The following is a 283,187-nucleotide window of genomic DNA, read 5'->3' as shown; positions in this document are numbered from 1 at the left end:
CTATATCTTTGCAGAGCTTACTGTGTCCAGCAGCTAGGGTAATAGCTTTTCATACATCATCTCATTTAATTTTTATCCCAGACTTATGAGGTTGTTTTATTGTTTTCATTTTAAACATTAAGGAACAGAGCCCTGAAAAAGTGCCTGCTCAAAGTCATTTCCTCCTGAAAGACCTTCCTGATCTCTGAAATCTCCAGTAGCTTCCCATGCTATGGGCTCCTATGGCACCAATAATCACAATTAATACTACATTATGATATCCACGATGCCCCACAAGGAAGTCTTGCTTACTCTTATATTCTTAACTACTGGCACAGTATTTAGTACATAGTGCACACTAAATAAACAATGATTGAATGAATGAACTAATAGACTCAGAACTCTCCTTTCACAAGATTGTGATTTAGTCTACTAAACATCAGTGTATCCCATTCCTCAATTTTGTCCATCCTCCCTTTGCTTTATAATTTCTAGTTACTGAATGCATTAAATTGGGTTAGAGTAAGTGTCTAGGGCAGTCTCTGTAAGGCAAAATATTTTTTAAAAATTTTTAAATGTAGTTTGAGAAGTGTAGAAGGAGGAAGGACAGTCCCATACCATATGTTTTGGTGGTGATGGGCAGGGTCTTCTCTGCAGCTTCTGAAGTTCTGGGTGGCCTGAGTCTGTGGTCTGTGTGTCTGTGTGAATGGACCTAATTTTCCACCCCCTGGGGTGGCTCTGACTCAACCCAATCAGGAGAATACTTAGGTAATTACCATCTTAGGTAATCTGTGAGAAAAACACAGCTTCTCCGACCCTAAACTTTCCAACTCAGACAGGGGAATGAGGAGCCTTGAATCCAGATGTGTTGCCCACAGTGTTAGCCAGATGTTGAGAACCAGCTGTCTCATAGACTTATTTGTCTCCTTTAATTTTTGTCCAAATGTGTGCCAACACCAGGATCCAGCAGAAAGTTTTATTGCAATCTCCCTTCTTCTCATAACTTCTCTGTAAATGCTGGCAGCACTCAAAAGGTGACAGAAATGGGAGTAGGAGTGGCAAGTCACAGCACTAAGACACTTAAAAACTGAGACAGAAGGATGCTGATCACCTCTGATCTACCACATGACACCTTACAGGAGTGAAAAAAAACGGGGAAGCCTGACTCCACTGAGCTTTACCACAGTCAGCAGCTGTTTGGGACATGTAATCTCAATCTCAAGGTTTCTGAAACAGAATCTTCTAGAAGTGCTTGCTAAAAAAACATATTCTAGATTCCTGCCCTTCGTATATGGAATTTGGGGCCAGGAAATATGAATTTTTTAAAAGTTCCTGATATGATTCTTAAGTACTCCAAAGTTTGAGGACTTCTGCATATTTGAGAGTATAGGCACTGTGCTCCAGCTACCGTGAAGATCCACTTAACTGCTTACCCATAATAAAGTCATGTTTATTTAAGTCATAAAATACCCCCCAAGTTACTATCCCAGTGGGCTCTCTAATGTACCACATTTTACCCCAAATTCCAGTTGCTAACTCTCATTCACATTATTCCTGATGCCTGCCTAGCCTTCTTACCTGGTTTCCTGTCTCTTCTTAGTTTCAGGAACATAAAACTCTTAAAATGCCAGAGCTCGAAGGGATCAACTCTCCCAACAAATAGATACTGAGAATCTAGCATTGTTTTAAGGAGCTCCAATCTGAGGAGCCAGAGCCATATCAGTCCAGAGGTCACACCATCTAAAACAAGCACCAGGTACATTGCCCTCTTTTTGCTATTTTTCTGTTTGTGACTAGTTCTCTATGAGAATAGGTTCTGTGTATTATCATCATTATAATCCCATGCATTTAGCACATGCCTGCACATTGCAAGCTTGTGACAAAAATCTGTTTAATATAGGAAAGAAAGAAGGAAATAATTTTCTTAAACAGAATTCATGTGGACCTGAGCTACCACTAATAGCCTTTATGCAGGCGAGACTGTTGGTGTTCATCAGTAACTGGCGCCATCAATAAACTGCATTAATTTTCTTGTGGGCACCAAACCACACTTTCCAGTCTCTTTTGTGGTAGATGTGGTTGGTCACGCAACTGAGTTCGAACCAAAGAAAAGTGAGTAGAATTGAAAGGTACCACTTCATGTCTTGGGCCATGAAGACCTCCTAAACTGGATTCTTGTTCTATTTCCCCATCCACCAACTAAATGGAGTTGACTAAGGCCTTAGAGGAAAGTGGATCGACAAGACTATAGAGCCTTCAGTCTCTGACTATGTGGAACTAAAGCCCCCTGGCCTTCACTGGATTATATGTGGGCAAGAAAGAAGCTTCTATGTTCTGCATTCATGACAATTTTGCATTGTTTGTTACATTAGCTAGCCTATTCAACTAGTTATGCTTGCAAAGAGTCATGTTCTCACAGTTTTTGCCATTTGCTATGATGTTGCATTACCCAGATGTCATTGAAATCATGTTTCTCTCAGTCTTAAGTTTCCTGGTTCCAGAGAGTCTGCACTTACCAGATCGATGGTCACCAGCCAAAGAGTCAATATCTCTGTGTCTTCCAAAGTGGTGAATAATACAAGAAAGGATCTACACCGAAGAGAAGAAGGTAATATGTTCAGCCAATTTTCATCATTACCAAAGTGACCCAATCATGAGGGCCAACTTCACAGGCCATATGCTTAGTTTATGGTTCTGCTGTTGCCATCTTGAAATAGTTAATACTTTCTTACCACTTCATTTTGCACTGGGCTCCACAAACAATGCAGCCAGTCCTGCCCACCATAATTAAAGGAATCAAAGAGTTGCCCATTGGCTTGTCTTTGTCTTCTACCCCCTGGGCAACAGGCTGCAAGACTTTTTGAACTATGGGAGTATGAGCTCAAAGACTACACCTGATCAGTAGTTGCCCATGCCACAACTTCATCTCACATCTCACATGGATGTTTTCCTAAACTCTGATCTTCCTTACTCTTTGGAAGTTACCTTGAGGGTGGCAACATATTCCAGTGTAATTCCCCAGCAAGGAAATGGAAGCCTTCTTTTATAAAAACTAGCAAGAAGCCACGCCACCATTTTGAGAGCTTTCTGGCTCTGGCTTTGCTTTGATACAACATCCCCCACCCTTCTTAATATTTGAATCATCTTCTGTTGTTGTGATGTTCCTGGTTTCAGATGCCTGGTCTAGAGACTACCCGAATTTTTCTTTACCAATTTGCAACCTCGATTACCTGCAACTTCAGATGTTTTAGATTCTCCTCTCAGTGCCATTGTGCTTGTCCATCTTTACATGGCTCCTCATGGACATCCCACTGATCCTTCTAACTTGCTTTCCATTCAGGTCCTGGAATTTGCCTTGCAGTTCTAATTTGCCTGTTAGTTCTTGGCTAGGTTCTTCATGGTGGTGGTGGTGTCGTCGTTTACACAAGTCAGACTGCAAATTTTGCCATCATTATCAGAGGTATTCTTTTTTTATGTATTTATATATTTTTGTTTATTAAGAGTTCAGCTATTTATTGAACATGTTATGAAACAAGTTTAGTCAAAAAGACCAAAGCCCATGTCCTCATCAGACTCCTCAGATTCTTCTTTCTTTGCTTCCACTTCCGTCTCCTCAGCTGAGGCAGCAGTGGTGGAAGGGGCAGGACCTCCTTCTTGTGTGGTGCGGGCTGCTGGAGCAATCTAGCAGCACCTGCATTGCAAAGGAGGCTGCCCATACTGGCCAGGGCTTTTGCAAAGAAGCCAGGCCAAAAGGACTCAACAGCTACAGCAGCTACTTTAATGAGGGTATTGAATTTATCCTCCGTGATGGTCACCTCATTGTCTTGCAGAATGAGGACCCAGTAAATGCAGACAATCTTGGGTGAAAGTGTAACCGGAGCCGCTGGCCCACAGTACTACTTGCGAGATGAAGTAGCACGGTAGCGGGCAGCTCAAGACTCACATTCACCACATTGTGGTTGGAGTGCCTCACTCCAATGTGGCCTTAGCTTTTTCAGAAGGACCCGAGTACCTTGGCAGCAGCTGAGGGAAGGGACTCTTCCTGTTTTAATGAGGTCCTAATCAATGTTTAACAACTAGTTGTTTAGGGGAAAGGGGAAGAAAAAGCCCCATTTGGCTACCTTATTTTTTTCACCAAAATTGCTTATTGGTATTTCTGTCTCCAGTCTTTCCCCTTTCTAATCTTGTCTCTGTATCACTTTCTAAAATGCGATGTCATCATGTTATAACCTAGGTTAAAATCCTTTAATAATATCTCACTACCTGGAGGAAAAAGTCACGCATGGTCTTTTGTGACCTTGGTTCAATTTACTTCTTCAGCTTCATCTGTCAGCCTTCTATCTCTTATTCTATGCTCTAGCTAAGCTTGAAATTCCCCCACAATGTAGTAGGGTTTTTGTTTTTTGTTTTTTGTTTTTGCCTCTGAACCTTTGCATATGGTATTCCTCTGCCCAGAATGTTCTCTTCCTGCTTTTTTTTTCACATTGCTTATTCCTATTCATCGTCAGAAGGTCGTTTAGATACTACCTCCCCCTAGAACTGTTCCCAATATCCTCCAGGATGGTTTTGTTTGTTTATCCTCTATTCTCATAGTACATTGCTATCTATACTAATAAAGACACTTGTATCTATCAGGGTCTCAGCAGGAAACAGACAGCATGCTCCAAATGGACAATTTGAGGACAGTTTAATAAAACAAAGGAATTGTCGGGATTTAGGGGAACCAACAATAGATAGTTCAGTACCACCCTCGTACTAGTAGCATCAGAAAGTATTTCCACCCTAAGCTTGATGAAGAAAAGAGAAGTAGCTAATACAAGCCAAAGAGAATGCCTGAGCCTTATGAAGGCTGTGGCCCTTTGTAGAAAGATCCACAGCAACTCCGCAATGAGGGGACCTGGGAAATACATACTCAGCCTCACATTCCTCATGTCCTCCAGTCTACTGCCAATGACTTCAATGAACTGAATCCAACCAGAAGCCAAAGGGTAAATGGAGGCTGATGTAATTCATAATATATGTAATCTGTAAAGGTCAGTCTCCTAGCTCCTACATCATAGAATAGGATTGAGAAAAGTAGAGTATGAATCTAGAAAGACAAACACAAGGTAACCAGCACAAACTGATGTCCATTTATTGAATACCTATTTTATTTGACAAATGGTATTCCCGGTTCATAGAAGTTCCCTATATTATATATAAAATTGTGTCCATTTTACAAGTGAGGAAACTGAGGTTTGGCTAGCGAGGCTACCTAAGAGGTGGCATAGTACAGATTCAAATCCATTTCTATCTGGGTCTGAAGGCTGAGCTCTTGCCACTTTCCATACTGCCATTACTGGTGTGGAATTTTTCCTTATCCCCTAGTCTATAGTCTACTTGAGTACAAGGTTAACATTTCATTTATCTTTATATCACTCGTGCCTTGTGCAGTGGCTAGCCCATAGTAGATAGAGTAGATGATAGATATCTGTGGAATTGATTAACAAAAATAACTGAAGGATTCAGTATTTTAATTTATATAAGTGGGGATTGGGTAATTGGAGTCTGCCAGGGGATGTTAATGGATTATATCTGGCACTAAAGCACCTCTTTGTAACTGTCCTTTATAAATAATTGCCCTTCTCTTCATATTAAAGAGAGAATAAAAGTTTATCTGGTCTCTTAACCATAATGGAGTGTAACAAAAGCTGACAATAAGTGGGTTTTCTGTATGCTGATCATCTTCCATCTTCCCCCTGACTTGGCTAAAAGCTGAGGGTAACAAACAATGGAGCTTGCTTTCCCCAGTTCTTCCTCTATGACTTTTCTTTGAGTTGCCATGTCCCTTTCTAATGGTTCATTTCTCTTTCCCTTTCACTTAACTTGGCTTTTATATGTCTGTCCATCACTGGCTCTCTAACTATCAGCTAGGCTAGCCTGACTCTTTTATAACTTTCAAAGGAAGCTGCCTGCTCTGAATGTATGATGCTAAAGAATGGGTTTTGGTAAGTCCTTAAGAATGGTTGTTTATGTTATTTCAAAGGTTGCCAAGTAATAAATAGTTGTTTGAAAGTGAAGGGTAAATTGGTATTTCACCACCCTGTTCTCTGCTTCTCTTGTGATGGCTCAAATCATAAAACATCATGTTTTGACCTTCATAGGAAGATTTTACCAACTTGGGGTTACTGAGTGGGCAGAGACATTCGCTTTCCTACTCAGTACCCTGGACACTACTCAATCCTAGCCCAGTTGGAACTCCACTGTTTGAACCTTTGAAACTCTGAAACTGATTGAAGCTTCTAAGCCAACAAAAGAGGCAAAGGGCCTTTGTGCTTCAGCAAGGAAATGTTCCAGTTCTTTTGCACTTTCCTAATAAAGGCTGGCCCAGGAGCCCTGGCGTCCCTGGAACACAGAGGGAGTTGTAGGGAATAAAGGCAACTTGACTCTTTGGGGTCATTTCTCTCTTCCCAGAGACTTTTATGGATAATCTTCCAGTCATTGAGAGGTTTGGTACTCATTCAGATCTCATAGCTTTGGATTTGGATGAGAATTTTTTTAAAAAGCTATCTAGTATATTGCTGAATTGCCTCAGATATTCCAGTGTATAAACTCTGATGCTTACCTTGTCTCATTTTCCACATCCTCACCCAGCTTCACCCATTTAGGTCACCTGACTAGCCTTGTAGTGATTTCAGTTTGCTATCCCAAATTTAGTTTGTATTTTATAGTGCTATGAAGATGTAAATTATTTACTAGTGTTGTTATTGTTGGATCAAGTTATTAACTCTAATGCCATGTAATGCCTTTAGTAAGCTGAGTGAGGAGATAAGAATCTTCTCTCCTGACACAATTTTAGAAAATGTGATATTTTTAAAAGCCAGAGACCCAAATTCAAAATTTCATTTTAATATATTGTGTTATATATCTGCATATGGAAACTGAGGTAAATAAACAGCAGACCTGAAAGAAGCTTGAGAATTTCATCCCCCAATCCTCAATTTTATAAATTAGCTATTTGGTAGGCAGAGTAATTATTGAACATAAATTGCTGTGTAAGATGATAGCTATGTCCTACTGGTCATCCACCATAAATCTTCAAATTTGCAGAACCAATGAGGTTAATTATGGCATAGCATCTGAGTCTACAATGAAAGAATACAATGTGAAAGATGGTTCTGATACCGTTTTGAGGCATCTGGCCCTAATCAGACTCCAATTTTAGAACCAATCCTACCTAAAGTTTTCTATAATTTATTACATCAGAAGATTCAAAGAGTTATTTTTATACAGAGAAAATTGGACTCAAGTAAAAGTTATTTTCATCACTCCATCTAATTACAAAGCTGAGCACAGAACTATGACTATTCAAACATGTTGCAGATATAATAAAGAGAGTGAATTGCAATGAAAGCTGGTCTTGAATAGCTGCCAGGATAAGCAAAGATGGGGGAAATGACTCTCATGACTGGAGGGGAAATTAAGGAAACAGTAATTTCTTTTCAAAATGTTCACATACCATTTATTAGGTATTTTAAGGGTTTTGGGGTAGCTATGATTTTTATTATTCCTTAGTTGCATGTAGTTTATTCCAGCAATGAAATGTGATTTTATTGTAACTGACTTCAAGGAATATGGTCTACCACTGAGAAAAAGGAAAGAGAAGACTTATGACTGGGCCAGGGAATGTGAATTCAGACAAACATACATAGAGTCTAGATTTAAGCTATAGTTCATATCTCTTTGGGTAATTCTTTCTTTCCTTTGGGTTAGCACAAAACTACATCAGCACTGAGGAGGAAATCATTAGCTTTGAGGAGAGAAAATTTAGGGAAAAAAAACACCCTGAAAATTTAGCATGACCTGGGAGAGCTCATGAGTCAGTCAACTATTTTGAGCTCTTAAAAAAAGAAAATAACTTTCTTTGGTCCAGACGAAAACTTTAACTTCTTCTCAACCTTTAATTATTCCCGGGAAAACTAAAGACATTTTAACTTATCTAGTTTCCTCCTAATACGTTTCTGCTGAGAGACAGTCTGCATACAAGTCAGAGAAACCTGAAATTAAATCTAAACCATGTAGCTTATAGCCATGTGACACTGAGTAAATCACAATCTGTCTAGAACCCAAGTTTCTCATCCGTAAAACAGGGTAAATAATGGCAATTTTTAGCGTCCGTGTGAGGGGTAAAGGAAAAGAGATAAACCTCAACAAATAGTAGTTCTTAATTTCTGATGAACACATTATTGCGTAAGTCTCAATACTGTTAGTATATTTCCATTTTCTCTGGAAGTGAATGAAAGGAAGCTATTTTTTGATTCATTTAGTTATTTTACTGCACAGAAATCAAACAACTTATAAAAAAAGGTATCTCTACCTAAGATGGTAGTTTACACTAGTCCAAGGTGTCTTACTGCTCAGAAAATGGAACAGATAGGAAAGAGGTTGTAGCAAATAATTTTCATGCTCCCATGAGCTGGAGCCTTATTGTGCTTGCAGTCTGGCAAATTCCCAGGATTTCAGACACAGGCTTATACAAATATAGCATTATGAAAACATAAATGTTTGAGTGGGGGGTGAAATGCATCACTCCATCAGCATGGGCACTTTTATTTTGCTTTAGGTTCTCATTATTGAGCACCTACTATGTGTTCATCACTACTTTAGGTGCTTTATACGTGCCATTTTATTTAACCCTTGGCATTACTCTGTGAAGCAGATAATATCCTCATTGTGCAGTTGAGGAAACTAACACTCAGAGATATTTACTTGGATTTATGAGCAATGTCTGCATTATAAACTAGAGGTGGGAAGACTAGTTAGGATGCTTTGCAGTCATCCACTTGAGAGAAATTGTCGGTCTGTGACAATAGAAAGTGAATCTCTTGGAAAGATTCTACAATGTTATTGCTTTTGCCCAAAATGGCACATTACGGAAATCAATTAATTAAGTTAAACAGCAACTATATGTACAAACATGTTTCTATGACTCTTCTATATCATATAATTTGTCTTTAATAAATGTGATTTATAAATAAATTAAGTGCACTTGAGTTCAGAGATGATGCCCAAATTCTCATCTAGTCTCTATTTTTAAAGATATTTACAAAGGGAGATTGAGAAATTTTCCTTGTGAAATGTTCAGCAATCCTGGCCGCCAGAACCTCCTTTGGATAACTGACAATAAACGAAGTTGTTTCTTATTAAACATTAAGTCAGCCTTGAATGGTTCACTATTAGCTCAATAATTCACTCTTATTAAGAAGCTACCAAACGAAAATGTCAATATAATTTTGCTTTATCCATTAATAGCTGTTTTTTATAACGCCTTTCCTTTCTCAATGAATTGTACCTACATATAGCTGTAATATAAAGGAATATCTTTAAAATATATTTTTATGAACTCCATTTTGAATAAATGCAAGAATAATCTTTAGCCAGAGTGAGCAGTTACATGTTTGGTGATTAAAAACATTTCTTCCTCTAAAGAAGCTGAAGCTGAAAACCTGAATTATATTATCTGAAAGTCCTTCAGAATAAAAATACTAACTATATTACCACAGGGTTTCTGAACCTCAGCACTATTTGGACCAGATAATTCTTCATTGTGGGAGGCTGTCCTGTGCAAAGTAGATGTTAAGCATCATCTTTGGCCTTTACCTACTATACTCTTAAATTGACAACTGTCGCATCCCAAATTATGGCAATCAAAATGATCTCCAAACATTGCCAAATGCTTGCTGAGGAGGCAAAATTGTCTCCAACTGAGAACTATAGTCCCGGAGGTAAATATTAGTTACTCCACTTTCAGTCATAGATCAAATGATTTTGTTTTTCCACATAGGCAATAAGAATAAGTATCAATAGAGTGGTTTAGCATTTTATTATTAGAAATACATTTATCCTTTTTAAAAATAGCAATATATATCAATTGCAGAGAAAAATATAAAATAGAGTTAAAACTATCAGAAAAGAATATATAATCACCCCTATTGTCATGTTCCACAGATAACTGGCATGATTATTTATGTATTTTTATCATATTCTTAAAAATGAGATTATATTGTATGTATTAATCAGTAACCTGGTTATTTATAAATTAATAATATATGACTAGTAATTATCCACTTATAGAATGATTTTAAATAGAATGACATTCCATTCTACGGCTTTACCATTGGTAAGTCACTCATTAATTTAATATAGTTAAACTCTATGTGTTAAGCCATGTGCTAGGTGCTATGTATAAAACGGTAAAGAAGACAGAGGGGCAAGAAACTATCCTCATGAAGGTGGAGAGACTAACAACGCACATAAACAATGTAAGAGAGAGAGGAAATAGCCTAACACCCTCTAGGAAGACAGGTCTTCACGACCAGGAGAGGTGAATCAAGACAGATGAGAGCACAAAAGTCTTCATTTTAGTGAAGTAACCAGTGCTGAAGACAAGCCATTGTCCTATGGATCCGTGTTTCCCTCTATGCACTTATCACTGTGCTGCTTAATAAGTGACAGAATAATTAAAATTTTTATATGAACTTGAATATCCCAGTCATTCTTACCCTGTGATATAGTTTCCGCTCTGAGTCCCCACCCAATTCTCACCTTGAATTGTAGTCTCTATAATCCCCACATGTCAAGGGCAGGACCAGGTAGCGGTAATTGAATCCTGGGGGCAGTTTCCCCCATGCTCTTCTCATGATAATGAATGAATCTCATGAGATCTGATGCTTTTATAAGTGTCTGGCTTTTTCTCTGCTTGCACTCATTCCCTCTCCTGCCGTCCTGTAAGAGGTGCCTTCCACCATGATCGTTAAGTTTCCTGAGGCCTCTCCAGCCATACGGAACTGTGAGTCAATTAAAAGCTCTTTCCTTTGTAAATTACCCAGTCTTTAGAGCAGCTTGAGAACAGACGAATATACCCTGCTTTGGTAACCTTTCTGCTGCTTTTCCTCTCTCCTCCATGCCCTTAAATGTGCAGACAAATGTTTGATGTATTACAGCTGTGTTCTCTCAACAGGTCTGGATACATACAGAGTGAGCCTCTGCCCCTGTTGGAAACAATGATTTTTTAAAAAAAGCATTTGAACTCACATTGAGAGCTTGTACTCTAGACTACCAGTCTTTTTGTTTTATTCATAGTGTTTCCTCCAAGAGTAACAACAACCCTATCATCTAATAATTAGGGTTAATTAACTTCTTTTCTTGCCAACTGGTCCCTCAGTAGAAGGAGCCTCGGAAGAAGGAGGTCAATGGGACTCTTGCCTGTCCCTCTTGCCTACTTGTCTGCAGTACTCAGAGTTGTGGTAAGCAAAATTCCCCTGAGTAGATCACTAGGAGTGATGGGAAGCAGGGTTATTCCTTTCTCATTCCTTGGTTCCTTGGCCCATGGATTTTACCAATTGTGGACACAGCACTGTATAATTGTCTTTGATTTAGAGTGTATACTGGATTCTCAGAGACAGCTTCTCATCTTCACTGGGTACCATTTATAAGCTGGCATTTTAACAAACAGTTCCACCACTCTTTCAGTTCTGCAGCTCCTGCATGGTATAGTATGAGACATGACCAGTAGACCTCATTGTCATATGTCCATTGCTGTACCTCCTTTGCTTTAAAATGGGCCCTTTAGTCTGTGCAGTGTTATGTGATCAGTGGATCAAACATTCTGTAAGCCTGCAGAGAGTGATGCTGGATGAGAGCCTATAGGCAAAGAAAGACAGACTTGTACCAAGAATAAAAGTTGATTCTCATCAATGTGAAGTCATCATTTTCATTCAACATTGTACTAGCCAGTGCAATATGTCAAAAAAAGAAAGAAAGAAGAAAGCCATTTGGATTGGAATGGGAGAAATAAACTATGTGCAGATGAAATGTTTATGCAGAAGGTTCAAAAGAATCTACAAAAACCTGTCAGAACCAATAAGTGACTTTAGAAAGGCCATAGAATATGTAATATAAACTTTTACCTTATGTCATTTATATAACAATGGGAACAAAATACATTTACAAATTAAGTAGAAAAAATAATAAAATTGACAAACAGCATCACTTTGGTGCATTTCTTTTTCCTTTGCTTTAACATGAATATGAGACCCCCATAACATCCTACATTGTTTGAAATAAGCATGCCTATTATTACCTTGTTCTATGTGATAATTCAAATTCTTCTTCCACTGTTTTTTATTTCAACTATTCATACAGCCTTCTGACATCAATTTGCATTTAGTTGGCTTCAATGCTTCACTTATTTTTAATCTTAATTAGTAAGCACAAATAAAAGTGACATAACTTGGACTTCACACAATCATAATCACAAGTACAAATATGTAAACTTTGGCACTGAAATCTTGTGGTGGTACTCAGATGTACTTTCCCACCAAAATAATCAATAATATGTTTATATTAATTCATTTTGAAAGATTTTCAGAAAAATGTAAAAAATTCAGAGAGACTCTGCATAAAAATGTATCTGTGGACAGGGGCACATAGATTCCAGTTTTGAGAAACACTAGTAAATACTGCTAATTTGAAAATAAACCTATATGATCTGATAATATTTCTTGTTTTGTGTTCTATTCATTAGCATTAGAAACTCTTTTATGGTTAGTGAGAGTTTGTTTTTTATTTCCTGACAGATAGTAGGCACTTATCCAATACTTAGTGATATGGTCTTGGCTCTGTATCCCCATCCAAATCTCATCTTGTAGTTCCCATAATTCCCACGTGTTGTGGGAGGGACCCAGTGGGAGATAACTGAATCATGGAGGCAGGTCTTTCCCGTGCTGTTCCCATGATAGTGAATTGGTCACACAAGATATGATGGTTTTAAAAACAAGAGTTTCTCTGCACAAGCTCTTTTTGCCTGCTGTCATTCACATAAGATGTGCCTTGCTCCTCCTTGCCTTCTGCCATGATTGTGAGGCCTCCCCAGCCATATGGAACTATAAGTCCACATGGCTGGACTTCTTTTGTAAATTGCCCAGTCTCAGGTATGGTCTTTATCAGCAGCAAGAAAATGGACTAATACACTTAGGATCAAACGATGCCCAAACTCCTCTTCAGTCGATAGAATGCCTTTGACCTCCATAAAATGTTAAGCTTCAAGATTCTTCTTTTGATTGTAAAAATGGGGACATTTTATATATGCTGTATAATCAAAAATAGATGTTCAAATTATTACCTGAATGCTAAGCATTAAATGGTTTTATATACAGCATGACAATATGAATTTTATCTCATTTGATCCTACCACAGCTCCATGCAGAAGGTTTTGTTGTTAACCTCACTTTTAGCGCTTAGAAAAGCATGAAAGCACTGCGGTTTGGAGAGGGTAAGCAACTTGTCTAACATCACCCAGCTACTAAGCAGCAGAGTTGAGGTTTGAACTCAGCCAGATTGGCTCTGAGCCGGAACCCTACACGCCCATGTCTAAACTCAGAGAATCCTGGAAGCATCTTGGATATATTTGCCTCCTAAGTTCTACAATTTGCCCTCCAGCTGATTAAGTTTCTCGGAATGACTATTACATAAACATAAGTGAGGAAACCTCATTTTTGGTCATGAAGGTCCATAAGGAAATTAGCTCTCAATGATTGTTTAATAGGTTTATTTGTACTCTGGAGTTTTGTGCTTCCATTTCTTTTTAATGATTTGATGTGGGCAGCTGTGGTGTGCTATTAATGTGCTAGGAGCACTAATGTACTTATGTGAGGAGACTGACGTGTTATGATAAAGAAAGAGATGATTCTGATTCCCTTTGATAATCAAAACTTACCACTTCCCTTTAAAATACACAAGCAGAGGAACTGCTTCTCTTTCATTTTCTACATTAACCCAGATGGAGCCAGAAGAGATTCACGAGCCATCTGGATTTAATTAGGCAGTATACTATGTGAATATGCTGGTAGCAGCGTTGCTGTGGGGAATTAGCTTTAATGGAGAGAATCTTAGATTCGGAGTCAGTAATTCTGGTTTCTCGCTGGCCTCTGTCACTAACTAACCTCTCACTTAATGTTTTTATTTTATCAAAAGAATGTCTTCTCTGCTCCCTCACTGGGTTTACTTTGGAGATCAGATAACGAATCACTTGGAAATGATTCAAAAAGCACATACCACTGCAGAATGCAAAAGATTCATTTACTATTACTACAGTACTGCAGAATTTAAACCATGCTTTGTTTGTTTTTAACCACTTTTACAATTATATGATAATTAACCCTCTTTCTCATTTGTGACAACTGATTGAACCAAAGATGAAGAGCATGGCATTTTGGAGTTCTAATTTTGAGGTCCAGTCTCTGTATCTCTTGGCTCAGCCATCAGCTCTCTGTCATGCAATTAAGGTTTGCTTTTATTTTCAAACCTCCTCCCCTCTTACTTACCTCAGGTTTCAAAAGTTGAAATATTCAGGCATGATTCTTCAGGCTTTGCAGGAAGTTAAAGAAGTATTATTGATTCCACATTGGGCTGTGGATTGCAAAACCATTCAAATGAGAGAAAAATAATTTATAGAGCTTGTAATTAGCCAGCTGTGGCTGAGGGGAACCAGATTCTATTAGAGGAAACATCAGCTGGATTAAACAATAGCTGTGTGCAATTCCCATTCTGGCCCCAGCTTGTGAGTATAGTGACTCTGCACAGAGTTTACTCATTGAAAGATATTTGTGGCCATCCTCATTTTACGGCCAAATATTTGGAAATTTGGGACATGAAGCATGTGCCTGAGAAAAATATCAACTGTTTATTAGGCAGCTCATAGTCAGAAGAGCAAAACTATGCTATATATTCACTTATATCAGACTCTCAGAACCAGTTTTGCTCCTTTGGAAAGTCAGAAAGATAGACAAAAAACAAAAACAAAAGACAACAATTGAAAAACTCAGCACACGGGCACTGAAAACCTAGAACCATCAAGAATTTTATTTTATTTTATTTTATTTTATTTTATTTTATGTTAGGTTTCTTTTTAGTCATTTTGCCAAACTCACTGCTCCAGGAGTCTTAGTCTGATTGAGGATCTGGAAAATAGATTTTCGTTCATTTTCTTCCCTAGCATCAAACTTTGTTTTTATAGTTTTTAAATTTCTTTGCAAGATATTTTAAAATGTCATTATACAGATAATGTGATCTCTCTGTAGAAAAATTTCATACCTATTAACAAACAAAAATGAAATAAAATGAAAACAACGTGAACAACACTTGAGGTTAATCATCATCTTTGTTGAACTTACTTCATTAGCTCAGTGAAGAAGTAATCAGACCGGGCATGGTGCCTCACGCCTGCATTTTGGGAGGCTGAGGTGGGTGGGTCACATGAGGTCAAGAGTGCGAGACCAGCCTGACCAACATGGCAAACTCTGTCTTTACTAAACCTATAAAAATTAGCCGGATGCAGTGGCACGAGCCTATAATCCCAGCTACTTGGGTGTCTGAGACAGGAGAATAGCTTGAACCCAGGAAGCAGAGGTTGTAGTGAGCCAAGATTGTGCCAATGCACTCTAGCCTGGGTGACGGAGTTAGACTCTGTCAAAAAAAAAAAAAAAAAAAAAAGGAAAGAAAGAAAGAAAAAGAAGCAATCAGATAAATGATGTAACAATCCTTCGAAAGGTTCTTATTGAAAACTGACTAGTAAAGGCTAATCCCAAGTAAGCTCTTACTGTATGCCAGACAATGTTCTGATCACTGTATAGGTTTATTCCCAACAATCCTTAGTAGGTTCTCTCATCCGTATTACAGAGGTAACAAATGTAAGGCACAGAGATGTTTAGTAACTCACATAGGGTCTCACAGTAAGGGGTAGAGCCTGGATTCAAGCCCAGTAGTCCAACTCCAGAACCTGTATCCTAAACCAGGAGTCAGCAAATTATAGCTAATTTGCCAAATCAGGTCCTACCATCTACTTTTTGTAAATAAAATTTTATTAAGAAACACACACATCAATTATAAACTTAAAACTCGGGGACAAAACTTAGTGATTATATGTAGGTATATCCATGGTCTTCTAATTCTTTCTGATTTTTTTAAGAATGGAAAGAGAAGATAATATCTAAGAATAAAGCATTTTTAAACTTGCTTAATATTCTAGACAACTACCACTCAAAGGATTTGTAAGAAAAATGTGTTGTATGTTACCTCAAGGACAACAGAACATGAGTTCATTAAACATTTTGCATCAACTAGGAAGGACTTAACCCTCAGAGAGATTTTTATAACTCTGTCTTTGGTTAGCACAGCTAGCTGTTGCAAAGGAGAAAAAGTAATATCTTTTCCTCACTCATCACAAGTTCATTGCTGACACCCTTATAACAAAAGGCAGATTAGTAAGAGAAAAGCATAATAAACTTATTTTTAAACTTTGGGAGGCCGAGACGGGCAGATCACGAGGTCAGGAGATCGAGACCATCCTGGCTAACGCGGTGAAACCCCGTCTCTACTAAAAAATACAAAAATCACGCCTGTAATCCTAGCACTTTGGGAGGCCGAGGCGGGCGGATCACAAGGTCAGGAGATCGAGACCACGGTGAAACCCCGTCTCTACTAAAAATACAAAAAATTAGCCGGGCGCGGTAGTGGGCGCCTGTAGTCCCAGCTACTCAGGAGGCTGAGGCAGGAGAATGGCGTGAACCCAGGAGGCGGAGCTTGCGGTGAGCCGAGATCGCGCCACTGCACTCCAGCCTGGGGGACACAGCGAGACTCCGTCTCAAAAAAACAAAAAAAACAAAAAAAACAAAAACAAACAAACAAACAAAAATCTAGCCGGGCGAGGTGGCGGGCGCCTGTAGTCCCAGCTACTCGGGAGGCTGAGGCAGGAGAATGGCGTGAACCCGGGAGGCGGAGCTTGCAGTGAGCCGACATGGCGCCACCGCACTCCAGCCTGGGTGACAGAGCGAGACTTCGTCTCAAAAACAACAACAACAAAAAAGTTTTGTGACATAGAAGCCTTAGGAAATAAGATCCAAAAATAGAGGGAAAATTGTATTTTTATAATTAGGTTTGATGAAGGATGAATAGTCATGAAGTACAATTGGACAAAAACGGGGTGTGACCTATTGATAGCCAGCTGGGAATACACATCAAGGCCTGTTTATTCAGATTCTTCTTGGCCTCTCTATGTAGTCTTCCTTCTTTCTGGACATAGGACAGGACACCTGCCACATGAGGGTCTTCAAAAAAGAGGAAGTAGGAGAAGGTCAGAGGCTTTCTACAGTTTTCTCACTTTCCTTTAGCTTCAAGTACTCAGTACGCCAAGGTACCATATTCTGGGGGAGCGCTTCCTGCACCCCATCACTGCATTATTGATGTAGCCGAAGACTTAATTAAAACACTGACTCATGCCTTAATGCTAAGTGGAACTCTAGAAATGCTACTACTAAGTTTGAGATCCTGGTTTGGAACTTAAAAACTGTGTGACATAAACAAATTTTTGAAATCTTGATACCAGTTATCCTTGAAAAACAAAAGCAAAACCCTAAAGGCCAGCAATTAATGAAGATAACATCAACAGGTATATATTAAGGCCTTCTTTGAGTGCTACAAAACAGATGTTAGGAAGATAAAGTCTCTATTTTTGAAGAGCATAGAACCTTTCTATAATAAAGTTCATTTATTTTCTTCATGCACAGGGTTACTGGCCAGGATATATGCATTGTTTAAAGAACACCCTTCCAAGTTACCCCATTCTCTGGTGACTGTCTATTTTACAACTGTGTTAATTATACATAACTGATAGCATAAGAACTGATAACAAAAGCATTCTTGCCTATAGATGTGTAAGTATTCTGTCCAGTAGAAGTTCAAAGATGCTCTTTCATTCTTCATCAAACCTAAACATTAGCAGCCACTTCTGTGTCAATTTGTAAATTCAATTTCTAATTTAGATCATGTCTTTTCTTTGGATTCTCTTTTGAACTGGTTGTGACATCTTACTGGTTCCCTCATTTATTTAATGAGTTAAATCAAATATTTGACATGTTTATTTTATATTTACATGTAAGTCATTATTTTACATTTTTAAAAAAAAATGATCCTTTAACATGAACTTAGACTCTATAGTCAACCAGGCATGGATCCAAGTCCTAATTTGGCTATGTACCAGCTGTGTGACATTAAGCAAAATACTTAAATTCTCTATTAATAATACCTGCCTCATTGGATTGCTGTGGGAATTATGTTGCACTTTTCTTTTATCCTGAAATACAGAAGCACTCAATAAATATTAAGGTGTTATTTTTTGTTTATTTTTTATTTTTTTAAAGAATCATCAGAGTTAATGTATGGAGCAGTTAATGTGTCATAGCAATAAAGTAAATCCATTCAATCAGCATGTGACTTCTTTTTAAATACCTCTAAAGTTGCTGCCTTAAGGCTTTAACTCAACTACCTAAATAGGTCAAAATGTTTCTCAAAGCCATATAAATGAAATAGGCTTATGACTTTCAAATTCTAGTTAGGCATATTTAATATGCAAAAGTTAATCAATGAATAATCTTTGCAATCATATTTATACAGGAAGACACCCATAATAGTCAATTTTATGCATTTCCTCTCGAAGTAAGTTTTTCTGAACTTCTTCCTCTAAAATGTAATTCTCATCTAGTGCATATTAACTATGTTTTTTTCTAGTAGATTAAGAACCCAGGCTGTCCCCCAAAGATTAGAAATTCTTAGCCTTAATTCTAGCTCAAATCATTAATATAATTAATTCCTCCTGCATTTATACTTTTCCTTTTATATTTAGATATATTGAAACAAGCCCCCTTTTATGGAAACTGGAATAAATCATTAAATACTTTTTTTAAGTGATGAAGAATCAACTGACAAAACTGACCATATTTCTGTGTGGTATTACATGTTATTTATGTAAACAGCCATTCATTCCAATTTGAAGTCCCTTTCAAAATCCTTCAGAGATTAGGAAGCTCTGAATTTTAGGAGATTTAATACCAATCTTCTTAACTTCTGGAACAAAATTATTACGCTGGCCCCACTTCAAACACCCGACTCATCTAGTGCAATCTACATTTACAGGCAAGTAATATTTCCTAAAAGGGAAACATGAAGTTTCTGTATGCCCTGTGTAAAAATAACTTGAGGATATGTATATAATATCCTTCCTGAGAATTAACAACATATTCTATTACTGATGATTCTGAGAAGACTTATAATTTTTTTTAAGCCTGTTTAACTTTATTTAATCCAGTGTACACCAAATCCCAGGCCTCATTTCACAAGGTGCTCCTCTTTGCCATCTTTGTCCAGCCACGTTTGCCTTCTTTTTCGTTCCCTTGTGTGTGATACCACAGGGCCCACGTAAATGCTGTTCCCACTTAGATTCATGGCGGACCTTAGCTATGCTGCACAATAGAATCCCATTCTATTGTGAATGGGATTTTGTTGAAGCACCTCAGGTGACTCATGTTCAGTCATTGTTAAGAACACTGTCCTGGGCTCTAGACTTGGTGAAGGCAGGGTTTGGTTTTGCTCACCATTACTATTCATATAGTAAGTGCTCAATAAAAAACATTCGTCAAATAAAAGAAAGAATGAATAAATAAGTATCAAACAGCATTCCTTGGGAAACACTGCTTTAGGGAAACATTTGCCAAGGAACCATATGGCTTCAGATATAGATAGATAGATAGATAGATAGATAGATAGATAGATAGATAGTAGGTGAAGAGAGATGGTCCAAAGTTAGCTTTTCAGGAAGAGCTTAACCTTTCTGGACTTCTTCCTGCTGCATTAGTTTTAGACTAAACTAATCAGATGTTAGCTCAGAGTCTGGGACAAAGCATGATCCTGGTGGTACTCTGGGGCCAATGACTGTTATCACAGCTGACCTTGCATATTTTCTGGAGCCACAGTTGATCTAGTTGTTTTTAAGGGCTTCCAAAGCACTGAGATTCACATGATGAGCTCCCCAAGTTTGTCCTCTGTCTACATTCAAACTTCTTTTCAGGCCAGCTGAAATCATACCACCACTGTAAATGCTTTTCTTTGTTCATTGCATCTCACAATACAGTACTCTCTAGCTCCTCTGAACAACCACTGCTCTTACATGCTCCTCAAAACAAAGCAGTGGTTCTGAATACCCATGGTATAGACTCTGGAGTGAGACTGTCTGGTTTTAAATCCTCTCTGTACCATTTCTAGCTGTCTAACCCTATGCAAGTCACTCAACCTTTTCAAATGTTGGTTCCTTCATCTGCAAAATTAGGATAATATAAAATATTTCTTCCTTATAGAATTGCAAGGTTTGAATAGAATAATGTATGTAAAGCATTTGGCACCATGCTTGGTACACAGTAAATATCCAATTATTAGTAGCCATTACTATTTTTCTCTTTTGATACTTGTGATTTTTTTTATCCTGTTTGCTAGGTTTCATAGGTTCATATCTTAATGTTTCTTCATGGATTATAAGCTCACTGAAAGCAGAATCTTAATATTATGTTGGCATAATTAGTTTTTGAAACATAACTTGGCTATTAAAGATGACTCTTTGGCAGGGAACATATATGGATTAGACTTCTCTTCTAACTCTCACACCCCTAAATCGATAGAACTTCTAGTACGTGAAAAAGAGTTATTTAGGCTTTACAACCATCATGGACTCAAGACAGAGGCTCACGCTGGCCTTTAAATCCCTATACCAAGAGGACTGTTGGCCTACTAAAGAATACTTCTAACTAAGACTTCTGTTTCAGGTATACAAAATAGGTATCACCAAAGGTCTGCACTACCTGAGACATCCCAGTGCCTAGAGAAGTCGATGAGGTATTAGGGAACTTTTAAGATTCCCAAATAATTAGCACGTAAGAGAAGCCCATTCAACTTTCCTCTCACGGCCCACTATGTTTATTTCTCTGCCCAGCTTTACGGAAGAACTTGTCCTAAAAGAGGGCATGGGGTAGTGGTCGATTAAAATCACCCAAGGCACATTTTGAGCATCCAAACAATAGCCCAGTTTTTATCTATGTTCAACTAAATTAGAATCTTGAGAGATGAGGTTGGACATCAGTATCTTACAAAATAACCTCAGGTGAATGTAATGTGCAGCAAGGTTTGACAAACACCAACGTAGAAGGGGAGGCTTCACTGAACAAGAATCAACAGGTGGTGAACAAATATCCTGAGCAGGACATTTAGCTAAGAACCATAGAGGATACAAAAACAACCACAACTCGTCTTTGTTCTTAAGGAGTTTTCAACTTCGTATTGGAGAGACCTTCACCCAGAAAAAGATAAATAGCCGAAAGTCTGCAACATGTGGGTACCTGAGTGAGTAAAACTAAAAGCTGCAGAAATTTAAAGGTGAGAAGTCAATGGAGGCTGGAATGCCCAAGGGTTCCATGGCAGAAGAGGGAGGTAACTGAAGATTTAGAAGGATCAGAAGTCAACAAAGGCTATTTTTACTTTTTCACATCAACTTGGGGACATGTTTTCAGGAGTATAGGGGGCTGCTTGAGACATTCATGTGCTTGTGACCTGAAGTTTCAAGACTTTACAAAAGCTTTCTGAATGCAATTTATTGTTTATGTAAAGTTTCAATTCTCAAAACAGCTCTTACAGGTACTGCTATTATTTTCCACTTAAGAAGCTGACACTTAGAAAGTTAAGTGACACCTTTAAACATGTTGTGTCTGCAAGTGCACACTGGACTTGAGAAAACAAGCAGGCAACCTCTGAGGAACAGACATTCAGGCTAGTAGTCAACATTTCTCAGAAAAGTCAGTGCTCCCTTTTGCCATTTTTTTCTCTTCCTAGATCATGGAGAAAGGATGAACTTCTCCATAAGTATCTGGACAAAGTTCTAATAGCCTAATCCCCAGTCCAGCAGCCTACAACCTCCTTTGCACAAAACATTGAAATGAATTCTTGAATATTTATGTGTTCCTCTTGGTGAGATACTGGGATCTCATCTCTGGACATTTTGACACAGTTTCTTCCCTATTGGCACTAAGAGTTACACACACACACACAAAAAGGCATCTGAATTAATGTGCATTTTGTCTCCTTTCAAGAGTATATTTTTTTTTTTTACCCAAGGAGTTTTAGGTATTTAGACTTTCACTTCTGAAAATCACACCTTTGTTACACTTGTCAAAAGAAACTCATTAACTTTCCCCAGTGGAAAAGTTTGAGGCATCACATGCTTATTTGAAGTCAAAATTTTATTCTAACAGAGGACACTGGATACCATATGCTGGTTGGCTTGAGATCCTTTTTTGAGGAATCTGACTGAACATTGACCCCAATTACTTGCATTTTTGTGCTTCAGTGCTGCTGTTTCAGAACAAAAAGCAATAACTAAACCCTACAGAGAAGGCTTTATAAACTTTCCCAGTGAGTCCACAACTCATTTCTCTTTTTTTCATGGTCACCGAATTGATTTTTCCTTGTTGCTTGTACATGTTGTTCAATGATAGTGAATTGCCAAAAGCAGATGACAATCAATTGTTAGAGAACTCTATGGAACTTGAGGGCAAAACACAAATTTTTAAGCCTTCTCCATTTTCACATCTCAGCCTTTGGCTTTCTTATTAGGAGAGCTCGTCACCGTTTTTAGGTTGCTCTATCAGGTTGTTTTGATTTTGCCATTTGTGAGAACATATCAGTTGCCACCATTAAGAGTAATATGTAAATTGGTTCTATATTCTATTTTAGGATACCTCTAAAACATAAATGGAATAATTGTTTTCTTCAGAGATCCTTTGGAATTGATCTTAAAATCAGGCCATTAAAAAAAGAAAAAACCATTGGTCCCAGTTAGTGGATCTATGTGACTTCTAGGAATCCATTTAAATTTTAAAATAGGAGGCGTAAATTGACTCTAGGAGGAAAGTCTCAAGAAAAAGGAATGGAAATGAGAAATTATCTGACAGATTATATTTGTGTATATATTATATATTATATTGAAAAATATATATATTATATTGAAATCCTGGCAGCTAGAGAATGTGGAAAGACTTAGGTGTAAATACAGAGAAAACCAATTCTTTAAAAAGATGTCATAACTTTAGGAAAAACAAAAAAACTACACAGTCAAGAAAGAAAGTTAAATTATAGACCATGACTTAGCCCAGCAGTGAATCATATTGACATAGTTAAATAACATTAAATATAAAGTTACATAGAAACATGGAGATAGATACTAGAAGCAGATGTTTGAATGTAGTTGCTTGAAAGGGTAGATTTAATGTTGCTGGGGATATGGGGGCAACTGTTCTTTTTCAGTGTAAGCTACTTAGTACTTTTAAAATACTGTACCTGTACGGTTTTGATAAAAATAAAAATTAGCCATTTTAAAAATGTTTATATTTTTAACCTTCTTAGTGTAAGTAAAAGCTTGGCATGCTTTCCCCAGTGTTTTGTCGAGCAGTGCTGAAGTGGGGAATGGCTTTTTAGGCATATATGAATTAGAAAGGCTTTGGTGGGTTCTGTCTGGACAGGCCCTGGTCTAATTTTGTTTACAACCTCTTTTAACTTTCATCCTGCCCTGATAAATAAGGAAAGAGACTTTCATGAACCTCAGAGAGTTGAGTTCTGCGTGCTTGTTTGGGATGCTGAGCTTCTCCTTACCATTGTTGGCTATTGGCCCAAACATAATTCTCATTTTGAAAACTGTTCCTCTGGGCTGCCTGGGTATGCATTGGGCTTGTGTTTAAATCCTACATGTGTCAGAGCATCTTGCTGGATCTAAAACCTTTGAATGAATAGTAAAACAAGAGGCTGAGAAATCAGAACACTTATCCAAAGAATGAACTAGTATTTACCCTGAACCCTTGTCTATGAGCAGAAATGCTCTGTGCTTTTTAATTTATTCTTATGGCAATTTTTTCTCTCAGTTTGCACAATAGAGCCCAAAGCAGGATGGTAAGCATGGGTTAGGAATTTCTTGTGTGTATGTGTGTGTGTGTGTGTGTGTGTGTGTGTGTGTGTGTTTCCTCAAATCAGTTTCAAAATCTTCATTTGCTAGCTCTTCTATTGTGGCTAATTATATCAGATATCCATGTTCTGTCATGCCTCAGTCATTCAAAAAGCAAAAATATTTCTGGGACTGGTAACTAACACAATTGGTCATTTGAGTTGAAGTTGTAACTTTTTACAGTATGAAATATGTGGAATTGTTTATACTCAGGTTAATAATTAAGGGAGAAACACATTCCAGTTCAGGGTCAGATTAAGAAAGAACATGATATATGTTTGGGAAAAGAAACTAACATTACTTAAGTGCCTATTCTGTACCAGGCACTTTACATACATTATTCTATTAATTCCCACAAAACCCTACATTATTTTCCTTATTTTAAAGATGAGATATAGAGAAGTCATTTGACTTTTCTACGGACTTTTAGCTAGTAAGTAGTGAAATTTAAATTTTAGGGTTGTGCTGCAACAAAATTGGAGAGAATTTCAGCAATTTTTATTAACAAAAATCCACCAACAGCAAAATCATTTGTGAAACCCGTTAAAAAGTGGAAATTGTGGGGCTCCACCCAGATATACTTAATCAGAATTTCTGGAAGAAGTGCCAGAAATAAAGAAATTTATTACAATCTGCCTTCAAGTGGTATTAAACACAGTCCCTGTGTTTCTTATGTACCCCAAAGTTTGAGAGCCATGGCCACAGTATAATTGCAAATTATGCTCTAATTATTTTGCAGAATGCATTACGTTATCCTGCGATTAAACCACCTTGAAGCTCAGCCTTATTTTATCACCTACTACTTCTCAATCCCTAGGGATTTGGTCACGATTTCTGAAAACTCTGTATAAAGAATGTATCAGATGATTAAATTTTATACTTAAGTTGGGCCACAAAAAACTAGCATTTTTTCTTTAGACTAAGTTTATGGGGTCGTGATACAAAACAGTGGCAGAATATGAAAAACAAAAGCTAAGAAATGTTCTATGTGTGTGCATTTATGGCAAAACCACAACTGTTCTGCATCTGGTTACTGTGGTTTCTGATACTAGTTTAACTGAAGCTTGTAGATTTTTCCTCCCACCCTTTCTGAGGGATTGATAGTTGTGTTCTAATCCTCCCAACCCCTGCCCCTTTTTTGGCAGCCCTTAGACATAGTTTATCCCTTGAATGGCTTTGAGAAAACTGAATGAGTGTTCCCAGAATCCCTCGGAAGGTTATTGCCAGAAATTTAATTAAAAGATAAATAGAGATAAACAAAAATCAAGTACAAAACAACATTAAGAAAACACAAGAAAGGGGAAGATAAGAATGGAGAATTTGTAACGGTCCGTTTTTTCCATAAACCCAAATAAAAAAGTCATGCCCTAAATATAATAGAGCAGAAATGACAGGATAAAAGAGAGAAGGTCAGTTTATGCTCTTCCTACAGTGTCCCTTACCAAAAACAGAAACATGTTAATGTTGAGAGGTACGAGATACGGATTTTTGCATCAGTTTGCTTTTTCTTTGATAATAGCTCAGTGCATCCTAAAATAAGAGTGTCCAAGGTTAGGAGTTCAATCTAGGATATTTATTCTGAGTTTAACAAGTATTTATTGAATGACTTCTATACTGAAGCCTTTTAATTTTGAAATACTGAACTCTCAGGGAAGTGAGGAGGCATGAGTTCTTGCTCCATTTAATTGTGTGACTTCAAGCTGGGCACTTATTTTTTCTGATGTTCAATCTCTTTGTAAAACGAAGCATCAAGCCAGGTATTTTTTTAGGTCCTTCCTTTCAAGCCCAATGAGTCTGTGTCTGCATTTACAATTCTGCCACAAGGAAGGCTAAAGTTTTTCATTGGTGGCTTAGGAGATTTTGAGGGAGGTTATCATAAGTTTGTCTAAATTGCAGAAAGATCAATTGCACAGATTCTTAAAGCCAACATTATAGTCATTATTTTTTGGACAATATTTTCAGTAAATATCAGTCCAATCAAGGTCCCTATTTGGTATCTGCCTATTTCTGAGACCAATTATTAAAGTTTGTTGTTCTCCTGATTAAAAAAAAAAATGCTAATACGGAAGTTGCAAAGTGGAGAGGAGAAAGTGGTAAAATATTTGCATCCTGATCACCCTGAGGTGATATCTTCTATGCATACTATTGTATTCCACTTAGTTTTTAAGCTTTACTGAGTTTTAATTGACATACAACAAACTGTACATATTTACAGTATACAATCTTATAAGCCTCGACATATGATGTTTGTTCACACATCCAATGTAATCTGAGTCCATCACTACAATAAAGATAATAAACATATACAGCACTCTAAAGAAAATCTTTATGCCTTCTTGTCCTTCCTTTTTGCTTCTCCTGCCCACAATACTCTTCTCACTCGCCTACCTGGTTGTTTCCAGGCAACCATTGATCTACTTTTTGTTGCTATACATTAGTTTGCATTTCTTAGAATTTTATGTAATTAAAATTATATAGTATGTGCTCTTGATTTTCTTCTTGGTTGTTTCAAACCACACAATTATTTTGAGATTGTCCATATTGTTTCATGCATTAAGAGTTAATTCCTTTCACTGCTAAATAATATTTCATTCCATGAATATAACACAATTTGTTTATTCATTTACCTATTGATGGACATGGGGGTTGATTTCATTTCGGGGCTACTAAAAATACAGCTGTTATGAACCTTGGTATATAAGTCTTTGTGTGGACATATCCTTGCATTTCTCTGGGATAGATAACAGGGAGTGGAATGGCTGGTTCATACAACAGATATATGTTTAACTTTATTAAGAAGTGCTAAACTGTCTTCCAAAGAGGTTGTTCCATTTTATATTTTCACCAAGAATGTGTGGCCCTTTCATCATTATACAATAAATTCCTTGTTGCTGATAATATGCTTTGCTCTGAAATCTACTTAGTCTGATATTAATATAGCTATTACAGCTTTCTTTTGTTAGTGTTATCATGGAATATCTTTTTCCATACTATTAACTTATTTGTGTCTTTATATTTGAAGTGCGTCTTTTGTAGGTGTCACATACTTGGATCTTAATTTTCATTCAAAATTATTATCTTTGCCTTTTAATTTGGGGTATTTAGACCATTTACACATTATGTAATTATTAATATGGCAAGGTATAATTCAGCCTTCTATCTGTTTTCTCATTGTTCCATATGTTCTTTGTTCCCCCTTTCCTCTTTGTCTGCCTTCTTTTTGGATAAGCTGAGTATTTTTTATGATTCCATTTTATCTGATTTGTTAAGATCATTATCTGAAACTCTGTTTTGTTTCCATAGACAATACCTTAGGGTTTATAGTATATACTTTTAACTTATTACAATCTGCCTTCAAGTGGTATTATACATTTCACATGTAGTATAATGACCTTATGATAGTTTATTTCTATTTCTCCCCTCTTGGGCTTTGCGTTATTACTATCATACATTTACTTCCACATATCTTATAAACCTTACACTTTTATTATGTTTGATTACACAGTGAATTCTTTTTTTAAAATATTTGAATAATAACAAACTAATCATTTTAACTTTGTGTAGATCCAATTTCCAGATGGTATCAATTTCCTTTCATGGGAAGGACTGCTGCAACATCTCTTGTAGTACAGAACTACTGGTGATAAATTCCTTCCATCTTTTGATGTTGGAAAAAGCTTTTATGTCACACTTTTTTGTAAGGTATTTTCATTGGGTATACAATTCTAGAGTTTTTTCTTTCTTCTTCTTTCAATACTTTAAAAATGTTGCTTTGCATTGTGTTTGACAAAAAAAAAGTCTGCTCTCATTTATCTTTGTTCCTCTGTATATATTGCAATATATTTCCCCGGTTGCTTATAAAATTTTCTCATTATAATCGGTTTTCAGCAACTGGATTATGATGTGCCTTGGTGTAGTATCCTTCACACTTCTCGTTCTTGGGGGGTTTTGAACTTCCTAAAGATTTATAATTTTCCTAAATTTGATTTTTTTTGGATCATCATTTCTTTAATTTTCTTTTTTGAATTCCTACCTTCCTTTGGGAATATCAATTACACATATATAAAGCCGTCTGAAGTTGCTCCACAGTTTACTGATTCTCTGTTCTTTTTTGGTTTTCACTCGTTTTCTCTTTGTGTTTCATTTTGGATAGTACCTATTACTATACCTTCAAGTTCTGCAATGTTTAATGTTTAATGTTAATCTGCCATTAATCCCATCAATGTTTTTTTAATCTAGATTTTATCTCCAGGATTTATTTTCTGATTTTTGCCTCTAGAAGTTGATAATGAGTCTTTTAAAAAATATATTTTTCATCTTTCTATTTAGCATGCTCGATATTTCCTCCAGCTTTTTGAACACATGAAATAAACTTTTAATAATTTTCTAATGTCCTTGCCAGCTAATTCTAATGTCTCTTTCAGTTCTGGATTAGTTTTCTTTGATTGACTTTTCTCTCCATTGCAGGTAGTATTTTTCTGCTTCTTTGCTTGTCTGGTAATTTTTGATCGAGTACAAGATATTGTGTGTTTTGCCTTTTGGGGTTTGATATATTTTCGTATTCTAATAATTATTCTTGAGTTTTGCTTTGGGATACAGTTAAATAATTTGAAAATAGTTTGATCTCTTCTGCCATAAGATTTTTTAGGCAAGACCTGAGTGATGTTTTCTCTAACTCTAATTATTCCCCAGTACTAAGGCAAGCCTCTTCTGAGTACTCTATCCAATGGCTCATGAATTATGAAGTTTTCCTCTCTGGTAAAGGATTGGGCACTATTCCTGACCCTGAGTTGGATCTGACTACTGTTGCGTCAAAGTCAAAATAAAAACTTAGAGACAAATCTCTGAATTTAACATTTTATTTCTGAAGAAAGAATTGCAATTCACGGCATACATGCAGACCAAGTGGTCTTCAATAGTCTGAAAAACAGGGAAGGTTGAGAGTTTTATAAAAAAGAGGGATATTACCTGTGGTCTTGAGACAAAGTTCACTTATAGGAGTAAAAGTCTGGGAAGCTGGTAAGCTCCAATTGGTGGCCCACGGCTGTGGGCAAAATTAGTCCTAGAGTTGCAGCAAATTATCTCAGCATTAATAGATGAAACTAGTTCAGGTTACAGCAAGCAGTTTCAGTAGCCAGTCTCAGCAGATAATTTCATTCTTGGAGCTATGTATGTTACCTAAGTACTTCTCCCCCTTGACTTCTTGACTCCGTTTAGTTTGGTTTAACAAAAATGACCCAATTCCTATCATCAGCTTTCACAGTTGCTTCTATACTTTTGAGTATTTCTTTCCCAAGTCTCAGATAGTTTCTGCACACATATGTCCTGATCATTATTCAGCTTAATACTCAAGAAAGATCCTCTGCTGATGTCAGGATTTTGCTTCTTTGCAGCTCTCTCTTCTCCAGTACTCTGCCTGTAAAATTTAAGTCTCTTGGTGGTCTCTCCATCCTCTCAGTTTCATCTCATCAGCTCAAGGGTTTATATGGTTCTACCTGTGTTTTACCTTATTGCACCAGGGCCTGGAAACTCGAGGCAATGAGTTTTGGCAATCACAGGGCTCCCCTCATTTGTTTGCCATCTCTTAGTGATCAGTGTTATTCATTACCTGATATGCAATATCTTGAAAATTATTCCTTCATTTACTTGTTCGGTTTTTTAGTTGTTACAGACAAGAGGATAAACTCAATTCCTGTTACTACTTCTTAGAACCAGAATTCTTTTCTACTTTTTTAAAAAAATAACAATACTAAGTAAAAGAGAGGGTGAGAGAATAGAAATCATCAGGAAAAAAAAAAAAAACAAGAAAAACTTCTACAGCATTTTTGGGAAAGGAATAACCTTAATGAGTCTGAATGAACAAATTTTTGAATGTATAAATGAAAGAAGTTATTATAGGCTTTTAAAATCAATCTCTCAGAAAGACTCAAGAGTAGCTTCAAGAAATGCATCATTTACAAGCATGCTTTGTAACTTTCTCCTCAGTATCATTACTTTTATATATTCTCAATGCAAAATATAAGAGTGAAAATACCCTTCTAGGCATACAACTCTGTGTAGTTTTAGAACATATAACTATTTCCCCTGCCCCAATTTGGCTGAGCTAATCCACTTACTATGCATCAGGTTACTTGCATCAAAGGCGACTGCTGATGGCAATGAGACTGAATGCCTTTCCATGAGACCCAAGTCACATCTTTTGTGGATGATGCAAATGATCATTACTGTTGATGAATTTTAAATAGAACAATCATTTTGATTGCTCTGCTGAGGTCTGACTCAGTAAGACAGCAAAAGCATTTTTCCCATCATGCAGAATTCTCAACAAATCTCAGGATTGTACCAGACATTTTCATGAAAAATTTGAAAAATGTCCAATGTTTCACATAGTGTTACAAAGTCAATACAACCCCTCTTTTATTTACCATGGTCTATGTGCATTAAATGGAAATGGAATATTGAGTAATAGAGAATAATATTCGACAGATTAAAATAAAACTTTGAATTTCATAGTTGGCTTTTTAATTTTCTCTCTCCTATATTTCAATTTCTTTTAAAAATTATTTATAGTGCCTCAAATTCTTTTGCAAAAGAAGGAGCAATAATACATCCACTAAATGTAAGTAACAGTCCAGTCAGTTATAGCAGGTGGCTGACCTGCTTGGAGGGCAGACACTTCACATCTTCAACAAGCAGAGAACCAATTATAGCCTGATATAATGCTGTAGCTAGAAAGACCTTAGAAATTGCCTAGTTAAGGGATGGCACACATTTGGCATGTGGGTCCTCATTCCTCTGTCCTGTGTTTGTGGCAAATTTATCAGAAAACACTTTCCTACTGCATTGAGATTCATCTCAGCTGTCTCCAGTCAGTACCCCAGGCAACCACTACTAATCACTAAAAGTAGGACTGCAAAATAAATCCTATTAGTCATTGAGAATCTAGTCTATTCTCTTAATTTCACAAATATGAGAACTGAGGCTTTCAATCAGCTGCAGCACTAAAATTGTTACTAGGTTCCTAACTCTGAACACAGTAATTCCAGAATGTCGCCATAGTCCTAGAGGAGCAAACCACTTTGGCGTGACACAGGATGACAGGACTGGCATGGAAAGAAGATTAAGGGCCTTTCCTCCTGTTCTGCTTATTGCCAGACTGAACTCAAGTATGAAATGGAAAATTTTACCAAAAAAAAAAGAAAAAAGATTTTTAACTGATTTAGAAAACAAATTCTGTTGTTAAAGGATACTATTACTATTTTTTTTCATCACTTTTTGTTTGTTGGTATTTTGCCATCCAACTTTACACAGAACCAGAGAGGAAGAATATCCATAAAAAAGTATTACATTGAAATCCCTGATACTTCAAAACTCCCTTGTTCCAGTTCTTGATACCTGTAGTTTCTTTAGTAGATACACAGCTTATCAGTACATACTGAATGGTAATTCTGAAAATTAAATTCCAGTGGAGAGAAGGAACCCATTGAGTACAGTGTCACAACTCTCAAAAGATTATTTTCTAGGGCAATTTTTGACAAATGGAACGAAAGAGAAGTACATAGCAAGGGAGAGGATTGTAAATGAAGGTTGGGGCACCACAGGGTACTTTTTTAAAAAGCAATATTGAAGATAAGGGAGGATTAAGCAAGTTGTCCAAGGTTTTTCAGGTGAAATTGAATTTTGAACCCCAAATCCCTTGACCTGGTTCATGTTACATTCTACCACTTTACACCCAGCCCTGGCCACTCCTCAGAGATCCTCTCCATTACCAAAAACTACTGACTGAAGTTCAAAATAATAATCACTATTAAGTGAACACTTTTACTGAGTGCTAGGATATATATGCTTACTGCTTTTCATATACACTACCTCACTTAGTATGCATAGAACACTTACAAACTTCATTCTTTTATAGATAATAAAATGAATCTAAGAGAAGCAGTTTGCCTAAGGACTCCTGGCTAGAAAGTGACAGAGCAGACTTGAATCATAATTCATCTAATTCTAAGACAAACTTTCAATCACTATAACTAACAATGTTTTCAGAATCAAGTAAAAGAAACTTAGTCTTGTTTTGTATGTCCCTAAGTATTAATAATACAATTGTGAAATAGTGTAAGAATTATAAACAATTTATACTTTCTCTACTTTTGCTAAAAATCAGTAAAAACGTGAAAGGATATGTAAATGTAAGATTATGGGAACAAGTAATGAAAAACCACCAAACCAAGGGCCAAATCATGACCTTCTATGCTTAAAAAAAAAAACCCTGCTCAATGATATAGTTGGATATAAATTTTTTAAATTTCTTATGTTAAATATTATCATTTGTCACAAACCTCATTCTCATACTTACACACACAAGGACAATTCCAAAAATATATAATAAAGCTTCACAGCCCAAATGCATCCTCACGGAATTGAAGGTGAGCCTCTTTTTGGCTAGTTGAACAGTCAGAGTTAAGTCTGGGAGCTTTTTAAAGGCTGAGGACAACATGCATCTAAACATTTGTTTCATTGAAGGCTAAAGTCTATGGAGTAATGGTGGCAGTTTTTTCTGAAAGGAAGCTCTGAATCCATCAGTTGTTAGAAGTCAGAGGAAGTGGGAGAAGTGAAGATGCAAAGAAGATCAGGGTGTGGAAAGGAAAAGCTTGAACCTGGGGAGCTACTGTTAGGAAAATTAGTATATTTTTTTTAATATGTGGCCTGATGTTTTTTTTATTTTTTAAATTTTCAGATAAAAACTTTATGTATTTATTATATACAATATGCTGTTTTGACAAATTTATACATTGTGGAATGCCTAATTGAGCTAATTAATTTTTTTTTTTTTTTTTTTGAGATAGAGTCTCTCACTCTGTTTCCAGGCTAGAGTGCAGTGGCATGATCTTGGCTCTCTGCAACCTTTGCCTTCCAGGTTCAAGTGATTCTCCTGCCTCAGCGTCCCGAGTAGCTGGGATTACGGACACCTGCCACCATGCCCAGCTAGTTTTTGTATTTTTAGTAGAGACGAGGTTTCACCATGTTGCCCCGGTTGGTCTTGAACTTCTGACCTCAGTGATCTAACTGCCTCAGCTTCCCAAAGTGCTGGAATTACAAATATGAGCCACTGTGCCTGGCCTGAGCTAATTAATATTTGCCTTACCTTACATACTTATTTTTACATGTGTGATGAGAACACTTAATACCTCTCTTAGCAATTTTCAAGAATGCATTGTTATTAAATATAGTCACCATGTCATACAATAGATCTCTTGAACTTACTCCTCCTTACTGAAATTTTGTATTAACCAACATCTCCCCAACTACCCAACTCCCACCCCACCCAGCCACTGGTAACAACCATTCTACTCTCTGCTTCTGTGAATTCAACTTTGTTAGATTCTACATGTAAGTGAGATCATGCAGAACTTGTTTTTCTGTGCCTGGCTTATTTCACAGAATGAAAATGCCCTCCATTTTCATCCATGTTGTCAGAAAGGGCAGAATTTCCTTCATTTTTAAGGCTGAATTGTATTCTGTTGTGTATACATACCACGTTTTTAAATCCATTCATTTGTGGATGGACATAGGTTGATTCCAAATCTTGGCCGTTGTGAATAATGCTGCAACAAACCTGGGAGTGCAGATATTTCTTCAACATACTCATTTCATTTCTTTTGGCTATATACCCAGTAGTGGGATTGCTGGATCATATGGCTGCTCTATTTTTAATTTTTGAGGAACCTTCATACTGTATTTCATACTGACTGTACTAATTTACATTCCCACCAGTAGTGTACAAGGTTCCCTTTGCTCCACATCCTCTCCAACACTCCTTATCTTTGTCTAATTGATGGCAGCCATTTTAACAGGTGTGAGATGATGTCTCACTGTGGTTTTAGTTTAGATTTCACTGATGATTAGTGATTTTGATTATTTTTTGACATACCTGTTAATCATTTCTATATCTTCTTTTAAAAAGTATCTGTTCAAATTCTTTGTCCATTTATTATTTAGGTTATTTGTTTACTTACTACTGAGTTTTTTATGGTCCTTATATATTTTGGATTTTAACCCCTTGTCAGATGTATGGTTTGCAAACATTTTCTCCCATTTCATAGATTATCTCTTTACTCTGTTGATTGTTTTCTTGGCTGTGCAGAAGGTTGTTAGTTTGATGTAATCCCATTTGTCTGTTTTTGCTTTTATTGCCTATGCCTTTGGGTTCATATTCAAAGAATCATCGCCTAGACCAATGTCATGAAATGTTTCTCCTATGTTTTATTCTAGTAGTTTTACAGTTTCAGATTTTACATGAATTTTTAATCCATTTTGAGTTAATTTTTTACATGGTGTAAGATACAGGTGTCATTTCATTTTTCTGCATGTGGATATCTAATTGCCCACACACCATCTACTCAAGAGGCTATCCTTTCCCCCATTGTGTTCTTGGCACCTTTGTCAAAAATCAATTGACTGTAAATTTCTTAGCTCTCTATTCTGTTCCATTGATCTATGTGTCTGTTTATATGCCATACTGTTTTGACTACATATCTGTAAAAAAAATCAATCGACTGTAAATTTCTGAGTTCTCTATTCTATTCCATTGATCTATGTGTCTGTTTGTATGCCATACTGTTTTGATTACATATCTGTATAGTATATTCTGAAGTCAAGTAGTGTGATCCTTCCAGTTTTATTCTTTTTGCTCAAGAAGTATTGTCTGAAGCAATGGCCAATTATTTACTAACTGAGAAAGTATCACTAAAGGATAGCTTTCGATAAACATGTGCAGGCCTTACCCAGAACATTCTGTTTTGGGAAAAAATTTAAAAACTGCTAAGATTAAAATTATCCTTAGTAAATTCACACTAGAGGAATCATTTATCTTAAAGAACATGAGACCCAATGACATCCCTGCATATTATTGTGAAGTTTTAGCTACTTGTTTTAATTTCTTGCTGAAGTCTCAATAAAAGCCAAAAAAAAAAAAAAAAATTTAAAAAAGCCTTTTCTTGCTAGGTACGCATACAACAGACCAGATACTTGCCCTTAAAAGATGTAACATAGGCTGGACACGGTGGCCCACACCTGTAATTCCAGCACTTTGGGAGGCCAAGGCAGGTGGAGCACAAAGTTAGTAGTTCAAGACCAGCCTGGCCAACATGGTGCAATCCTGTCTCTACTAAAAATAGAAAAATTAGCTAGGTATGGTAGCAGGCGCCTGTAATCCCAGCTACTCAGGAGGCTGAGGCAGGAGAATTGCTTGAACCCAGGAGGCAGAGGTTGCAGTGAGCCAAGATCACACCACTGCACTCTAGCCTGGGCGACAGAACAAAACTCCATCTCAAAAAAAAAAAAAAGTAACATACATGTATATGTGTGTTTGTGTCTGTATGTATGTGTATATTTATAAATTTATATATGTATAAACACTGAGCACAAATATAAAGGATAAAAATAATAAAAGGTGGTATAATTAAGGTGCCAAATATGTGGGCCAACTAATAATGGCTTCTCAAGTTTTGAAGAAGAATCAGAGACTGATGAGAGAAGAATGGGCCAAAGAACCTATCTTATCATTTTATCTGAGAGGACACCTATAATCTGATCTGTCCAAATCTCCTGAATCTCTGGTCTAAAGTATCTGCCATTATATCAGACTATTAGGGAAAGACCTATTAAATAGAAATAATTAAGCTGACCATTGTAGGCACGGTAGAGCATTTTGACACTGATGTTCTCCTGGGCTTGGCTTACTGGAGGTATGTTAAATCTTGAGTCAATTGTGCCATCTTCAACAGTTAATTGGAAATGGCAAATATGACCAGTATCTGTTACAGGAAGTTTAATAGACCTGAAATAAGTTGCAAATGTATTATATCATTTATTTAAGTTATTCATTCAAAACACATTTTTCTGAACATCTACTGGGTTCTGGAAATTATGCTATGTTTTCTAGATTCAGAGGTACAAAGATGTGATCACTGGATTCAAGAAGTTCAGAGCTTCCCGAAGTGATAGACCACAAATAATTACAATATTAAGACTAACTGATGTAATGGAAATAAATACACACTGCAATGCCAGGGTCAGAAGAGGGTTTCCTAAGTCTACTAAGCACAGTCTGGGAAGGCAAGAGAAATTATTCATAGAAGGTTTAGGTAGAGAACTTGTCTGTACTTCTCTGTTCTGGGCAAATGCTGACAAAATCTGTTCTAGAGTACTGCATTTCTTGCTTCTACTATCTGTCATTGCTTTTTAATTTGAAAATCTATACAATAAAATATTTCAAACATGCATAAAAGTTCACAGAATATCCACCATTAAAAATTATACCCACCACCTGGAATCAACTAATATTAACATTTCGCCATATTTAGATTATTTTCACCCTAGATGATTATCATAGGAAAAACATGGAACATATAATTGAAGGCTTTTCCCATCTCATTCTCCTCTCTCCTCAAAGACACAACTCTTCTAAAGTTGTTATGCTTCCTTTTTGTAGTACATTTTAAAATAATTATCACTCATATATTTTTCATAAATTGTGTACATTACTTTATGAGTTTAACTTTTAAAAAGGTATCTTACTGTATACAAATTTTTATTTCACATTATGTTTCAGATTTTTGTTGAAATATGTAAATGTGTTTAATTCACTTTGACTGCTGTATACTAGTCCATTATACATACATAATTGTTTTTCCATCCCCCTGTTGATGGGCATGTAGGTTGTTTCCAAATATTTGCTATTACAAAGTGGCACTGATTATCCTTATGCATGTTACGATGTATACATTTTTATGTTTCTCAAGGGTATCTATGAGGAGTTAAATTTGTAAGTCATTGCCAAATCCTTCTCCAACGAGGCTGCTATTTTTGTCACATTTCCCTCACATATGTTATATTCATACTTTTTAATTTTTGCTTTCCTCGTGGATGAGAAATATTATCTCTTAAATGTTTCATTGGTAATTAATATAGGTCTGACTACTTTTTCTTAAGATTTTTGGCCAGCTTCCTCTGCAAATTTTCACTTCATGCCTTTTTCCAGTTTTTTAACTGTTGTTTGTTTTTCTCTAACTAATTGGTGGAAGTTCCTTACATTTCCTGAATGCTATTCCTCTCTTGGTTATATATCTCCAAGTTTGAGCCTTGTATGTTAACATACCCAAAAAGTGTAATCAAATCTATCAATCTCTTCTCTATGGTTTCAACCTTTGCATTTTGTTTAAGAAAACTTTTCCTGCCTTATCACAAAAACTATTCTATATTTTATTAGTAATTTTATCTTTTTTTTTTTTACATTTAGGTATTTGTTCCTCATGAAAATTTTTTGGCAATAGACCTAACTCTTTTCCACAGGAATAGAAATTTGTTCCGGTAACTGTTAACTAAAAAGTCCATTATTTTCCAACTTAATACTACATCGCCTCTCACATACCAAGTTTTGTTTCTGCACTCTATTTTCTGTTTCATGTATCTATTCATTTATCCTGATATCAATATCACACTATTTTAAGTACTATAGCTGTATAATAAGTCTTCAATCATAGGTTGGGTTCCAGGGGGAGGAAAATCCTGAGATAGAACTTAGCATGAATGTTTATTAGGGATTCTTCTTTGAATCAAAATCTGTGGAAGGGAAAGAAAACAAGATGAATTGGGAAGACAGAGAAGTTGAGGTGTGATGCAGTCCCAGTGAAGGCCTCAGCCAACCTTACAGGAAGCTCTGGAGCTGGGACAGCTTTTCAGGGTTGTACCAAGCATGGATTAGGAAACTGCCCTGGACAGCCAACATGACCTTGAACTGGATGGCTCTTTTCAACTTAAGATATTTCATATATCTTAAGTTGAATTGCATTTAATATATTACATATCTTAAGTTGAAAACAGCCATCTAGTTCAAGGTCACACCCACTGTTGAAGGCAATATCTTAAGGCAGCTGATAACTAAGAAGTGCCTCTTGGCAGCACTATCAACATTTGGGGCAATAAGTTCTTCATATCTAAAAAGAGATCTGTGTGACACATCACATCCTCTTTTGTTTTTCTTATTTAAAATTACCTCAACCATTCTTGGCTCTTTATTGTCCATATGAATTTTGTAATTATCCTATAAAATTCTACAAAACAAAACACCTGTTGGGATTATGATTGGAATTTACTCAAATGCATAAATTACTTGCAGAAAAATGACATTTATAATAATGAGTTACCCATTCACTGACCATGGTCTTTCTATTTATTTAATTCTTTTTTATGGCCTGCAATAATATTTTATATTTTCCATAATGTTCTTGCACATCATTTGTTAAATTTATTCCTGGTTATATGAGAGTTTATCTCCTTGTTTCAATTGTGAAAATTTTTACTATTATTAAATTTTCAAAATTGTTTCAAATTGTTTATAGGAATTCACTGATTCTTCTCTCTTGATCTCATACATGGCAACTTTGATGAACTCTTATTATTTTAATTTGTCTGTAAATCCACTTGGAATTTTCATATAGAGAAAAATATAGCCCATACTATTTATTTCTTTTTCTTAGTGAGATAGGACAATAAAGTGCAACATTGAATAGATGCAGTAATAGTTCGTGTTATTATTCTGTTCCAGACTTTAAAGAGAATGCTAAATAATCTTAATCAGGTTAAGAAAGTTCCCTTCAAATTCTATTTTTTTCTAAAAGGATATTTTAAATCAATATTCTAAACATATTAGAGATAAAATATTAATGAGTTATTACTGATGAAGTCGACACATATTGAGTGTAAGCACTATTATTATCTACATTTTACAGGTAAGAAAATTAAAGGAAGTAACTTATCTAAGATCACACAGCTGGTAAATTGTAGTTAGGATCTGGACATAGGTGGTGTCTTCAGAGCACATATGAACTAAGATACTTTCTCTCAAGCTCTCCAGCAAGCACATCCAACTTCCTCAACATTATTTACTAGTACTTAATTTTTAACTTAGTTTAACTTTGTTCCCAGATTTCCTTTTTGCCCAGATTCCCAGACTATTGATACCTTGCCAATTCCAGACCCAACTTTACAAAAGAGGCAATCCTTTTATCATCCCAGCTTTGAGATCTGTGCAAAAATCTCAGTTCTATCTTTCAGCCTCTGGCAAAGGCCAAGCTATAATTCAAGCCCTTACATGGGCACTAAAACCCAGCTTCCTGGACATTGCAGTTAGGTCTGGAAAAAATACTTCCGCTAGGCAGTCATTAGGACAATAGCTCACATACTTACTATCCTGTTTTCATGTTTCTTCTTTATTGTTTTATCAGCTAACGTTTCTCTTGATTGCATTTCATTATAATTTTTTGCTATATTGTTATTGAAGATTTCTATGTGTTTGGAGCCATGGAGGTGAGAGGCAAGGGAGGGTTCCTCAGTGTCATCTCCATTCCAGTATTGCTGGAACTTCCACCTCTAAGCTCTTCTTAACATTTCCCTGGCTTCTGCCTCTAGTCATTGTGTTAAACTGGCTCAAACACTTCAATTTTTCTTAATAATGCACAGATTCGCAACCATTTGTAATGCAGAAGAACAAGGTTCCCTCTGTGTGACACTTAGGTACCAAAGGAAGGAAAAAGCCATATTACTTGGGCTTAAAGATGGCACTTTCCATTGGAGTAGATTTTCAGGCATTGCTCTGTACTCCAGCCCACTGCCTCCCTCCTACTCTCAAGCCCTGTTGCTGAATCTCCCCCTCATGAAACCAGATTTTATGTATCTAATGACACACTGGATATCAGTGGCCCTGCAATCACTTTCTATTATCTGGCCTCTGCTGCCACTCATCCTTCCCTCTAGTGAGCCTCCCCACCTCTACCACCCCCAGAAGACTCTGTCGATGCAAATCGATACTTGTTCAGGGATGGGGTGAGTGGAGAGGAATGTCACCTCACTGTACATTATGGACTTACGCAGTTTCAGCTCTGGCCCATCAAGACCCCTTTCTGTATACTGAAAACAAAGCAAGTAAAATCTGCGAAGGAACTTTTAAAAAATAAGAATAAATTAACACTTTTGTTTCAAATGGAGTTGTTTACTCTGCAGCAAAGAGATTTCCCATCAGTTCTCCGTTCATAAAGGATAAGTAAAATGACTACATAAGACCTGAATCTGGGTCCTACCTTTCCAAGGCATTAAATCAGAATTACAAGACAGAAAGTTAAAGTCTAGATATAGTGTGACTATCCACAATTAAAAAGCTAATCTGAGTGAAGGCCACTTCTATTCACTTGGCAAGGACAAACTCCTTCAACAAATATATATAATCTATATTTATGTATAATCTACATTTATATATCATATCTAAATATATACATTATTTTCATCCATAAAAATTCACCTATTTTTGAGGAATATACATTTCTATGAGTTTTAACACACACATAGATTCATGTAACTAATATCACAGTCAGGAAAAGGACAGTTCCATAATGCCCAAAATTCCTTTGTGCACCTTCTAAGAGTTATATCCTTCCCTCATCTGTAACCCACTCCCCCCATCCACACAACCACTGATCTGTTTTCTGTCACTATAGTTTTGCCTTTTCCAGGATGACATGCAAATCAATGATGTAGCACGTAATTTTTTAAAGACCGGTTTATTTCATTTACTAGACTGTATTTGGAATTAATCCATATTTTCATATGGATCAATAGTTTGTTTCTGTTTAATGCTGAATAATATTCCATTATTTGAGTTTGCTATAATTTGTTTAGCCGTTCACCTGTTGAAGAAAGTTTCAGTTGTTTTCAGTTTGGGGCAATTGTGAATAAATGCTGCTTAAATGTTTTTGCATGAGTTTTTATGGGAATGTAAGTGTTCATTTTTCTGGGTAAATAATTAGGAGTGGGATTTCTGGGTCATATAGTAAATGTAGGTTTAATGTCATAAGAAACTGACAAACTATTTTCTAGAGTTTTGCCATTATACCTCCCCACAGCAATATTTGAAAGCCCTCAGGATTCCCCATCCTTGCCAGAAATTGGTAGTGCCAGTTTTGGATTCTTTTTTTTTTTTTTAACTTAGCATTCTGTAATGACTGTGTAGTGGTATGGCTGGCAAGTAAGCACACAAAAACATGCTGAACATCATTAATCATTTGGAAAATGCAAATCAACCACTTAAAACTCTTAGAAAAGGGTATTAGGTTTTATACTAAAGACATAAGAAATATATCCTTCTGGGAGTGCAGTAATGTTAGAAGACTCTCAACTAGATATTGCCTATGAATAGGAGAAGGAAAAAGGAGCTCCAACAAAGATTTTGGAAGAATGCCTGGTCTAAAAATAAGAAAACATACTCCACAGTGTTCTGAAAGTCACTTGCTGAGTATCTCTAATCTGTTGTTGGAAATCAGGTCTAGAATTGATTTTCCAATAATGGATTTTTGACAACTGTTTAAAAAGTATTATTTTTGTAGTGAAAAGTGTTATTGTGTAAAAGTGTAGTGTGGTGTCTGAAAATTCAACAGTCCCTTCACTAAAGAAACAATGTTTAACATACAGATAAATTAGGGGAAACTGAATTATGGGGCATCGGTCGAACTGAATGTTTCTATAAAGCTGAGACACTTCAGTGGTTTATGCAAGTGCCAGAAACTCGAGGTGAAATTATAGCCATAGGCTTAAGACCCTGCTGAAAGAACTTGTCTCCTACAAGTTATCCTCCCCTACTAGTTCCAAAAACCTCTGTTTCTTTGGCCTTCTCTAGTTTTTCCTCAGCTCTTTGCAACTGTGAACCTTTACCTCCCACTTACTTCTTAGTGAACCTTGAAGGACTCCCAACCACAGGCCTCCCAGTCCCTGGTTTCTCTTTGTGTCGCTTCCTCCCTCTGACTCTCCCCTAATCTCAATTTCAGGCTTCTAGCCAGGAGCACTTCCCCTTCTTTCAGCCAGACAGGCTTCTCAGGATTGAAGGGGCCATTTTTCCCTCTGTGGCCTCTGAAGGCTCCCACAGAGGTTCTCTAATTATCCCTTCCTATTCCAAGGATTCTTTTCTCCATTTGTCAGCCTTGACAGCACGTTTCTTTACTTTGAGCTTTGGCAGCACTGTTAACTGAACTCCCCAGTTCACACCAAAGTCTCGCTTGAGTTACCTTTCTTTTCCCCTAGATACCAGTGAGTTTTCATCTGTTTTCTTTGACTACCTTTGTCCCAATACACATTGTAAATTATTTATTTAAAGACATTTAAGTCCAACTCTAAATTGACGGCCCCATTGATCAATGAATAATCACCATGATCAGAATACATTTTCCATTTGCTTCATTGTAGGTCTGTTTTGGGAATGTAGTATCAGAACAGCACTTTGGAATCAATTATTTTGATCTCTTCTTTCTGGATATATAATATTCTTCAAGAGGAAGGATGGCCTGAGAGAAGTTAAGATAGAAGCATGGCACTTTGGTCACATACAGATTCTAGTCCTTTTTCTGTTGTTGACTCATAATAGGATGTCAGAAAAGGCATTTAGAAGCGTGCTTGTCTGTCAAGTGAGGATAAACTGCCTCTCAGGTTTCAGATGTGGAAGAAATTGCTAAATCAGTTACCTAACACATTGTGCTTTGTAGCTCATCCATTGTCAGCTACCTGAGCCAAGAGGTAGGAAAATGGCTCTCTGGATATTGTCACACATCCTTCATCGGTGAGTCAATTCTTCTGTCCAAAAGAACTCACGCATGGAACTTAGATAAATATTTTTAACTAACTCACAGATGAGTCTATTAGGGCAATGAACTTACACATGAAAACTTAAAGGAAAAAAAGCTTTACCCCAGTTTAGTATCATTTTTTAATTATTCTAGCCTTGAACCCACAAGGTCAAAAGAACTTATGGATATTTCTCATTTTACCACTAAGTGACAATGTAATTAATTAACCAATAGTTTAATAACCATCAATTGTTTATAGAGTATAAGCTCCATCAGAGCAGAGATGGTACCTTGTGTTTAATATATACTTGTTTAATGAATAAATAAGTAAATAAATGACTTTTTAGTTAAACAGCCAAAATATAATTTAAATATGAAACCAATGTCAGGACTTTGTTGTGCCAGGTATTCTGAGGTACTTAGGAGTCAAACAATCAATTTCACTTGTCATGCGTTGCTGGCACAGCTGAAAACTACCATTTGGCATGTGCAGGCAGATAGAGATCTTTCAATGGGTTCTTCTTATTTTTAATAAACTGGAAAGATCCTTTTTTTTTTTTTTTGCTTTGTTGTTTCAGTCTTCTAAGTAGAATTTATTAATTGGCCTACAAATGTTGGACCTGAGGTATAAAAATGTAAAAGACTCTATTTACATAGGCAAATTAAATTAGAGGTCTGAATTATGATAGATCCACAGAGTTTACTAGTCAATAAAATAGACCCATTTCTACCAACGTAATCTCTATTAAATATTGGTCCTGTAATCAGTCCTGTATGTGGAAGGATCTATTTTTTCTAGAGTATGAAATAACAGTAGTCTTGGTCTACCTTCATAATTCTGATGTTTTGTGCCACTGGAACTGCCTGGGATTCCAGTTATAGCCGTTGAGCTCCCTCTGGACATAGCTGAAGCTCTGTTGGAGGTAGACCACACCAAGGATCGCAGCCAGGCTTATTTAAATGTTGTTGCTATAGTAGTCACTGACTTAGTAGCCCAGGCAGTAACCTTTTCCATGGTAATCTGCAATGACAATCCCTTATCAAAGCAGGATCCTCACTTTGTTGTGTACTCATCCCCACAAGGACTGTGCTTAAATGTCTTCAGCAAGTAGCTCAGTTTTCCCCTCTGCCATCCATCATCCCTTTCATCTTCATAATTAGTTTTGATAACTCTTCCAACTCTGCAGCCTGAACCATCTATATTGTAATCCCCCAATTTAGAGATTGAAACTATTCAAAATTGCATTGTATCCTGAATCTCAAACTCTAGTTCACAAGTAAATGTCATTCATGTTGAGATGGAAATAACGAGTAAAACTAGAGAGGAGTAAAATTCAAAAGGAAAAATTATCCTTTTGAATATTGAGAGAAATAAGTATGTCTTAACAAACAACAGTGAGTAAAAGAGAGTGCAAAAGCCATTCAACATGCAAGGTAAACAGTAACAGAGTAGAATCAAGAGTTCAGAGTCAGGAGATAGGCAGTAGAGGGCATTAGGAGTTTTGGAAGTCACACTAAGAAGTTTGGCCTTTATCTTAAAGCTATTGAAGGCCTTTCAGCAGGGTTGTAAGAAGATAAAATTTGTGATTTTTGGAAACATAATCTGACTCTAGAATGGAGTAGGGATTTGAATAAGATAAGGCATGTGGCCAAGAGCCCTGTAGGAAGATGTTGTAAGAATCTGATGAAGACATATTGGTGACCTGAGCTTGACTGTGGCAGTAAGAATGAGGAGAAATGGATGAACTGGAGAGAATTTCAGGAAAGAGAATTGGTCAGCATTGGTGATAAATAGAATCAAAGGGTGAGAGAGAGGGACTTGCTAGAAATGATTCCCAGATAAGTGGTTTAGGCAACTGGATGGTGGAAGACAGCGTTTAGTTCAATTTTAGAGAAGTTTGAGGCAGCTGTCAGAAATCCAAATAGAAATGCACACAAGACATTTAAATAGTTGTATCTGGAACACAGAAGAAAGGTTTGAGTTAGAGACACAGATTGGGAATACATATGTACATGGATGGTAGTTGAAAGAAGAGGATTGAATAAGATGGCTAAGGGAACAAACAAAATGAGAAAATAACAGTGTTTATGGCTCAGACTGAGCTCTCTAGAAAGCAGATCCTTGGGTAGAAGCTGCTCTCCTACCTTTTTTTTTTTTTTTTTTTTTTTTACAGAGTGCAATCCCATGGAAGCAGGGATGAAAAGGGGGAATGAGACAAGGAAGAAAAAACGAGCTAACAGAAGCTTGTTTTACCCAGTTGAATGCTGCTTAATATTAAGTGGGACCATTCTTCAAGAGACCCGAGCTCATAACTGGGTGGGGAAGGAGTCAGAAAGGAAGACTACATCATCCGCAAATCCTCCATTGGTCAAATACTTGCCCTAGTGACATTAACTTTTTCAGCTTTCCCACCTTTCAATACATATATGTCTGCTTTTTAGTTGCGCCTTGCATGGGTGGCAACTAGGATCTATAGAATCTTATGAATCACTGGCCACAGGAAAGCCACAAGTTGGAAGGCAAGAAGCTCACAGTGGGCTTGAAGGCACTGCTGGTCAGACCCATGTGAATTTAGTCAGGCAGTTACTAGCAAAGACTGTCCAAAGCTGGTCACCATGGTAGTGGCAGGAGTGAAATGAGGGGCAAGGACTTCAGAGACAGGTAAAGCCAAGAAGGCCCAAGTTGGTTGATAAAAAATAAATGCATTCTCTAGGTCAGATGTCTGTCTAATATTAATAGTATTAGTATTAGTAATAGTATTAGTATTGGTACTGACAAACACTAATACTTACGGGATGGGCAGAGGAAGAGAGGTGGTAAAGGAGACTAAACATGGGTAAAAAATAACTGCTAGAAAGATGGAGGCAAGGGAGTGACTGGAAATGAGAAATGAATAGCAAGTGGAAAGACAGGTGTGCTACATTCTAGCAAGATGAATGATCCTCCCAAATTTTCCAACTTTGTACCATTGTTAATTATGTTCTCTCTTCATGAAGTATCTTCAGCTCAACTCCATTCCTCCCAATCTGTCCTTATAATTTTACCCATTTAGCAAGTAATGAATCACCTCACTCAGCAAGTTTTTCATTTTCTTCTCCATTCAAACCAGAGGTCATTTCCCCTAATCAATCCACTTATAGCACTTACAACACCTTTCCCTTTGGGGGTGTTGTTACCCCATGTATATGTTTTAAACTTTTGGTCATCTTTGTTTCTCCTTCAATGCTTTGGCAGTCATAAGGGTCCTCAGGATATTTGTTGATTATAAATGACATGAGGAGGGAACAATCGTTGAAAAGCTATGCTCAGAGGTTAATCAGCTAGTTAATATTTCACAGGGCTAAGTTCCATAATGATTATCACTTAAGTCCGGAGTTTAAGAAGGCAATGAGTTTTCAAGGCCAGAAAGTGAGAATGAGCTGGGATTTTCTCTTTGTATCTTCCTCTGCCTCAATTTTTGCGTCTTCTATTTTCTCTTATTTACCCTTTACTATTTACTGCTATCTCCTTTCTTCATTCTTCATGGCTATCCCTCATTCTCTCCCCCTTTCCTATTAAGCCCATCTGTCCTTTCTCCTTCCTCCTTTGCCTTCCCATTTTTAGAGGTTTTTTAAAGTACCTATTATGTATAAGACATTTAAAGAGAAATTACTGACCTGAAGGAAAAGGAAATATAATTGAACACAGACATCTTGATACAATTTTTATCATGAATCTTCTATCAATACCTTCTATTTCTGCTTTCTCTTCTCCTGCCTCTTGCCACCCTCATTCTTGCCTCCAATTCCTGACAAATGCAGGTGATTTTGATCAGTCAAGTACACTATAGTTTTGGGTTTTCAAGCTCGAGCTTCAACCACAATTGGTCTTTGTGCAAGGCCAATTCTACCACTTGCCAGCAGAGTAACCCAGGGCAATTAATTAAGCCTCAGTTTCCTTATAAGAAAAATGAGAATAATAATAATATTTACTTCATAGTACTCTTGTGAGATTTAGAAATAATGACATAACTGTCTGGTACAGAGGTATATATAGTTCAATAAACAAAACCATGATAATAATAATCACCATAGTATATCATCATTATTAAGTCACAGTCTATATTTTACATTTGAAAACAAGATTTGGGATGATTATAGCTGCTAAAAGTCATAGACAATGGAACAAAGCTGTTTATATATCATGTGACTTTTAGTAGGGGTAGGAATGGGTAGAGGAATTATCTCACTCTATGGGAACCAATATGGGAGCATTTGACTGAATTTGAATGGGTGAGAGGCAATATTCTACTCTTCATTCTTCTAAACTTTCATGTTTCCCCTTACAAGGACTAAGTAAAGTATGTCTCCTCAAATAAGAAGGGAGAGTGTTTTACGTTTAAATTTAGCCCCATGCTATAAATTTCTAACTCTACCCAGGGACATGGGCTGTTTCTGTTAAAAAGATACCACAAAAGGATCAGGCTAATGTTTTTCCAGACTGTGTTTTTGGTATGCTATTGGCACTGTCAGTCCCTATGGTTACACATTCTGTTAGCCAGAGCACTTCCTTCAAGCAAGCAGAGGGATAGGAAACAGAATGGAGGAGGCAGCAGAAAAATGGCCAGCAAGCAGTCTTGTCAGAAAAAGTAATGGGGTTCAGAATGATGGATGAAAGAATGACTTGTGAAACAGAGACGGGCAAAGGCAGGAGGAATAATAACATGTTGAAAAGACTCTGGAATAAAGGGAGAAAATAAAGCATTTACCAAAAAAAAATAAAAAATAAAAATAAAGAACATAGTGGTAGGGGTAGAAATAGTAACTAAAACAAAGACAGGTTGCAATGTATTTTGTTTTCAGTTCCTAAATTATTATGTGGAGAAAAAAGGACATTTAATTTGTAAACTTAAGACATTTGAAGCTATTTTAATGCTCAAAAATTTACTTTCTAAAATCTGGATGTTAAACCTGCCTAATGATATAGAGTCCCCATACCTCCAGCCCCAGAGAAATAGTTCTTCAGCTTTTTGGAATCGTGAGACACTCTTAATAATCGAATGAGGAGTTGTAAACCCTTCTCACTAGAAAAAAATGCACTTATAAACAAAATATTACATGAATAATTTTAGTTGTTTATGGACATGGACACACTCGTCTATTCATGGATTCTAATATTCTCTGTTAAAGAGACTGAAATAAAATCTCTTATTCTCATTTGACTAATGGCTTTGCTGAAAGACATCACTATTTTCCTAAAAGAATAGTGACATCTTCAAATGGTAAGCCTTGGGAAGAACAGCAAATTTCTACTTAATCTCAAACTCTAAAAAAAATTAAAACTTTCACCCTGTTTATGTTATAATACAAATTAAATATAACATTAGCAGGGCTGTCAGATCGACTTGACAACCTCTGCTTATGTGTTTTCTCTAAGGGCCCGACTTACATAAGAGAAAATAAAAATTGTGCATTTCAGCTGTTCTACTTTATGTAGATTGCTTGTCTAGTCAGAGGCAAGGTGTCTTCAGGGAGAACAGGGAACAGAGGATATAAGCTGGAGGAGGCAGGGCGGAGAGAAATCGGGCCAGAGAGGGACTAGGAATTAGAAAGAAATTTAGAAACCTTCTGCACGTGGTGAATAAATAGTGAACACAGGAAGTACAGACAATTAAAATCAGGAAATAGCCAAAACACATAATCAATTTGATATAAGGACTTTGTACAGAGTAAATCTTAAGACCCAAAAACGAAATTTAAGGAATTAGGAATTGCTAAATGCAATGTAGGATCCTAGATTGAATCTTAGAATAGAAATAGTTCATCAGCGCAAACACTGGGGAAAGCTGAATAAAGTTTATAATCCAGTGAATAGTATTGTCCCAGTGTTAGTTTCTTAATTTTCAGAAATGTATCATGATTATGTAAGATGCTGACATTAGGGGAAGTTGGGTAAAGGTTTACTGCAACTCTACTATCTTTGTAACATTTCTATACATTAAAATAATCTTAAAGCAAAAGGTTAACATTTTTAAAAAGGAATCCTGAATACAGAAATTAAAATAGATCTTGAATACATTATTAAATAATCAAATATGGTTTCAGAAAACTAAGTGCTAATCCATCCCACTTCGAAAGAAAGATTTCACCTGGTTCCTCAGCCTGCCCTGGCATTTTGTCTTCCTGTTGTCATAGCCCCCCCCTTACCTCTAATCTGGTTCCTTTTACCAGGCTTCATTTCATCCACAAGGAAAGAAAAATGCCTGGGTAACCATGCCTTACTTAGCCTTTCGTATTCTCGATTTAGCATTTCTATTTCCTGAAGCAAAATATTCCTCTTTAACCTTTCTCATCAATGAAATTAATCCAGCAATTAATCATTTCTGTTCTTTACAAGCTTGCTTCAAAATTTCAGTTCCTCCTAAGAGCCTATCTATGCATATTTGGTTTAATTGGGTGGAAAAATATCTAATGTGGACTACTCAATGAATGTCTTGGTGTGTGAGCAGTAGGGGAAGAAAATGCCGCTTTTCCAATGTTTAAGGAATGATATTGGCTGGCTTAATAAAAACAGATTCATTGAAAGTTTTTATATACTCCAATACAACAAATATGTATTGAAAGCCTTTTACAAGCCACATGATGGAAAAACAAAGATAAATGAAATCCCTAACTTCAAGGAGAGTCCTTCCTAGGGAAGACACAACACAGCCTAGTAGAGAGGCAATTTCAGTGTGTTAATTGCTATTAGAGAAGTATAGTATAAGGTCTGATGGGATTGTATAAGAAAGGCACTGGGACTATGGCCAAATGCACATTCAATCATTCTTTTACCAAGTTTTAAATTTATGAAACACACTGAAATAGTGCTTTCCCATGGCTTTTTTAACAGATGCTTTTTCCCTATACACAAAGGATCTTTAAATTGTTCTACTCTAGACACAAAGCATCTGTGACATGCCATTTTCTGTGAAACACATTGTTGCATTTTTGTCTAACATGTTATTTTCCCAATGACTATTTATCAACTGCTCTATGTTTGTCTAATGAACAAAAAGTGCAAGGCAAGGAAATAAACCTCAGTAAAACAATAAAAAGGCAACCATGCATCATCGATTTAGCAGGGGAGGAAAGGAACAAATAAAAAGAGCACAGAGATTCAGTTGGTTCTGAATACCAGGAAACGGAGTCTGTGTTTCTCAACAAGTAAATAGCATGAACTCTGCCAACTAGTTGGAAGCACTGAGAAAAAATAAAAAGTCAGCCAAGTTTTAATTAAAAAAAAAAAAAACTATTCAGCTGTATTCAGGTGATCCAGTAGGACACAGTCACAATCAAGAGGCTAAAAAAAGCAGCAGTGATAAGATTATACACACAGTACACATTCCTGCCCATACACAGTAACTTGTTTTACCATTACCACTAATTCAACCAAGGCAAATATTTTAATATCTAGAACCACTCATATATCAGTCAGCTTGGATTGCCATAACAAAATACTATTGACTTTGGGGCTTAAACAACAGAAGTTTTTATTTCCCACAGTTCTGATGCAAATAATGAGTAGAAAACAATATAAAATCACAGGTTAAAAAGTAGTTTCTGGATACACATCTTCTAAAAGCAATTAACTAACTGCAGCATGTCTAGAGATGTCAGTACCTTAGGCATACCTTCCTGATTATCAAAACAAATAAGGTATCCTAGGGAACTGGCCTATCACACATGATAGGAAATAATGTAGTAGTCGGATTAGGACTAGGCAAAAGGCAGTGGATGCAAAGACAGTTCTAGTAGATGAATAGTATTTAAAAATCTGAGAAATAGTAACTTTCTAAACTTACATTCAAATTAAAATAAGGTATTGATTTTCTGAAGGTAGCTTTGGAAGCATATTTAAAGGCATATTATGAGAACGTGTGTGTGTGTATTTCCCCAGTTCTATCCTGAATGTCTGGAGTGCCTTAAGGTGGCACATTTTAACCTCTCAAATCTAGGCATCCATATTTATTATGTAGAATTGTAATTGCATCAAACTAATCTGGTTCAACTTTTATGTAACAAAGTTGTGAGGTTTTTTTTCCAGTTTCCATGGACTCCAGGTTGAAGGTCTCGTAACCTGAGCATGTCCAGATGAACCAAGTGTGCGACCACAGGTGGAGCCTAAGTGCTCTGACAAGAGTGATGACTGAATTAAGAAGCAGACACCATATGGTAGGATCCAGGGGCCAATCAGATACAGTTATGTCCTCATCCATGGCAAGATCCAATCAGATCATGCTTCTTGGCATCACCTCATTGCAAAATTCAATCAGATCACATCTCATTACCCTATGCTTATACAACTTGACCCAGCCCCTAGTTCAGGGAGATACTGGTTTGGGAACTATCTCAATGTTCTCCTTACTTGTTATAAGTAATAAAATCTCCTTACTAAATGCTCCTTGGTCAGGGCCATTAGGCTTATACTCACCAAGTGACCAACCCCCCCACCACTGCCAATTGTGTAAGTAACAGAATGTATTGACAAATATTTTTCCATAACTTATTAAAGTGAAATGAAGTAAAATATATAATACTTTAACAAAGAATGATTTTTTAATGTGAGAAAAGGAACTCTAGCACAAACACAATATAGCTCATAAATTTGGACAATGTACTTAGCATCACTAGTCATCAAATTCCTCAATTGTAAAATGAGGATGTTAAAAATATGATCTCTTAAGATTCCTTTGAATTTTGAGACTACATGTCTTTTTTTATATGATCGAACTTCTAAGTATAAACACTGCAGAGACTCTTTGATTAGATAAAATGTTAAGCATTTTAAAAAATATTCTAACTTAAAAATACCATTTTACTTTTTGTACCATTTACATTTTATAATTTCTCCCTTTTTTGTGATTTTCAAGTTTAATATATTACATGTAATACTATAAAAATAAATTGAAGTTTTAAGGAAAGTCCATTATTATTGAAAGTTTACTACTCTGAGTCTGGGCTTTCTGACAATAAAATATACCAGAGCAAAAGCCCAAGAAAGTACAACAAAGAGGTATACTAACTGACAAAATAGCTGCTGCAACATGCCACAGGCACTTCAGGCCTAACATTTCTGAAAAAAGCATGGAACACGTGGATTCCCAGGAAAAAACTGCCTCAGATCATTCGTAACAGGAAGAAATAGTAAGTGACCTCTCTAACAACACTCACTAGTAGATACTACATCTTTCCCACGGCATTTTTGTTTGTTTGCATGTTATTGAGAAAAGGGCATGTTATTGAGAAGTTTGCATGTTATTGAGAAGAGGTAGTTGTTTTTGAACAAGTGAGGGCAAGCTATATCCCTGCATCAGTACTTTGTGGCTGAAAACCCTCCCTCCGAAGGCTGCCCATGTCAAAGCAGGTGGAGACCTCACAGCGCACTAATAATGTGTCATACTTAATGAAAGTTCTTTGTCTTAGTGCTTCCAGATGTATAAAAGTTACATAGCCAAAACCTTTTGGGTTCCATGGGATATGTGGGTTGCTGGAAAGCAAGCAGCTCTGGTTTGGCATCCATTATCTCTTCGTGGTTTTGCCTTACAGGTGCTTGAGACTGATCAAGGATTGTAAGACATATTGTACCTGGAAGGGCCATGGGAGGTGGCTGTCATACTCTCCTTGCATTGTGTGAACAAAAAGGGATATATAGTTTGCACAGCGCTGAGCAGTCAGTAACTGAAGGTGCAAGCGCATGCACAGTTTGTACCCAGGTTTGCCCGTGTAGAATCCAGGGCTATGAATCACAACAGGTTTCTCCTCTTCTTGACATTTCAAATGCATTCCCAATCTTCCAAATGTAAATTCCGTTGCACTGCTGTGCTTCAATGTCAGCAACTTTGTCCTCAAGGGTTCGAATGGTTCATTTGAGCTCACTTACATATATACTCTGAGTTTCTATTTCATCAGTCAGCTCCTGGATTTGATGATCTTGCCCTACAAGGCGATCCTCTAACTGGTGACTAGTTTCCTGGAAATTCCGGGCCTCTGAGATATACCCAGAGTCGGGTATAAGGCTCAAACTATGAACAGCCTGGGTCAACATTCTTGTGTGACAGGGTGTTCTCTTGTAGGTGGTGTGACAAGTGATTCCTCTGCATCTTTTCATGGCAATCAAAAGTACGGAATGTGCATGGAATTGGGGCTGTAGGGCAGTCTACATCATAATATGAGGCATCTGTTCTCTGATGAGTATAGTATTGCAGTATTCACAGATGACATTTGCCAAAGGACAGTTCTGGTCCACGGATCTTTTTATCTTCAAATGTCATTGATGCAGCACAGTTGTCACAAGACACCTGTCTCCTTGGACAATCCTTCAGAATGTGAATATTAATATGGAATTTTTGGAAGGGTTGCTGGCATTGGGGACAATCCATTAGAGCAAACTCACAATGTGCTTGATGATCCCCAAGATGCCTCAGTTCCATCTTGTGCAAACAACCTAACAACCTTCATTTGGACAGTTCACCATCAGAGAAAGAATCTCACGTTTTACAAAACTGTCTGGAAATAGTTTATTTTCCAACAGTATTTCATCGTCAACTGGACATTTGTGACCTGCATCCCTTATTGATTTTATGATACAGCCTTTGCGGAACCTATGGCCGCATGGCGTTTGCACTGCTTCTCGTAATGCCGTCAAGCAGATGGGGCATTCATACCTGCTTTCCAGGGGTGGGTCAAACTCTACATCATATCCCTGGATCTCCTCCATAAAGGAGCTGGAAAGGTTCCCCATGCTGGCAGTTCCACCCACACTATCATCTTTTGTTGCAGCGCTACAGGAGCTGGCCATGGCCACACAGTAGTCACTTTCAGACTGGCTGGATCCACAGCCGTTTTCACAGTTTAGCAGACTCATAGTAACTTGATTATCACATGCTTGCTCAAGTGCACTGGGCGGCAGAACCAGGCGGGCAGGGATCCCCGCCAGCCACACGACTCTGATCAGCCAAGGGCTGATAGAGGATGGACACAGACACTACGCTCCGAGAGGAGGCTGCTTGGACCTCAAACTCTAGGGTCAAAGTGCGCCATCGCCACCTCCGCGGGCCGCCGGCAGGCCAGTCCCCAGCTGCGGACGCCACTGCTTCCACCTTCTGTAATTTCTCCCATTTTAAAACATTTTTTCTCACTACACCCTGTGAGAAAGATTCCAGTCTTCACGTTGCAAATGAGAAAACTGAAGAAAAGACAGGTGAAGTGATTTAGTTGAGCTTGTACCACTAGCCAGTGAATAGGACTCTGATGCCCTGTTTGAACTAAATCCAGTATTGTTTCTTCACTTGTCTGATAGTATATTCTACTCTTCAGTGCACATGAATACCATTTTTTAATGGAAAATGAAAAATTATTCTTCAGTCAATTATAGTATTACCTAAGAATTTATTGAATATTTATACTCCTGTGCTGAGCTTTGGCATTATATTAATTAAATCAAAGTCCCTGCAGGATCCCTCTCTAGAAAGAAAATATGAATCTATAGACATGTTTGTAAAACTGAAGTTTCCAGCACTTTGCAGTATTTTCCACTCACCCACGTTACTCGTTTCTACTCCTCTTAATTTCTACCCTTTTTGTGTACTACCAAACAGAAGATGCCTTCTTTGATATTACCTAGAGTTTACTTACAATTATGCATTGACTTGAAGTCATGGCAAGAGGTAAACATGCAAGGGGAAGGTATAGTATATGATATGATTACTTCTGTGTGTGTGACTTCTTGGTCCAGATACATGAGAACTGGTTGCTTTGTGTTGCTAAGCTAATTATAGAATAATATGGTTGGCTGAAGAATAATTTTTTAATTTATATATAAAACGATGGAACATAAAGTCTTGCTTGCATGAGCAGCTAGTCAAATAAGTTATAACGATAGTGGACATAATAGAACTTCTGATGAAACATAACAGTTGAACAAATAAGAATAATTCACTAAAGGAGATTTCATAACATTATACTGTCTCCATGTGATGGAAAGATCACCTTATCTTTGCATGCTAGACCACTAAGAGTTGACCATGCAGTGTACCAGTATAATTACTACACAGTGTTTCTGCTCTTTGAAACACTGGGAGCTGAGAAAGGTTTAGAAAAACACATCCTAAACAATATTTATCTTTATTATTGATAGACAATTGAAAATATTGGGAGTTTGAGTAAAGAGTATAGCTTGGTGTTTAAGAGCACAAACTGGGGAGATACATGATATTCAAAATAATGGGCTAAGAAATGAGATGTATTTGGCAATGAAGGACTAAATTCCGAACAAAATAAACAAGCTAAAGAAAAACAATGTTCTCTACGTCCTGGACTAAGCTGTGACTACAGGGTTAAGATAAAGGGATGACCTGGACTTGATATATGGGTCACCAATGAGGCTATATAATTGAGAACTCTCATTCCTCTTCTATTAATCATTTGTTAAAATGCATTGAGGAGAACCACATTCTATTCAAGTATCTCCATATACATAAACAAAGCTTTCTAGCAGGTTTCATTTCCAAACCCTTCAGGGAAGACAATTACCTTTCTACTTAGGTGAATTTGGCAACTGAAGTCAGAAGAGTAGCTCCTTTGGAGTCTTGGGGCAGGGAATACTGCTAAAAATATAATTCATTTCTTGTGCGCAGGACCCTTTGTATTAAAATGAATTGCTCAGTTTCATTTGTAGGAAAAAAAAAAACATTTTACACTGCTGAAACACAGCTGAGAGGCATTTTTGTCAAATAATTCTTAGGTATAAGAGAAGATGTATGAAAGTGCTTTCATTAAAAGTTAAGGGCTCCTTTATTAGTATTCACTCTTTGAGGTCACTGGTTTATGGAAAAATTAAAAGGGAAAAATGAAGCAAAGGAAAATAAAATGGTAGTGGCTGTTATGTTTGTTTTCTGTTTTTACAACACTAGACAGATGCTACACATCCCTAGCAGTGCTTACATAATGTCAGGTTATATAAGAAAAACCTTACATAATTATTAGTCAGATTATACAGTCTTATGTTTACCATGGAAATATCTATATTCTGCTCCTAAGGCTATGAAATGCTATTTTATGCCTTGAAGGAAGCAATTAATGGACAGGCTAGAAATAAATTTTAATTTCCTTGGAATTTGTAACTAATATTGATGATTTGTTGCATGTCCTAAACTCCTTTGACAACAGAAATAGTTTAAGGCAACTCTACCACCAAAAAGATATTTATTTACTCTCTATAACATCAATATTTAAATTTTATTCTAGTGTGTTTAACATAGATATAAATGATTCTGTTTTAACTTCAGTATATCCATGTTTTAACTTATTGCTTTATTAATTGAGATCTCTCATTAGAACATTGAGATCTCTTTGAGCTTATTTGGCCTTATTTTACTGTTTGCACTTACATTTGAAAACATTTCTGCAATATGTATTTTGATTTTGCCTTTTATTATATGCATTTTGTTTTACAACATAAATATTGAACTATTACTTTAAAAACTAGATAAAATAACCAAGAGTGATATCAATATTTAAGTAAGCTATTTGTCTGGAAAGATCCTAAGATAAAGTTATCTAAGTAAATTTTGAAATAGCATTCTTTGGAGGTAATCAATGAGACTAAAAGCCATGATTCAAGGAATCTAGCCATAGTTAATAATAATTCAACATTGTTAATGTGAGCTGTGATTGCAACTTGGTCATATCCCATCTCTTCAGAAGGATGAATACACTTGAAGTTTTATTTTGCAATCATACAGAATATTTTCTAGGCATGATAAACACAAATCATGGGTGACAGGCCATGTTATTTTTTTTTTTAGTTCAACTAATGGAACTTGGAATTTTAAGGTTAAAAATGAAGAAGTCTCAGGCAAACTAGGATGAGTTGATCATCCTACTAATTTTCCTTGCCTATTCTGCCTACCTGGGAAGTGAATGTAATGCCCAAGAGTATACATTTCAACTTGAAACTATAAAAACAAAAGCTTCATTCAAATAGCAGAACAGATAGAAAAAATGGGTCCTTAATGACCTGTCTGAGCAGCTACATCAGTTTTGAATTGTCTACCCCTAAATGTTATATTAGGTGAGAAAAACAAACCCAGTTTTGCTCGAATCACTGTAGTATTTTCTGTTAAATGCAACGAAATGCATTCTCAATGCTTGGACATATCTAGTTGAATCTAGAGACTTAGATTAATAAACTGAGTCTTGATCGATGAGTACGAATTAACGAGGTGAAGAAAGGCTTTCAGACTGAAGTTGAGTCACAGTAGGCACTGCATGGAATGACTAAAACTCCAATAGAAAACCCACAGTCTCTCTCACATGAAGAAACAGAGGTCAATGTATAGTACAACCACAGCCACTGAAATATAAGTGTGTATTTGAGAGAAAGGAGGGGGCGTTATTTAACAAAAGAGAAATCAAGCAAACACTGAAGGCATCCAGAGGAAAATGATAAAGTTATCTAAGTAAATTTTGAAATAGCATTCTTTGGAGATAATCAACGAGATTAAATGCCATGATTCAAGGAATCTAACCATAGTTAATAATAATTCAACATTGTTAATGTGAGCTGTAACTCACATTAACACAAGGAAACAATAATTCAAATTACTGCTCAATTCTCTTCAGAAACAATGGAGGCCAGAAGACAGTGGAATAAAATCATTTAAGTGCTGAAAGAAAAAAAAATCTGTCAACCCAGAATTCTACATCAAGTAAAAATATCCGTCAAAAGTAAAGGTAAAATAAAGACATTTTCAAATAAGTGATGAAAATTTATTATTAGCTGACCTGCACTACAAGAAATGTTCAAGGAATTTCTCAAGGTGATGAGAAATAGTATTAGCTGGAAGCTCAGAACTTGAGGAAGAAATAGAGAGAATATGAAGTGGCAAATATATTGGTAAATATAAAAGACAATATCTCCTCTTACTTATTAAAATACATATAACTATTTTTAAAATTATACCATCGTGCTGTGGGATTTAAGTATGTAGATGTAATTCATATGACAACTATAGTATAAAGGATGGAGAGCTGCAGTAAATGACCCTATACATATATAAGGTTTCTATAATTTATATTAAGTAATATTAACCCTCAGCAGACTGTAAAGTTTATTGTATATATTGAGAGATATAGCTAAAAAGTCAATGGATATATCAAAATGGAATCCTAAAAAAATATAAATAATCCAAAAGAAGGAGGAACAAAGGGTAAAAGAATAGTACAAGCAAAACTCAAATAATAAAACATGCTATCTAAATCTAATCACATCAATAATTGCAATAAATGTTAATGAGCTAAACACTCAAAAATTAGGATTATGATGAAGGATTAACAAGAAAGACTCATAAACGATGAGAATGCACTTTAAACATACACACACCAAATACATTAAAAGTAAATGGATGGGAAAGATATATTATGCAAACAGCAGAAGAAAGTGATGAGAAGGGACTCAATATCAATATCAAATAAGACTTCGAAATAAAATAAAACCATATACAAAAAGGAACACTTTATAATGATAAAAGTTCCATCCATAGGAAAGAAAGAAAAATCATGAATACAGGTATACTTAATAATAGAGCATCAAAATATATGAAGCAAAAAAGAACAGAGCTAAAGGCAGCTATAGATGATTTCATTATTATGGAGATACTGACACTCTTCCCTCAGCATTTGATAGAAGAGCTAGGCAAAATTCAGAAAACACATAAGTGATCTGAACAACACTATCAACCACCTGAACCAAAATAATACCCACAACACCCATAGAATACACATGATTTTTCAAGTGTACATGCTATGTTCACCAAAAAAGGAAACAAACCATACAAAGTATGTTTTCTGACCACAGTGGAATTAAATAAGAAATCAGTAACGGTAAGATATCTAATAATTTACTGGAGGCAAATCAGAGGGATATGAAAAGATAAACTTACTGTAAGGTGGACTGAAAAGATAGTACTGTTGAAATTTAGTCCAGATATTATTCCATGGAAAATATTTATCAAAATAATATTTTTAAAAGCATTGTTATAAAATATTCAAACTCCAAATATTGGGTAATAATCAGAGCTTACAAAGTTTACCCTAGTGTTGAAGATTCTCAAGTAAAATATGAAATGTGGAAAAAGAAACTACCAAATAGATTAACACTTTAGGTAAAATCCACATTTCTAGGAAAGGTAAATACTGGTCATTTCATACAAAAGTCCTTGTAGAGTATCTATATTGAGAAAAAGGAGCCTCATGATTGCAGGTCTTATTCAATTTGGGGAACCCAGAATACAGCAACTCCTTGTATTTTAGTGTCCTGTTTATTCTTATCAACCTTGGCCATGATGCTCTTAGAAGGATTAATGAAGTAACCATTAGGGGTTATTTGAGAAGATGGTGTTCACTTAAGTTTTAAGCCCTTAGAGTAAAAGTACTATTGGATATTCAGTAGTTATATTGTGTGCTTTTCTTCTAGAGCAGAAGTTTATGAGTACAAATTTCGTCTGATCAGTCTCATATCTGGTGTTGCATAAAGCTAGCATTTACTCTGAGAAGTCTAAAAAAAAGGAAAACCCTAGGGACTAGAGGCACAGATTTTAATCACCTGGCTGACAGGCTCTGAGTGATACTTTCAAAGCTGGGCAAATAAGTGGTAGTTAAAATATGTCTAGAATAGGCTTTTCCCCACCTTAAGTGACCTTATTAGCCATTTCTTGACTAAAGACTACGAAGTATAGAATTCTGATCCAATAAATGGTCGCACTGTAAAGGCAGGTAGTTCTGTGTATAAAAATAAGTAACGTTTTTATTTATACCTTGGAAAACTTATTTAATTTAAAAAATGCAAGAGTGGCTTGAAAATGTTTATTGATTCCTCAATGTAGAATCATATTTGAGTGAAGCATATTCATAAAACAGATTCATGCAAGGTAACTGTGCAATGTGTTTGTCAAAAAAAGGATCTGACTATATCAAATCCTTTTATCCTATGTTTTCATTCCTTAAATTGTTGCAACTTTACAGTTGTTTCTATAATTTTGAATACACTTTTCTCCTCTACTAGACTGTAAGTTATAAGGACAGACATCATGCTCATTTTGCAAATATTTCTATTTCCAGCACTTAGCATAGTGACTAGCAACAAAGTAGCCATTCATTAAATATATTAAAAGGAAAAATAATGATCAACTTGTATTCTTCCAGCGCTATTCATATTTCCTCATCCATGATGCATCCATCATGGATGGATAAAACAACTTTCATGAAATTTAAATTAGATAACATACACTAAAGTTCTTTGTAAACAACAAATTCCTTTGCAAATTGTATGCTATCATATTATTTTCATAATCCCTAACCCCATTACGTATCTCAATCTTTGCCGAGAGTTCTCATTTCATTCCTTTCCTCTTCTCTTTTTTTCCTTCGCTCTGTCCTTTTCTCCGTATCTTTATCTGCTACCTTTTTGTTCATTACCTCCCACTTGATCCTCCTTCCTGAAATGGTGATGATGATGATGGTGATGACAACACCATCACAGCTGAGGATACAAAATTGTGTGGTATTTCATTAGGATAATAAAGGTGTATGTACTGCAAATGAAAGTACACATAGTCATGGTTCCCAAAATCTGTAGAACTGCATTTTTTGTCCTTACCAGTTTCTCTACATTCTATCATATTTAATACCTGCATCTTTATATCTTTGAAAAGAATAAAAGAAAAAAAAAACACTGTTGTCCCACTATTTCTGCATGTCAGAAAGAGTTTATTTTATAATAATCTCTCTCTTCCACGCAACTATGTGCTGTTGTGTAAGACTTGAGTTTCCTCCACTTAGGAATCATTTTACCATTGAAACCCAAACAGTAAGTCCTTGCATAATGTCTTTGGGTTCAGCATTATAGCTCTTTCACATATCTGCATCTAGTGAAGGGTGAGAGAAACCATTATTGATCTAGCACATAAACTGTGTCCATTGTTTTCATCATCATTTTTGTGTTTTTTAAAGATTAAGTTTAAGTATAAAGACTTGTAGAAGCCAAGACAACATCTGATTTTTTATCCTGTGTTCACCATATTGACTATTAGTGCATAGTAAACTGTCTCCAGGTTAGTGACTTAAAGCAACAACCATTTCATTTGCTCAGAAATTTGTACAAGTTTCAGTTGAGTGGTTTTTCATCTCCATGTGGCATCATGGAGTCATTCCTATGGTTGCATTTAGCTAATGGGTCAACTGGATCCTGAGCTCAATTGTAGCACTAACAAAGCTGGAGCTTGAATGTTCAAGATGGCTTCACTGACATATAAGGTGGCTCAGCTGGGATAACTAGAACAGTTAGGAGCTGGATGGGTATCTCACTCTTTCTTGCATGGTCTCTCCAGTAAGGTGGCTGGATCTCTTTACATGATGGTTCAAGGCCTCTAAGAAGGAGGAAGCAGAAATTCTCTTAAAGCCTAGCATCAAGTCACACAGCCTCATTTTTGCCACATTCTGCTTGTCAAAGCCAGTCACAGAGGCAACCCAGATTCAAGCAGCAGAGAAAGATTTCACTTCTTGATGGGTAGATGTCAAGGTCTCCTTCCAAAAGAGCATGTGAAATGGAAGATACAGTTGTGCTAATCTTTAGAAACAAAATCTGCCAAACTTGGGTGTATTTCCTATTGGGTAGTTTTCTTTGAGTGAATTTGGAATTATCTTCTTAGGAAGAAGGAATCTTAGAATCTGCCTAGCTAACAACTCAACCAATCAATAATCTTATATGTAACATCCGTGGCATATAACTGCTCAATACCCAAAAACTTACTGTGACAGGGCACATAGCACTTCAAGGAGCAATTCATTTTTGGACCACTCTGATTTTCTGTAATTTTCTTAATCAAGATCCAAACAAGATCTACAAATTGCATTTGGTCAAAAAGTGTCTCAGATATCTTTTAATCTACAACAAAAAGTTGTTGTTGTTTTTTGCCTCTCTCCATTACTTGCCATTTATTTGCTGTTTATCTCATAGAATTTCCCCCAGTCTGGACTTGGCTTGTTGACTCCTTGAGATGTTGGTTAGCATATTCCTGTATCCTCTGTATTTCCTGTAGAATGATAATTGATGCCTAATTGAACTGAAATTCATTTTTCTTGGCATGAATACATCATAGGTGGTACCTATACTATTGATCACATTGTGACAGGAGGCACATAATACGTGGTTGTCTCTATTTTGGCGATTTGAAAATGTATCAGTGGGTACAGATACTGTCAGCCTAATTTCCCAGTATAAAGTTTCCATGAATCTTTCTCTTAATTAATTTAGCAGTCAAAATGCATTATTTCATTAGGTGTTACCAGCTGAGTATTTCCTGATTCTGTCCTTCTGCATTTATTAGCTAAAATTCTTCTAAAAACCTTTTTTCAACTATTTGATTATATAGTTTGTAGAGCAAGGGAAAAAGAAATACTTGATTTTTTCCTTTTATTTTCCAGTTTTCAGAATAATAATTTGGTACCCAAGCAATCTTTAAACATGGCCAATAATTTTGTTTTGTTTTGAACTCATGAATTTTTCATGAGCTTCCTTCAAGCCATTGAAGTTATTATTCTTTTGATGCAAGCATGCCATCTTTGGCCATTAAGAGTCCTTTCAAAATTGTCTCCTGCATCGTCTTGACACAACCACAGTAGTCTTTGATTACTTATTTGCTTTCCATCCAGATAAGATGTTACAAGCTAATCTTGAATATTTCTTGCCAGGATGTGGCATCAGCCATTTCTCCAAGGATCCTCATTTTCTTTTAGTAAGAAAGGAGATTTAGAGAGCTTAGTCTGGGCTTAGTGATAATTGCTACTGTATGGACATTGCTTCCAGGAATTTTTCAGTAGATAGAAGTAGGACCCAAATATTTATTTTTTTAAATAAAAAATACGCCATGAATTTATACTGGTCTTAACAATTCAGTTAAGAGTAGAAGATTCTTCCTGAACTCATTTGGTATTAATAATTGTATTTCTTTTCACTTACTCTGAAATAAGTATCCCTAAAGATATTAACATAATTATTTATGAATAAAGTACATAAGTAATTAAGTTAATGAATCACATGAAAACCCAATACAGATACATATTAATTATAAAATGGCAGTCCAATATGATTATTAAGTTTTCTTTACATTCTCACTTTTGCTTTTTTGCCTTAAAGATATATCTTCTGGGAATATGCATTCAAATTACTGAGCTTTCAAGTTACTTGAAAAATTTATTCTCTGTGTGACTAAGTCACCAACTTGACATATAATTTCTTTTTTTCACTTTTTTAATTTTAAAGGAATTTCTTTGTTTTATAGATTACTTTTACCTAAATTGATTACACATACCTTATTTACATGATTATCTTTTAAAAATATATTTATTGAGATATAATTCACATAACATACATTTCACATATTTAAAGTGTACAGTAAAATTATTTTTAGTACATTCACATGATTGTCCAATCATCACTACAATCTAAGTTTACATGACTTTTTTCCTCCAAAAAGAAAGTCTGTACTCATTAGCAGTCCACTCCCGTTCCCCATCACTACCCTGCCCCCAAGCCCTAGTCAATCACCAATTTACTTTCTATCTTTCTAGATTTGCCATTCTGGACATTTCATATAAAGAAAGTCATACAATATGTAGCCATTCGTAACTAGCTTCTTTCACCTACCATAATGTTTTCAACTTTTATTCATGTTGTAGTGTGTATCACTACTTCATTCCTTTTTATTGAATACTATTTCATTGTATGGATGTAGTGCATTTTATTTATCCATTTGTCAGTTGATGGACATTTTGGTTGTTTCAGTTTTTTGACATACAAGTGTTTGTGTGGACATATGTTTTCATTTCTGTTGTATATATGCCTAGGAGTGGAATATATGTACACTTTTTTGAAGTACATTTCTTTCTTATTAATAAAAAGAGTAGTGATGTTATTTTTCGCCATGACGTAATATACCAATCTAGTACTAATGACTTAATATATGTCATCTTATGAAAAAAAATCATAGGGAAATTGTCCTCAATGTGCAAATGAAAGGAATTGTCCCAAAAAGGAACAAAGGAAAGGAAACCCACAGTTAAGCCATATCATCCATGTCCCCTGTAGTTTCCTCCTGGTATTTCACACCTGTCTCAAGTCTAGTTGTGGACACGATTTTAGCTTTCTACCCACAGCTCAGAAATACCTTTGATGGATATTTATTTGTATATTTCTTCCTGATTGACCCAAACTATCAAAGGGCAGTAACTAAAATACAGGAAATGGAGAATAATGTAATGGAAAAAGCATGTGATTGAAAGACAGAGATCTGGGTTCAAATTATGATTCTGTGTCCCAGAACAAATTACATAACTTCTCTGTGCCCAGGTTCCTTTTCTATAAAGTGAAGTCAAATCGACAATACAGACCTCATTGATCCTGTGAAGATTAAATTTAAATGACATAAAGTATGTATAAGGATGCCTCACATGTTCTATGTAGCTGACAAATGCTGGTCATAATTATTTTTTATTGCATAATTTCAGTTTAAGAGTAAGTGATATTAAGATTTACTGAAAAGAGTGTAGTAACTCCATTGGATTTTCATTCTTCAGGCTATATAATTTATCATTGCCAACCCAACAGAGGTTGTTCAAGGGAACAGATAAGAAGGAAGTGTCCTCAAAATTAGCTACAAATAAGATTCAGGCAAATTGGCCCCTGCCCAGAGTTTCCTCATTAGTTAAATGTAAATACACCCATTCGACTTTCTCCATTGGGATTTTAACTCTTCTTGTAATAAAATTAAATAAATTTGTCTAGGTTGAGTTCCTAGTAATATCATAATAGGTCCCTGTGTTCAATCATTAAATATAAGTCAGTTGGTCACGACCCAGCCCCATTTGTTTCAAATTATAATTATGTTTGCCAAGTTAAGTTTATTCATAAATCTTCCCAGGTGTCCAAAGGACTACATTATGCTTGTAAACTTGTTAAGAATTGGAATGCAAATTTAAGCTTAGCATCATTTTAGATTATATTTTCATTTATTCTATTTAACATTGTGCACTGCAGAGCTGGCAATAAGCCAAATCTATCTTTCATAATTCTAACAAAATCATTGTGTTTTACCAAATTGCTCTCTAGCTGACATTTCTTTGTTCGCTAATGGGAGATAACATAAATTTTTCTGAAGTAAAAATTATTCTATAGCAATAAACTTTTCAGACACATTATTATCTCTATTTTATCCAAATTATAAATGTAAACAAATCTGTAATGCTCTGTAACTGGGGTCCATTGAACTATCTAATCAATGTTTATCACCTACAAATAAAATCTGTTGTAAAAAGTTGGTGGCAAGACTAAAATGCACAAATTTTAACTTTTTTGAAGTATAATTGACATAAAATAAATGTGCATACTTTAGGTATACAATTTGATGCACTTTGACATATGTATATATATCCCATGAAACCATCAACACAATCAAAATGGTGAATATATCCATCAGTCACAGTAGTTCCCTCATGCTCCTTTGTCATGCATCCCTCCTACTCTTCTCCCCACCTTCCCACTGCTATCTCATCCCCAGAGAATCACTTATTTGCTTTCTGTCACTATAAAAGTGTAATTTGAATGTATTATATAAACTAAATCAGTAGGTACTCTTTTTGCCTGTTTTCTTTCACTCAGCATAATTATTTTGGGATTAACCTATGTTGTTATGTATAGCAATAGTTCATTGCTTGTATTGCTGAGCTCATTTTACAGATACTTCACAGTTTATCCAGTTACCTGTTGATGAATATTTGGGTCGTTTTTAGTTTGGGCTATTAAAAAATGCTGTGAATATTTGTTATAAGTCTTAATACGGTCATGTGGTTTTTTTGGTTTTTTTTTTTTTTTCCCGCTTGTGTAAATAGGAGGAGTAGAGTGGCTGGATCATATGGTTCATGGATGGTGAATTGTTCAAGAAAGTGCCCAATTGTTTTTCAAAGTGGTTGTACCATTTTACAATCTCATCAGCAGTGTATGAGAGTTACATTACATCCACATGCTTGTCAACACTTGGTATAATCATTCTTTTTTAGTTTAATCATCCTAATAGAAGTGTAGTGGTAATTCATTGTGCTTTGAGTTGGTATTTTCCTAACAACAATGATGTTGAGCATCTTTTTAAGTGCACACTTATTATCTGCATATCTTTATTGGGTTGTTTGCTTCCTATTACATTTTGAAAGTTACTTATATATTCTCTCTATATAAGTATTTTATCAGATATATGCATTTTGAATATTTTTCCCCAGTCTGTGGCTTTCCTTTTCATTTGTCTAATAGTGCCTTTTGAAGAGCAAAAGTTTTTAATTTTGATGAAGTTCAGTTTTTATGAATTGTGCTTTTGGTGTTATCTTGAAGAAATATTTGCCTAACTTGGAATCACGAAAATTGTCTCCTATGTTTCCTTCAAGAAGGTTTATAGTTTTAGATTTTACATTTAAATTTATGATTCATTTTGACTTAATTTTGGTATATAATGTGATATGTGGATTAAAGTTCCCCCTTTTTCAGCATATAAATTTTAAATTGTTCCAGCTCTATTTGTTGAAGACTGTTATTTCTCCACTGAATTCTATGAATAATTGTCTAAAACTTTGTTTTATACAGTTTTTCATGTTTTTGAACTTTGATTACATCTAAAACCTCAAATCAAATTATTCTCACCCATAATTACTTCTGAATCACTAGATAATAGAGAACTGTTTTAAAAAATAGGGACATCTCCATGGGGATTATATATGTTTAATTCTGCAATAACTATTAAGTAAAGATTCAAAGTTCTTTAATCATATTTCAGAATAATGGTACTACACACTTTAGGACAAGTCAACTGTGCCCTTTTGACTTTGATCTGAAGTAGATCATCCAAAAGGCTTCATCTATATATGGCCAAATGGCTACCTTCTCACACAGAATGTCATTTAGTTAACTCTCAGTAATCCAAGTAGGTCACTGCACAGTTGATTTGTATGCAGCACATTTAAATAGACTGAATCAATTTGCCAGTCCCATTATGCTTGTCCATTTTCCAACTGCAACAGCTCATACAATGTGTACATAATTAAAAATTGAGGAATAGTAGTTTGGAACACTTTTTCCAAAAGTTTACATTTTTCAATGGAATAAATATATGAGCTACTTTAGATATCCTCAACTAAACAAAGTCTTGACTAAAAGTGTATAACAAATAACCAACCCGACTTTCTGTTTTGGGGGAGAAAACCCTATCTTTTGACATATGGAGGAAATAACTACAAATATACCGACCATATGCACAACTATATGAAATGGATCCAATTACTATCCCCACACTATAGAAATGAAAACTAAGGCCCAGAGAGGTTAAGTAACTTGCTTGAAGTCACACAGCAGTGATTGGCAGAGCTAAAATTTGTATCCAGACAGTGACTTCAGAGTCCATGCCCTCCTCATTCCCCTAGGCTATATTGCCTCTTTTTACTTTTGCCTCCTGCTTATACTCTCCCTCTTGCTAAATTTAAGCATCACTCTGGTTTCCAAAGAGCCTTTTAACCACTGCTATCCCTTTCTCAAAGTGGCCTTTTGCACACAGGTTAGAGTGAGGATGGACCAGAAAATATTTGAGTTGAGAAGAAATGAACTCAGTGATCAAAGATGATTTTTATAAATTAAAAAACTAATAAAAAGAGATATTTCAAAGAATTGAAATGGTGAAAGTGTAGGGAAGTCAAAAATAGAAGTTTGATTATTAGTTTCTCCAAAGGGGAAACACTAGCTCTCTGGATTTGAAAGAAAATAAAATGGACAATTTAATCATCTGTTTCAGATCACTGAGATGGCCCAGTAAGCAATATGAATTTCTAATTATACTAAGTACTGATAAATAATGCTTTAAATATATTTCTGAAATTCTACAAATGGCAATTTAAATGATAGTGCCAGGATAGAGGATTTCGGTGGGGTACAACCGCAGTCTATCAGCTTTGCAGTGGTGTGCTGATAAAGATTTAACAACTGGCCGGGGGTTGGGGGATCCCTAATTTTCGCATTACCTAACCAATTTCTGTGGAATAAATATTCCCACTATGGCCAGTTTCAAGCTACCCACTTGATGTTGCTGAACAAAGAGTTTGGAAGAGATGTGTAACAGCACACGATATACAGTACTTTCTCCATACAGATAATATTAATATGAATAACTTCAAAAGCATAAATAATAGTAAAATAGAGTAAAAATAATTAGAAAATAATGTGTTTTGAGTATTTATAACCTTTGTTTATATAGTATTTATCACTGTGTTTACATAATTTAATTTTTAATAATTGCTATGTTTAGTAACCAGTTTGCAAAATTCCTGAAAATTTAACAATTGGGTCTTGCAAGCTAAAATGAGTGAATATGAACATTTCACTTCTACCCAAAAATGTTTAAATGAATTTGCAGACCATAATGTCAAAAAAATTAAAGTCCACAAAATTTCTCAGACCTGACATTAAGTAGCTAATTACTGTAGAGATAGGACACATCTCCCAGATGTCTTACCCTGAATCCCAAAAGTAAATTCTATATTCTAATAAGTCACTAAGAACATAGAAGAGGCTGCTTGGTAGAAAACTATTTTCCAGAATTGCCTGAACTGAAATAACTCAGCATTAAGAAATTCTATAGTCACTAAAGAAAGAACCAAAGATTCATTATCACAGACTAAATATCTAGCTGATAACACATCATTAATTCTAAAAGAGAAGAAATGTAGCACAGTACTGGAAACCATCACCATTAGAGTTAGACAACCTGGTTCTGAATACTGGCTCTTGCCCTTATCATCTGTGTGGACTTGAACAAGTAATAGCTTTATATGTTTTTTCTCATTGGTAAAATGGGAATCAAAATAGTATCTACTTAAAGGATTATTGTCAGGATGAAATAAGGTAATACATATAGGTGCTGAGAATAGTTCCTTCACATAGTAAGTGCTCATTAAGTAATTGCCTACTGTTAAGAATAGAAAATATATTCTTTTAGTATTTTTTCTACTTTTTTTTTTTTTTTACTAGTAGTCTAGTCCCACATCTTTGTCTGTTGTATAACAGTAGTAACAACAGTGGCCATTTATTGAGCACCTTTTTGCTAAGCGTGTGTGTGTGTGTGTGTGTGTGTGTGTGTGGGAGTGTGGCTGCTCTTAGTTGCAACGTGCCTCTTCTTTACAGGTGAGAAAAATAAGGTTTAGTAAGGTAACATGAATTTCAGAGCTGACACAGCTAGTAAGGAGAGATAACATTTAAACCCAACTCTCTCTGCCTCCAAAGCCTAAATGTACCTTTTTACTATTTAACACTGCTTCTCCATAATCATCTATCATTTGATGATCTTCCCCACAATCTATTTATTGAAATATTCTTTTTACAGTTTCTGTGACACTTAATTTCTTCTGATTTTATTCCTCCCCTATCAACTCTATCTCATTGAGTCCTAGCTACACATTATAAACCATGTTCTTATGGCATTCTCTCTGTGTGAGTGTCTGTATCTGGGTCCAAATTTTCCCTTTTTATAAACATACCAATCATATTGGATTAGGGCCCATTCTAATGACCTCATCTTAACTTGACTGTATCTGCAAAGACCTTATTGCCAAATAAGGCCATCCTTTTAAGATACTTGGGGTTAGGACTTCATGTGAATTTGTAGGAGACACAATTCAACTCATAACAGTGCTTAACTCCTACACTTACTTTCTTATAATGAGAAATTTCTATTTTGTTTTTTATGTTCTACCTAGTATATTTATTTCTCAATCTACTTGAAGAATGAACAGTTTCTGAGTCATATTATCTTTCCTCCAACCAGTATTTTTTTTTCTGGGCTTTCATGGTAAAAATCCATAGATTTTCAAAAAGTAAAACGTTCAATTATTATTTACATTCTAATTCTTCCAAAGGGAATTTGCAGTTATTTACAAAACATACAGCACAAAGAACAAACAAGATATATAAAATAATAAATGTGATAATAAAATAAGTATATAAATATAAATCTAGAAGCTTCTTTTTATTAAAATGCCAAATATACTGCATAGTAACTGCAGGTGAGTTGCAAATATGGATTATAATAATTTAATAGTTTAGTTTTAAGAACTTTCATGATTATCAAAGTGACATATGTTTATTGCAAAAATTTGAAAAATTCAAAGAAGGCATTAATAGTATGGCATGTATCAACTATGTCATAACTGAATCAATAGGCTATGTTATAACTGTATCAATAGATAAACTTATATTTTTAAATTTGGAAGTTAATGTTACATACAATTTTGTAGGCTGCCTTTTTCATTTGTTATATTGTGAACATTATCCCATCATTCCACAGTTTATTAATATCATAATTTATTTAATTCGTGTGATTTAAATTTTATTACAAATGTTAAGGGCATTGTGATATTTTTTTAGGTTTGACTAAAGACTATAAAATCAGGAACTCGATGTTAAAACTCACTTTTACCCAAACAGAATAGACAAAGTTGGTTATAATTTAGCAAGACTGCACTGAAAAATATAAATCACCAAAGACAGAGTTTCAATAGAATCTCCTACAGCAAAAGGTCACTAATAAAATTGGAAAGGCTCTCACTCTATTTAATTTGTCAATAGCTTTCAGGACTACGTTGACCATAGTTACGCAGGTATTATGTTCAGTGATTCCTTTTTCACTTACATTATTCCATTTTACTATTAGAACTGTTTCTTATGAACAAGATATTGCCCACTATTACTGTAAAAAAGTGTAAAAGTTCTGAGATATCACCCTACTTACAAGCTAATAATCTGTTACTGTTTCATGCATGCTGGCAGAAGGCTCAAGATTCCTGGATCAGAAATGAAGGACTTTACTACTTTCGGCAAAGCTGTAGCCAGAGCCTCCTGTTGGTTTGCTTTGGTTCCCCATCCTCTTCTAAGTCCCACGGAGGTAGTGCAAATGGGCCTAAATGGATGCCTTTAAGCAGTGGGCTGCACTGAAAAGAGGAACACTGAGCTTGAGGAATTTCCCGGTTTTTTTTGTTTTGTTTTGTTTTGTTTTGTTTGAGACAGAGTCTCGCTCCGTCACCCAGACTGGAGTGCAGTGGTGTGATCTTGGCTCACTGCAACCTCTGTCTCCTGGGGTCAAGCTATTCCTCTGCCTCAGACTCCCAAGTAGCTGGGATTACAGGCGCGTGCCTCGTGCCCTGCTGATTTTTGTATTTTTGGTAAAGATGGGGTTTCACCATGTTGGCCAGGCTGGTCTTGAACTCCTGACCTCATGGTCTGCCCACCTCGGTCGCCCAAAGTGCTGGGATTACAGGTGTGAGCCACTGTGCCCAGCCAATTTCCTACTTTTATAGTAGGGAGAAGTAAATCTTCTGCTCTTTGGGAAAATAGATCACTTCATCCTTCAGGGTTACTCACTGCAACCACAATATTGAGATATGGCCTAGGCAAAATGAGGTCAGAGTCTTGCATTCTTGGCTTATCAAGCAAGAAAATGCAGGAACCCTCATGACCCACAGCAGATTGCTCTCCCAACAATTTCCATTTTTCAGTCGAAAGCTCAACTCTCCAAATCTTGGTATTTATAAGACTGTTTTTTCCTTCTTTGGTTTAATATTTTGTTTAGCTTTTTACAGGCTTTTCAAAACAGCAATATTTTAAAGGTTCTCTTTACCCCTGTGTGTACGTTTATCCAATCTACAGTTACCTATTATGTGAGAAAACATGTTGCATGCTAACCTAGCTTCGGTTTTGATTTATATCTCTGCTGTTTTCTCTCAAGAATTACTAGAGATGCAGTATGATAGTTTTGCCTTGATATCTTCTAAAGTGTCTGAGTTTGTAGTTTTTTCTTCATTCATTTCATTCTTAAATTTGATCTAATTTAACAAGATCTTTTTAAAAAATGCATATTCTTCTTGCTCTTTCTTTGCTTACTATTTAATGCTTTACCAAGAATCAGTCATGCTATATAATAAACCACCATGAAGAAATAAAAACCTGTTTTCTAGTACTACCTGCATAAGCAGTTTTCACTTTTGTATCTGCTTTTTGTGCCAAAGTCCCAACCTTCAAGTTGAAATCTAAATCTGTGTTCCCCCTTAGTCTTTCAGTTTCCCTCCCAAGACTCCAAGTCATTAAAACTATGTTTGAGGTCTCTTCTGGTTCTCTCATTCCTCCTATGTAAATCTGTCTCCATGGAGGAGTTGGTAGTTTTAATGTACCTTGGCAAGTTTGCTGATGTATCTTAGGTGCTCACTCCAGGAAGCAAGCACACATTCCATATGGCAATTTGATTTCAGGCTATACATGTCTAAGACCACACTCCACTTCTCACTAAGGAGTCACATATTACCCTATTTTTCTATTCCTACAGGAAATGGTAACTTCATGGCAAACACCAAGAATACCATCGTCTCCGTGTCTTAGTCCCTGAAGAAATATTGAGTCATCTTTAGAATGGACAGATTCACAATTTAATATGGAATTTTCCCCCCCTTTCTACTCTAGGACAGGTCCTACTTCATGTTAACCTCTTGGTGCTGGTTTTGATTGCCTTTTATCTCCTTTTTTCTGACTTGTGCCTGATTTGGGGGATATTATCCAAGAAGCCTTTATCCTGACACATAAACCAGAGTGTTGACAGACATTCCTCAATTCCTCCACTTTATCCTCTAGCAGTAAAGCTAGCTTGCATAAACACTTTGAATAGGAAAGCACAAACATAATATCCCTGCTAACAATTTAAACAGATCCCTCAAATTTACACCTATGAGTTTTAAGCTGAAATTCAGGTTCTTCTTGGAAGTTATTAGAGGAAAGATTTGATGGGCTTGTTTTCTGGAGGTTAAGAGACTCCTTACAAAACATTGCCTGGTCACTATGCTTCCCTCCCAGATAATCTCTGTTAGCATTAAAAAAAAATTAAATGGTTTAGCTAATTTTACCAGAATATCAAGTTCATTTTTTCTAAGTAAGCAAATAGTTATATCACATGATACTTATTATTTAATGAATACTTACTGTGTGCCAGGAGCTTTAATTTATTTATCAAATTCTAGTATAGATAGCTCTTAAATATATGCTATAAGTAGAAAACATATAATTCTAAGTTCTTTGAACTATTAAAATGGTACAGCTGGGAATCAACCCCAAGCAGCCTGATTCCAGATCTTTTGTGTTCTTAATCTGATTATATATATATATGTGTGTGTGTATATATGGTGTGTGTGTTTTATATATATATATAATATGATTATATATAAATATATATTAAATATATACACACATTATATATACATACATAACAATTTGTATATATTTATTGTACAAATTATGTATATACCCATACATACCAATTTGTATATATTTATTTTATATACATACATACTTAATTTGTACAATAACCCTGCAAGCAAGTTATCTAGAACTTAAAAATTACAAAAGGAAGAGAGAAGTTAAATAAATTTCTCAAGGCCATCACCCATAAGTGATAGATCTTGTATTCAAACCCAGGCTTGACTGACTCTAAAGTTTCTTAACTTTTCACAAACCACATTGCCTATTGTATAAATTCTCTTCACCCTAATTAAAGCTTGCCAAATAATACCATCATTGTATCAGTTATCTATTGACAAAATAATATTACATAATAAGCAACCACAAAACTTCAAAGAATATAATTTTTAAAATGCATTTACATCACATGTGTGGCACACTCCACATAGGCGGGGCTTGGCTGACTTTCCCAGGGCTTGTTCATGCATCTTCATTCAGCAATAGGTCAGATAGATAGAACTACTGATCCTGACTGTACTCATTCACATGTTTTAGAATTTGTTTGCTGTCAACTGATTTAAGCTGGTATTAGTTGCAAAGATAGGGGCAACTTGGCTCTGTTTGCCCAGGTGTGTTCTCATAGTAATGGCAAAAGTCAAAAGAAAGAGTGAAAATACAGAAGGTCTCTTTCAACCTTCCACTTGTGTTATGTCTGGTAACATCCCACTGGTCAAAGCAAATCATTTAGCCAGGTCCCAAAAATCAGTGGGAGTATACTACAAACTTAAATGCCACAGAATGTGAATATATGAAGTGTAAAGAATTGGAGTCATTAATGCAATCAATATATTGCATCCATCCTCATTGGGACAAAGTAACAAAGTCACAGAATTATAAATTCAGCAGTATGTGAGAGCTGGTTACTAAATTCTCAGAGATTTTTTTGAGCCAGTTGTTAAACCATTGGTAACTTAAAATTAGCCCATTGTGGGAATATTTAAACAATAAAAACTGGCAAACACTACAAATCAGGGCTTTTTTAGAGTCAATTTACCAGTACAACACCATATGCATTTCAAAACTTTCAGTCTAATGCTTCTCCTATGTATAGAAAATTCCAAGTGATTGTGTGATCAAGTTACATTTCCACTTTTCATCAAAGAAAATAATATAGGCATAATGATCAGGTTGTTGTTTTGCTTTCTTTTGCTTAGTTACCTTTTATATATTCAAATAAACCCAAATTAATTGTTCTAAACATAGATCATTTCATGAGCAGGTTCAGTAAGAACAGTAGCTAAGTAAACATCATCAAGGAAATTACTTATAAGTCTAAAGGTTCCAGTTTGCTATTTTTAAGGATGTTTTAATTCTCATTCATTCTGTGTTTTTAGTAAATCTGCTGTAGGTAATCCTAAGGGTAGCAGTAGGTTACAGTGTATATGAATTTTTTTCTGTAGACAGTTGAAGCTGTAAGTTAGATTGATCTACTGGCTCATGCCTGTAATCCCAGCACTTTGGGAGGCTGAGGCAGGCAGATCACGAGGTCAGGAGACCGAGACCATCCTGGCTAACACAGTGAAACCCCGTCTCTACTAAAAATACAAAAAAAAAAAAAAAATAGCTGGGTGTGGTGGTGGTGCCTGTAGTCCCAGCTACTCGGGAGGCTGAGGCAGGAGAATGTCGTGAACCTGGGAGGCGGAGCTTGCAGTGAGCCGAGATCGCGCCACTGCACTCCAGCCTGGGTGACAGAGTGAGACTCTGTCTCAAAAAAAAAAAAAAAAAAAATTATAGCTCATATGGGGAATTCCTTCTGTCATTCAAAAGATTTGAGCATAGGTGTATCTTTGCTTTGTAAAAAGGAAAATATAAATTTATTATATTTCAAATCAAAGTAAATGTATTTCACATACCCCGGAGTCTGATGAAGCTGGAGATGCAAAAAATGTGACTCTTTATAACGGGTGCCAATTCCCCAAGTCTCTAGTCTCACATCACTGTCACCATAAAAAAAAAAATTACCAATAGGTCGTGATTCTAGAAATTATGTAGCACTGGAAAGAGTTGAAAATGACTATGTATTGGTGTTTTTCTTTCCTCAATGGGTAAGGAAAGTATAAAGTGATTCTTTTTTGTGAAAAGTTTAACTATAGTAGTAAGTTGTGAAATTATATTTCCTTCTTATTAAATGAAGACACTGAATTTGAACATATGCATATATATTCTTTCTCTTTCTCATATGTATAGAATATTTGGGCTATTTTGTAAAATGTAAAGGTCAAGACTATCCCCAAAGCCAAATTGTTTCCATTCAAATCCAAGCTTTGTGACTTTGAGCACATATTGAAACTGTATGCTCATTTTCCTCGTCTGTAAAATGTGTATTAAAATAGCGTCTACTTCATAGGATTGTTAAGAGAGTTAACACATGTAAAGTATCTAGAACAAATGCCTGTTCATTCTCAAGAAATGTTGCCTGTCATTTCATGACACCGAAGCCATTTCCATTCAAGTCAGTTTTAAAAAATTAATCAGTTAATTCAGAAAATTTAATCATAGTATTCGTCATTTTTTAAGATACTTTCTCAACAATTTGTATGTCTTATTGGTACAGCTAAGGAGTGTGTAGACAAAGTCTGAGGAGGACCTGGAATAGTTTTATAGATACTAACATTGACATAACACATGATTTTCCAAACAGATTTGCAAGTAGCATCATTAGTCCATATCTATTCTGGCCTACCTCCAAGCACTGTCCAGGCTCAAGGTAAAAAAAAAGTCATTTCATTCAACTTTGAAAGCCATGTATTTTAATCTGTATGGAATCACAGGTTAAAAAGATCTAAGGAAAATACATACTTGTGTCACCTACATCTGTCACAACATGTATTTTATGATTAAAATATATATATAGTGATTATAAGACATATTATGTTATAATCAGCATATGATAGAATAGACGAAAGTGTACTTAATAATAACCTTTGTTCAGGTATTTTTTAACCAGAAAAAGTCATTAATGTGTTAGAAATGTTAGAAATATTTATTAGTATTTTTATCTTTTAATAATTATAGCTTCACACTAAAACCAAATAAAAAGTACGAATTATGTCTCAATGTTAAATGTCTAGCAAAAGTCCAGAAGTCATAATGGGAAAAGAGAAGAGTGAATGGTTCTGATAATATATGAATTACTATAAAAGATGACTTTACAATTTTAGCTGGGCATACTAGAGCACACCTGTAGTCCCAGCTACTCAGGAGGCTAAGGCAGAAGGATCACTTGAGCCTAGGAGTTCAAGGTTGTAGTGCATTATGATCATGCCTGCAAACTGCACTCCAAAAAAAAAAAAAAAAGGAAGAGGACTTTACAATTTTATAGTGTACCAAGATACAAAGATTGTTTTATATTTTGTAAGCATGGGTTTAATTACACTGAACAATTGGAAATTTAAGCTGCACAAACAAATATATGCATAGCTCAATAATGAAAACCCTCTAAGGTAAAAACTAGCAATTGAAAAGTTATATAAAGTGGTTTCATTATACAGTGCTTGTACATAGAGCAAAATAGGTATGGACTAATGATACTACTTGCAAATCTGTCTGGGACCTGTGCTGTGTCAATGTTAGGCAGCTTCTATAAAACAGGTCCAGTTTGTTTCACCAGGCTATTTGAAGACATGGGCAGAGAAGGCAATTATTGAGGTTATACCATGGACATTGCTTGGTTTTAATTATTAGAAATATAATTCTTATAATTATAGGAAACTAAGTCTCATACACTTTTGATATAATAGTCACAGAATATACTGTAAGGAAGTTTTATTAAATAACTAATTTTAATTAGTTAAAAATTGAAATTGATGGTATGATAGATAACCATTCAAAATCCAAAGAGCTGAATCAACATTCAGAAGCCCAGATTTTCAAACAATGCTGCTAGACCAACCTGAATGATTCTTATATTTATATAAAATAAGAAACACTCTGAATTTTAGTCTTTAAAATACTATGGAGGTATTTACTGTACACATATGTACTTTCACTAAATTAAATGAAATTAAAGTTATCTGGTCTCATATTCATTATCGCTAAATGGCCACTGCATATAGAATACCCATCCTCCTTGCCCATTGAAAAACCCAATCTTTGATATATCTACATAAAAAGGAAAAAAAAAGTATTTTTAGGGGTAAGATGAATGCTGTTGAGGTTCCATCTACAGATTAAAATGGTTTACTCGGCAGCACGTTCAGTACAGTGTAGAGCCTAGAAAGGTAACCTGATGGCACTTTAGTTTATTAGATTTGCAGTGCTCAGATCAAGTATTTTATTCACATAAATTTCCTTTAGCTGAAATTAATCTCGCCTTTCTTAGTGCTTGCACAGCACATGCTTTCTCCCTCTCCTACAGCATTTGTTACATTTTCCTTATCCTAAGCTTTTTGTGCAAAAAGGTGAAACATCAGTATTTATGAACATCTTGATAAAAATGCTTATGTTTTTCTATTTATTTCCCCCCTTCCCATTTACTCTTCTCCTCTAAATCAATACTGTAAAGCATATGTTTACTACACAGAATGCCAAGTTTAGCTCATTTGGTACCATTAAAAAACAAACCAACAAAATGGAAAATAGAAGAGTGAACTAGGATAAAGGAACAATGTCACATTTTATGTATTTTTTTTCTAGATACTAGTAGGCAAGAAAAGTGTCAACATCTTTCTTTCTGACCAAAAAAGGTTTGGGGTGTGTACCATATCATAAAAAGCAGAGGTTGATATCCCGTCAATGGCAGTAGACTATTATCCTTCCATGGGTAAATTCATTCACAGAAGAAAGTCTTACATTTTTTCTGTGTCCTAGTACTTAATGCCTTACACATAAAAAGCATTAATCTTTGTTAGATTTCATTAATCAAACCAACAGAGTTTATATTTGTTAATTCTAGTCTTGAGGTCAATAATGCTGCATAGCAAACTGCAGACTATCCACGGGCCACAACTATCCAAGTAAAGAAAAATTTTTCAGTTGATTTAGCTTTAGCTGTCTTCTTTGTAGCCTGGGGGGTTGAGGGAGGGCAGATATATTTGGTCAAGAGGCCTAGGGTGAAACTGAAAGCTCTAAATTACCTTGTAATTCAGACATACAAACAATTCCACTAGTTTACCTTTTCAAATCATTTGGGAGCCATTATCTTTTAAAATTTATTTTAAATTCGGGGGTACTTGTGCTTGTTTGTTACATGGGTATTACATGTATAACAGTGGGGGTTGGGCTTCCAGTGCACCCATCACCAAAATATTGGACATTGAACTCCGTAAGTAATTTTTCAACCCTCATTCCACCCCCTTTGGAATCCCCAGAGTCTATTTTCTCCATCTTTTTGCCCATTTGTACCATTTGTTTAGCTCCCACTTATAAGTGAGACCATGTGATATTTTATTTTTTACCTCTGTGTTAGTTCATTTAGGTTAATGGCCTCCAGCTCCATCCACGTTGCTGCAGAGGACATGATTTCATTCTTTTTTATGACTGTGTAGTAGTCCATCATGTATATATACCACATTTTCTTTACCCAAACAATTATTCGTTAACATTTAGGTTGGATCCATGACTTTGCTAATGTAAATAGTGCTGCAATGAATATGTGAATGCAGGTGTACTTTTTACATGATTTCTTTTCCTTTGCATGGTTACCTAGTAGTGGGATTGCTAGGTTGATTGGTGGTTCTCTTTTTAGTTCTTTGAGATATTTCCATACTGTTTTCCATAGAGGTTGAACTAATTTAAATTCCCACAAACAATACATGAGCATTCTCTTTATCCATGTCAACATCTGTTGCTGTTGTCTTTTTTTACTTTTTAATAAATGCTATTTTGACTAATTTGAGATGATATTTCAGTGTGGTTTTAATTTGCATTTTTCTGATAATGAGCTATGTTGAGCATTTTTTCATGTGTTGGCTGCTTGTATTTCTTCTTTTGAGAAATGTCTGTTCATGCACTTGGCCCAGTTTTTAATGGAGTTGTTTTTCTCTTGTTGAGTTGTTTGAATTCCTTGTAGATTTTGGATATTAATATTTTGTTGGGGCATAATTTGTAAATATTTTCTCCCATCCTGTAGGTTGTCTGTTTATTCTGTTGATTATTTCTTTTACCGTGGAGAAATTTTTTAGTTCAGTTAAGTACTATTTGTCTGTTTTTAATTTTCCTGCACTTGCTTTTGGGGTCTTTGTCATAAATACTTTGCCTAGGCTGATGTCCATAAGAGTTTTCCCAAGTTTTCTTCTGGCATTTTTATAGTTCCAGGTCTTTACTCCAAGTTGAGTTAATTTTTGTATATGGTAAAAGATAGGGGTTCAGTTTCATTTTTCTGCCTATGGTTAGCCAGTTTTCCCAGAACCATTAATGGAATATGGTGTCTTTTCTCCATTGTTTAGTTTTGTCAATTTTATTGAAGATCAATTTGTTATAGGTATGTGGTGGGAGCCATTATTTTTACAAAGGCACTTAGGCTTTAGGAGTAAGAATGAAAAGAGCCTTGAAATAGAAATGTATCATATAAGTCTATCTGTGAGGTGGCAGTAAAACAATCAATGATAAATTTTGACTTATATGGATTTTGCTGCTCATCTATAAGAAGGTAGGACCAGTGTCAGTTATACTATCTACTGTGGTAGATTCACAGCCTCTTATGATGACATGGGACAAAGTCATAATGAGTGGCATATTAGAAAACTAGTGTGACTTCAACAAGACATGTAAAAATACTTTAAAAATGTAAACCAAATTAAATGCTTGATTTATGTTACATCAGACAAACTGGTTTGACTGAATACATACTGATATATTTTCTAAAATAAACATGTGTTTGTGTCCTCTTTTATTTCATTGAGCAGTGGTTTGTAGTTCTCCTTGAAGAGGTCCTTCACATCCCTTGTAAGTTGGATTCCTATGTATTTTATTCTCTTTGAAACAATTGTGAATGGGAGTTCACTCATGATGTGGCTCTCTGTTTGTTTGTTATTGGTGTATAAGAATGCTAGTGATTTTTGCACATTGATTTTGTATCCTGAGACTTTGCTGAAGTTGCTTATCATCTTAAGGAGATTTTGGGCCGAGATGATGGGGTTTTCTAAATATACAATCATGTCATCTGCAAACAGGGACAATTAGACATCCTCTTTTCCTAACTGAATACCCTTTATTTCTTTCTCTTGCCTGATTGCCCTGGCCAGAACTTCCAACACTATGTTGAATAGGAGTGGTGAGAGAGGGCATCCCTGTCTTATCCCAGTTTTCAAGGGGAATGCTTCCAGTCTTTGCCCATTCAGTATGATATTGGCTGTGGATTTGTCATAAATAGCTCTTATTTTGAGATACGTTCCATCAATACCTAGTTTATTGAGAGTTTTTAGCATGAAGGTCTGTTGAATTTTGTTAAAGGTCTTTTTTGCATCTATTGAGATAATCATGTGGTTTTTGTCTTTGGTTCTGTTTATATGCTGCATTACGTTTATTGATTTGTGTATATTGAACCAGCCTTGCATCCCAGGGATGAAGCCCACTTGATCATGGTGGATAAGCTTTTTGACGTGCTGCTGGATTCGGTTTGCCAGTATTTTATTGAGGATTTTTGCATCGATGTTCATCAGGGATATTGGTCTAAAATTCTCTTTTTTTGTTGTGTCTCTGCCAGGCTTTGGTATCAGAATGATGTTGGCCTTATAAAATGAGTTAGGGAGGATTCCCTCTTTTTCTATTGATTGGAATAGTTTTAGAAGGAATGGTACCAGCTCCTCCTTGTAACTCTGGTAGAATTCAGCTGTGAATCTGTCTGGTCCTGGACTGTTTTTGGTTGGTAGGCTATTAATTATTGCCTCAATTTCAGATCCTGTTATTGGTCTATTCAGGGATTCAACTTCTTCCTGGTTTAGTCTTGGGAGAGTGTATATGTCCAGGAATTTATCCATTTCTTCTAGGTTTTCTAGTTTATTTGCATAGAGGTGTTTATAGTATTCTCTGATGGTAGTTTGCATTTCTGTGGGGTTGGTGGTGATACCCCTTTATCATTTTTTATTGCATCTATTTGATTCTTCTCTCTTTTCTTCTTTATTAGTCTTGCTAGTGGTCTATCAATTTTGTTGACCTTTTCAAAAAATCAGCTCCTGGATTCATTGATTTTTTGAAGAATTTTTTTGTGTCTCTATCTCCTTCAGTTCTGCTCTGATCTTAGTTATTTCTTGCCTTCTGCTAGCTTTTGAATGTGTTTGCTCTTGCTTCTCTAGTTCTTTTAATTGTGATGTCAGGGTGTCAATTTTAGATCTTTCCTGCTTTTACTTGTGGGCATTTAGTGCTATAAATTTCCCTCTACACACTGCTTAACATTCCATGCTACTCATGGATGGGAAGAATAAATATCATGAAAATGGCCATACTGCCCAAGGTAATTTCCAGATTCAATGCCATCCCCATTAAGCTACCAATGACTTTCTTCACAGAATTCGAAAAAACTACTTAAAAACAGCCCACATTGCCAAGACAATCCTAAGCCAAAAGAACAGAGCTGGAGGCATCATGCTACCTGGCTTCAAACTATACTACAAGGCTACAGTAACCAAAACAGCATGGTACTTGTACCAAAACAGAGATATAGATCAATGGAACAAAACAGAGCCCTCAGAAATAATACCACACATCTACAACCATCTGATCTTTGAAAAACCTGATAAAAACAAGAAATGGGGCAAGGATTCCCTGTTTAATAAATGGTGCTGGGAAAACTGGCTGACCATAATAGAAAGTTGAAATTGGATCCCTTCCTTACACCTTACATAAAAATTAATTCAAGATAGAATAGAGACTTAAATGTTAGACCTAAAACCATAAAAACCCTAGAAGAAAACCTAGGCAATACCATTCAGGACATAGGCATGGGCAAGGACTTCATGTCTAAAACACCAAAAGCAATGGCAACAAAAGCCAAAATAGACAAATGGGATCTAATTAAACTAAAGAACTTTTGCACAGCCAAGGAAACTACCATCAGAGTGAACAGGCAACCTACAGAATGGGAGAAAATTTTTGCAATCTACTCATCTGACAAAGGGCTAATATCCAGAAGCTACCAAAAACTCAAACAAATTTACAAGAAAAAAAACAAACAGCCCCATCAAAAGTGGGCAAAGGATATGAACAGACAATTCTCAAAAGAAGACATTTATGCAGCCAATAAACACATTAAAAAATGCTCATCATCTCTAGCCATCAGAGAAATGCAAATCAAAACCACAATGAGATACCACCTCACACCAGTTAGAATGGCGATCATTAAAAAGTCAGGAAACAACAGGTGCTGGAGAGGATGTGGAGAAATAGGAAGATTTTTACACTGTTGGTGGGACTGTAAACTAGTTCAACCATTGTGGAAGACAGTGTGGTGATTCCTCAAGGATCTAGAACTAGAAATACCATTTGACCCAGCCATCCCGTTACTGGATATATACCCAAAGGATTATAAATCATGCTGCTATAAAGATACATGCACACATATGTTTATTACAGCACTATTCACAATAGCAAAGACTTGGAACCAACCGAAATGTCCATCAATGACAGACTGGATTAAGAAAATGTGGCACATATACACCATGAAATACTATGCAGCCATAAGAAAGGATGAGTTGATGTCCTTTGTAGGGACATGGATGCAGCTGGAAACCATCATTCTCCACAAACTATCACAAGAACAGAAAACCAAACACTGCATGTTCTCACTCATAGGTGGGAATTGAACCATGAGAACACTTGGACCCAGGAAGGGGAACATCACACACTGGAGCCTGTTTTGGGGTAGGGGTAGGGGGGAGGGATAGCATTAGGTGATATACCTAAAATAATGCTAATGGGTGCAGCACACCAACATGGCACATGTATACATATGTAACAAACCTGCACATTGTGCACATGTACCCTAGAACATAAAGTATTGTAATAATAATAATAATAATAATAAAACACACGTTTGGGGTTCTATATATAAAGACACCCTTAAGAGACAGAAATATATAAGGTGACTAATGAGGGTCTATAATGGTTCTATTGAGTATCATATTTATTTTGTTTTGTTCTCTTTTCCTGCCTCCATCCACCCACAAGGGAATTTGGCTATTATGGGACAAGAAATAAAAAAGAAAAAGAACTAGAGTGATTTGTCCATGAATGTAAGACAGTAAAATAATATGAAACAAAAACCAGGGCAATGGAATGTAATATGTAACAAGAATGAACTAAATGTGCATGGTCTATCTCTAAAGCTCAGTTTTGCCAGGCAATGGCTTAGAATTTAATTTTGAGTCAGTCTGGTTCCTTGGAGTATTAGGACATTTTCTGTAGGCTTAGTGTCCATGTAGTGTCGCTGTAGACTTAGTTTCTTTGTCTATGTATAATTAAGGTCCCTTTTTTCCTCAGTTTTATATGTTAATCAAATCATTATTTTTAGCTGCACAACATTTTTGTGAAGGAAAAATTAAATGCAATATAGAAATGTTCTGTAATAAGAGAACTATCAACTGTGGGACCAAAGAAATAACCTCGTTTATCACTACTGAAACATCAACTAAATCCAGGCAAAGTTCTCAGTTTTGCTCTGTGAACATCTGAAATAAGGCTGATTTGTTGCATTTCATGGACTGTCAACATCTTCCACACCATGAAAGATTACCCCATGATCTGTCTCACAAAATGTGTGAATCCATAGATACTGTGTGGATATATGACACTTATCATAAAAAGAAAATCTTATCAAGCTTCATGACAATTCCTGATTTAAATGTCTAAGTAATCATAGAGTAACCAAGAGACTATATAAAATGTAACTACAACGCAGCAGTTATTTCATTTGTAGTGTTATGCATAATTAGCTTTAATATCATTCATGATCTGTAAAAAATGAGACCTGTAGGCACTTTTTTCAGCTTAGAAGTACAAAACTTCAAGAAGGCTGTTGTGAGGAATAATAAATAAAAGTTACTATGAAGAAATTTATGAATATGAATAGCCATACACTCAAATATAATCAAAGATCATTTTTGAATGTGAATAAACTGATAATTTATTTATAAGTACTTATTTGCAATCGAACAGTTCAGATGACTATAGAACTGCTCTATTGTGATCAGACCACCCCAGTTATAATGTTTTTAGTTCTGGACATTATACTTTAAGAGGCAAATACATACTTTTACTGAAAATTCAGAAGACAACAAGGACACAATATCCTTGAGACAGAGCTACAGTATTTAGAAAGATTTAATCTGGAGAAAAGAAGAATCAGAGAGATATGTTCTGAACCACATACATAAGTATCTCTCACTATATATATGTACATGGTTGTCATGTGACAAAGAATTAACTGCTCTCTGTGTTTTTGAGATAAGGAAACACTGACAGTGGGAAGACATTTTTGGTTCCATATAATGAAACTACTAGAATTCACTGTAGATAGAACAGGCTACCTCAAGAGGAAATACTTTTCTAGTTGCTAGACATATTGACGTACAACTTGGCTTAGTTATTGTGAAGAAGTTTCATATATATGAATGGCAGTGGTAAAAGAAATCTTCCACTCTTGAGAGCACTTGAGAGTTTTATGAAAATTATATGTGACTCTAAACACAGATTGGAACCATAAAGTCTCATTTGTGTGTCCTAATAATGGGAACCTTTACTAAGAATAGCAGAAGGTGATGCCATTGACTCTTGGTATCCCTAGGAAATTGGTTTCAGGACCTCCTGAGGATATCAAAATCCACAAATGATCAAGTCCCTGATATAACATGGGGTAGTACTTGTGTATAACCTATTGCACAGACTCCCATGTATTTTAAATCATCTCTAGATTAGTTATAATACCTACCATGATAGAAAAAAGTCTGTCTGTACATATTCAGTACAGGTGAAATCATCTATTCTTAAAAAATATTTTTCATCTATGGTTGCTTGAATCCACCAACGTAGACCACACAGTTACAGAGGGCCAAGTGTAGTCTTCCGTCTCCATGGCCCTCACTATTGCTACATTTTAGTTGAAATCCCTCCCTTGAATAGCTAGTGAGCTAATGTTTATGATGCTGTCTGCCTTGCTAAGAATAGTTAACCAGAAACAACTCCATTTACATGCAGTCTAAGAAAACAGCAGTCATTTGGAGAAGAGTAAGATGATGGCAAGGACAGTGTTTCTCATTTGTATCATAACAAGAAACCTAATGGCTACTCAATAAGGTACATCAACTTCATACATACATACACATATACATCCATGCATACATCGTATTGAATCATCATTCAGTACATGTTATTGGCTGACTAATCTCTTTAATAAGCTTCTACTTACTCTGAAGTTTCTCTCATCATGAATCTTGGAGCAGGCCTACTTTGGATGGAATTTGGAAAGTTAAACTCCAATTGAATACAGTGTGGTAGTTTTGTTTACACAAATAATACAGAGAAAGTCTTCAGGCAAGATGTGGCTGTTAAATTAGCCTTTCTTATCAAACTAATGAGTGTATGGCAGATGTGAGCTATATAACATCACCACTGTTACAGTACAAATTAAGAGTGGGTTGGGGAATGTTCAGAAAAATGAAAAGACTTTTCAAAATTCTATAGACATTTGTTTTAGCTTAGAAAGAACTCTGGGAAACTAAAATATGTTCATCATTATAAAAGTCACAGCTTTAATTCTGCTGAGATAAAAATCCTTGAGAAAAACTCATCAGGAAATTTCTGTGGTTATATTTAAGGAGATACTAACTAAATTAGGGTTTCAAAAGAGCAGTTTTGAACTGCATGCCAGAGGAATAGACTAGAGGTCCTGTTTGTAAGTAATGTAGAGAGCTAAGAGGATTAATTTTAGCTTGGTGAAAAACTCAAAACTAGAAAGATATATCTGTGAAGGCAAGAACAACCTGGAACATGGGGCAAACTAATTGTGTCTATATCCTTATAACTCTGCTCACTGTATACAGTTTATTTCCAAGATTACCTGACAAGGTACTCAGGGAGGGCTGTGTACTTGAACACAGTTTGAGAATGCTACACTCTAATAGATAGTGAATAGGAGGGACAGGACCAGAGAGGAGAAGAGAAAAACTCCCAGAATGGTTGTCTGTAGAGAAGTTCTTTCTACTCCATCCTTCCCAAGATTTCTTACCCCCAGCCCCCTCGACATTAACTCCTTTCAAATTTTGACTACTGTCAGCAGAGGATATTCCAAGACAGGTTACTCTGAGAGCCATTTTTAATTTAGCTTTGTTTACTCACCAACACAAAACAGCGACAACTAAAGTTGTTGCTTTCTTTCTTAAAGATACTCTGTGTGAAACTGGAAACTAACAACTGTGTTTTAAACACTGGGAAAATCTACACAATATATTTTACTTCATATGCCATATGATACTGTACTATACTATTAATATTTATAGTATATAAATGTTAGTATTATGACAATTTAATCTTTTAAAATATCAAAAAATGAAAGGACCTCTAATGTTTGTGATTTTTTTTATAATCTTGGAAACACACTAGCACATCATTCTCTCAAGTCCATTGTTTTCTTTCCATACCCAATTATACTATCCTTATAATCTTATAGTTTCTTGCTGGAATGATAATAATCTCTCCTAAATTCCAGTCTTTTTTCAATTCTACTCACTCTATGAGACATAGGCAGATTAATCTTCATATAACTGCTTTGTAATTGTCGCATACCTGCCTTAAAAGCTTCAGTAGCTCAGTATTAACTATAGGACACAAATAGCCATTGTAACTTATTGAGCAAGTTCTGATTAACAAAGTGTTTTAGTGGGTTGGTCTTAGGAGCAACATAAAGAGAGGTAGGAAGACTATATACATGGTAATTTCAATAATGTTAAAATGATGAGAATATGGCAGTAGTGTTACTAATAATTCAGAAAAAGGTGCATATCCAAGACACATTGAAAAAATGTAATGATTTTGATGATAGTTTGATTTAAAGAGAAAAAGAGAAAAATCAGAAAGTTGGGTAATATAAACTGACTAAGAAGATACTTCTCCCATTAGCTATAATGAGTGAAATTAGAAAAAGAAATTAGTTTGGGGAAGTAATTGATTAATTAGAAATGATTATGGGAATGCAAATAAAAATTTTCATTAGAGAGAAATAGGGCAATGGCTTTTGTTTAGAGATAGGGAGTTGAGATAGGAATCTGACAATAAAGGTGAGAATTTAAACATTAAGAGGAGATTAAAATTCATGAGAATTCAAGAATTCTCAGAGGAAATAGTTTTAAACAAAAAAGAACATAATGTCAAAGGTTGAACTTTAAAATACACCTACACTCAAGGGGGTAGCATAGAAGCTAGAGTTGATAAACAGTAAGCACACATATCAGAAGAGATCCAGTAGAGTTTAGCACTATAGAAGTTCAGCAGAAATAAACTGCTGAAATATCAAAGAGGATGCAGATGATAAAAGGCCTTTACATTTGGTGATATGAAAATCTTACCAAATCCAAATGACATTTGAAGAGTAATCAGTGTGCTGAAGATTGATGATAAGTTGTATGAGGATAAAAAGTAAATGGAAGCAACGAATAACACGTTTATAGCACTTCACATTTTATAATGGGCCCCTTCCACACATTAGAATATTAAGAAATTGGACAATAACTGGTTCAAGTAAGTTTTTAAAATCAAAGAGATTTGGCAACGTAAAAAGAGAAAGAAAAGAGAGTCTGGAGAAAGAGAAAGACTGAAGAAGCTAGAGGGGAGAAAAATAGGAAGCTATGTCTATCCTGCAGTACACAGGCACTGAATGAAGAGCACAGATGAGGGAAGGAGAAGTAGCAAGTTACTGGAACCTACTGAGCTAAAGATAAGAGCAAATGAGAAACTTCATGCTGCCTTCGTTTTTTCCCCCCAGGAAAGAGAGGGTGGGATCATTTTAAATTTTAAAAAATATTTTATGACTGATTAAAAATTACATATATTTAGGATATACCTTTGGGTATATACACAACAGAGGGATTGCTGGATCGTAGGTTCTATTTTTAATTTTTGGAGGAATCCTCATACTGTTTTCTACAATGGCTGTACTAATTCACATTCTCACCAACAAGGTGCAAGGGTTTTCTTTGCTCCACATTCTCTCCAACACTCGTTATCTTTTGTCTTGTCAATTAATAGCTCTTTTAACAGGTGTGAGGTAATATATTATGGTTTTAATTAAGATTTTTCGGATATTTAATGATTTTGAGCATTTTTCATATACCTGTTGAACATTGGTACGTCTTCTTTTGACAAATGTCTATTTAAATCGGGCTGTTTTCCTAAATCGGGACTGTTTCCAATTGAGTTGTGTTTGCTATACATTTTGGATATTAGCCCCTTATAGAATGTATGGTCTGCAAACAGTTTTTCCCCATTCCATAGGTTGTCCCTTCATTCTGTTGATTGTTTTCTTGGCTCTGCAGAGGCCTTTTAGTTTGATGTAATTCCATTTGTATATTTTTGCTTTTGCTGTTTGTGTCTTTGGGTTTATATCCCCCTCCAAATTACCAATGTCATGAAGCTTTCCCCCTGTTTCCTCCTATTAGTTTTATAGTTTCAGGTATTTAAGTATTTAATCCATTTTTGACTGATTTTTATATGGTGTGAAATAAAAGTCTAATTTCACTTTTCTACAGGTGAATATCCAGTTACCCCAAAACCATTTACTGAAGAGACTGTCCTTTCCTCCTTGTGTGTTCTTGGCACCTTTGTCAAAAATCAGTTGACTAAATACATGGATTTATTTTGCGGTTCTCTATTCTGCTCCAATGGTGTGTCCATTTAATGCCAGTGACATGCTGCTTTAATTACTCTAAATTTGCAATATAGCTTGAAATCAGGAACTGTGATGCCTCTGGCTTCGTTGTTGCTCAACACTACTTTAGCTCTTCAGTTTTTGTGTGTGTGTGTGTCGTTTCATGTAAATTTTAGGATTGTTTTTTCTATTTCTGTGAAATGTCTTTGGAATTTTGAAAGCGATTGCATTGAGTCTGCAGATTGCTTTGGACAGTGTGGATATTTTAACACTATTAATCTTTCCAATCTATCAAGGTGGGATATCTTTCCATTTACTTGTGTATTCTACAATTTGTTTCATCAGTATTTTACAGTTTTCATTGTACAGATCTTTCATATCATTGGTTTAATTTATTTTAGGTATTTTATTCTTTTTGATGCTATCGTAAATAGAATTGTTTTCTTGATTTTCAAATAGTTTGTTGTTTTGTTGCTGTTGTATAAAAACACAACTGATTTTTGTATGCTAACTTTGTATCCTGCAACTTTGCTGAACTTGTTCTAAGAGTTTTTATGGTGAAGTCTTTATGATTTTCTATATATAAGATCATGTCATCTGCAAACAGAGATAATTTTTCTTCCTTTCCTATTTGCATGCCTTTTTTCATTTTCTTGCCTAACGGTTCTGGTGAGGATTTCCAGTAATATGTTGAATAGAAGTGGTGAGAATGGGCATTCTTATTTTATTCTTGATCTTAGAGGAAAAGCTCTCTATCTATCTATCTATCTAATATTTTTTTTTTTTTTTTTTTGAGACGGTGTCTCGCTCTGTCGCTCCACCTGGCGTGCAGTGGAGCGATCTCGACTCACTGCAAGCTCTGCCTTCCAGATTCAGGAGTCATTCTCCTGCCTCAGCCTCCTGAGTAGCTGGGACTACAGGCATCTGCCACCATGCCTGGCTAATTTTTTGTATTTTTAGTAGAGATGGGGTTTCACCGTGTTACCCAGGATGGTCTCGATCTCCTGGCCTTGTGATCCACCCACCTCGGCCTGCCAAAGTGCTGGGATTACAGGCATGAACCACCGCGCCTGGCCAAAAGCTTTCAATTTTTCACCATTAAGCATGATATTAGCTGTGGGCTTGCCACACATGGTCTTTATTGTGTTGAGGTGCATTCCTTCAATGCCTAGTTTGTTAACAGTTTTTAATCTTGAAAAGATGTTAAACATTGTTGAATTCTTTTTCTGCATTTACTGATATGATCATATGGTTTTTGTCCTATAGTCTGTTAATATCGTATATCATATTTATTGTTTCGTGTATGTTAAACCATCCTTATGTTTTAAAATCCTCAACAACTAAACCATAAAGATACTCTAAATATGAAAGATCTCAGTTTTTAAGAAGTTATAAAACTATTTCCATAAATTTGTACTGTAAAATTAAGCAAATATGCTTTCTTAATGTCATTTTAGTGTCTTACAGTAACAATACCCTAACTTTTGGGGGTGCTTTACAGTTCATAATAATACTTTTATATGCCTAATGTCACTTGATCTTCACAAGTCCTAACACTTCTTGAGTCAGGACAAATAATTTAGAATATTTGGATTGCTTTCAACTGTGTTTCTGTTGATTATAAGTTTTCCTTTGCCTTTGCATTTACAATAGGGCTTAGGAAAAGTTTCCATAGTGTTATGAGAGAAAATAAGAAGCACTCATTTATTATGCATTTTGTGGAGTTTGTTTCTATCTGGTGTTGGTTCTTGGCACCCTCTGCATAGTCATAAAATCCTTGGTTGTGCCTGGGGTTGTGCGTCATTTTATTATGAATAAGATAGACCTATGGACTAGCCTACCAAAAGGACTGTGTAGCCTACTTTGATAAAATCCTAGGCTAGCTGGAGCAATATAACTAAATACATTCGAAGTATCAGAGTTCACTAAAATAATTCAGCAAAGTGTCCTAAGTATCTTCTGTTCGCAAATACTGGAATATGTGCTTAAAATTTACAATATCACAGGAGAAATAAGAAATGTTCACAGAAGAAGTATAGGATTTTTATGTGTTTGCAAGTTTAGGATATGTGAGCAGAGTGATATTACTGTCAAAAAAACTAATGTGCTCCTGGGCTGCATTACAAGATGTCTGGCACACACAACAAAGATGATGTTACTCTACTGTATTTTCTTTTATATTCTTATTATATTTCCACACCTGGTGTGTTTACCTATGGACTCAGAAAAATTGGAGCTATCTAGAGGAGAGTGTGTAGAGTGACAGAGGGACTCAAAAAAATGGGATATCACAAAAGTTTGCAAAAACTGTATTTAGGCAGATATTTGAATATATAATAGGAAAGATTATTATTCTGTATCACAAACAAATGGGAAAATTAAGGCCTTTATAGTGCTCTTATAGGAGATATGTTTGGGCTCAGAATGAGAAAGACTTTGGATAACTTCATGAGGATTTAAATTTAATATTTATTAGGAAATAACTTCTTGTCAAGGGCTTAACACTGGATAAAGTATTGAATTATATATATTTAAGGCCCTAAAATTTGATTCTGATTCTTCATGTACATTAATAACTTATAAATCATAACATGATGTCTGTAAGAGAACTATAAAGCCCCACAGAAATACAACATAAAGGTTTTTGGCAGAGGGAATCATTTCAAAAGAATGTAGCATATGAGTTGGGGCTTGAATGATTGGTAGGATTTTGATTGCAATAGCGGACATCTCAAGATAATGATTAAGTGATGTTGAGTGTATGGGGATTGCAACTACGTTGCAATTTAGGTATAAAAAGGTAGAATTTTCATTCTGTCTAAACTGATTTGATTATCTTCATGAAATCTCAGTCACTGACAAACAGGGGAGGGGAAATAATGTGTTTTTATTCTAACCCAGAAACTTGGGTTCATTTGGTATTTTAAGCAGTTCCTTAAAGTTCAGGTTCATTAGGTTAAGAACCTTGGTCTCTAAGATTTCCACCTTTTCCTTACATCCTGTTTTAGATAGTATATGGAAATATCAGATAGCCCTAGATACCATTACTTGAGGCATTGGGACAAAGGGTCATTGGGTTTGAACAATTCCTTCAGCCTACCCTGGTCTCTGAGGTGACATTCCTCATATGCCTAGTTGCTTCAGGTCTTTTACTTGAAGTTGGTAGCTAGAGAAACTCATGGTCTGTGCTTCAGGGTCTGGCAGCCATCTCTGACGGATGGGTCTCATCTCTTTGGTACTTTAGACACCCCTGGTTTAGAAGGTCCACTCTAAACCTTTATTCTTTGCTAAAGGGTCACCTTGCTCTTTTAACACAAAACTTCAGAGAAGATTGAATAGTTCTCAACTCAACCACCTTCTGAGTACTATTGGAGCCAAGGGAACACTTCCCCCTTAGCCCTCTGAAGGTTAGCTGAAAATTACTGACAAGAGGCAGATTAATAGGAGAAAAGGCATACAAAATTACTTGATTATAGTTTTACATGAAATTTGAACACCACATTTCCAACAGAGGGGAGCCTTCAGAATGAAGACCCAAAGACACAGGAAAAACTGACCATTTTAATTCTTAGGTTCAACAAGGTATGAAGAGTCATGAAGAAATATGACTGGACAAAAGGAATATGACCTAATACTAATAGATCGAATAGGGAAACCCAGAAAGGCCTGTCTGTCTAGATTCTTCTTGACCTCTCTGAGCATGCACTTCTTCCTTTTGGCTATGTGGCAGGGCCCTCTCTGGAATGAGGATCTTATGACCTTCAGTTAAACAAGGTAGGTAAGATAATTTCTTTATGGCCAGTTTTTACACAGAAAAGCAGAAGAAAAGTTAGAGGAATATTTTTAGATTTTATTGCTGGCTTTGGGGAAAAGGAGTTGTGGTTTCTATAACCAACCTTGGGGAACAGGGATTCTAGTTTCTTATAGCTAGCCTCAGGGGAAAATGAGACTCCGAGGCTGGAGGTCAGAAGATGAGAGGAAAAACTTTTACTACAGAGGCTTTTTTTTTTTTTTTTTTTTTTTTTTTTTTTTTTTTTTTTTTTTTTTGTGGAGGAGGAGGGTATTGTTTTCTGAGTCTCAACAGTATATAGAAACTTACAGCACTCTGGAAAGTCAACGCCTACCCTGTCTCTGCCCTGTTCAAGGTTACTGGAATATGGTCCCTATTCAGCCTGATATCTTCCCAGATATCTAATAATTGGGAAAGTAATTTCTCTGTCCTTGAGTTTTCCCACACCAACCTGGATATTTCTAAAGTCACCCTATATCTTCAGGGTGGGAATAGTAAAAATGTTTCTGGTTGCCTTTCTTGATATCTTCTACCCCTTTCCCATAATTCTCCAACCCAAAGAGAATAGGATTTTCTTCTACTTTACCTACTTCATAGCCACCACCTTCCTTATATCAATCTCTGGCTAAATCCTTCATAGTGGACTAAGACACCTTGTCTTCACTATGGGAGAAATCCTATCATTTCGTCCACCAGGCCTAGCCTTGGTATGTTGAACCATAAACAAATTTACATTTTATGTCTTGACAATGACTTGATTTTAAGCTTAAAAACTCGATTTAAAAAATCCTATATTGAATATCAAAAGTTAAATAGTAAATATTTCTTTTGTATTTTTTATACAAGAATCCAAATCCTCAGCAGACAGGTGCTTTGGACTGACTAGGTTGTATACCCAGAAAGTGACATTAATACACTTCTTGAAACATTACCCTTTCTTATTACACAAATATTCTAGCCAACAAATCTGATCATGCTAATTTCCTATTTAAAACCTTTTAATAATTTCTCATTCCCTTAAGATAAAATCATTTTGGAGATCTTCCTGCCCATCTAGTCTAGGTTATAAACCTCGTGTGTGCTTCTACAAGCTCCCATACTTCCTCTTTCTTAACACCCATCCTACTTTTACTTTTTCAATATATATCTTTCTTTATAAATTTGAAACCCAAATTTCCAACACATAGCACAGTGTCCTGGACATAGGTACTTAATAAATATTTACATGAGTTTTTATTAAATGCATGTCGTATTTCTTACTTGTAAATCAGTAAATTGTTATTCTAATTTACACAGTTCCTTTTTTGAGATTTATAAATTTAAGACTACTCTAAAAAATGAACCCACTCTTGGGCTTACAATACCAATTTCTAGTCCTACAGAGCCAGGCTTTCGAACACAGAAAATTCACCAGTAAGTACTCTCGTCATATCCTTTGACAGGTAATAATTTACCCTCTCCTTGGGGACACCCCTACCTTAAAACAAGAATTCTTTCAAACTTTGAAAACATCCATCTTCATTAATAAGTTCACAATGAAGACTTTTCACTGTAAGATGCCTAATTATCTTTCACAGGTATTTATGAAATTTCAATTGTGCCAAGATTTTTCACAGGTTTACTTTAAGCTGGTCCTTCCATTATTGAAGCTTCAATTAACTAGACTTCATCATGTTATGGCTGAAAGGATGTGACTAAAAAGAGTAGTATACAGACATCTATGTGTAAACTGTTACTTGTTGGTTAACATTTATGTGTGAAATGGAAAATCAATAAAAGGGAACTTACATTACTTTACAAGCACATTAAGAAAAGAGGGGACACTATTTTTGATCCCGAGATAGCAACCAAACTAAAAACTATTCCAAAGAAGCAAATGGGAACAGAGGTCAATAGGCTGTGATCTCTATTTTATTTTTAAAACGTTTGCACATCCACTAAGTACGCTGCAGAATCTTAAATGCAATTAAAAGCAACGGGCATACAAATTTAGGGTAGCTTGAGGAAGCACAAGTCAATCTTCATTAGCTGTTGTAGCAAATATCCCTTCCAAATCCATGGGAGCAGGTGCTGTTTATCCTCCCTTTATTGACGCCCAGAACAATGGCATAGGGTGAGCATTGAATACTTATTTGCTACATGCATGAATGAATGAAGCTACATGGCGAAGGCAGGCTGCGTGGCTGTTGGTCCCGTGGCTGTTGGCCCCGCCGCCTTTTCAGCAGGCTTGCGGCATCTCCTCATTCCGTCACCTTTCTGGCAATAAGGAGTTCCACGTTTGCCCCGCCTCAGGGTCGGGGACCAGCAAAATGCTGTCTCTAAACCCCCCCACGCCTCAGGTAATCCGCTCATTTCTCACACAGACGCAGCTGTTTTCGAGGAATGTCCGGCCGAGCCCGCAGGGTTCGGGCAGCGAGTATCCTGGGACCTTCAGGGGAGGAGGTGGCTCCCACACCCCAATACCGTACAGAGAGTCCGAAGAGTCCGGGCCCTTATTTTTCCAATTCTTCATAAACAACCAATATGCTCGCCCTCGCCTCCCCGTGCGGACGCCTCAGGGCCAACTCGGGCTTCGCCACGCAGCAAGAGCAGACAGAAGACGCCAAATGGCTATAACTAGGAGAGAGGGAAAGGCAGCCGGGCGGCGTACAGCGCCCACCATTCCTGCGCGCTTGGTCGCCCGACGCCTCACGAGCGAGGTTGCCTTGCTGGTGGCTCGAGGGCAGGTGGGGGCGCGTGCGCGCAGAAGGGCGGGGGAGGGGCCGTCGCGCGCCAGCAGGTGGGCGCGTTCTCCCTCGCGCGTGCGCGCGTCGTGCCCTCTCCCTCACGTTCCCCGCGCGCTGCGTCCCCTCCCCGCCGGGAGCGCGCGCCTCCAGTCCTCGCGCCAGGTCCTGCTCGGTCTCTCAGAGCCGCACACTCCCCGGATCTTCTGCCACAGCCGTCGCCTTCGCGGCGGCTCTCCAGCCCGGCGCCTCAGCCTCGGCGCCGCATCACCGCGTCCCAGACCTCCTTCCCTCCCTCTGCCACTCCCCCTCCCTTTCCCGCCCTTCTTGCCCACCCGGCCGGCAGAGAGAGCCTGGATACGAAGCAGGCGGGCTTCAGAAGGGGGTTGGAAAAATGGAGGTTCCGCGCCTGGATCATGCCCTCAACAGCCCCACCAGCCCCTGTGAGGAGGTGATCAAAAACCTCAGCCTGGAGGCCATTCAGCTGTGCGACCGGGACGGTAAGAGCGGCCGGGACCGCGAGCAAAGGGACCGAGTCCGCGCCGAGGCGCCGGGGCCACTCTGGCTCCGCCGACGCCGCTCTCCAGGGCGGCAGGGTCTTTTGTTGTCCCTTCTGTGCAAATAAATGCAGATATGGGCTACCCTCCGCCCACAGCCCTCCCCTCACCCCAGAAACAAAAGGACCCCGGGGCTCGCGCCTTGGCGCGGAAAGTCGCCGTCCACAACCGTGGCGCCCTTCGCCGCTTCGCCCGCCTGGCCCGGACGAGGGCGACGTTCCCGCTCGCGGCTCCTGCCCCGACGAGGCGTTTCCGATCTTTGCCGCAGTCCGAATTTCCTGGGTCGCCGGGCACTGAAGGGGAAATGCCCTCGGGATGTTTCTAGCAACCCCCTTCCCCCAGCACACACACACTAGTTAGCATTCTCTTCCAGAAACTTATTTTCTTTTTTAAACCTCCCATCGTCAGACTCCTCACATTAACAAGTCTTTTTAGACTCTTGGATTGGGATTAGGATGACAGTTTTTCAGTGAGGGCGCAGAAAAACGGTGCATTTCAGCACCAAGGACAGACACAATCTTCGTGGTTCTTGGGCTCTGAGTCAGACTGTCGAAAATATTGGCCTAATATATGTGCTGTGATTCAGACTATGTGGCGAGTACGTACCATTGCGTGTTGATATTATATCGTTTATTCTGTTGTTGAAGTTGACAGGCTCCTGTAGAAGGAAATTGATTGAATACAGGTCTGAGCGTTGAAGACATAAGCTAGTGCTGTGTGCAGTGGGGTTAGTTACAGCGCTTCTGGGTTAGTTGGACTAGTTAGAGTCTGCTGTTTCAGTAATGTGGAACAAAACTTCATTTGTAAAGAAATCGTCTGATTAGTAATTGATTGGCCGAATGACTGTAAAATTCTACATCTGACAAAGGAAACACAGTGCACATGTTGTCAAGAGGGCCCCGAATACTTTTGACTATAAATGAAATTAATGTTTAACTGTATATGAAGGTAATGATTGTAAAACATTTCTTTAACCAAAGTTATGTACAGATGCTAATACGCTCACAGTAAGGTCATAAAATTTATCAGCGTAATCCAAATAGGGAGCAGAGGTCTTGTTTCCAAAGTCATTTAAATGGTAATCACTTGGTTGGTCATTGCTATTCAGCACGTTTATATCAAGCGAGCACCGAGCACCGAATTTGTTTATTAATAAATTTTATATTTATTAATATAAGTTTATATTTAATAATTTTGAAACCAGAATTCAAACTTTTTGAAACCAAAACCACTTTAATTTCTGAAACAGGTGTAGTATATGAATAAATAAATACACTTGCAAAGGCAGCTTGTATTTCCTTTATTCTTAGACTGTTTTGGTCACCGTGGTAGTAAGTGCACGTATTTATGGTATCTAAAAAAAATTTATCATTTTGGTATTCCATATGTAAGCTTGCATGATTATAGACTATAAAGATTATTTTTAATAACACATAGAAAGTAATTTGGATTTTAGTTTATACTTTTATTAAATGACTTTTGGTAATTAACCATTGCAAGTTGTAAATATTTTTATTTTCTTAGATTGGTTTGAGAGAAACACAAGAATAATAAAAGTAGACTTCATTTTTATTTATTGCAATGATATAGCAAAAGCTCATTCTTGTACTCATTGGAACTAGGCATTCATTGTTGCTTTTCAGAACCCAGTAATTTCAATACTTAAAACTGCATTTACCACGTGTTTCAAAGATATTAGGGAAAATTTAAACTTTTTTATGAAGTTCACAGAGTTAACAGAGTGCAAAAATTAATGCTGTGTTTATTGTGATCCCCTAGAGGAGTAGCTATTTTATTCTGATATTATTTTTTAGTTGTTTCTTTTCAAATTAGGAATCCCGCAAAATGAACAAATTATGTAACATTTAATTTTGGGGAGGGTGCTGGCACTAAGCAACATCTATGAAAATTACTATTTGCAGACTTCCAAGTAATTTAACGTAGACTAATTAACTAGGGTTTTATTTTATAAAATAGAATATACCAACAAATACAAAGAGCTAACTCTTCTACTAGAAGATGTATAAAATTTGGAAATACTTTGTTTAGAGATGTTGTTAAATGCTTAACTTATTTTGTTATCCTATCTTACATGTCAATTCCAAAAATACTAACTTGGCTTCATATGAATAATTTAGGGGGAATAATGTTGTTTGTTTTTAATAGAACAATGTACGAAATGTTGCATTAAATTTGTCAAACACACATTATTTAGCATCATTCTACATTGAGAAATTTTCAGCTGATGCTTTCTACTCCCTTTGCTTCCCTCCTTTCACTTTCTTTCCTCTCAAGTCTCATTATTTTACTTCTATATATATGTAACATAGAAAAGGATGTGGCAGAATATGGGACAGAAGAGCTATTTATGTGTTTAAGTACCTAATAAGAGCCATATTTCATAATTTATGATAGAATACATTTGTTTTGTTTGCTCTTTTCTCACTTTATTTGAATCTACTGTTAATTTGGTGATGAAAGAAAATGCGAGAAACATTAATTCCCTGGAAGTGGAATAAAATAGAATAGGGGAAAGCATAGTATGATTGTTAAATGTAAATTTTCTTTTACCTTCTCCAATCAGAGATGTTTTTAATTTTATAATATTTTCATACTGTATCAACCAAGAGTTATGCCTGCTGGTGAACATAACTGTGTATCTCTCTCATGTTTCGTTGGGGTTTTTTTTTTGTTTTTGTCTGTTACTTGCCTATTTTCCTATGAATTGATGATTACATTATCAATAATAACTCAATTTTTTTCATAGTTTCTAAAAATATTTAATAGTTTCTGAAGAATATGGGTTAGAGTCCACATGGTCATATAATTGGCTTTTCAGTTAAGCAAGACAGTTACACACACACACACACACACACACACACACACACACACACACACACACACATACACACACACACTACCTCATGGATAGTCTTTCCTAGGCATGTGTACTTTGTTTGCCAGCACCTGGTCCTTGCCTGAGTGTTACTCTGAAAATATACTGTAAATCTAGAGGTTTCTATTCCTATTGCAAGTAGAAGAGTATTTTTGTTTCTCCATCTCTGCTGTGCTGAAGTATACTCAAATTGCATACATGATGTACTTTTATTATGACTTTTCAAATAAAATGAAAGAGAAAATTTCTTGCTTGGAAACATTAATAATATGGGAGCCCATTTACAGTTTGATAGGTACTTCAGACCTTCACTGACCTGTGACGAGACAAAACAGCTCCCACCCCACACACAGAATTTTATATTACTTGTGCTTTTCATCTTTTAATCATATATATACACACACATATAATGTATATTTTATATATATATATGTATATGCTTTTTCTTCCTTGTTAAACAGGAAAGATTTATCTACATGTTGCCTTACATGTATCTAAGCTCCCTCCAGCTTTGTTATAGTAAGGAAGAAAATACATAATTAATTTGTTTTAAAACATTTAAATCTACCCTCAAGGCTTGTAGCTTTAACAAATATTATTTCTATGAGTAGGGCACTTTATGACTGCCCAGATATGATATAAACCACAGGGTTTATGATGTAGTCAACAAGGAAACACATTGGAAAGAAATTACACAGAAGCTGACAGATTTCCTTGTCTTTGTCTCTAACAATACTTACGTGGAAAAAATGGAGGAAAAAAAGGATTTTATTTCTTTTACATATTTAAAAAGATAAATTTCTTTGAATGTTGAGTTTATCAACTTTATTTAAATTGTGAGTCAGTTAAGACCTCATTTATGTTATTGGCATGTGAATTAAACAAATTTTAACTTTGGAAATAAAAGTAACAAATGCTTAGTAGCACGGTGATATTAGATAATCCTTAATGACATTTTCTGAAGCAGACATCTAAGAGGAGTACCCGTAACTGTTACCTTTAATAGTCTTTATTACAAGAATGTAAGGTGGTCATTACTCAGTCTCAGTGACATGCAGTATAGCATAGTGATAATACCATTTTAGATCAGACCACCCTTGTTAGAATATTGGCTCTTGAATGCCGTGTAACCTTAAATTACTTAACTTGTTTTAGCCTCAAGCTTTCTTATGTAAAGTGGGTATAATAATACCAATTCTGTAAGATTGTTTAAATAAGTAAATAAAGTATTACTTTCATAGAATTTACCAGTCTTGATATTAACACAAAATAGAGAGTAATAATTATTATTGTGAATGGAATGTTGTCCACATAACTTCTTGAATTGAACCACTGCTTTTTAAAATTTCTTTTTTTGCCAGTGTCTAGGTCCTTGTTGTTTTTCTTAATTTCAGTTACATGTTATTTAGTTAGTAAATCACTTCAACTTAATGAGTAATTACTAGAATCTGTAAATTCTGAATTTTAAAGACTAGTAAATTTTGAAATCACAGTTACAGTACTCTTATCTTTTACTTCAGCATCCTATCAGTAATATCTTTATCACCTTAGCCCTAAAAATTGTTTTTAGTTTCTAGTTCAAATCTGCCGTTCGCTATTTTTCATGTGCCTTGTAACCTTGATGGTTGCTTTGTTTAGGTATTTTCCTTAGAGCCCTTCTCTGTTCTTAATTTACAATGTTTTTCTTTGTTAACTTTTTCCAAGGATAGATATATACTAGGACATGTAGCGTGTAGATTAATTTCTTTGACCCAAATATGACTATAGAGATATTAGTGAGTATGAAACAAAATAAAAATAAAATAAAAACTGAAAGAAATAAAAAATTTGAAACCCATCAGATTGTGTTAAACCAATTCATATTCTTGGTAGGGTTCTAATTCATTCCCAGGGAAGACCAGAAAGTTACTAGAGTGAAAGTTACATGAAAGGATATGTGACCAGACTCCCTCCAGTGGTAGAATCACTGATGTGTTGTAAGGTTAACACTGGCAACTTTGTTGCCTAGGTAGGCCCGGGTCAGAAATTCACTCTCTATAGAACACTATTTAGACAGCATTCAAATTACTTGGTTTTATCTCCACTGATATTTCTTCCTCATTTAGGCCCAATCTTGATTTTTCCTCTAACTTATGTGAGTATACTTTCCTGATGACTTTTATATTTCATCCTGGGCCTCGATAATAACAACAGCTATGTCACTCATTGGAGCAAACATAAATCCTTCTACTTTCTGGTTTTCCTTCTCTGCCTTTCTTTAGTAGATGCATAATATAAGTTTTCCCTTGTAGAATGTGCCTCTTTCTTGGATTTATTTTCCATTTCTGTTATATTTCTGTATGTGAATCTTTTTATCCTTTATTATCCTTTATTAATTATTTAAATCCTATTTTTACTATAAAACTTATACCTCCTTTTTAAACTTTAAAATATTTCATTATTATCATTATTATTATTATTGAGATGGAGTTTCACTCTTTCTGAAATGCAGTGACGCAATCTCAGCTCACTGCAACCTCTGCCTTCCAGTTTCAAGCGACTCTCCTGCCTCAGCCTCCCAAGTAGCTAGGATTACAGACACCTGCCACCACGCCTGGCTAATTTTTGTGTTTTTAGTAGAGATGGGGTTTCACCATATTGGCCAGGCTGGTCTTGAACTCCTGACCTCGTGATCTGTCCGCCTCGGCCTTCCAAAGTGCTGAGACAGTAGTTAAACTGTCCTTTGAGCAGACTATATTTTATATACATACATTTGAGAAGTAAGATCAGTGTTTGGAGAATACTTAAATGTATAGAAGAATAGGACAGTCTGAGCAGAAAAAAATAGGTAGAAAGCTTCAGCATATTCTGTATATGTTAAGGGTAGTGACTGGAAATGGTATATAAGAAACCAAAAAAGAATCATAAGGAATTCACGATTGATTGAAATTTCAGGCAACATGGAAAGTAATCAGGAATAACTTCAGGATTTTAAGTCTGGGAAATATGAAGAATCATTGACAGGAAAGGAAAAAAAGAGAAAGAAAATAATATTTAAACATTCTGATGACATTAATTTTTTACATCTCAGATTTTAGGAGCCAGTGAATATCCAAATATGTCCTAAGCACTTTTCTAGGGGCATATCTCTCTCATAGATATTGTTTTACCGGAATAATATTATATACTGCTTTGTCATTATTGTTTCAGTGTGTTTCCCCATGAGATTACCCACTGATATTCTTTTAAGGCTCTTTTTATTTTCTTTATTCTCACTCCTCAAAGGCCATACAAGGTCTGATGATAATACTGTGAGAATCAGTATTATACAAAACTAACCACTTAATAGTTTAGAGAGGATTGTGAAATAGTTATTTTTGAGCTATCTCCATAAAAATATTGTTGAATCTTAGGAGACATTTTTGAGACATTAGTATAAAGCAAAAAGAATTTTTGAGTTATATGAAGATGTTTCAAATCTAACATTAAGAGAACCCTTAGAAATTTAAAAGGTCAGCAATTCTTGTGTTCTGGGGAAAAGAGTTCTAGAATGGGGAGCATTGCTCATAGAAACATATTCCACTAGGGAGAGTGGAAATTAAGTGAAAAGGGAAAGGTTAGGATTTAACTTCAGTTTTACAGTGACCTTTAATGTGCTTTGTATCTCATCCTTTGAGGGAAAGGGGTGGTCACATCCAACTTTAAACAACAAAGATGAAGTAAATCTACAACCAGGTTTGTTACAAATGTAAATAAGTGCCCTATATTTTGAAGATGCTCAACAGATGTGAGTTGAACCAAGAACATCATACTTGGAATTGTCGTTAGTTTTGTTTGTTATATTATGACTATTTGAGCCATGTTGTGGCTCATTTAAAAGGGGCTGCTCCTTGGGGATTTTGCATATACATCATTTGTTGTAGTGATTGTGGCAACTAGTGTAAATAGATCTGTATTTTTGTTTTCTATAGCCTGTGGGAATGTTGCTATCTAATAATAGTATGAAAGGCTTATAGTTTCCTTAGACACTTGCCAATAAAGACAAGACATAAAAGATTTTTCAGTATAATCTGATTTTTTTGAGAAATAGTGTCTCATCTTCCATGAATTTGAATATTGGTGAATCTCTCAGTCTTTAACACTTTAAAAGCTGATGATAAATGTCAACAAGAATTATGTAACTTTTGATCATCTACTGTGCAATAGGTCCAATAGGTCCTTAATGGCTGCATTTTAGAGTTATATCTGTGATGTAGAACAGGGGCGTGCATGTTATGGTCCCTGGGCGAAATCCATAAGCCTGCTACCTGTTTTTGTAAGTAAAATTTTTTTGGAATACAGCCATATTCATTTGTTTACATACTGTCTATGGCTACTTTCTTGCTACAACAACAGGGTTGAATAGCTGTAACAGACCACATAGCCCACAAATCCTAAAATGCTTACTGTCTAGCCCTTTATAGAAAAAGTTTGCCAACACTTAGTGCAAAAGATTGAGAACGTAAGTTAATCTCTCTTGATAGGAATAAAAATACTGCAAAGAGAGTTTTTGGGGAAAAAAAACTGTGTACTCATCTTGCTTTTATATGTTTCCAGGGTTTTGTGATTAGGTGAGTCAGGCAGAGGGATGTAGAGAGTTGAATAATGTTATCAGGGAGTAAGTTAGTTCTGTATGGAGTCAGTCAAAGATGGATGGCCCCCTATACCATTGTGTCTGATAAGCAGTGACAGAAACAGGCCGTAGTTTTAACTTGAAATCTAGCCTTCATATAAATAAGTTTAGAAAGAACTGCTATATATGCAGGTGTTTCCATATACACTTATAATTCTATCAATAGATGTGTTTTTAAAAGTGTCAAAGATAGTGTGAACTTTGAGAAATATGTATAATTATATTGATACATGTTACAAAGATTTATGTAAATATCATATTCTTCCTTTGAAACCAAACTCTTTTTTAAAAAGAGTCAAGATCATACTCATCTTTCTGTCTTCCATAGTCTATCTCAAGCTGTCTATAAAGGACCCTCTTATTTTTCTTTTTTTAATTTCCAATCTGTTACAGTGTGAAACTTATTAAGAATATTTAAAAATGATTTCTAGAAAAATGAAATTAAAATGATAACAAATGAATTCAACAGAAGTAAAATTCACTGTTAAATTCCTTTAAAAGTTTCTAAATGCTTAATCCTAATTTTTATATTTAATTTCATCACAGATTGATAGTTTGTAGACTACTGCTTGTGAATAGACCACGTTTTTAAGTAGCATGAGCTAGAGGACTGTGCCATTCTATTTTTGTTCAATGACTAATTTATAGGAACTTCCCTTAGCCAGTTAAGAATCTACTTTGTTTTCTTTTGTTTTTCTACTTACTATTTTTATTATTTATTTTTATATGCATTCCAACTTTAGGTTCTGAATTAAGAACAGGAAAAAAGAACAGAGAAATGGATATAACTTGGATTCTGGGTTCCAAAGATTTAGGAAGACAATTTATTTTGAGAATCAATATGTTTAAGTAGATAATTATAATAATATTTGATAAATACTGTAACGGAGTATAGAAGAGAAAGTGGTTAATCCTATCTTGAGTCTAAGGAGCAACATTTTATTGAGGGTTAAAAGTAAAATAAAAATTTGCCAGAAGAAGAATTAGGAGAGGGGCATTTCTGGCTGAGATAAGAGAATAAACAAAGGCTTAAAATCATGTATTCTGGGAATGCATAGCATTTGATATTGCTGGAGGAAAGAAGTGTGCCTGGTGGAAAATTAAGCTGAAAGCTAGTTACGGCTAGCTAGGTTATGCCTTGATTAGAATTTTTGATTTATTATCTTAGATTTCAAACTTTCTAATTTGTGAAGAATGTTTGTTTTATAATATAACGTTGTTCAACAAATAAAAGTAGCATTTTATTGTATAACTGTCCTATAATTTTATACTTACAGCATTTTTCAAATAAAGTCAATCAGTGGTATAGTGGGAATTTAAGTTAGCAGCTATGCTTGAAAGTTACTATTTTATATCAGCTTCAGCATCCACTATATTTCTGTATCTTATTTTTATTGCATTATATGTAGAAAATTCTGGTTCATACAAATAAGTAGTGGCAAATTGTAATGTTTTTAAGTCATTTGGCCTTCTCAGGATATTCTTCAAATAAACTGATCCAGACCAAAAAGAGAAATATTAAGATTTTTGTCAAAGTTGATGATGAAAGAATAAATGTTTCATTTGAGGGTAAGTGACAGAATCGATTCATCAGTTATTTCATTTTTTCATTGTTTGATGATAAAATCTTGTATCATTCTGAGATATTTATTGATAACATTTTTAAAACTCATACTTTTCTGCTGATTCTGTTAAAATTTCAGAACAGTTGATTTGTTTTCCTTGCATGATGAGTCTTAACTGTAAGAATCAATTTCATTTCTGAAAACTTATTTGCATTATAAGCTTGGTAATATTGTGACTGTATTGTCAAATTGAATTTCTTTAGCTTTTTAAAGAGCTAGATAACCAAATTGGTTTTCCCTAGTTACTTATATTTGAAAGATGCTTCTCAGAGTTTTTAAAAATTACATTTAGAAAGTGTTTCTTGTTTTTCGAAGAATATTTATACCTTGATTCAGGACACTCAGCTAAGTTTGGTATGAAAAATGAACTTTGAAATTTTCTGTTCTTAACCTTACAATTAGCTCAGAAAAAAATTCCCAACAACTTCAGTGTAAAGGATAGTTTAAATGTGATTATCCAAAACTATTTTTAAATATCTAAATATCTAATCCTTATTAGTGTATAATTACTACTTGATGAAATCTGGCAACAACTTTTATAGGAGCTACCATTCCTGCGATTTTTTATGTTATCTATTTGCCTCAATATAGTTGTCTTAACATTTCTGACAGTTTAGTTAATGGTGTGTTAAAAATTGATTTAGACATTAACATTTTCTTCTCCATTGTGTATTGTATTACGATTTCTGTTACCTTGTTAAAAAACTTGTGCAAAAGCAAATGTAGAGATTTGACCCATATATATTCTCATTGAGTTAAATTGGAAAGATCTTACCTAATCTCAACATTTGAATTAACTAGATATATGTGATGAATATTTTTTGTATTACATTTTCAGATATGTACCAATATTTTGTTTCAGTTTTTTGACAACAGCTCACTCATTTAACATTTGTTGCAGTATCAATAATGCAAGATTTGATAAGGTTTTCCCTAATTGTGTATGCTTTTGTTCATAGGTGATAACTTTATTCTGATTACATTTTAATCATTAGATTTGCAATAACTTCAGTCACTGTATGTTTTACTGCAAAATTATGGAACTTGTCAGCAACCATATCACTATTTTGCCAAACTTTGTTATAAAAAATCAATGAAAATTTGTCAGTTTTTATCACTACAATGTAAGTCTTAATGATAGATGACTATCATTATATTTTAGCCTGGAGTGACTATTCCTGAGAGCTTCCAGCATATTTATTTCATTTTGAACATAGTTGCCACTATGGTCAATATATGTTGAAAACTCAAAAGGTAATAATTAATAGTAAGACTTAATATATCTTGAGTCAAATAAGTAACAATATATCCATTTTAAATTTGTCTGTTATTTCCTGTTTTCAGCCGGTTTCATTTCTAGTTTTAGAGATAATTGTTTCATTTCCTATACTGGAAAAAGTATAACTTTATATCCCAAACGAGATTAACTTTATCACAAATACAATTAGAGAAGAAATATGCAAATTTCATAGTAAACTCTTAATCTGTTTAAGAGAGGAAGGGCCAAACAGTTGAACCAGAGCCTTACCTGCAACTAATTGAACTCTGCATTCAAGTACATAATGTCTTTGTAAAACTTTACTTGAGCATATACTTGCTGGCTTGAATTTAAACAAACACACATGAAACAGAGCTACACCTTTTATTAGCACATGGTGCCATTTTGTGCACTGAGGTAGCAGGCAAAGTCTTCTTTTAATGTTTACCCAAAATAACATAATAGAGGACAATTTAATGTTTGCCATTTATATTACAGTTAAAAAAATGGTTTTTAAATAATTAAAAAGGAAGTTAAGTGATAATATTTGATACACTTCTCAGTCACCTCTTCATTAAAAAATATTTAAGTCATTGGTCAGTGGTTCTCAAAATTTATCACCTAAACAGCTTACTAAAACAGATTGCTGGGACCTATCCCCTGAGTTTCTGATTTCTTAGATCTGGGTGGAGCCCAAGAATTTGCATTTCTAACAGATTTCTAGGGGATGTTGGTGTTGGTGATCCAGGGTCCAGGCTTAGAGAAGCAATGCTTTCGGTAGCATGGCTAAAGAAGTCCTTAGGTGGAGAAGAGATATTAGATATTTGTTGTTTAGATACAGTGTTCTGGCATCCATTGGATGAATGAACTGGGATATTGAACTCAGAGACTGTAAATACCTAAATGGCAATTATAGATAATAAGTACGATTTTTAAGACAAGATAGATAAAAATTAGGGGTGGAATTAACCAACATTTCTGCGACAAAAATCTGTTAACTTTGTGATCAAACTGGAAGTGTGGCGTATGAAAAAGGAGTTGTTGAGGATGACTAAATATGCTAGATTGGGAGATGGGGTACATTTTTTACCAGCAAATAAAATAGGAATTGTTAACTGGGGGGAATATTAAAGAGTAGGTTTGAAGACAAACTATTACAGTCCTCTCTGGACAAGTTAGATTCCATTATCTATGGAATATCTAGATGGAAATTTTCAGAAGGCTGTTAGAAATATTTATCTGTGTCTTGTAGGGAGAGAGTTTGAGAATAAAGATGAAAATTTGGTAGTATTCTCTAGGCTATTTTCTCTTGTCATATTTCTTCTTTATCAAGTGTTCCTCCTTCATCTTCTAGTCAGTCTTTGAGACCCATGTAAGGTTGTTGAACTGCTCATTAGAGTAAATTAGAATGCTTGTGCCTTTTGTGTGTGTGTGTGATATCTAAAAGGATCATTTGAAAATTAATTACTTTAGATATAATTATATTTGGTGGGTTGTGGTTATTTGGGGCAGTTAACATGGAAGAAATACAATTAACCTAAGCTCTGTGCTTGATAGATTTCTCCCCCCTATTTTGACTGACAAGAGAACTAAGTGTATGATTATCTGTGCTTACTGTAGAAATACACTAGATTAATTTTTCCCCCTTAAGCAACATAATCTGTGTTGCATAAAATAAATACAGTGCATAAAATCACTGAACTGTTGGAACTCAAATTAGCAGAAAAATAGTGACAGTGAAACCTAAAGAAAAATTAAAATCTTCACCAAATCTGTGTCTAAGGCTTTCAATTTGAACATATATGTCCAAGATTTTCTTTTTGACCTTGAACCTCCTAATTTTAATGTTTACTAAGGTATTTGTTGAGTGCTAGGTTACAATAAGACATAGTTTTTTTTTTAGAAAGTTATTTTTTTGCAGTCTTTTTGTTTAAACGTAGATACACCTTCCATTTTAATAAATATGGCTTTTTAGTTTTTGTATAACATTTTCAAGCTGTGCTAAGACTGAATATTTGAGCCTATTTTTATATATTTTCTTCTGGTGTAATCCAGTATATCCAATATTAATTTCTATGGTGCTTGATAGCTTGATACAGCTTTTTTGGCTGTTATTTTTGGTGATTAAAAAAGGAAGCCCTAAAAACTAAAAAAGCAGTGGTTCTGGAATTTGCTGTTTATACTACTTGCTTTGCTAAAAGCTTTACATATTTACATTCTAATCATAAAATTTATAGAATTGAAATTAAGCTTAAAATAATGATAAACATTCCAAATTCCAAATACAATTTAGCTACTTCTTCTAGAACTTTTGTTTGGCACTATGTATTATAGAAGTATTTGTTTGCCTATATAATTTTTTTGTTGTTGTTTTTGAGACAAAGTCGTGCAGTGTTGCCCACGCTGGCATGCGGTGGTGCGATCTCGGCTCACTGCAATCTCTGCCTCCCAAGTTCAAGCAATTCTCCTGTCTCAGCCTCCTGAGTAGCTGGAATTACAGGCGTGCACCACCATGACCAGCTAACTTTTTTGTATTTCTAAGATATTTATATTTCTGAGAGCTTCATATGGATCCACCATTGAATGTTTTCCTTCGCTACCCTCATAATAGTTTCAAGAATGTTTTCCAATTTCTTTTCTTACAGTGTTAATACTTTTCTATTTTAATTTTATAACATAGAAACACCACCTAGTTTCACTATAATATTATAATATTTTAATGAAAATGTTAAATATATTTCCCTGAGTGCATGCATAGTGCTATTTACTGCAGATAATGTGTGTGTTTACTTATTTTCATTGCACTGTGAAATGCTGATGTGCCATATTTTAAGAAAATCTGAAATATGATATCTAAACTTAGAAAACACATTAATCAGGGAATAATTATTTTCCCTGCAGTAGTGTTCTCTGTTAGTTTTTCAGTGTTCTTCATTGTTGTCAAATTCAGAAGAATTTGACAGAAAGGCAGAATGGCAGTGAAATGTGATACCAACTAATTTGTCTTAAACAATGGTTTCTTAAGTTATCTCTGAAATTTTTATGAGAGGAAGTATATACTAAACATTGGAAATTCAAAGATCCAGCATTTTTAACTTCACCTATTTATAGGCCATGTCAAAGGTAGCTAAATAGGGCAATTTTAATAGCACCCTAGACAGCTGTATTTCTGGCATTTACCTGTGAGTGTAGAAAGCTTGTTGCCCAGCATTTCTGTCAATGTTTCTTTATATTTTCTTTGAGCATACAGAATTCTTGTGAAATGTCAAAAACATTATTTTTAAGTAAAAAATGACCCCTGAGAAAGAAAAGTGTAGTGATGTATATTTTTAATATTTGCTTTCTCAGTGACAGTTAGGTGCTGTCACTTCTTGGACCAATCCTACTATGGTATGATGATTTTGAGGAATCAGAATGTAATGAATCCTTCCTAATTCTAGTTTCAGCCATTGAATAATGAAATTTGGAATTACGCTAAAATGCTTGCTAATGATTTATCATAATTATGAATTAAAATATTAAAGGTGAATCTGGGCCTTGATATTTTTAAAGTTATAAATATATTTGAAACCTTACTTGAAGATTAGAGGTTTATCATTTATTTTTAATTCATCTATCAGAGAAATACATAGGAAGTTCTCCTAACTGACTTGTGGTGGAGATAGGGGTCATGAGAGTAAAGCAAAAGAATTTGAAGGATAAATAGAAGTTAGGAAGGAAAAGTTGGGAAAATAGATGAGCTATCAGGAGATAGTAGTAAATAGTGAGTGAAAGATTACATAGGCAGTAGTAGACCAGGTATAAGGAATCACTCCAACAAAGGCTTAGTAGTGACTGGGGTTAGGGTGAGATTGAGAGTTAGATGAGATTAGATTAGAGACGAAAATATGCCAGGTCTTGAAGGACTAATTTAAAATATTATCCCGATGGAGTGGTGGTTGAAAAATTACCCACCAGGTACAATGTCTAATATTTCAGTAATAGGATACACTAGAAGCCCATCCCCCACCGTTATGCATGTAACAAACACGTGTACCCCAGAATCTAAAATGAAAAAAAATTAATAAAATTTAAAAATATAAAACGTTATTCCATGTCAACTTTTTTACATGATTAGCCAAGGAAAGATTTGAAGCATTAGAGTAACATTGTCTTCACATGAATGAGTAAGAGGAGAATTTCAACAATTATTGTTCAGATAATTAAACCTCAAATAACTTTTGCTAAATGACTTGGGTAATTTAGACGTGTATGTCTGTGCTTCCTTATTCTGAATGATACCACTTTCATACCATTTTGGTGTGCTTATACAGCTTCGAGTGCTTAAATAATATTACATTTTATAACCAGAGTTAAGGAAACAGAATGTTAGGCCTAGGAAGTGCCTTCAAAACTATTTAATTCAAACTTTCCGATTTTCAGTTGTGAACATGTAGGATTATTGAGGTAAAATAACCTGTCTAATTTCATGTAGCTATCAAACAGCAGAGTCAGGATTTGAACCAGTTTGTCTATTTCTGAAGCTCATGCTCTTAACTAGTATCATTCTACAAAATAAAATCAGTAAGTACCTTAGACGTGATTTTTCAAACTGTTTTATTAATACATTTTTTACTTAGGGATTAAAACCTACTATGTAGACATAATAATTTACAAGGTTGTAAACTGCAGCACCCATAACTTCTGCAGAGTATAGTGATTACTAAAAAGGCCATAGATTGCAATCTACCTATCTGACGACAAAGGGCTAATATCCAGAATCTACAAAGAACTTAAACAAATTTACAAGAAAAAAAATCAAACAACCCCATCAAAAAGTGGGCAAAGGATATGAACAGACACTTCTCAAAAAAGGCATTTATGCAGCCAACAGACACATTAAAAAATGTTCGTCATCACTGGCCATCAGAGAAATGCAAATCAAAACCACAATGAGATACCATCTCATACTAGTTAGAATGGTGATCATTAAAAAGTCAGGAAACAACAGGTGCTGGAGAGGATGTAGAGAAATAGGAACACTTTTACACTGTTGGTGGGACTGTAAACTAGTTCAGCCATTGTGGAAAACAGTGTGGCGATTCCTCAAGGATCTGAAACTAGAAATACCATTTGACCCAGCCATCCTATTACTGGATATATACCCAAAGGATTATAAATCATGCTACTATAAAGATACATGCACACGTATGTTTATTGCAGCACTATTCACAATAGCAAGACTCGGAACCAACCCAAATGTCCATCAATGATAGATTGGATTAAGAAAATGTGGCACATATACACCATAGAATCCATAACAAAGGATGAGTTCGTGTCCTTTGTAGGAACATGAATGAAGCTGGAAACCATCATTCTGAGCAAACTATCGCAAGGACAGAAAACCAAACACTGCATGTTCTCACTCGTAGGTGGGAATTGAACAATGAGAACACATGGACACAGGGTGGAGAACATCACACACCAGTGCCTGTCGTGAGGTGGAGGGAGTGGGGAGGGATCGCATTAGGAGAAATACCTAATGTAAATGACGAGTTAATGAGTGCAGCACACCAACGTGGCACATGTATACATATGTAACAAACCTGCATGTTGTGCACATGTACCCTAGAACTTAAAGTGTAATTTTTTTTTAAAAAGTCCATAAATAATGGTAAATTGCTCATTTAGATGCATGTATAAGGGTTGTTTTCCATTGACTGGAAAGGGAGTAAAAAAGCCTAAGGGATTACATGTTGTTACGGGAATTTACATCAAGATCAAATTCCATGGGAAGTCTTTATATAGATTCAGAATATAAAGGATTTATAGAATATATATATAGGGTTTAGGCCAATAAACCAAGTTCCTGAAAACTTTATATAAAGAACTATTATAAGTAAGACAAAGCATAAAGTATGTTTTCAGCATGTAGAAATATTAAATTAAAAATCTTCTAACCTGCTAGGAGACTAGACCTTAAGTTAACACTAAAATATTATGAAAATTGATGACTGCTGCCATTTAAATTCTATGTTACTATTAGGGTAGATGGTATAATTTGAGGTGACAGTTCATAACCATTCTAAATAGTCTAAATGGTTACAAGTTACATAAAGTTATGTTTTATCATGTAATGAGTTCGTGTATGATGACTTTTAGCAGAACCCTTTTTTGTGGGAGCTTTAAATTTCTCCTGTCAGTCAAACTAGAATTATTTTAAAAAGAAAGAGGAGGAGAATTTCAAAGTCCTGGATTAGTGCACATTTAGTTTGGTTTCATTCCCATGTCAACTGGGAGAACTCAAGGACCAGATTCTCAGTTTATGTTGATTTTGTTCCCTTTTGTGTGTATGTCCTTTTTATTTTATGTGTGACCTTTTAACATTAGCTTTAATCTGAGATTTTTTTTTTCTTAACATATTACTTATTGTCAACATTGGTAGGGAGTGCCATCTCCACTATGCTTTTAGTTATATATTTATATTTTTATGCTTCCATATGTCAATTCATTCACATGTTTATCATTCACTCAACAAATATTTATTAGGACCAGGCACTCATTTAGATAGGGCCAGTAGAAAGGTATCTCATAAAGTTGTTTTTTTTTTTTGTTTTTTTGTTTTTTGTTTTTTTTTTAATTTTGAGACAGTTTTACTCTTATTGCTCAGGGTGGAGTGCAGTGGCGTGATCTTTGCTCACTGCAACCTCCACCTCCCGGGTTCAAGTGATTCTCCTGCCCCAGCTTCCCAAGAAGCTGGTATTACAGGCACCTATCACCACGCCTGGCTAATTTTGTGTTTTTAGTAGAAATGGGGTTTTGCCATGTTGGCCAGGTTGGCCTTGAACTCCTGACCTCAGGTGATCTGCCTGCCTTGGCCTCCCAAAGTTCTGGGATTACAGGCATGAGCCACCGCGCCCGGCCTCATAAAGTTTTTAAAAGAACGTCAAGTGAATATATTTAAAAGTTACACTTAAATAAGATAAAATTACCCAGTTCCTTGTAGACGTTTTACTCATGTTATCCTGTTGTAACAGCTTTTTCTCATGTGACATGAGACATGAGACATGAGACATGAGTATGAGATGTGACATGAATGTGAGATTGATTATGTGTGGGTTGGCCATGGGACCAAAAGGGAAGTAGTTGATTCATCTGTTTTCCACAGCATTTTGTCTTTAAAAAAAAAAAAAAAAAAAAAAATTACAACCATGTTTTTCTTTCACCAACCATGAGATTTCCTAATTGTTCACATTATTAATAATTGTTTTTATTCTTTAAAAATCTTAAGGTAGTCACCTATTTTGTGAGCTCATCATGTAAAGCATATTTGTGAGTGTTTTTCTCATGTATTTATCTTCATGTGCCCTGTTAAAAGAATGATATAACATGCTAGTTACCAATATGCTAGAGTATTACAGAGTTTTATATGTAACCTATGTTCATAATTCTACTTCAGCTAATATTTTTCAGGCAGAAAGAGCAGTCATACTTAAAGCTTGACTTCTGGGGTGGCGGCAACAACAATAGGGTTTGAATTAGTATTAAGCCTTAAGTCTTAGCCTGATGATTTTTCTGGCTTTCATAATATAAATTCCTTAATACTACTTGTAAGTTTAGCCTGTCTTCAGTCACTGGAAATAATTCTGCATCTGAGAACAGATATAGTAAGGAACTTAAGGTCAGGATTTTATGGCCTTAGCACTGAGTAATTCTTGGCATTACTTTGTCCTAGTACATTGATTCTAGTAATTAAACTCTTATTTTAACTTCTTTGATCAAGCTCCTTATATCTATCTGTAGCAATTGAATCCTTGTGTTTTCATCTATAAATGAATCTATCCCATATTTTCTTGCTCAAATTCTAGTCCCTCTAGCCTATTCTATTTTGAATACCAGGATTTTGCCTTTCATGGTTTCTTGTGGGTAGAACTGTACAACTTGCTGGTTAGCCTCCCTGATGCAACCAATAACTTTATAACTTGATCTCCTTCCCATTGCCTTTTGTTAGATTACTTATACTCCATGTCATACTTTCTCTATTGAATGGGACTTCTGCCATTTGTAGGCTGCAAGGTCTCTATCTGTCTTGATTATGTCTCCCTTCCTGATATTTGGAGTTCTCATGATTGGCATCTCTACTTCAAAGATCTGTCTAATCTCTGGATCTCTGCAAACTGACTCTTAACGGTGTAACCTATCCTAATCTGAGTCTCTGTTTTTACAGTGGCCAGCTGGAAATTATAAAGATTGCCTAGTTCTGGAAATTCAGCAAACCAAGTACACTCAGTGAATATAACTCATGTTGTGTTTAGGTGTAGAAACATTTAGAAGCACATTTATTTAATTCAAATGTGTGTACTTGTACATAAGGGAGACAGAAAATTGTAAAAGTACATACCTAAAAGCTGTTATTTTTTTTTTATTTTTTAGTAGTTTTTGAAGAACTTAAATCCAAAGAGACAAGAAAAGGATAAAAGCAACATTGGTTCATGGCAAGTTATTACATTTTAAGTGCTTAACTGTAAGTGCAGTTTATCTCCTGCACTAGTCATGTTTTTGACTTCCCCAAATTATGGAAAGTGTGACATGCTTCATTAATATAGTACTTAACATTACAAATAGGAAAAGATGGGCTTCTTTGGAAAAACAATACAGCAAGAGAGCCCTTTTCTCAGTGAATGATAGGCTAACACAACAGAGATCTTTCAGTTAACGCAGAATCTTAGGTAAGGTACATAGCTAATGTAAGGTACATCTTAAGTAAGGTACCTTAGCTGTATACATTACTTAAGAATATCACAGAGGTGGCTGGCAAGATGGCAGAATAGGAACAGTTTCAGTCTGCAGCTCCCAGTGAGATCAGCGCAGAAGGTGGGTGATTTCTGCATTTCCAACCGAGATACCTGGCTCATCTCATGTGGACTGGTTAGACAGTGGGTGCAGCCCACAGAGGGCGAGCCGAAGCAGGATGGGGCGTTGCCTCACCTGGGAAGCACAAGGGGTCAGGCAACTCCCTCCCCTAGCCAAAGGAAGCCATGAAGGACTGTGCCAGGAGGACCAGTGGACTCCGGCCCACATAATACACTTTTCCCATAGTCTTCGCAAACCGCAGACCAGGAGATTCCCTCGGGTGCCTCTGCCACCAGGGCCCTCACAGTGTAAACAAAGCCGCCAGGAAGTTCGAACTGGGCAGAGCCCACCGCAGTGCAGCAAAGCCACTATAGCCAGACTCCCTTTCTGGATTCCTCCTCTTTGGGCAGGGAATCTCTGAAAGAAAGGTGGCAGCAGCCAGGCACGGTGGCTCACACCTGTAATCCCAGCACTTTGGGAGGCTGAGGCTGGCAGATTACGAGGTCAGGAGATCAAGACCATCCTGGCTAACACGGTGAAACGCCATCTCTACTAAAAATGCAAAAAATTAGCCAGGTGTGGTGGTGGATGCCTATAGTCCCAGCTACTCAAGAGGCTGAGGCAGGAGAATGGCGTGAACCCGAGAGGCGGAGCTTGCAGTGTGTCGAGATGCACCAGTGCACTCCAACCTGGGTGACAGAGCAAGACTCCATCTCAAAAAAAAAAAAAAAAAAAGAAAGGCAGCAGCCCCAGTCAGGGGCTTATAGATAAAACTCCCATCTCCCTGCGACAGAGCACTTTGGGGAAGGGATGGCTGTGGGCGCAGCTTTCCCGGACTTAAACGTTCCTGCCTGCCAGCTCTGAAGAGAGCAGTGGATCTCCCAGCACAGTGCTTGAGCTCTGCTAAGGGACAGACTGCCGCCTCAAGTGGGTCCCCGACCCCCATGCCTCCTGACTGGGAGACACCTCCCAGCAGGGGTCGACAGACACCTCATACAGGAGAGCTCCGGCTGGCATCTGGCAGGTGCCCCTCTGGGACGAAGCTTCCAGAGGAAGGAACAGGCAGCAATCTTTGCTATTCTGCAGCCTCTGCTGGTAATACCCAGGCAAACAGGGTCTGGAGTGGACCTCCAGCAAACTTCAGCAGACCTGCAGCAGAGGGGCCTAACAAACAGGTATAGCGTCAACATCAACAAAAAGGATGTCCACACAGAAACCTTATCTGAAGGTCACCAATATCAAAGAACAAAGGCAGATAAATCCATGAAGATGAGGAAAAACCAGTGCAAAAAGGCTGAAAGTACAAAAAACCAGAACACCTCTTCTCCTCCAAAGGATCACAACACCTCGCCAGGAAGGGAACAAAACTGGACAGAGCATGAGTACTGGACAGAGCATGAGTTTGACTAATTGACAGAAGTAGCCTTCAGGAGGTGGGTAATAACAAACTCCTTCGAGCTAAAGGAGCATGTTCTAACCCAATGCAAGGAAGCTAAGAACCTTGAAAAAAGGTTAGAGGAATTGCTAACTAGAATAACCAGTTTAGAGAAGAACAGGAATAACCTGATGGATCTGAAAAATATAGCACAAGAACTTCATGAAGCATACACAAGTATCAATAGCCAGATAGATCAAGCAGAAGAAAAGATATCAGAGATTAAAGATCAACTTAATAAAATAAAGCATGAAGACAAGATTAGAGAAAAAAAAAATGAAAAGGAACGAACAAACCCTCCGAGAAATATGGGACTATGTGAAAAGACCAAACCTACATTTGATTGGTGTACCTGAAAGTGACAGGGAGAATGGAACCAAGTTGGAAAACACTCTTCAGGATATTATACAGGAGAGCTTCCCCAACCTAGCAAGACAAGCCAAAATTCAAATTCAGGAAATACAGAGAACAACCCCAAGACATGTAATTGTCAGATTCACCAAGGTTGAAATGAAGGAAAAAATGTTAAAGGCAGCCAGAGAGAAAGGTTGGGTCAATCACAAAGGGAAGCCCATCAGACTAACAGCAGATCTCTCTGCAGAAACCCTACAAGCCAGAAGAGAGCAGGGGCCAATATTCAACATTCTTAAAGAAAAGAATTTTCAGCCCAGAATTTCATATCCAGCCAAACTAAGCTTTATACATGAAGGGGAAATAAAATCCTTTACAGACAAGCAAATGTTGAGAGGTTCTGTCACCACCAGGCCTGCCTTACAAGAGCTCCTGAAGGAAGTACTAAACATGGAAAGTACTAAACATGGAAAAACCAATACCAGCCACTGCAAAAACATACCAAATTGTAAAGACCATGGACACTTTGAAGAAACTGCATCAACTAATGGGAAAAGTAACCAGCTAGCATCATAATGACAGAATCAAATTCACGCATAACAATATTGACCTTAAATGTAAATGAGCTAAATGCCCTAATTAAAGGACACAAACTGGGAAATTGGAAAAAGAGTCAAGACCCATTGGTGTACTATATTCAGGAGACTCATCTCACATGCAAAGACAAACATTGGCTCAAAATCAAGGTATGGAGGAATATTTACCAAGCAAATGGAAAGCAAAAAAAGCAGGGGTTGCAATCCTAATCTCTGATAAAATAGACTTTAAACCAACAAAGATCAAAAAAAGACAAAGAAGGGATCAATGCAACAAGAAAAGCTAATTATCCTAAATATATATGCACCCAATACAGGAGCACCCAGATTCATAAAGCAAGTTCTTAGAGACCTACAAAGAAACTTAGACTCCCGCACAATAATAGTGGGAGACTTTAACATCCCACTGTCAATATTAGACAGATCATTGAGACAGAAAATTAACAAGGATAGTCAGGATTTGAACTTAGCTCTGGACCAAGCAGACCTAATAGACATCTACAGAAATCTCCACCCCAAATCAACAGAATATACATTCTTCTCAGCATCACATCGCACTTATTCTAAAATTGACTGCATAATTGTAAGTAAAACACCCCTCAGCAAATGCAAAAGAACAGAAATCGTAACAGTCTCTCAGACCATAGTGCAATCAAATTAGAACTCAGGAATAAGAAACTCACTGAAAACCTCACACCTACATGGAAACTAAACAACATGCTCCTGAATATTGAATGGAATGTATCTCAAAATAATAAGAACTATTTATGACAAACCCACAGCCAATATCATACTGAATGGGCCAAAACTGGAAGCATTCCCCTTGAAAACTGGCCCAAGACAGGGATGTCCTCTCTTACCACTCCTATTCAATATAGTATTGGAAGTTGTGGCCAAGGCAATCAGGCAAGAGAAAGAAATAAAGGTATTCAGATAGGAAGAGGGGAAGTCAAATTGTCTCTGTTTGCAGATCATATGATTGTATATTTAGAAAATCCCATCATCTCAGCCCAAAATCTCCTTAAGCTGATAAGCAACATCAGCAAAGTCTCAGGATACAAAATCAATGTGCAGAAATCACAAACATTCTTATACAACAGTAATAGACAAACAGCCAAATCATGAGTGAACTCCCATTCACAAGTGCTACAAAGAGAATAAAATACCTAGGAATCCAACTTACAAGGGATGTGAGGGACCTCTTCAGGGAGAACTACAAACCACTGCCTAAGGAAATAAGAGAGGACACAAACAAATGGAAAAACATTCCATGCTTATGAATAGGAAGAATCAATATTGTGAAGATGGCCATACTGTCCAAAGCAATTTATAGATTTAGTGCTATCCCCATGAAACTACCATTGACTTTCTTCACAGAATTAGAAAAAAATGACTAAATTTCATATGGAACCAAAAAAGAGCCGGCATAGCCAAGACAATCCTAAGCAAAAAGAACAAAGCTGGAAGTATCACACTACCTGACTTGAAACTATGCTACAAGGCTACAGTAACCAAAACAGCATGGTACTGGTACCAAAACAAATACGTAGACCAATGGAACAGAACAGAGCCTCAGAAATAACACCACACATCTACAACCATTTGATCTTTGACAAACCTGACAAAAACAAGCAATGGGGAAAGGATTCCCTATTTAATAAATGGTGTTGGGAAAACTGGCTAGCCATATGCAGAAAACTGAAACTGGACCCCTTCCTTACACCTGATACAAAACTATACAAAAATTAACTCAAGATGGATTAAAGACTTAAATGTAAGACCTAAAGCCATGAAAACTCTAGAAGGAAACCTAGGCAGTACCATTCAGGATATAGGCATGGGCAAAGACTTCATGACTAAAACACCAAAAGCAATGGCAACAAAAGCCAAAATTGACAAACGGGATCTAACTAAACTAAAGAGCTTCTGCACAGCAAAAGAAACTATCATCAGAGTGAACAGGCAACCTACAGAATGGGAGAAAAATTTTGCACTCTATCCATCTGACAAAGGGCTAATATCCAGAATCTACAAAGAACTCAAACAAATTTACAAGAAAAAAACAACCCCATCAAAAAGTGGGCAAAGGATGTAAACAGACACTTCTCAAAAGAAGACATTTATGCAGCCAACAAACATGAAAAAAAGCTCATCATCACTGGTCATTAGAGAAATGCAAATCAAAACCACAATGAGATACCATCTCAAGCCAGTTAGAATGGTGATCATTAAAAAGTCAGGAAACATCAGATGCTGGAGAGGATGTGCAGATAGGAATGCTTTTACACTATTGGTGGGAGTGTAAATTAGTTCAACCATTGTGGAAGACAGTGTAGTGATTCCTCAAGGATCTAGAACCAGAAATACCATTTAACCCAGCAATCCCATTACTGGGTATATACTCAAAGGATTATAAATCATTCTACTATAAATACACATGCACATATATGCTTATTGTAGCACTGTTCACAATAGCAAAGAGTTGGAACCAACCCACATGTCCATCAATGATAGAGTGGATAAAGAAAATGTGGCATACATACACCATGGAATACTGTGTGACCATAAAAAAGTAACAGTTCGTGTCCTTTGCAGGGACATGGATGAAACTGGAAACCATCATTCTCAGCAAATTAACACAGGAACAGAAAACCAAACACCGCATATTCTCACTCATAAGTGGGAGTTGAACAGTGAGAACACATGGACACAGGGAGGGGAACGTCACATACCAGGGCCTGTTTGGAGATGGGGGGGCTAGGGAAGGGATAGCATTAGGAGAAATTCTGAATGTAATGATGGGTTGATGGGTGCAGCAAACCACCCTGGCAAGTGTATACCTATGTTAACAAACCTGCACATTCTGCACATGTATCTCAGAACTTAAAGTATAATAATAATTTTTAAAAAAGTAAATATCACAAATAAGGCCTGGTATGGTGGCTCATGCCTGCCTGTAATCCCCGTGCTTTGGGAAGCCGAGGTGGGAGCATCACTTGAGGCCAAGAGTTTGAGACCAGCCTGGCGAACATAGACCATGTCTAAAAAAAATTATTTTGAATTACCTGAGCATGTTGCTGTGTGCCTGTAGTCCTAGCCACTGAGATGAGGCAGGAAGATCACTTGAGCCCAGGACTTTGAGGCTATAGTGAGCTATGATCAGGCCATTGCACTCCAACCTGAGTGACAGAACAAGACTCTTTGTTTTTGTTTTGTTTTGTTTGAGATGGAGTTTCACTCTTGTTGCCCTGGCTCCTGGAGTACAATAACATGATCTCGGCTCACTGCATCCTCTGCCTCCCAGTTTCAAGTGATGCTCCTGCCTCAGCCTCCTGAGTAGCTGAGATTACAGGCGCACGCCACCACACCCAGCTAATTTTGTACTTTTAGTAGATATGGGGTTTATCCATGTTGGTCAGGCTGGTCTCGAATTCCTGACCTAAGGTGATCCACCTGCCTTAGCCTCCCAAAGTGCTGGAATTATAGGCGGACTCGCCAAAAAACAAAAACAAAAACTAAACAAAACAAAAAACTTACAAATAGGTCCTTTTTTAAGTTCATTAAGCATAAATTTAGCTGCCTTACATACAGCACAGCATCTAAATAAACCAAAGTACTTTTTAGGTTAAGTGATTTTGTTTATAATTTTTAATTTGGCTTTAGTGAAAGCTAATGAAAGGAATTCATTTCTTAAAGCGAAACTCATATTTCTGATTTTTACATTTCCCTTCTCGGAAAAGGAATGCAATGGTTTGAATGTTTATCCCCTCTAAAACTCATGTTGGAACTTAATCCTCAATGTGGCAGTATTGAGAGGAGGGGCTTTTAAGAGGTGATTAGGTCATGAGGGCTTTGCCCTCGTTAATGGATTAATCCATTTATGGATTAATGGATTAATGGGTTATTTTGGGAGTGGGACTGTTAGCTTTATAGGACGAGAAGACTTGAGCTAGCAAGCTCGGCCCCCTTACCATGTGATGCCCTGCACTGGTGCAGGACTCTGCAGAAAGTCCCTACCAGAAACAAAGGTCCTCACGAGATGCTGTCCTCAACCTTGTACTTCTTAGCCTCCATAACTGTAAGAAATAGCCTTTCTTTCTGTATAAGTTACCCAGTGTCAGGTATTCTGTTATAAGCAACAGAAAACAGATGAAGGGCTTATTTTTTTTGTTTCTATTAAGTTTAGCCTAAAGCTACTTTCTTATATATTTTTAAGTTTGGCCTAAAGTTTTCTCCATTCATAATGAACTGTAATCTCACTGCATGTATAAACAGACTGTAACCCACTGTGTGACAAGTAGCCCAGTCTCAGCCAAACCCAGCAGCCATACTTCAACCACTCCTAGGTGGACAGCTATTCAGACTGTGTTGAAATAAGGCAAATGGTCAACCGTTAACCAATCCAGTGTTTCTGTAACTCATTTTTATTTTCTTCATTTCACTTTCCTTTTTCTGTCCATAAATCCTCTTCAACCACTCAGCAGCATCAGAGTTGCTCTGAACCTATTCTGGTTTCCGGGAGAGAGTGGTGGGAGTCTGCCCAATTTGTGAATCATTGTTTGCTCAATTAAACTTTGTTAAATGTAATTTGTCTGAAGTTTTTCATTTATCATTTCCGTACAGGTAAAACCAAACTGTAATTGAAGCGTATCCCCAGAAAGCTATGGGCCCTCTTATAATTAATGATAGTCTGATAGTCACCCCAGTGTAGCACTGAAGATTATATGATATTCCAAATGGTACAGTAATTTTCTAAATGCAGGATTTTATCGGCTTATCAATTTGTTAAACATAGATAATAAATTAATGATAAAGTATAACTCATGTAATGATTCTATTTGACTTTGCTAGAAACCATATTTATTTGTCAATTCATTTTCGAGGTGACAGTTGATTCAGTCACATTCATATTGTCAGCTCATAAGGCTTTTGGTTAATCATTTGTAGAAGACTATTTAGAATGTATAAGAAGCCCCTAAATATATTTGGATAAAAGGGCTTTCTTAAAAAAAAATCTAATCTCATTTTCTCCAGTGCACTTTCTTCAGTGCTGCCAGAATGATCCTTTAACACTGAAATCCAATTATGTCATTCAATGGTTACCTTTTGTCTATGTTAAGTATTTACTCTCTAATATAAACAAAAATTTCTTTGATTTTTGCCCCCATCTTACACTCTAGCCTTATTTCCTACAGTTTTCCTACTTTTTCCTAACCAAATCATTCTGCTGCATTGCCTTTAACACTCCATTGTCTTTGAAAGCTTGAGAATATTTATAGAAAAATAATATTTAAAAAATAGCTTTATATGTTAGGATAACCAACTATGGATATATTTACTATCTGAAATGAAAAATGTAAAAATAATGAAGTCATATCAACTCATGTCTAGTGATATGTAATGGGAGTCAGTTACTAGGGATAGTAGTCAAAACTGTGGTGATTATAATCAGGAACATGAGTTCCAGCCACAGAATGTACAGCAGAGAGCCAAGGGCTGAGATTTTGGGAATTCCCACTATTGAATTGTAGAAGAAAAATAATGTTGTGTAAGTTAGAGTTCTTGGCTGAAAATAGCCAAGACTACCTTGATTTTAAACAAAAAACACACACTGCAACATATCAGAAAGATTTTAAGTGACTCAATCAGTGTTAAAGTTTGAGGAGCTAGATTGGGCAGAAAACAAAGGATGAAGCATAGCTATAATTCTGCACAGGAATAGTCTACTATGGGTACCACCACTAGTGGCATTGTCAGTGGATACTCAGCCTTTCTCATTGACCCTTCTGCCACTAGAAACTCCTTCTATGCCTCTGAAATCTTAATAATTAAAATGGTGGGGTGATATTTCTGATCCATGGGGGAAAAGATGGATTATTCAATAAATGATTTTGGGATTACTGGATAGCCATCTAGATAAAAAAAAATTTTTTTAATTGAAATGGATAAATGAATTTCTCTTCCATACTGTAAATTTCACTCAGATAGTTTCATTTAGCGAAACCATACGAGCACAAGGAAAACATAAATATACGTCTAAAAATATGTATGCTTAGAATGCAGAAGCTGCTTAGTTATGACACAAAACTCTGAAGCTGTAACAAGAAAGATTGATAAATCGATTGCAGTAAAATAATTAAAGCATAAAAAGAAAAGATCCTTAAAATTTAAAGTAAAATGAAACAATGTATCTGTTTGGTGACATCATCACACAAAAAAGAAGTATTCCAAGTGATTTGAAAACACAGCAATTATACTGTACATCCCTAGTGACATGTACCCTACAGAAAAAGAGCTGAAAAAAGAAACTTTAAAAACGGTTTACAGTAATAATTGCTGGTGTTTATGTTGACGGTGTTATTTTGAGACTGTTATGTGTGTATTGTGGGATTTTGAAAAACGAGCAAATAAGTAGTATCCTAATTCGGTCATTCCTGCTCCCTTTGATTACCAGTCATGGGAGAAAGGAAATATGAATACAAGATGGTATTAAATTAAAATCCTATAGTACTGAATTTGAATTAAAAGTATTGGTGGAACTCATGATGAGTTTTCTACGTAAAAATAAAACAGTGAAATGCCTACTTCTATCAAATGAAAAGACTTAGAGACAAAGATCAATCCAATAAGAATTAGCATCCTTATTGCCCAGATGATGGTCTTGAAATGCTATTTTCCACCAAAAACAACCAGGAATTTTTTAAGAAATGGTTGATTCCAAGTCTAGACTGGGCAGATAACAAGGATATATACATAGAATATTCTAGATGGATACAGATAAACTGGTAGTGATGAATGTTTGTAGAGAGGAGAATTGAGTGACTTCGTGTTGAGGTAAGTAGTACACTTTTCACATTACACTCTTTTGCTTTTAATATTTTTTAATATTATTTTTAATATTATTTAATATTTTTAATATTATGCATTGTCTTCAGAATGATAAAACAAAATCATTAAAAATTATGTGGAAAGATAAATTATTGCTCATTGTTATAGTCTGTGCCTGAAAGAGCATATTACTTGGGAGTGGAGTTGACAGGATTTACCCATATAATGTGATGGCAAAACATTGTACTGTCATATGTATTTTTTTTTTCTTTTTTTTTGAGACGGAGTCTCGCTTTGTCGCCCAGGCTGGAGTGCGGTGGTGCGATCTCGGCTCACTGCAAGCTCCGCCTCCCGGGTTCACGCCATTCTCTTGCCTCAGCCTCTGAGTAGCTGGGACTACAGGCGCGCACCACCACGCCCGGCTAATTTTTGTATTTTTAGTGGAGACAGGGTTTCACCGTGTTAGCCAGGATGGTCTCGATCTCCTTACCTCGTGATCCGCCTGCCTCGGCCTCCCAAAGTGCTGGGATTACAGGCGTGAGCCACCGCGCCCGGTCCATATGTATTTTTTAAATGATAGTTATTAACTTCTACATTGAATCTACAGGAAAGATAATTGCCTTCTAATAGGTACCTGAGTAGTAAAAGAAAAACATGCATTTTGGTAGGTCAGAGTCAACTGAAACATTTGGATAATTTATTATGAGACTTCATGAGTCAAATGAATAACAACTAAAATTTATTTTACCAAATCATCAAGTGGTATTTTTAGAAACATAAAAGTAATTTCCTATTTCTGAAGTAGTCAGGGAGTAGACTGGTTCCTTTACTTAAGCATTCATTTATTCAGTAAATGTTTACTATTTTTGACACAATGGAAATAATTGTGACAAGATGGCCATGACCCCTGTGTTCATATGTATCTTACACTCTGGTGGAAAAGACAGATAATGATATAAATAAATAGATAAAAACACTTAGAAATTATGGAACTGCTATAAATAAAATAAATAAGGAACTTATGGAGAATGTCAGTAGTAATAGGACAAATTTACTAGAATATGTGAATATTCTAGAAGGCCTCTCTCTGTAGTAATAGTTAAGCTGAGGCTAAAGGGTAGAAGGAGTAGCTTTTTAAAAACTAGAGGTAAAGCATTTTAAGACAGACAACTAGCCTTCATAGAAAAAAAACACGGATTTTTGAAGGATTTTAAAAAGATAAGTTAAGCTATATTAGTTAGTGAAATACAAAATTTATGGTTGCAGCATCTGGGCATTACGTTGATGCCATTTACTGAAGTACAGAAATACTAGGCTAGAGGAAAAGTTTGGAAAGGAAAATCAAGAGTTCTGTTTTAAATATTTTAAAATTGAAATATCTGCGAGACATCCAAGTAGAGGTGTTGAACACATTTCAAATTATGAAATATAAAATTGGAAGTTGTCAGCAAAAAAGATCATAGATTACTTATAGGGAAGAGAGAGGAATTTACAGGACATTAGCCACAAGGATCATATGGCTATTTAATTAAAATTACATAAAGTTTAAAATTTAGTTCTTAGTCACACTACCTATTTTCAAGTGCTCAGCAGATTCATGTGGCTAGTGGCACTCACACTGAATTTCAGCACATGTGAGAAACATTGTACAAAGTTCAGTGCTTGTTTAGAAAGCACTGGTCAGGAAAGAGGTTATTGATCTAGATCCTGTTCAGATTCTTTGTAACTCTTGGCTTCAGAGATAAGAACATTCCTTTCTTTTGGATATAGGGAGTACTCCTCTGGAATGAGTGTCTTATGACCTATTTCAGAGGAAAATTAGAGAATTTTTTCATGGACTGCTTCAGGGGAGTAAGGTGGGAGAAGATCAATGTGACCTTCTTACTTCTGCTATTTCTTCCAGTGTCAAGGTGCCATACTTTAGGTAGCATGTTCTAAATCTCATTGGGGGTAAAGGCAGAGGAGAGCTAGAAAGTATCCATTGGATTTGCTACCATGCACTTTATAGGTGATGGTGTGGTAGAGGAAGAAATTAGATTTGACTGGGTTTAACAGTGAGTAGTAAGTGAAGAAATGGAGATAGCATTTGGCAGGTGTTTGGAGAAGCTTGGTTCTTATGAAGGGAAGCAAATAAATGGATTTTCTGAAGGGATATAGAAGTAAGGGTTTTACAAATTTACATAGGTATGCATGCATGTGTATGTTGCTGAACTGTAAGCTTGAAAGCGCAAAGTCTAGTCTTATTGATTCATCTTTGAATTTTCTTGCACTTAGACATTCAACAATAATGCGTGTCTGTTGAACAGTCAGTCAGATTTCTAACTATCTGAGAAAATAGTTTGTAATACTTACTTTATTTTACTATTCTTGGAGTGAGATGCTAATCCCCCAAACTTATATTTTCACATATGGAGATCACTGCTTTTGCCTTTTGATAACCTTGAGGTGGTAAGTGATAGTATACTAGACTACCTTTTACAAAAACATGTTATGTTCTGTATTTATTTTGCAGTAGAGACACTTTTTAGTCTTCGGGTGTAAAGGGAATTTGAAATGGAGAAAAATGGTCTAATCTTTATATTTGAGAAGATAGATTTCAATGTGCTGATCAATTTTTTAAGCAGTGATATGAATACAAATAAAGCCACAATTTTAGAGAAAACATTGCTATGCAATAGATCCTCTAGTGTTTAAAAGCATATTTGGTAAACATGGGAATAAAATAAAATGACTCATTTGTCAATAACTATTATGTGTATATTTTAAGATGCAAATTTTTGAATTTCTCGTGCAGAAAAAATATACCTCTTCCTCATTTTTCTCTATAATATACAATTATAGTATTTCAAATAAAGATTTGCACTTGAAATGTTTTAGCTGCTTCTCCATATTCTGATACCTCTTATATTCATATATTACTACTGTATATTGCATTTTTATATTTTTGCACAAATGTATTGTGTTTCACAATGAAAGGGCAAGTGTGGAGAAAATATCTAAAATATATTCCATAACAAATTATATTTTATAAATTGTTACTCAATTCTAAAACTAGAATTTGGATGACTTTAATGTATTTATGATGATTCATAACCAAATGTAAGGAAAACTGAATGCAAATTACTTCCTACTAAGTAGATGTAATAACCTTCTCTCAATCTTACCTTCTCTTTTGAGAAACAGTTCTTTTTAAGGATGCGCCCCAGAAAAAAACACTTTGTCTTTCATATCCAGGGATTCAAGTATGCTGCCAGCATATACCTTGGACTAAGATCAGACTTTTATACTCTATTCATTCATTGCTACTTTCCAGTTGACCATCCAAAGAAAAATTTCTAACATTAATAATATACGTATACTTGACATCAGACCCAAAGGTGCCAGTGGCATTGCTCAGAGTCATCCAAGTCCCTGAGCTAGGGATTTGGGGGTTCTAACTAGCTGTTTTTGGTTTTGAGCATTTTGGGCCTGGATAATTATATTTTCTTGCTATAGACAAGGCTGAATCCAGGTTTTATAGTATCTGAAGTTTATACAGTTTTGGATGCTATATTTGGGAAAAACAATACAAACTTATGGATACAAAATCAAGTACTAGGAACAAGTACAAGTTACGGGTTCTCAAAGCTTAAGCTTCATTATCTTCCTGATAAATTCACTCGTCCTGTTGTAAAAGATATCATTCTCCTCATGTATAAGGTGAATTACTTGAGTACAAATAAATTTTACTAATTTAAGTAATCTCCTTAGATCATAGAGCTCCAAAAGTGGCAGAGATATTTGATCCCAAAACCTTGTCAGATTCTAAAGTCCGTACAATGTAGAATGATAGTGTCGCATAGAAGAATCTGTGGCCTATACATGTACTGATAGAGTGCCATAAGAGTTCTGAGAGAAGAGCTATCTGTAGACCCCATAGTCATCAGGAAGGGCTTTTGGGAGGTGGGGCTTGAGATTAGCTTTAAAGAATAGGTTAAAAATAGGGCTGGATTCATATATTCATTTAAAAAACAATTTTTGTGTAATCTTGGTCTGATATAGTTTGAGGGACTCTCTTTAGAAAAAGAACACATAATTATAAATAAAAAATTATGTGTTGGGCCCTGAATATTAAGCTTCATTAATCTCATGATAACCCACCTCATATTACAACGTAGCAGTATAGATTTTATGTGCACAATTTATTCTTTTTTATTTTTATTTTATTTTATTTATTTTTTTCGAGACAGAGTCTCACTGTTACCCAGGCTGGAGTGCAGTGGCACAATCTTGGCTCACTGTAACCTCTGCCTCCTGGATTTAAGTGTACATAATTTATTCTTTTTGGAGAGATGTGGAATCTGTCCTCAGCATATTATATGTTTGTTTTGAAATTAGCTGATGTTGGCCACACACAGAAAAATAATATTCTAAGTATTTTGAGAGACTTTTTGATGCCTCATAATCATATTTGGGTTGTCCTGCATATATTCATAAAAATAAGAAAGTGCTATTTAAGTGATAAAAAGTGGGAAGCCAAAGAAGGAGAGTTAGAAATAAATTGCTGTAGTGTTACTAGTTTAATGTCTTGCACATGGAAGATATTCTTTACATAGTTTTATATTCATATTCTGTAGTACGGTATATAAAAATGAAGTACCCATCAATAAGTTTCCTATAATAAAGGTGTCTAGTTACTCAGGTAGGAATAAATAAATTAAAATGAGGTTCACTGACTAGTCTCTATTTGCAGAGTTTCATGAAGCTGCTTTATTTCATACCCAAAATTGTTGTATCGATAACTTTTGTAAGTCACAACATTATGCTAATTGGATATGTATGTTGATACAGTAAGAATTTATTTTTATTTTGATATGAATAGTGATCACTTTTGCAGAAAGAAGTTGACTTGATAATTTATGTTTCTTATTTTATGCAAGTACCTTTATATATGTCAATTATATGAATTTGCTTGTAGATGGAAAAGTTTTCAAGATTACTCAGTACACTTGGCAAACAAGGATCATTATTAGAGAGAGAAAAAGGTATTAAACCTTAATTAAACACAAAATACAGGTGCTCACTGAAGTCTTGTAAAAATAACAAAGGGACAGGTACATGAAAAAGCAGACAAATAGAATTATGCAAACAACTTGTATTTGTTCTATAATAGTAGAGAAAAGGAGCAGCAAAAGCAGTTCAGACCCTAAGTTTAATGCAGCTTCTTTCTCCTTTCACACCATTTATTGTGCTGAATTGCTAATAACAAAGTGAATAGGTATGCCCCTTTTCCTATTTTATTTTTATTTACTCGTGGGTGTCTTTGTTGCAGATTTAATACTATAAAATGATTTTTTAAAAAAAGATAGGCACAGTCAACTATTAAATAAAGTTGATCCGTTCTGTTTTTTATCATATAAGTTTTTTCAAATCAAGGCAACAAAGCACCATAAAAAAGAATGGGAGGTATTGACAAGTTCCCTTAATTTAAAAAGTTGGCAGTTGAGTTAAAGAGAAGCTGAGTGACTCAGGTAAGCCTGTGTAACATGTCAGTGAGACATGTTGGACCAGAAACCAAGCTTTTCTATTCCTACTCCACTAAACCATGGTGTCTCATTTTGTCTTCTTGCAGGGAAATATTGCCAGAAAATAATTCTTGGATGTAAATATGTATTTAATTTAATCGTGAGGTGATGGAAAATACTGCTAACTAATAATAATAAATTCAAGAAGCTTAAGAAAATTGCACTTGAGAAAAAAGGTGCTAACCTTAAGTTTTCCTACTTTTGGAATTGGAAGTGACTTTAGGGAAAATCTAATGCAGAGCAGTTCTATTATTTTATAAATACAGAACAATGAAGATTAGTTAAGTGATTTGCCCCAAACAATACAAATAGTTCTAGAGCAACTATGGTAAGGCAGGTGTAGTACAGTGGTTAGGAACCTCTACTTGAATGCCAGGCCACTTGGAATAAAATCTTCTCTTTTACATCAGTTATTTGATATTGGGCAAGTCATATAACCTCTTTGTATCTCATTTCCTTATCTGTCAAAATGGGGATAGTAGTAATTAGTAATTGATAAATATGATAATTTAAACATTAAAATTTATTGTGAAACACTCAAGTTACTGTCTGCCTGGTATAAATAAGTGCTTAATAAATGTTCCTATTACTAAAAAGCTTTGATCCAATGCTGTATTTAAATAAATATTGTCTATTTCGGTTAACTAAGAAACCTTTTATGCCTTGATTTGCCAGACTAGACTAGACTAAACTTGCCTGGACTAGACTCTGATGTCTAAAATTACCATCTAGTCTTTCTTTTTTTAATCATGTAATTGTTTGATTTGTTACATATTTCTGTTTAACTTTAGAAAAACTATGTTTTTTGTGTCACCATCTGCTAACGGCTTTTTAAACTTGATTTGCTGAATAGTTTTAATACTCTTTGACTAGTGAGGCAAGTGAAAAACAAATTTACCTCATCTTTAAAACATGTTTAACAAAATGGCTGTATTTTGTCATTGCCATTGCTGTTTCAGCTTTTATAAAGAGCGATGACTAAAATAACATTTTATTTACTGTTTTTTAGCCCATGTACATATATTTTGAATAATTTAACTGCATAATAGGTACTCAATGAGTTTCACTTTTTCATTTGCTACTTGTTTACTAGTGCTTCAGTTCACCTTTAGTGTCAATGATCACATCCATTTAAAATTGATTAAACAATTTAACTTTGAATTTAACACTGGATATGACTAAGAGAGATAAGCTTTTAAATAGGAGTGTGAAGTCTTAATTTTGTGCTGTTTCTTATGTCAGTGGAATCACAATTTTGTGTTTCTTCTACGAACTGTAGAGATCTAGTGCTATATTGTGAAGGATTGCCACCACAGGGATAAAAAAGTTTTCCTGGCTTCTCATAACAGCTCAAAATTCTAAAATCCATGATTGTGAATTAACTGTATTTAGGTTCTTTCAGATATTAGTGTCTTGGACTTCAGAGTCTTAAGTTCCAGGGTGGTCATGTTCCTTGTTATTGACCACAGAGTTTGCCAGAGAGGAAAAGTTTTCATTAATATTTAGTTGTCAGATTATTCCATATAGAACTATTTTGCTAATATTATGACAGTTAAATTTCCATGCCCTCCATTTGTAACTCCTAACCCTTGGAGTAATGAGAAACTGTGAGAAAATGTTAGTATCAGGAGGTTTCAGTAGCCTTGCAGCTGGTTCAATAAATGTAGTTTCATCATTGGTGAAGAATAAAATAGTACCTCATAAAACTTCCTTGAAAAATGAATTGGAATTCCCTTAATAAAGAAGTAGTGTTATATGGATTGCAAACAAGCCCAGGAACTATAATCACAGAATAATTAGAGATTTTAAGATCCAAAATCAGGGTGAAATGTCATTTGGATACTATGGTTATTGGGGAACTATGCTTTTTTGGCCATCTTTATTAATGAGATGAAAAAACTGTAAAAAATGCAGATAAATAGGAGGTGCTGTAAGTATAAATGTAAGAGAAATAATTCAGATGGCCGGGCGCGGTGGCTCATGCCTGTAATCCCAGCACTTTAAGAGGCCGAGGCGGGTGGATCACCTGAGGTTGGGAGTTTGAGACCAACCATGACCAACATGGTGAAACCCCGTCTCTACCAAAAATACAAAATTAACCAGGTGTGGTGGCACATGCCTGTAATCCCAGCTACTAGGGAGGCTGAGGCAGGAGAATCACTTGAACCTGGGAGGCAGAGGTTGCGGTGAGCTGAGATTGTGCCATTGCACTCCAGCCTGAGTAGCAAGAGTGAAACTCCGTCTCAAAAAAAAAAAAGAGAGAAATAATTCAGAAAGAGGGGCTTAAGGATTAGATGCATAGAAAAGAGGTAATAAAAGTGAACTATTCTTTAAAAATAAAAATGAGAGACCTGTGGAAAGAAATAATACACCAAGCAGGGTGGCAAGCTATAAGGTTAAAGGAGACCTTAAAGGCAGGAAATTAAATGTGATCTGCAAAGTGATTTGGTTAAAACAAGCAACACAACAAAAAGGAGGAGAGCGTATTTGAGAGAGAAGCATGAGGTAATTTAGAAATTGTTTATACTAAAATATCATCACGTCAAAATTAGGACATTATTACCTTTCTCAGTATGTATGGATTTATTCAAAAATACTTGAATATATCTGGACACTAATGAGTGTCAGAAAAGTGGGGGGATTTCAAAGGAAAAAATTCATTAAAGATTACTGGAGGCACTGATATTCTGGAATGAGTAAGAAAAGTTATGCATTAATTAGACCAAAGGATAGAGTGAATTAATAATGGCATTTTATATTAGTGCATTGTTAAATCATATAACATTTATTGTCTACTACATGCCAGATGTATTAGATGTTTTATATGTCTGTATAACCTCATTTCATACTCATTTACCCTATGAGGAAACAGACTTACCGGATTGTTAACATTTATTCAAGGTCAAACAACTCCATGTAGCATAGCTAGAATTCCAACCCATGTCTGTATGACCAGTAGGCACACTCTTAGCCACTCTGTAACTAATCATTGTGTACTTATGTATGTGGGATATAGCTATCAACATGGGAAATTCATTGGGATATTAGCATAGTGGAGGTGTGTAATTTGTGATAAATGTTCAGAGGTTTCCAAACAAATGCAGTTTACCTTACTGTAAATGAAACTTAAAATTTTGCACTGGCCTTTGGCTTAATTCAGAGATCTGCCCATGGGGTTCTATTACTTTACTCTTTAACTTTGTTCGATCCTTCTTGGATCAGTCTTGCAATTCATGCTTGTCTTTTCCTGAATAACATCTATGTTTTGCCCTCTTTTGAATGCTACCTTAATATGCCAGCCTATTTCTACCTTTCTTGTGCAGGGTAGCATAATCTTTACTTTCCATTATACCCCAGTCCCACACCTTGTTGTCTGTTTATTTTAATACCTAAGATACTTATCCTCAGTTCCTAACTTACTTTATTCTGAAAGTTGTATATCCATAATTGTAGTGGTCTTAAATCTGTAAAACACATATGGATGGGAGACATAAAAATTGTAACTCTGGTATTTACTCTTATCTACTAATATTATAATAAACTCCATAAGAATAATCTGGTGAATGCTGCCAGAAATGTCAAATTAAAAAACCAAAAAGGATGAAAAGTTCAAAAGTCTGATTAAAAAAAAACTTACTGTTTTTAATATATATTAAAGAATTTCCAAGTAAGCTGGTACTTTTGAGCAAAAGCATCAAACTATCCCCTCCATAAGACCTGGGTCAAAATGAGTAGGAAATGAAAATAGAGGAAAACTCTTCTTAACAATAAAACTTATGTAAAGGGCTCCATCAACATTATACTCCCTGAGTAATATGTGTCATATAATTTATCCATGGAATCCCATTGTAAAAGTTTTTATTCCTCCTCCTCAGAAAACTATACAGCATTGCAGGAAAAATAGTAGAGAAGTTCTTGGAAGATCTGTGCTGTCACCCTGTGATTGGATAGAGTGAAGGATGGACAGCTAGCAGCTTCACTTGGAATTTACCTTGTTGCCATGGATTAATAATTATTGAAAGCAGATATGCTAGGGGCCGCAGAAAATGAAGCTCTATCTCCTGATGGTAATGAGGCTTACCTCTAAAGTGATAAGACACTTCTCCATGTGAATCAGCAATTCAAGGGAAGAATTCAGACTTAGTTACAAATTGTAACTGGAGGAAAAAGTCAGACCAGGCAGAATACTAGTAGTAGAAAGCCAGCCCCTGATTAGTAGATTAACCAAACCAAGAGAATAAACTAATATGAGGTTTATTTGCTGTGATTCTCCGTATCTCTAGTTCTTTTTTCTCTTCACAGACTTTAGAGTCTCTTAACTAGAAAAATGAAACTTATATATAACTACCCTTTCAAATTAAAATCTAAGAGGAAAATTTTAATAGCATCCTCTTGTAGGAAAAGAGGAGATTTAAGTAGGATCCATCAATCCTATGCTAGACCTAAAAACAAGAAGTTTCTAGGTCTTCCACAGGATGAAAAAACAAAATGAGACCTACCTATGAAACAATTCTACAGAGAAATAGGTGGAGGAAAATTTACCAGTAAGAGGCAGAAAAATGACAATTCTGTGTTTTTTTAATAGTAAAACTAAATTTTATAGATTCTGATTTGTGTTCTCAATAAAATTCAAGATTGGGTTTAATGAAGATGAAAGATTAGTTAAAATAATAAACTAATATATAAAGAGACCTAATTGAGAACAAGAGAGAACATTAGAAAATTTATAATGTTATACTATTTTTAAAATTCCCATTAGTAGCAAAGAGTGGAAGCCACACTAGAAAAAAAATCAGACAGATGGTGGAAGCACTTCGAATTTTTCTTTCAGAATGTAAAGGAAAAGATACAGGTGAAAATAAATGATGATATACATGGAGGACAGAAACAGATCCAATATACAGATACTGGTGGTTCCCAAAGAACCAAACTGAATAATCAAGCCTTTATTCATTTATCGGAACAGTAAAAGCAAGAGGCAAAAATAAGGCCCCAGTGTTTAATTTCTTCCCACAGAACTGCACCAGGCAAGAGTCAGGTGGATGTAATGAAGATGGTGGTGGTGGTGATGGTAGTGGTGGGTGGTGGGTGGTGGTGGTGGTGTTGGTGGTGATGGTGGAATCATTGCCAAGGAGGAGTTAGGGTAGAGAAAAGTGCCTCAGCCAATCGACCCTACCCCGCTTTAAGAAAGTTGGCGGAGGTGTCCTCTAAGGAAGAGGTACCTGGGGTAGGGAATGCAGATATGCATATGAGCATGGCACCAAGTCTGGTGTGAAGAGAGGGGTGATAGCACCATGAGGTTTGTCAAGCAAAGGTTTATAAATGCCTGTGATGAGGTATGAAAGATAAATGAGGTTCTGAAATGGAATGAAAACCTCATAAATTATTTTGAAGGAACTAGTTCATTTTTTAATAAAAGTTTTAAAAATTGCTCTAAAATCTTAAAGTATGCCATCAGAAATTAAAAGTAAAAGTATTTCGGTTTCTTCATTTTACATATGGAAGGTTTGATAAGTATTTTTTTCACTCTTGATATTAAAGAAAAATAACTTCTAGTAAAAGATGGGATTTATAACTTCCAAATTATGGTATAAAAGAGATTTCAAAGAAATTACTGTCCATATAGTGAAAGATAGAAACTAAGGAAAAACAAGGAATGTAAAAAATAAGATCTCATAGACAAGAAGAAACAAATGTAAGTTAAATACTCCTGATAAAAGGCAAAAATACTCAAATTTAGTCAAAATACAAAAGATGCACCTAAAAAGTTACTTTAAAACGATTTTTAAAGCAAAAAGTGAAGTAAGATGGAGAACTAACAATTATTCCACACACACACAAATTAAAATAAAGCAGGATGCAAAAGTATTTCAAGATGTAATTAATATAGGTCTCAGTCTATTTTCTGTTGGTATAACTGAATACCCAAGACTGGGTAATTTATAAAGAAAAGAAATTTACTTATTGTAGTTCAGGAGGCTGAGAAGTCCAAGGTGGAGGGCCTCTACCTAGCTGACTTCTGGTGAGGGTTGTGTGCTGTGTCACAGCATGATAGAGAAGCAGCAAGGCAAGCAGACATCCAAAGAAACATGCACTAGAGGCTGGGCTCACTTTATAACAACCTACTTTCTCTGAAATTAGTCCCCTTTCTGCTAGGGTGAGAACTCACTCCCATGAGATGGTATTAATCTACTGATGAGAGCAGAACCCCCGTGATTCAAACACCTGCCACTAAGACCTCACTTCCCAATGCTGCCATCTTGGGGATCAAGCCTCAACATGAGTTTTGATGGGGACAAACCATAGCAATATATTATACTTATTAAGTAAGATAACATGTCATTTTTAATTTAAAAAGCTATAATCCCTAATGAAGACGTAACTCTCAAGTACATATGCCTCACACTATGGCATCAAGATATATAAAGCAAACATTTGAGACACATAAGGAGAAATTAGCTGAAACACAATGGTAGAATAAAACCTCAAGAAGGCAAAAACAAAATAAGGGAAGTATCTGAGTGGTTTTCCTTTTGTGAATCATGCTTTTAAGTCTGAGAACTATTTGCTTAATTCTAGGTCCCAGTGATTTTCTCCTTTTATTTCCCTAAAACTTTTATTGCTTCATGTTTTATAGGTTTTGATCTATTTTGAGCTAACTTTTGTGTAAAATGGAAGGTTTAGGTCAAGATTCACTTTTTGCTCTTTTAAGATAAAATAAGATTTTAATTTTTGCCTGTTGAGATATAGATAGATAGATAGATAGATAGATAGATAGATAGATAGATAGATCTGCGTGTATGTGTTTGTGTGTGTGTGTTTTAAACAACAGTATATAGAATTGTTAAGGGTACAAAATATAGGCACCCTAAAACTGTAATTGGGAATACAGATTGGTAAAAACCAATATGATTCAACATTTGCAATTCTTAGGATTTCTTCAAAGATAAAAAAAAGATATGCCCCAAAATGTACTTAGAATAGTGTTGATTAAAGTCTTATTGCAACACTGGAAAACACTGGAAACAATCTAAATGTTCAGTATTAGGATGACTGATTAATAGAATAGAATACAAAAAGATTACAATTATATGTAGCCTTGTGAAAATGTGCATAAATTATTAAATAAAAAATAGGTTACAAAACAATATGTAAATGTTATTGATAAAGTGATATTTGTTTTTTCCTAAAAGTTCCAATAATGTTCAATGTTACCACTAAGAGTATTTTTATTGTGAGAGTTTATTGTAAAGCAGAGAATAGTTTCGGTGTTTAGTTGTGGTTACTATTTTGAGTTTTATTACCATCTTAATTAGTTTTTCTTTTACTGAACTTGAAAGTATTACAGTATTTCAAAGTTGTTTTTAGTGATGAGGAAAGCAGTTTTCTCCCAGCATACTGCATCTCTGACTTTGTAATGGAAGTTATTAAAACATATATTTATTTAAACACAAATACGTAATTACAATTATAAAATAGTCGTATCTATTCTTTGTTAGAGGTTTTTTAATCACTAGAACTTTAGGAAGGAAATAAAACATGAGAAAGTTGCTCTTGACTGCTGTTTTTAAGGGAAGTGAACCTAACACCTACCATTTGTTTCTTAGAAAGATGGCTTAAGGTTTATTATTTAAACTAACTACCATCATTACCTTTGCAAACACTCTCTTTATTTCGATGGAGTCATTTAGGCCCTCTTAACTACTGTAGCTAAGATTTTAGGTTGACTTTTATTGGAGCACTCAAGGAAAGATATTATGTAGAGGAAAAATTATTCATTGTTTTCAAGGCAAAATTGGTGGGACTAAGGAGCAATGGTGTCCAGAAGATGATCAAAACAAGGAAGATTTCAATAAATTAGATATGCCCAAAGTACTGGTCAGAGAAAGAGGATAGGTTTAAACATTTATTACCAGTGGGGGGCAAAAACAGTAGAAACACATGAAATAAACTCCTATTGTAAATACTAAGGAAAAACAACTATATAATTCCCTACTAAAACACCAGAATGGAAATAATAAAGATTAAAAAAGAAATTAAAGTGGGAGAAAATAGAAAAAAATATTAAACCTAACTAATAGAACGGGATTCTATGTGTATTTTTCAAAACAAAACAAAACAAAACAAAACAAAAGCAGTGGAAATAAATGAAGGCCAGAAACGAATGGGATTTGTTAATGGTTAATGGATTTGTTAATGGTTAATGGATTTGTTAATGGTCAACTCATTTTCCTCCTTTATCAGGGATTTCAGGAAAAGAAAGAGATGACCTGGTCAAATTCCTTTGCAATCATGCTAGTAACCAGACTTCCTTTTAAACACACTAATGAGACTTACTAGCAGAATGTTAATGAAGAGGCCTTATTTGTGAAATGCTTTTTAGATATACTTGGTCTTATTGTAAGTAAGCCTGAAATTTGTAGATTTTTGGAACATGGCTCACTGGAAAATGTATCAAAGCTATGTAATTTAGGGGTATAAAAGAGATATAACTGATTGTGTGTTATTTTACACACACCATTTAGAACATTATATGTTAAATCTCAACAAGAGGGCATATTAATTGGGGACAGGAGGAGAGTGTAAAGATTTGGGAGTGGCCTTGAGAGTCTCAGTCTTCTCCGTGCATTGCCTATTTCTTGTGATTGCCTTTATCTTTTAAAGTATTCGTAAAATTTGGTACTGTATATTTCTGATACCCATAAGCCTGATTTGACCATCTAACTCTTAATGTTATATCAGTTATCTTCAGGAGCTGGGTGGAAACAGGAAACATAGGAAGGTGATACTTAAGTATTTTGTGTATGTGTGTGTAGTTTTTTGGAACCATATTAATTGCTTTTATATTCATAATAAAGCAGATAAACTACATTACCCATGAATACCATAATCACATTGAAGGCAAAAAAATAGATTTTGCCATTATATTTTATTTTTGACTAATATTAGGAAACTTTCAAACAGAAAAGTTGAAGGAATTGTATAGTCTACACTACTTCAATTGACACTTTCTGATTTAATGTACACATACTCATCTACCCACCTAACCTATCCATTTGATCCATTTCAAAGTAGTAGACACCAAAAACTAATTCAGCATGCATATTCTTAACTAAAGTTCAATACTTTTTAGGTAAAAATTACCTTTTAGTTTTTTAGGTAAAGTTTTCAAGTAATTTTTGAAAATAGTGTTTTGTTTATAAACTCTCAGACCAAATACAAAAGGAATTGTAAGGAAATGTTGAACTGGTTAATAGGTTTTCCACAGTGGAATGAATCAGCAATGCAGAAACTGCCTCAGTGTATGCTATATTGAGCAAATAAGTAAATATAAATAATGAGAGCCAGGTTTCTCACTGTTGAAGTACCAGTTGAGTATCTCTAATTTGAAAATCTAAAACCTGAAATGCTCCAAAATCCAAAACTTTTTGAGTGCTGACATGACACTCAAAGGAAATACTCATTGGAGGCTTTCAGATTTCAGATTTCAGATTGGCATTCCTAAAAATGCAAATATTCCAAACTCGGAACAAAAATTGATATTTGTAACACTTCTGGTCCCAAGCATTTCGGATAAGGTATACTTAACCTGTGATTGTAGAGATGGTAAAGAGGAAAACTGGAATGAACCCTGTGATGTTGGATTAGAATTGGATCTATCAGTATAAACCTATGGTGTTGTTATATGTAAGTGTAGAAATATAGATATGAGTATGCACACATATGCATGTATTTCCTATCTCTTGTAGCCATTGAGAGGCCCTAGAAGCAATGACACTCTAACAGTAATGAGCAAGCCTAATACTCAGGTCTTAGTCTCAAATGCTATTCTCTACCAAAATGAGCCTTAGCTCCTCAGAGAAATGGCTGATTGCAAGGCCTGGGTTTGAAACTATAAAATAAGCCTGAAACACCTTGTTAATAGAAGAAAGTAAGAAAATACTTAAATAATGACGAGGACATGCCAAAAGGAACCAGCTTGAAGGGCTTATATTGACCAAATGTGAGTCAAGTTAAGCAACAAAATAACCTATAGTAACAGACTGTCTTAATTCATTTGTGCTGCTATAAAAATACACCTGAAGCTGGATAATATATAAATAATAGGCATTTATTTCTCACAGTTCCAAAGGTTGGGAAGTCCAGGGTCAAAATGTGAGCAGATTTTGTGTATGGGGGCTTCTGTCTGCTTCAAGATGGCACCATGCTGCTGCATCCTCCAGAGAGGGGATGAACACTCTGTCCTTACATGGCAGAAGTTGGAAGGGCAAAAGGGCTAACCTGTGTTTGAAGACTCTTTTATGAAGGCCTTAATCCCATTCACAAAGGAGGACCCCTCATGACCTAATTACTGCCTAAAGACTCCACTTCTTAATGCTATTGCATTGGGAATTAAGTTTCAACATGAATTTTGGAGGAGACACAAACATTCAAACCCACATTATAACCCACATTGAATAATAGGATACCTGAGCGTCTAGTGTTATAAACAATGGAGAAGTTCTTCCTTATAGGGGACCACAAGTAATAAATGTAGATGGTATGATAGAAAATCACCATTTGGCAAATTTGTAATTGATTCAGGGAAGAATCATCAGCAGATACTAAAATTAGTGGGGTAAAGTTTGATGTGAAACTAGACATTTACATAGTTTCAAAATATCTCCCCACAAAAATGCTGATTAATTAAAAGGGAAAAATAAAGAAACCTTGTAGACACTAACTTAACCAAGTGATGAACATTAACTTTACCAGTAATGGAACAAACCAATTATCACATATACAACATTATGTCTACAGTATTTCTGCCAAAAAAAAAGAAAAATCTCAATGATTAGGAAACATCAGACAAACTCAAATGGAGGAACATTCTACAAAATTATTTTCAAAAATGGAAGACAAACAGACTGAAGAACTATTCCAGATTAAAAGAGACATGATGGCCAAATAGCAACCTGTGACCACAAGGTTTTGGGACTTTGTTTTTGCTGCTATGCAGATTTTTTAAAAAAACAAATACTGAAATATGAGGTCTATAGGTTAGATGATAGGGCAATAGTAATTTTCTGATTTTGATCATTATACTTTGGTTGTGTAAGAGAGTATCTTTCTAATGAAATATACAATTTAGTGTTTAGGAATAAAGGGCCATCCTGTGGGCAGTTTACTCTCAAATGATTCTGAAGTAAATGTGTATGTGTATGTGTGGAGAGAAAGAGAGGTGGCAGGGGGAGAGACAGAGAAGATAATAAAGCAAATTCAGTAAAATGTTAACAAGTAGAGAATCTGGGTAAAGGGTATATGGGAGCTCTTAGTACTAGTTTTACAACTTTTTTGTAAGTCTGAAATTCTATCAAAATAAAATTTATCTAAGAAAAGGTGAATGAATTCAAAACCAGATAGTAAATAAATGAAACAAAACTGGCAAAATGTCAATGTGTTTTAAAGTTGGGCAATAGGTACATGGAGATTCATTGCATTATTTTGTCTACTTGATGTATGCTTGTAAACTTCCACAATAGACATTTAAAAGGGAATTAATCTACAGTGATCTCTTCATTGATAATGTAGATTTACTTTCTCCTTAAATGCTCTTGCTTATTTTGGGCATGTAAGAATGGATCATGTTGAAAGAAACTAAAGAAGACCTAAATAAATGGTAAGACACCTCATGTTCCATAGATTGGAAGACAATATTATTAAGATGAAAATACCCCCAAATTTATATATAGATTCAACTCAAACTTTAGCAAAATCCCATCTAACTTCTTTGCAGAAACTGACAAGCTGATTCTAAAATTCATGTGGAAATTCAGGGGACCCAGAATAGCCAAAAAGGTCTTGAAAAGATGAACAAAGTTGAAGGACTCACCTTTCTTGACTTCAGAACGTACTACATTGCTACAGTAATCAAGTTGGTGCAGTACTGGAGTTGGGGATCAAGATCAGTAGAATAGAATTGAGAGTGTAGAAATAAACCATATATTTATGACCAGTTGATTTTGGCAAGGGTGCCAAGGCAATTAAATAAGAAAAGAATAATCTTTTCAACAATGCTGATATAGCGACATATCCATATGAAAAAGAATGAAGTTGGACCCCTACCTCACACCATATACAAAATTACCTCAGAATGGATCAAAGACCTAAATGTAAGAATTAAAACTATAATACCCTTAGAAGAAAATAAATCTTCATGACCTTGGGTTAAGCAGTGTTTTCTTAAAATATGACCCCAAAAGCATGAGCAACAAAAGAAAAATAGATAAATTGGACTTGGTCAAAATTATTTTTTGTGCTTTAAAAAAGAAAAGAGACAAACCACAGAATGAGAGAACATTTTTGCAAATCATATATCTGATAATAGACTTGTATCTAGATGATAAAGGACCATTACAACTCAGTAATAAAAAAAGACAACTCAATTTTTAAAAAGGGGCAATGGATCTGAATAAACATTTCTCCAAAGAAAATATACAAATAGCCAATAAACACGTGAAAAGATTTCCAACACCATTAGCTATCAGGGAAATGCAAATTACAACCACAGTGAGATACCACTACACAACCGCTATGATACCTTTTTTCAATTAAAAAAAAAAGATAGATAATATTAAATGTTAAATGTTGGTGAGGATGTGAAGAAAGTGGAACCTTCATACACTGCTAATGGGAATGTGAAATGTACAACTAATTTGGAAAAGTCTGGCAGTTCCTAAGTAAGTTAAACATATAAATTATTATATGACACAGCAATTCCACTCTTAGGTATACACCTAAGAGAAATGGAAATACATGTTAGCACAAAAATTGGTTCACAAATGTTCATGGTAGCATTATTTATAATAGCCCCAAAGTGGAAACAACCCAATGTCTATCAGCTGATGAATGGTGTATGCATACAGTGGAATATTGTGCTGCAATAAAAAGAAGTGAAGTACTGGTACAACGTGGATGAAGCTTGAAAACCTTTTGCTATGTGAAGAAGTCAGTCACGAAAGACCACATATTGTATGATACCATTTAATATGAATGTACAAAATAGGCAAATCTGTGGAGACAGAAAATAGATTTGTGATTGTCTAGGGCTGAAGGGAGGTGTCAAGTGTGTATGTGTGGTCAGAGTGGGAGGGATGATGGCTTAGGTGGGGTTTTATTTTGGGGTAAAGACAGTGTTCTTAATTGCTTGTATGGGTGGATGCGCAAGTTTGAATCTACCAAAAACCATTGAATTGTATACTTTTAATGAATGAATTATATGGTATATGAATTATATCTCAATAAAGCTGTTTTTTAACAAAAATCTGATCATTCTTTTATAAGATAACAAGGTCAATGAGAAAAGAGCTGTATATAGAAAGTATTATTAGTGTAATTTGGAGTGTTTTCAGCTTGCATTTCAATAGTTGCTGTCATTAGAAACTGCTTTTGAAATGTTTGTTCTCAAAAGCAACTTTCATGTTGTGGATAAACAAAAGTACGTGAAACAAAAGTACATTCATTCTGCATTCAGTTGTACCAATCCACAGTGTAGCCATAGATGTTAGAACCATTTAGCATGTAAAGTAGAGATATGTAGCTAGAATTGTCTGTAAGATGAAGTCTTACTAAGGAAAGGAAGCTACTTTGGGAAGTATGATTGATTGACAGAACTGAGATAGTACTGACTGGTAACTGATTATTATTAGTGTCATGTGGATAACTGTTTTTTCATCAGTTTTTAGAGACAGAATTATTGTCTTCTGTCACTTATCTCAAAATCTCAGTTAAAAATTGATTCACAGAGAGTGAGGAAGAAGAAAGTTACATGTAAACTTGTAAGATTTATTTACATTAAATTTTTTACTTGGCCTACCCAAGTAAGAAAGTTGCATAAAAGTTAATCTAGTGGTTTTGTTAAGAACTAGTTAATGTAGTGGTTTTGTGATGAGTAGCTTGAAAATGAAGATTTTTAATATAACAAATTATTTCTAGGCTTGAGCTTTATATTGTTCCTAATGGGAAAAATATAATTTGAGCAAAGGTTTTCACTTATAATAAAAGTAACATTTTTTTCCTCTTGAATTTTAACAATCAGAAGGAAAAATCCAAAAAACAAAGTATTATGTTCTGTAAAATAATCATTTGTGACTTTAAGGTTGAAGAAGATAACAATAGTGGAAGTTTAAATGCAAACACTATTAATGGTATCTTAGATAGTGTTACTGTATTGAAGTTATGTTTCCATTAAATTGAATCAAATGCAAAATAGCTTTATTTTTATCTACATGATCCTAAATAACAATTGTATTTTTTTCACTCAGTTGTGAAATTATATGGACATAGTTATAATGCAGATGAGTTCTACAAAAATTTCTACTATTAGAGTTCAGAAAGTTTTTCATTACTATTACTGATGTTTAAAGACAAGTAGGACAGACTAATGGGTTGAAATGTGAGCTTTTCAAAATAGTATAAAATTACTAATTGCTGTGGTTTTGAGTGTTTTTTGCCTTTCCCTTTCCCAAGGCCATTATAAGGATTTCACTTGATTTCTTCCCTGCTCTTAACTTTTGAAAAGCTTTAAGCTAGAAGTAATTTGGGGATTCTATGCAACCTGATGGGGAGGAAACTAAAGGTGAAGTAGTTTTTTCGGGAGTTTTGTGGAGAGGGAATGTGGAGAAACGGGACTGAAGAAAGTACATAGGAGAAGAAAGAAGGATTTTTAAAAGTATTGTTCAAGAAATAAAATTAAATAACTTATTTTGAAATTAATTTTTGATTGCCTTTGAGTTCCTCTGGCTACAATGCAGGTTGAGATGAGACAACATGGGTCAAAGATTTAATGAAGTTGGGAATTGTCAAAAGGTTTGTATCAATGACTGTTATGGAAATGTGGGGGAGGAGAGAACAATCTAATCTGGAAATGGAAAGTATTGCCACAAGGTGACATTCACTGTTGTTTTTTTGTTGAACATTTTATTATGTTAGGGAACAAGTTAAGTAGTTGATTTATGGCCTAACATTTTTTCTTATTTGAATAACAATTTTTTTCTCCTTTGAGGCATTGAACATTATGTTGGCCTGGGGAAAGGGAATGTAGAAAAAAATGGAGTAAAATTTGATTCTAGTATCTCTTTCCTATATATAAAACAAACTTGGCATGTCTGTATTTTCTTTTTGTCCTATGATCCGTCAAATCCTGCTCTATACTGTCAGCGAAATTGTTAGCATTTTCTCTAAGTGGAAGTGTAGAGATAATCTTTAAAGTAACTAGGTGTCATATAAATTCTTCAGGATTTTAATATCAATCACTATGGCAATCATCTTTTTTCTTTTAGCCTTATTTGTTGTTTCAGCTCTCAAAATTAAATTCAAGATTCCACAGATAAAAGATTTTTAGAGTTATCCTTGAGATAGCAACTTGTAAGTGAATGGTCTTCAGTATTATTTGTATATGTAGTAAAACCATTACATGCTGTTTCTCTATATAATGCTTCCAAAATGAAAGAGGAGGGGGAATTTTTATAGACTGTTACTTCTAGGCCATGGACTTTTAAAGAAATATTTCCTTCATTTGGATGGACCCTTTCATTATCAACATTTCTATGAAATTATCTGGCTTAAAACATCTGATATTACTTTAGAGCAAAATTGATTGGTCATGTAGAAAAATAGGCTCTTGAGGCTTTTTAGAGGGATCCTAACTGTATAAAACTAACATGTCATAGATTAGAAAACTAGAGTGTCAGTGTTTTTGTGTTCACTCTGTGAAAACAAATTGGAAAAGTAAATGGAAAATGTAAAGATGATAAGGACTAAGTCATCTCTACTTTTTATTGGTAATATGACCTTATAAACGTTCTTTACTACCATTAAAACTCAAATTACTTCATGAACAAAATGAAATCTCAGATTCACTAATGAAGTGATTTCAGAAATATGTACATAGCTAAAGACCTTGCAAACTGGAAAATCCATTAATTGGAAATTAACTTCCTGTGCATTGTTTTCTTGCAGGGAACAAATCACAAGACAGTGGCATAGCAGAGATGGAAGAACTTCCTGTACCACATAACATCAAAATAAGCAATATAACGTGTGACTCATTCAAGATTTCATGGGAAATGGATTCAAAATCAAAGGATCGCATTACACACTATTTTATTGACCTCAACAAGAAAGAGAACAAGAACTCCAATAAATTTAAACACAAGGTAAAGTCTAACAAATACTCATGCTCATTTGCATCTTAAAACTTTCTAAGTATGAGGACATTTTAAAAGAACGAGTAATATTCTATTAATGGCTTATGTGATGTATTTGACTTGGGAAAAAATAAAAATTATATGTAACTTTAAAACCCTATCATTCTAATAAGTTTTGTAAGAAAATGAAATGCCATGCTTATTGTTAGAAGATAATTTTCAAAAAAAGGTAAAATCATGACTATCATCTAGATGTAAAAATTAATTTACGTTAAAGATTTTATTTAACTCATTAATGAGGAAACCGATGAGGTGTTATAACCAGTTCAAAGGGTAATCCAAAGAAAAGACTCATTTGTAGATCCAGGTATAAACTGGTATGGAAGTCCTGATAGGAGGGGTGAAGAGGAGGGTTGTCCTCCACTGAACATAATTTATTTGTATGTATTTAGACAAGAAAAACTGAATTGTTATTAGTTTCTACAAATTACAGAATTGTAAAATGGCTTCCATAACAGAGACTGATAGCCAGAAGAGGGTGCTATAGGCAATGCATAGTTTTCCCCTGAAGCACACATTTTTTTCCTTTAACTGCCAAACAAGGAATCTGATGCAATTTATAAACTTCAAGGTATTTTAAAAACATTTTAGGGCTAAAAATTGCTTTAGATAGTCTGCTGTCTTTTGCTTTTTGTTTTTTGTTTTGATAATGAAAATTTTTGTCTTTTGCTTTTTAGTTTTGAGAATGAAAATTATTAACTTTTAAATGTTTTTAGACATATAACACTTCTCTGATATTTATTCACATATCATATATCTTTTCTGATATAGCTCTCTCTCCAGAAGTATCTATAGAGAAAATAACAGTTATCTGCTTTAAGCATTCTTTCTTATGTTGCAGTGTTTTCACCAATGATGAAAATCAGTATCAATACCTTAATATTGATATCAAGTTTTAACTTGGTAGATACTTTGGAACTTTCTTATCTTACCTAGAAATATTGCTTTTATTAGATGTGCAATTATATATACTAAAGATAAGTGAGGATCATACATACTACAGATAAGTGTGAAAGAGGGAGCAAGATTGAGCAGTCATTATTTTTTCTGAGTTCCAATTCTGATTATGCTTTCTAGTGATGGATATTCTCTTTGTTGACATTTGCCTTGTTTATATGGCTTTGAAATCTTAAATTTCAAATATTAAATGATGAATTGTTCAAGATTTGACCCTTTTTCTTCACTCTCCACTTGGAATACCATATCCTTGGAAAGACACATAGAGTCTATACTTGAATGAAAGTGAAGGCCGGGCGCGGTGGCTCAAGTCTGTAATCCCAGCACTTTGGGAGGCCGAGACGGGCGGATCACGAGGTCAGGAGATCGAGACCATCCTGGCTAACACAGTGAAACCCCGTCTCTACTAAAAAATACAAAAAAACTAGCTGGGCGAGGTGACAGGCGCCTGTAGTCCCAGCTACTCCGGAGGCTGAGGCAGGAGAATGGCGTGAACCCGGGAGGCGGAGCTTGCAGTGAGCTGAGGTCTGGCCACTGCACTCCAGCGTGGGCGACAGATCAAGACTCTGTCTCAAAAAAAGAAAAAAAAAAAAAAAAGAAAGTGAAGTAAAAATTTGTATTTTTAGTGTTTTCTCCTTTAACATGTAAAATATCAAGTAATGGGCAGCTTTAGTAAAATTATTGGATAGTATAAGTTAACCAAATATAATATTTTAATACTATTGAACTTTATCTTTTATGCCTCTGTTTTTTAAAGTTTTGTCATTTAGTATGAGAATGCTGCATTTTGAGGAGCATATAGTGTACAGAAAGAAACACCATATTAGAAATCAAGAAAACTGGAATCCAAGTACATTTATGTTATTAACAAGCTGTATGACCTCAAGCTTGTCTCTTGATAAAGTTAGTTCTTAGTTTTTTGCATATGGCAAATAAGAGATTTAAATATAATAATTGTTAAGTATCTTTAAGCAGAAAATTCTATTGTCAGTCAGGAATTTAATAAATTCTTCTCCATTGTTTACAGTTGATTAAAGTTATACTACTAAATTAACTTCCTCCTTTCCCCTCCTTCCTTCCCTCCCTCTTTCCCTTGTGCCTTCCCTCCTTCTCTCTTCCCTCCTTCCTCTCTTCTCCCTTTTCTTCCTTCTTCACTTCCTTCCTCCCTCTCTGTCTCCTCTCATTTTTCTCTCTCTCTTCCTTCTTTCATTCCTAGGATGTTCCCACAAAATTGGTGGCAAAAGCTGTTCCCTTGCCTATGACTGTCCGTGGACACTGGTTTTTAAGTCCAAGAACTGAATATACGGTAGCAGTGCAGACTGCCTCAAAACAAGTTGATGGTGATTATGTTGTGTCTGAATGGAGTGAAATTATAGAATTCTGCACTGCAGGTAAGAGAACTAGGTACAAATACAGAAAAAAAGTTAATTGATCTGGGAAAGCTAATTATAGAAAAATATTTCTTTTTTGTAATTGCAAGGTGATATATATGACATTGGTCATTTTTTGCACTGTCAGTAGCATTGTGTAACAGAATAAACAATGTTGTATTGATTGGAGGAAGCTGAAGTTCTCAGAAAAATCTGAGTAATGGCTTCAAATCACTTTTTTTCTATATCCATAGTTTGATTTTTTCAAGATGAAAACTGTGCAAATAAAAAAGGTATGCAGTTTGAAAATATACTCAGCATATTTTTTAGCTTCATTTTGAGAGAGGACAGAGCTTTCTTCTTCTTTTTTTTTTTTTTTTTTTTTTTTTCCTTTTTCATTTTCACCAATACTGAAAGGCAGAAACTACAAAAATCCTTTTCTAATTCAGGTGAATGGAGGCAGATCTCAGTGACTGTCCCTAGCAGAAATGTTACTAGATTTTTCACTGGAGTACTAAAAGACCTTAAGAAAATCTGCATCTAAACTAGTGTCCTGTATACATATGTGTGTCTTTCCTTCACTAGAAAGTACCTCAAAGCCATTGTTTTGGGAGGTTTGATGTGGAACTGAACCTTAATATTCCATTAGATTGGAAACATTATCATTCATCTCAGTCATGTATCTATTGTTTACTCATTCATTCAAGAAACAGTCATTTATTGAGCACTTCAGTGTTAATGGGATACAAAGATATCTCTGCCTGAGTACTCCTGTCATCCTTTCCTTTTGTCTTTTAGAAAGAAACTTTGTTTCCTCCTGTTCATCAAGATGACTGTTTCCTATAAAAAATTATAGAGAGAGGCTGAATCTACAAGGAGCTTAACCTGTTCAAAGCTCTTGTTTATCAGAGTAATCTACAGACTTTTCACATAAGCTTTATCAATAACCTCGACTCTAAGTTTTGATAAAGCTATTTTATATAAGTTGACTTTTAATCTGAACATTGAATTCATTCAACATTAATTAAGCCCATACTGTGAGCTAGGCACTGTACAATGTATTGGTAATAAAATAAAATAGAATGCTACAGGCTAAGCTACTTCTTTTCTAGTCTATGACAGCGTTTAAAACCTTGTGCTTATCCCAATCTCAAAATGCTAATACTTACCATAATAAATCATTATTGTACATATATTTATCTCTTCTCTTAGATTATCAGTTCTTTGCAAGGAATAGTAATATCTTTTTTTATCTTTTAACTTGATCATCTAATTTTGCATAGTACCTTTTACATCGTATATTCTAATCTCAGTAACTGTTTATTGAGCCAATGAAGCAATTTAACTAGGTTGCTTCTGTTTGGAAATTGTTACTAATCTTTACAGGCCAAAATATTTCCCTAGTTTCTGGTATAGGAGTTAGACAGCAATTCTCAAACAACTTTCAAAACAAAAAGTGGGTTAAAAAAAATCAGATTACTTTGACAGATGCTTTAGAGTTTCAAGCATGTTGTGTACCCAAGTCTTATGTACTCATTACTATTTTTGCTGTCCAACTTTTCTATTGGTTGCGGATTATAAGCTTCTTTTATTCAGTTTATCAACTGGTTGAAGAAAAGCTAGTATGGTGCTAATGGATATTACTTGGATTATGAAAAGTTATTTAACTTAATTGTTTCAGTATCTCTAATTGCAAAAAATGGAAAAATGCAGGCAAAGGTATTCTAAGAAACAACCATAAACCATAACAAAAATGTTTTGTAGAAAGAAAAATGTGCCACACAGACAATGAATATTTTCTTTTTTAAATGGAATTTCCTATTTATTAAGTTGAATTCCCTATAGATGAATTTTAATAATCTTCAATTTATTAAGTATATAGTTGGTACTTTTGGTGCAAAATTTTTAATAACAAACTTTTTTGGTTTTTTTCCAGACTATTCAAAAGTTCATCTAACACAATTGTTGGAGAAGGCTGAAGTGATTGCAGGACGCATGCTTAAGTTTTCTGTTTTTTATCGTAATCAGCACAAAGAATATTTTGACTATGTTCGGTAAGATTCAAAATATATAGTGATTTGTTTTACTAAATATAGTTTCAAATTTTAGGCTCAGGTTTCCCTTGATTCTAGTTCTGTCAAATAGCAGTGCTAGATTTCTTTTCAAAATAACTATACGGAATTTTATTTTCCAGAAAAATTAAGTAGAAAAGATCATGAGATTTTTTTCTATTTCACTTAGATTCCTTTCCATAATCATTTGTGATACTAGTTCCTGCCCATTTGACTAGAGGATCTTAAACCTGTGGTATTTAGATTGATGAGCATTTCATGTACACACTCATCCTGCTGTCTACTTCATACTGACTACTAATTTTTTCCTCTTCTTGTGGGTCTTTTTAAGACATTGAAAACGAGAGGATAAAAGAGTGACTGTTTCATGAAATATTATGGTGAATCAGGTGGGATTCGCAGACTTCTACCTAAGTAGATGTCTTTTAGCTGTTGTATTTTTTCAGGCTGCTGATAAAATACACCCAAGATTGGGTAATTTACAAAAGAAAGAAGTTTATTGGACTTACAGTTCCACATGGCTGGAGAGGCCTCACAATCATGGTGGAAGGCAAGGAGAAGCAAGTCACACCTTACATGGATAGCAGCAGGCAAAAAGAGAGCTTGTGCAGGGAAACTCCTCCCCTTTTTAAAACCATCAGCTCTCATGAGACTCATTCACTATCATGAGAACAGCACAGGAAAGATCCCCCCTCCCCATAATTCAATCAACTCCCACCGGGTTCCTCCCATGACATGTGGGAATTGTGGGAGTTACAAGTCAAGATGAGATTTAGGTGGGGACACAGCCAAAACATACCAGCTGTTATCTTGAATTAGTTATCATGAGGATAATCTCCTTTGTTTACTTTTAAATTCTAGTGATTTTACTAAAATTTCTAAGATAGCCTACGTATATCCCTGGAAACAGTTCCTGAGAAGTTAAAAGAACCCTATCCTGCAGGTAGTTTTTATACTTACAGCACTTTCATGTTTGTAGAAGAAAATTTGAAGAGAATAAATAGCCCAGATGTGTGTTTTGTGTTTTAAAAGCCTTAGTGAGACTAAGGCTTTTAAAATGGCAAATGCTATATAGGTTGTAAAACTTCTTACATAGCATTCCCTATAATTTATCATTTTAAAAGCCTCACTTCAGACTCTAAAGGATTCTTAAGTTGACAGGACTATGTATGAAAAGTATTTAGGAAACTTTGTTGTTCTTTGTATTTGTTTCTTTCATACTTCTCTAGTTTCTCTTAAATGAAGATCATGGTTCCAGATTTAAATCAGCTTCAAGCTGTGGAAAATGCAACAGGAATGAGAGAGAGAAGAACACACATAGGCATCTGTGTTCTTCAAATTAAGTACTTAGCAATAGAATATATTTTTATATATTTTGATGGCGAAAAAAATATTCCTGCCATTTGTTTGAATATCTTATAAATACAGAGTTTAGTCCTTCATTTTCTCTATTGGTATTTACTCTAGAGTCTATATAATTCCTGGTAGATACCATTCACCTAATTTAGAGTGTACAGACTGATACATATAACATAAATTATTGTGCTTGTCAGTTGTGGATTGACAATGACCATATAGACTCAGCAAGGAAGGTGTTTCTTTATACAGATGCTCCTTGACTTACGGTGGGGTTATGTCCCATTAAACGCATTGTAAGTTGAAAATGCATTTAATACACCTAACCTACAAAACATCATAGCTTAGCCTAGCCTCCTTAAACACTTTCAGATCACATTAGCCCACAGTTGGGCAAAATTATCTAACAGAAAGCCTATTTTATTAAAAAAAAAAAAGTGTTGAAAAGATCAACATTCAAAGTACAGTTTCTACTGAATATGCATCATTTTCACACCATCATAAAGTCAAACAATTGTAAACCAAACCATCATAAGTCAGGAACTGTCTGTATTTGTTATGTATAAAATTTGAAAACAAAAAAAAACCCTCCATATTTCTGTTGTCTTTGGTAAGAAATACATCAAAAGAATAATTACATCTTGGATTTTAGGTTTATATTCCTAGTACATTGCCAACATCTATTTTAGGTGGCCACTGGAGGGCAGTATTTCTCTGTGATTTTTCTCTGTCCCTTGAATGGGAACTGGCCTTTGTTTTTAGGGCCTTTAATGATCTAAAGTTTGCTTCATCTGTTTTCAAAAATGCTTCCAAGAATAAAAAAAAAATAAAAATAAAGACAGAGTGCCTAGAAAATGGATAATTATTGTGTATATTGCATGATTTTACTCCCAGCTACCAGTATGAAAGCTGTGTTTACTAACAAGAAAATTTACCTTTGTTAAGTTTTCCATAATGATAGTTATAAAATCCATGTAAAATATGTCTTGGTGCAGTACATATAAATAAATATACTTTCCACAGTGTGGTATAATTTTTCGACATTGCTTTTTTAAGAAGCCTTATTAAAAAGTAGTAGACATTGATTTCATGGATGTTGATTTTTTTTGTCATTAACTCTAATTAAGACACATTTCCTTGATTAAAATCCATTTTAAATATCATCTTGTTATTCAGAATGCTTGAACAGAAAGGAAAATTTAAATTACTGGATAAACTTTCCAAAGTTTATAATCCATTTTAAATTATGAAAAACTGGATAAATTCTTATTCAGTCCATAAGGAATGAACTCATTTTGACCTCTTCCTCTAGAAATGAATTCCTAAATGAACATTGCTTTCCCATACTCCAAATGAAAACACCACTTTCTCTCTTACCCCTTGTTCATATTCACTAGGTAGCCTAATTGTCCTTAAAATACTCCTTTTATATCTGAAGGGTTTCAGGAATTCACTGAGATTGGTAGACATGTGTGGGAATTCCTCTACCTCTGGTGTCAAATTGTATATCCTCAAAGTGCAGGTCCTAGTACACATTTTCTGTTTATATATATGTTGCTGTTATTATTTCATGTAATTGCACTTAGAGATCCATGTAGGACACATATATAGATATTTGGATTTTGTTAATGAGAATGTAACCAAGAAGAGACATTTTGAACAGGGAAAGGATGGAGTAAATACTCTTTTCCCTATTTCTCCCATATTTATCTATTGTTTACTCATTCATTCAAGAAACAGATTATTGAGCACTTCAGTGTTAATGGGATACAAAGATGTCTCTTTTGTCTGTGCCAATGAGCACAGACAAAAAAGAAACAAAGAACACCAGAAAGTCTGTTCTCTTTACCCACAGGATCAGGAAAGAGACTGAGATGTCTTGGAATACAGAAACCTTTTAGACAATAACCACCATACCCCAGGCAAACAGTATAGAAAAAAAACCAAAAAAACTGTAGTCCCTCATGTACCAGCCAACGCTAAGTGGGGAACCTAGACCGCTATCCTTTTACATCTATAAGAGGACATCCTTCTCCCTCCATCCTCTGCTAGGGTGGTATCAGAGAAGCCTGAATAGGGAACCCAGACTTTCCACCACTGCCCAAAGAAAACGAGGCTTGTCCTCATAGTATGTGAAGCCACATGTCAAGTAGTAATGAGACACCCCTTCTCTCTCTGACCTAGACTATGTTAACATAGGCCTAGTGGAAGCCTAAACTCCTACCTCCTCCAAGTAGTAACTGACCCCCCTCCCTACCCTGTGTCACTGGAGACTGAGTAGGAAACCTGGACTTCTATCCCCATCTGACATCAATGAAGTGACTACCCCATACTCTTCACCCACTGGTAGATAGTCAAGAGGAGTCCTGCTAAAATACTAGATTTAAATCTGATCCAAAATATAATCACATAAAACTTAAAATGCCCAGGATACAAATGGAACTCATGTATCACACCAAGAACCAGGAAAATCTTAACCTGAATGAGAAAAGATGATCAAAGATACCAAAACCAAAATAATGCAGATCTTGGAATTATCTGACAAAAATATTTAAGCAGCCACCATAAAAATAGTTCAACAAGCACACACTAACACACTTAAAACAGATAAAAACAGAAGCAGCAAAGAAATAGAAGATACAAAGAATTAAATGAAAATTTTGGAACATAAAAACACAGTAAGTGAAGTCAAAAGCTGAATAGACTCCATGGATTCCACAGCAGATTCAAGAGGACAAAGAGAAAAAAATAGTAAACTTGAAGATAGAATAGAAATTACCCAAATTGAACAACAGAGATAAAACTCACTGAAAAAAAAAATATCAGTCTTATGGACATGTGAGACTATAGCAGAGCTAATATTCATGATGTTAAAGTCAAGAAGGAAAGGAGAAAGAGGGTGGGGCTGAAAAAGTATTCATAGAAATAATAGCCAAAATGTTCCCAAATTTGCCAAATAACATAAACATACAGATTCAAGCTGAGAAAACCCTAAATGGGATAAACCCAAAGAAATCCATGCCAAGATACATTACAAACTGAAAACTGCAGGCCAAAGCGGGGGTGGGGGGGGAACATTGAAAGTGGTGAGATATAAGACACCACTATATAAGGAAAAATAAAACAATTTGAATGACATCATCATCAGAAACTACCTAGACCAAAAGAAAGTGACATAATATTTTCAAATGCTGAAAGAGCACTGTCAACTGAGAATCCTATATCCAGTGAAAATATCCTTCAATAATAAAAGGGAATTAAGATATGCTCAGATGAAGTAAAACTAAGGGGATTTGTCAACAGCATATCTATCCTAAAAGAAGTTTCTGAAACAGGAAGGAAGGAAATAATAAAAGAAGGAATCTTGGAACATCAGAAAGAAAAAAAGAACAGTACAAGTAAAAGTATAGGTCACATCCAGGATAACACACTACATTTATTTGTTGTATTTCCGTATTCTCTTAACTGTGACAATTTTTTGGTCTTTCCTTGAATTTGCATTTTTAATAAACTCCCTAGGTGGTTTTCAGGTGATAGAATTTGAGACCCATTGCTGCTAAATTCAGAGGCTGATCCAGGCATTTCACTGACCCATAAACTCTTTAAGAAGCACGTTGACTGGGGGAACTTTCCCTTACTTGAGTAGTAGCTTGAACTTTGCTTCCCAAGTCATGCTGGTCAGGGACCCAGAAAAAAAAAAAAGGCACACTTGGGGAATTCTGGAGAGAATTTAACAAAACTACCCCTCATAGAGGTGTAGTCAGGGTTAAGGTAACAAACAGGGGATGCTAAAGTAACCAAGAACTAGCACGAGCAAGAATTGAAAAGTTTTACTCTTCTTGGGAATTAAAGGGAATAGGAATTCATCCAGCAGTAGCAGTAGTCAGAGATACACAGTTATGAAGAACCCAGCCCTGCCAGAACCACAAGGCCCCGAAGCATGGAGGAAATACAGGAAGACACACCCAAAGCTTTACCTCCTACTACTCTATATACTACTCTATATATGCTGGTGCCTCACATTGGTAGAACTGAAATGGAAGGGACCAAGAGATAAGGAACTGAGTGATAGAGTCCCAAGCCATAGTGGAAGACTGTGGTGGAGAATGAATGGATCTGGGGGTGAGGTAAAGGGGGAGTAGCCAGCACTGTTTTAAGCAAAATGCCAGAGAAATAACCTGATTACTGTCCTTGGGTTAAAAAGCCAAAACGAGCTGAGTGTGGTGGCTCATGCCTGTAATCCCAGCACTTTGGGAAGCCAAGGTGGGCGGATCACAAGGTCAAGAGATCAAACCATCCCAGCCAACATGGTGAAACCCTTTCTGTAGTAAAAGTACAAAAATTAGCTGGGTATGGTGGCGCATTCCTGTAGTCCCAGCTACTCTGAAGGCTGAGGCAGGAGAATTGCTTGAACCTGGGAGGCAGAGGTTGCAGTGAACTGAGATTGCGCCACTGCTCTCCAGTCTGGCAACAGAGCGAGACTCTGTCTCAAAAAAAAAAAAAAAAAAAAAAAGCCAAAACAAAACACTTTTGTGCCAGTATAAATGGACAGCACTCATTTTATGACTAAATCTATCATGCGTTAAAGAAACATTCAATATATTTAACAAATAACTTTAGTTCAGTTTTCTCTTCACAAAGCCACTTCTGAAACCTAGTTGGCACCTAATGTATGTGTGATTTTACCAGTAAGGTTTCTAATTCCAGTTTGATTTTTCTGGTCAGGAAATTTACATTATTATGTTAATTTAATACAAAGTCTCCAAGGCTTGTAGCAGATCATCCCTACCTCAAGGTCAAAGCTAGAATTCAGCCATCTATAGGTAATATGTCAAAAGATGCTGTCCCCTTATTCTGATAGTAAGAGGGGTATTCAGGCCTTTAACAGTAGATGTTTGACTTTTAGGCTATTCAAATATATAAATCAGTGGGTTTACCACTATTGTATTAAGCAGTGACCACTTGTTTCCTCTTGCAGAGAACATCATGGGAATGCTATGCAGCCCTCTGTCAAGGATAACAGTGGTAGCCATGGCTCTCCTATCAGTGGAAAACTAGAAGGCATCTTCTTCAGCTGCAGCACTGAATTCAATACTGGAAAGCCACCCCAGGATTCACCTTATGGAAGATACAGGTTTGAGATTGCCGCAGAAAAACTTTTTAACCCCAACACTAACTTATACTTTGGGGACTTCTACTGTATGTACACTGCTTATCATTATGTGATTCTTGTTATTGCTCCTGTGGGATCACCAGGAGATGAATTTTGTAAGCAGCGCCTTCCTCAACTAAATTCTAAGGATAATAAATTTTTGACCTGTACAGAAGAAGATGGGGTGCTGGTTTACCACCATGCCCAGGATGTCATTTTAGAAGTCATTTACACTGACCCTGTGGATCTTTCTCTGGGCACCGTGGCAGAAATCACTGGTCATCAGCTCATGAGTTTGTCTACTGCAAATGCAAAGAAAGATCCCAGCTGCAAAACCTGTAATATCAGTGTTGGACGTTAATGCCCACTTTTCTTATTCTTACTCAGCCCCTTTTCCTCCATTAGGAGCATTGGTCCTGTTGTCCATTTTCATCACCAGATGTTTTCCACTGAAGCATGCACATGCCACTGTCACCAAAAACGAACTACCACTTTCCAAATTCCATTCAGAGCCATTTTAGTGTTTTCCTATTCCCTACCCCTCCCACTACTTTCAATGATGAAATACCCTAAGTTCTCCTTCTGACACTTTATTGCCTAGATGCTGCAATGTTTTTATGTTTCCTTTATGCCAAACATAACAAAACAGTTATATAGACCGCTTTAGCAAAGTACACAATAATGGCTTATAAATGGTGTTTAAATATGCATTCATTTTAATCTACTGAACAAATATTGGGATAACTCCAAACCGCATGAAAGGGTGTAATTGCAGCATGAGTTAAATCTTGAAGCCTAGAATTGTCAGCACTTCCAACTTCTTGTTTGACAGTGTTATTTATGTTATTTATATTAGCTAACAGGAAACAACTACTGTGTTTCAACATAATAAATATAATAGAAAAATATTTTATTTGTATTGTTGTATAAAATATTTACAATCATATAGAATATATAGAGTTACATTTTAATAGCAATTGTGTACATGTCACGAAACCATTTCCCTTATCAAAGATGTAATTTGTAAACCTCAAATAGTTGTGTATCTGTCCTGTTACAAGTAGATGACTTCAATTAAACAAATGTATGAAGGACATTATTCTGATTCATAAAAGTTATAAAATATTAGGTAAATACAGAGAAAACAATAAGCCTCTGAAATAGTCTGTTTCTGAAATAGTCAATAGTCTTCCCATCCAAACTATAAGAAAATGTGAATTTCTTCAACATCATACTTAAATGTTACAGAAAATAGAAATACAAACAAGGTTGGTACATGAGGGAAAATGTTGACCTTTTACTTCCTTTTACAAAAATGAAAATAATAAACATGTTTTAGTATAAAATAACACAAAATGATATACACTAAAGTTGATGAAGCAAATAAATATTCTGGCTTCTTTTTCAAGGTATCAGGGCAATTTCCAAACCTTTCATTTTGTACAGAAGGAAGAATAACTACAGCTCATGGGAAATGTTTTGACTTTACAAAGTATAGATGTTGGAACATTAAGAAAAATGTATATTCCCAATGAAAAAATAGTTATATCGTCTTATAGTAAACAAAAAGATTAGCAATAATACTATGGACATATTAGATTATATACTGCAGACACATATCTATCCAAAATACCTATTTTAAATTTTTAATACAATATTTTATTTTAATATAAACATCTGTCAGTTATAGACAAAGATAATAATTCACAAAGTACATGCTATCAGAATGAACTTTGGTAACCAGAAATGTAAAATTTCAAATACCAGATAAAATAATGTGTTATTTTTATAGAGAAATAAAAAAAATAGCAGTAACACAATCTAGGTTATTTTAGGGTACTGAGAGCCTAGCAGACTTAAGGGACAAGGTAGTAAATGTTTTATCACTCAAAAATCCATTAGAAGTTTCAAATAAATTACTTTCTTGCTAGGTACATTCCTTCCTACTTGAAAAGCAGAATTTCTTTTCCTCCTCTGATTGATTTTTAAAAATCATGCTCTTTTCCATACATCAACATAAACAATCTTTGGATACTAAATAAACTTTCCCTAACAAGCATCCTAGCTATGTTATTTAGATTTGATAAAATATTAGACATTTTTTAAAATACTTGTATTGACTATGAGTTTTCTGCTTGGCATGGAGGACACTGAATTTTTTCCCAATTATAAGGCTACCTGTTGTATCCTTCCCCCCATTTAAATCCCTTCTCCTTGTATATAATTAAACTTGCTATTCCTTCTTGAAAACAGCTAATACTACCACTAAAGTGCTTCCATTTTCATTGTGTCAAAACTACTTAGCAAGGATGGCAGAGGAAAATAAACTTTACTTTATATCATGGGTGAAAGTGATCATAACATTTCCTGAACCTCAAATAGTTTTGGCCACATCTTGCTTGCTGATGAGGACCTCTAATAGTCTCAGTTTGGCTTTTATGTGCTTATATTCGTAATACTCATCTGCCATTGGTATCCTATCTTCCTTTTGTGGACTTCTGCAAAACAAAAATACATTTATTAGTTCACAATGAATCAAGTCATTATTAAATATTCTTTTATAATTCATACATGAGAAAGTATACTGTGACAGCTTCCACTTGGTTTTTGCATCATGTCTTCTTTTCCTTCCCTTTCACCTTCATTCACTCCTTCTTCCATGTGTTACTAAACTTCTAAATAACAGTAACCTTTGAAAACTTGAATGTCATAAGTGTTTTGCAAATATGTGGCTAGTGCTTAGACTTACAACAATGGAGTAAGTGAAAAGATCTAAGGAGAAACAAACAAACAAGAAATAGAACTTTCAAGGCATTCTTTGTCCTGTCATTCTTCCGTTATCTGCCACAGCCCTACACCTGTACAAAATGTTCAGCCTTAATAGAGTTGTCAAAAATTTTAACCTGAAAATACAGAAATTTCATTATAAAAATCATTTATAAACTTATGGTAACAAGAAAAGCATTCAGGGTCTGTCTTACAAACTTGAAACGTTTCCAGATTGTCTTGTAATTGTAATACCTATCTCTGCTAATATGTAGTAGAACCACTGAGCTGGTCCTTGATTGAAGTAATTTATGAGAGTCTAAATCGTGGTGGTTCTCTTCTGTACACTAATTCTACTAAAGCTAGACATGTAACAATGCATAGATTTTTATACGTATGCGTACATATACTCTTGCTGTTTACTTGGAAGAATAACTTGGTAATATCAGGAGTTAAAACCATTTGCCTTCCCACAAAAATATGTTGTCAAGATACGTTTTCTAAAGGGAATAATTGTGACAGGGTCTCAGAAGACTCTTGTTTTCTTGGTTAATAAGATAGCCAATTGCTTTGAAAACATTTCCACCCAGGACTTTGAAATTCAAGGGATAGAGGACACAGATATAGTCACCACAATTACAACTGAATATAACCACAAATATTCTCTAACATTAGTATGGCTGAAACCAGGTAAATAGCATATATTTAATGTTTTATCTTTAGCTCCCTTCTATTTTTCCCAGTAATGATAAAGAGATATTTCTATCTCTTACCAAATAAAAAACAAGCTAATCTATACAGATTAAGAATATAGTATCTACTTGTATTTCAACACTATTTATTGCCCTGCAATTTCTAGTACAGAACTCAAAACAGTATACAAATCCATAGACAGCATTCTTCTTGACTATTGTCTAAAGTATATAACATAAATCCTTTGTCTTCATTCTGTGTTATGAGTCAAACTTATCATAACTGGATGTCTGAATATCACCTTAATTTGTATAAATAGATCTAAGTAAAGAAATTGTCTAATTATTACAGAGAAACATTAATAATCCATTATGTAATTTTGCCTAGTTTTGCATATTCCATTTTGGCTAATAAGAGTGCTTTGACAAGGATGGAAAGTTTTGCCAAGTCTTTCCTGAAGCAGTTTCCCCATTATATAAAACATACTAAAGTGCTTAGCACAGTTCCAAGCTCATAATTATTAATAATAATGTAATATCTATATGATTCTCATGCCTCTTGTATGGCAAATATTGCCAAGAATATTTATAGTGCCTTAAACATTTTAGTAATCCATTTGCATGGTTATTTTACCTTACTGATACTTAGGCCTTCCCAATAAAATGTCTTAGATAAACAAAATTAAGGTCCATATTTCCTAGCCACTCAACTGTTTGATTTTAGTTGTAAAAGATCATCACTTGTGCATTTGGTTGAAATATATCACCACAAGGGGGCATACAACTTCATAGCCATATATAGGCTTATCTGAAGTGGGTTTAAGACTCATAGGTGCGGTAGAACACCATACCTAACACCATAACTAACTTCCCTGTATGACAAAAGCATACCAAGTGGCACTGCAGATCCACTAGGCAGAACTAGTAGCACACTGGGAAGTTCTCAAACCCCTTAAGATAGATTCCTGGGTTCAAATTGCTAAAAATATAAATTTATTCAGGGAACTCAAATTTATGAAATGAATGTATGCACATCTTAAAGTGTCATTTCTCATATGTAATGACTGTTTAGATTTAGAATATTTGATAACATCTCCTGATAACAAATATTTCCCTGAATGAAAAATTCCCATAGAATACCTTTAATCCAAAAGAGGCAGAGATCAGGAACTTTATAGTGCAAGTCACATATTTATCCAAGGTATAATAATAGCAGACAGTCCAGACAAAGTTACTACTCCAAGGAATGTTTTACAAGGAATGTTACATGAACATTTTATAAAAGAAAAAAGGATGGAAAAGGAAAAATAACAACAAATGCTTTATGTTCTAAATTTATGAGCCACATAACATTTCTCACTAGATTAGTTAACATCACCATAAAGGTAAGTTGGACTTTTGCAATCAACTTGAAAGGAAGATTCCAACTAGAAAATAAGTTGATACATCTCTGTTGGCTGAATGCAAAAAGCTTTTCACTCAGTAGGTCCAGTCCCAAAGAATATCCTGGTAGGCTAAAATGGAAAACCTGCCAGGGACTAAGGTGAGTAGACCACACAATTCATGTATTTATGTTGAGATTTATTGTGCAAAGTTAGAGATTTTTAGAGTTTAACTTTTATTTTTTACAGATTGATGTCATACCTGACAGCTACCATGTCCCATAAAACATCCCTAATATTGGCAATATTAGAATGTTGCATTGGACAAATCCTGAGTCTAAGCCAGTGTGAAAATGATACACATTTTGTAAAAAGTCACCGTTCCTGCAAAAAATTGCAGGTCATTTTTAACAGTAATTCTCTAGGAAGTATTAGCTTTAAAAATCTCTCTGCCCACACGTACCTTCCTGTTTGTTTAAAAAACTGTTCTTCAAATTCTCTTAAGGCTTTCCGCAGTCTCTTCTTGTCAGCCCTAGTTTCTCGGAGATGGTCAAGAAGTACAGGCCTATATAAGGTAGAATATTTGTCATTACTGGGCACTGGCATAATTGAGAGATCATCGTGAGCAGATTTATCTGTTCAGCCAAAAAAGCATACTACGATTGAAAAGTGTTCTGAGCATAAGAGTGTCTTTTGGGTAAATATGACACACATAGAGCCTGACCATAGGCAAGCACATAAGCAGGGAAAATTACCTGATGGAAAAAATATCACAAGATATGGGAAAGGACAGACAAGAGGCAAGCAGATTGATTGAATCCACTGAAAGAACTGGAAAGGGTAACAGCAATATAGATGGATGAGGGAAGGGATATTTTGAAGGAATACTCATCAGCATTTGGTGATAGACTGAAGAGATACAGAGGAACAGCTTTTAAAGAAAATTCTATTCTTAATCTAGAGAAATAAGTGTCGGAATATTAGGAGAATGGCATAACCCCTGTGAATGAAAATAAGACCTAGAAGAAAGCTATAGTTACATTGTGAATTCTACTCACTTCATTCTACCAAGATGAGAGAAAAGTCATACACGCTAGAGCAGGAATGTGGTATACACAAGCAGACCAAACTCATGTATGGTTTCAGAGATTCTGTGAACTTGAAATTATATATGGGCTTTCTCTTAAAACAATTCTGTTGGTTTCAAAAAAGTCCAACACCCCTTGAAAACTTAGGAATAACTCCTTTAGAATCACCACCAAAAAAAGGGTTTTCTGCTTGCTTTCTCTGATAGACACTTCTGTCAAATTAAATTAAACTAAACTAAATCTCATAATCTGGGCTGTAAGATACAAACCAAAGAAGGCCAGATTATCATGAGGAATGCCAGCTACTGAATAATGATAATAATAATGATGATATTAATGAAAATCCAAATGGCTTCTATCTGAAGGGCCATTTAAGAGACAAAGGGCAAGTCATTTGCTTACTACCAAGTGGATTTCTAGTGGAAAAACTATCTCATCTAAATGTAAGAGTCTAGGATAAAGGCCCTGAGAACTGTTGACCCACCCCTTTGAATCCAGCATTTTCAAAGGCCAGCTCTGCTTCATACGCTGGTATCAGATCAGAAGGAGTTAAGAGGAGACTCTACACTTAGGATTCATACTCACATGGTAGCCTCATGTAAATTAGACATGGAGAGAGCTGGTGGTTTTACTTCTTTCTTTTCATCTGGTAGAAGGGCCCTAATAGGCTCAGTCTCATTAGAGTAGGTGAGGTGGTCACCAACAGGAAGGTGAGATGCTGGATCTGGCAAAGAAGGTTGTTGGCTTCCCTGTGGATGGTCTTCATCAGAGTCCTCTTCCTCCTGCTTATCACAGGCAGAGTTAAAGAAAGTAAGTCACGTAATGCTCAGTGCCTCTTGAGGAAACAAACAAACAAAAAATACGAGAAGGGGAACCATAAATCAATGTCATGAAAACCAGTAGGTGACCCAAATGCCTACTGAGAACTGGGATGGAAGCAACCAAGAAGAGTTCTTCCTCAGTTTCATTAAAAACCTGCAGAAGTTAATGAGCAAAAAGGCAGCAGCCATGCTGGGCTAAAACTTAACTCACCAAGTTCATCTGTGTCTTCTGGGCCAATGAAGGCACAGAGCATTAGGATATGGTCCAGTCTGGACTATACTATCAAGTGGTTCCTCCCTTTCACTCAGACCTTCTGGGCTCCAGCTTAATACTTGTGACATGAGTTAAGATGAGGTGGACTACAGACAACTTTTATCCTCCAGAAATACCCCAAGTCAGGTCCCAGTGAGGACCAACATTCAGATACAGAGGATACCCAGAAAATTGACAAGTTCAGGGGAGAGCTATTGGAAAGCCAAAGCAAAGTGGGGTTACTCCTCAACCTGTTCTGATGATTCTTATCACAACTAGAAGATTCTCTTGCAAGAAATATAAGAACTCTACTACATTTTAAATTATGCTTCCATAATGGGAAAATTCCAAAGACTGAATAATTATTCTCTTAATGTCTTTAAAAATATGGAAGTATAATCCATCTCAAAAAATGTGGAAGTATAATGTACTCAAGCATACTTAAATTTATATTTGTTAATATTTATTCTTTTTTATATTGATATCTTGAACAAGTAACTGTTTTGATATTGATGGAGTAGGATTTGTGATGCTTTTCTAGTTCTGTATTCCCATAAATCATTCTTTACTAAAAGTAGTCTAACTCAATTTCAGTACTTATATTTTCTATTGAAATAAATCTTTTCATATCTTGTATAGTGTGGCCAAATGGTACCAAAAACAAATGTTGCATTATATCAAGAATATATTGTTAATTTTCTGATTAAAGGAAAAAATTAACCAACACACAGAACAGAAAGGCTCTGTTTTGTCTAGCTGTGTTACAAATTAGAAAATGCCAAACTGAAATCTATGAATTTCTTTTCACCCAAGCTAATGAAAGCAAATGTTAAAATTGGCTCTAGACATACAAGTACTATATGTTCCTATTTTACAATAGTTCTAATATCAGCCACTGTTAAGTATAGTAATGGGGTTAGAGAAGACCAAATTTTCACTTTTTGAAATGACACCTGGCCTTGTTAGCAGTATATACTGCCATGAAGGGTCTTTTATAACTCTAGTACTACTATGTGACATCATGTTAACTACACATCAGTACAAAGTAACAGCATGCAAGTATCCTGACTTACAATTGTTGGAATAAGGGAAGGCGTTGACAAGATTTGCTTGATAATTCTGTATCGGTCATAAAGCGGCTTTATGAGGTTCTTGTCTTGCTTAGTTACCTGAGAAACATGAAATTATTATTCTTCTCTCAGACAAGAATGAAAACATCAATATTTTTAGCAGACAAAAAGCCTCAAAGTAAAGGATTATAATACTATAATGCAACAGTTATCATGAAAAGGAAAGTCATTTATGTATTTATTTATTTATTTATTTATTTAGAGACAGAGTCTCACTCTATCACCCAGGCAGAGTGCAATGGCATGATCCCGGCTCACTGTGACCTCCAAGCAATTCTCTTGCCTCAGCCACCCAAGTAACTGGGACTACAGGCACGCACCACCATGCCTGGCTAATTATTTTGTATTTTTAGTAGATACAGGGTTTCACCATGTTGGCCAGGTTGGTCTCAAACTCCTGACCTCAAGTGATCGGCCTGCCTCGGCCTCCAATTATAGGTGTGAGCCACTGTGCCTAGCCATAAAGTCATTTACAAGATACTGTATGTAGCACATGCCAGTTTTTTCTTGGAAAAGTTTCTTAAAGCATATGTCCAAGTTTAGGAATGTGATTTTTGGAGGAGTCTGAAATGCATAAGTGTTAGGGAACCTCTTCCTTAATGACTTTTTCATTCTTAAAAAACCAGTCCAGACATTGATTTTTCTTCTGAAACATATATTTTATCTAGACTTTCCCGATTATATGTAGTCACAAACACCAACGTTGTACAGGTCTTCATCACTACATGCTTGTATTATATACTAGGTTATGACTAGTTGTGATATAAATGAAATTATTTTGGACAAAACATTTAACTTCTCTGAGTCCTCAAGTTCCTACCTATACAAGAAGGAGGTTGGAGTTACCAATATCCTTCCATTAAAAAAATGTATAACCTCTTGATCCACTAATATATTCTATACCCCTCTGCTGTAAGACCCATCCCTAATCACTATTTTCAGTGGATCACATTGTGCATAAAAATTTAAATAGCTTCCTATCTATCTATCTATCTATCTGTCTATGTATCTGCCTATTTATCCAAAGTGACCAAACTCCTTTGCTTGTATTGGTTTTTTTCCTGCTTTTTATTCTGCATTAATTTTCTGCATGTCTAGTAAACATAGCTTCCTACTCTAGTCCAGTGATATACACTTGGCAAGTAGTTGGAAGGGAATAGTAGAAATAACTCATGGAATAATCACCCAGGCATCTTTTATCAAAGTACACACACCCACACATGCCAGATAGATCTGCCATCCAGATCGGTCTCCCTTGAAAGAAAAGAAAATGTCTCAAACATGTGTTACACTTCCCAGTTATCCTCATGCTCACAACTCCCATCCCAATTGCAAACCATTCTGGCCCGTATTGATCTACCTTTTCTCTCAACTTCTTATCTCATTATCTGAGTCTTAACTGTTTTCTTTGTTTCAGTATTGTCTGCCCAAATAAATGATTCTTGAGGAGAGAGATCGTATCACATACTTCTTTAAATTCTCACAGTACCCAACACATTCCCATTCCTACTACTAAGCTATCAACACAGGTTTATATGAAAAAAGGACTCTAATTTTTAGCAATCTTCTTTTAAGTCCCATACGCTGTGACCTAACTCTCGCTTCCCTCTATAGAAGCCTGTTAAGTATTGCTTAAATAACCTCAAGATCTTTTCATTTTCTAACCCAATCATTTTTTAAACACTTTTATTCATAATACATCTTTCCATGAAAAAAAAAAACCCAACAGGTTCCCATCAAAATCTATTTCATGGGATTTTAATAGATGACAGAAGAAAAAAATCTCAGTCTGAGTTCAGAAAACATGGAAATAGTGGTTTTTTAATGTAATATCTTACTGGGACTTACAATCCATAGAAAGTATTTCAGAAAATGATGCATTTAAGTAGTATTGGAATCTCTCCATTGCAATTTGATTTTTGTGATTTAATATATTCCCCAGATTCTAGAAAAGCTAAATTTAATTCTAAAAGAAAAAAGTAACCAAAACACATGATAGAATGATGAATGCCATTATAGAAAAGTATCTTCCATAGATGCTGGATAAAAATTTGGGAACACATACAATGTATGCACTGCTTTTTCACTTTGATTCCATTGTCTTCCTCTTAAGATTATTATCAAAGCAATCCCTGAGGAAATGTGAGGGTTCCATACCCTCATGCATAGTAAGTACAAAACACTGTGAAACCTCTAAGTCTACAAGTGCTTATCCTCAGATAGAGGACAGGAAAGCAGATTGCCTGAGGAAGGTTAGTAGTGGGATTATGTGCCAGGAGCTGTTTTCTACTCACAGAAAAGCTATAGGCCTGCAAAGTGATCTTCATAAAGGAAACTGAATCAAGGTAAGCTCTGCAGGATACCCCAAATCTAAGGGGGCAGAAATACATTAGACTTTGCTGTTATTCTTCAGCCACTTTCTGCTAAGAATCAGATCTAATTTTCTCCTCTGAATTCAATGGCTGTCTCTTTCTGAAGTGCATCCTTCCTCCCTAATTCTATAGTTGCTGCTGGCTGTGGTATGCAAGATATATCTATTTTTTTCATTTTTGTTATGTGAATGAAGGAAACAAGGTTTCCTTTATGTTTTCGGTTACATGTTGAATAACCTAAAACAGCCAAAGAGAGCTATGAATGTATTGTCATAATTTAAAGATAAATAAAAGGAGATAAACTTTAAAAGATGATTATTCTTCCAGTTTCTCCATTTTTTATAGTATCAGGGGTAAAACTAAGAGGAGGTTGAACAAGACAGGACCATATATAGGACAAAATTTGATATGATTTGTTTATAGCTTGGCAACTTTGCCATATGAAAACTCCTGGCCCCCTATCAGTGATTATTTGAATCATCAAGGTCTGGAAATAAACTGGCTTTCCAAGAGACATAACTGCTACTGAGGGTCAGTCCAAATTAGTTTGTTTCTGGGTCCTGGTCAGAAAGTTGTTTAGGAAAAAGCTGCCATAGCTTCAGCACTTCTACCACCTTGTTTTCCTTTCCCCCATGGGACTGGTGCCATGTATTCCTGCACAGTAAGCCACAGAAATTTATAAATTAAGTCATTACAATTATCCCCATAAATGAGATCTCTCTTAAGGAGAGAAATAAAACTGACATTCTCTTCTCTGGACAGTGAGCAATAGAAATCATGCTTCTTAGCTTTAGGGACTCAAGTCCTGCCAAGATTTTCCTGTCTAAGTATCCCCATCGCCTTATTGAGGGAGGCACTATATGTAAGCAAGTCTGACTGTTTAAATTAAACAGTCAAACAAGATGGAAAGTCAGTACTGGATATTATCATAGAAAGCAATTGCTAAAGATAATGTTTTGGTCAATTTAGATGTCCAAGCCGGGAATTGAAGGTTAATATTTGTCTTGAAACCAGAGGACATGAGTTCAGATAACCAGCTTCAAAACTTATAAACTGTTTTTAACATTACAAAGATGTAATATTTGAACCTCAGTTTCCTCATATGCATAATGATGATCACTTTTAATAAGTTTTATATGTAAATGTTTCTGGATTAATAACACATATACCAAATGTTATTTGAGCTATCAAACTAGTTGACTTGATATTAATGTCAATGCTATCCATTAATAAAAAAGAATATCACAGTGCTATTGAATATTTTTTTAAAAAATAAAAGAGAATGATAAGCTATGTCTTGATATAAAAAGCTATCCAGAATATACAAAGTAAAAAGGATGCATAATTGTATGGACTGCTCCCTTTTGTCTAACAGAGGCAAGTTAAGATATATATTGGGGCCAGGCATGGTAGCTCACTTCTGTAATCCCAGCACTTTGGGAGGCTGAGGTGGGAGCATGCCTTAAGGCCAAGAATTTTAGACCAGCCTGGGCAAAAGTGAGAGCTCATCTCTACAAAAAATTAAAATAATCAACCAGGCATGGTGTTGCACACCTGTAGTCCCAGCTACATGAGAGGCCAAGGTGGGAAGATCACTTGAGCTCTGGAGTTTATGGCTGCAGTGAGCTATGGTTGTGCCACTGTACTCCAGCCTGAATGATAAAGTGACACTCTGTCTCTATAAAAAAAAAAAAAAAAAAAAAAAAAAAAAAAAAAAAAAAAAAATGTATATTGATAATTTCTTGTATATGTTTTACATAGAAACTCCAAAAAAGACACATAAGACATTAATAACAATAGTTACCTGCTGGGGGTGGGAGATCTCGGAGCTGGAGATGGCAGTTGGTTTTGGAAGTAGTCTTTTTACCATTTTTTGTTATATATTTTCTTTTTGAACTATGTGAGAAAGTATTACCTATTCAATAAATTATTTTTTTAAAAAAGAAGGATAAATAGGAAAGCAGAAAGTTTGATGGGATCTTCCTTTTCATGCCCTTTAAGTCTACTGTCTTTCCAACTAACAACAACCTGCTAATAAGTTATTAATTTTGTATTGATTTTTTCAAGATAAAATGTATACTTTCTAAAAATCTGCTTTCATCCTCAGAGATGCTACAGTTGATGAGAGGCCAGAAGAAGTAACTGTCATTACTCATCCCCTTGGTAATTTGAGCTGTGCACCTGACACCACCTACAGTTCTTAGAAAGGTCAATATTGATATATATGCCAGCACCAGTTCAGTATTTCCAAAGGAAAAGGACATAAAAGACATAAATAGGCACACTACAGTTCAGCTCAAGGGATGACTCATTCATTTCCAGTGTACAGCCATGTCCTGTAACCCAGAAGTGATTATCTCTAAAAATCATCCACAGATAAAACAGGAAGAAAATGACTCACTGGCAGTATCTGAACCAACAAGGCAATGCTATAGGATTTATCAGCCTTAGTATGGTCTGTGACTAAATGCCAAATGCAGAAATTATGGAAAGAGTCATAATAAAGTCTCTCTAGAAAAGATGTCATTCTTTATCTTGAAATTTTAATATTTAATGCATTTTCAGCAATAAGGCAAGGACCTCAGATGAAAGTCATATGTCTCTTTGAGTTTAAAGAAACGGGACCTAATGAGATGATCTGAAATGCTACTGAGCTCATTGAGGAGTTAGAAATAACACTAGCTGTATGGGAATACAAAGTTTTCTCTTTGGTTATGCTGTAGCCTCTGGATTCACACTGAGTATAGTGACTGACTAGCTACTACATGGTTTACTATATTAAGCTTTCTCAGTACCAATACTCAGCTTTATGTATTTACATTTTCTATTACAGATGCTCTCTGTTTAAAGGGCCTAACTTTAGCCTACTGAAGAGCTATATTATAGTTATATTTGAGCGGGCTTCTGACACTTATTAAATCAATAGGTCATTAAAAATAATAGAAATGATTGGCATTTATACTAGGTGACATCCATGCATGAGGAGATTTTTCTCTGATCTTCCGACTCTCATTTGCGTATGTCTATTTGATTTACATGTCTCAGTAAGATGACCAACCATCCCAGTTTGTCCAGGACTGAGGCATTTCCCAGGACATGGGATTTTCAGTGCTAAAAGCAAAAAAGTCTTGGGCAAACTGGGATGATTGGTCACCCTATTCCTGAAAGATATTAAATGTAAAATATCCCAAACTAATCATTTATGTTATATTTTTATCTACAACCCCAGTGTGCTCTTCTAGTTTTCTCTGTATCAGTAAACGCTTTTCTGTGAGTAGAAAACAGCTCCTGGCACATAATTCCACTACTAACCTTCCTCAGGCAATCTGCTTTCCTGTCCTCTATCTGAGGATGAGCACTTGTAGACTTAAAGGTTTCACAGTGTTTTGTACTTACTAAGCATGCATCATCCCAGATTCTTCTTTGCCTTCATTTCCTCCCATCTAATGCTTCAACATGTCCTTTTGATTCTACTTTCAAAATATACTTTGATTGTGTCCACTTCTTTCCCTCTCCAAGGCCACCATGCTAATCCAAGCCACCCATTCCATCTACCCTTTTCATTCTTTTCCCTGTGATATATCCTCCACTTAGCAAGCAGACAGATCTATTAAATGTAATCATGTCATGTCACTTTTCTGCTCTCAACCATTCAACAACTTCCCAATACTTCCCACAGTTTTAAAGGTTCTGTGTGATGGGTTCTAATCTGTCTTTCTGACTTGATATCATGCCATCCTGTTCTCCAACCCTCAACCCCGAGAATTCAAAGTGAACAACAAGGTCTTCCTTTCATCACGGCCTTCATACCTGCAATTCCATCTGTTGAGAATGTTTTCTGCTGCTCCCTTTGACCTGCTGATTCTTCTTTAAATGTCACCTCTTGGCCTTCCTAATCGCTTTATCTAAAGTAGAAACTATACCCATTATTTTCTATCATATCACCTGTTAAATATCCTGCATAGTACTTATCAACATTTTTAATGATTTCTTTTTATTGAGTTGTTTATATCTTGTTGTATCCCCACTCCCAGGACAACATGAACTACATGAGGGCATTGACCCCCCATGACTTCTATATATTTTTTATTTTTTATATCTAGCATCTATTCTACTTCACAACACATAATTGGCATTTACATCTTTTTCAAATGAACTATTGTCCACCAGTCAGTAGGTTTCTCACTTATTGTCACGATAATTATATAAGTAGGTATTACCTGTATTTTACAGATGAGGAAATTGAATCTCAGAGAATCAGTTCACTTGCCAAGTGCCCATGGTTAGAAAGTGGCTGGTTCAAGTGCTGAGTCCTGTTCTAAGTCTACTATATCAATCCCATCTCTCCTCTTACTACCCTTGTTAATTGAGTAGAACATAGATTTAGACATTGACCAAGATGCTTTAATAGATACGGTCAAAGTGACTTTAAAATACTGGAAAGACCTTCAGAAGCACTGAAGGATGGAAAACCACAGATGTACCTGAGAGTTTCTGTATATATATGCAAAAGTTACCCACTAACTATCACAGAAGTAGAATCTTGGTGGGCTCAGGGATAGGATGGCTGAGTGGATGAAAACCTTCTCTTCACTCCTCACAACATGTATTTGTTGTTGTTGTTTTAAGACTAAAGGTATTTCATAAAGAAAGATGTGGTCACAGGTCCATTTCTACTTGTAGATCACAAGTCCTTATGTAAATGACTAATCCAGGGGCATATTTTGAGCCTTTTGAGATTTGGAATATGTTGTCACTTTATGATTAATACCAGGTAATACACAATAAAACAGGGAAAGGCAGCATTCTCCTCAAGAAGACTTCATTTGAAAATTAAATATGCTAGTTTGTTCATTCATCTGCTCATTTTTCCATTCACTCAGCAAACATTTATTCAATACCTACTATGTACAGAAAAGGAGGGGTCATGACCTATAAATAGTACTTCCATGTAAGAAGTTCAAGGTGTAGTACAAGAAACAGTAAATGGCCTACAAGATAGAGCTGTGATAGGGTAGTTACATCTCTTATTCGAGAACTGAAAGTCAATCACACCAGTCTTAGAGTTGAGACAGGGGACTACAAGAAAGCTTCCCTGGCATAATTGAAATGGAAGCATAGATATGCACGACAAGGAGAGATTAACCAGGTAAATACTAATCAGTCTTTTCTTCTTTGTAAAATATAATAAATCTTTTCTTTGAACTCCACGCTCATATATTCAAATGCCTGACAACTCTATCTAGATGCCTCACAGAGACTTCAAAACTAAGATATCCAAAGCTGAAGACTTGCATTTCAACTTAACACTCCTAAGAAACCCTACCTCTCTATTCTTATTATATAAACACCAAACAATTTTTCTTACTATTTATAGATCATCCCTGCTTTATTATTTTTAACAAGACATGAAGAAAGGGGCTGTAACTGGAGTCCTTTCCTTTCAGGCAATATGCTTATTTCTTAGTCTTGGGTTCATTTGCTAATTTTGGGGTGCGGAGAGTTGGAGAGAAAGGGATATGATATACCCTGGTGTCCTTGCCATTTACTTCCTATCAATACACAACACTATAACCTCCAGAATGGTGGCTTAGCCTGGCATCATGTGGCACTACTGCTCATGGCCAGTAACCTATCAGGAACTCATCTGAAATTCTGGAGCCAGGCTAATAAAAATGTCTATGTAATGACAAAGTGCTCTGATAAATTGGATGATCTCACCAGCACTGTGTGAACTATAGGGGCCCTCTATATAACAAGACATGGTGATGTACCTTAGAATCCTCCTGGGGAGGAAGTTGCTCTCTTTTCTCCTTCAGGCATGTCAAAACAGCATCTGGAGTCTCTTCTCCAGAGGAGCTTGGCTCCAGGCCCGCAGCTTCCGGCTTCCCATTTTCTCTGGGGACTGTGGGTTGCTCACAGGACAGGTTTCTAGGTTGACCTTTAGGAGCACTCCCTTGTTCTTCTGACAGCTTTAGCTTTAGTTCTAAGAGAAAAGCTGTAAGTTACCATAAGCAAAGAGAACCCACTAGCCCTAATAAGAACAGAGAGCCTTTCAGGAATTCCTTCCCCTGATGCCAAATCTGTAGAAATGAACACTAATGATGGCTTTCCATAGGGCAACGGCAACCCTTATAAGCAGAGCCACTAGCATAGGCTCCCAATCAGGTGTGAAAACAGGGCTCTAGAGGCTAGGATCTCATGGAGGTGGAGGATATGTATGGCAGTAGCACAGTGGTTTAGATTTCAGAGGAGGAAGAGTTTGCAGGAAAACCAGTGGCACCTGGCCCCACCTGCCATGTACTGTAGCACCTGAAATTCCACACCCAAAGATTTATGTACTTATATTTTGAAGTTGTGGGTTCATCAAGAGCCCCTGTGGAAATGCAAGTAATTCTGCAAGACATTATACATGTAGACACCCAAGGAAATACAGGAGGGAGTGGGAAAGGGTAGATGGGAATGTCAGCCCCAACTTGACAGATTTTGCTATTTTTTCTTATGGTAGCTTTTAAGATTCAGGAATTATTACAATATGGCTTTATATAAACCTAGATAATTTAAAATAAAAAAAGCCCCCTGAGACTTATCAAGGAATTACATTTTAGAGTATGCAAGGGTACTGGTTGTTTGAATGAGGCATTTATATTTATTTCTCAATTACATAGCTCATTTTCTTTGTTTGATGTTTGTTTCCTAGTTAGACTTTGTCTTGATGTTTAAACATTACATATTGTATAAACTTGCCACAAATTTACAGTTTAATACCACTGAATTAATATTCCCTTCTAGTTCTTTTTAGTCACTCTCCTTCCAGAAATTTGGAAAAACTCCCATGTCTCTAAGTATTAAAGTTAGAGTGTGGAGAGAGGAAGAAAATAATTTTTTATTGGTAAATAACAAGTCTCTTTTAAATGGATTTTAGAGTTAATACTCTCACCACCATCTCCAGAGAAAGACAGAAAAAGGACACTAGCCCATACGGCAGGAGAACCACATTCTACACCTGGCCCACCACCTTCCAGCTCTGTAACCCTCCCCTCTCTATGAGCATAAATGTCCTCATCCATGCACTGAAGTGTGTGGAGTAAATGATTTCTCAGACCTCTTCTGTTTCTAACATCCAACAATCCCATAACCTAGGGAGGTTAGTGCTCCACATGTTAAAATGTTCCTGGCATTGAAGTGAATCATTCCACTTGGGAGTCTGGAGGTCCTCAGTTTCTTTGTAAGGAGGTTTATTACATGGGGCCAAACAATGACAGAGATACAGGATGCTTTATTTCAAAAGGGAGCTACAGTCTAAGCAGGAAACAAGGTGCAAGAGGGCACAGGTAGAAATGAATCTAAAATTCTCTGGAGCACATTATCACTAGTTTAACTGCTTCCTTTATGAGGAAAAAAAAGACCTTTGACTGGCATTTACCTTTGAGCTGTTTACGACCTTTAGCCAAATCATTCATCCATTTCAGGACTTCAGGATTAGAAGTCTTGTCACCATGCGAAGGCTACCAAGGGAAGGAAAAGTGGGGGTGGGAGGGAGGGAAAGAGGGAGAGGGTGGGGAAGAAAAAGAAAAGGAAAAACAAAATGTGTAAACACCTGAGCCATACAAAGATAGTTTAGGAATATATAAAGCTGGGAGAGAAATTCGGGTGTGAAATTTCTGATGGAGTTGCTTCTGATGAAGTTACCTCTAGAAAACAGTAAATATTCTTGACCTCCTCTACTCTTTAATCATTGCTATGGGCATTATTTCTAAATGTGCCTGGTCACTTAATATTTTTCATAGTCCTGGCCGTGCCAGTGCCCCTGCCGTCAAGCTGTCAATCACCTTGCAGGTTACCCACAGCCCATATATACCCCATTGCCAGGCCATTTTCTGTAGCACTGCAGATGATTGCACTGATACAAACCAGTACTTACTACCTTGCTTGTGGCTCACACACATGCTTATGACCATAACCTGTGGGAGAATACTGAAAAACTGGAAGATTTAGCTCTTACCAGTTATATCCTCTAAGCTAAAGAAAGGAGACCCCAGAATCTCTAAAACCTGACAGTATTCCTGAGAAGTCAGTCTGTTAGGGGGATATGCAGATTTCTAACACCTTCACTAGTGGTAGCCAAACATACTGTCCCTCTACCCCCACAGATCAGTAAAAACTGTTCTTAAACAAGTCAAGGCTACCATAGTAACTTACATGCAGGCTCAAGAAAATTAATGGTTACTTTAAATTAAGGATTTACAAGGAACTATAAAATAAGCTTAAGATGACATGATCATAAACATAATAGCCTGAAATATGTGCATTGTTAATGACCAAATCTAGGGGCTGTCATTTTTTCTTTAAGGATCCACTAAATCCATGTAACAATGGCAGGATGTTGGTGAGAGGAAGGCATAGGAAGATAGGAGATTTTTCAAACTCAAAGGAAAAAACTACTGTGTGACAGGATCATCACATGTACATGAGTCTAGGTATGCTCATTGTAAAACACAAGGCATGATTCTGTCAGTTCTAGAGTGATTTAAAAACCATACATTTTAAGATTAAAATAGAAAAGAAGATTGACAATGATTCTTTCCTGGAAGAACTTGAATAGGAAACTGGTTTCCCTGAGGGATGGCAGGGGGTTGGGGAAGGGGTGGGAGAAAAAAAAAAAAAAAAAAAAAAAAAAAAAAAAAAGCTGGTTTCAGGACCATGGACAGTGACACGTGGCCATCAATCCCCACCTCTCTAAAACTGCTTAGCCTAGTCCTGTCTGTGGTTTGCTAGAATGATGCACTGTATAGTCTAGTACTTTGGTTTGGGTAGCAGTCTGGTTACATGGAAAGCCAGTGTTTTACATTTGATTTCTCAAAATCCTCAGAAAATTCTCCACTCTGATCTGAGAACACATCTTGTTGAACAATGCTTCACTGGATCTGTTCCACACAGTTATTTCTATCTTTTGAAATATGGTAAAAACAAACACACACAAAAAAATACTAAGGCTTTAAGCCAGTGACTGCAAAAGAAATAAGTTTTCACTATGGTGCATAGAACTTAGGAGAAATTTAAGGCTAAATTTTGGACAAAATAATTTAAAGCCTGAAATCAGTTTCTGAAATGAATTTACTTCCCTACCCTTGAAGAAGCTGTTAAAAGGGTTAAATCAAGCTCACATGGATAGCAGCTCTCAAATCACATGAAAAGTTCCCATATACAAGCTGTAGATCTTCAAGACTTAACTTCTTAAGTGAAATATTCTGATTCAAAAGGCCATAACACCCAGAAATTACATAGGTTTAGGTTTTGTTCAATGCAATTAAAATTGACCTCCTAAGTGCCATTGTATGAGATTTGTGATCTGCCAAAGATGGTTCAAAAAGACACATTAGAAACATTACTGGGAGGGTTATAAAAATACCTCAGTTGCTGTTCTGGCTAGAACTATTCTTTGCTGTGTGATTCTGGGAAACTCACTTCCCCTTTCTGGGCCTCAGTTTCTTCAGTTGTCAGATAAGACAAAAGACTCACTGATTCTTTCCAATTCTAACATTCCCTGATTCCACTGAAAGTAGACATCTGGCTGACGCAGCCTTTTCTTAGCCCAAGAGTCCAATAATCAAATGCAAAATCAGATGTAGAGATGTAGAGAATTTGGGGTAGGTGTGTAAAATGGTTACAGTAAACAGAGATGGAAAGATATACGTGATACATGGGTATTAGAAAAGCACAGAGGCCCAGCAGGAGCCCAGATTCAAAAATTAGCAGTGGGTGCTATGAATTCCACAGTCAGACTGCCAGGAAGGGGAGCCTTACATACAGCAACGGTTAAAGCCCATTGACATGTCAAACCTCTAAGCACAGCCTGGCCCTGACAGGAAGGAAAGGGGTTTCCTGAGACATGTGAGGTTCTGATTATAACAAAGACTTTTATACACACTGAAGCAGCGGTGACCAAGGAGCCTCCTTCCCCTACTGCTCCCTGATCTGTCCTTCCATAAGTGTATTTAAGTATATGTTTGTGTGTGTATGTGTGTGTGTGCATGTGCATGCATGTGCATGTGTGCTCTAGCTTCAGAAAACTCTAGATAAAGGCAGGAGATGTTTCCAGGTGGAATTCTCTTCCAAAATAAGCATCCAAGATCTGTGACTGTGGATAGAAAACTCCAGTGGAAAATTAACATGTACAGTTTTCCTTTATTTTCTGACAAGGCAGAGACTGCCATGGAGTAGCCTATTTAAATATGTAACTCATAGATTAAAAAGTTAGTGTTATCTAGGACCATTTACTCCCTTTGTACCAAACACTGTAATAAGCATTATGTATGTACTTCCTTATTTACTACTTACAAACTTAAGAAGTCACTACCTAATACTCCATTTTACAAATGGCCAAACTGTGACTCAGAAAGATAACAAGTCCAAAATCACAGAGTCCTATAAAAGTAGCTGTGCTGGATTCAAATCCAAAATAGTCTGAATCAAGAACTGCCAAATAAGATGTGTTAACGGGTGCTGGGAATGGAGCCTCTGGTTGTTACTCTGTATTTTCCAATATGAGAATATCATAGATCCAATAACACCCCAGCAGCAAACAGGTGAAATCAGCTTCTCTCAGGATATCTGGAGCTTTTAAAATGCAGACACTTAAAAATTTTACTTATATTCTATTGCAAAACCTACTCATCTGTAATCCACTGACCCAAGTTGTGACTTGATAGAACACAACTATCTTAGGCAAGTCATTTCCATCAGGTGTCAGTTTCATTGTCTGTAAAATAAAATCCTGGACTAATGATGTGTTGAGCTCCCTTCTGCTCTATAAAAGACAATAAATAGCTGTGACTGCCTGACTCTGGGGAAGATAATCTTCAGCATCCTAAGGTTGCCTTGAAAGCCAATCTGATTTTCCCCCCATTTCTACAAAGCTAAAATCTGCTCCTTAAAACTCCTCCTTCAGTGAATTTGAGGCCACTGTGGGAAACAAGACAGGAAGAATGGAAGAGTGAAATATTACCCACTCTCACCTCCCTCCCCAGAACTTACTCTATACTCACAAGAACTTTCCAATGGCCTCTGTACCAAGTGTTTAGTGAACATTTAAATACTTCAAGATGTATGAGAGATTATTCCCTGTTCTCTTTTATTCTAATAAAAAGCTGTTCTGGGCTCTCTGCCAAAGACCCAATATCTTTGTCCAATTCTCCGTGGATATGATTTTCTCTATGCCATGGTCACCACTGGAGAAAATAAAAGCAACACTGACCATCAAGACACTTACCTATGACCCTATTGTTTCTTACATAAAAAGAAAGGAGGCTGATATTTGCTGCACTGCAGTACTAGCATGAAAACTAGTGTCTCTCTGATGGGGAAAGGATGGCTTAGGGTTGGTTCTTATGAGTGGCCTGAACAGATGTCATTTGAGAGGTCCTCATTCACCAACGAGGAAATACTTTAATGTCAAAGAAACCATCTCTACCTCATTCTGTTCCACAATTGTAGATTCCTCCCTTGGGTCTTTAATAAGTTCTTATCAAAATGCAATTGAGAAAAAGTAAAAAAAAAAACAAAAAAAAACAAAAAAAAACCACACTATATTTCAAAAGCCTTCCAAATTTTGTTCCTCAGAAAAAAAAGGCAAGATCAATAATCAAATAAGATTGGAAATAATAGTTGTAATCCATGACTAGAAAATATCCTAGCAGAGATCAAGTGACAGCAGGTGAGAACAAGATAGATAGAAGATGAAGACTCTATGATAGGTCCAGGTTGGCCCATGGGAACACAACTGTCCCCTGGCAAAGAAGGGTACCCAGAAAGGAAGGACAGAGGCTGAGGAGAATCCACACACCTCTGACCAGTCCGCTCCTATGTCAAACCCCAGAGTCCTTACCCGGTATTTCTTTTCTTGTTCAAATTTTTCTTCAAATTTCCGAATTTTCCGCTTGAGGCTCTGGATGTGCTTGGTGAGCTGGGTGATGGTCTGTGGCTCCTTGCCATCTCCACAGCTGCAGCGTGAAGAACTCCGCGGCCTGCAGTGATTACAGGGAGGAAGGAGTATCAAAAACAGTGGGCTTCCAGTAAACAGTTCTGTTGATCTACAAACCAAAATTCCTGGATTGTCAGAGAAATCCAGAGGGAAGTTCATTATTTGATGAGGCCACCATGGTAACATCTGCTCATTAATGGAGACTCCCTATCACAAAACTCTGTTATGGGTGGACGTTACCTGGGACTTTAGTGTAAAATGTCAAAATATTAGTCCAGGAAATGCATTTTGTAAAGCTTAGAGGAGGCCAATTTAAGACTCGAAAGAGACCGCACCGTTGAGGTCCTGTCCTCAATAAGTTGCACACGCCACACCTGCCAACATTTTCAAGGAAGATTTAGATGAGTGGTTAACTTTTCTTGACATAACAGGACTTTTTTTAATATGATGAAAGGATGTGCCCCTTCTCCAGAAATTGCATACACCCCCTCACATAACACATACTTTACATGCAATATCAATAATTCACTAACTCTTTCAGGTCCATCGATAGATAGTTCATGGACCCAGGGTTAGATAAAATCAAGAAAAAATGGCATGAGTTCTGAGGGAGAAACCAGGGATTCTCCAGGCATAATTTTAGCCAGAGGATTCTTAATCTTAACTGTATATCAAAATTATTTGTGGAACTTAAACATAAATAACACACAGTTCCTCAATCTCAAATGCAAATTCCAAGTGGAATGTGTAGGGGGCAGGCATCTGATTACACACACACACATGCACACACACACATACATTATTTGGACAAGGGTAGCTATTGTAAGCTACCACTTTTCTAGAATCTAAGAAGAAATGTAGATGGACATCTCCAAAGTGTTCTCACAACTCATCCATGGATGCTACCACTGGACATGGAAAGAATATTGAGTTCGTCAAGAATGATATGTCTGATATGTGCATGTACATATACTTATTTAAGATTCTGTTCATTTCACCAAAAATGTTCAAACATGTGAGCCCCTGGGCTATCCTGTCTCTCATGACCATTTCTTCCTGAGGTATAAGGCTTGCAATGGCATCCCCAACTAGCAAGTACACTGATTTTTGTCATTTATTGTTCCAGTCACGCAGTTGTGTTAGGCAGGCACATTTGTGCTATTTCAGTCATACTTCACTGTAGTTTATAAATGTGATATTTGAAAAACTGTACGAAACGAAGACAATAACAAAACAGTTTTCTTACATCATAAACTGCTGAGTGCTGGGTGGAGATGGGGCTGACTCGGGGTCTAAGTTGAATCTCTGACTTTGGCTGAAGATGGAGCATCGTGGTGACAGCAGTGGGTTGTCACCGTCGGTGATGTGATAGAGCAGCCTGCTGGTCCCCACAGACTGGAGGTCTTCTGGTGCACTGTCGGCCTCATTCTGCCCATCTTTATGGACTGGTGAGGGGTCTGGGCAAATGAGACAAATCATCAAGACTTAGAAATGACAGAGGGCTTGAGACTGTCATGTTCCTAAATAAAGATTATATGCATTCATTATAATGGCTTGCCTCTTTGTCATTTCTTCCTTCTGGGGATATGAAAAGCTTTCAAAATATTGTCATGTTTATTGTCACAGAACCTGGACAGAAAATATTACAAAGCTGTTAACAAAACAAATAAAACAAGTAAGTTTGGTATGAGTTAGACAATCAATACAATCCCAAACTACAAAACAATCCTCTTTTTATTTCACATTATTTGCATAAGTCAGAGGGTATATTACAAAGTGTTAGAGCAATAAAATGAAAACAATAAAATGGAGCTGGAGCAGAAGATTATAGATTATCAGGAAGAAAAGGAATAACAACCAGTGAAGGAAGGGAGAGAATGGAGTAGGAGGAAGAAAGAGAAAAGAAAAACAAGAGGAAGAGAGGGGAGAGGAGTCCCCAGAAAGAAAATTATTCAGCAGTCATCAAAAATGATGGAGAACTCTGCTTATCAACAAGGAATGATGTTCAGAATATGCTAAATGGGAACCACAAGTTTTAAAACAAAACATCCCATTTTATATAAACACACACGTTTATATGTACAAATAGATGCACTAAAAGATCAAAGGTTATGTAGCAACTGCAAAGCATGGTAGAATCAGGAATAATTCTATTTTTTTCTCTAAAACTTTATGTACCATTTTATTGCAGGAAAAACAAAAAACATACACAAAACCTGCTCCAAATCCTCTCCCCAGCTAGCCATCTCTGTCCCTGAATTCTCACTAGAACCAATCCCCTTTTAAGTTAGTTCCCCGCCTTGCGGTCAGTCCAGAAGGTAGGTACCCCTCTGCTATGGAAGTAAGGGCAGGGGACTGACTGAGGCGCAGCAGCAGGGCATCAGATCATTAGGAAACTGAGTCAGGGAGCCAGAAGAAGGAGCTCTGCACCCTGGACTCTGTACAGAGTTATTCAAGAAGCAGCCCAGTCTCCTTCTCAAGTTTTCTCAACAGATAAGTCAGGACCAGCCAAGGCTTTCTCTTACTACTTCTTCTCTAACAAAAGTGGAAAACAAAAGATTTTCTGGATGAATAAGCAGAATCAGAAAACACTGATGATCTGCTTGTCCAAAATAAACACTTATCACAATTTGGTACCAGATGAATCTTAATCAGATTTAGAGTGAGTCCTTATTCTCTAGAATAAGTGACTCCTTATTCTCTAGAATTGCATTTCAAGATTGAAATGCAATCTGCTTTGTGTAACATCAAAGGTCTGATTAGGTCCTCTTGTGTTTTCAGTTGGCTTCTCCCCTGGTGGACTGTAGACTGGAGGGTGGATAACGCCTCCTATTTTGCCTTTGAGGCTCACTGACAGCACTGTCAGTGGCTGAGGCTAGTCAGAAATTGATGTGATGACAAAAGAGTTGGAGGGAGGCGAATGGCAGTGCCTCCAGCCCAAGGCAAGGTGTAGTGGTGTGACTGACACACATCACTACAGGCAACACCCTTGCCATGAATAATTTACCCAGAAAACTCTGCAGTTTGGAAACAGCCCTCAGGAGTAACCGGAATAAGAGTTACTAATCAATAACTCACAGCATATAATATCACCTTTGAAATACACCAGCAGGTGTATGGGTTCCTCATCAAATCCTTTTCTGAAACCACTAGGCTCTAAGAAGAAATGTGTTTTATTCATGTTACCAGTTTCTTGGAAATATCTTCAGAAATAATAATGGGGAAGAAAATAATCCTTAGCAGGCACCTGGGACCACCAAATTTTTGCTGAAATGGAAAAAGTTCTGAGATCTTGAACCCTTCAGCTCAGTTGTGGCCCCAGGGTCAAAATTAACAAGGTCTCTTCTTGGTTGCTGTTTTATAATGCCAAAATGGAAATACTTGGGATCCTAGTCACATGACTGTGAAGCAGTGCCAGGGAAAGATCTGTTTCTGGAACCCATAGAGTCCTAAAATATAACTTTGTAGAATCACAGATCACTACAAATGGCTTTTTAAAAAACTGCATTGCAACAGTAATTGCAAACCTCAATTTATATGGCATCTGTTTTCCCTTGGGCATTTGCGTAATTTACCATGTGGCCCAATTAACATCCTAACCTCCTTGCCTCCAATTCACTATTGAAGGAAGCTGTGAGCCAGAAAGATCCCAAAGCAACCAATTGAAAAACAATACAGTCAAAAACTGGTAATTTGGTAGCCTCTCAGTTCTTTGTCCAAACTCTCCATTTGAGTTGAGAAGGGGTTTAATTAAATCAGCTGACTCATGCATATGTGTGTGTATTTGTGTAGACAGAATTATTGAGCTCTTTGCTCAGAAGAGGCCAGTGTAGATTCAGAGCCAATGCTGCTGCTGTTCTGGGAAGAGTCCAGGCCACTGCTTCCAGAGCCTACTTCCCAGTAGGGAGAAGCTGATGGCAACATTGAACTAAGGTGGAACTTTTGTTCCCTAGGGGCACATTACTTTTTATCCCCAAGGAGGGGCATCTTGCCAGGGCTCATCCTGCAATGCAGTATGTTTTAGAGGAAAGGGTCTGGGAGTTAGGAGTTTGGTGCACCTATACTTTCTGTGGGACTCCAGCCAGTTTGCCCACCTCTCTCAGTTTCATTGTTTGGCCTGTCTTCCTCACAGGACTGTGATAAGAAAAATAAAAGGAGACATTCTGTACAACATTGTGCCAATACAGTAGTCACCACTTATCGGCAGGGGATAAGTTCCAAGACTCCCAGTGGATGCCTGAAACCACAGAGTGCATCAAACCCTATATATACTATGTTTTTTCCTATAGAGAGAGAGCTTTGATAAAGTTTAATTCATAAATTAGACACAGTAAGAGATTAACAACAAATACTAAAATAGGACAATTATAACAAGATACTGTAATAAGAGTTGTGTAAATGTGATCTCTCTGAAAATACTTATTGTACTGTACTGTGGGCACCTGAAATGCAGAAAGCGAGACCTAGGATATGGGAAGACGACTGTAGTAACAATGCTGTTACTTATGCTTAAAATTTTGTTAAAAGGGCAGATCCCATATTAAGTGTTAAGTGTTTTTACCTAATTAAACAAATTCTTCTTCTTTGTATTTTCTAAAAAATTTTGTAACAAATGCAGATTAATTTTATAAAAAAGGAAAACACAAGTTAATATTAAAATTTGGGGGGAAAATAAAACTTTCATGAGAAGGGAAGTGAGAAAGCACTCTGGTGGCAGATAATAGTGAGCAAAGACTGTTAGTTTGAATCCCAGGCCTACCACTGGTTAAAGAGAGTTTAGAGATGTCGGACCTTTTTATACCTCAATTTCTTCATCTGTTAAACGGGGAGAATAATGGTGCCTGCCTCACATGACTAAGTGAACATAAAATTATTCTCCTACAAAAGTTTTGCCAGATCTAAATAAACTTATTTTTTATTTATATAGTTTTTTAAAAAATGTTCCAACCTACAGTATTTTTTAAATTTAAGCTTCATCCTAAGCAATGGCCAAGAAGTCATTAATTTGATGTACTAGTTACATTTTTAAGAACTAATACACATTAAAATTAATTCCTCCTAAAAGTAACAATATTCACCCATGCATCCTTTGTATAGGGTATTTGGTGAAACCTTAGGATAAAGCATAGAAACTACTGAACACAGTATCTATGAGAACCATTATTTTTAACAAATATTATTATGAAAATAAGAAAGTTGAATATTGTCTTCTCTTACTGAACACCAACCTCATTTGGAATCCCTGCAGGGTTATTGTGGAAAATAAGAACCAATATACCCCTTAACATGTTGTCACTACTCTGAGTCCCTATTTATAAAAATGTAATATTTATAAAAACATTGTTATTAGATATAGTAATCATCATATCTAATATTTATGAAGTGAGTCACTGTTTCCTCAATCTTATTCTGAGATTTTTTGCATGTATTTAATCTTCATAACAACTACATGAGGCTGGTAGTAAAATGCTCTCCATTTTAAATTCACTAGGAAAGGTTACATAACTAGGCTATCTCCATTCAGGGAGAGTTTGACCAATGCTTGATATAGAAGACTCCACATCTCTGACACCGGAAGCCAGAGTGTTTCTGGCAGCCCAGTCACCGAGCAGAAGGGAACATAGAGAAGAAAAGTAGTTACCATCAGTGTGTGAAGGCCAAAAGACCCCTTCTGCTCAGTCTGCAACCCCAAGCAGAAGCAAATGCTACATTACAGTGGTTAAAAGAGTTAGTCAGATTTAAAAATATATCTTTCTAATGTGAATTTTTAAAGCTATTCCAAACCTAAGTAAATCTCTATCTGCAAACACTTGAGATGGGGTGCTGAGATGTGTAGATCTGTAAAGTTGCACTCTTGGGATTTCCCATCATGGTGGGCTCATAAATAGCATTCAGGGACATTCCAAAATGCCAAACGTCAGCCTTTGTTGGTTTCAAACGCTATATAAGCCAAAAGTGTGTCCGTGGTTCTAATGAGGTTCAGGCCTTAGCATTCTCAACCAGTCTCTCTCAGGACAGACAGCGGGAGGATAATAGCATCACACACACACAAAGAGGACCACAAAAACAAAGATGAAAAACAACAGAGAAAATATCTGATGGATACATGATGGGTTCAGTTTTAGGTATGTTGCATTTGAGTTCCTGAGGCACTAAAGGGTTAGCTATATGGTTAGAGGGGAGAGAACATGGGTAAACCTGAAGTCATCCCAATAACCAAGGCCAGGAAAATAGATGAGCTTCCTTGGTTAGAGATCACTGAGAAAGGAGAAGCAGTATCATCATGTCAGGTGGGAATGACGGCAGATGAGAAGGGACTCTGAGTTTGGGAGACTGACTGAGCAGTGAGGAGGTCAGCACTCCAAGCAGTCCTATGTGTCAGTTTCTACAGATGGCCACTAGATGTGTTAGGGAGCTGGAGGGGTGGGAAATATGTCACCCTGAAAACAGGGCTGGGCTTCATGACAGTCACCCTGCAGACCCAAGAGGCGATTTGCCATAATGAATAAAAACATGAGCCACAGGCTCAGGAAGACCCAGATTCTCGTCCCAGTTTTGTCACTGGTATAACCTGGGATGCATTATTTGATCTCTCTCAATCTCATTGAATTTGAGAAATAACCAAGGCAAATGGCCAATGGACAGCTTCTGATCTCTGAGAACATCTATTACTCTTCCTATGTCACCAAAATGGAGCCAACTGCTCAGATAACAATGAGGCTGAACAATGTCCTGCCCAGGTCCAGGGTTCTGCCTGAGCTGTGGAGCTAGGGAAAGAGAAATCATCCATGATAGTGTGGAAGATTCAGAAGTGCCCTCTAGGGATACAGAGAGAGCTGGGTGCTGGATGCTTATCATTTTTCAGCCTACTTGACTCTCCAGGTCTTCTAGTCGATTCTTGAATAGTTGATCACCTTAGTGGTACAGCTGATAAAAATCTGCTATTAAGATGAGAAAAGCTATTTTCAAATGGGAGTTTTCATTTATGAGCAGAAGCGCTATAGGGAGAATATTTGGGGAACATTGAATATACAAAGCTAACAGAAAGACCACTGAAGGAAATTCCAACCTTCGAAGTGGGCGATAACTTTACTAGGCTCATCCAAGTCAATTAGAAAGTGTAGTCAAGAATGATTCATCTCAAGTGTCATGAGTTAGGCTGAATTAGCCAATTCACTCAAGGAAGTTGGACCAGCAGCTCCAGATAGAGGCACAGGAATGTATGATTCTCAAGGAACTCAAAGAGACAGGACAGGTTGTCTACCTAGCCCTGGGCCTGGGAGCCATCCAGAGCAGTGTCAGACACCAAGCTTCTGGGCATGCCATCTGCTCACTTCCAGGCAGTCTTTCTATGCATGGAAAGCTGATACTAAAATAACCCAAAGAAAGGATTTTTAAAGTGACTAAAATATATAGGAAACCTGTGTGCAGGGGAAAAGTGGTAATTGAGAACTCTCTGTATGTTCAATTTTTTTGTAAATCTAAAACTGTTTTGAAAAATAAAGTTTATTAATATTTTTTATAATGACTATAGGCTACCGGTTAGAAGCCCAGGCTCTGGAGTCAGAGGCTTGGGCTTGGTCTGTGATACCACTTGTTGGCAGTTGTTACATCCTTGACCAGGTGAGTCTCTTCAAATTCAGAATTCTCATTTGTAAACAGTTGAAGACAAATATAATCAGGTATAATAACACAGTACTTGGTCTAATGTAAAAAGTGAATTAAAAAAATTAAATAACTACCTGGCAGTTTGGGCTGTAGGACTGATATTTCCTTCCTATAAAGCCGTTGGAGAAGTAGCCTCAGACAATTACAGTCATCTATACATTTTGAAATATTTCCTTAGAAAACAAGGGGTTAATGCGAAGTTCCTTTCTTCATAGTTTATGAAGATGGTTATAAAAGCATCACAGAAAAATTATTAATAGTAGATAACTTTTCTGGCCAAGTTATGTCATAGGTTTAGGACAGGACAGATTTTACTGTTACAAATGTAATTCCAAATTTAATAGGTAGTATTTATTCAGCCATCAGCTCTATAGATTATTGCTGTTATAAATACCTTTTGCTTAGGAGAATAAGTGTAATATCAATCATATGCAAGATTCTAGAGGGCACCTAGGGAATGAACAATACGAAATGTCATTTCCACTCCCTGAAAGTAGTTAGAAATTACAATAGAATACCTATTCAAAGACAAATGTAAGCATTATCAACTGGAGGAAAGGAGACATGAGTTCTGAGTACAGAAAGAATGCCCAGCTTTTAACATAATGATAGCTGACATTTATGGAGCATTTGCTCCATAAGGTCTTAATGCTAAGACCTTCATATGTATTATAGCATGCCATTCTTACAACAATCCTAGGAATTAGATAGCATGCTTTTTCCCATTTTAAACAAAAGGAACTGAGGAGGATGAGAGAGTAAATAACCTGTCCCAAATCACCCAAGTAGCATATGAAGTTCTGCAAGGAACTATCTTTCTGAGCAAGGCAGAGCCTTTTGCAAAGGGCAGAGTTGAATTAATGTTTTAAGAAATTAATTCAGTTCTAATCCTTGCAAGTGCATCCTGGATTAATCTTGTTTTACATTTCAGAAATGGCATGGAAGAAGAAATTTTTAAACAACAGTTGATATGAAAAATATATCTGGGTTTTCAAGAAGTCTATGCATGATTTTCATGCCAAAGATTGTTTTAAAACAAAACTGAATGATGATTGGGCCATGTTTTGCAAAGGATGCAAAGCTAACAATATGCAGCTAAGGGAAGAGATTAATTTCTGTCTTTATGATGGACATGTCAGTACCAATCCTTGCAAATGGGTCCTGGATTAATCTTATTTTACATTTCAGAAATGGCATGGAAAAGGAAGCACAGAATGATAAATCTGAGTCTGCAGATGATGTTAACATTTTTCAGAGTGAAATGCTAAGCAACCACAGACCAAGCTCATAAACCATGAAGCAGAGGTTCAATAGTGGCAGATGACTTGCACTGTGGGCCAGTAAGTGATGCCATTAAAGAAAACAAAGCCAGCTACTCCTAACAAATAACAAGCACCAAGCTATTAGTTTAATCAGGTATGGGATTTGGGGAGCTCTGATAGAGTATACTGATATGACAAAAAAGCCAAGAAAATACTGTGCATCTCTAGCAAGGGTTTGGAAAACAATCCCACAGGCATAATTATTTCATATTTATTTTATAAAATGCCCCTGTTCCCATTTTCAGGTATTAATTCGTTTTTTTAAAATTGAGGTCATTGTAGATTCACATGCTGCTGTAAGAAATAGTAGAGATCCCTTGTATAGTTTGCCATTTCTTCCAGTGGTGACATTCTGTAAAACTAAAGTACCTCTGCTGATATTTACGAATAAAATATAGTTTTTGACTCCATGTGAAATACACTATGCAGTTCAGGTAAATATACATCAAGAGAGGCACAGGGACCTAGAGATGGATTCAATCAGGGGAGGCAAAATTACAGAAACAGAGGGGCTGTAGCAAATAAATCAACTACAAATCTAGGTCTCTTTAGTCTGCCAAGACAAAGTCAGGAATGGATTTTTAAAATGACTTTCAAAATATGTTAATTATATAGAGGGTATTTAGACCAGCTATATACTTCATTCCAAATTCTAGAATATCAGAACTTTGGGGACTTACCATTTAAGCTGGATGGTAAATAGCATAGTGATGAAGAGTTTAGGCTATGGAGTCAGAGTGGGGAAGGCCCCGCTGCCACTTCCCCATTTTCCACCCAACCACCCTGTACTCAGCAGCTTTGGGCCCTTCAGCCAGTGTATTAGTTTGCTTTCATGCTGCTGATAAAGACATATCCAAGACTGGGCAATTTGTAAAAGAAAGAGGTTTATTGGACTCACAGCTCCACGTGGGTGGGGAAGTCTAACATTAACGGCAGAAGGTGAAAGCCTTGTCTCACATGGTGGCAGACAAGAGAATAGAGTTTGTGCAGGGAAACTCCCCTTTTGAAAACCATCAGACCTCATGCGACATTCACTATCACGAGAACAGCATGGGAAAGATCTGCCCCCATGATTCATTTACCTCCTACCGGGTCCCTCCCACAACACGTGGGAATTCAAATTTGGTGGGGACACAGCCAAACCATATCAGCAGTTGCATCTCCAAGTTGATTTCCCCATCTTTAATCTAGGGGTGATAATGAAAACTATATCACAGAGTTCTTGTGAAGAATAAGAAAATCCATCCACTAATGCCCAGTCCATCCACTAATGCCTGATACAAGTAAAGAGGTCATTGTTACCTAATGTTGATGTTATTCACTTAAGAGCTTTTAAAGCAAAGGTTTCTGAACCTCAGCACTATTGACCATTCAGCACTATTGGACCAGATAATTCCTTGATGGGGGAGAGGGGTGGTCCTCTGCATTTCAGGATGTGCATTTCAGGATTTTCCTGGCCTCTACTCACCAGAGGCCAGGAAAGTCCACCCCCTCATTGTAACCAGTTATGTCTCTAGATATTGCCAAATGTCCTCAAGGGGGGCAAAAAATAGACCCCAATTGAAAAACCTCTATTTTAAGGGAACCAACTTACGACAAATAAATGAAGTGCTACTTTCCATAATAGTAGCCATTTTTTAAGTTAAAGCATTAGGTGGTACATCCTGAATATATATAAAGGCTCTAGAAGGCTTTAGAAGTCTCAGTGTGTCTCATACACACACACAAACACACACACACACACACACACACACACACACACACACCCCATAATGAATTAAGTTTATAAAAGATATTTGGAAATTCTGTGTACTCCTGAGGTTGAATGAAGATCTCACTGACTTTCAAAGACTATCTGGGGTTGCCACCACATAGACTGAAATATCAAGTTTTATGGATAACCAGATGTTCCTAGTAGGATACCTGAAATGCTTTCCTATTCTAGAAATCTATTTCTAAATTGCACCTGCAGCAGGAACATATTTCATGTCACCCCTGGATTGGCACCATGTTCTATAAAGTATTACTGAACCTCCTTGCACTTCAGAATCACCAAGGGAGTTTTTCAAATGTGGGGATTCTTAGGTGTCATCTTTATATTTTAATTTTTCATTTTAAAGTAGGGATCTCAGACAGCTGTAAGTTTAATATGCATTTCCAATTAATTGAAAACTCTGGTCAAGTAGACAGTGTCTGGAAATATGAGCGAAAAGGTCAGGTTCTGGTTGACTCTGACCTACATCAACTTCAACTTTGGAAGAGACCTATAGATTATGCACAATTCTGCATGAGAATAATTATAGACTCTAAATAGACACACTACATTAGTGTCTTACCCAAATTGAAAGTTCAATTTGAAGATCAAGATTTTAGAAAAATATAATAAAGTACTGCTATGGAATTATTATTTTTAGTAACAGGTGTGCAGTTATCTCTGGTGACAGTTTTTGCTAAAACTCCAAACCATCAATCATCCTTGGTCAGACAGAACAAAGGTTACTATGCTGAGTCATGTGCAACATGAACAGTCCTTCTCCACACTCTAAAATCACAAGCAGTGGAAAAGACAAACCTCATTCCATTTTCCATTCAACCACATCAGAATGGGTGCTTACTAATTCCATGCTGGAAATATTTGCTTCAGCTGTAAGAAGATATTGATAGAGTTAGAGGTATTTTGAGCCTACTGTGTGGGTTTCTGCCTTAGTCAGTCCTGGCTGCTATAACAAATTACCATAGACTGAGTGGCTTATTAACAACAGAAACTTATCTCTCACAGTTCTGGAGGCTGGAAGTTCAAGATCAGGTGCCAGCCTGGTCAACTTCTGACAAGGGTTCTCTTCCAGCTTTCAGAGGGCTGACTTCTTAGAGTCTCACATGGAGGAAAGAGGGCAAGCTAGCTTTCTGGACTCTTATAAGTGCACTAATCCCATGGCCTAATCACCTGCCCAAGGTCCCACCTCCAAACTTCAACATATATTTTAATAAGTTGTTGGGGAAACACAAAGATTCCGTCTATAACAGCTTCTGTCTCACAGGTTGTGGTTTGCAACCTACAAATAGGGTGACCAACTGTCTTGGAATACCTGTGAGTGAAGATTTCTTAGCACGTGGGATATTTAGTGCTAAAAATAGGACAATCCTATGCAAACCAAGCCAGTTGGTTACCCTTTTTATGACCCCAAGCTCCCTTGCAGCCGATTTCCTCTCCATCATTTTTCCCTAAGGGCCTTCTATTGCTCAAATCTGTCTATATCCCCATCCCACTCACTCCCAACCTGTGGACTTTCTCCTCCTGAAATAAGTAAGCAGACGGAGCCAACTGGCCACAGACCCTGAGTTATAAGTCTCGTGTGATCTGTGAGCCTTTCCCATTGGCAAAATTGAGGTAGAGCAGAGTCAGACAGAACTTGACATTCTCTCCCAATTCAAGACATGGTCCACTTGAATAGTGTGGTTCTATTACTCAGGGGGATTTATGAAACACACAGATTCCAGGACTTTCATCCTAGACTGTCTGGAGAGGATGCCAGAGAATCTCCATGTTGGAAAAACTTCCTGGTAATTATGATCCAGAAGAAGGTTCTGGAACAGTATCTAGAATACAGTGTCCCCAGGGGTACCATGAAATATCTTCTTGCTGCATATGCAGTTTACAACTGGATGTATAGGACAGGGGGACCTGTCAAGTCTCTTACTAGGTGGAACTGATCTTGGCAACCCATAAACCCAAGTTAAAGTCCATCAAGTCTATAGTGAATTTGAAACCTACTAGGTCACATGAATTTATACTTATGAATGTTTGCTATTTATGGTTAAGTGGTAGCATATTATATCCAGTTATTCTTGTGAAAATCACTTGTTCATATCACATATTCAAATCCATGTTCAAAATCACAGATTTTGTCCATGTTACTGACATTGAAAATTACTAATTGAATTTTTACAACAATTATGATTTGAATATTTATATACATGTAAGGCTCAGAGAGAATGCTAGATGTTAAGAAAGAGAAGACTGTTTTTAAGTTACTATAATCTTTTATGGACTTATGGCCACCTGTGTTCCTCTTACACAACCACCCTCTCACCAGGAGTCACATGAAAAAACTTAAAGTTTTAAGGTGTCCAAAGATCACTCTAGAAATCCATCCCTGAGTTAAGAACCATGGATCTGAGCATAAATTTCTTCCCTGAGTGACTCATGGGTTAGAAAATGCATAGTCTTCCTGTAAGAGTGCATCTTAGAACCCAGTGAGACCAAACCATCCCATAATTTAAGTCACAAAGGCATCTCACAAATGGCTGTCACTTTGGCAATATCCCTGCCAAATGAAGAGACTCTTTCAGTCCCTGGAAACATCAGTTTTCTAAATGTCTCTACAGTCTAGTCTTCTAGACTCTCTAGGGAGGGCTCTGAGACATTTCAGATTCATCTACATTTCGGAAAATCCAGCGTGCAACCCACAAGCCTCCTCTCTAAAGAGACTTCTGCACATCTCTGCCATTTGATATTTAACATGGAATGTATTGCTAATTCCTCTGTGTGAGCAATCCCTACATAAACCCTGTATTTATTTTCATTTTATAACAAGTAGTAATAAGCTTGTGCAAAATCTTGCCCATGCCAATGAGAAAATCCAAAACTATTCTTAACTGTTGGAAAGACACATAAAAGTCATGATGAAAAGAAAAAATATATCCACATCCAACATGCAACAAATATTTTACTGAACACTTTGTCAGAAACTTGCATAGTTAATCCAAATCACCAAATAACTCAACGGTTACCTTGTACTTGGTTTGAGACTTCTTTATGTGTTTTGTATTAAATATGTTGTTTGTTTGCAGAGAGTGGAATATGGTGTTGAGGGAAGAAAAGGGATGTTGTCTAAATAATCTGACTTAAATCGCTAATTGGCCTGATGTTGGCTCCTGTTCAATTTTATTTGCCACTCATCCAAACGCAATGGCCAACAGAGCAGGAGAGCTCACTGGGCAACAAAGACAGCCAACTGGCCACATGCATCCATAGGGAAACAACATACCACTCACCAGCAATGCTCTGCTAGGCTTCAGTATCTTACGATGAATAGTAGTACTTCACAGGTCAGTTTAAGGATTTAATATAATACACAAAAAGTGTTTAGAACAGTGCCAGGATCATAGAATGTTTTAAATAATCATAGTAGCTACTACTAGTAGCTATTATATGCTACCATTATTAGTACACATTCCAACACCAGACAGTATTGATTGGCCTGCTTAGACTATGTGGGTCTGTTTTCTTTCTTTTTTTTTTTTTCTTTAAAAAATTTTTAAATTGTTTATTTATTTTTAATTTGTTTGGGCATATAGTAGGTGTATATATTTATGGGGTCTGCTTTCAACAGGAGTATCTAAAATGTACTATTGCTAATGGTACTGAAACAGATTACCTTTTGTAAATCTTTGCCTTCAACTCCTAGAGATTAAGGACCTCTCATGAAGAAAGCTCCCTTAGCCTATTTCTACCATTCATCTGGAAACTAGTCTGCAAACTTGTGACCTCTTCCTGTTAGAAAACATAAGCTATGCTCTCACTTACATAAATTAGTGTTTCTTTCCTCTCCAAATATTCCTGGCAACATTAATTTGCCTCTGTTGGCTAGCCAATCTACCATCCCCGGAATTAAAGCCAGAGACTAACAGAAAATCAAGACTCAATTTGGGACTTTTTGACAAGGAAATTAATGAAAAAAAAAATGGAAACCAAACAAGACAATACAGAATCAGAATGAGCTATCAGTGGAGCACTCACCCCCACTTTCCCCGCATGCATGGATCATCTTACAAGCAGTTAACAGGAAAAGAAGTAGCAGTATGGAAACTTCCCCATCCACAACACATCAAAAAGAAGAATTTCAAGACAGCACAGGTTACCTAGGTCCAGCAATATAAAATAAGCATAGCACTCATGTGTCCCAGGAGACCAAATGGGAAAATGAAGACTAGAAGTTGCGATGGGTACTTTCACCTTACACAAATGACACCCATTTGTGTGTGACTCTTGGTCCTATCTAGACAGTTCTATGTTATAGCAAATCCCAGTCCTTCCTGCTCCCCCTCAGCTCCTCCTGGGCAACTTAGAAGCACCTCTTGGGCTTTCATGTTGCCCTAGGCACTGTTTTCCCTCAGGGGCTCAGGCTGAGTGTGAACCAGCAAGAGACTGAACTACCTTGAGAGTACAATTTGGGACAACCCCGAGCCCTGTATCTTACCTGCAGAATCTGTCCCATCGGCAAGCACACTCTGGGTCGATGCTGGCACTGGGTCCTTGACTCCATGCACCTGAGCAGCTTCATCCTGGTTTGTTAAAAATGCAGAGCACAGATCAGATTCGAGGGCTTCGAGCTTCAGCAAGGAATTCTGCCAGCAAAAGCAGAACATGAGGCCAGCTAAGTAGATGCCTAACACACAACAGCGTGTCCGCAGCTCCCGCAAGCACCTTCCTCCGCTGCCTGGCAGGAAGAGGGTGGTGGCAACAGCTGCTTCAGGGAAAGAACTGGTTGTGCCAGAATCATCCACGTATCATTCCACATGCAGGCTCAGTTTCTGCCTCATTTAAATCCTAACGTATATGGATTATCTGTGACACATGGGACTGGTGATTTCATCAGCAAGAGACGCTGCATCTGGAGAACCAATCTGAGAAGATATCTGCTTCCCGGGTGCTTGAGGTTTTACGCTTTGCAAGTGTTTCATTCATTGTGCTGACATCAGGAAGCAGAAGACATTAAGTCCCTCCCTGGCTACCATTCATAAAAGCCATCATCCCTCCAAAGCAAAGACAGCAGCAAACCGCAGTGCACAAAGAGTTACTGCTGCAGAGGCTGCCGGGCATCTGGGAGGGGCTTTGAGGCTCCCTAATCCACATCTGTATGCAGGGGTGTGTGTGTGTGTGTGTGTGTGTGTGTCTGTGTGTCTGTGTGTGTGTGTGTGTCTGTGTGTGTCTTCCAAAGTTACTTCTCTCACATGAGAACAGGGTGAGAGAAAAGGGTGGAGGGAGATGACCTTGGTCATTTAGCATAACCCAGCCACTGAGGAAGAAGCAATTCATCTTTCATAGCCCTCAGCATAACCTCCCACCCACTCTCTTCATTTCTCATTTAAAATTTCTCCCATGATTCTTAATAAGAACAAAGTCATACAGATTGACGCATGCATCCTGCCATGATGCAGATGCCAGCAAATTAATTCCCCTGACCAGGTGAAAGTGAGTCAGCCTGAGTCCCTGGCCGGGCTCTCTCCCTCTCCACAAGAATGTTCTACAGGTCTCAGCTGCTCTCCTACCCTCCCAGCTCCAGCAGGGGTGGGCACTGGGAGCAGAGTCACTGGTCCTTTCCCTGCTAGGACCCTCCAATACACACAGGCACACACACACTTACTCATACCCTACCCTCTACATATCCTTTTCCCCACACAGTGTCACACCCAGTCCACAGCCCCACCGCTGCCATATACACATCCTCACCCCCTACTCCACACACACATGTATGTACACCCTCCACCCCTAGTGCTCACCTCCATCCTACACGCACTCTTATACCTACCCCTCACCTCCTCCACACAGATGCTCATACCAAACCCCCATACTCTCATCCCTACTCCCCACACCTACAAACACCCCACCTTCCACACACACACACCCTTACCCAATACATACCTCATACCCTCACATCCACCCCCCAAAACCTCCCAGCCTACTTCACACATAACCCATGCACACCCACCCCACACACACCCACATCCAACTCCCATGCCTTCACACACTATTCCACACACACACACCCCTGCTCCATATGTAACTTCACACCTTTCCTCACATAAACATCTTCCAACATCTCTCACACCCTAACTCCTCCCTTCCATGCAAGACCGAGTCCCACGCACAACCCTTGATCCATTCTGCTGATGTATGGACCTACAGTAGTGTTTTACAAGCTGCCCACCAAGGGATGTCTAAAATCTGTTGTCTCTTCACCATTGTGAAAGCAGCAAGTGCCTAGGTGGGCTCAGGATCACACCTCTGCCATGCCCGGAGATGGGATGGGACCTGGCACAAAGCTCCTAAGAGCTCAGGGGCTGCTGCCTGGGAGCCCATGTGAAGCACCTGTGTGGGGCTGAGCCTTTTTTTTTTTGGCTTCCTCCTTCATTCTGGGATGTTTTCCCAGCAGCTGAGTGTGGAAGTAAGAACTGAGGTTGTTGACAGGAGCTGCAGAAGGAGCAGGGACACCAAGTTTCTGGGAGGATTTAGTATTTAGTAAACAAGCAGCTGGGAGGCAAACAGAAAGATTCCAGGCAAGTTTCCTACTGGAGGACACTGGAAATCAGTGACCTCTGAAAAAGAGCAAAACTACCCTGAAGATTAACAAATAATGCCATGGGAATGTAAAACAGTGCAGCCGCTATGCAAAACAGAATGATGGGCTCCCAAAATGTTAAAAATAGAATTACCATATAATCCAGCAATTTCATTGCTGCACATCTAGCCAAAACAATTGGAAGCAGGGACTTCAATAGATATTCATACACCCATACTCATGGCTGCATTACTCACAATGACCAAGAGGTATGTTTTGGATAAAATAGTGTCTCTACAAAATTTATATGTTGAAGCCCTTACCCCCAATGATACTGTATTTGGAGACAACCCCTTTAAAGAGGCAATTAGGGTTAGATGAGGAAGTGATATCAGAGAGACAGACAGAAAGCCATGTGAAGATGCAACGAGAAGGCAGCTGTCTGCAAGACAAGGAGAGAGGCTCAGGAGAAATCGATCCCGCTGGCACCTTGATCTGGGACTTTCAGTCTCCAGAACTGTGAAAAAATACATTTATGTTGTTTAAGCTTCCAAGTCTGTGGTATTTGTTAGGGAAGACCTAACAGACTAACACAAGGTGGATGCAGCCTAAGTGTCCATGAGCGGGTGAATGGATAAACCAAAGGTGGTTATGCACATACAATGGAACATTGTTCAACACTCAAAAGGAAGGACTTCTGACACAGGCTACATGCCACAACATGTATAAACTTTGAGGACATTATGCTAAGTGAAATAAGCCAGTCACAAAAGGATAAATACTGTATACTTCCACTTGCATAAGATATTTAGAGTAGTAAAATTCATCGAAGCTGGGAGCAGTGGCCTAAGCCTGTAAATCCCAGCACTTTGGGAGGCTGAGGTAGGCGGATCACTTGAGGCCAGGAGGTTGAGACCAGGCTGGCCAACGTGGAAACCTCGTCTATACTAAAAATATAAACATTAGCTGGGCATGGTGGCACACGCCTGTAATTTCAGCTGCTCAGGACACTGAGGCACGAGAATCGCTTGAACCCAGGAGGTGGGGGTTGCAGTCAGCCGAGATTGCACCACTGCACTTCAGCCTGGGCAACAGAGCAAGACTCCATCTCAAACATATATATATATATATATATATATATATGAAGATGAAAAAAGTTCTGGAGATGGATGGTAGTGATGGTTGCCCAACAGTGTGACTGTACTTAACGCCACTGAACTACACACTTAAAAATGGTTAAATGGTGGCCAGGCACAGTGGCTCATGCCTGTAATCCCAGCACTTTGGGAGGCCGAGGCGGTGGATCGCCTGAGGTCAGGATTTTGAGACCAGCCTGATCAACATGGTGAAATCCTGTCTCTATGAAAAAATAACAAAATTAACTGGGTGTGGTGGCATGCACCTGTAATCTCAGCTACTCAGGAGGCTGAGACAGGAGAATTGCTTGAACCCAGGAGGCGGAAGATGCAGTGAGCCAAGATCGCATCATTGCACTCCAGTCTGGGCAACAGAGTGAGACTCCATCTCAAAAAAAAAAAAAAAGAAAAGAAAAGAACAAAAGGTCGGGCGTGGTGGCTCTCACACCTGTAATCCCAGAACTTTGGGAGGCAGAGGCAGGAGGATCACTTGAGGTCAGGAGTTCGAGACCAGCCTGACCAATATGGTGAAATTCTGTCTCTACTAAAAATACAAAAATTAGCCGGGCATGGTGGGGGCACCTGTAGTCCCAGCTACTCGGGAGTCTGAGACAGGACTATTGCTTGAACCCAGGAGGCAGAGGTTGCAGTGAGCCGAGATCATGCCGCTGCACTCCAGCCTGGGCAAAGAGTGAGACTCTGTCTCAAAAAAAAAAAAAAAAAGTTAAATGATAAATTTTAGGTTAGATGTATTTTAACAATTTTTAAAAATGAATGAAAGGAAAGTATAAAGAAAGACTGGTATTCTTTCTTTCTTTCACTTTATCTTTCATTCTTTTTTTTTAATTGTAGAACCAGCTGCCTGTCTCAAATTTATAAGTGCTCTTGTATATTCTGCAAAGCAGAAGAGGGCATAGGCTTCAGGTTCCCACAGAATGAGAGGGAATGTCAGCTTTGCTACATACTATGTGTCTGACTTTGGCCAAGCATCCTAGTTATTCTGGGCCTTAATGTCCTCTCTAAAAAAGGGGCAGTGGTAACAGCAACAATGGTACCTGCTCTAAGGGATGCTCTCAGAATTACACAAGGGAAATCATGGAAAGCTGGAAAGCACTTTGCAGAGTACCAGCATGTGGCAAACACTCAAGGACCGGATTCTGTGTTTAGTATGACTATCTCCAAACCCCAAAGGCTGCCGGACAGAGCTCTAGCCATGTGGCAAGGCTGTACTCCACACTGACACTGAGGCCTTGACTCATCACTTTACCCCCCAGGGTCTTATTTCTGCACCTGCCTAGCAAGGTCCTTAGGCTACATGACTTCTAAGTCCCTTTACAACTTGAAAGGAGAGAAAAGCAAACAGGCACATGGACTGGAGATGGATGCACAGAATCTGGCATGGAGTGGGTGCTTAGACACTGTGTTTGGAACGGAACCAAATGTCCAGACAACACAAATAGGTTTCAAAGAATTTCACTGCACAGGAGTTCACATTCAGAGATCCCTGGTCTCCCATAGGAAGAGAGGTATAATGCCATGACCCAGTTATGGCTAGAAGTATCCACTGGTGGCTGGGCACAGTGACTAACCCCTGTAATCTCAGTACTTTGGGAGGCCAAGGTGGGTGGATCATTTGAGGTCAGGAGTTCAAGACCAACCTAGCCAACATGGTGAAACCATGTCTCTACTAAAAATATAAAACCTTAGCCAGGCATGGTGGCCAACTCCTGTAATCCCAGCTACTTGGGTGGCTGTAGGACGAGAATTGCTTGAACCCAGGAGGTGGAGGGTGCAGTGAGCCAAGATCATGCCATTGCAATCCAGACTGGGCAACAGGGGGAAAAAAAAGCAGCAGCATCCATCGGTTGTTCTCGTCCATCTTCCTCTTTCACTTTCTCCCTCACTGTACTCACACTAAGCAAGACTCTGAGTGTCAAAGGAGATCTAGTTGTACAGCAGAGGGTTGGAGACCCCTGATCTACACCACTGTCACATACATGTCCTTCCAGTGGATGGGTGATCTGTCCTACCACGTCTGTGCCCTGCAGAGCCACCCCAAGAAGGCTTCAGGACAGCTTGCAGTGCACATACAGAGTTTGTGTCCACCTTGCAGGGATGATGCCACATATCCAGCTCCACATGGAAAGCCAGGCAGCTTTCCATGCAAGAGCTGCACTAGGCTCTGCAGTATGAGGCTATTAGCAGCCCCTTCCTCGTGGGGCTTCCAGTCTAGTGGGGAGATCACTAATAAGCAAGTAAACAAATCAATCATGATAGTTATTATTGTCATAGGGCTATGGAGGAAAGAAACAGCAAGCCCAGGGAGTGAGTGACTAACCACCCATTTCACTTCTATCATGCCTGACTTAGTAACCTTTAATGCAGGAACATGCTTTTCCCTCTACAGAAAGATGCAGGACCCTCCATTCCGGGTCCTAATAGACCCCTACAGTCCTAGTGCCACCTCAACCCAGCCATCTCTGATAGGACTTCCACTCCCCTGGCTCCCCAAGCCCATCACTCAGGGCCAGCCTGCTAGTACTTTTCCTGGTTTATATCCAAAGTCTCCTCATACGAATGTCTAGAATCTGCAAGAAAGTTGAGTAAGGGCTAACAGGCCCGGTAAAGAACAATGACCACCTCTGCTGCTCCAACTATCCTATCTGGTTAAGAAAGAAGCCAGAGAGAAGTCTGTGAAACGTAGGTGTGGTTTTCTTTAAAAAGCTCATTTTTTCCGTTTACATAATGGAGAATATGCTACTTGTTTTAGAAAATACTCTACTCATTTTCTTTCCTCTACAATTACTCAGGTCCCACTTTAGTTGGGTTGAAATAGAGAACACCCACACAGGCTGGATGGCTAAATACTATTTTAGGGTGCCTTTGTCTGCAATTCACCAGTCCCAGAGCAGGCACCACTTACATTTAGTTCGTATGAAAGGGTTTAGTCCTCCTCCCCATTCTTTTATCTATCCAAGAATTGCATATAGATTCCCTATGATGATATGAAGCAAATCAAGTTGGAAATCTGCTCAAAACTGGGGACATGACTGGGTCTCCAAATATCTCCATTTTTACTTACCACTCTTCTTCACTGAATTTCAATGTTTCTTGAATATATGCCCACCCACATATATACAACACCCTTCCTTTCCATCTGCTGATTCACCTGCTCTCTGCCCCCTCCTCCCCAGACACTACTCAGCTCTGGTTGTTTCACAGCCAAAATCCCATCAAATTATTGAGCCAGTTCTGATTATCTTATCTCAGCAGGGGGCCCCTAGTGTCTCTTTTAGCGTCTTGTTTATTTCCTTCACAAGGCACGCCACAATTTGTAATTTTGTGTATTGTTTATTGGCTATTTTCAGCTCCATAAGAACTAGCACTGTGCCTCCATTGTTTACTGCTGCATCCTAGCACAATGTGTAGAAAAGAGCCAATCAATAAAAAGACTGCCATTGTATCTGAGTTTTGTTTTTCTGGGTCCTTTAGCCAGTGTTTGCAGGCGGGGGCTGGGGTCTCTGAGTATCCAATATTGAGCCCTCCTACCACCCTGGTTTAGAAACCTTAAAGTGCTTAAAAATCGCAGGGGAGTTTACAAAAGACGTGTGCTCCCAGGACATGCCGGTTCTAGAGATTCTGGTTCAGTAGGTCTGAGGCAGGGTCTTTCAACACAGGAAGTCCAAGGTCCCTATTCCCTGGTGCCTTGACACACTATAAATGTCTCAGTTGCCCACTTAGTTCTACTTGCCCCAGGGCCAAAAGCTTTTCTCTGAGTCCTAGCCCTCTGACTACCTCATTGCCTTTTTATCTTTCGGTTGGTTCCCTTGAGAGCTGCTCCCACCCCCACCAGGAGGTATAAAGTGTGAAGTGCTCAGAAGCAAGAAGGTGTTGCTTCCTGAACTTCTTGATGTTCTTGCCAACAAAGTGGGACTTCTCCCAATGTCGACCATTACAAGAAAAAGCCAAATTTATCCCTCCCCTAAAGTAAAGACATTGGACTTTTGGCGAATCCCTCTGGGGACAGCGTCACTCGTGTCTGAGCATGGTTTGCAGCACAGCACACCTCAGCTTAGCCCAGCCCAGCTTCCCTTTGTTCAGGAGCTCAGCCCTCACTCCCCGGCACCTCCCAAAGGAGAAATGCAATGTAGGAGAACAAGCTATTCACCTTAAGGAGCCTTCTGTTGACAAGAAGATCCAGGTCTTATTCGGCTCCTATCAGCAATTCTTTATAAACAAGGACAACCTAGCCACAATACACGATAATAAAACCCACATTTCCTTTAAGCTAAATGACTTCAACCTGGAAAGGGGGAATCCTATACTTGATTTCACCTAATTCTGATATCCTTGTTATATTCACTTTATTCAGTGAATAATAAGAACAAGATGTTTGGGAGAGAATGATACCATTTTATAAACTCCCACTTTAAAGCAGAACTCTGAGCTTTTCTAGATAGTAAGACTGATTTTTCTGAAAATACAATGTGTCTCACTTACAACTCATGGAATGAACTTCAATAGTTTCTCAATGGAGTTACTAGTACTTTAACTATCCAAAAGCACAGGTCTTAAGATGGATAAGCCCCTAACTAGTCATTTTTCCCAGAACATTAATTAAATCCCAAGGGCTGAAGTCCAAAGCTAGTCTGGGTTGTAGCCCATATGGTTGCTTCTTTGTGGCTTTGTTTCCATTTATTTTAGCCCTGAAAAATATTCGCCTTCAAAACTAAACTTAGTAAGATGAGAGCACAGGAGATGGCCCACTGGGCCCTTAATCTGGCTCATTCTGTGTCACAGGGCAAACCACCAAATGATGCTGGCTCATGGGCCCTCTACTTTTTCTGATGACACTACCTTAACTCCTTCAATTTCTAAAATTCAATGAATATTAGAAATCAGTAAGTGTTCACTGAAAATCATAAAATCACATGCCATATGAAATAACATATATCTATGCCTTTAAAGATGGCAGGTCACATTGGAAAGCATGGCCATTTCCTCAAATACTAATTTTTAAGTTATATATTTTTAAATTTCGAATTGACACATAGTAATTATACATATTTATAGGGCACACGGTGAGTTTTGATACATACATAGTGATCAAATCACAATAATGAGATTATTCACCACCTCAAATATTTACCATTTGCTTGTGTTGGGAACATTCACAATCTTCTCTCCTAGTTATTTGAAAACCCGTTGTAAATTATTGTTGATGAGAGTCACACTACAGTGCTGTAGAATACTAGAACTGATTCCTTTTATCTAGCTATGATTTTATATCCTTTAACCAATCCCTCCCTATCTCTCTCTCCCCTTTACCCGTCCCAGCATCTAGTAACCACTATTCTACTCTCTACTTCTATGAGATAAATTTTTTTTTTTTTTTGAGATGGAGTCTTGCTCTGTCACCCAGGCTGGAGTGCAGTGGCACGATCTTGGCTCACTGCAAGCTCCACCTCCCGGGTTCACACCATTCTCCTGCCTCAGCCTCCCAAGTAGCTGGGACTACAGGCACCCACCACCATGTCCAGCTAACTTTTTTTTGTATTTTTAGATGAGGTTTCACCGTGTTAGCCAGGATGGTCTCGATCTCCTGACCTCGTGATCCACCTGCCTCGGCCTCCCAAGGTGCTGGGATTACAGGCGTGAGCCACCTCGCCCAGCCAAGATCAACTTTTTTAGCATTCACACAGGAGCGAGAACATGCAGTGTTTATCTTTCTGTGACTGGCTTATTTCATTTAACATAATTTTCTCCAGGATCACCCATGTTGCTGTGAATGACAGTATTTCATTCTTTTTTCTGACTGGAAAATATTCCATTGTATATAAGTACCATATTTTCTTTATCCATTTGTCTGTTGATAGACACTTAGGTTTTCAAATCTAATATTTTGTAAGAAAATAAAAAAATTCAGCTCTTGTCTCTCTATAAACTTGAGTTTTATAATCTTCAGAAGGCCAAAAATGTCCTAAAAAAGGCAACAGGTGCCAAGGCTAGGAAGGCCAGATGTCTGGACTTGATGTGTGTCCCTATAAACCTCTGGGAAGTGAGGACAACAAAGTACATTCTTATACTGCAGCTCTTGCACCTCATCCCTGTACCAGACCCAAAGCTGGATGCACATTTGCTTCTCAATAAATCCTGCTGAAAGAAAGAATTATCCTTAGAAGAAAATGTCTCAAAGGACACAGTTCTCAGGAAAAATTTGGTCTTCAAATCAGCAGAAATATTTTCTAAAAGTTAGCAGGGGTAGGTGGAGCAGAATATATTTATGAAAGCTGTCAACTTTATATTTCACCAAGTGAGAGCATGTGAGAAAGAAAACAAACAAATCTCCTCCCCATCATTTCTTCACAAAATGAAAATTTTAAGAACAATTTCTAAGTGAAAGGTTGTTCATAGACTTTATTAAAAAAAAACTCACTATATTCATTTATCTTATATTTATACTTTCGCCAAAAAGCAGTAAAAACTATAGCACAGGCTGGTCCCTGGGAGCCACTGAACTGGGTACAGTTCCTTCCAGCCTTCCATGAGAGAGTAGGAAATTAGTAGTATGAAGAGAAATACCTGAAAGAGTGAGCAACAAGAAAAAGGATCAAGATGTCATGCCAGAGAAAACAGGAGGAGCCAATGGGGCAAAGCTGCAGGGGAGTGGGGGAAATGGGTAGGCTGCCAGGCAAAAGGCAGCACAGGTGGGTCAACTAGGCAAGTCCTGCCTCAATGCCTCTGCTCAGTCCAACACCGCTGATGCTTCTCCGAGGCAGTTCCCAGACAAGGAAAAATAGAGGCAGCTGCTGACATGGCTTCCACTTTTTCTGCCAACACCACACTAAGGATTCCCCTGAGGGTGAGGCCCACAGATCTGGTTTCCCTGGAGACAAGAAGACAGGCTGGATAGTTGCATCTGAACAATGGGGCAGAATAAACCAGACCGGGAAGTAGTTCAGAGCTTTTTTGTCATGCAGTTCATTCAACTGGGAATGAGAGCTAGTGTTCACACCATGACCATGTTGGCTACAGGATGTGCTCATTGACACTGGTAACAAAAGTTGTCTAAAATTAAATGAATCATAGGATACTGTTCCAGCTGAGGAACAAACCTTAGTAGGGGAGACAGGTGACTCTACCTCAACTCAAAAAACCATACCAGAAAAACGCCAAGTGGCATCCTGCAGGGGTCCAGCAGAGAGGAAAATTACTTTGGAGATCATGCTTCCAGAGACCAACATTATGCAGCCCGGCATCTAATTACTCATCTTCTGAGAACCGCACTCCTAGATCCTAAGTGGGAAATATGGCCCAAGTCTAACAAATCAGCTTATTCCAAACGCCATCATCACAGGGACTGATTCAGAAATGGGCACATGCCCCAAGCCAGATAAATGACACTCAAATAAGGGACTTTTTAGAACTAGGAAGGACAGACTGTTATTTTACTATGTGGTAGGCAGAATCCTAAACGTAGCCATCAAGATTCCTATACCCTGATAACATAATCAAACACTAATCTAGGTACTTCTATGAAGAGATTTGCAAATGTAATTAAAGCTTTAACTCAGCTGACCAAAGATACAGATTACTTGGCTGAGCCTGGACCAATCAGGGGAGGCCTTTAAAATGCACAGCATTTCTTCCAGTTGGTAGCAAAAGACAACATCAGAGAAATTCAAAGCACAAGGATCTGCCATGCTGTTGCTGACTCCAAGATAAAGGGTGAGGAGGGGGAGTGTGACAGCCTCTAGAAGCTGAGAGCTGCCCTCAGGTGACACCCAGCAAGGAAGCAGGACACATAGTTGCACAACTACAAGGAACTAAATTCAGGCAACAATCTGCAGAAGCTGGGACGGAGGCTCTTCTCCAGATCCTCCAGATAAGAAACTACCCCAGCCAGTGCCTAGATTTCAATTTCATGAAACCCTAAATAGAAAACCCAGTTGAGTCCACCCACATTTCTGACCTGCATAACTGTGAGCTAATAAATACATGTTTGAAGCCACTAAGTTCTTGGTAATTTGTCACCCATTAATAGAAAACTAATATACACTGGAATTAGTGACTAAATAATTTGTCCCTAGAGAGGGGCTGACCTAAATAAAGACGAAGCCAATATAGAAAAAGAAGAAGCGAGAGATAGGAATAGATGGCATCTCCATGATGAGTTTTCATCCCTGGACCTAGCCATGCATAGAGCTTATCCTGATCCTAAGTTTTCAGACATATATCAATAACATCCTGTTCTTATTAAAACCAAGTTGAATTGACTTTCAGTCACACGGTAAGAATCCCAGATACTTTGTAAAACATCCTCAATCAATCCTGAATTAAGGCCTAACCCTACAGACTGGGTTTGCATTTGAATACAAAAATACAGCTGCCTATTCTTACAGAAATAATACCATTCAGTCAGCTCAAGAATGTGAAAGGCCTAAGAAGCCTCTTTCTTGACTATTTTCACAAAATTAACACAATTTTGAGGAAGAAACACATCCTGAACAAAACAATACATACCATCTTGAGGCCTGATATGGCTTGATGCCAAAATACCTATAAGATAAACTGTGGATGCTGATAAAAACACAATCTAGTCTTTCACATGGAGATACACAAAGACATAGACACATGCATACTGACTCAAAGAGAGACACTGCATGCGTGTAAATTGTCCTACTTTTAACAAAATTAACATATTAAAGCATTCTTCATAGATATCTTTGACACTGAGGCTAAAGTTTAGTTATTATGACCAACATAATTGAACAGATAAGAGTTAACAGTAGTATATGAAGAAAAATTAATTTTTCATATTGATTTCAGGTAAATAAATCATCTCTTTCATACCAAGCTAAATAAAAATAGGTATCTCTTTTGTAAAATAAGACTGCAATTACAGATTCAAGGTTAAACTTCTTAATATTGATACTAGGTCATTATTGAACATCTGTTGCTTGCTGTTAATTTATTACATTTGTTTCTTATAAGATAGCCTCTTCCTCTAGATTCTAATGGTATTCCTAAGGAATTTGTCCTCTTATGGTAGAACCACAGTCAGAATATAGCATAGCACAAGTCTGAATCCATGCCCATTGTGAGCATCTTCTCTTCCTCTGGTTCCTCAATAACCAGTGAAGGTGATGATGACAAACACAAATCTGGAAATCTCCTGACTATTTTTGATAAAGTCAATACTATTTCAAAGCAGTAACAGAGGCAGAACACACCTTTAGAATGCCCTGTAGGGTCAATTAACAGCAAAAATATTTCTACCTTATTCTATAAACACAAAGAGCACTTATAACAAATTCTTCAGAATAAGTTACAGTAATAATCTTTCCATTAAAGAGATGCTATTATCCTCTCACTCTAACCCATTTATGCCTAGTGTTCCATTGTTGGAACGCTCAGCATGTGGGAGTTATTTATATCCTACTGCTCAAGGTCATCGCCAAGGTCTGATTGCAAAAATTCAAAACATTGCAACCTTGGCCATAAATGGGCTAAGCACTCATAAAGGGAGCACAGTGCAGTATCAGAGAACTTGTGCTTGCCTTTTTCAGATGCTTTAGGTTCTACTAGTTACCAGGTGAAATGGCTTAGCCAGTGTGACGGTGTTAACATTCCTCATGAAGTAACAACATGACTGAAATTTCTCCACCTTGAAAAATCATTTCTCTTTCCTACTCTCTACCTCACAGAGTTAGAAATGGGGAAGCAAGGTGGGAAGAATAGATTATCATCTCCTTTTGACCCTCACTGTTGAGTCTACCAATTTCTTCTCCCCTACAAAAGACAACACCATCCTTTCCCATTCCATGACCTGTATATTACAGGATTCAGCAACTTCCATCTGGGTTGGTTTCTTACTCTCCATCAGTGGTCCCTGACATACTCAGTTACTTCAATGTCCAGGCTGACAATCATGCTAATGTCTGGCTTCATAATTCCTCAACCTCCTCAATTCCAGTGTTCCTTCCACTTCACTATGGCTGGCCACCTCAGCAAGTTGCCATAAATTTCAGAATCTCAAACCTTCTAAACATAGTCCCCATCCCCTCTATCTCGTTCACTCCCTGCAACTGAACTTATTCTGTCCTCCTAATTCTATTAAGGTTTTACATTTTTCTATGTTCCTACAATGAGGCATCCCACTTAGACTCCTTGCCATGTGAGAAACATATATGGGAGAGACAGACAGCTGTCTCTATGGTTTGATTCTGGGGACAAAAAAAAAAAAAGTCAGTATACCCACCTAGAAGTATTCCTCCCACTGATGCCTTAAGTCTTAGCTACCTTGAAATCCTCACCATTGGAGGTATAGAGTTTATTGGTGTGCAAAAGACTGATGCAACATTTATCCATTTTCACATTTCAGGATTTAGCATCTGCTTCTTTGTGCTCAACACATCTCTCTTGGGTAAACCCATTAACCCATGACAAGATTGTTTTATTTTTTTCAGATTTATAAGCTGCCTTCTTAGGCCTGGAGAGGATAAACGATAGTGATGGTCAATGCCAGCACAAGACAGTTTCATGGTCAATAAGCCTCAAAGACAAGGGAAATACGGAATCCATGTAAGGTCACTAAAGCTTCTCCTTCAAGGTCAATTGGCTTGTGGCTGACCTTACCTATATGGCCTTGAAATTCCAGGTAAGAAGTAAAATGAAAACAAACTCACATTCACTCAACTGACATTGTTTTATCCAAAAGGTAAATGCAGAATACCTTCAAAGTATCTATCAGATAAGAAAATAAAGTGTTTTTCCTGAGCACAGAGGCCATCAGTTTTTGAGGTGACCATTTCCTTCTGTATGATATGACATAGGAGTTGGGTTGGGTGAGTATAATAAAGGAGAAAAGAAGGCCCATGGTGACCCAGAGCTTCAGCCTGCTCCAGCCATACCACTCCAGATCCCCAGTTGATCACAATTCTTCACTTAGGATAATGTGGCCTCTCTCTTGTGTGAGACTGATAAATAACTGTGCTAAGCACATATATCACTTCCATTGCACTACTTACTATTCACTCCCCAATAAGGCTTCAGATGGTGGGTTGGCCAGGAGGAGGCCTTAATCATGAGTCACTTAGTTTGCCTTATTCAATCCCTGATGGGAAGCTATGGCTACATTCTGAAAGCACTGGGAAAATGGAAAAGGGGTAGAATCAATGAATGTTAAAATTGAAAGGCCTCACTTTCAATATATGATCTCACTTATAAGTGGAATGTAAAAAAGTCAAACTTTTGGTAGAGTAAAATAGGGTTACCAGAGACTGGTGGGGAGGAGGTGGACAGGGAAAGAGGAGACATTAGTGAATGGGCATAAAGTTTCAGTTAGACAGGATAAATCAGTTTCGGTGTTTTATTGCACCACACAGTGACTATAGTTAATAACAATATATTGTATATTAGCTGAAATAGAGGATCTTAAATGTTCTCATCACAAAGAACTGATACATATTCAAAGTGTTGAATATGCAAATTCACCTGATTTGTTCATTCCACAATGTACACATTTATGAAAACATCACGTTGTATCCCATAAATATATACAAATGTACAATTATTATTTGTCATTTAAAAATCTAATTAAACTTAAAAAAATATCCGAAAGGACACCTAGACTTAGCCCAGTTCAAAACTTCCTACAGAGTTAGAAGTGGGGAAGCAAGGTGGGAAGCATAGATTATCATCCCCTTTTGACCCTCACTGTTGAGTCTACCAATTTTTTCTTGGTAGTTTTAGTTTACAAATGAAAACTAAAAGAAGTTGATGTGGTGCTATTTCATATATAGTCTGAGAGTTGGAAACAGTAGTTTGAGGACCCAATATGGCTTTTTTTTTTCCAGGGAAGGAGAGATTCATTAGTTTTCTTTATAAATATATTATTTTTCTTAACTGGAACTGAATCAAGGAATGTGATCTACAAACATACAGAGAGTAAAACAACATTTTTCTTCATTTTATCTTTCAAGTACCTTTCTGATCTATTGAATGCTTATGAATTACACGGACTGGCAGACTGACTAAGACCAAGGATTAAGGTGGATGAGATACTGACAGATCTCAAGTCTACAATATTTTCCTGTCAGGATTCAAAAGATCCTAACCCTCAAAATCTGATGTCTTATAGAGATAGAGTCATACAGCTCAGGTGAATGTCAGTAGGGAGATTTAATCAGTTTTTTTCTGGAAAAAACTCCTATATCCTAGTCCCAGAGATATCAAAAACTGTGAAATAAAAAATGCAATTCCTATCAAGAGACTCAAAGTCAAAAACTGGGAGCTCCAGGCTGGCAGAAGAAATATGAGACCGGCAGGTGTCAAATCTATACTCATGCCAAGTGGAAACAAGAAGTTAGTGAGCTCTCCAGCCCACTAGGAAACTATGAGAAACACACACAGAGACAACATACGCGGATACGCTACACCATGTATCACCGTGCCAGGCAGAGAAGACCTCGGGTCAAGTGCCAGCTCTGGAATCAAGCTGAGCCCCATCTGTCAGTCACAGAGCAAGTGGACAAAGAAGTACAAATAGTAGAAGTGAAATACCAGATGTGAAATTTGAGGAATATATAAGGTACATATGTAGCATCCTGTAATTATTACTTAGGTACAACATATGGAAACATCTGGAAAAAATTTGTGGACTATGATTCTCATGAGGCTCAAGAAACTCTTTTTTGGTTTTAGACTTGCAAGTTGGCATGGAACAGAGTGCAGTTACGGAACTGGTAGGTTTTTTATAAGGATGTGTGGGCAGGTGGTGAATAAATAAAATAAAGGAACAAAAACCAATGAAGAGAGCTAACATAACAAAAAGTTCTACCTTACATGTTTATTTAGAGATGGGAGGCATACTCCCGTAAAAAGTCAGCTGTACAGCGACCAGAAAACAGCTCATAGTAATAAAAATACATACGATAGATAACAACAGCTCTTAATAGTCAACAACCAGAAACAAGTATACAATAAGTTACAGCAAAGCAAATGAAAACTACGACTATATACCAAACATGAATGACCCTCATGAACGTAACATGGAGTAAATAAAGCCAGACACAAAAGAGTGTATCCATGAATAAAACACTAAAAAATACTAATTATCTTCATAGGAGAGTAGTGACTGGAAGGAATTACAGAGAGGCATCTGGGATGCTGGTAATATTTTGTTTCTTGATTTATGTGCTGATTGCATACTTTGTAAGAATTCATTCAGCTGTATACCTATGACCTGTGTACTTTTCTGTATTTTCTATCCCTATTATTTTCTATCCCTATTAAAAATATTATAGCAATGTTTCCCATTTGTGTTCCATAGGGACTCTGTCACCTAAAGAAATGTGATTAGGTGGTTCTTCTGTAAAAGAGTTTGGTGTTCAATAAGTTGAGAAATGCTGGGGATGACATAGGACATTTCAATCCATGAGTGGGAACACATACACCCTCCTTGATGGCCTCTGACCCATTCATACTGCACCTCCTTCAAGTTTCCCCAAGGCTTTTTTCTGGTCTCCCAAATTTTGGCCACAACAGAAACTGCGTGAAAGAATGTGGGTCAATCTATATAGTTCACCCCCTGATGGAAGAAAACCACTGTCAGCACATACTGTATTCAACCAGTCTGAATCAGCAGCGTCACCTCTGTATGGAAGCGTGCACATTTAAAATATGGCGCTGCCTGCTGTTTTAGATGGACCTCTCCATCCAGCGCTCTTACGCCCAGGCAATCAGTGCAGTAAGCTGGCACATACTTCATGTCATTTGCAAATACAATGTAGTGAAGGAATATGGAAAAGCAGATTTTCAAATATAGCTTTTCACAACTGCGATTTGGGAATGCTCAAGTGATCTCAGCATCCTTATGGGTTTGCAGCTCAAGAAACAGTTTCTCCCAAATACTCGAAAGTTGTCATGAGTTGACTCTTACAATCACCTAACTTTTCTAGTCACTTATGTCAAAACAAACCTTTGCTCCTTTACAGCTAGCATTTTGCCTGTTCACGGTGGGGTGGACAGCTGCATTCACTGATTCAGGCTCTTGCCTCTTTTCTCTTAAACTCTTTTTCACTCATTACCATGAGGAAGATTAGAATTTGGAGCCTGTCTGTATGCATGCACACAAAAATAGCAGTTCTGTGTCCTTATCTTTAGGACATTTTTTACCACTTTAGCTATTTAACTTGGCTTAACCAAGCAGCTGGTTTACTTTTAGCTATTTATTTCTACCAAGTTCTAACCAAAAGAAAGAAAAGAAAAAGAAAATCACCTAAATTTAGTGAAGTACCCTTTTTGTGGAGTGGGAAAGGAAGAGGAGGGAGCAATGCATCTTCAAAACGTCAAATAAACAATTTGCCTAAAGCCCATCATTTCTCTTTTTGGCATCTGGTCATCAGGTCTTTTCATTCTCTTTGCTATGACCCTAATCAGACATACTAAATACCACCCACTACTACTTAATTTACAATGAAGACAAGAAGAGCCAGACAGAGTATTCCAAACCAATGTCTTAAGCAAAGGCATTCATAATAATAGACATCATAATTACGTTACATTAATTTCATACAGGAGAATTCAATTACATATTCCAAAGAAAATCCAGAACAAGCTAATTAACATCATGATGTCCAGTTTGGTGGGAAATCATTTGGATTGGAAAATATGGCTTCATGTCTCAAAGTCTACTAAGAAAATCACATTGCAAACACCAAACTATATCATTCTCAGTGGATAAACAGTAAGCATGATTATGTTTGAAATTGCAGGAGCCATTAGGAAAAACAGAGATGTAGACAAAATAAAATTAAGAGAAAATTTTATAAATGTTAACTGTCACAGCCATGGTTATATAATCCTGAAGAAAAGCTGAAAAGAGTGTAACAAAATGACTGCTGGACTTCGGTTAGGGCTAAGACATCATGAGCTGCCTCACAAACAATATTTTAAATATGTTTGCTCCAGAAGAAGGAAAAACATTACCAACTGAACAAAGAACTATAAGTATTACAAGTTCACTTAAAAGCAAAAATACTAAGTTTTCATCAGAACAAATTCCTAGTACTGTGAAAAAGAATGGTAAAACTCATGATTGGCTAATTAATGTTCTTATAACCAGTAATGATTGCACCTACCTCATTTAAGTCCTGCCGAGTTTCAAAAGCATCCTTTGGCCAAATGACAGTCCTCTGGTCTATTCTATAAAATACAAAGAAAAATTATTTCCATTTAAAAGAGACTTTTCAATGATGTACATGTGAAGCTGGTGGCTACAAATCTGGCTGTACCCCTGATAAAAAACCCTTGGTGGTGTCCCACTGCCTGTAGAATAAAATACAGACTCCTTACAATGGCCTGTAGCATATTACAGCACTTGAACCCTGACAACCTTCCTGGCCCCCTCTCCTACCACTCTCACCCTTGTTCACCATACTGCAACCACCCTGGCCTTCTCTCTGTTCCTTGAAAATGTAGTGCTTGCTCCCTGTTCAAACCTTCACACTTACTGTGCCTGAGCCCAGACTGCTCTCCCCTGGGATCTGCATACAATTCACTTTTATCACCATGTATGCATCAGCTCAGCTCACATGGCACCTCCCCTAGGAGGCCTCCCTAACTAGACATGCCCTCACCCTCACTCTCTAGCATACTGTCCTATACATTTTCTTCTTAGCACTTCCTCCTATTTAAATTATTCACTTATTTGCATGTTCACAGTAAAGTGTGAGCTCCAAGGATGTATTGATTATGTTTATTTTCTATACTGCTAAAATCTCACCTATTAAAAATTCAGTAATTCTTTTTGATTGAATGAATGTGATCTGATACAGTTGCAGAAAGATACCATTTGTCTACTGAAGACAGCTTATGGAAATTTCATCGTATCTCTTAACTTACACAATAAATGTTATAATATTTGCTGGGTACCATGGTGCAATAGTTTGGATGTGGTTTGTTCCCACCAAAACTCATGTTGAAATATGATCCCTAGTGTGTCAGTGTTGGGAGGTAGGGCCTAGTGGGAGGGGTTTGGGTCATGGGATCTGTGACAAGGGAGGGATATGGAAGTGAGTTCTTACTCAAAAATAAATTTGTTCCCATTGTGGTTTTGATTTGCACTTCTCTAATGATCAGTGATGTGAGCTTTTTTCCATTTGTTTTTTGGCCCCATGTATGTCTTCTTTTGAAAACTGTCTGTTTGGCTGGGCACAGTGGCTTATGCCAGTAATCCCAGCACTTTGGGAGGCTGAGGCGCGCAGATCACAAGGTCAGGAGTTTGCGACCAGCCTAGCCAATATGGTGAAATCCTGTCTCTACTAAAAATACAAAAATTAGTGGGGCGTGGTGGCAGGCACCTGTAGTCCCAGCTACTTGGGAGGCTGAAGCAGGAGAATCACTTGATTGAACCTGGGAGGCGGAGGTTGCAATAAGCTGAGATCGCGTCACTGCACTCCAGCCTGAGTGACAGAGTGAGACTCTGTCTCAAAAAAAAAAAAAAAAGAAGAAGAAAAGTGTCTGTTCATATCCTTTGCCTACTTCTTTTATGAGGTTGCTTGTTTTTTTTTCTTGTAAATTTGTTCAAGTTCCTTATAGATGCTGGATATTAAGACCTTTGAGGGATCCGTAGTTTGTAAAAATTTTTTCCCATTCTGTAGATTGTCTGTTTACTCTGCTGATAGGTTCTTTTGCTGTGCAGATGCTCTTTCATTTAATTAAATTCCATTTGTCAATTTTTGCTTTTGTTGCAACTGCTTTTGGCATCACCGTCATGCAATCTTTGTCTAGGCCTATGTCCTAAATGGTATTTCCTAGGTTGTCTTCCAAGGTTTTCATAATTTTGGGTGAAAACCAAATACTGCATATTTTCACTTATAAGTGGGAGCGAAATGATGAGAACACATAGACACATAGAGGGGAACAACACACACTGGGGCCTTTCAGAGGGTGGCGGGTGGGAGGAGGGAGAGGATCAGGAAAAAATAACTAATGGGTACTAGGCTTAACACCTGAGTGATTAAATAATCTGTACAACAAACCCCCATGACACAAGGTTACCCATGTAACAAGCCTGCACTTGTACCCCTGAACTTAAAAATAAATGAAAGGAAGAGGGAAGGGAAGGGAAGGGAAGGGAGGGGAGGGGAGGGGAGGGGAGGAGAGGGGAGGGGAGGGGAGGGGAGGGAAAGGAAGGGAAGGGAAAGGAAGAGAAGGGAAGGGAAGGGAAGACATTTGTTCCCTAGAGAACAGCTTGTTGAAAAGAGTCTGGCTTCCTTGGTTTCACTCTCTTGCTTCCTCTCTCACTGTATGATCTCTGTTCAAGTCAACTCCCCTTTGCTTTCTGCTATGGGTGGAAGCAGCCTGAGGGCCACACCAGGTGCAGCCACCCAATCTTAGCCTTTTCAGTGACCATTATTGCGGGCCAAATAAATTTCTTTTCCTTATAAATTATGCAGCCTCAGGTATTCTGCAATAGCAACACTAAATGGACTGAGACACATGGCGAAGCTGGGTTTTGCCACTACATAGCTGACAACAGATGAAAATGAACTTTAGGCATATCTACCTACAGTAAGTCAATTTTCTTTAGCTTACAAACAAAAACAAAATACACAAAACTCCACTGTTGAAAGATCCTTAGGTCCAAATCATGATTTGTTAAATTCTATGGTCCAATATCATCTATTAAATAGAATTCAAGTTTTTCTGAAACAGTCTGAATACTATTATATAATAAACATATTAACTTATAGTTATTATCCTTATGAAAAGGACAGTTATCTTAATGAATAAGAGATTTTTCAGTGTTAACATTTATAAAAAGATTTCTTTGGGGATCTAATTATTTACAGTTACTATTCTGCTCCAATTTGAATCCTGAAGAAAGCATATATGTCCTCTAAATGGGCAACAAGGTCAATATCTAAACGTCATAATGTACATTTAGAAATACCAGTAGCCTAACTTCTTTAAAATATTCTTAAAAATACATTTTTTTAACTCTATAAGCTTTGCTTACTGTGCAAACAATTTCTAAAGAGAAAAGTTCAGGAGATGGTTACAGAAGAAAATTGTGAAGGTCAAACTAATGTCCTTCATGCCTGAACAAACCAGCATTTCCCTCCTGGGTGGGAGAGAGACTAAGGCTCCCAACCATGCGCTCAGGCATAGACAGCTCAAGGGGAAAAAAAGGGTGAGGAGGAAGACTGCTGGCTCACACATCTTATATCCATCAGTCCCCTGAGACACAAACAGTGATTTCAGTGCATCAGAAAATACAAAATAGCTCTTTCCCACAAAATAGGCAAAAGCAGTCTTAGAGACAGGGTAAGTACTCAGTAACATCTAACACTTTGAATGGCTCGTAGTTTCTTTGTAACCCTCAATAGTTCTCAAACTATGTTTCTACAGAGTAGCACCAGCAAAATGGAAGAGTGGTATTCTCTAATAGAAAAAAATATGTACCAGTTTACACTCTTCAAATACAAATTTTTCTAGGGCTTTGGTGCAAGCTCCTTGTTGATGAGTGACAGCAGATGGTAAAACAAATAACCAAGTAGCAAACATTCATGGAAAGAAACAGAAATATACTTTGTTAAAAATATATGGTATATATTAGTGAGATATAGAGAAGAGCCTACATGGAATATACTCACATGATCTTCCAAGAAAACTACTCTTAACCATTAGATAAACCTCCAGAACAAGTTTGAGAACTGTAGTCTAGAGCATCAAAGATAATTTAATTTACTAGCCATCTGAATGTCTACTCTGTGCCTGGTCCAGTGTTGGGGAAACAATAATAGACAATCAGAGGCAGTTCCTTAAGGAGACTTAGAATCTAGTAAAATCTTAAATGATGATAAAGCTAATCAACACTGAGTCTTGAAGCCACTTCAGCAAATCAAGGATCAGGGCAAATGATGTTAGAATGGAGGTGAGAGGCCAAGTGCAGTGGCTCATGCCTGTAATCCTAGCGCTTTGGGAGGCTGAGGCGGGTGGGTTGCCTGAGCCCAGGAGTTTGAGACCAGCCTGGGCAACAGAGTGAAACCCCATCTCTACTAAAATACAAAAGATTAGCCGGGTGTGGCGGCATGCGCCTGTAGTCCCAGCTACTCAGGAGGCTGAGGCAGGAGAATTGCTTGAACCCGGGAGGCGGAGGTTGCAGTGAGTTGAGATTGTGCCACTGCACTCCAGCCTTGGTGACAGAGCGAAAACTTCATCTCTAAAACAAACAAACGAAAAAGAAGAATGGTGGTGAGAAACTGGAGACGTAGAGACAGATAAAAGACATTTTTCAATGATAAAAGCAATCAAGAAGTCTTGGGTGTGGATTCAAAGTATGGAGTGAAAGAGATGGGGTAATCAAAATTATTACAAACTTTTGAGTCTGTGTGACAAGGAAAATGGTAGGTTTTTTTGTTAATGAAGTCAGAAAAACATGTAATGTTTTTCATAAAGAGAGGCAATTCATGAGTTCAGATTTAGACATTTGAAATGAGGCTGAAATAGAGAAGTAAAAATGTCTGGCCAGGGTTCACCCTAGAACTGGGCACTCTACGTGTGTTCAGCAGAGGAAGGGGGTGATGATAATTTCGATGGTGTACAGTGGCCACAGGTAAGGTCATATGGGCAGATTCTGCATCACTTTTTCCTTCATTATATGCTAGGCAAAGAACCTAGCACCTTCTCAATACATACCTTTTCAACAGATGGATAAATTAGAGAAAGAACTAGACCCAAGAATGACTTCAATTCACCAGCCCTTACTACCCCAGGGTGGGTCTTCCAGGCAGTTTACTTACATTATTTTATTTAATCTTCAAGGTCACCGTATGAGACTAGCATTATTATATCTATTTGACCTAATAGGAGAAAGGGTAGTTAAATACTTCATCCATTCAGTCAACAAATATTTTTTAAACACCAACTCTGTGCTAGGTACTGTTGCAGGTGTTGGGAACAAAGCAGTGGATAAAATAAAGTCTGCCCTTGTGGAACTTACATTCTCATGGGAGGAGGAGAACAAAAAGAAATAAACCAGTGATTATGATGCACCAAATGCTAAGTATTATGGAGAAAAAGAAAGCAAGGCAAGAAGAACAGGACATGCAGAAGAATGGCCCAGGCTCACACTGCTACAAAGTGTCAAAGTCACCTAGAGATAATGAGAAACAGAAGGGGAGAAAAGAAAAGGCCACTGGATTGAAAACAATAAAGATCATAGTAGAAGAGGAAAAATAAATCAAGCCTCTCACTGGAGAAGTTTAGCAATGAATGAAGGAGAACTGGAACAGTAGCTAGCCATCTCAAACTCCCTTCTTTTTAAGATACTTAAAGATATGGCTTGAACCATTTACAATCCTTCCTGGAAGCTGGCCTACACACAAAAATTGGGTCACACTGAACACTCCCTTCAATTATCTTGCTGCCTGTGTCCAAAACAATAATAGGAAAGTAACTAAGCAAATATATATCAAATGCATGCTTCTAAAGGGGACCACAATGAGTCAGCCAGTCAGAGTAACTCCAGTGTAACCTTGTCCTCTAGTCCAGGTCCTGGCAATGAGAAATGCAGCCTGCACTCAGAGCCCAATTATGGCCCTCAGTAGTGATGAGCATGTGATACCTCCAACCATAACCACTATCACCATTACCACCACTACTACCACCATGACTATCATCACCACCATTCACCAACATCATCACCTTCCACCATCACCACCATTATCACCACCATTATCACCACCATCACCACAAACACCACCAGCACCACAACTGCTGCCATCACCTCTGCAATCACCATCATCACCATCACCACCACTACTACCGCCATGACTATCACCACCATTCACCAACATCATCACCTTCCACCACCGCCACCATTACCACCACCACCAGCACCACCATTGCCACTGCTGCCACCACTACTGCTGCCACCACTATATAATTCAAACTAAAAAATACTTCTCAACAGAGAAATGCAAAACTTAATTGTGTGCTGATATGAAAAGAGCTTTCACCTGGATTCAAACTGCAAACTTGTGGATAGCCCACTGAAATACAACTTTTCTAAAAATGTTTGATGTTTCCACTTTGCTGCAACCCTAAAGCTCGTGCTGAGTCAGCCTGTAGGGTCATCTTCTAGTGGCCTTCTCACAGGAGGTGTACTGGAATTCAAAACAACAAAACCAACTAAGCATTAAGATATTTTTCTTGGCCTAAGGACAGTGTCAAACTGCAGGATGTGATAATTTGTGAAAACGCCACATTTTAGCTCACAGTTGTATATTTATACCAATGTTTTAACTATCTATAATTAAATTAGCAGAGGAAAGTGTTTCCTATTGCAGTGAAAAGCTTCCCCACCTTGCCAATGGCTCATGGAAGACAACTGACAGTTATATAACACTTTTCTTTCCCTTAAGCCCAATAACCAAGTTATTAACAAGCCTCTCAATTTCTTATCCCAAATAATGTTTGTGTCTGTACCCTCCCGTCTATCTCTACCACTGCCATCTGGGGCCAAGCCACCAGCACCTCTCATTTGTACAACCTGAATGACAGTAGTTTCCTCCCTGGTCTCCCTACTTCCCCTCTACCCTCCTCAGGCCACCATCCACACAAGATCTTTCACTCCCCTTCTACACACTATACTTAAAATAAAAATCAAAATTCTGAGAGTATCCTATGACACCCTGAAGGATTTAGCATCTGCCCACTCTTCAACCTTAGCTTGCATCAGACTCCCTCTCTGAACTCCAGCTACACTGGCATTCTTTCAGTTTTGTGGATGCACCATGCTCCTTTCCAGCGCAGGCCTTCACACATGCCTGTAATGCTGTTCCCTCTCCACTTTCTCTCCTAAGTAACTCATTCATACTTTGGATGCTAGATAGCTCCCAATCAGGTCTCCCTTTCATGTATATATTCTCACTGCATTCTGATCTTCTGCGTCTGCTGTGCAGCAGGTCTTAGTTCTTAATATTGTATTTGTATAATTATTTGATTGTCTATTTCTCACAATGGTGAGCACTATGGAGCAAGGACCATAGGAGCCTTGCTTAACATTTTATCTCTAGGGCCAAGCCTGGCATATGACACACAGGAGGCACTCATATGTTTGTAAATAAAGTATTCATCCCAGGGTATATATTCCTGAGTCTGTAAAGTAATTATAACTGATGCTCCCTCCTCCATCTACAGCATGCTAGCAGAGCCTGGAGGATGGAATGACGCTCATTCCCATAACAAATGCATTTCTTCCCTGAAGAGATCTAGGAAATTAGTACCTTTTGAACCCATGACCTAGAAAACCTGGGCAGAAAGAGTAAAAGGAGAGCATCCAACACACTTTTCAGAATACTTCACATAGAATCAGAGCCTTAGAACTGAGCAGTGCTGACTCCCATCACATCTTCAGAATTCAGGATATTCCACTGCATTAAAAAATTAAGCCTTTCTATTAGAAAGCAATACTTGGGATACACTAATGTATACCCGGATGACTGCTGGCTGGCTGTATGACTGGTGTTTCCTGAAACTCTTTTGAAAACAAAAGGTATATCCCAAGAGGACAACCCTCTGAGCAAAACATGCTTTATATACAAACAATAGCTCTATATGCAGACACAGACAAGATGCCAATAAATTCCAGTAATATTATTAGAAACAATAACAGCCGTTAATACCAGTAAATAGAAAGTTCCTTTCTCTGGAGAGTCAAAACCACATTGAAGACATTCTCTTATTGGTTCTTACTAAATGTCTGCAAAAGGATTGAGGTCGAATATTAAGCAGCCAACTTCAAAGATTAAAAAGAAACCAAGCCACAGTGTTTAAAATTATTCCCCAAGAGACTACTGAAAGAAAACAAAACTAGAAGTCCATGGATGTTCAGAAACGGACTTCCTAACCCATGTATCCACTTGTCCAGGCCAATGAACTCCCAAGGATGCTGCAGCTAGAAACAGAACACTGATCCGCAACAGTATACCCTCCCAGAAGCCAACTCCCCCAACCACCACCTCCCACCTTGTACTTCTCTGAAGATTAGAATCAGCCAGTATTATTAAAACAGAGATTCCTGGGCCACAACCCAAACCTACTGAATCAGAATTTCCAGAAAAGTAGGATGACGACATATAGTTAACAAGCACTCTAGGGGGTTCCTAACTGGGGAACACTATCCTAAAAGTCCAAGTGCAACAGCCTGGGAGGACACCAGTGGCTAAAGGGCGCAAGGGAGGAACTTCTTTGAGTATAGGAGTGACATGGTGTTTCTGGCCTGGTCCCCCAGGGAACACATTCCCAAAGAGGGAAAGGCTGAGCCCCTTAAAACACGATGAAAAATTTCAAATACGGGGCAACCCAGCTGTGGTGGAAAAGGTACCACTTCTCACTTTGGTGAGCTGGAACAGAGACTGGAAGCAGCCAATGCCCAGAGAATGGGTTAGCAGTGAGTCAGGTGCACAGGGCCAGCTTCAGAATTGGCAGAGTGGAGGTAAAGTAGACATGGGTGTGGTTTAAAAGGCACTGTGAACCATAAAGAACACATTTTGGATGGAATACTGAGGACATAGGATCCAGCAGGTTTTTTCCTGGTGAATGAGTGAGAGCAGAGGCCCTAATAAGACATTATTAGGAGTAATAATTATAGCAGCATGTGGTTTGCTGAGCAGGCTACAAGGCACTTTGCTTGCATCACCTCATTCATTCCATACACATAGTAAATAATGATTAGACACCTGCTCCATGTGCCAGGCAGTGCTCAGCCCAGGAGACAGAGTGGTTATAACCAATACTTCAGCTCCAAGGACACTTCTGCCTGCTCCCCTCATCCCACCTCAAGCATCTGCCAAGTTTCTTCATTCTTCTGCCTCAAGGCTTTTTGCCAGGCAGGGCTAATTCCCTCAGCCTGCATGTGTGGCAGATTTAACTCCCCTGGGAGCAGCCCGCAGCCAGAAGAGAAGTGGGGGTGTGAATAAATGCTGCAGACCCCCCTCAACTTTCAGAGGGATAAGTCTGAGATACTGTCTACACAGTTCCTCAGAGAGACCCCACTTGCTCAGAGTGACAACCTACCAAGTTGCACACCTGTTGTGGGCTCTTCCTCCTTCCCTAGTTCCTATTTCCTGGGGCCACCTTCCTGTACCCAGGTCCTCCTATCTATCAGAATCCACCTTCAAGAGGAACCTCAAGTAAGAATCTCTGTCTTTTGGAGCTTACAGTTGGGGGAAAGAGAAAAACCTAATCACATGAATGAAGATTTAGATCAGGGACCGATGAAGTGAAGGGCAGAGTATCACAAGTGACGGGCCACATTGGGGGAGGGCTCGGAATTTAAATGACAGGTGAATAGCTGATGAATATTTGTAACTACGTATCACACTGGCTCCTCTGATATTACAACTGATACTCAGACTTGCAACACTTTAACTTTTAAAGTATCAATCAGGTTAGCTCTTGGAACAGAAGAATATTTTTCAAGACACAGGGGATTTGAGTAGGCATTAATATTAATCAAGCCTAAATGCTGCCTGTTCCCTATTCAAGATTTTCTTTCTCTCCCAAAAGGAAAGAGTCACGAGTCTGTATCCTCCATCTGTTATCTTCCCTCCATCTTCATTGTCACCAGCACCTCCCACAGGGATGATATGTTAGCTTCCAAGATGTACCCCTGCGTACAACACACAGTACCCAGAGTGGTCTTTTTATGTAAATCTGAGTCTGTCACTCCTGTTTATAAACTCCAGTGGTTTTCCTCTAGACTTAGACAAAATCCAAGAATCAACACGCAGGCTACCAGGCCCCATGTAGTGTGTCCACCACCAACCTTTCTGACATCATCTGGCACATTTTCTCTGTAGTTCAGTACACTCCAGCTTTAATTGTCTTTGCTGATGCGACTTAGCACAAGATGAAAAGAACCTGAATCAGTGTGGGTCTGAGGGGCAAGGGTGAGTTAATGATCAGGGAGGCAAGTTGGAGGAGCCCTGGTCTCTCCATGCCTTTGACTCACTTAAGTTTGGCAAGCCACACCAAGCCTTTCTGACCCATAAAATTGATTCTTAGTTCTCTTCCTCCAACAGCTCCAGGTTCTTCCCATGCCCCCAAGTCACCCAACACTATATTGAATTCATCTGTTCAGCATTTTTCATCTCCAATCCACTTCTTCTGACATCAACCTCCCTTTCCCTTGGGAAACTAGCTCTCCACAATTCTACAAGCAAGGGTAAACATATGGCCTGAACTAGGCCAGTTAGTTCCTTCTCCCTGAAGTCAAACCTTGAGCAGGAATGAAAAGCTGTTGTATTAGCATGGGATCATCCAGTGATAACACCTCAGAGTAACATGTTCCTGTCGTTGTGAATCCAGAAATCCATGGACCAGGCCTGGTTCTTGCCCTTCCCAAAGCATATTTGCCCTTAGTTCAATTTTTTAAGCTAACCAATAGCCTTAATTTAGATCCCTTTCTTTGCCTGAATCAAACACAGTTAGTTTCCATAGTTTGCAGAGAATACCAACCACATTACCAAGAAACAACTGCTTGTCATGCAATAGCCTGGGTCTCCTTTGTTTCACATGAGCAAGATCAGCAAGGTTGGCAGTAATTACACATTGAAAAGGACCACTTTCTTGATCCCCACTTTTCCAACCACGACTATTCGTGGTCAACTAGGACCACTTTGCCATGTGCAATCCCTTTAAAAACCTTTTAGAAATTGTCTGAATCACATGTCCAAGTTGAGCAAGAGAGTCCAAATCACTGGAATCTCAACTGGCAATTCAGTTGAGATTGAATTGGGAAACCAACTGGTCCAAGGGATGCATAGTTTTTGGTTCAACTAGAGAGAAGCTAAGGTCTAGCTTAAAGATGTGCAGAAAAACAGATCTATAAAGGTAATCTGGGCTCCGTAAAGGATGGATATGGAAGCACAAGAAGCACAGCCAGTGTACACAAAAGCAAACTAGAGCTTGTGAAGGGCCAGGTATATAAAGGACCATAATGAAATATGGCCAAGAGAGGCATGATATTATGGAGGGCAAACCAGAATTCCATGGAATTGCCTACCTAAGAATTAATAAGCAGAAACTTTACTAAACTACTGAACCTATGAGTTCAGCACTGTGCTGAAAACTGCACATTCAAAAGAATTACAGAAAATAGACATATATCCTATTTGAAGAGATAAACCAAACTCTTTGAACAATAGTACCCATGTATCTAGTTACATTGATCATGTTCTAACTACAGAGATCAACATGGGCTATTGAGAAAGGAGAAGGTGCATGAAAATCTGGGAGTGAGCTGGGCTCTGAGATGAGATTAAAATTTAGATAAATGGAGGAGAGAAGAGAGAACACTAGCAGCAAGATGGATGTGTTGGCAAGCCATAGATCAGTACCATGGAGCTAAGCAAAACCCTTCATGGAGGAAGGATCTCCTCTCTTATGGAGCCACAACATTAATCTTCTGAGCCCCTGCTGTGGGACAGACCCTGAATGAAGCTGAACATGCAGTGTCTCATTTAATCCTTGCAACAGTAGCTCTGGGAAGTAGATATTTTCATCTTCATCACACATCTGAAGAAATCCAAGCCCAGAGAGGTTAGGGAATCTGTCCAAGGAAGCAGCAAAGCTGGAACTAGCATCCAGGTCTGCATACTGCCAAGGCCTTTCCTCTTTACACTATAGTATCTTGCATATGTCCTAGGCCCTTCCCAGGGGCTCTCTTATGTGTTTTTCGATTTATTCAATAGTCTAGGTTTGGCCAAAACTGTTTTCTTGTGTTGGTGCTAAACTTAAGGCACTAAGAAGACTTCGACAGCTGGCTTATTCCCGCATCTACCCCTTCTCAATCTTTCTCCCCTTGGACCTCACCCCCACTTCAACGGGTCTTGATATTTCCCTTGTCCCTGCATCTGCAGGGTCATTGGAGTGCTCTTGGTAAGAATTCTGTGCTACTGAACCCCTGAGAGGCTTGGCATGCTGCTCAACAGTATAAGAAAAGACTTTCTACTGAGGCAAACACTGAAGAAAAGAGGCACCTATGATTCAAATTATGGTTTTAAACATTATTTAAACCTATAAAATCATCTGTAGTATTTGGTTTCTGATCCCAAGTGACCTAAACCACAAAGGCCACAAGTGTCACTGAAAATTCATTTTAAGTTTTCCCAGTTAACGAAAATAAAAAATAAATCTGTTCTCTCCTAACATTCTCCTAATAGTCATGTCTGTCCCAAAGTAAGATTCAATCATTACTAAATAAATAAAGCCAGAGAAATAGTAGGTACTATTTTTTTTCTTGCAAATAACATAAACTTATCACTTTCTGCCAATTACAAACTTAGTAGGGGAACGCTAGTGAGAAAACTTGGAGAGTAAAAGCACAAAAAATACCTTTTTAATCACCTGTAATTCATTTCCCCCCAAAATTACCACCACTAAAATATGGATTTATGTCTTTCTAGTATATGTTTCTGTAAATAATTATATATTAAGCAAAAATAGGAACATCTTGTGATACTGTTATGTAATTGCTTTTTTCCACCTATAAATAGATCATGTCCCCATGTTAATAAAGACTCACATAAAACATGATTTTAGATAATGTATCTATCATGAAATTTAGTGGGGTTTTTTTGTTTTTGTGTTTTTACAGGGTGATGGTATGTTCCCTAGGGGCCACGTAGAAAATCTGGGGGCTATTTGTGATTATTACTGAAGCTGGAGTTGTCTACTGGCATTCTGTGGGCTAGAGCCAAAGGTGTCAGAGTCCCTGACATGAACGAGGCATCCCACACAACAAAGAATTTTCCCATCCCCCACATGACTTTCAAATGTCCTTTGGGAATGTTAAAGCCAGAAGCACTTTGCCCTTAGCACAATGTGAACTAGAAAACCATGAAGGCTAGTGGTTGAAACAGAAATATCTACACAAGGAAGGGGGAAGCGATTAAACTGGATTGTCTCCAACATTCCACCCAGAGCCACCATCCTATGATTCCAACACATACAGAAATTCACCCACATGACTTTTATCTTTTATCTCTCAAAGTTACTAGTTGTCTATTATATCCCTATCTTCTTCCATGATCAGATAACTGAAAATTGTATATCCTTTTTTTTTTTTTTTCTGAGACAAAGTCTTGCTCTGTCATCCAGGCTGGAGTGCAATGGTGTGATCTCAGCTCACTGCAACCTCTGCCTCCCATGTTCAAGTGATTCTCATGCCTCAGTCTCCCAAGTAGCTGGGATTACAGGTGTGTGCCGCCATGCCCAGGTAACTTTTGTATTTTATTTTTAGTACAGATGGGGTTTCACCACGTTGGCCAGGCCGGTCTCAAACTCCTGACCTCAAGTGATCTGCCCGCTTCAGCCTCCCAAAGTGCTGAGATTACAAGCATGAACTGTAATCTCAGTGTGCCTGGCTAAAAATTTATATCTTAAGTTTCATTTCAGTTAGCTACTCCAAATCCTATGCCTAGACAACTTTGACTTTTAAGCACAAACCAAGAAAACTATAATGGATACACATAAAGATATTGTTTTTAAGATGTTTACTACAGCAATAAATACAAATATAAATCCTATAAGTAACTGCAATATCAAATACTTTGGATTTCATTAAATAAATGATGGTATATCTGTAAAAGGAAATAGAGTCATGTATCCCTTAGTGATGGGGATATATTTTGAGAAATGCATCCTTAGGCTATTTCATTGTTGTGCAAACATCACAGAGTATACTTACAGAAACCTAGATGGTATAGCCTACTACACACCTAGGCTATATGGTATAGCCTAATGTTTCTAGGCTGCAAACCTCTAGAGCATGTTACTGTACTGAAGACTGTAGGCAACTGTAATACAGCGGCATTTGCATATCTAAACACACAAAGGTATAGTAAAAATATGGTATTTTAATCTTACAGGATTACTATTATACATGTCCACTGTTAACTGAAATGTTATTATGTGGTACATGACTATATTTTACAGCCATTACCTACATTATAGTGTATTTTATGATATGGAAAATATAATATTAAGCAGGATAAACAAGTTACATAGCAATGTAATATAATTATGTATAACATAATGTAATATATAACAATGTATATATTATATAACATAAAGCAATGTAATTATATATAATATATTCTTAGATATATATATATGTGTATGTATATATACATCTATCTATCTCTCTAATCCCAAAAATGTTTTAATCTAGCAATAAGAATATAAGAAAAAAAACATACGGAGGGTTGAGTAGGAGCTCTGTGTGTATGTGTATGTCACTATACATAATGTGTGTGTGTGTGTGTCTGTAGTACTTAATGTAAAGCTTAAAAAAGAATAACCTCATTGACAAAAAACTATAACAGAAATATGGGAGTAGCCATGGCTTCATTGGGAAGATGAAGAGTAAGTTAAAGATTAGCCCCATTCTAGTGGCCTCAGGCATACTGAACACTTAACCAGCTGGTCAAAGTTCTAAATTAGGTTTAAATTTATACATTCTCTGTCTCCTATAATCATTATTGAAATTTCTCTTAAATCTATTTTATGTTAAGCCAAGAAACTTTCCAAGATGTTCAGATGTTAAGGACAAAGCTTCCTGTTTTGTCTCCTTGAAATATCATTTCTAACAAAGGGCTATAACGACACCAAAGCTTGTAAACATGTTTCTTATAGAAATTGTATGTTAGAATATTTGTTATGGAAAATTAAATTGTTCAATTTAGCCATAAATGAACTCACCAATCTCGTGATAATTAACCTACTACTCTATTACTCATCTTACTGGTCTTATGTAGAAAAGCACACTGCTATACATGATTATTGTACAATCATAATGCATTCTTGCCTAACTTTCTACTCTAGGGCCTGCTTGAAGTAAATAGTGCTTCTAGCAGATTTAAAGCCCAGTGCATCCAGAAGCCCCTTTCATACACAATTTCTCTTTATGACAACATTAAAACAATAGCAACAATGTAAGAATGTGCACTCCAATGGTAATAGCAGTTGTATCTGGGAGGTAAGATAACAAGTCATTTTTACATCCTTGGGATTTTCTATATTTTCCAATGTTTCACTTATTTTATTATTAGTAGCAGTGGTAGTAGTAGCATTTTGAATGAGAGAATGTCTCTAAGTTTCCCTTTTATCCTTAGGCCAAATTATTAGTGAAGGTGCTAACAATTTATCAAATGACCAAGGGTAGTCTCCTTTAAAAAACAACAGAAAAGAAGGATTTCATTTCCAAAATAATCAAGTGTGGGCTCTTTTTTCAATCAGCAGTTTACGGACTGGGTGTGGGACTTTTGTGCTCTACAGCAGGGGAGGGGGAATTATTTTCATCTGCATCTTCAGGAGCTTGTATTCTTAAGCTAAAGTCTTCCCATGTCTAATCTTTTGAACATCTAGAGTGTTGAGCATTTTCAAAGTTCGAGCCAGAAGAAGCTCTAGAAATCATTTGACCCAAATTCCTAGAGGAGGCGGCCCAGGAATTTGAGTGAAATGACCATGGTCACCTGATAGATGTGAGATAAGACCCTGGATCTCTTCGTTTGAAAGTTCTTTCCTTCCACCAGGTTGTTTCTGTGTCCACAGAAGGAGGCAGTATGTGTGGGCAATAAAGGAGAGCCCTCCTATCTGGCTCCCTTTCTATGTGGGATAGTCAACGTGAGCTAGGTCAATACTCACTCATTATCCAACTGTATACCAGGGAGTCTCAAAGCACTGTGAAGACAAGCTATTTTTTTTTTATCTCTACCTCATCCCTGCTCTCCTTTTAAAAAGAAACAAAACAAAATCATAGGAGGACGCTAATGAGAGAGGAGAAGAACATCCTAGAAATATGCAGAGATCAGGTACAGTTCAAGAAGGGAGATACGTCTTTTGTATTATTAATATGAAAAATCTCAGTGCTCATTCTCTTACTCATTCTTTCTCTGTTTAGCAGAACTCATTAAGACCCTGCTTACTTCTATGGAAAACATTCAAATAAGAAACAATTAGCTATTCAAACACACACACGCACACACACACACATTATCTATCTCAAAAACAAAAGATGAAAGGATTTATCCCCCATAGAAAAGTTGTTGCCAACAAAACTTCCTCTTTCTATAAAGCAACAAAGCCCCCAGCTTTCTCTTTCATCTGGAATGTCAAAAAATAGTGGAGGCCATCCAAGGCCATTATCCTTGCTAAGGATCTTCAACCTCCTCTAATGTGGGAATCCGGATGAAGAGGCCAATAATGGACTGGAGCTCACAATGTAACCACCAACCTAATTAACAGTAAGATAATGCTACAGAATAGCTCCTGTTTATACAGACAAGGTCTTTAACAACATTAAAGGTTTAATGCCGTTATAAATTTTAATACAATATTTTAAATATAAGTGAGTTAATCATTCTCAAAAGTAAATTTTCTTAGCTTAGTAAGAAATCCCCAACTGCATTAATATTCTCTTACATTCATAAATTTCCCTTTGTCATATCTGAGGGTTTACAGGATTGGTACTGGCTTTAGCTCTAAAAATCAGTCAAACTAATGCATATTCATTAAATGGCAACTCAATACAGATTGATGGTACTAATCTTGGTTCTATTATCAAGGCGAGAGAGAACTTGAGCAAATCACGGCCTCACTGGGTGTCAAAGAAGAAAATGAGAGTTGTATTAAATGATTACTAAGGTTTCTTCCAGCTCTAACTAACCACAGTTCTTTAATTTTACATGTTTTGAAAATACCAGGTATTGAGGAGTATGCCAGAGTAGTATAATAACCCAGCCCTTCCACTCGTGCTCTGAAAGCCCATATTCAAATGAAAACATGTCATCTGGGGAAAAGATGGCATTAAGACAATATCAGCCATCACCATATGATAAGACATTTTCTTGCAGGAAGACTTAGCTCCAGGGAGCTACAGAGTCCCCAGGAGCAGCAGTTGCCAGGAAGAAAATTATTGAAGCAGGCATTATAAATCAAATGCCTATAGAAGCTCAGCAAAGAGCATAAATAAATGAGGAGAGCTGGGTAGGAATTGTGAAAAAAATCGAAAGCTACTCCTCAGCTCCAGCTAGTTGTTACCTTGGAGGAATGTAGGCCCTGGGTTATCCTACCTTCAGATTCTTCCAAAGAAAGCCAAAAATCTGTAAAAACTTTTGATTTTAAAACGTTGATTCAAAATAGTTTAATTTTGTACAAGCCAAATATGTCTCCACACCAGATACACCTGTAGGACACCAAATTTGAGTCCTCTAATGTATGGCACTTTAAGGCCAAGGACTATAATATAGGGAAGGGCAGGGCATGGCAAACGGGAGGAAGCGTGCAGTGAAAGAAGATGGAAGTGGCTTTAACTGTATCTGAGACTGGCTCTGTTAAGGGAAATCAGAAGAACAAGCCAGCTTGGAAGTAGAAAGACATTAGGACAAGGGTTCTGTTAAAAGAAAAACTTTAGCTGAATTAAATCTAAAAGAGTTTAATTGAGCAAAGAACAATTCACAAATCAGGCAGCCTTCCCAGCCAGAGTAGGCTCAGAGATTCCAGCGCAGCCACATGGTGGAAGAAGAGTTATGGACAGAAAAAGGAAAGTGACATATAGAAAACAGAAGTGAGGTGCAGAAACGGCTGGATTCATTACAATTCGGCGTTTACCTTATTTGAACAGCTGGCCACCTTTGGCCACAACTTGGTGATTGGTGTAAGAGTAGGCTACAGTCTGTATACAACTCCATTTAGATTATAGTTCACGATGTACAGAAAAACCTTTAGGCTGAACTTCAAATATGTAATGAGGCAGCTTTAGGCTAACCTTCATTTAACCATTCTGAATCTTCCCTGGAGTCATGTGTTTTCAAACTTGGAGGTAGAAAGACATTAGGACAGGGGTTCTAAATATTTTCTGGGGTTATATGTGCCATATGAGAGTCTGATAAATGTTTTAGAGATTTTCACTAGAAAAAAATAAACATACATGTAGTGGACAGAATAATAGCTCCCCAAAGATGTCCATGTCTTCATCCTTGTCCCTCCTCTGCCATCTTACCTTATGTGACAGAAACGACTGTGAAAATGTAATTAAGGACCTTGAGATCTGAGTGAGCCCAACCTATTCACATTAATCCTTAAAATCAAAAAATGTTTCCCAGCCATGATCAGAGGGAGATGTGACTATGGAAGAATGATCAGAGAAATGCAATGTTGGTGGCTTGCATAAGGAGGAAGGGACAATAAGCCAGGGAATGTGGGCAGCCTCTGGAAACTGGAAAAGGCATGGAAATTGATAGATTCTTCCCTAGAGCCTTTAGAAAGGAATGGAGCCCTGCCAACACCTTTTTATTTTTATTTTTTGCCCAGGGAGACATATGTTGAACTTCTATCCTACAGAACTATGAGATAATAAATTTGTGTTTAAAGCCATGATCAGTTATTACAGTAGCAATAATAAGGTATATATACACAGAAACTTGGGCAAACACGTTCATAGACCTTCCTGAATCTCATCCTCATAAATACATAAAGGATCCTGGTGCTCAAAAGAGCGCAATATACAACATGAGAACTCTGAGAGCTGTAGGTATGAAACTATTTGGCATTCGTGGAAAGATCAATGCCCACCTCATGACCTCAATCCACTCCAATATCTCACCTCCACGAAGCTGGATTCATTTTCTGAAGACTGACTACTCCTTTGAGTCTCACCCAAATGATGTGTGACCCCAAGGAGTAAGGTGGCTTCTTGCTACAGAGAGATCTTTCTTCCTTTTCTCACAGTGTTCATTATGTTAATAGCATTCTCCCCCAACTCACTGCCCCAAAGAAGATGGCATTTTACACCTGCTGAGACTTAGCCTGTCTTATTCCTTCACTCTAAACCAGACCTAGGTCTGGAGTGTCCCATTACAGTATCATGTCTCTATCAAGATTCTATTTAGCATGGTATACCCAAACCTGGACAGATGCTGGCTTAAAACAGAAGAGGAATGTTATCAAGAATGTGAGCTACCTGATTAAAAGTTGTTTTTAGTCTCGGATCTCATTTCACCAGTTCATCAAATTTCACAATCCTTGTAATATTCTGAGATGGATTTTTTTAAAGTTCCATTAGAATGTCCCTTGGTGATGTCACCATGGTTGTGATAAATAATTGTAGTTTAAAGGTTACTTAGCTAACAGCACTAGACATAACTACCCTCAGCACTCCTGATATGTGACTTAGCACTAGATCCTGCGATTGCTGACAGTGGTGCACAGAACAGTCTGGAATGTTGCTAGGTCAGAAAGCTCAATTCTGTGAAAGTGGGACATGAAAGATGGGAGACGGGCAGGAGAAAAAGACAAGATATTTAGGATCCTATGAAGGTTTGCTAAGGGGCAGAGGAAGAGAAATACAAAATGGGATACACAATGGTTTTAAGTTCACTGAACATCTAGCATCTTTGAGAAGGTTAATTGCTAATATCATTTTCCCCTGTTGGTCTCCGTTAAATATCTACCCCTACAGGACCACCATACATTCCATACACAAGCATGAATGACTTTGTTTGGGTTTTTATTTGCGTTGTTTTGCTTTTATACTATTTTGAAATACGCATGGGAATAATAGTTGACTTTTTTCTTGCTGAGGGAGACAGTCATCAGGCTGGTGGGTCACTGACTAAATTGATTCCAGTAGCCAAAAAATAGCTTTCTTACAATAATACCTCAAATAGGAGGCAGAATGTCTTGATTAGTGGAGAAATTACAAGGCTGAATCCAACAGGTATTACCTGAGGTCAGGTAACAATAAACACATAAAAGAAGTCAGCTTGTGAAGAGGGTTATAAAAGATGGCCATGAATCCACCAGGATAGGGAAGCACCTTATCTTTGAGGTCCCCTCCAACCTTTAAATCTGGTATATTGGATATTTAAAAGTACAACTGCATAGCATAGCCAATCTTCTCTGCAGTTGTTGATTTAGACTGTGCTGCCTTAGAAAAACAATTCTAAAGGTCAGGCTCAGAAACACAGCCCTCCCTTTCCACTGAGAAAGGGCTATGATTACACTGTACACAAGATCCTACAAAGACAGCTGACACAACTAGTGGTTGAATTCTTTCTTCTGTTTATTTCCAGAAGAGACTTTCCATAGACAGCTGCAATGCCAGGCTCCCATCAGAATGTCATGCCAACCTTTCTGCAGGCTGATTTCCACCCACATCCTTGCTCTGGATCCAGGGCTGTCTCCAGCAGGTCTAGCAGGCTAGAGAGGCCATCCTGGGGCTATGTCAGGGCTAAGGTCACTGGAAGACACTTGGGTCAGCACAGAATCTGCACCTGCCATGCTGCAATCAGACATTTGTGGGTTCAAATTCTGGCTCAGTCTTTTTCACTTGTGCAACATTAGGCAAGTGCCTTAATATCTTTCAGACTATGAGTACACAGCTTTATGAGAAAGTAGAGAAGGCTAAATGAGAGACTATGTAAAAATCAGTTGGTGTGGTGCCTACATGGTCATCACAAATTTATCACTATCACAAAGGAAAATCTAACTCCCTCTAGCATAGAATAAAGAATAAGAAAGGATGAAATCAGCATTTCTCTCCAAGGGCTGGACCTGTCTCCACTTCCCCCTGAGACTTAAGGCAGATTACTTTCAAATGGAAGCCAGAGAAAGTAGGTCATTTACATTTATCTTAAACTCACTCAGCGATTCTCCTTCTAGGCCCCTTTAAGCAGCTTTTCTGACTATAAGGAATGCCAACAAAAGTCAGAAAGCCTCGCCTCTTGTGTGGGGTTGGCAAGCACACAGTTGGCATTTCTGAGAAAGGAATCACAAGCACAGAATAGCTTCTGACAACAAAGGGCCCACCTTGGTTGAAGTTGCACTGTTTCTTGGCACCTGAAGGCATTGTTTTGTGGACTCTCATGAGCTGGTGTTCCTGCTCTCACCTGACCCTCTGACTGGCTGGATACCACATGCTCTGTCTCCTGCAAGAAGAAACAGCAAAAGTAGATGAGCTGTCAACAGCAATGAGTTCCATAGCATTATTATGCCGGAAGTGGGTCTCAGGGCAGGGAAGCAGCAATGCATAACACAGTCTGCTGATTGTGGTGTGGGAAGGGAGCCAATTCAGAGGTCCAAAATTTTTAAAGCTTCTATCAGTCAGTTGCTGCAAGAAAACAGAATAAAGAAAATAATAATAATAAATCTAATGTCCAAAAGATATGGCATAGCCGTACAATAAGAATTGTACAGATATTAAAAATGATGTCATGGAAGAATATTGAATGAATGGATACATCTGAAAAGATAATCCATAGAAGAATATTTATAGTACAGGCTTATTTATGCAAGAATAAACATATATATGAATGTTCACACATAGTAACACACACACACACACCCCCCCCACACACACACACACACACACATGAGATTGGAATAAGTTGAACCAAAATCTTAACTGTGACTAACTCTGAGATGTCATGTTTATTTATTTTTGGGAGCCCATATGTATTTTCTAAGTTTTCTACAATAAACATTATTTCTATAATAAGAGAAAAATTTAAGTTAATCTGAAAACTAAAGAACAAATCATTTTTATAAATTCCAGATCTCAAGAGTCCTTGATATCTCTTCCCTCATCCTGCCACACACTATCATACACACACTCATACATACCCCCTCATACACACAGACTATTGCCATTGGCTACACTGCATCTAAAGAAACCACAATGTGGGTTACCCATGATGCAATTGCTCATTAATTTAGAAAAACTTCAGAGTGCTAAACACTCTACAGAATAAACACACCAAAACTAAAACTAATCTGGATTCAATACAAAGACATGCATACATACCAAAAATGAAAGGTTTATATATATCCAACAGTTCCACTACTATCATCTTTGAGCCATGTCAAATCTCTAACTGAAGAACTTTCTTTAGAATAAAACAGTCCTTCTTTAACCTAATAAATGAGATACTAAAACAAAAATCTGTGAGAAATTCAGTAGCTCTAGATGGGTACCATCATACAGGCAAATTATTCAAGCAATGCAGTGAATTTGGGTCTTCTGGTGCAATATATTATGGTCACAATAGAGACCCAGCTCCTCTATTAAGGGTGTGGGTTGAAGTCAGTACAAGTGTCAATGTGTCAGGTGTCTTAGAAATCATGTTTCCAGCACACTAGAACAACATGGTGAGGCTTTTTGCCAAGAAGTCATCATCACAAGCCTCTACAACAAAATCATATGAATGCCTTCATATGAAAGGGGTAAAGTAGGAACAGTCATGCAGAGTTGTGGGAAAGGAAAGCATTAGCCCTATCAAGATCCTCTCTTTAATTCTTTGAAGCCTCCAGCTTCAGGTAAGAAGACACTCCACATGAAAAGTTTCCATTAGTATACACCAGTCCCCTAGACTTAGTAGTTGCTTGAGAAAAATTCTATAGCTACCCAAATACTGGTCAAATTTCCCCACACAATGGTTTTCATGTGAGACAGAGTTCTGCTTGCTACTTGCTTAGTGTATGACCTTGGCCAAATTACATAAGTTATCTGGGCTCAGTTTCCTCTTCTATAAAATGAGGATAATACCATGAATTCCACAAGTGCCTGCCAATTGGAGGCACACAGCAGATATGAACTACTACTGATAACAATATTGCTTTTACAAACATTTTCTTAAAGCTCAATATTCTGAACCTAGTGCTCAGGTAATCCTTGCAGAATTAACCCAAATGAGTTCAGCAAAAGAAAACCTATTTTTGTGGTGGAATGCTTATTTCACATTTCTATACTAATAGCAATATTACTTTAAACATTATAGTTAGAAACCTCAATTGATGTAGGCCTTAAGAAATGGCCCCTCTGAACTCTAAAAGGTTTAAACCAAAAATATCCATTTTATTAAAACTTTATCCTTTTAGGAAAGAGTAGTGTTTGATTTTATTTTTTTCAAAAATACTATTTTATCTAACTATTTGAACCTTCAAAAGTTGAGAAGGGTTACAGAGGCCAAACACTGTTGGATTCCCTTGGATCTAGGATGCATCTTAGATATGAATAACAAGAACTTCAGAGAAAGTGTCTCTTTAATATGCTTAGATCAGAAATCTCAAAGGATTGCAAGAGAAGAACTCTTCTCTAAAATGGAAAGATAAGGAGTATTTGGATACAGATGACTATCAAGTTCCTGATTCAAATGGGGAAAAGAGTGTCACTGTCACCTATGTTTCTTTTCCCCACCAAGAATTTCAAACCTCAAGATGGTAGGGAGAATTGGGGAAGACTAAATAAGAAGTCTGGTACAAATCATCCTGAATGCTGATGGATGGAACAGGCTCTGATATGACATGTATGTGTGATTGTCATAACAGGCTGCCCTTCCCACTGCCAAAAGTTAGATCGTGTTTCAACGTTCGGATCTACAAGCTCCGCTCAGATCAGAAACCCAAGTGCAGCCTTTCTTAGAAAATGCCGAATTTATTCTTCCTTCCAGAGATCCTTATGATTTTGGAAAATATTTCACTCATAAGAAAAGGAATAAAGATTTTTAGTTTAGTTCCTTCCACTCCATTATCTCCTTATAGAATGACCACTTGTGGGCCAATAGCCCCAGCAAAGTTCACATGGGAATCAATGAACCTTCAGATGCTTCTAATTTCTAGGCTTTAAGTCTTCCAGCTGATACCCTAGACAGCCTGAAGCAGACACAGACCTCCCTAGTGTGCCCTAGGTGAGTTCCTGAACCACAGAAGCCATGAAAGATAATATATGATTATTGCTATTTTAAGTTTTGTGGTTATTTGTTATGCAACAATAGATAACTAAAACACATTACCTTTCCTCTATTCTAAGATACCATCAATTATAAGCCATCATTGGTCTGATTACATAACAGTCTTTTAGGGGAAAAAATGTCACATTAAATGCATCCATCAATTTTAAGAAATGTTCAAAAATGAGAAAGGTGAAATTCTGAACAGATGTGTGCATTGGCATTAAGGAACTACAGAGCATCCCCAGGACAGCCTGGCATGTGACGACACAAGAAGTCCTGACACAAGTACCTCACAGGGAACAGGCGAGGAAAACCCAAGTCTTAGTTGCACCAGCTTTAAAACATAATTTCATGTTTTCCCTTAAAGAAAGAAGACAGAAGAAATGGGGATATCATCTTATTGAATTAATAGAACAGTAGCTTTCAAAGGTCTTGTGCTGCCAGCTGTCATTTATTCATAAAGTTATAAAGGAAAGAGTACAAAACAAGAATAGTAGTACTCAATCAAATGTATCTGCCTCTATAAGAGATTTAGCCAGATTCATGAGAGGCCAAGGCTTACTTCCTTGGTAAGCCCGTTTCTCTGTTCCAGTTGGACTCCACCATCTGGTGAACGTTAACTAGGGCTGCCAAAGAAAGTCCTTAGAGTAAATAACGTATTTGTAAAAGATTGAGAGTTAACAGTTTGTCCCCATCCCCCACCCCCCAAAAAGGTGACAACATCAAGAAAGGAAATAAAGAACACATTTGATTACCTTTGCCCATTTAAGCTTCATCACTCTGTTTAGAATCCACTGTAACATTCAGCTCAAAAATTCTAGAACATTAAAGGAGGGTATGTATTCTGAAATAACTAAGATATATTTTTACCTAAAAAAATCACTACTATATACCAAGCATTTTGATAGTTGAGAGGGTTATAGAGAAGTGAATAAGACACTCTTGCCCCAAAGAACTTTAAAATCTACTGTTTGACACAGACTAAAGGATAAGAGCAGATTCTAACTTTTTACTTCTGTGTTAATGTGTCTGTCAAATGGTCAGATCCAAGCTGACCAAGGGGAATGAGGGAAGAAGCCAAAATCCTCTGCCCCATGCTTGGTCTTCCTGCCATCTGGCCAAGTGTAGCCCAGATGGGCACCTGGAAGGAAAGGCATCCCACATATTTTCCTGTTCCCAGCCATCTTCATCTACCCTCCACCTCACTCCTAGTATGTCCCAAGTCCACCTCAGTGGGGTGATTTGTTGGTTCTCTGCCAAATGCAGGGACCATCAAATTGACTACATTCTGAGATAGTTCATAAGAAAGCAGTCCATGAAACAAACATCATTTAGGCTATTTATCTGATCCAGGTGCTGAGGCTAGCAGAGTGTGCATGATAGCAAAAGGAAAGCTATTAACTCAAGAGGCTCAAAACCCAAACTTACGTAAGGAAAAATTAGCTGCCTCTAAACCAGAACAGGGAAATATGATATTTTGTTCTTGTTGCCATTTTAGTGAGTTCAGCTGACTCTTGTAGGACTTGGGATCATCTAGTTTTGATCAAATGGCAAGGCCATTGCTTCAGGTCCTTCCAAATTCCTCCATTTGTACAAATCCATGGCCATAAAGAAAAACAAAACAGAACAATTTTCCATTCTAATCCAGATCTTGTCCGTCTTCTCTGTCTGAAAGTCAGAAAGGTAACTTTGGGCCTCAAGGATGTATACATCCTGTAAATCTTCCCTCCAAGATGTGGTCAATCGAAATACCAAATCTTCATCTTCTCATACTTGAGGTTTTCTCTATGTTCATTCTGTCCCCAAATTGATAAAACTTTATTTTCTTCAACTGTGGATTAATTGTTAAATTAAATGGTTCTGTAGCCTAATCACTCTATTGTTAATAATGTCTTATATTTACGAGAGCAAGGACTTCCCCAAAGCTCCAATTAAGACATAATTAATATATCTGATAGCACTATAGTTTGGAAAATCTTATATTTTCAGTTCTTAAGGTGAACAAGAGAAAGTGTAAATCTACCCTATCCTACATCACCCAAGAGTACCTTTTTTCTTAACCTTCACATGTCTGTGAAAGTGACTTGATGTCCTTCTGAATAATTGGAGAATTTTAAAGACGTTTATACCCTGATAAAAGAAACTATTGGACTATTACATTCATGTCATAAGTAGGGTAAAGAGGTCATGTACGAGTTGACTTAAATGTCCTTTCAAAAATGTGTCTCTATTATTTAAAATTTTCTGGCCCTTTTAAGAACTAGGGAGCTAAGAGAACAGTTTCTTCAGATCTATTTTTAAAACTTATTTCTGGCCATCTTACTCATTATTTCAACAAAGAAATAAAATAAATCATGGGAAAAGGCAGTCATAGGCTCAAAATCCACACGTATCCATGAAGTAAGATGTCCTCTGATTCTATTTTTTTCTTTCTTTTTCCTTTTTTTTTTTTTTTTTTTTTTTTTTGAGACAGAATCTCTCTCTGTCACCCAGGCTAGAGCACAATGGCATGATCTCGACTCACTGCAACCTCTGCCTCCCAAATTGAAGTGATTCTCCTGCCTCGGCCTCCCAAGTAGCTGGGATTACAGGCACCTGCCACCATGCCCAGCTAATTTTTGTATTTTTAGTAAAGATGAGTTTTCACCAGGTTGGCGGCTGGTCTCAAATTCCTGACCTCAGGTGATCCACCTGCTTCGGCCTCCAAAGTGGGATTACAGTCATGAGCAACTGCGCCCGGCCTGATTCTAATTTTTTAAGCTGTAATATATATTACCCAGTTTACTGCTTTGTTGTAAGAATTTGTAGTAGAAAACAGACATTCAATTATGCTGTCTATCATATATACTTTCCAAATCTGATAACATTCGCTGAGTGCTTGCTCTGTACCAGGTACTAAACTAGGCACCTTCTATGTACATTTTCTCATTTACTGGGAAGTAGGTTTTAGTCCCTCAGTTTTCCCCAGTGAGACAAATGAAGTGAAGAAAAGGCAGATGACTTACGTAGGCCAGAAAGATTGCCTTTTATACATGAGGTGCCTTTCTGAAGACTTTGCAAAGTCTGACTGACATTTGTGTATTTTAAGACTATATTCTCATGACAGCAGTTATTGGGTATTTCCATTCATCAGCTAATGTAGAAATATTTCAATAAAATCAATACAGCTTATAATCCAATAGGCCCAAACAGCTTTGATATTATACAGTTCTTGATCAATTTAGGAGGAATTTCATTAATTCAAGTTGTTTGCCTTAAAGGTGATTTAATACTTTATATTCAATACTTCATTCAAAATTATATAAAATAGGACCACACCAGATCATATGACTGAGCTAGAGCACCCAGTTCCTAACCCCAATCTCCTAAACCCAAATCCAGAGCTCTTTCCATTATATGTTACTATATGTACTTACTATAGAACTGAGAAGTATCCCATGCAAGTCAGTGTGAATACAGTCACAGTTAAAATGTAACAGCTGGGGTAGGTGGTATTCAAGTGTAAAATCAATGGCGTATACAAAAGAGTAGAAAACAGTCATGAGGCATAAGGCGGGTTTTCAGTAGTACTTGTTTTTTCTCCTCCCTAGCATGTGGGTTAAAGGACACAGGGACTCTGAAGTGAGGGAGATTCCTAAAAACCTAGTCTTCTCTCTAATGAGCTTGAGATTCAAGGCAGGGAGGCAGGATTTACCAGTTGTGAGACGTGAGATAGCTGCTTTGAGTATTTTGACAATCAGCTAACCAAAATCTAGCTTCCCCCTCTAGGAATCCTTGCATTTCTCCTCCTGCTCCACTGAGGAGTTAGGCCTTGCACAGGTCTCCAACTCTCCAATTACAACACATTGCTAAGACTACAGAAGGCTCCAAACAGCATAAAGCATGAAGGAAAGCAAAAGGCAAATCGTTTCTGATTATGATCACATTGCTTCACTCCCTCACGGCACTAGACTTGACCATTGTAACTCCTAAGATTCAGAAACTGGTCATCTCTGCAGCTTTATGGGATCTTGGTTCTGATGACATTCATTCATCAAATATTTGGTCCCTCTCAGGGGCTACATTTTGTGCTCTTCCTACTTCCTGCCCTCAGGGAGCTCACAGTCAAGTTAGTAGTGGCAATGGTGGTGGGGGATGGAAGAGGTGGCAAGACACAAACTATAAACAGGCAATTGCAGTATAGTATGATCAATGCTACAATAGGATAAGGACGAAGTATGAGATGCTTTGAGAATATATAGGAATGACACTAAGACTAGCTCTTGGGAGAAGTATCACTGAAGTAGCCTAAAAGATAAGTCAACATCAACTGGAAGAAATAGCATGAGGGGGAGGCAGAATGTATCAAGGCAAACATGTGTAAGTGAGAGCATGGAATGTTCAAGGAACTCTGGATGAGTGCCTATGTTTAGAGTGAGAGTCAAAGGTGGGGATGGTGAACAACTAGGCAGGCGAAGCACAGGCAGAAGCCAGATCATGTGAAACCTCTAAGTATGAAGACTACTAGTCTTGAAGAGTTTGGGCTTTATTCTATTGGCAATGGTAAGCCACCGAATATTATAAGTAAGGCATGTTCAGATTTGCACTGGAAGAAATCACCTTGGGCTTGTGTGGCAAATGGATTAGAAGGTGAAGAGGAGGAATCAAAGAAAGAAGGATAGTTAGAAAGTTAGAGCATCCCAAGCAAGAGATGACTGTCACTTGGATGACAGAGGTGGTAGGCAGTATGGAGAATAACAAATTAGCTAAAAAGATATTAAAAAGATAGAAAAAATAGGCCTGGTGATTGACAGAATGTGGTTGAATGAAAAAGAAGGACAGATGCTGATGGCAAATCTCAATGTGGGAAAATGAGGTGAATGCTATTGCTGCTCCCTCAAGTGGACACAGGAAGAGAAACAGTATTCAGGGAGAGTTGGGTATGAGGAACCCATGCAGCATCTAAGTAGGCAATGATAAATAGAGGAGCTGGAATCTTAGAGACAGACTAGGGCTGGCAATACATATTTAAGAATGATCAGGAGGGTGACCAAAACCACAAGTCAGGTAACACAATTCAGAGTAGGCAGAGATGGAGGAAAAATCTTGGGAGAAAACCCTGAGGAATGCCAATATTTACAGCACTGATGGTATATTTTTACATCAAAACTCAAGCTGCAAAATAACGTATATATAGTAAGAACCCATAGAGAGGTGGAGGGGTAGATCAATATGTTTGTGTATGTGTGTGTGCGTGTGTATTATTACTGTGCAGTTATAGTTTTTTATGTGGGATATAATTGATAAGTTACTTAATTGCTTGAATTGTTTAATGAGTGTGTGTTGCTTTTACAAATTAAAATAAGAATATTTAATTTTAAAACATTCAAGGGACAGGCAGATGGAAAGGATACTGCAGAGAAGACCAAGAAAGAGAAATAGGAAGAAAATGCAGAGTGGGTTGTCATGGAATCTTCAAGAAGGAAGCTCATTGCCTGACCCACTTGTTTCATATTGCAACAAAATGCTAACGAATTTTAACTCCATAAGGAAAACCAGGGTAAGACAACAAAAGAAACATTAAATATTACTAAAAGTACACTCAATAGTATGACTTCTGTCTTGAGATGTTATAAATGATGTTCTTTAAAATAGGTGCCACTGTTCCTTATGTTCTACTTGTGTTAAACTTTAATAAAGGAATACAATTTTCAAACCAAGGAATCAAAAATCATGGTTAAATGGAACAACTGGAGCAGTGAGTCAGCACCTATAAATATGGCACCACAAGCTTAAGCCTTTCTACTAGAACTTAGTCCTATGCACAGAGCAGAGGTATGATAAGAAAGCCCCTTTGTCAAGAGTCTGTCCTCACTTCTCAGTCACATGGACTCTCAGGTCTAGTATAGAAGCTAGTGAATTATTTAGACTTCAAAGGGTTACTACGATTTTAAAAAGGAAATGCTTATTTCTGGGGAGATTTTTGTTGCTGTTGTCACTTTTTCTTTTCTTCTTTTTTTTTTCTTTTTTTTTTTTTTTTTTTTTTTTTTTTTTTTTTTTTTTTTTTTTTGGTAAGAGACAAGGTCTTACTATGTTGCCCAGGCTGGACTCTCCAATTGCTGGGCTCAAGTGATCCTCCCGCCTCAGCCTCCAAAACAGCCAGGACTACAGGCATACATTACCATGCGAGGCTTTAATTTCTGTGATTTTAATATGAATTAAGAAACAATGTATAATTTAAATCATCTCCCTCTGAGTTGAGGTTTAAGATCCCTTAAATGCCTCTTACTTGCACTTTGAGAGACCAAGGTGTGTGGATCACCTGAGGTCAGGAGTTTGAGACCAGCTGGCCAACACGGTGAAAACCTGTCTCTACTAAAAATACAAAAAAATCAGCTGGGCATGGTGGCACATGCCTGTAGTCCCAGCTACTCAGGAGGCTGAGGCAGAAGAATCACCTGAACCTGTGAGAGGGAGGTTGCAGTGAGCCGAAATCATGCCACTGCACTCCAGCCTGGGTGACAGAGCAAGACTCCGTCCCAAAAAAATAATAAAAAAATAAAAAACCTCTTACTTAAAAGACAGCACTACCTTTCTGGGAAAAGCCTACCTTTTATTCCTTTTTGGGGGGCTGAGAAGGCAAACAGCCTGTTGATACAGAATCTCTACCATGTTATTTTCTGAAATTATTAAACTATGTCTGTTATTCTTTGCTTTCAAATATCCCTCAATGTTTCATTTTGCAAGCTCCCTTTTTTTATTTAGTTTAGCAAGAATCAAATTATTCTTCTATTTCCAAAGCAGTCATGAGAAAAATCCAAAATTACTATCACAAATATTACTTCAGCTACTAAAGCTGTTGCACTAATGCCACAGCTTTCAACACTAGGCTCTCCTTATATTCTTGTATCAACAAGGGACATCTCTGCCTTTCCTTCTGCTGAACGAGTCATTGAGAATTTTAGAGCAAGTCCAACTGTTCTCACAAAATGTGGAACAGTTAACAAAGGAGAATCATGTCATTCCAACATTCCCCTTTTAAAGACATTGTGGAAACGTCAGAGCTCTCCCATCTTACAATGAATGCATGGTTCTTTATTTTGTTTTTTTTTGTTTTGTTTTGTTTTGTTTCTTTTGAGAGAGTCAAGAGATGGTGGGGGAATGAGGAAGGAAAACAGTATTGTCTCAGAAACCAGAAATGCTGACATGGATTTCACTTTCATGCAAACCAATTTAAGAAACTTTTAAAAACTGGGATAAAAATAAGGAAGAAACGGAATATTATGTACAGTGATATCTCAAACTAAAAACAAATTAACAACTATAATAAAGCAAATCCTGACAAGAAAATTATTCTAAGATATCTAAAGAGAAGAAACATTTTGAAAATAGTGGTATCCTGTGAACGCCTAGTATTGACTTGCATTTTAATGGTAATTCAAAGATGTCAAGACTTTAACATTAGGTAAACAGTAACACTCCAGTATACCCTCAGTAATACCCAAGGTGCTAGATTTGGGGAATCAGGTTCCACAAAAGTGCAAAATATTAGCTCCTCTTAAAAAGTCTCCAGCTACAATGTTAGCATAAAGCAGGACAAACTCTACAGCAACCAACTTTCATTTTATCAAAGGCTGCTCAAAGAGCTTCTATGTCTCATTTCTCAACTAACAGTCATTAGAGCTGTTTATCTCTTTAACTATTTTATCAGACTCTTCAGCCACAAGTAGAATATATTCCCCCAGAGGTGATCTCCCTTTAGAAAGGATGCTTCCTTCTATGCAATAAGATCAGACAATACATTTGGACTGAATTGAATATTCTACGTAAAGGTAACACATGGCAAGTTTTTATGTGGACTTTGGAAAAACCTAAGGACCTATGAGACCCAAATATTACTTTTAGCACCATTCACTTTGAGGAAGTCTTTAATTTGGATACCTAGCATATATCTGGAATAAAGGAAAAGCTTAATACCTAGAACATTGAACTCAAAGGCATTTTTAGCTTGGTCAATAGATATCCCATGTCTCTAACCCAAAGGCTACCCCACCCCCTACCAGCGCTACTCCTCAAACTAATTTCCATATAGCTTCAAGATGCAGGAAATTCCTGGAGACAGACAAGATTTCACCAGGTGAATGATGTTGAGAATAACCGAAGAAAGGACCAGTCCCTAACAACAGATGCAATAATATCACTTCCCTAAATTCAAGTGTCTATCAGCTTTCTACGGCCTGCATTGTGCTTCTTAACCTGGGGCCAAGTCCACAGAGGATAGGAATGGCAGGATGCTCTGCAGGGGGATGCAAGCCCACCGGATACACAATGCAATGAAAGCTCCATGAAAGTCACTCTCTCATCGGACCCATTCTCTGTAATCTCACATGGGGAGACTCAATAAATAATTTTGAATGAGTTATTAGCATAACTCATAGTATCCTGGGACATCAAACTTAAGTGATGATTTAGAGAGAAAAGCTTTTTTGAATCAAAGCAGATATTTTAATAAACTACAGTATGCTCAAGACTTCTTAAGATGACAAGCATATACCAGTCAGGGTTCTTAGCTTCAAACAACAGAAACAAACTCTAAATAACTTAACCAAAGGATGAATTTATTAGGAAGCTTACAGAATAACTTAAATGGTTGGAAAACCAGACAAGGGACTACTAGGCCAAGAGCACAATAAAATTGTGCTCAAAAATAATCCAACATGGACTCTTCTGCCACCCTAAGCATTCTAAATCTCCAATGACACTGATGCTAAGATCATTTTTTTTTAAGAAAAAAATAATGATAATGCTGCTTATCAGTTTCTATACAACATTGATTATAAGGAGCATCCTGACTTCAGTGATATTAAAGTGTTGAAAATATGTGACTCTTAGGATGGATGAAAAGAGGTCAATTCTGCAGCATGCAATGTTCACACCATGCACTCAACAATGGGAACCACCACTATGACCACTGCTCACAGCTCAGATCTCATTTCTTGCTGCATTCACTTCCACTCCTAGAGCTGACTTCTGGGCTTCTCATCTCAAACCAAGATTAGGGTGTGTACTTCTGACTTGTATCACCCCAGTTGTGTCCATGTGCTAGCTGAAAGGGAGGCTGGAAAAACAAATAGTGGCCTTTTCAGCTTTTATAGTGAATAAAGCATTCTGCTTTTCTCCCTCCAATGGGAAATTCTCCAAGCACAAGAACAGAGTTCAGATGCTTGGCAGCCAAAACAGAATGACAAATATCCTCTATAGGGAGATTTCAAAGAAACTCCCTCTTACGGTAAAAGTTCAGTCTCCTAAGCTGTTAGAACTTAGAAAAACGTTTGCAAAGCACCAGAATAAGAAAACTCATTAGGATGGAATTCAAGACCCTTACAATCCAACCTCTACAAACTTCCTGTCAAGCTTCCATCACCCCATCCTTTCCACATCCTACGGTTCACAGATGACAAATTAGGTGGCAGCTCTTGAGTTCCACTATCACTCATGTCTTCACTCACAGTGTGTTCCCTCAGCTTAGAAAACCTCCCTCCTCCTGGAATTTTCTCTACTTAAATAACTCCCATTTTACAACTTGGGCCAAGAATCGTCTCTTGTGTGAACTTTTCCATATAGCCCTCTTTTTTGTGATCTTTTAGCACTTTACGTGTAATTCTATCATTGAAGAAAGAGGTCCCTACCCAATATCTGAACAAAAAACTGAATTCATTGCTTGCTAAAGCCAGGAAGAACTGCACTTTCAGAGGCATTCTCCCTGAGCAAAGCAGAGAGAGCTGATCTTCTCTAGGGCTTGGAGACCCTTAGATTGCAGGCCCTAGCAGACTTCCAGAAGCTGGAATGTTTAGGCATTAGCTGACCTTTAGCTGCATAAGTAAAGCTGGAGTGAGAATGTTGCTGACTGGCTGACTTGCCTGGGCATATGCACTAGAGTTTAAGTGTTGCCAATTGTCTGGCTTTACAACTGTGTGTGTTGGTGGCTAGCTTCAAGAAGCAAGTGACTGGCTAGCTCACAGAAGCACAAATGATTGCCAAAGCAAGTTGTTATTGACCCAGTTAAACAGGTACAAAACAAATTCTGATGGTTACTGGTCACTGTGGCCACAGAACAATCAGTCTTTTCTGGAGAGGATAGGAACTTTTCATTTTCTTTCTTTTCTTTTCTTTTTTTTTTTTTTTTTTTTTTTTTTTGAGATGGAGTTTCACTCTTGTCACCAGGGCTGGAGTGCAATGGTATGATCTCCGCTCATTGCAACCTCCACCTCCTGGGTTCAAGCAATTATCCTGCCTTGGTCTCCCGAGTAGGTGGGATTACAGGCACCTGCCACTATGCCTGGCTAATTTTTGTATTTTTAGTAGAGATGGGGTTTCACCACATTGGCCAGTCTGGTCGTCAATTCCTGACCTCAGGTAATCCACCCACCTCAGCCTCCCAAAGTGCTGGGATTACAGGCATGAGACATCGTGCCCAGCCCGAACTTTTCATTTTCACTCTCACTATTGTCATAATGTATTAGGATACAATAACCACACTAATAGCTAACATTCTAACATTTATTGAGCTTTTACTATGTACTATGTATTACAGTGAATAAAGCATTCTGCTTTTCTCCCTCCAATGGGAAATTCTCCAAGCACAAGAACAGAGGTCAGATGCTTGGCAGCCAAAACAGAATGACAAATATCCTCTATAGGGAGATTTCAAAGAAACTCCCTCTTATGGTAAAAGTTCAGTCTCCTAAGCTGTTAGAACTTAGAAATAGAAAAACGTTTGCAAAGCACCAGAATAAGAAAACTCATTAGGATGGAATCCAATGAGTCTCCTCATTGGATTATCTCATTTAATCTTTCAAACAACCTTATAGGTGGGTCATATTATCCCTCATTTTTCAGATGGTTAACCTTAGGTGCCTCACTGGAATTCAAGAATGAAAAGAATGACAACAGAGGCAGTGCTCTTACCAGTGCATGCTAAAGACTCCACTATCTGTTCCTCTCACTGTTTCCCCAGGACAGATAACAAACCCAAACACCAGGGCCCATCTCTCTTTGCGTCCACAACTACAGAGGTCCATGGCCTCTCAAGCAGAGGCACCCTCCAATGCTGGTTGTTAAAGGAATGAAGAAAGAGAGTCCTGAATCATTTTATTGGTTCAAAATCCAGACTGATAGTCAATAAACTCTGCATCTTGCCATCTAACTGTGCCAAAGTTGATAATAAAACTAACATCCTGTACAAACTGTCAACTACATTTATGACTTTGAGAAAGCCAGGCCATAAGATCATCTGTTCTACCTGGTTACCAGCCACGTTGTGCTAATTCTCCATCTTTGATACAACTACTAAACCTAAATGACTAGTCATCAACCTGCCTCAGCTTCCCCAAGGTAGAAGTCCCCCCTCCATACCAATGTGTAGTCACTGGATCCCAGTCATAGTGCTCTATGCCCATATGTCTCTGCCCTGCGAGTCTACTTAGTGCCTCACATACTCCTGGAACAGAATCCCATCAGTTCCTGCCAGTTCCCCTGGAGCAGCAAGGAGCCAGCCCACTCTAACTTCAGGAAGCCCCTTCTTGTATTAGTTTCCTAGAGTTACAGTGACAGATTACCACACTTTGTTGTCTTAAAAATAGCAGAACTTTATTCTCTCACAGTTGTGGAGGCCAGAAGTGCAAAATCAAGGTTTCAGCAGGGCCATGCTCTCTTCAAAGGCTCCAGGGGAAAAATCCTTCCTTGCCTTTCCAGCTCCAGGTGGCTCCTGGCACTCCTTGGCTTGTGGCAGCATCACTCCAGCCTCTGCCTCCATCCTTACATGGCCTTATTCCCTGCATGTCTCTCTGTGCCTGCTCCTCTTCTTGTAAGGACACCAGGTGTTGGCTTTAGGGCTCACCCTAAATACTCAAGATGATCTCATCTGAATTCTTACATTAATTATATCTGCAAAGACCCTATTTCCATTTAAGGTCACATTGTCACAACGTTCTGAGGTTCCAAGTTGACATGAATTTGAAGGGGGACACTACTCGACCCACTACTCCCCTCAACATATCAAGAGGGAAAGTATTTCCTATAGGGAGATTTCAAAGAAATTCCCTCTCACGGCAAAAGTTCAGTCTCCTCACCTGTTAGAACATAGATATAGAAAAATGTTTGCAAAGTACCAGAATAAGAAAACTAATTAGGATGGAATCCAAGATCCTTACATTCCAGCCCCTACAAACTTCCTGTCTAGCTTCCATCATCCCATCCTTTCCACATCCTACAGTACGGGGATGATAAATTAGGTGGCAGCTCTTGAATTCCACTGTCACTCATGTCTTTACTCCCCTCAACTTACAAAAGGGAAAACAAAGGCCCCCTTAGGCACACTCAACCCAGCATCACTGATGAAACACCACGTTATCGAACCTAATTTGGCAAATTGAGCAAAACTGACTGATGGTTTTGCCCCAAAAGTGATTGCTAGTGAAATTGATAGTCTGAGAAGTGAAAGGAAAGGCCAGCTCAGTGTGCATAGGGCAGGTTGTTTTCAAAATATAATAGAGGTCCCAACATAGCTAAAGCTAAAAAAGGTGACTGATTAAAATCATCCATTCCAAAATAAGGAGGCAGAGGATTATTTTATGTGTGTGTGTGTTGAAGATAGGCTGTTTAGTCTTGTTTGCAATGGAAACATTTCCTTCTAAAGAACACAACACTAAAAGACTCTGAGACAAATCACATTTAGCAATCAGTTCACAAGTAAGTAAGAGAAAGCCAAAATAAACCAACTTCAAAAGTATCTTAGTCAACAACAAAATGTGTTCACAGGTATGGCCTTGCAATCAGATACTGTAATAAACCCTAGGTGTGTCGTTACTGAAATTTTAACCAAATAATGAACATTTCAATTATAGGAAAATAAAGCAATGCTCAAGAATTATTGAAGTTACTAAATTTTCTGATTTAAAAAAAAACTTTTTTAAAAAAAGAGTCTGCAAAAACTTTTATTATTTTCTGAGTTAGAATATTATCTCCATTGCCCAGAGATTTATAATCCTGTCTCCTCTAGTGCCAGCTCCCTGCTTCTCCCTCGTCCTGATGTCTACCTTGAGCCCATCCCTATCTCAGCATAGAGTTGATTACCTCTTGGTGGACTGTTTGCCTGGGCTCCTCACTCACCCCCAAATCCCGGAGACAGCAAGGCTGCATGGGCTAGAGTGTAGTTCACCAGATTTCTGCCTGGCATTTGGCCCAAGAATGGCTCTAATATCCAGACCCTTGTTCCTTCAGACTCTCCATTACATCAAGAACCAACTACTGAGTCCCTATTCTGTTTTTCAGCATGAGGTGGGAGTGGGGTACTCAGAGATATATAATAGGGTTTTGTACTTTTTTCTCTATTTTCATCTTGATGCTTCACATCAAGTAGAAAAGGTCACAGCTGTCAAAGTCTTTATAGGTAACCAGTGGAAAAAAAATAAATAAAATGTAAAAGCAAATAGCCTTAAACCTTTAGTATTTGCCTATTTTATATTAGATTGGTGCAAAAGTAATTGCAGTTTTTGCCATTTCTTTTCAAAGGCAAAAACCGCAATTACTTTTGCACCAATCTAATATTTAAACTAGTTTAGACTTTTGTTTCATCCTTTTGTCTTTCAGAGAGAGCAATATCTGGGCTCTGGGTTCCTAAATCAAATGTCAGTTTCAATACAGCTGAGAAGACAGTAAGCAACGGGGAGGAAAAACCTGACAGAGGGAAGAGGTGGGAGGGCATAATGCCCTCCCATGGACCCACAAGCACAACATTCACTGATTTTCTCCTGGTGATTTTTTTGGTTTTTTTGGTTTTTTTTTTTTTTTTGAGATGGAGTCTGGCTCTGTCGCCCAGGATGGAGTGCAGTGGCCGGATCTTAGCTCACTGCAAGCTCCGCCTCCCGGGTTTACGTCATTCTCCTGCCTCAGCCTCCCCAGTAGCTGGGACTACAGGCGCCTGCCACCACGCCCAGCTAGTTTTTTTTTTTTTTTTTTTTTTTTTTGTATTTTTTAGTAGAGACTGGGTTTCACCGTGTTAGCCAGGATGGTCTCGATCTCCTGACCTCGGGATCCGCCCATCTCGGCCTCCCAAAGTGCTGGGATTACAGGCTTGAGCCACTGCGCCCGGCCTCTCCTGGTGATTTTTAAATCTGGTAGGTCACACCTTTAGTAAGGTCAGTGTTTCCTGGATTTAAACACACTAAACGCCAGCTGCTGCCCCTACCACACTGGCAAATCGACTTACCTTTAAACCTTCACGGTCTCCCTTTGGTTATTTCATGTTAGCTACAGCTGAAAAACCTAAAAATCTAACACCAGAATGACCTTTCCTATTGGAAATTTCCCTGGCACACAGCAACTTTACCAAGCCAAGCAATCATAATATTGTAGCTCAGCATGTTAAAGAACAAAAGAGGCAGTGATGAACATCTTTGTTCCTGTAAGAAATCTTCGGCCAGGCGCAGTGGCTCACGCCTGTAATCCCAGCACTTTAGGAGGCCAAGGTGGGTGGATCACCTGAGGTCAGGCGTTGGAGACTAGCCTGACCAAGATGGAGAAAACCCGTCTCTACTAAAAATACAAAAACTTAGCTGGGTGTGGTGGCGCATGCCTGTAATCCCAGCTATGCAGGAGGCTGAGGCAGGAGAATCACTTGAATCCGGGAGGCAGAGGTTGTGGTGAGCCGAGATCACACCATTGCACTTCGGCCTGGGCAACAAGAGCAAAATTCCGTCTCAAAAAAAAAAAAGAAAGGAAGAAAGAAATCCCCTAATTGTGGCCACAAGTGATTAAGCAGTAGAGGTATAGAGGCTTCAGCTAAAATAAAAAAGATTAATAACAAAACACGATGAGCTTTGTTAGGTGGGAAGGCAAAGTTCTTTCATAACTCAAGCATATCAGTTACCTGTGCCTGGAGGTATCTACATAATAAAATGACTCTTAAAATAGTTAACTTATCCTCACCTGTGACAGTATCCTCAGTCTAGAGCAGCAGTTTTCAAAGCCACAATGTTCTGGCTGGCTGCTTATCTCCAACAGGATTAATGCTCAAAACATGGCACCATTGTTCTGTCTGTTTGTGCCAGGAGCAATGTCACTTTTCATCATTTTAACACAGAAGCTGGCTCATGAAAGTCGGCCTTCCTATTAACTTGATGACAGCCTCTGCTCATGGCAAGCAGTATCCTATGGGAAGGTGGTGTGCAGACTTTGAGGGCAGATTTTCAAACTTTTTGAGAACATCTATCAAATTTTCAAGGCTTTATTATCCCAAGAGAGTGAGCAGCTTTTTCCAGGATGTTTCATGCTGTTTGAACACTAAAGATAAAATAAATAGTACAACAAACCTCCTAGACTTAGTCTGCTAACTTCCTTTCCTATGCTGACTTTAACTATCCTTTAAAGTTTGAACTAAAAAAGAACAAAACAAAACGAAACCAAAAAAAAAATCCTGGCAGCTCTCAGACCACATGAATACAACTGGTTATTTCTACCTTAGGAGGAGAAGGTGCGTTTGATTAAATGTTCATGCCATTCATTTTTGATAGGGTCACCCAGAGTTAGCAGATAAAAACACAGGATGCCCAGTTAAATTTGAATTTCAGATAGATAATGAATTTATGTTTAGTAAGTAATTTACGTAAGTATACCCCATGCAATATTTGGGACATACTTAATCTAAAACTATTCTTTGTTGTTTATCTGAAATTCAAATTTAACTGGGCATCCCACATTTTATCTGGCAACTACATCTCTTGAAAACTATGGGGCCCAAAATTGCAGACTTGAGGTTAATATGTTATGTCTCAGTTCCTGAGTGTTGTTTAACCATGTTTAATAAAGTTAAGATGGGCAATTCTTAGTTACCCAAAATGTCAGTTCATTTTGTTTCTGCTATCCAGACTTTCCAAACAGCTTTACTTCTAAGCTCCAAAACAGGCTAAGTCCTTGATAAGCTGTTTTCTTTGCCTAAAGAACACCCTGCTCTTGGATAAATATCACAAAGAACACGAGGATGTGTATTTGCATATGTATGTGTGTGCAGAAACCCAGCTCCCATATCTGACAATATCCAGATTGTTAAATCCCCTTTCTTTAGAAAGTATTTTTGAATCACATTTTAAAATGTCTCTAAATCATGGCACCACAGGTTCAGTTGGCATAACCCAAAGTCACTCCAATCTTCTAGCGAGAGCAGGACCACGATTATTCCTAAATAAAATAGCAAAATTAATGAGGTTGAAGTTTCATTTGGCAGTGAAGAAGAAATCAATTCTAGACCTACTTCTTTGATCCCTATCATAATGAAGCAAGTGTTTCACTGAAGGGATGCTTCTACAAAATTTTAGTTCCTGTTCAAAACAATAATATAATAGCATGTATATCCTCTGGTGATACTTAATTAATCTAATTAATATTATTTTTCTTCTTTTAGTCCTTGACATTAATAACATCAGTACATCAGTAGTGTGAGGAGCTAGAAAAGAAAAAAGACCAATTAACTTCATCTTGCTTTGGATTGTGTGCTATTTTGAGTAGGGGATGTGGAAGTCATTAGTGCTATTGTCCAGTATTTCATTCTCCCCCTTAGGACATATTGTAGAATTGTACTTCCTGGTCCATTGAGTTATGGGGTTACGATTAGGGCAAAGCACATGACCAGTTCTGGCCAATTCGTAGAGAATGGAAATGCTGTGTGTTACTTTAGGCCTGGAGCTTGTAACAGTTGGTGCAGGACCCTCAAGAAATCTTGCTCTCTGACTTGGAAACCTGCAACAGTCAAGACTGCAACTGTTTCGTTTACCTGAGTCTTTAGTTGACTGAGGTGAACAGACACCTACTGGTGACCAATGATGGTTATGTACCATGTGTGAGAAATGCACTTTTGTTGGTTTATATCACTAAAGATTTAGGTTATTTGTTATTGCAGCAGAGTTCAGCCTAAGCCAACTCATGAAATATGCAATTAAGGAGGTTTTCATGTTTGTGCCAGCCAAATGAGTCTATAAAACACTCTATAAACTACTTATTTTTCTTTTTTTTTTTTTTCTGAGACGGAGTCTTGCTCTGTCACCCAGGCTGGAGTGCAGTGGCACCATCTCGGCTCACTGCAAGCTCCAAGCTCCACCTTCCGGGTTCACACCATTCTCCTGCCTCAGCCTCCTGAGTAGCTGCGACTATAGGCGCCAGCCACCAAGTCCAGCTAATTTTTTTGTGTTTTTAGTAGAGACGGGGTTTCACCATGTTAGCCAGGATGGTCTCGATTTCCTGACCTCGTGATCCACCTGCCTCAGCCTCCCAATGTGCTGGGATTACAGGCGTGAGCCACTGTGCCCGGCCTCTATAAACTACTTCTAATCCCCTAAAATTTAATTTATATAATTATCATGATATAAATGTAATCATTAACTTTAATCCTCAACAACCTCTTAAGATAGATACAATTGTCATCTCCAGTTTAAAGATAGGAAAAGTGATACAAAGAGCTAGTAAGTGATGCTTAAAGTCACACAGAAAGAAAGTAGCAGAAGGAATCTGAACTCATATCCACCTGCAGCTATAGACCATGCATCTTACCACATCACTAAACTGCTACTCAACTATTATCTCTGGAGTTTATTAAAGGAAACTTCTCCATAGTAGCGGCAGCAGGTCTTGGAACCCAGTGGAGGGACAACAGGTACCAATAGGACAAAGGTGCCCCATGGACGCTCCTCTTCTCTCCATGTGTCAGTAGATCTTGACTGGACTGAATTTATATGGCTGTATAATGTTAGACACTCTCTTTGGAACAATGTAGGAAAAACTATAAATTCTTTAAATTACAATTTATTTAAGTATGCAAAAGATGCATAGGAAGTAGCAAATGGACAATTTTAACAGTCATCCTGTATGGCAGCCATCTGCACCTCTGTTTAATATTCCAAGCAGCATGTAAGCAGAGATCAGTCCGTGCCATCCTCCATTGCTATGCTCAACCAACACTATCGATAACGTCGTGTTTATTATTTTAAGGAGGATTCTTCTGTAACTTCCATCACAGATGGAATATCAGTTATGTAATGTGGCCCTGAGTGCTACAATACCAAATTATCAAATTCTCCATTGGTTAACTTAAATGTTTCAAATAAATTACATTGTTTTGAATGCAAATTCTGAGTACTAGGATTTTCCATTTCTGAGATGTATTGCCCAGGCAAAATAAGTACATCACTTCATTTTAAGATTCCTTCATGCCAGTGTTTAAGTTGAATATATTTGTATATTTCCTTAAAAAAACAAGTGATAAAGTGATTTTACGGACATCCCATGTTCCCCCCCAAAAAATACCATTTTTCATCAGCTTAATCATTAAGCCTTAACAACAGGCTTGTTAATTCAAAGAGGAGAATCAGAATCTGAGAGACCACAAGAAACCAGTAAACCCAAACATTTGACTCAGCTAATCTCACTTTCAAGGACGCTGCATTTCTCAGAGCCCTGTCCCCCTGAATCTTCACCATTTTATCTTGGAAGAGTGAAGGAAAACTTGGAAGATAAACCCAGAGGACCACTTTTCTTCCTAACCAGTAACAGATCTCCCAGCAAACCCATACCTAATCAAATACGGAAGTAAAACATATAAACCGGAGCTGCTATATATATCATGCATGAGAAATAATACAACACCAACTAATGTGTCAAAACAGTGTCTAACTAAGACCAATTTTTAGGATCTCGGTGAATTCATGCTTTAGACACACTGCAAGAAGCAAGCCCTCAAAGGCATATTCAGAACCTAAGTCTTCCTCTCACTGAAAAGCCAGTGGAATTCTATTTGAGGTTTATTTTAGCTTTCCAGTGCTCTCAAAGTCAATCAACTGTACTGGTTTTCTTGCTTTTACTGTTTGAAGTTGCTCACTGGATCAGTAATACATCAAGAAAAAATGCATATAAAGTACATCCATAATTAAAAACGTAATCTTAGTTCTTTTATGGGAGAAGGTAGAAGAGAAATGGCCCAGAATTAACTATTGTCCTTATTTTAATTTAGAGTGTAATACAGTAAGAATAAGAACTATGCCCTCCAATACCAGAAATATAGTAAATACTTTATAGTTGGGTTATTTTGCCTGAACGTGTCTAGGGAGCTTTGTGTCTGTAGAAAGATAAAAATGAAGATTTCACAATCAGTCTTAGATTTCTCTTCAGCCTCTTAACACATCTACGTGGCCAAGTGGAAGAAACCTGATGCTGATATATACCAGACCAAACAGCTGGTCTCCCCAAGGAAGTGGATTAGCAGTATGATCACAGTGTACAGCTCACTGCAGAAAAGCTCTATATAGCCTCCTACTTTTTGTCTTCTGCTAAAATAGCCACCAGAGGGGAGGGCAGCAGGACAGTGCATAGCACGATGCCAGATGGCATGGAGTGGGGATGACAAGACTGCATCTACCATTGCTAAAAATGAGTGCCCTCTGGACAGTTATGAGGTCCATTACAGGAAGTTGGTTCTGTTAGTTAAGTCTAATCCTCCCTAAATTTGGTTGTCAGGGATTAATTTTATGACTTACATGGTGATCAATACAGGATCATTGTTAATTTTTCACAAAATATTACAACATATAATCTATGCCTTAAATCAGTTCTCCTTCTTGGAAAGGGTGTTTTCTATCTAATTAGATATTACATAAGGGCAAACTGTCACTGGATTCCACTTTGATCAGGAATTTATGCTTAGCACCAACCAACTCAACATCTCCTAAATTCAGGATTCATTATCTCAATGAACTCTGGCAATAGCATCCCTAAAACCTGTCTTTCTGGGAGACAGATCATTAAATGGTCCTTATTTAAGGCATTCTTTTGCAAAGCCTATTGTCTAAGGAACAAAGAGATAAACAAGCAGAAAGGAAAACTGATTCCAGTTCAAATAAACATTATCCTTATTCTAAATACCTTAACTTATTTGAGGGCATTCTTGCATTGCCTTCTAGTTCCTGGTTTTCTGTTACATCAGTAACTATAACTAAATCTCTCCCCTTTTCATTTTTTCACTCAAAGTTGGTAGAAAACTGGAATCATTCATTCATGAAGACCCACAAAATCTCAGATTCCTCCTCCCCACCCATGGTTCATTCTCATATAAGTGGTCATTGCCAACATTAAAGGAAAGTGGCTCAAACTAAAATTTGAATCTGATCCTCCAGAAGTAGAACTTCTGATTCTGACTTTGGGGATCAGAATAAAGGTAAGAAAAGTGGAGGATTAGGCCAAACTTTCAACAGTTATCATCTAGGTCATTTTATCTGCCCCATACCTTTGTTTTGTTGTTTTTTGTTTTTAATTTTTCTACTATTTTACTTTAAGTTCTGGGGTACATGTGCAGAATGTGCAGTTTTGTTACATAGATATACACATGTCTTGGTGGCTTGCTGCACCCATCAACCCATCACCTATATTAGGTATTTCTCCTAATGTTATCTCTCCCCTAGTCCCCCACCCCCCAACAGGCCCCAGTGTGTGATGTTCCCCTCCCTATGACCATGTGTTCTCATTGTTCAATTCCCACTTATGAGTGAGAACATGCAGTGTTTGGTGTTCTGTTCTTGTGGTAGTTTGCTGAGAATGATGGTTTCTGGCTTCATCAATGTCCCTGCAAAGGACATGAACTCATCCTTTTATATGGCTGCATAGTATTCCATGGTGTATATGTGCCACATTTTCTTTGTCCAGTCTATTATTGATGGACATTTCGGTTGGTTCCAAATCTTTGCTATTGTGAATAGTGCTGCAATAAACATACGTGTGCATGTGTCTTTATAGTAGGATTATTTCCACCTTTGTTTTTAACCTGGTTAGGATCAGACTAAAGACCCACTCTGAGCTCCTACATCCAAACTTTGTGAAAAAAAGAACCCCGAAATGGCAGTAGCACAACATCTATGATGATGCTCTTCAGTTTCAAAGAGGGTTGTTTTTAAATTTATAAAGGTTGTGCCCATATGGCCTTTATAAGGGATTTTGGGGAATGATGATCCCATAGCACACTCGTTAGAACTCAGTGTTTTGATGATGGCAACAAGCATCAGGTAAGACTTGTAGCTGCAACATAAGCCCAAGTTGTCCCAAATAAATCCACCTTTACAAACAGAACCACTCTCTCAACCATACTGCATGGTAAACCTAATAAATGTGACATTTACCCTGCGATCAAAACTCTCATGAAATAGTTCTATCAAATTTTCCCATATTTGTCCAAGCCCTGGTGGAGCTTTGCCTGATATTAGAGAATGACACTGATCAGTGATAACTGTAGTTATTATTTAGAAAGTCGACTCATCCATAGCCTTATTTCTTTCATTTGAATCTAGCAACATCTAGGCCAGTGGTTTTCACTCAGGTATGCATAAGAGACTTGCCTGTTGAGTTTAATAACCTACTCCAGACTTCATGAATCTTTTTTTTTTTTTCCTTTGAGATGGAGTCTTGCTCTGTTGCCCAGGCTGGAGTGTAGTGGCATGATCTCAGTTCACTGCAACCTCTGCCTCCTGGGTTCAAGCGATTCTCCTGACTCAGCCTCCCAAGTAGCTGGGACTACAGGCATGCACCACCATGCCAGGCTGATTTTTGTATTTTTAATAGAAATGGGGCTTCACTATGTTGGCCAGGCTAGTCTCAAACTCCTGACTTTGTGATCTACCTGCCTCGGTCTTCCAAAGTACTGGGATTACAGGCGTGAGCCACCATATCTGGCTGAATCTTTTAAGAGTATTATATCTTGAGGTTTTTTTCTCTGTAAAAACTATATTCATTCATTTTTATAAAATCAGAAATAACATCCCTTGACTTCTTTGAAAACTGGCTTACTCATTATCCTTCAAGACATTCTAATTTTGGTGAAATGATTTTACTGTCTTCTTTTGCATGTCACATTATGTGCTATGCTTATTATAAACTCTCATCAGACCTTTCACATTTTAAAATTATCGGTAGTAAACTAACCACAGCGATTCCTATTTCTGTCATCTATAGATGGTTTCGTTTTCCTCCCGTGGTTTCCTGAGGTTTTATTCAGCTTTAGGCTACAGTTTGTGTCTTTGGCAAAGATAAATCTCGAAAGCCTCATAGGAAAGGACCAGACACTTTAAACAATTGACACGTCAAGTGACAGACTCTTGGATACAGGCATCTGATGACACCAGTGGGCTGAGTTGGGATTTGTAGAACTTTAGTGGAGAAGCAGACAGCTTCATGATATCCCTAGCCCAAGATCAAGAGGAACAAGAATTAATTACACAAGACTGCCTGAGGCTGGGTGTAGTGGCTCATGCCTATAATCCCAGCACTTTGGGAGGCTGAAGAGGGCAGATAACTTGAGACCAGCCTGGCCAACATGGTGAAACCCTGTCTCTACTAAAAATACAAAAAAAAATTAGCTGGGCATGGTGGCAGGCGCCTGTAACCCCAGATACTTGGGAGGCTGAGGCAGGAGAATCGTTTGAACTCAGGAGGTGGAGGTTGCAGTGAGCCGAGATGACTCCACTGCACTCCAGTCTGGGGATAGAACGAAACTCTGTCTCCAAAAATAAAAATAAATAAATAAAAATTTAAAAATAAATCAAAGTCCAATATTTAAGAACATGTTTTAAGGGGCATCAAATTATTAACCGGCTCAGAGCACCCAACTTTTAACCCGCAAGAGCTTCCACGCGTCTCAGGCTGGCAGAGCACGCAATGACAAGTCATGTCAATCCCCTCCTGCAAAACAGTGCGCTCAAATCCTCTGCCAGAACCGTGTGCCCTAGCCTAAGAATCACTCATCTTGGCAAAGGCCTGAGGAGGCAAAAGCCTGAGGAAAGAGAGCTGCTACCTGACTTTCTCCGTGGCTCCTCCCGCTCTCGGCTTTGAAGATGGACTTGGGCTTCCGGGACTTGAAGTTGCCCATGCTGGGTCGCAATACGCTGTCCACCAGCACAGTCTGCTCTACATTCTGCTGCTGCAGCTCCCAAGAGGGTGGCGCGTGCTCCTCTACCAGAGCCCCTGTGTCGGGGTAGTTCTCTTTATTGTCTTCATCTCTAAAACAGGAAAGACCCAATTTAGAAAGTACCTTAAAAAAAGATGAATAAACTGCTGCAGGAAAGAGGGCTGGAGATATTCATTGCTGCTGTATTTATAGGATAGATACCTCGCAAAATTTTTAGCCTACACTTAGACAATTTTGCATGAACAAGAACTTAAAAGAAATGTGAATATCACTCTATATCACTTCACCTTCCCTTCTAATCTTTGTCAATGGATACGTACTTTGTGTAGTTGTAACTATACACATATCATTATTTTTTTTTTTTAATTTTCGGTTTAAGACACTTTCACATATATCATATTTTCCTCTCACAACAATAATGTGACATAGTCAGGTGAGATATCATCATCTCTATAGATGAAGACTCTAAGAGATTAAATCACATGCCTAATGGAAGGACTAATCCACACAGACCCAGAAGCCTCATGTGGGTCTCCAGACTCACACCTATGTTCTTGGTTCAAGGCACCACGCTTCCTCTTCATTGGCAATATCAGTTTATAATCGTCTCCCTACAACTTTCAGAGGTACTTAGAAATTTAACAGGATCTCTTTTGATAGGCTACCTGTTGCCTGGGTAAAATATAAGGCATGGGCCAAAATTTACCCAACCAGGTCCTCTGAACAATGCCCTGAATGCAAAGTCAAACATCCCAATGTCCAGGTTCTGGTTCTGAAGAAGATTGGAAGAGGGTGGTGTTATCTCCATATATTCAGGGCTGGGATGGCACTTCTGTTCGTTCAACAATCAAATTCTGTACAATATCCCTACCCCCCTCCAGTTTCAATTTTCTCGAAAATACTGACATGATAACATTCTTATTTGAAGCCATTCTTCCCACTTAAATCTAGATGCATTTTATTTTTCATTCTGCTAAGTATCAAGCAAATACCACAGACATAACCAGAAGGGGCCTTCTCTATATAATCAATATCATTAACCTTAATCTACCACAATCACTGTCACTGGAACATGAAATGCATGAGGAGTGGCCACTTCCTCCAGGTGTTGTTTTTCCCTCATGCTCCCTTACCAAAAGCACCCATAAAACAGTATTTGCAAAGTCACCTGGAAAGCAATTCCTAGCTGCTCAAGGACACATAAAGCCAAGAGGCAAGACCAGCAAAGAAGGAATGCCCACCATTCAAGACACATTTTTACAAATAAAAGGCAGATTAAGTTCACTGTGCTGGAACTCATCCTCCCTGAGGATGTAGTCTTTGGGAAAAGAGCAAAACAAATATCAAGATAGGTGGTCTGGAACATGACCAGGGTGCAATTGGATAAGGTATAAAAATAAAACTGTGTGAAATAGTTAAACTTGAATCCAGGTCAAATGTAGTGCTAATCTGGTAAAGGAGAACCCAACAATTAAAATAATCATTCAATGTTAGTAACTCAAAAACAAATCAATGCCAATGACACTGGTTAATATTCTTGCTGTGAGATCATTTACAATTAAAAAAATTCTAAGTCACTAATAGATTTGGAAATTAATATCAAACCATGAATTGGAAACTACGCTAGTTCATTTGAAGTACATTTTTCTCACTAGAAACCCATCCACTCCATGATCCTGCATGAGAAACAAAAGAAAGAACAACTGCCTTTACAGTTACCTAAATGCTCTCATTCAAGTAGGATTATAGAACACTCAAGAATAAAAAAAAAAATAGCTTTCCAAATCTAAAATGACTTTTTTGATAGACTCATTCCCAAAATAATACCTGAACTTTGCTTTTATATCATGTTTTCAAGTCACCCAAAATTTAGAAATGTAATTTTGTTTACTTCCTTGACTTAGAAAGCCAGGAAAGGGGAGAGGGGGCCAAAAGCATCTTTCTTGCACTACACAAATGTAAAACCTCGTTACAAAAGTCATATTTAGAAACATATTTTCTCACATATTACTGGTTCCTCAGCATCTCCAAAACAGAAAAGCACAGGTTATGTAATTTATGCCACTACTTATTGGAATAAATCATGACTGAGAATAAGCATGGTGTCCTGAAAAACGTCAGGGTCTGAAAGATCCTCCCACTTACTAGTTGTGTGGCCTGGGCAACATCACTTCACCTCTATGATCCTCGTTCATAAAATACATGTAATATCTGCTTAACAGCGATAATACAGTCTCTGTGAAACGCCTACCATAGAAAGCTGACCCAAGGCTGCAACCCAATAAATGAAAGCTATTGTTATTCTCAGGCAGGGCCTTAGCCATGTGGTTATTTGCAAAGGAAAAAAAAAGAGAGAGAGAGAGAGTTCTTTTTGGTTTCTCCAATGCCTCCAAGATAATTCTGAACTCCTTAGCAAGGAACACAAACCCTAGGAAATCTGTTCTTTGTTTACTGCTAGAGCTTCACGTCTTATCTTACCTCTTACTTCCTCACTCCACCAGGTTCCCAGGGTTCCTACTATCCTGAACCACTTGCTGTTTCTGCAACTCGAACAATTCTCTCTACCCTCTATTGGCTTTCCAGTAAGCTGCTGCCTTTGCTTGGTGGCATCCTCTTTTTCTTAGCCTTGGACCTCACCAAAAATAATAATGATGATGATAATAATAATAATAAATAAAAATTCATATGCCTTGTATAATTTTCTTCAGGGATCAATCCAAGAAAGCTCTCTGGGCTGTTTGATTCTTCTAAGTAAATCCACTATTTACCTCTAGTATAGTAGTACTTAATGCACTGTAGCATCCACATCTATATTTTTGCCTATCTCCTCTAGCAAACTGAATTCTTAGGAGCAACATTGGTTTGTCTTTCTTCATCCCAAATCTTAACTGGCTCCTGGCACACAAAATTGGCCTTCAATAAATATTTGTTATCCAGTAAGTGGACTTTAAAGTCAGAGAGAACTGGGTCTAAATTCTGCCTCATAGTGCTATGTTATTTTGGATGAGTTATCATTCCTAAGTGTCAGTTTCTCCATCTACAGGATGAGAACAGAAATATCAACTTCTTTTCAGTTTAGATCATATAGTAAAATGTAGATGAAATTATTGGAACAAAGTAAATGTAGAAGAAATGATTAGCAGTGAAGGTTTTGCCACGATACTATAAGCCCTTGATGACAAAGACAATACTACAGACACTCAATAACATGAGCCTCTTCCTTTGGGGTGTGTGATAAGAATATTGAGATAGGCTAATCAATACTCAGTTCAATAGGTATTTATCATGTGTTCCCACATGTAAGGTACTGTCCTGATTGCTAAGAGGGTGGTATCCAAAAGCGGAAAAGACAAAAATTTGTCAAGAGGTAAAAATCTAGTAGAGGAGATGAGACATGAGAACAAATAATTGGAATTCAAAGAAGATACTAGAATTCAAAGGAAAGCCACCATAACTAGATGGTTTCTGTCTCTTACAAATATGAACCAAGCAATGGTGGCTTTTACCTGAGACTGGAGCAATCAGTCTGGTCTTCATGTAGAGAGACTGGATCTTCGTCACACCTGGAGAGAGGGAAGAAAAATCACATCAGATCCAACTGTCTGCTATAGCAGTAGCAGCAATAATCTAGAATTGTCTCAAGATTACCATGGAAAACTAAAAGATGAAACACTCCTCATCATTCTCTCCCAAATAAGTTCTGATTACTATGTCTCCCAGTTTATGAAACCAATGTTGTCATATCATGTGATCTTAAAAGCTCAGAGCCAGAGGTGACTCTCCTTTTTGCCTCCACTGTCCTGTGTTACCTAAACTAATAACATCTTAGCAATGACCTAAGTGTTCACAGCACTGGAGGGAACATTGGACACCAAGACTGGGAGCCTGTTGTTGGCTCAAAAGAGATTCCACTATATGCCTCTTTGCATTTTTTCTGCTTCAGGCAGTCCCAAACTAAACCAGCCTCCATTTAGTTTACTCTATTGGTCTCAGATTTTCTTGATCTTGTGAAAAGGAAGGGGTTCCTTTTCATAAAACTTCTGGATTAACTTTATGAACAATTCTTGGCTCTTCCATATTGAAAAATCTCCAGTGCTCCATCCTGACTAGGGGAACCTGGAGTGGGACCATCCTCTCACTCTAGTGTAGGATGAAGCCTTTGTTCCTGTTCCCAACCATTCCCACCCAGCCCCATTCAAGCCTGGAATACCCTTTCCGTCTTCAACTCCTACTCATCCTTCACTGCCCAAGTCAGGTTTCCCCAGCTCTGTACCTTCCCACCCAAGCTCACCCATGTGCCATGTTCTCAATCATGTGCTATGATGGTTAATATTGAGTGTTAATTTGATCGAAGGATGCAAAGTATTGTTCCTGGGTGTGTCTGTGAGGGTGTTGGCAAAGGAGATTAACATTTGAGTCAGTGGACCGGGAGAGGCAGACCCACCCTCAATCTGGGTGGGCACCATCTAATCAGCTGCCAGTGCGGCTAGAATAAAGCCGACAGAAGAAGGTGGAAAGAACAGACTTGCTAGCCTGTTGGCCTTCATCTTCCTCTTATGTGGATGCTTCCAGCCCTTGAACATCAGACTCTAAGTTCTTCAGCTTTTGGACTCTTGGACTTAAACCAGTGATTTGCCAGGGGCTCTCAGGCCTTCTGCCACAGACTGAAGGCTGCACTGTTGGCTTCCCTACTTTTGAGGTTTTGAGACTCAAACTAGCTTCCTCCATCCTCAGTTTGCAAACGGACTATTGTAGGATTTCACCTTGTGATCATGTGAGTCAATTTTCCTACTAAACTCCCCTTCAAACACACATGTATTCTATTAATTCTGTCTCTTTAGAGAACCCTGACTAATACATGTGCCAAGTTCCTACTTTAACTTTAATTCATAAACATTTACTCTTCATTCTGAGGTTTTAGTAAACAACTATATCTCACCACACATCACTTTGTAATCCTTTGCACCACTGAGATCTTTTTGATTAGTTATTAATTCCATGAGTAGAAATAACTATAATTTCTTTTCCTAGATATATTGCCACAGTGCCAGAGTACCCCAGAGACACTCAAAAATACTTGAATCGAAATATTAACTTTGTTCCCTAAGAGGTCTGGTCTCTGAAATAATTTAACCAGCATTTATTTACTGAATCCAGGCACTGCATTAGACATTGGAACTGTGCTTCGCAAACTCTCAGAGTTTAGGACAGACCGGTTTGTTTTTTATTTCCACACCCACTGTGGACAGACACTTTGGTAAAAATGTCACAGCAATGCCAAATTCCTATTAAAGTTATAAGATACTTACTCCCTATTTCTGTTTTATTTTCTTGTCTCAGACATGCTTTAAACAATTTGGAGACTCACAATTTGTGTAGCACTGCTTCTAAAGGACACAAAATTTGAAAAAGATCTGAACCCTGCCCTAAGAAATTCACAATGTAATGAGTAGACAAAAATAAAGCAAATAAATACCTGCGTACATAAATATAACCATAATATAGTGTTTATACTATATGAAATAATTTAACATTTTAAAATATTCTTTACTGGCAATGGTGTATAATTAACCCACAAAAGGAATCCAGTCCTCGTCCCTTAAAATCTTTAATTTATAGTTTCGTAGTGAGTTAAACAAAGGCCACCCACAGACTCTAACCCTTTCTACCTACTGAAATATTTTGTTACCTCTGGCAATTAAAAAAATTGGTTGCCTTGGTACAGTGTCTCACATCTGTAATCCCAGAACTCTGGGAGGCCAAGGTGGGCCTGAGTTCAAGACCCGCCTGGCCAACATGGTGAAACCCTATCTCTACTAAAAATACAAAAATTAGCTGGGTGTGGTGGCACACGTCTGTAGTCTCAGCTACTCAGGAGGCTGAGGCACAAGAATCACTTGAAATTGGGAGGTGGAGGCTGTAGTGAGCCGGGATCACATCACTACACTCTAGCCTGGGCAACAGAGCGAGACTCTGTCTGGGGGGAAAAAAAGCTACTTTTAATAGAATAAACCAATCTTCCTTACGTTCTTGCCAATAGTCCACTCTGTCCATCTCATGGAAAACAAATCCCCAAGTATTGCTTTGTTCTCCTTCATTAGCAGCATTCAGCTAATAGATTACCTGGGCTTTGAAATGTGGATAAAAATGTTTTTCAATAGCAAGGTAGCAAAATCAATGAAGAACAAAAATCTAGAATTGTTGCTTTCAAAGATCTAGGGCTTAAGCAGAGCGCTTTGGAGCTTCAATTCTGGAGCTCAACCATACCTATTGTTTGGAGATTTGGCAAGAACTTATTTTTTTCTCCCTCATTTGATTTATTAATCTTTCTCCTCAAAGTACAATCAGTTAAAAATGGAAACTTGGCACCAGAACATACAAAGTTGGAGAAGATTCTGAAGTATGAAGCTGGAGCTGATTAGTTGATCCAACATTCATGTCTACTAAACAACTCCAGTTGCCACTCAAAGAACACAATTCCAAGCTCACAGATAGAGCAACTGAAATAGAGCTACCTCCTGGCTTACATGGCACACATTTACAACCTCTTTTAGTTCATTTGAGTTTTCATGTACCTTGGTAAAGACCATCAACTTCTATTCAATTAACAAATCATTTGAGTCCTTTCCCTAAAACCCCTTATTTCTTTGTGAAATGCTCAGGGTTGCTACTTTTTTTTCCTATTTGAACTTTTGCCCCCTCAATCAACCACAAACAAGAAAAAGTTGTGTGGTATTTCACAGCTCACCTGCTCTTTCATATAATCTCAATTCAGCCTGAGAATATTCCGAGGTAGAAATTACCTTTGCATCTGGGCTAAGTTGTAAGTCAAGATCCCAAGGCCTAAATCAGTGAAGCCTGGATTGTTTCTTCTCCACCACATTAAGCCCAAAAAGCAAGAACCAAATAATCTCTTCAGTCTATATGCCAGAGGCTCACAAGAGACAGGGCATGCCATTTCTTAGAATAATGTTGGTGAAAGAAGTGCCCACAAGAAGTTCTCCTTGCTGCCTAAAACAGAAGAGAGGACTCAGACTGAGAGTTAGATAAAATGTAGTTGTGCTATAAAGATACTTACACTTGCCCTGTAGTAACATGTTCCCTGAAGGCAAAGTTGCAGAGGTACAGCCTCCTATGGGGTTTCTCAAAATGTGGCCCCCGAATCACTTGCATTAGCACTACCTGAAGTACCTGGTCAAAACAGAAGTCTCCAGTCCCACTACATCAACTCTCTGAGGGCAGAGCCCAGGAATGTGGATTTTTAAAAGACACTGCCTACCTATAGAACTGCTATGTTTCTAAACAACACTGACCTAAAGGTTTCCAAACCCCAAACCAGCACTGTCCTGACACCAATGCAATCACCCGTTCTGGGTTCCCACTTTGAGATAAAGCCTTGGAGACTGCAATTTTCACAACCTCCAGTCCTCTTCCCCAGTTGATATTGACGATCATTTAGCTTTGAGAACCGCTGGTTTGAATGATAACTAATCAGAATTATTGCAGGCTTCATTTAAAATAGCAAGTTAGCCAGGGCAACGTCACAATTGACCATGGGAAAATATTAGATGAAAAGGTGCCACAGATAGGAAAGAAAAGGCCAAGGCCATTGTGACAAAAACATTGGGGTGGAAAAAGAAATTGAATTTGTCCAGAGCTGCATAGATAGTGCCAGGCCTGGGAAAAACCAAGAAGAAAATAAAATCTGTCCTTGAGTCCCTCCCAATTTCCCTTTCCCCTTGACTCTTCTAAGACTCCCAGCTGGCCAAACATAACCACAACCATAATAGATTAGAAAATAGGTTATGTAAAATAATTCATATTAAAGTATTCATGACAATTTGAATCCACTTCCCAAGGGCACAAACTTTTGAATTTCCATTTTAATAAAGGTCACTACCAAAGAAATCATCTCTAGGTGAAATTTCAGGCATCGAAGAAAATAAGTGGGTGTGAGTAGAAGGATGTAGGAATGGGGTGGGGACAGGAGGCAGAGGAGCTTTTCTTGTATCCAAAACATAGAGGGGAGAAAAGGCCCTCCTCTTTATAGGCCAAGACCACACCCAAACATTTCCTGGGCACCTGCTATGTCTATGTCTCAGGATATAGCACCTTGGTCCTGAGGGCTATGGGGTCATGCCCAGAGAAGCACGGAATATGGGTCATATTACTGAGGGGAGGGGAAAATGTTATTGTGGACAATGACTAGTTTTAAACAATCCTAGTCAATGATGTGTTACACCTATGAAGCTTTTGGTATGTTTTCAATAGGCTCCTTAGATTTTTATATTAGCCAGATGGCATACCAATTATCTCTCAGTGCCTTTTAAAATAAATCACTGTCACTCCTCTGAAAGTAAAAACATGATCTTATGCAATCAGAACTCCTTGGGGAGTGTCCAAAGACAAGGCACCAGGCTCTCCCCAGCATTTAACCACAAAACCTCTACAGAAAAAAAGAAAAAAGTCCATGTGAAATCTGGAGCTAAGTGTCTCCATTATGAACCTGCCGTGCCTGTAGCTGACCGAGGATTTGGCCACACCGGGCTCCTAAGAATCGGGGCCAGAAAGCACTTAGTGCTTTAAGCACAGCAAAGGGAGGAGAGCAGTACCTGTGCACCTGGAGCAGGAAGTCCAGGCCTCATCTTTGGCCCGCAGATGCATACTTTGGCACACCTCTCTCCCCTTCTCTCGGGGCTTTAGAAGAGCAACATTGCAGCACAGGTTACCAAGCAATCTTATAAACAGAATGTGGGTCCAAATGCGTATTTTACATTGCTTCTTCTAAAGTCAACCCTGTTGTTTTTTTTTTAAGTGACTCCACTTAAGTGCTCAAAACTGGACACTAAAGGAGCAGCACAGTGAAAGAGAGAAACAAAAGAATGTGGAAAACAAGAGGGCCTAGGAAGCACTGTAAACCTTACCCCTCCTCACCAAGTCATTGTGATAGTGGCAGGACTTGGAAGCCAAAAGATACCTATTTCTACATTTATTTGCTTTTTAGGTAATTGTAGTAAACAGTTCCCCAGTTAGTTAGGCCTTCTATATCAAACTCATAGCATTTTTTAAATGTAGTTGAAGATACAACTTTACACATGCCTTTTTCCTGAAAAGCTGTTTAGAGTGGCTTCCACAAAGGTCCCAGAAGTAAACATGATGAATTAGCCTAGAGAAAGAATGCTAGATGAAGTACATATTCATATATATATGTATATATAAATTACATACAGTATTAGCAAAATACACTACCTGTTAATTTTTAACAAATATAGTATAATATTAGGAAAACATATTAAGGATGGCAAAAATTAAAACTATAACATATAAATATCTTTGAAAAAAAACACTGTGCTTGCTGGCACACTCCTTCATTCACACTCCTTCATTCCAGGTTTAAAGGGTGTTAGTTGCCCTAATCAATAGCTTTAACCATAGGACCAGGTGACTCATTTGTCCTATAGCCACATCTCTGAAGTCAGAAGACAAAAATGACAAAGGGCATGCACAAAAAGTTTACTCTGATATGCCTTAAAAATCTGTAGACAAGAGAGGGCCAAGATAAGTTTAGCCTGTTTACCACATGCTGGAATTCAACTCATTTCACATCTATCTCCTATTGCTGTAAATGTATATAGTGTGCACTCCATGAAAACTGACACCAATGTTGGCAAAATACAACAAAGCTTCCTAACACGTCAAATGGATTTTTAAAAATCTGAGCTCCAAGAACACATATCTTGGAGCACTGAGCTCCTGCAAGCAATCAACTGGTTTTAATTTCTCTCCCTCAGCTGCTAAAATGCTGGTTTCAACCTGTAAAGATGTCTGGGCCCCATCAGTCAGCACGTCTCGCGGTCTTCACAGCCCCAGATTCCGGGAGACAATGCATCTAAAACGAATAGCGGCTGGGAACGGTGGAGGATACCTTCACGATAGTTGCTTCCAGAGAAAGGCATGCAAGTCTGATTTTAATGGTGAGAATCACTTACTCTGTTACAGCGGTGCTGCTGAAGGAATTATCCTGAAGGCTGAAACAGAAACAAGAAAACATCAGCCAAGTCTGGCCGGGGAGCCGTCTCCCTGATTGCTCTCCGGGAGTTAGAGCACACACACAAACATGGCATTGCAAGGCAAGTCTCCGGGCTCGCCCGGCACGCTCGCTCTACCTTGGGCTGCTGTCTGCACATGCTCGTAACGACACCCCCAGCAGGGGCCCAGCGGCACGGGCGAACCACAAAGCCCGGCAGCCAGCGAGGCTGCGGGGACAGAGCTGGGCGGGGCGCGGTGGCGGGGCTGGGACCCTGGGATCCAGAGAGGAGCACCTGGAGAGTTACCTCACGACCCCGACCTCGCCAGCCCAGGCGCCGCGTTTAATCTTGGGCTGTTTGTGCCAGCCACCCCCGAGGCTGGCAATGAGAATGCCTCAGTGTTTCTGCCGAAGTGCTGAAATACCCGGGAGACTTGCTTTCTTCCACACGTCTCCTACCAATTTTACAGAGCTCACCCCAACCCCCCACACTCCCACCCCACCCCCAGAGATGGAGGCTCGCAGAGATCCATCGTTCAGAAAAAGTCAGGAGAGAACAAGAAGGGGGAGGGGGACATTGCGGCTGTTCGGTGTTTTATTTTGTGTGTGTGTTGTTGTTTGTTGCCTAGGAAAAAGAATAGGCTCTGAAGCAGGGCTGGCTGCATCACACCTGATCTGTCTAGAGCGCTCTTATTTCAGTCCCAGAGAGGAAGTGCCCAGCCCCGGACTACAGAGCTGTGAATGAACCCACGCAGGGCGAGTGAAGAATTTATTCCAGGGGTTAGCTGGTGATTAGGACACCGTGCAAGGGGTGGGGCTTGCTACGCCCAGAGCAGCCCGCTTGAGCTCGGCTTCCTAGCTAGCACCTTTACAAAGGATGGAGAGACGGAATCCACAAACGCTATCCCTTTGCATAAAGGCAACCCTGTTAGGGAAAGGAAGGACTGCCAGTCCCCCCACTGGCTTCATTCCCTTGGGAATATTTGTCCTGCCCTCTTTGTATTGTTCATTTCTCCTGCCATATTGACCTGGATATGGGATGTAGCATCTATTAAATATTCTTATTTGAATTTGAATTATATTTTTGAATTTTGAACTAAGATTCCTATCCCCCCTTTTAATTTTTCTACTCCCAGAAGCAACTGTGATAGTGGTTTTTAGTCCAAACCTATAAAAGTTAAAGAGTTAACTAACAACAACAAAAAAACTCATAATTTTTCTAATTGGGTAATTAGAAAATTTACCAAAACTTGGAAATAATGGGGAAGAGCATGACCTTTCAATGTCAAACCGAGACATCGGTTAACAGGTCCACCCAGGGGCTAGTTAATTCTCCAGTAGTGTTTGGCTTTGCTCTTCACTATTGATTAGATTCCAGCCACAGTGAAGTTACGTGGTAACTTGCACATTTTATTCAGCCTGTCCAGAGAAAAAGATAACTGCAGGGTTTATGATTTTATTGCACTATAGGAAGATGACCAATTTTGCATCTAACCAATCATTTTGCATCTAACCAAACTTTCTTTCTAAATACCCGTAAAAACACAGATCCTCAAAATGCTGTTGGAACCAGCTTCTTCATCTTACAGTTTTCCCCGTTAAGTGAATAGATCTCTGCTGCCTGCCTATGTTTGTATGAGAGTTGTATTTTAACTTTTTAAATTTATACCTTGAAAAATAAAAATTGAGTTTTCAAAGAAAAACAGGTTTCATTAAGGTTCTTTGCAACTTTGCTTTCCTCTCTCCAAATATTTTTTAAATCAGCTGAATAAAAACCTAATATGGTCTTAGACTGAATTCTATGGACTAAAATAAGTTAAGAAATATTAATCCTTTGTATGTATAACTGTACAGTACATATATGTTCCGAAGCAACCTACTATTTCATATGAGCTAGGTTCAGGCGTAAGAGACGTGGCTGCTTCACTGTATTCATTATTTAGCCATTTCAAAGTGAGATCTGTTCTTTGTTTATTTAGACTGATGAAGGTAAGTCTATATTCAGCCTTCTTGGTTTCATAGATTACATGGTTGTTAATTTCCACAAATCCCTTGTACTCATTGACTATGGTGCTTATTCCAAGTGTTCCAGTGTAGAGAAAGATCACACTTTTCTCCTGTAAATATTCCCAGTGATCCACTCATAATGGAAATGTTCAATGCTTTTAATTTGAAATAGGACTTGAACATGTAATTAAGAACAACCTTAATTAAATGGTTGATTTTCTTATATACTGCCAAATACTATTTTTTTTCATTCTATGAAATGAAGTGGGCCATTTGAAAATAAAAGGAAATAACAAATGAACCCAACAAATGCAAGTATTCAATAATGTCCAAGGAAAAGAAATAAGAATTCTCAGCAACTTGTGAATAGTAAGGACCAAAATTAGGTTTTAGGCAGTACTCACCTACAATGAAAACAACTGGTTGATACAGTTGATTATGGATAAAAACCAAAACATCCCTGAAAAAAATTATTTGGCAGTATATAAGAAAATCAACCATTTTAATTTTTACTTCTCAACTAGTTCTTATGGCGTTTGTTTTCATCTTAAATCAGGTTTAGAAATTGTCTTTATAAGTGGCTTTTTAACTGGCTTTTATGATGTTTTGTACTGTTCAACTTGGAATAGGACAATACTGATAAATATCATACAACACATGATTATTTTGGAGACCCTCAGCTTTACTAAAGAGCAATTCCAGGAGGGTTTGAAAAGCGGAGCAGAAAAATTAATATTGAGTTTATGAAGAAGTAAGTTCTAGGCCGTATTTCCCAAGTGGCAGTGAAATTCTAGTCTCCAGGAAATCCAGGAAAATGTTGTAAAAGTTACATGGTCAAAAATAAGTTTTGGAAAAGATGCATATTATAAATTCACAATGCACATTAGGCAGCAAACAAAAGTTTTCCATCTGTTTTTAACCAGTGTTCCTCAAATTCATCGAAGACCAAAATAATTTTTTGTTAAATATATCATCAATTAACATCATGTATAACTAGGAATTTTCAGAAAATAACTCCTGAATATATCAGGAAAAAAATGCAAAGGGAATTAAGTGGTATATTTATTGAACAAATGAGTGAATGAACAAATGATTCTACATGCTTATCACTATCCCATGGTTATGAATAAGACACAGTCCCTGACATCATAACATTTTTAATATAAATACATAATGTATATGTACAATTCTATTTCACACAATATAAGTAAAATAAAGGGAAAATGAGGATGCTAGATTTGAATATGGTTAACTCACTTACATGTTAAAGTGCTCAATTTTAACTGCTCATTTTTCTATCAGTGCTCTTAAGACCAATAATGTGAATATCAGATCTAATACCAATAGTTTATTTTAGTTGTAAAATTGTTAATTCTAATGTATTGACTTGACTACATGCAAAATATAAAGCAACAATGTAGAGTTCAAGAAAGAAAGTTCCGGATTTGCCAAGACTCAAGACCCACCACTTACTAATAGTTTAAACATGAACAACCTCTTTTGCGTCAATTTTCTCATCTGTAAAATAGAGAAAATAATGACCTATTTTATGGTTCTTATGAAGATTAAATTAAATGACATGCCTGACAAATTTTAAAAATAGTAAATAAATGCTGCTAGTTATTCTTATTTTCATTGGTATTATTATAATAAATAAGAATTTATAAACAAAGTTTGAGATAAGATGAACAATGCTACTGTGCTTGAATAGTAGGCTTACAGGTGATATTTTCTTTCTAATTCCTATGATGGCACAGTGTTTACATAGCTTTTTTTTTTTTAAGAATAATAAAATTTAAAACTTTACTAAATGTGGATGGGCTGCTCCAGATGAAATTGGTTTCATCCAGATTGACTTTGTGCTCAGTTTACAACTCTTCGATTTAAAATACTTGTGCATCCCTGGAGGAACAGACAATTCTGAGAAATCACTTTCTGCAAGATGCTGGGGCAAGAAGCCAGAATCTTTACAATGCCAGGAAATCAACAGGGCCTACTCTATTGGCCTGGACAGACTGACTTGTAGCTTCCTGTCCGTACCCTTGGGAATGACCAGGCTTCCTTGTGAAAGAGAGGACTCTTGCCTGAAAAGATAATTGTTTTTCCACAAAAAAAAAAAAAAAAAACTTCTTCTTGATTCCCTTTCCCCTAATCTATTTCTTCACCAGCTCCAATGAGGACAGCATAGCAAGAGTCCTCATTATCTGAGTGGTCAGTAACTGAGCTCCTGAAGATTCAAAGGTGCCCAGGGAAGCAGAGTTGTGATGCCAAAATCATGTACCAGTGACAGACTGTTTATGATATTGGTCTTCATCCAAACATCCCTCCCCAACTAATGCTAGTGTACATCAAGTCCATCTTTGGCAATCTCTCTCTGATTTATCTGACAATAAAATGCAGATGCAATATAAATTGATTGATAAGTGAAATTTCAATTTTTTACAAAAGAGTCAGGATTTCATGAAGCCAGTGGAAGTGATATTGCAGAACGGCTTGAATCACATTCAAAACCAGTGACAAGTGAGGTTTTGGTAGTAACAACCAAAGAATAAAAAATTGACAAGGATGCTGACATGCCAATTCCAAATGGAATTAGTCAACTATCAAAGGATTAGGAGTGGTCCTTGGAAAAATTTATGGAGCCCTTAATTAATTTTGTAATTTCCCTTTTTTATAATAATGTCATGAGTATCATATGTGATGTGAAGATTATCACTTTGAGCTATTTTTTTTTTTGAGAAAAATATGTATAACCCCTCCAATGGGTAAAATTTAGTCTCTTAATTTCTAAGAATTGGTTCACTGTTTGAATTATACCCAGAATATAAAATAGTAATATTTTTGTAAATTCCTTACCATTTACCATGGCCTCTCAGGCCCTATGTGCTCAGGCCCTGGAGACAACTGAACTTATGTCCAAAACACTGGCCTCTCCCCTGTTATTATAACAGGTGCACCTGATCCTGCCTTAGGACCTTTGCACCTGCTGTTCCCTTTTCTGGGAACACCACCAGTAATACGCACAAATGTCCTCCCCTGGGGAAAACTTCCCTGACCACCCTCCCTAAATTAGTTTCTCCTATCACTCTATTCTGCTTTATTTTCTTCATAGGATCTGTCCCTACCATATATTTAATAGCCATTTCTCTATTTGTTGTATACTTTCCCCCTCCACTACAATGTAAGCCAAGCTTGTGCAACCTGGGGTCCAGGACTGCTCTGAATGCAGTCCAACACAAATTGGTAGACTTTCTTAAAACATTGAGGTTTTTTTGTCATTTTTTAGCTCATTAGCTATCATTAGTGTTAGTGTATTTTATTTGTGGCCCAACACAATTCTTCTTCCAATGTGACCCAGGGAAGCCAAAAGATTGGACAGCCCTGATTAAGCTCTTTGAGTAAAAAGACTTTTGGGTCTCATTCACTACTATAACCCCATGGTCAACAATAATGTCTACCAAGGTAGCTATGCAATAAATATTTGAGGAATAAAATTAATGAGTGAATATTTAGTTTCATTTTCAAGATATTTCATTCACCCCTTTTCTGTTTCTATTAACTAGGAAATGTTAGCTCCTGATTAAGGGACTCATTTTAAGTGAGGTTTTTCCAAGACAAGTTACCTTTAGGTAATGCACTCCTGTATCAGACATTCCTTCCTTTCCTTTGCAGGGATAACAAATAGATCTCCTGCTGTTGTGCCAACCTGATTGATGATACTGGCTGCACAGAATGTTGTTTGTTTCTGAGGTGTGGTCCCAGTCCAGCCAGAAAGAGCACTGGGATTGACTGTTCGGCAGTGTTTGCAGTGGAAGCAGAATGTGGGCATGTTGATGGAATTGTCAACCTAGAACACCCTATTAAAAGAAAAAATTTTCTTGAGAAAAGCACAATTGGTTGTCAACACCTTAGTTTGAATTAATTTTCAGATAATCAAATACATCCTTGCTACTGATATGATTCTTCAGAACCTTGGGAGTTATCTAGTTTAATTACTATTTTTTATTTTTATTTTTGAGACAGAGTCTCACTCTGTCGCCAGGCTGGAGTCCAGTGGCAAGATCTCTGCTCACCGCAACCTCCGACTCCCTGGTTCAAGCGATTCTCCTGCCTCAGCCTCCCAAGTAGCTGGGATTACAGGCACATGCCACCATGCCCAGCTAATTTTTGTGTTTTTGGTAGAGATGGGGTTTCACCAAGTTGACCAGGATGGTCTCGATCTCCTGACCTCATGATCCTCCCACCTTGGCCTCCCAAAGTCCTAGGATTACAGGTGTGAGCTACCGCGTCCAGCCTACTTATTTTTTTAATACCTAAACTTCCAGAACAATCTCCAACTGCTGCTTGAGACCTTCAGAGGCCAAAAATTCACACTTTGGAAGCTCTTTTATTGGATCCTTCAAATCTTGAAAAAAAAAAATCCACGTGAACCTTCCCCTGTCTCTTGTTACTTTCGCCTGTGGCTTGAATGCCCCTCAGAATTAATCTACCCTATCTTCTCATATCCCAGCCAAAGAGATTCAATTTCTTCAATAGAATCTCATATGATATTATTTAGAAGCCCTTCAGCATCTTGTGTAGCACTGGATAAAGTGTGATACTGTCCTCTTAAAGGGCAGTCCTACACTGGACAATATTACTCCAGATTGTGGTCTGTTCAGTGAAGAGTAAAACAGAATTTATGCCTCCCTCTTCTTAACATTATACTTTTGCATGTGGCCCAAGATCATTGTGAGTGGTTTGGGCAATTACATCATAAGGCAGACCCAGATTATCAGACTCCACCAACACTCCAGAGCCATACCTGTGGCTTCCAAAAGGCAAGCAATTGGTTTGTTGAGCCTAAGTGTCAGCTTTGCATATATTCCTTTGAAATTCTATATTGTTTGATCTGACTTTATGCTATTAAATACAACTTTCCAGATCTTTTATAATATATATTTTAGCCAAAATTATGTCAGCTAGCCTTTACAGTTTTATAGAATCAGTGTTATATGGAATATAGTCCTTCAAAAAGTTCAGGCAAATAATAAACACACTTTTATTCAATTCATAATGTTTTCTTGCTTATATCAATCAGAAAATTTTACATAATTATTCACTATATTAAAATTTAGAAAGTTTAAAATTATTTTACTTTAGGGGTGGTAGGTGGGAAAAGAAGCAATGAAAAAAGGGCTTAAACCCAATATCTGAGGTGCTGCTAGGGTGGGAGATAGTAAAATTGGCCCTGCAGGGTTACATGTGACATCATGAAGGCACAAAATGGCTCAAGATGGGAGTGGCATGTCCATCCTCTTTATCATACTCTTTCTCCCAGCAAAGTGGTAAGAGCTGAAGCTCTAGTCTAACACATATAGCAACTTAACAAGTCGTGCAGTTGAAAGACAGTCTCACACCTGCTTGGGTGTAAGTCAGGACACATCCTAGATGTCTGGGCCCCATTCAGCAAAACATTCCCTAATCTAAGAAGGAGAAAGGTTAATTTATCCCCCAAATTCCTCCTGTACCTTCAAAGAGAAGTTTCTAAATTTTTCTTTCTCATTCCACGATTGCATTTAATTGCTCTGTTTTTAAATCTTGATAGCATCCTCTTTCTTTACACATGCTATCTGAGCGTTGGCCTAAGTAAATGTGCCTAGGTTTTCACTGGTAATCTCCTTACATACATGCCTTTGTCTGCTTACAATATGATAATCTACATCTCTTTAAAATGCTCAACCTCTGAACATTATTCCAGTTTATACTGTATTAGTGACCTTAAGTCATTAATTACCATTTTATTACCATTAACAACCATTTTGTTTTGTTCATGATTGTAGGAGTCAGGAATTCTGAGAGAGTTTGGCTGGACACCTCATCTCTGATCCATGTGGTGACATCTGCGACATGTGGAACCAGAGGACCACCTTCCAAATGGGTTTCTTCACTCACAGTGCTAATCACTCAATGCTCCCTGGCCTCTCTCTCCACATGGAATCTCATCCTTCAGGGCCTCTCCATGTGCCTTGAACTTCTCACAGCATAGTGGTTCTAAGGCAATCTAACTTTTTAAATAGCAGCTGATGCACAAGAGACCAAGGCAGAAGCTGCCATTCTACTTATAGGCTTGACATAGAACTGGTGTAACATTACTTCTGCCATACTCCACTGGCCAAAACAGATAAAAGTCAGCTCATATTCAATAGCAAGATAATAGATCCAACTTCTTGATGAGAAGAATGTCAAAGAATTTGTGACTATTTTTAATCTGCTACAGATGTCTACAATGATGCATCTAGGAATTGTCATTGTTGGTTTTCTTATCCTTAGGGTCATGACAGCAAAGTCACAGTTACACTTGTCATTTCAGTGGGCAATTAATCTATACTTTGTGGTCACCTATATATACCGACATGCCTTGCTTCACAATGGGGATATAGTCTGAGAAATACATTGTTAGGCAATTTTGTCATTGTGTGAATTAACATCATAGAGGGTTTTCATACAAACCTAGATGATGTAGTCTGCTACACACCTAGGCTATGTGATGTAACCTGTTTCTCCTAGGCTGCAAACCTGTACCGCATGAAACTGTTCCAAACACTGTAAGCAACTGGGACACAGTGAGGAGTGTGTATCTAAACACAGAAAAAATACAGTCAGAATACAGTACAAAAGACTTTTAAAAACGTTATACCTGTATGGGGCACTTACCATGAATGGAGCTTGCAGAGGTAGAAGCTTCTGAGTTAGCCATGAGTGAACGGTGAGTAAATGTGAAGGCCTAGGACATTCCTGTACACTACTGTAGACTTTCTAAACACCGTACACTTAGGCTACACTAAATTTATTAAAAATAGTTTTCTTTCTTTCATAAAAAACCAACCTTAGCATACTGTAACTTTTAGCTTTAAATTTTTTAACCTTTTGACTCTATCATAATAAACTTAACTTAAAACACAAATATACAACTGTACACATTTTCCTTTTTATATAGTTATTCCATAAGCTTTTTCTATTTAAAATTTTAGTGTTTTTTGTTTTAAACAGTTTTGTTAAAAGCTAAGGCACAAACACAAGCAGTAGCCTAGGCCTCTGCTGTGTCTGGATCATCAATACACTGTCTTCCACCTCCACATCTTGTCCTACTGGAAAATTTTCAGGTGCAAGAACATGCATGGAGCTGTCATCTCTTATAATAATTCCTTCGTCTGGAATGCCTCCTGAAGGACCTGCCTGAAGCTTTTTTGCAGTTACCTTTTTTTTTAATAAGTAGAAGGAGTACACTCTAAAACAACGATTGAAAGTATAGTAAATACATAAACCAGTAACAGTTATTTACTGTACATAAGCATATGTACTATACTTTTATATGACTAGCAACGCAGTAGACTTGTTTACACCAACATCACCAAAAACATACAAGCAATGTGTTGCAATATGATGTCACTAGGCAATAGGAATTTTTCAGCTCCATTATAATCTTATGGAACCACCATTATTTACATGGTCTGACATTGACCAAAATATCGTTATGTGACCCATGACTGTACATGTATGGAAGTATGTACAGACAGATGAGTGGATGGAAGAAATAGTTATTAAGACAAGAGGCAAATTTCTGGTATCCCCAAGAATTTAAAAGTCTGACTACTTAATTTGACTAATTCAAGCAACAGTATCCAATGGTGTTATTTCAGTACCCTGGCATGCCATGATTAGCTCAAAGGTGTATTATAACTTACAAGTCATTTGTCAAATATTAGCATTTGTGAATAATTGTATATCTAAATAATAAATTAGAGCAGATCTATGTTTTTTCTCTACAAGAGCATGACTCTCCCTCACATGCATTCCTAACCGCGTTCCTCAGTGGATATTAAGGGGTGGAGTTGTTGCAACTCTTCCACTGGGAACTGCTCATAACTCTGGCATACTGATGGAAAAGTTTCACACCCAGCCATCATCCATCTTGTATGACTTGGAGAAGAAAAAAAGAAAAGATTAAAAACTCATAGCTTAGAGAATATCACCAAAGAAGCCAGTATTAGCTACATAAAAGCTGGATAAAATCTAAATATGAAGTGATTTTGAAGTTTGTTTTGCTCAGTAGCAATAGAAAAAAAACAAAAACTTATAGACTTGTCCTCCCTTCTGCCTTCTGCCTTTCTCACTTTCCCCCAGCTCTTTCCTTAATGGGTTCACAAATTTGAGTTAAAAAAAACTTAGTGAAATACACCAGCTACCAATCATACTGGAAAAATAATTCAAAGTCATACTTTGCTAAGGTTGGGTCAAGAATACTATTTCCTAATACTGAAAACAGCGGATGTATTTATATTTCCAAAAACATAATGTCTCACTCCACAACTATTTCTAATTACTAAGCACATACTACTGTAAAATAAAATTCGCCCTTATCGCCTTCTTGATACAATGAGTTGCTTCTGTCTCTCATGGACCTTGTGAGCTGCTTTTCACCTGTAGGTGGTTTACATACATCTAGAGAAAGCATCATTCCCTTGGGCCCCGGAGCAGTTGGAGCTGCTGCATTTCTATATTTGGCATCAATCCCTCAGTGCAGGATTCAACTCAGATCACTGCTGGGCCTGTCGTCACTGGGCTTGACCTTGTGTGGAAACCAACTAATGTCTTAATAATCCTCAAGAAATCATTAAAAATCCATGTGTGATGTTGTGACTTTCAATCAAATGTTAAATATCAGGTTCTAGAAGCAGTAGGACATAAATGATTGCAACAAAATCTGTCAGAAATGGTCAGTCTCCTAGGCAAAAATAGAATATTCAGAATCAACCTATTAAGAAATATAAATTATTTTAATATGTGCAAAACCTGTTAGAGATAGTTTTCATCTAATAAATAAAGTGCTGAAATCGTAAAAGCCTAGAAAGAAGCATAAAATAAGGAGAAATACACAAGACCGAGCGTTCTGGGCCTAGAAGCCACCTCAGCTGTACCATGAGCACACTTGACCTTACATGGTGAGAGGCTAAACTTTTCTGCACCGCAGTGTCCTAAAATATGAGACAGCTAAACTAGATCATCTTTAATGACTTGGCCAGCTTTAAAATTCTGTAATCGGTGTCAGAGGAGAGGGGATGTAAAAATAAAATCACATGGCCCATGATGAAAAGGAAAAAAAGGAAGGGAGGGAGAGAGAAAAAGGGAAGGGAAGGGAAGGGAAGGGAAGGGAAAGGAATAGGAAAAACTGCTTATGTGTATGGGGAAAAACCTTTGAAGTTAAAACTCTATCTAGACAACATCAGCATAATAAATGACTCAGTGAAAATGGTAAAGAACTGGCCATTCCATTGATGGCCTTACAATACTACTAAACATTCCTTGGCTCATCATACAGAATATTGGCTTGTGAGTTCTACTTATGAACTTCCAGGAAGCATCAATAATTCAATCAAAAATTGTATTCTATTTTTGCAAATAACGTGGGACTATTTCAGTACTGTTTGCTTCAGTTTTCCACTGAGGGACTTGAATTTCTGCAACATTATGGATAAATTGGCTTCTGGGGGCACCTGACTACATGTGACTCCACATCCACAAGTTATTTTTATGGGAGGGAGCTGAAGGGACCAACATGGCATCTCCCTTCCATTATAATCACTGAAGGTTTATAAGTAGAAGTGGAGGGGCAGAAGAGTTTGGAGCCTACTGAGATTAGGGAGAAGGCTCAGAAGAAGAAAACTAAACTGAGAGGTATCAAAGACTATGAGGAAAGAAGTGATAGGCAAATTATGTGTGGAGGTTAAAAAGCAATGGGGGTTCAATGGAATCACTGTATAAAAAGTAACAAATAATAAAATAAAATAAAGAGGCAGTGGAGGTATCTGGATATCTGGATTTCCAATCAGGCCCTGGGATTCTCCAAACTGCCTGGCTCCTATGCTGTTTCATACAGTAAGGATCCCTTGGTCTTACCTATCTGTTATCTACCTTCTTTCTACCATGATGAGAAATAACACAGTGCAAAAGAATTCACTTCACATGGTCCAGGCTTTGGAATGAACACTGCCCACTGACTGATCGCATGTGCTCCTAAGAATGGTGTTGTAGACTGGGGTCTGCCTTGCACTATTCATGAGTGGCCAGAGAGATTTTGTTGTGCTGTATTTTGTCAAAAATTGGGTGGAGAGTTTCATCTTCATACTCCTTAAATTGAAGGAGACCACGCCATGGGCCTTAGGAAGCTGATGCCAGGGCTACATTTTCCAGTCCACTTATCACATTGAGCTCTCATCACTCACTCAGCAGCTCCTTTCCTTGGCCTCAAGCCCAGCTAAGTTTTAAATCAAAGTTTTTAGCTTTTTTAAAAAAAACTTTTCCAACATACACAAATCTAGAGACTAATATGATAAACCCCCATATGCCTAACACCTAGCTTCAACAATTATCAGCATTTAGCCATTCTTTTGCCAACTGCGGGCTGCCCTAAAATATCATCAAAGCCAACTGATAAGACAAAGTTGGGTTTATTCCTATCTGATAAAGGATGAAACTGTCTTGCCAGAGTTTTAATACCCTCTTGAAGTGCGGATGGCAAGCTTGGCATATATATAAGGTTTTGGAGTCTGATTTAAGGTGGATCTTTCAATGAAAGGGGAGCATGATTAGTATTAAGTAAGGATCAAGATAAAATAATTTATGACCTGTGAACACAAGATGAGGATTTTCAAGGTGAGGATTTTGAGGTCAGTGATTCAAAACGTCTTGAGGCATAAACGCTGGCTTGGTGCTATTTGTTGGAGAGTTTAATGTTCAGTTAAGAGGGTTTTATGGGAAATTCCTGAAACAAACAAGATGTTTATTTACACATATCTTCCTGGGAAAGAGTACTCTGGAATAGTAAAATCAGATTGATGAAGGCAGTGGAAGGGTAAAGTCATATTAGTGTAGCAGCTAAATAGTAAAGTTATATTAATGTATACATTAAGTTTTTTGGGTGTATGTGGTTTGGGTTCTCAGTGTCATCTAGCCCCCTACTCACATTCATTGTTCTTGTTATTCCCTAAAATAGTTTAATTTATTGTTTATTTTTAAAAGTTGCCAATGGTATCCAGGTTATAAACACACTCCATAACCAGGTAAAATCTCTAATAACCAGAAATCTCACATACATTCTATTTTGTCTTATATTTTCAGTTGTTCTGTTCTTCGCTTTATCAGGAAGCCAAGGAAATAACTCTCATGCTAAAAATTCACTGTCGGACGCTCTGGAATAAAAAAAAAAAAATGCTGAGGACTATTCAGAATCTCAAAGAGCTCTAAACAGAAATCATTGCCTTATTAGGCAAACAGCCAGTCTAAGCCATGATAACAGGAGCAGAGAGAATTAGCAAGTTCAAGTTCAA

General features: G+C 37.2%; 2 protein-coding genes and 2 pseudogenes across 10 annotated transcripts; 1 reads left to right on the top strand and 3 right to left on the bottom strand.

Annotated features, from left to right (window-relative positions):
- Window positions 1-3,249: 3,249 nt before the first annotated feature.
- On the bottom strand, window positions 3,250-19,296 carry LOC102126221 (large ribosomal subunit protein P1 pseudogene; annotated as a pseudogene).
- Window positions 19,297-51,763: 32,467 nt separating this feature from the next.
- On the bottom strand, window positions 51,764-53,440 carry LOC102136672 (TNF receptor-associated factor 6 pseudogene; annotated as a pseudogene).
- A 42,053-nt stretch (window positions 53,441-95,493) lies between these two features.
- Window positions 95,494-158,198, top strand: PHYHIPL (phytanoyl-CoA 2-hydroxylase interacting protein like). 2 transcript variants are annotated; one of them, XM_005565798.5, is made up of 5 exons: window positions 95,494-95,803; window positions 145,896-146,092; window positions 148,317-148,491; window positions 150,407-150,524; window positions 156,877-158,198. In XM_005565798.5, exons 1-5 carry the CDS (start codon window positions 95,698-95,700, stop codon window positions 157,409-157,411), a joined length of 1,131 nt encoding a protein of 376 aa, XP_005565855.1. In that variant the 5' UTR covers window positions 95,494-95,697; the 3' UTR covers window positions 157,412-158,198. The 2 variants fall into 2 exon arrangements, with proteins under 2 accessions (XP_005565855.1, XP_045217094.1); XM_045361159.3 differs by lacking the exon at window positions 95,494-95,803 and adding an exon at window positions 96,008-96,458.
- On the bottom strand, window positions 157,944-270,204 carry FAM13C (family with sequence similarity 13 member C). 8 transcript variants are annotated; one of them, XM_005565803.4, is made up of 15 exons: window positions 269,951-270,204; window positions 269,774-269,812; window positions 263,291-263,347; window positions 259,671-259,875; window positions 233,892-234,010; window positions 213,149-213,212; window positions 194,788-194,872; window positions 180,784-180,994; window positions 179,442-179,580; window positions 174,981-175,062; window positions 173,329-173,540; window positions 165,126-165,221; window positions 163,564-163,763; window positions 162,354-162,455; window positions 157,944-159,548 (listed from the first exon to the last, which is right to left on the bottom strand). In XM_005565803.4, the coding sequence occupies exons 4-15, from the start codon at window positions 259,743-259,745 to the stop codon at window positions 159,425-159,427; spliced, it is 1,509 nt and encodes a 502-aa protein (XP_005565860.2). In that variant the 5' UTR covers window positions 259,746-259,875; window positions 263,291-263,347; window positions 269,774-269,812; window positions 269,951-270,204; the 3' UTR covers window positions 157,944-159,424. The 8 variants fall into 8 exon arrangements, with proteins under 8 accessions (XP_005565860.2, XP_073858225.1, XP_005565863.2 ...); XM_074002124.1 differs by having other exon boundaries at window positions 163,564-163,760; XM_005565806.4 differs by having other exon boundaries at window positions 270,119-270,204.
- Window positions 270,205-283,187: the final 12,983 nt, after the last annotated feature.

Source organism: Macaca fascicularis, chromosome 9 (assembly GCF_037993035.2).
Source record: "Macaca fascicularis isolate 582-1 chromosome 9, T2T-MFA8v1.1".
NCBI classification, from domain to species: domain Eukaryota; kingdom Metazoa; phylum Chordata; class Mammalia; order Primates; family Cercopithecidae; genus Macaca; species Macaca fascicularis.
This window is presented reverse-complemented; position numbering and strand designations above follow the sequence as displayed.

Excerpts from the sequence above, each read along its gene's own strand:
- PHYHIPL (XM_005565798.5), top strand. The coding sequence starts at position 95,698 with ATGGAGGTTCCGCGCCTGGATCATGCCCTCAACAGCCCCACCAGCCCC. Across the intron at positions 95,804-145,895 it reads TCAGCTGTGCGACCGGGACG|GGAACAAATCACAAGACAGT; the intron begins GTAAGAGCGGCC and ends GTTTTCTTGCAG. Across the intron at positions 150,525-156,876 it reads GAATATTTTGACTATGTTCG|AGAACATCATGGGAATGCTA; the intron begins GTAAGATTCAAA and ends TTCCTCTTGCAG.
- FAM13C (XM_005565802.4), bottom strand. The coding sequence starts at position 269,835 with ATGTTTTCTTGTTTCTGTTTCAGCCTTCAGGATAATTCCTTCAGCAGC. Across the intron at positions 234,011-259,670 it reads GGAGCCACGGAGAAAGTCAG|GAGACAGAGCATGTGGTATC; the intron begins GTAGCAGCTCTC and ends TTCTTCTTGCAG. Across the intron at positions 175,063-179,441 it reads AACAAGAAAAGAAATACCGG|CCTTCGCATGGTGACAAGAC; the intron begins GTAAGGACTCTG and ends TTCCCTTGGTAG.